The sequence below is a fragment of the Molossus molossus genome, unplaced genomic scaffold, assembly GCF_014108415.1.
Source record: "Molossus molossus isolate mMolMol1 unplaced genomic scaffold, mMolMol1.p scaffold_m16_p_8, whole genome shotgun sequence".
Taxonomy (NCBI): Eukaryota; Metazoa; Chordata; class Mammalia; order Chiroptera; family Molossidae; genus Molossus; species Molossus molossus.
In genome coordinates this window covers 72,463,970-72,696,779 of record NW_023425402.1, presented here as the reverse complement: position 1 = coordinate 72,696,779, position 232,810 = coordinate 72,463,970, and the positions used below count along the sequence as shown (strand labels likewise).

The 232,810-nt window shown below is 38.6% G+C and overlaps 4 protein-coding genes, 2 long non-coding RNA genes and 2 pseudogenes across 8 annotated transcripts; 6 read left to right on the top strand and 2 right to left on the bottom strand.

The window, feature by feature from the left end:
* The first annotated feature begins 27,537 nt into the window (after nucleotides 1-27,537).
* On the top strand, nucleotides 27,538-30,268 carry LOC118620744 (annotated as a pseudogene).
* Nucleotides 30,269-36,130: 5,862 nt separating this feature from the next.
* LOC118620743 lies at nucleotides 36,131-38,695 on the top strand (annotated as a pseudogene).
* A 21,023-nt stretch (nucleotides 38,696-59,718) lies between these two features.
* On the top strand, nucleotides 59,719-63,312 carry TSPYL1 (TSPY like 1). Its single transcript, XM_036248504.1, has one exon. It carries the CDS (start codon nucleotides 59,801-59,803, stop codon nucleotides 61,094-61,096), a length of 1,296 nt encoding a protein of 431 aa, XP_036104397.1. The 5' UTR covers nucleotides 59,719-59,800; the 3' UTR covers nucleotides 61,097-63,312.
* Nucleotides 63,313-72,944: 9,632 nt separating this feature from the next.
* Nucleotides 72,945-77,072, top strand: TSPYL4 (TSPY like 4). The gene has a single exon (XM_036248950.1). It carries the CDS (start codon nucleotides 73,029-73,031, stop codon nucleotides 74,268-74,270), a length of 1,242 nt encoding a protein of 413 aa, XP_036104843.1. The 5' UTR covers nucleotides 72,945-73,028; the 3' UTR covers nucleotides 74,271-77,072.
* A 2,484-nt stretch (nucleotides 77,073-79,556) lies between these two features.
* Nucleotides 79,557-95,045, top strand: LOC118620971. Of its 2 annotated transcripts, none has more exons than XR_004957597.1 (4): nucleotides 79,557-79,765; nucleotides 80,358-80,406; nucleotides 84,952-85,127; nucleotides 94,925-95,045. It is a non-coding gene; the product is annotated as an uncharacterized LOC118620971 (long non-coding RNA). The 2 variants fall into 2 exon arrangements; XR_004957598.1 differs by having other exon boundaries at nucleotides 94,891-94,995.
* NT5DC1 (5'-nucleotidase domain containing 1) lies at nucleotides 82,323-213,309 on the bottom strand. 2 transcript variants are annotated; one of them, XM_036248095.1, is made up of 12 exons: nucleotides 213,143-213,309; nucleotides 207,089-207,180; nucleotides 204,669-204,740; nucleotides 202,407-202,513; nucleotides 196,292-196,371; nucleotides 193,755-193,839; nucleotides 105,136-105,310; nucleotides 102,950-103,047; nucleotides 96,266-96,384; nucleotides 95,278-95,430; nucleotides 90,358-90,526; nucleotides 82,323-83,296 (listed from the first exon to the last, which is right to left on the bottom strand). In XM_036248095.1, exons 1-12 carry the CDS (start codon nucleotides 213,233-213,235, stop codon nucleotides 83,181-83,183), a joined length of 1,359 nt encoding a protein of 452 aa, XP_036103988.1. In that variant the 5' UTR covers nucleotides 213,236-213,309; the 3' UTR covers nucleotides 82,323-83,180. The 2 variants fall into 2 exon arrangements, with proteins under 2 accessions (XP_036103988.1, XP_036103989.1); XM_036248096.1 differs by having other exon boundaries at nucleotides 193,755-193,836; nucleotides 213,143-213,250.
* On the bottom strand, nucleotides 143,033-169,136 carry LOC118620972. The gene is made up of 3 exons (XR_004957599.1): nucleotides 169,107-169,136; nucleotides 146,594-146,735; nucleotides 143,033-143,331 (listed from the first exon to the last, which is right to left on the bottom strand). It is a non-coding gene; the product is annotated as an uncharacterized LOC118620972 (long non-coding RNA).
* COL10A1 (collagen type X alpha 1 chain) lies at nucleotides 185,715-191,728 on the top strand. Its single transcript, XM_036248094.1, has 3 exons — nucleotides 185,715-185,719; nucleotides 186,222-186,390; nucleotides 189,666-191,728. The coding sequence occupies exons 2-3, from the start codon at nucleotides 186,237-186,239 to the stop codon at nucleotides 191,552-191,554; spliced, it is 2,043 nt and encodes a 680-aa protein (XP_036103987.1). The 5' UTR covers nucleotides 185,715-185,719; nucleotides 186,222-186,236; the 3' UTR covers nucleotides 191,555-191,728.
* Nucleotides 213,310-232,810: the final 19,501 nt, after the last annotated feature.

Sequence of the window (232,810 nt, the reverse complement as noted above, 5' to 3'; positions counted from 1 at the left end):
GCGGGTGGCAGCCACTCGATGTGTCCCTTCACGTCGATGTTTCTCTCTCTCTTCCTCTCTCTCCCTCCCGCTCTGTCTGAACAAAAAATGCAAAAATGTCCTCGGGTGAGGATAAAAAAAAAGAAGAGTAGACATCGCTGAGGAGTTTAGAAAATGAATGTTTATTGAGGCTTAATTTAATCTGGTGATTCCTTATCATAGGTGCTTGGATAGTATTTAATCCACCTCTTTTTTTGCCAAATTCTGGCTTTTCCCAGAAAAGTGCCATTAAGAAAGAATTATGTGAAGAAGATTCTAAGAACAAGTTCATGGCCCAGGGATCTGACTTCCCAATGTCCAGGTGTTGTTATGGTCTGCTATTTCAAGAAATAGCACCACTCCCTTTTCATGCACTCCACTCACAACCCTGCTAAAAACAGAGATTCCACTGGGTTTGCACTAGTTTCAAAGCCACACTTTACGGGACTTTATGCTAAGGTATTCAAGAGGAGATTAGTCGCTGCTCCAACAAGATTCTGTTGTGGTAATCCTAACCCCTGGCTGAATGTTAGCATTCAGAAATGAGTCAGAATTCTGATTTCATTCTTACCAGAATGAGCTCCAAGCAACCCATATGCTTTTAGCTAGCAGGTGGTTCCAGTGTGCAGCCAGTTAGAACCAATATTCCATTGCCGTGGTTCCCAAACTTTGCTGGCCATTAGAACCACCTGGGAAGAGCTTTTAGAACTTCTGAGGCACAGGCTGTAGCCTGTACCAATCAATAATAATTGGGGTGTTCAAAGCTCTCTGTTTGCAATACACAGAAAGTCTGGGAACCACTGTTCTATTGGATGTTACTATGCAGACACTTGAACCAAATGAAGCATTAGGTTCAGACACTACGTTTACTTGCCACATTTGTACTAGTTTAATAATTATATAAAATATTGTAAAGATTGGTTTTAATTTACACCAGTTCACTAATATATTTATTCCTAAGTACTTTTGTTAGATATACAGTTTGGTAAAGTAATACTTTCAGGATTGTCTGAACTAGTTAAGTTGCTTGCAGGTCGTAGTTAATCTTTCACTTCATGTTTCTGCTGCCCAAATATTATATAAATAATGAATTTAATAAAACATCTAACAGCCAGTCTATTCAGACTTTTTCTTCTGCTGACGAGATTAGCTGTATCAAGCAATGAAAATCTTGGCTGTTTTGTTTTTATAGTATCTTTTAGATGAGGAATAATTGATACTTAGCTGATATTAAACCTACATTTGTAATCCAATGACATTTTTCTATATCTTTTTCTAACTTAATTTCAAAAAATACAGACTGTTTTTCTTCTGTGGTTTAGTTTTTATGATTTTTTAAAAATAGTGCCACTTTTAGATGGCCATTTTTACTCTTCATGGTCAAATGGAAAACACTGATAATTTTTAAAATGCTAAAATAACAAAATTTAAAAGCCCGACTACAGTCTTAACAGAAAAACAGCATTCCTTAGAACCACTTATCATCTGTGCAAAAAAAAGTAGAAGGATACTGGGAATAATTATAAGTCAACTCTTTTATTTTACAAAGAAACTAAGGTTAACATAAGTGATGATTATTGCCAGGCCCTGCTGCTACTTGCTGGCAGAAGTGGGAAGAGAAGTTGTCTCCTAGTTACTAACCAAAGTTTCTTTATCCCACTTCTCCATCTGCGTCATTGGCCAGGAAAGTGCAAAGTGACTTCTCCTTTTGAGATTCTCATATGTTATATGAATTGTGGCAATTTCTAGAAAAATGGAAAGATGCATTCTTTCCATTAACAAGATGTCAATGCAGAAGGAGAAATAAGTTTTATTTTTTGAGGAAATCAAATGCCTACTCAATATGTAAATGGGATGGTGCCCTTCATTTAGCCTTGTTAAACTTGATGGTGTATGTTCCTTATAATTTTCCACTGGCATATGGCAAAGTAAGCTCATCACTACATACTTACTATTGTTACCTAACCAAGCTCCTGTCCTTAAGGTGAAATCTTCAATAAGATTTACCTGTCTTGAGTCATTCATCCTCATTATATCTGGGATTTTTAAGATATTCAAAAGTCTTTTTTTTTTTTTGGTACATGCCCCTAGCGGGAACCAAACCCAGGACTCTCTGGTCCGCAGGCCGATGTTCCAATCCCTGAGCCAAACCGGCCAGGGCAGATATTCAAAAGTCTTAACAAATTTTCATTCTTTTACTGCATGAATCAATTTCTAAGTTTCCTGTTATTATACAAGAAGGATAATGCTAGATAGCAGTGTTTCTGGTCATGATGGGCAGATTAATATTACAGTGTGAAGATCAGCCACATGTATACAAATATACAGATACACACACACACATATAATTTCATGTTCAGATGAGTCACTATTCATGTTGCAACAAATGGCAACTGTTAAGAAGCAGACAAGACTACAGAATACAGCATTTTTGGGTTGTACTATAATGGAAAGTCGCTTAAAATGAATTTGCCGGAATTAAACCATTTGTATTCCCCAAATCCATGTGTTTGGGGAAAACAAATGGGTAAAGACTGGAAATTGAGAGTTCTGTGTTCTAGGGATAAGTCTTTCACATACCAACAGTGTGACCCCAGAAGAATTTATTTTTCTCCTATAAACTCAGAAAATTCAGCAATAGCGCACATGGTAGCTTGGACAAATCACTTAACCTCTTGGAGTCTCAATGTCCTCAGCTATTAGTTGAAGAAAATGGCCTTGATCAGTGGCTCTCAATTTTGGTTATACATTAGAATCACTCAGGAAATGTTAAAAAGAATGATGCCCTGCACTATCCCCAGACAAACTAAAACACAGTTTCTGGGGGATGTGGCCGAGGCTAGTGGTATTCAAAATGTGGTCCATGGACCACCAGCGTCAGCATTACTTGGTATATTAGTTAGCTCAGGCTGCCACAACAAAATACCATGGACTGGGTGGCTTAAACAACAGAAATTTATTTATTTATTTATTTATTTATTTATTTATTTATTTAATCCTCATTCGAGGACATTTTTCCAATTTTTGTACAGACAGAGTGGGAGGGAGAGAGAGGAAGAGAGAGAGAGGGAAACATCGATGTGAAAGGGACACATCGAGTGGCTGCCACCCGTACGACCAACCAGGGCCGGGGACAAACTGCAACCGAAGTACGTGCCCCTAGCGGGAACCGAACCCGGGTCTCTCCGGACTGCAGGCGGACGCTCTAACCGCTGAGCCAAACCGGCCAGGGCAGAAATTTATTTCTTACGGTTCTGGAGGCTGGAAAGTTCAAGATCATGGTGCCGTCTGATTCGGTTTATTGTGAGAACTTTCTTCCTGTCTTCTTGCTGTGTCCTCACATAGCCTTTTCGTGGTGTGTGCACACGTAGAGCTACAGAACTTTCTCTTTCTTATAAGGCCACTAGTCCTATTGGATTATGACCCCACCCTTATGCCCTCATGTAACTTTTGCTTCTAACGCCCTATGTCCAAATACAGTCACATTGGGGGTTAGAGCTCAACATATGAATTGGGGGTGTGGACTGTGTGTGTGGATAATTTAGTCCATGGCATTTGGGATTTTGAAAAATTTCAGACCCAATCCCAGGCCTATGAAATTAGATTCTTTGAGAATAAGGACAGGGAATCCATGTTTTAACAAACTCTACTGGTGATTCTTATGCACAGTCAAGTTTGAGGATCAGTGGCCTAGTCCACTTATTTTTACACTAGGCTGCACATTTAATCACCTAAGGGATTTTTAAGCCTTTGATGGCTAGGGCCCAATTCCATAGCTTTTTTTTTTTTTTTTTTTTTAATTGGTTGAGAGAGAGAGAGAGAACATCGATTTGTTGTTCCACTTATTTATGCATTCATTGGTTGATTCTTGTAAGTGCTCTGACCAGAATCAAATCCGAAATCTTGGTGTATCAGGATAACACTCTAACCAACTGAGCTAGCTGGCCAGGGCATAGATTATTTTGTTACAGAATGCTCACTCTGAGCAAGTTTTAAAGCTCTGCAGGTATGAATCCAATCTGAAAACCACCAGCGTAGAAGATCTCTAAGGGCCTTTTCAGTCCTAAAATGGTATGGATTTTAATATAATGACATATATCTGTAATAGAATATACGTAATCTAGATAGTGTACATCAAAAGATAGTTCTATTTTGTAGTTTCAAACACATTTGTTATTCTGTGTTCATTAATCACTTGATGATATAGTGCATTAAATGGTTTGCTATTTTTTTGAGAATTGCTATTTACTAGCCCTTTACTCTTCATAATATCAAATTTTGATTTGATGGTCTGTGTCTTCACATTGTGCAAAACTAAACAAGGGTTTGTTTGGATATAGCCAAATGCTTATGATATATTTTAAAAGAAACGTACAAATTTAGAATTCAGTGGTAATTCTGAAAAACAAACACATCTAATGTGATTATTTTGTAAGTCTCCAAAAAGGTCATTCAACCACATAAATAAGGAACTGTGGGTATTTTTTTGTTTTAAAATTTATATCCAGATACATAACTTTAAAATGTTTTTTGATATCAGGATATTTAACGTCTCTAGAATTTTAGGTGCCATATCCCCTAAAATGTACAGTAATAGTTGTAGAAAAATGACATTTTAAAATATTTCAAATCACCAGAGCTCTGACCAGTGGATTTAATTGTAATACTGTCATCACAAAAGTTACCACATAAAAGTAGAAAAAACAACCCTCTGATATTTCTTCTTTTCTCTCCCAGTCATAGGAACTGTTTAAAAACTCCATTTAAAAACTTTAAACTCATCAGAGAGGAACAAGTAACTAATGAATCAAAACTAACAATCTTCTTAATAGTCCTTGGTTTTAATAAAAGAGTCATTGCAAATGGCATTTGAGCACTTGGTTAATTAGAATTCTGTTCTGATGAGGCCAAGGTAGTAAACATATAGACATGTAAAGTATCTATTCTAATGGTCACAAAGCAACTGGGGAGTTACATGAAAATTGGTATATCCACTAAAACATCCATGCTTTATTGAAAGAAGATAATGATGTCACCTTTGTTTACAAGTCCTCGAAAACTAGCTTTCAAATATTTTCTGCATCTTTTAACAGTAAACATTACCAGGAAATTACAAATGAAATATTAGAATACACCACGTCAAGATGAGACTTTCTTTTCATACGCAACACATGGCAATACTCCTTCTCTGTAAGCAAGTTTGTAAGTAAAAAAATAATTTGTGGGGAACTTTTTGAAAATAACGCTACATATGAATTTTGCTTTTATTGGATACCATTCAGAATGACCATGGTCTAGAAATGTAACCTAAGAGATGTTACCTCACAAGTCAGTGGATATCATTTTATGAGGAAAGCGAGTTACATTAACACTTAGAACTGCAGATGAGCTGAGATTGACAAACTCTTCAGAAGAAGAGGAAGTATTATAAAATTCTGGTTTGTGATAACATTGCAAAACTTCTAGCTGTTTCCACTTAACCACATAACCTGTTATATATACTGTACTGAAATGGAAGTTCTATATTACAGTTTCTATTTTGAATGTAAAAGAATAGTACTAACTTTGGTATGTCCCTAATTTGTAAAATACTGTTCCCTGAAAGCCAAGAAGCTTCTGAACTTCATAAATATTAAAATGGCATTTTATATATAAAAAACAAGATATGTGACTACAGTAGCTGAACTAAAATAATAAACAGGAAGAAAGATAGATTTAAATTTGATCAGGTCCAGCTAGTGAGGCTCAGTGGTTGAGCGTTGACCCATGCACCAAGAGGTCATTAGTTCGATTCCTGGCCGGGACACATGCTTAGGTTGTGGGCCCGATCCCCAGTGGGGGGCATGCAGGAGGTGGCCAATCAATGTTCTCTCTCATCGATGTTTCTATCTCTCCCTTTCACTTCCCCTCTCTCTAAAATCAATAAAAGAAAAAAAAAATTGATCAGGATGGTTGACAATGACTTCTGAAATTCATAAAATTCTGATAACAATGGTTATTGTTAAATTGCACTTTATTACCAAGAAGCTGAGTAAAATATACTGTTCACTTTATATATATGTATATCTTTATTGATATATATATATATCTTTATTGTTGAAAGTATTACAATGTCCTTTTTCCCTCCCCCCCCATTGACATCCCCCTCCCTGCTCCTGCCAGTCCTCCCCCACCCACCACACTGTTGTCTGTGTCCATTGGTTATGTATATATGCATATACAGTGATACCTCGGTTCTCGAACATAATTCGTTCCAGGAGGACGGTCGAGAACCAAATTGTTCGAGAACCGAAGCAATGAAACCCAATAGGAAATAATGGAAACTGGATTAATTCGTTCCAAGCCCCAGAAAATGCCTATTTACTGGCCTAATTTGTATATAATATGTAGAAAAACATAAGTCTCAACAAGAAATAAAAGTGTACAGTATGTCTAAGGGTTAAATTCAGTGTAAAGCGTGACTCTCTCCACAAAGCGTGACTCTCTCTGCACTCACACTGATGACGCAAGCAAGGCGCGCTGGGCCGAATGAACGCCATTCGGCTCAACTCGGCTCATCTCGGAAGTTCGAGTTCCAAATATTTGTTCGGATTCCAAGACAAAAGTTTCTCGAATCTCCTGGTCGAATACCGATTTGGTCGAAATCCGAGGCGTTCGAGAACCGAGGTATCACTGTAAATTCTTTGGTTTATCTCTTCCCACCCCCATCCCACACCACTTTTGAGGTTTGTCAGTCTGTTCCCTACTTCCACGTTTCTGGATCTATTTTGTTCAACAGCTTATTGTGTTCACTATATTCCACAAATGAGTGAGATCATGTGATACTAGTTGTTTTCTGACTGGCTTATTTCACTTAGCATAATACACGCTGTTCACTTTCAGTGAGGGAATTGCTAAAGTACCATTCTAAACACACACACACACACACACACACACACACACACACACATATATATATATATTTGTTTTTATTGAAAGCATTGTATTTTCTTATTTCAAAATATATATAAGAAAGTCTTTCTTGCCAGCTTTACCAGGAACTGACAGCAGAATGTTCATGTCTTCTTTCCTCAATAAGCAGAATAGTTCTAATGAACAATAAATCAGAAAATATAAATTATTTTTAGCCTCTGTCTTTGTAGGTGACTTTTGTTGCTTCGACTTTGAGATGACAAATGATGTCTCAATTACTCTGGATCAACAATTAAAGACATGCCAGATTCTATATCCTGAGTGGGTGACTGAAGTGTCAGAATTACATAGGGAAGCAGTATTTCTCATGACACCTTCTCCCTTAGAAATTATGCTCTGCTTTGTATATCATTATAAAGTTTTCATTTTAAATTTGTTACTTGTTTGGGGTTCCTCATGCTCAGAAGTATGAACAAGTCTCATTGGCCATTTACCTCCAAGTACATGCTTGAAGTATCACACATGAAAGGCAGTGTATGAACAGATGCCTGAACTCATCTACAACCTCTTTCATTTAATGCACCTTTGACAGTCAGTGCACTGTAAGGCAAGGCCTTTGAGGAGCCGATATTCTACCTGCCTCTTCTGCTGGGTGGCATCAGTGAGGAGGAACATGAGCCAGGTTTGGCCCTGAGAGATTGGGTCTGTCCAGGTAAAGGTCTCTGATAGTTTATCTAGGTGTCCTTAAGACATAGTATTATCCCCCTTTTAATGTGTCTAAACACAGTTTTAAAAGGAAAAAAAAAATTGGAGTGTTGGAGGAGGAACTTGTGAAAGAAGGATGTCATCATACATGCAAACTTCTAGGAAGTGTTTCCTGTTTAATCTACCAAAAAATCACAAGTTTTACACAGTCTAATAATCTATTTCTGACTCTTCCCTAGAGGCACCTTTTTTCCAAACCTTTTTTAAAACTAAAAACTATTATGGATAGAGAGATGATAGATAATAGATAGATGGTAAAGATATAGAAATAAATCCTGGAACCAATGTTTATATTTTCATTTTAGTATATTTTATTTTTAAAAAGATAGCCATACTTTGATCAACTAAACAGGTTCTAAAACCCACTAATAGATTGCAACTTCCAGCTTAAAAACATTGCATGGGGGCCCTGGCTGGATTATCTCAGCAATTAGAGCAATGGACCTCAGACTGAAGGGATACTGGTTCAATTACTGGTCAAGGGTACATACCTGGGTTGCAGGTTTGATCCCTGGCCCTAGCTGGGTTGTGCGGGAGCAACCAATTGATGTGTCTCTCTCCTATCTCTCTCTCTCTCTCTCTCTGCCTCTCTCCCTTCCTCCCTTCCACTCTCTCTAAATCAATGGAAAAATATTCTTGGGTTAGGATTAACAAAAACAAAAAAAACAACAGCAACAACAAAAAACATTGCATGGGGTTTTTATGTATGTGTAGAGAGATATTTTTCATGTTTACTATCAAAGTTTAAGAGTATAGACCTTCAAAAAATATGAAATTGAAAGTTGCCTCTGAACTCTTTCTCACCTACATAAATCTGACTGTTAAACATGTAAGAAGTTGCCTTAATGCCTTAGCCAAACAAAACGTAGAGGAAACTTTGCCTAAAAACAAACACCATGTGGCATTTAGAAACCTGATCATACTGGCAGAAGGAAACAATAGTAAATAGATAAGGTTTAAGCAATACACTTCCTTTAAGATTTTCCCAATGGCCACATAGATCTTCTAACAGGAAGATTATGCGTTTATGAGGCACACCAAGAAACTTTTGCAGTTGTTAGAAAGCACCAAGGGTCCTGACAGCCTAGATGTCATCAACTCACCAACAAGAAGGTCCACATGGATGAGCATGAGTCATTAATTTCTGCCATTGGGAAGAACATGGCCAAGGACTGAACATCCCAGACCACACCCATCATATTCCCTCGCTACCTTATCTCAGGTTTTTAATAACTAAAGAGGAGCTCTTTCTCTCAACAGAGCTAGAGACCTTTAAAAACTCCTCCTACCTCTTCCATTTATAAATAATTGTATGGTAGTATATATACCAGCATAGGTTGCAGTCAGCTGTTACTGATGGTGCTGATACTGTGATCTCTAAACATGTCATCTAATGAATGTTATTTTCATTCCTTTACACAGAATGAATATTTCTATGGTCAGTGAGAATCAGCAGCAGTAAAAGGCACCTATAAATGATGAGAGAAAGAGGGCCGTGATCAGAAATTTTTGCTGCGTTGGATACAGGGCTCTGGAGCTAGGCCAAGAGGACGTGCCTGCCTGCCTTCTGCCAGTGGTGAGGATTCAACTAGACAGTCAACAACTAAAATCAGAAAGCATTTTGTGACCTAGTCTTAAGGAATCTTATAACCAGATTTATTCATATTCTTCTTTGCCTAGGGCATTTTAATTTATTGGTGACTTGGGTTAATTACTCTCTATAAATTCTACACTTGACAGCTCAGCTTAAGCCTAAAGAATCTAGAAGGATATATATCAAAGTGCAAAGACATTTCTCTGCATCTTTTCTGACTTTGACACACACACACAAATGGGTTTTCATACATTTTGGGACATGTACGTACATGGATCTCAATAGGCTTGGAATCACCCAAGAAAGTAAGTCCCTGGAATGCACCATTCAGAGCAGCAAATATTCCTGTTGGTGGGGGTGGTGATTCTAGCAATATTTTGTTTGCTACCTATAACACTATTTTCTTAAAATTCTCAAGTAGTTTATTAAAGGATAAGAGGGAAGGAAAAATATTTTTTGGCTTAAAAAAAAGGTCTTATATAAACAAGGTCCTGCTGATGCCATGTAAAAAAATAACTTGTTTTTATGGCCAAATGGCAGGAACCAGGGAATGGCTTGCCACCCATCAGCACTTGATCCTTCTGAAGAGCAAACTAATACTGGAGAAGAGAGAAGAAATGTTGTTTTGTGGATGCCAAAGGAAACCAAGATGTAGTAAACATTGGGGGGAAAACTTTATTAATGAATTTCAAAGGTTCACACTTCTCAATTAGCTCAAAGTGGATATTTTTGGGGCCATGCTTGGAAAAGTTGCTAAGATCTCACTAAAATCACAGCTCTGTGTGGAGTCAAAACTGACAATGAATATGAGGTGGTGAAACATAGACTTAAGGCCCAAATATCGCTCTTTCATCATGAACTTTGGAAGCACTAGCCATGTAGACAAAATCTGGCGAGCAGAGACTGCTGCAGAATCTGTGGGTGGTGAGCTTTTGTATGCTGCAGAATTGTAGAAACTCTGAATCAAATTCAGTGTGGCTACTGCAGCCAGACATGGGCAGTATGAGACAGAGAAGCTAGCACTGGATGGCAATCCAGGGATGCGGGACTCAGGGACACCCTGGCTCTGTCACCAACTCAGGTAAACGGAATAAGTCATTTTGTTCACCTGAGTGCCGGTATCCTTATTTATAAATGAAAGGATTGTATCACATAGAATATTCCTTGAACTTTAGAGTTTTATTATTCAAGTTTCTAAGCTGTGGGACAGATGCTTTCTGGATTAGGACTATCCAGTAGAAATATAATGCAAGCCACATATGTAATTTAAAATGGTTACTAGCTACATTAAATTTGTAAAAAGAAACAGGCGAATAAGGATTTATAATATCTTTATTTAACCTAATATGTCCAGAATATTGTCATTTCAACTTATCTGAAATTTCGAGTAACCACACACACTTCAAGTGCTTAAAAGCCACGTTTAGCTAATGGCTCCCATCTAGCCTATTGGACAGCACAACTCTAGAGAGTCAAGTTCTCAGGATGGGTGAAAGAGCTACATTTCTCTTTAATACTTTGAATCATGCTTGCAAAGCCTGGTTATTCACCAAAATTACTGGAGGAACTTAAAAAGAATATTTCTGAGCCCACCCCATTCCTTGGGCATGTGTCATATCTTAGAAAACCTCTGACGTATAGCCAATTCATACCAGTCTGCAGGACAGTGTTTGAAAACCTCTGCACTGAACTGAGTCTTCCTGTTGTGCAGAGGTGGGTGCAATAAGGGAGGCAATGGCCCTGTGGTCAGCATACTCTCCAGAGACTCTCAACAGGACTATCTTCTAACTGCTTTGTGGGCTGGGAGGGTTTAGTACTAATCCTGACATCATACGGTGCTTTCGGTTATTGAAGGCAATTTAACTATTTGAAGTTAGAATGTATTAAAAAACAATATGCTAATGTTGCAAAACAAAGGAGACTGAGACTCCAGTCTGCCAGGACGTGTTTAGCTGGGGACTTGATGGAGCCGCAGCTGTAGTGAGTGGTCTATTTTTGAGCCTGTTTGACGTTTGTGTAGATGGTTTGCTCTCAATCGAGGACTGATTCTTACTTTCAGATGTCTTCAGTTAAGTGGTGACAGAGTAGTTGAAAGAACTTATCAAAGTGAAGAGGCCCATAATACTTTCATATTTCCGACATGGAAAAAAATGGGTATATATATTAGAAGTCTGCCTTCAAGACTTCCAAAACTATTAAACATGGACAAAGGAGGCTACCAGGGAATTTTCAGAAAATAGGTAAGTTGAAATTAGGGTGAATTAGCCCTCACCCATGTTATATCAAAGGGAACGAAAAGGAGTATCAAATGTAGGTGAGGTTAACTGTGGCCTAATTGGAGAAAAGCGTTAAAAGTATCAGACAAAAAAATAATAGGTGAGACTAATATGGTGACATAGGAGAACCTAGCCTTTGTACCCTACAGAGATCAACAATTACACAGCTATCCACAAACAAAAATACCTCTGGGATTCCACTTAAGAAACTGTAGCAATACAGTGGAACAAAAAACCTGAGAATAACCAAACAAGAACAGAATGAAGACAGCGTCATCTTGCCTGCGTCCTCCATCCCCTAGCTGGCACTGCTCAGTGCCAAGAGGGAACTTCCCAGCTAGAAAGAGTTCCCTTCTCCTGGAAAGAAAAAGCTTACTCAGTCTTTTCGGACACTGCGCAAAGATTCCGCTTTGGTTTCACCCTACCCAGACCAGTAGAGCTGAGACATACAAAAACAGCTAGGAATAAGATAAAAAAAAAAAAAAAAATTAAAAAAAGCAGAAGTGACCAATAACAGCTATGCAACAGTAGTAATTGTAGACCCGATCTGCAGATAACTCTCATGATTCAGTATCTGAAGGCTGCTTACATCTTCTCTAAAACCATCTCTACAAATCTCAATACATGGCTTATGATTATATTTAAATTGATACTAAGATTTTATTAAACTTCAAATAATAAGTTTCAAATTATTTTACATTGGCCATTTAAAATCACAAAAAGCACACATCGTGATAGAAAAGCTCTCATAAAAAAATTCTAAAAGAAGCTCCTCTACCTGAGTCTCTTTATGCTAATGGCTAGAGATAGATCTATGTTCAAATAATGGCTATACAAAGTATCTGCTTTATGACCCCAGCCAAATTGCTTAGCCTCCCAAACTCTCAGTTTTCTGGGGATGTTAATGTCCATCTTGTGACGTTATGAACATGAAACATAAAGAAGGTAAAGTGTTGGACACAATGACAGGCAGAGTAAATGCGCAAAGGTAGCATTATGATTACTGAAGCAGAGTCTATTAGAACACCAGGAAGATAAACACTTATGAGATTTCTTGGAAATTAAAAAGGCCCTTATGAAAAAACATATTTATTCCCCATAACTATCCATAACATAACAGATTTATTTGGATTACTACAAAGGAAAATATTCCTAAAATTTCCACCCAACATTACCTAACACTCACACACATGAGTGATGCTGTTTCACCACCACCCTTCCTAGTCTTTTTATTTCTCCAGAGGAAAAGTAGAACACAAAGTTCCTTCTCTAAACCACAAATTAGAGGTCATCATCAGTTCATTTGGAAAAATATCCATCAGTGTTTATACACACACAGACCCACACACATGCACACTTCTGTGTACACACATGGATACAAACACACTTACTCCTATGTATAGTTGAAATATAAATTAGTAAAGACCTTGATTTTAGTTAACCTAAATAAATGAGTTGGGAGGGAAGCTCAAGCACTTATGATGACCACAAGACTCGTGCCTCTCACTCTCAACCATCCCTGATGGGCTTTTCTGACAAACACATTCCATATTCCCACAAATCATTCTGGCAAAGGAAGAAAAGAGAGAGAAAGAGAGCAGCGGGGAGGGGGAAAAGAGGAAGTAAAAAGGGAAGAGGGTAAGGATAGAGGAAAGGAAGGGGGAAAGAAAGAAAGAGTCCATGTGCAGGGCATGTGTGCAGGTTGGGTTGGCAAGCCAGGTCAGTTTTGGAAAGCCAATTTTGTGCGCACCCAGAGCTTGCCCAGACTAAGGCTATGTTGCAAAACAAGCAGTAATTTCTCTGCCGGCGTATTATTGGAATGAGTGGAGTCCCAGACCTGACTAATGTTTTCTTCTTGCCCTCCTAGTTCTTCAACACAAACATCTGAGGCTGTGGTAGTTGGAAGTGTGCTCCTCAAAGCATCCCAAAGCTTCTGCTTGTTATTTTATTTTTTATTTCCTTGATGTGTACTACCTAGTTCAAGAGCTACTGACCTCTGCTCCACCCAGCACTAACTCTTTGGATTTTAAATCGTTTTGCCTTTTAGAACCACCATTCCAAGCAGTTACCTCCACGCAGAGTCTAAAAATTAGAAGTAGTGACCCATGCCAATCTTATTGAGAGATTCCTCTAAGGCAGATGCTTCATCATTTGAGGCAGCCAGTGTCTTGGGAACTCTTATGACTGAGAGAAGAAATAATTATGACTGTTCATTTTAGTTGAATTTAGTTGAATTGATCCTCGGACATAGTGACAGAACATGCTAAGGTCTGAAAGGATTGATGTGCCAAGGAAGCTATATGTAGATAGAATATAGTTGATTCACTTAAAGAATCATTCAGTAAGGCACCACTGTGTATTGATATGGATTCTAAGATGTATAAACACCTAAAATTATAAAATGTTATAGCTAGATACCTAGTTTGATCTTTTCATTTGATATATCTATAGACAGATTTGAGATCTGGAGATGTTAACTTTTCCTGGGTGATGGGCAAAGACTGGAATGAGCTTTGGTTATAAGTCATGGACACTAAGTGCAAGCAAGGAGGTTACACAATCAGCAAAGATTTAATGATGGGACTTCAAGTTCTCAGAAACCAAAAAGTAGTGCTCTGGGATAGCAGAACTGTAGTCACTAGAAAGGTGTCTAATAAAATGTAAGAGACAACTGTCCAGGTTCTACATGAGTTGAGATGAACACTCCTTAAGACCATTGTCTCCATTCATAACTCACCAGGGAGCTTTCTGATTACAAAACACACATTCCTAAATGCCCCAAGAATAGAATTAGAGTACAATGGATGGCAGGGAAGACTATTCTAATTGGCAAAGGCTAATTATTTGAATTAAATTGATAAACTTGAGTTACTAAAATTATATACTTGAGAACTCTGGATTCATGACAGGTAATCCAAGATGGTGAATAATCCTTATTCATTTTTCTGTGGAACATTATTTAAAAATTTAGTATATATATAGCTATTTTATGAGAGGCAAAAATTGTGAAGTTATTAATAAATAAACACCACTATAACAGAATGCAATAAAATATAACCGTGATATATTTAGTCAATAAAATATAGTATTATAATCAGTTATCAAAATGGTTTCTAGGGATTTGTTTTTTTTTATCCTCACCCGAGAACATTTTTGCATTTATCTTCAGATAGAGCAGGAAGGAGAGAGGGAGGAAGAGAGAGAGAGAAACATCGACTTGAGAGTGGTCACCACCCATATGACCCCAAGCAGGGCCGGGGACAAACTGCAACCGAGGTACGTGCCCCTAGCAGGAATCGAACCCAGGACTCTCCGGTCCTCAGGCTGATGCTCTAACCTCTGAGCCAAACTGGCCAGGGCTGTTTCTAGGGATTTAAATGTTATTTAGTTACCAACTTATTAACACTTTTCTTAAAATAAAAAGAGTTTTAATATGAGAAATAAAGTATTAGGTTTATTTTTTACCTTCTACCATACTCAAAACATACCCTTTGTTTTCTCTCAAAGGTACCAGCAAGGATTACCCTGTTGCTGCCAGGAGATATGGATATGGGTTAGCCAAACTGAGATCGAATGACTGTTCTGTTTAAACAAGGGTTCTGAGACTGTGGATTCATGAGCCTGGGAATTCAACAAGAGGAAAACATTCACATCTCTATTATAAGGAAGTTATTAATGGTGTTCCTTATTGGGAACAAAAGAGAAAGGTATATAAAGAACCAAATGTTCTACTAAATACTATGTAAAGACAAACTGTAGTATCAATAATATCAGCCAATTTGCGTCGCTTTTGACAAATGAACAAACATACTTTTCCAGGACTGTAAACTCTGTGTCAAGTAATATAATGCAGAACAGAGACTGGAATGTTTCACGAAACAGAAGAACTTTCAGGACTTATTTTTTCTGAAAGGAAGATATGCCAGGAAAATCTTTATACAATGAAATAGTCTATCCTCATTACGTCTAACATCATGGAAAATACTCAGATATTGCCCTAACTTTTTTTGCCTTATTTGAAGGCAGATTATACAGTAGTCTACATGTTTAGTGAAAATATATGTGTGGAACACAACTCCTCTTTGAGACAGTGAGGAAGTACCTGATATTTAGAGAACCGTATACACTGCTGTTTAAGAAACAGTCTTAAATATCATAATCACCAAGAATACAACACAATGCCTGACTGGGTTCCTTGCTCCCTCAGAGAATAGACATTGGTGTCAGTGGATTTTTATATGATAATGGGCTAATGACGGTCCTGTTTAACCCCTGAGATAAATTCAAGTTCAAAACCCTGAAAGTTCTAAATGTGATTTTCAGATTGGCTTACCCAGGGTTCTCTGGCATAAGCTTTTGTGATATGAAAAGAAAAGATGCAAGATCCTCTCTCAGGAGAATGAGTTTTGATGTAATTATGCATCCTTAAAGAGTAGAGGCTTTCTACTCTGTGAATAAGTAAGCAGGTCCTGGAATAATGTAGATCAATACTACATTGACCTTCTTACAATTTCTCAACCATATCCTCTTGAACAGTTTTGATTAAGGCATTTGAAATGGCCTGGTCACTTTTCAATTTCTTATTATTTTATTCCTTTATGACACATAAGTCATGTTGAAATAGAGAAAAGCTAAAGAAATTTGAAAATGAAACTTAGATTAGAGCTAGTTAGTCTCTTAAAGTTACAAAGTAGGAATCCTAAACATTGTAAAAAGGAGATGTATAATTAGGTAATCTTTAAATTTTATGCATGTAAACATGAAACAGAGTGAATATATAATCCATTCTTAAGACAATAAATAGGTGTAGAGTTCCTGATTAAGGCAAGTGAGGAGACTGACAAACCTTCTCTCCAAAAAGCAATTGTAAAGCTGAATAAAATGATGAAAACAATCATTTCAGCAATTCTGAAAATTAACCAAAGGCATACCACAATCTGAGAAGTGTTTAGGCTTGAAAAACTGCTGAACTTTGAGTAAGATTAAAGAGAATCTGTCACTTTCTGGCCCAGAGCTGCTTCCCTCTGCCCGCGCCCCCCCCCCCCCCCCCCACTGCCCCATACTCCCCAACCCCCAATAAGGACAGAGGTTTTGTAGAGGCGGGCAGGCCATGATCACTGGCAACTGCTCTTTGTAGTAAGTGTGCACTCACTCAGTTTGGAGTGGTGAGACACAACCACTCTTAGCAGCACTTTTTTGTGGAAATGATTATCTCTCAGGTGGATAAAAAGGGACAGCCAAGAGCTTTACTAGTCTGGGATTGTAGTCATGATTGAGGCATATTGCTGGCTGTACATATGTGGTGACCAGAGTGAGTCAAAGCTAGTCAGCCATTCCTGGCCAATCCTGGAGTTGTGTGCATGCAGAAGGAAGATAAGAAAAGGCCCAGTGACAAGCAAAGGCTGGAGTCAGAGCACACTTGATAACAGTCTGAATTTTATATGAGCTCCCCTGCCCACCCAGAGATATATTGGCAGAGCACAGAAGCCTTAACTGGCTCAAAGTGTTGAACACAGTCTCTGTCCAGTCACTAAGCCATACAGCCTTAGGGAAACCAGGCTTAGAAATAAAAACAAGTGTGTATGTGTGTGTGTGTGTGCGCACGCGCGTGCATGTGTGTGTGTGTGTGTACATATACTATATATCATTGTGCTCATATATAACTACTAAGTTTAAATATATAGAGATATAACATATAATATATAAATATGTATATCCACATATATACCTATATCTACATCTCTCTCTTTTTTTAACTGAGCAAAGACATGAACACATGCAAATGGCAGGTGAAAATATTTTACAAATTTAGCTCAGGCAAGTTACTAAACAAGCAAAAACGAGCAACAATGGCCCTGGCCAGGTAGTTCAGTTGATTAGAGCATTGTCCCAATATGCCAAGGTTGTGGGTTTGATCTCCAATCAGGGCACATACAAGAATCAACCAATGGCCCTGGCCGGTTTGGCTCAGTGGTTGGAGCATCAACCTGCGGTCTAGAGACCCGGGTTCAGTTCCCACTAAGGACACATACCTCAGTTGCAGTTTGTCCCCGGCCCTGGTTGGTTGTGCGGGTGGCAGCTACTCAATGTGTCCCTTTCACGTCAATGTTTCTCTCTCTCTCTCTCTCTCCCTCCCACTCTGTCTGAACAAAATATAGAAAAATGTACTCGGGTGAGGCTAAAAAAACAGAATCAACCAATGAATGCATAAATAAGTGGAACAACAAATCAATGTTTCTTTCTCTCTCTCCCCTTTTCTCTCTTTCTCTAAAATCAATAATTAAAACATTTAAAAACTAGCAGCAAAAAAGCTTCAGAAGTAAAAAAGCAACAAAAAACAGAATTCAGACTCATTATACTATTGTCTAATATGTCCCATTTTCAATACAATAATTATGAGATGTGCAAAGAAACAAGAATATGTGATCCATTTCAGGAAATAAAGCAGTCAATAGAAACAATCTCTGGTTGTCTCCAAAAGTTGGATTTTACAGACATAAAAACCACACAAAACACTTACAAACAACTTCTTATTAAATTTATTAGGGTGACATTGGTTAATAAAATTATATAGGTTTCAAGTGTACAATTCTATAATATATCCCATCACCATTTATCTTCCCTTTACCCTCTTCTAACTGCCCCCACCCCATTTTCCTTCTGGTAATCACCATACTGTTGCCTGTATCTATGAGTTTTTGGTTTTCTTTTTACAAAGCACTTATTTTAAGAGCAGCAATTCAAAGAACTAAAGTAAACCATGTTTAAGAATGAAAGGAAAGCCCTGGCTGTTTTTGCTCAGTGGTTAGAGCGTCAGACCAAAGAGTTTTGAGCTCAATTCCAGTCAAGGGCATGTACCTCAGTTGTGGTTTGGTCCCCAGCCCTGGTCGGGGTCCTGTGGGAGGCAAACAATCAATGTGTCTCTCTCACATAGATGTCTCTTTCTCTCTCTCTCTCTCTCTCTCTCTCTCTCTCTCTCTCTCTCCCTCCCTACTTTCCTCCCTCCCTCCCTCCCTCCCTTATACTCTATCTGAAGATAAATGGAAAAATGTCCTCAGAGGATTAAAAAAAAAAAGTTAAAGGAAAACATGACAGCAATGAATCAACAAGTAGAAATTTGTGGTAAGGTAATACAAATTAGAAAAAAATGCATATTCTTAATTTGAAAATGGAAACAAAAATTCACTAGAAGGGCTCAATAGCAGATTCAAGATGGCAGAAGAAAGAATCAGCAGATATTAAGACAAATCAGCACAGATTATCCAAGCTGAAGAATAGAGACCCGTAGGACAACAGCAAGTGTACCAGTATCCATGTAATGGATTTTCACAAGGCGAGGAGAATGACAAGAGGACTAAAAAAATTTTGAAAAAATAATGACTGAAATATAATCAAATTTGATTACAAACATTAATCAACATATTCAAGAGGCTCAAAGAACCCCAAGTAGATAAACCTGCTGCATGAAATTCTCCTCCTTGGCTTTCCGTGATGGTGTACTCTCATGGGTTCCCTTATAGCTCCATGACTATTCCTCTCTCGTACATGTTTCTTTTATCCTCAGTGAGTGTGCTTTAAAATCCCATGCAACTCTTATCTTTCTATACTGCATACTCTCAACATAGAAATTCTATCCATTTTCATAGACTATGAGAATAGAAACTTGCAAATCATGTAACACGGCTTCTGCATTGCCACTGCCTAGTTAAATAAATACCTCTTCTTGCCCATTTTACTGGCCTCCCAAGTGCAGAATAGAGATTCTTCTGCTGCTGTTCCATATTTCCATAATGGCATTAACACTAAGATGGGCAACAGGCAAGACCTCAAAGTTACCTTTGACTTTCCTTCTCCCCAACCTTTACTCAGTTGCTAAGTCCTTCCAATTATACTGACATTTTCCCCCTTTCTATTCATGTCCTCTGCTACTTCACTAGTTCAAGATTTAATTATTTTCTCACTCAGATTGATCTGACAGCAATCACTGCCTTTCATGACTCTGTTCTCTTCTCTCTTTAATCCACCCAAAACATACTACTCAGGTTAATATTCTTAAGGCATAGCTCTGATGATTTCCCTCCCTGTTAAAACAACAACAGAATGATAGTTTTCCATGGCTTAAAAAAAATAAAATCTTAATTTGTTAGCAGAACATTCCTTTCTAAAGTGTATTTACCACTTCCCTTCACCAACCCCAAATTCCAGTTGTGAAAAAATGTGTAGACTTTTTCAATTCCACTGAAATAAATCCTGAAGTTTAGAGAAAGGGAAAGAAAAAATGGGGGAAAGGTTATGACCTGTGGGTGGGTACATGTTTCCTGACAACTTGTAAATGTTCTAAAATTTAACATTATGCAAGTTCTTGGAAGCATGGAGTGGCCACATCAGCTACAGATGAAAAGTTCAGGACATGTGGTCATGGAATATGGTGAGCTGATGGACAGGAGACCCACCCTAGACTTTTTCAAACAGTCACAGACAAGAAGACAAACTAATACATCTACTAAACAGGAGCATGTTACTAGTAAATGGATACAGATGAACAGAGCTTCCAGCACAGGGCACGTGAGATAAATATAACAAAGATTAGAGCAAATATCTCTAGAATACCCAGTTGTGCTATTTGGAACCACAAAGGAACTTGTACTTCCAGACTGACCTGGTCAAGGATTTTTGGGCAAGTCCTCAGAGGTCGAGAGACCCTTGAAAATAGAAGCTGAAGAATCCTGATTAATTCGCAAGAAGCTGTTTTTATAAACATGCTGCTGCCTGTACAGTGCTTTGCTGAAAAATGGAAAAAGCTTTCTATCACTCTGCAGCTTTGTGAATGGAATAAGCTACCTGGATTTTGCAAATTAGGTAACAAAATCTCTGCAAATGCTTGTTAGGTGTGGGTCCAATTGTTTAGCTAAACCTTCTTATCTCTGTACTTATGCCAAAAGTAATCTTTGGTTTATTCTATGAATTATAATTAACTCTGAATTCATAGGATCTGAACTTAAAATGTTTTACTATGAAATGATGCATATTAATGAAAGATAAATGGAGCCAGAAAAGGAAGGTTAATCAGGACACCAAACAAAGATGTGAAGAGTGACACAGCTCTTGTTGCATAAAAGAAGAAATGAAGTTTATTTTCTGTGGTTGTAATTTCTCTTACCTGACGGAATCAATGGACATGTATCCCCAAAATTTCACATTGTGCCACCTAGCTTTTACAAACAATGTACATTAATAGTAATGGCTTTTTTCATAAAAGCAAAAATCTTCAGATTTCATTCATTTAGTGAGAACAAGTACAACAAAAGTGTTCCCTAAAAGTGAAGTGGCGTAATGCAAACTTTCAGAAAGTGGAGATACTCTTGCTTTATGCCATTTTGTCTTATGAAAGATTTCATAGGAACATTTTACTTTTGGGTAGTGGGGGAAACATATAATTGTAAAATTTTTCATTGTAAATGTTGCAATTGCTGAAGGTGTAATCTTAATAGTTATAGCAAATTTCAAAATGTCCCCCCAAGCTGCCAAGGGTGTTATTGAATGCATGAATAAAAAGTCTAAATAAATCAGAGCAGACTTAACTTATATTCAATGTCCTCAGAGCCATGTTGAAAAAAACAAATTGCACAGGACACTTTTACTTATTAATAGTCATTAAGAGGTATGTAAAAACATTTTACTATGATATATCTGAAATCTCATACTTCGTCAAATCATAATTTTTCTAAATCTTCATCTCTATTTGACCTCAAGACTCTATGTAATCATTAGTAATACCAATGCTTTTCATCTTGTCCAGATTAATTCTACAATTAAGGCTTTCTAATTTTAAATGATGAATAAGGATGCTATTGCAAAATTTGGTTAAAGTAAATGCTGCACAAAGCAACTTTTCTTCTCCATGTTTTCCCATATATATTTGAGGTACTGTAGCATGGCAGTGAGGAGCAGGGTTTCTGGAGTCAGATATTTAGAATTATGTACCAGCTCTACCATTTATCAGCTGTGTGATATTTATTGTCTGTGCCTCCGTTTCTCTATTAAGACTTTGCCTTAAATTAACTCTACTACATTATTTAGTGTCTTGTAAGCTTGTATATTAGTCTCTCATTTACCAGTTTAGATTATGTCTGAGTCATCATAAACCTTTTTAACAGAAATGTAGAACTTTCTGTTAATATACTGCAAGATGCATATTTTTAGATTTTTCTTCTATAAAAGATATTTAGTTATTATTAAGTATAACCAAATAAAATTCTTCCTGTATTCCAAAGGAGCTGACATTTAAATACAAATGTATGGCAGGGAAATTCATATGTTGAACGTAATTCTCAGAGAGATGTTTATGACTGATTGAGTATACACAGAAGAGAAGAAAATACCATCAGCAAAGACAGCCTTACTCTCCGAACAGAGTTTATGAAACTCAGGTAGTGTGGGAATTGAGAGAGCAAGAGAAAGTGGAATTGTCTGTGAATTACTTCAGATGGAAAAATGAAGTAGAATCCTTTATCTTTCAGAACATGGTTTGGCTTTAATTCTGCTGGAAGGGAGCAGAGTAGCAGTAGGCTAACTAGCAGTGATGACAGTTCTCACGCTTGTTTTATTCCTGATCTTAGAAGAAAAACTTTCAATATTCCCATGGGGTCTGCTATTGATGTTTTGTAGGTACCTCTTGCTAGATTAAAGAAATTCTCTTCTATTCTTAGTTTGCCAAAACATGCATTTTAATTACAAACAAGTGCTGACTTTAATCAACTGCTTTTTAAATAAGATGATAATTTAACATTTTCCCTTTATTCTGTTAATGTGGTAAGATCTACTAATTGATTGTCTAACATTAAACCAACATTGCATAATTACAACAAACTCAACTTATTTGTAACATATTATCATTTGCACATGTTGTTTGGTGAGCTGACATTAAGAATTTTGGTATATATGTTCATGATTGAGGTTGCCCAGAAATGTTTTCCTCATAATTTCCTGTTTATGTTTTAATATGAAGGTTATGCTAGCCTCATCAATTAAGTTGGAGAGTGTTCCCTGTTTTCTTAAAAGGCATCAAGATATTTATTCCTTAAACATTTTCTAGAATTAGCGAAACTATCTGTACTTGCAGTTGAAGGTTTTAAGTTAGAGATCCAACTATTTTTAGTTGTTATGAGATAATCATAATTTCTGTTCTTTTCATGTTCAAATTTTAACAGGCTGAATTTTTGTATTATTTTTATCCTACTAAGCGTATAGAAAATTGTTTACATGAAGCATACATTTATTAGAAATATAACTATTGCCAAGATCTATATTGGATGAGAACTATATTTAAGAGTAGCTCTTTCTATTTCTTCATTATTAGTTTACCTTATTAAAATTAACTGCTTTGGAGCATAATTTTCAAAAGCATAATTGTGATACTAAAAAGACTGAGAATGCATTTTGTTTTGAGTTAAAATGAAGAGATAAATGCAGTGGCATACTTAGTATACTTGACACCCAAAGGGGATACTTTTTAATACCTTTTCCTTTTTTTAATTTATTTTATTTTATTTTATTTTTTTTTATCCTCATTCGAGGACATTTTTCCATTTTTTTGTACAGACAGAGTGGGAGGGAGAGAGGAAGAGAGAGAGAGGGAAACATCGATGTGAAAGGGACACATCGAGTGGCTGCCACCCGCACAACCAACCAGGGCCAGGGACAAACTGCAACCGAGGTACATGCCCTTAGCAGGAACCGAACCCGGGTCTCTCCAGACCGCAGGCGGACGCTCTAATCGCTGAGCCAAACCGGCCAGGGCTTAATACCTTTTCCCTATATGACAAAAGTATTTTAAGTAATGATCATGAAATGAAACAAATAACATTATGTCCAGAAAAGAAATGTGGACAGTGACTATTTTCATTTATTAAATTTTGCATATCTTATAATGTTAGTAAAAATTAGTAAAATGCAAAAAAAAAAAAGCAAAGTTTTAAAATGTTTAAAATACATTAATGTGTTTTTAGAAAAATATTTATACTACATATTGATTTGCCACGGTGATGAATAATCCCATTGCAGTTTCTGGCTTTGAGCCTTCACTTCTGCAAATTTGTCAATGGCTTTGTCAAATTGATCTTCACATATTCATAGTCGATAGAATCAGGAGAGCGACATGTGTCCTTCTATCTTCACTCACAGTTGATTGAAGGACACTTTTCATTTATTTTAATTTCAAATGTTTCTTTTACACACAAAAAAAACCCCACAAATACACAAATAGGAAAACTTTAAAATCAAAATAAGTTAATCAGGAATTCATTAAAATCCCATTTAACTGTAAATTCCAGGAACTGCAATACCTTCCATGTCTTTGTTCTTTGCAATCAGTTCTAATCAGCTTTCAAATGTTTCTGCTGTTGAGACTTTTCCACTAAAATACCTTCACCAGAAAAGTCATCATAAATTTCTATTATTTTAGGTAAAAATCACCAAAGCTTGTAATTATTATAAATTATTTCAGTTTGCTTCAGGCTCAGTTCATATCTTTAACCCCTGTGGTACATCCTGTGTTTCATCCTGTGAATCCTGTGTTTCATCATGGATTGAAAACAAACAATTATAGCAAAGTGATTGTGAAAATGAAGAAACAGAACTTGGCTGCTTATTCTTGAAATAAACATGTGTAGCTGAGTCCAGTGAAGGGGAGTCAGAGTTACCTCCATGTAGAATGCAATGTTTATTAAAGAATATGTAATAAAAAACATGGTAACTTTTAGCTTATATATAGTATACTATTAAATTTCAGTAACTTCAACAATGGTTTAGAACTTATACCAACAAAAGATTTTTTTTCAGAGAAGAGTGGTATCATTGGCATTGCTTAGAATTGTCAGTGTGTAATGGTAATAAAAAGCAGACTAATTTAGTATTATTTTATTTCTTTAAAAATTTCTACACACAAAGCACTCCCTTATTGCCGGGGTGGGCCACTCCCACCATTGGTGCACCACTGGCTGGATGAGAAAAATAATGAAGGAAGCTGAAAGAAACACTCATTTCCTTTTAACAGCAGGTCAAATAGTTTTCTGGAATGAAATAACTCCAGATAATTATAAGAATAATGTGGCTCATTGATTTATTTCTGGAAATATTCATAACAATACCAATGATATTCCCTTGTGCTCCGTCACTAGGCTTAGATTATTACACTGTGCCTCATTTTGGCTCATCTGCTGTCACTGGCAGTGAGGAACACAACTTACTCCGATGTAATGGAGTGGACGACAAACTGACACACCAAGATTAAAATGTTGGTGAGGCAAACAAACCTCTGAAGTCCCATTCGAGGTATTGCCTGCCTTTGTCTGACACTCTCAGCTCCTCTCACAAACTGAAGGGAGGCACGAGTACGCTGCTCAGTACATGCAGATCTGGAAAGGAAATATGAGAAATTTAATTAAGGTCAAAGTGAAAAATAGTATGAATCTCAATAGAATGCAGCAAATGTTGAATTTCTGGTTCACGGCTTAAAAAAATAACTTAAGATACGGTACAATTTCAACATCTTAAGAATGCAGCATTGCATCGATTGTAATAAGTAAAATAACTGGCAAAACAGCATTAAATCTTTTTTTGTGGAATTTAAACTAACCAAAACGACTCTCTACCTTTTAAGGTGTTTTCTGTGCTTCATTGACAAATTTAGTTGAAAGAACCAAACTATGTCTGTCTTAATAGTCACAGAATAAATAGAAGAAATGTCCATTTGGTGTTTCCTGTTTGGTTCTGTTGATGGACTAATGTTCCCTTCTGCTGTAGCAATTGAGGATGTTTGTATTCTTGACCCCTTCCACAGGGAAGCAGGAAAGAATCTGAACTCTGATGACTTGCTGTACTCCTGGCTCTGATGTGCTGCTCTGGCCTCTGGTGGAAGTGAGTGCAGAGGGACAGACCTAAACTTGTACTCAAAGCAGCAGTGAAAATGGCAGTCAAGAGTCTGATGTTTAGCAGTATGTCTCTAAATATACTTGTGTAAGACATACTTTCTGTAGCAACATACATAATGGTTTCAACTGTCCTTGAAATTAGGCAGATAAAATATACAACAGAAACAAGGCATATTCTTAAATAATATGTACAATAGCCAATGAGGTAGGAAGCATATACCAATAATGGGCTGACTGACAATAGAGATATTTACCTGGAGCATTTTAGAGTCAATTATTATGAGAATGCTTTCAAGTGTTGAACTCCTGATTCCCTGTAATTCTCTGGACGTCACCTATGGTTCTCCCAGCAAATCAGCTGCCCAAGATCCTGAGAACATCATCCATTTTCCTCCAGCTCCACCTTTTCTGGAGCCCCAACATCATAACACAGTTCAGGGTCAGTTATGACCTCCCCAGGTCATACTTGGGAGCTCAAAATTTTATTCTAACCCTCTCTCTTACTTATTTGTTCACCTGGCAATAGAAGATAAGGAGAAATCCATGAAATATTCATTTCAATCTTCTACTAGAAAATACAGTCTTGGACTCACCTCTTTTGTACCTAGGGGCCAACAGCTTACTCTTTGCAATGTGCTGTATAACTAAGCAACTGAGAAAAACAGGGTCTGTTCTGGAGAAGGTTGGCACTATACCAGCTGGAGATACCTTCCTCTGACCTTCCTTTATTCTTTCCTGTACTTACTACCTGCACTGTAAACCCCTTTAGAGCCTCCCAATTGCCCTTTAGGGGAAAACCACCCATTTTTCTGGGAGTTAGAAGCCCAGTTAGAAGGTCTCATAGTTGAAGATCACACAAATGACCCCAACATCAAAGCTAAAGTTTGGTAAATGTGAAACAACATGAAAATCTATGTATGACTAATCATTTTTAAAAGTCTACTTAGGGTTATGTTTTGATTTCGGCTTTTCCCTCTTTATAGACTGTTTCACCAGAATGAATTTAGGAAAATATATTTATGTTCTTATCTGTCTGGGAAGTTTTCTGCTTCATTTTGCTCTTATGCACTTTCCTTCATTTAGATTTTGCTACATTGTACTTTTCTTTCCATTATGTCTCCACCCTAATTCACGCTCTATAGTTCAGCAGTCAGTCTCAGGGCACACCCAATATCTTTACATCTGACATGAAGAGAGAACCTGACAGTTTTCTTGGCCAAGCACAGGAGACATGGGGTATGACTGTAGTTGGTCAGGATTTGGCTGCCTAAGCATCAGCCAAAGGACACCCACGGTGCCACAGCACTGGGTGAAAGTCCATAGCAATAAAGACAGACAGATGGTCAGTGTTATGGTGGCATCATTTAAATATCGTCAGCAAGATCTAAGGAGATAAACTGTCATGAAGATCACAATAATTGCCACAAGATTTCATTACTCTTGGTGTAAGCAGCCCGTAAGATATTGCAAACATGAAAGTGATTTTTTTTTTTTTTTTTAAGGGAAGAGCTGAAGGGAACTCTTCCCTCACATTTTCCTTTTTTCTCTAGAGAGGCTCTCACTCCTCAGGCTTCCCTTTTTCGTCTCCTCTCAGCTCCTCTAGAATGAAGGTTCTCTCCAGGTTAATGGCGATGGACCAGGAAAATATATGCAAATGTGCTGTATGTCAGACAGCAAATGATAAATGGGTTGTGCGTTTGAGACGGCAGACGGTAGTAAAACAGACAGTAGTGGTATCAATGTGGTCTTTCATAGTGCCAGAAGAAAATATCACAACATGCATTAGAGTATCACAGTGTGATAAATAGAAGTTGCATAGATATCTTAATTTTATAGGAGACCATCTACCCACCCCAGTTAAAACTCAAGGCATTAGGTTTTATGAAAAATGATGAAAGGTACAAGAAATTTGGGGATGAAGGCAAGGTAGAGGGCACAGATAAATTATTTTATACATTGTCTCTAATAAAACAAAGGAGTGCACTCATATGTATACAATTAAGCCTCTCCCTAGAACTAAGGGGCTGGTGGGACTTTGGAAATGACAGCAGTCCTCATTCAGGAGGACACATTAGAAATTGTGATGGACATTTTCAAAAACACGCTTGGCCTCACCCCAGAGCTGCTAGAGGCCTTGGAAGTTTGCAAAGTTCAGGCAACAAGCAGTCTTGTGCTTCTGGGGTTTCCTTTTGCAGAAAATCCACCTCTTTCAAGTGACTTCGGGATTTGAGAGCTTTGGTGTCTGAGAGATTCCTCTGATGCCACCAAACGTGGGTCTGGGCTAGCACACCCCTGGCCTTAGCCTTTCAGGTGACTGGTCGCCCTAGGAGGGTTGTTTCCCACCATAGGTGGACCAGTTAAACTCTGCTGCTTCCAGAAACACATACCACTGGAATGGGTGGTGTATATTCCTACTTGGTCTCCAACTGTCATGCAAAGGGGTCATGAGCACTTATTAGTATCTCATCATACAAATATGAAATGGGATAAATTGGAATAAAATTGACAAGGCAACAAACAAATAGGAGAGTGCACACAACTGCCTGAGTCTTCATTACCCACAATTTAGGCCAGACTGACATGAACTGCATGCACCCTCAGAAGAATGAGACCCTGCCCCTGTAATGCCCTACCCATTCATAAGGATGGGCGGGAGAGGGCAGTGAACATCTATGCAGTGGAAGGACAGAATCCAATTATCAGCCTGTTATTTCCTTCAGCTAACTCAGGCTGACTGAGTTACAAATTGGGGGGTGGAGGTATGGGCCTCCAGGGCCACTTGGATTTGCCCACTACTGGTGTCCAAAAAAGCTGTGCTCTCTTTGTGATATATATGTGCATATATATATTGTTATCATCATCAACATGATCATCAATCCTCAGAAAAATCTCATGAAGTTTCCAGCTACAAAACCTGCAACCACCCTGTTCTTCCAAGTCAACCATGATTTCCCTGCCCCTTTGACTGATGAAGACCTGAGACTCACAGAGTCAATTGAAACAGATACTAAGGACTGAAGTTGGGATTACAAACTGAGTTTGATGCCCACACTCATGTTTTTCCACTAATCCAAACTGCCAAATCTCATTGCGTTGCCCATTCTTAGCTATTAAAGTAGACTGGGGAAAATAGGCAAAATATCTTTACTTCCCTGATTGTGCCTGCTGTTGCATATACCTTGGAGCCAGGCCAAAAACCAAGGAAAACCTGGCAAGATTACTAAATAATATATAAAGTAAGTCACATCAAAATGATGATGGAATTAGCAGGAAAGATCAACAATAGATATGGCCCTTGGACCTGTGGTTGCCTGTGTATAAGAACAAAGAAAATCCCTTTGAGGTGAGTAGGAGGGGGATCTATTGACTGTTGAGTTCATATAATAGGAGAACTTTTACTGGTGATACTCTGGCCGCCAGAAAGACAAACAAGAGGGTCTTGTATGTACTCTAAGGGCCGTAAGAACCATTGTAGGAGTGTAAAACAGGAATATGATCAGGTTCCCCATTTGCCTTCCCCCTTTTCTCTCATAGGCATTTACCCTAATATATTTCTTGCATGTTTAATCCTGAACTGGCATCTGCTTCTTAGAGAATCTACACCAACACAAACTCACAGAAGTTTTAAGAAAATAAACGATGCCATGGACAGGTGGTTCAGTTGGTTGGAGCATCGTTCTGTGTACCAAAGAGGTTGCCAGTTCAATCCCCGATTGGGGCTCAGATGGCAGACAACGATCAATGTTTCTTTCTCACATCAATGTTTCTCTCTCTCTTCCTCTTTAAAATCAATTTAAAAACCAAATAGCATATCCTTGGGTGAGGATTTAAAAAAAAAAAGAAAAAGAAATGAGTTAAGGTGTTTGGACAGAATATTTTTTAAAAGGGGGTGGGGGGTGCTCAATCAATTTCACAGGCATCTGCTAAATACCTTCTTTTCATTCATTGCTTTTAGAATCAGGAAGTCAACTTTAGCACAATCAAATATCAAGCTTGCTGGGCTAGCTGTTATTTCTGGTCATTCAGTACCATGTTCCACTGCATTGCTACGATAATGATTATCTCACAACTTGAAGAAATGTTTCACCAAAAAGTACTTTTAAAAAATCCTACTTAGCATTTTCTCTTTCCAGCCGGCGCCAATCCAAGGACATCTCTGGAGACAATTGGCACAAGCGCTGTAAGACTGGGGGCAAAAGGAAGCCCTACCACAAGAAGCAAAAATATGAGCTGGGACACCCTGCTGCCAACACTAAGATTGGACCCCGCCACATACACATGGTCTGCGTGCGGGGAGGCAACAAGGAGTACAGAGCCTCGAGGCTGGATGTGGGCAACCTTTCCTGGGGCTCAGAGTGTTGTACGCACAAAACAAGGATTACTGGTGTTGTCTACAATACATCCAACAACGAACTGGTCCGCACCAAAACCCTAGTCAAGAACTGCATCGTGCTTGTTGACAGCACACCATATGGACGGTGGTACAAGTCCCACTATGCACTGCTCCTGGCCGCAAGAAGGGGGCTAAGCTGACTCCTGGGGAGGAAGATGTTTTAAGCAAAAAATGATCAAAGAAAATTCAGAAGAAATATGATGGGAGGTAAAAGAATGCCAAAATCAGCAGTCTTCTTGAGGAACAGTTCCAGCAGGGCAAGCTTCTTGCATGCATCGCTTCCAGACCAGGCCAGTGTGGCCGAGCAGATGGCTATGTGCTGGAGGGCAAGGAGCTGGAGTTCTATCTGAGCAAAGTCAAGGCCCGGAAAGGCAAATAAGTTCTCTTCCCTCCTGCTTAGCTCATGTAATAAAGGTGTTTATCCCCCTGTCCCCCCAAAATCCTACTTATCGAGTAGAGCAGGGCTCATTAATTAAAAATGGTGAAAGAAACAGTTTCCTAAAGTCCATTTCCAGGGGAGGTTTAGACAATCCCTTTACTGTCAGACACAGATAGCTGAAAGGGAAGTATTATCTTGAAATTATTAAGTACTATTTTTAATAGAAGTAATGATATTTTCTTTTTTTAAAGATATTTTCTATCAGAATATTAATTATTACAATTACTTTTACTACTAGGACATTAGACTGGTAGTTTTATTTCTTTGCTGGTACATACCATTACATTCCTTGTAGATAAGACATTTGTATTTTTTTAAAGCAGTAAAACCAGCATTATGAGCCATGGCTTTGGAAGCCATCAACTGACTAATTTTATGCAGTATAACATCACACTTTAGAGTCTTGGTACTGGAGATAAACAACCTGGAATCATTTCCAAACTTTGCCCCTTTACTAGCTTCATGAGCATCAGTAAATTATTCAATCTCTCTGTATCTCATTTATTCAATATCCAATGTATATTTGTTGGGTGCCAGGCTGTGTTCTAGACATATAACAATGAACAGAAAATATTGCTAAATGCAACCTTTATTTGGCAACCCTGAGGGCATGGGTAAAATAAAGGGCTAAAGGAACTCACCTTGCTATAGCTCAGCCCAACTCTTTAAGAATCTTTATATTAAAATAGTCATATGAGGGACTATCTACTGGTCTCCATTTACACCATTAATAGGTAAACAATGGCTAAGGAAAAGTGTCAAAGAACACTATAAAATGCATTTTGAAACAATATACTACTACTATTACTAATTATTATTTTTAATTTCTCTTAAAATAGTACTATCTTGTGAATAAAGAAAATATGATAATTTCCTGAAATATATTTAGGCCTGAGTAGTGTTTAAAACCTTTTTAGAGTCAGAAGGAACTTAGAAAACTTATAGGAAACCAGAAATTAGGAAAGCAATAATCAAAGACATTTTCTTGAGAAACTGTATTATTGGGATACATTATCTGAGTCAAAGTTCTATGAGATGTCCAAACAATTCTTCTAACTCTTTAATATAATGACTAGTATTTGTTTGGGTTACGAGACAACCATGAAGGTGAAGACCCACAGAATCTGAGTGAGTGAAAACTTATTCCCATAACCCTCAAGACTAAAAATGATTAAATTTGACGTTGAGTAAAGGAAAGAGAAGCAACCAATTTAAACATGTTGCAAAACATTCTAGAACCTATGTGAAAAACATAATTGCTCTGTTAGAGTCATGCCTTTTGATATGACTCTATCATGAAAGCATATGGAGCGGAAAAGAAAAAGATAAACCAGTAACTCTGCCTGTAGTATAAGAGATTATTCTGGCAGGAAAAAAAAATGAGGAAAAGGAAATTGTCAAGGCAGTGGCTGAGAATCTCGGGAACAAAGATAAGTGAAACTCGATGTGAACAGTGAGAAAAGTGCTCTGTGCCTAGGAGGGCTTAAGTTTATGTGTAATTCATTTCTCTAGGAATTTTCGTTCTGATTCAGGGTATGAATTAGCATAAGTTACTCCAAGTCTGCATTCAATTAATTCATTTTAAAATTTTATGTGCGAAGCATTTAAATATACTCATGTTAACAAGTGTGGGTAAGAATGTGGAAAAAAGGAAACCCTTATGCACTGTTGGGTGAGATTGTAAATTGGTGCAGCCACTATGGAAAACAGTATGGAGGTTCCTCAAAAAGTTAAAGGTAGAACTATTATATGACCCAGGAACTCCACTTCTGGGTATCTATCTAAAGAAATACAAAACACTAATTTGAAAAGTTATATGCACCTCACCTGGCTGGTGTGGCTCAGTGGTTGAGCATCGACCCATGCACCAAGAGGTCACCAGTTTGGTTCCCGGTCAGAGCACATGTCCAGGTTGTGGGCCAAATCCCCAGTGGGAGGCATGCAGGAGGCTGTCAATCAGTGTTCTCTCTCATCGATGTTTCTATCTCTCTTTCCCTCTCCTTTCTTCTCTCTCTAAAAATCAATAAAGAAAAAAAGTTATATGCACCTCTACATTTACTGCAGCATTGTTTATAATAGCCAAGATATATAAGCAGCTTAAGTGTCCATTGATAGACAAATGGACACAGAAGATGTGGTACATATATACAATGGAATATTACTTGGCCATAAAAAGAATGAAATGTTGTTTGCAAACAATACAGGTGGATCAAGAGGGATTTATGCTGAATGAAATAACTCACTAAAAGACAAATACCATATGATTTCACTTATAGGCAGAAACTAAAAAACAAAACAAATTAACAAACAAAATAGAAACAAACTCATAGATACAGAAAATAAGTTGATAGTCACCAGATGTGTGGGGGTTTGGGGGAATGAGTGAAAAGGGTGAAAGAGATTAAGAAGTCAAATTTCCATCTGTAACAAAAATAAATAAATACATTTTTAAAAAAAGAAGTCAAGTTTCCAGTTATAAAAATAATAATGAGGAAGTAAAATACAGCATAGGGAATATAGTCAATAATATTGTAATAACTATGTATGGTGTCAGATGGATATTAGACTTACTGGGGTGATCACTTTATAAGGTATATAAATATATAATCACTATGTTGTACATCTGAAACTAATATAATATTACATGTCAACTTTAATTGGAAAATAAATTAAAATGTAAGAATCCTTTAAAAAATGCTCACATTTATGGGTGTTAATGAGCTAATCATTATTATCAACAAAAACATATATAGTAAGTTCTAATCAAATTTGCCAAGTGCTCCATACATCTATTTAGAAAGCAGTGTAATGCCCTGTCTGGCTTTATTTCTTTTACAGCATTTGTCACAATCCAAAACTATGTCCTTTTAACATACATGTTCATTTTTATATTGTCTCTTCCTCCCAACAGAAAATAAGCATCTTTCCTTGGCCAGATACCTCAGTTGATTAGAGTGTTGACCCGATACACCAAAGTTTTGGTTTTGATCCCTGGTCAGGGCACATACAAGAGTCCACCGCTGAATGCATAAATAAGTCAAATAACAAATCGATCTTTCTCTCTCTTTCCTTCCCACCCTTTTCTCTCTCTAGAAATCAATAAAAAATAAAAATTTAAAAAAAAAAACAAACAAGAAAAGAGGCCAGGGGCCTGGGGCTAGTTCACTGCTGTATCCCTAGTGCCTAAAACAGCCTGTGAAATATAGGAGAAATAAAGAGTGAGACAAGAAAAGAAACAGAAAGACAGAATTGTGTTTCCAGCTCAGATTCTGTTTGATCCCAGCAGGCTGTGCTGATAATTTCATGCTGGTAACTTTTTGCCTGTAACAACAAAAGACTGGCAACAACCTACACGTCTATCAATACAGGACTATTAAATAAATCATGGAACATGCATGTAATAAAGTAAAATGCATCTATATAAAAGAATGAATAAGATCACAATGTACTGATCACAGTGTATCTCTAAAATCAGATGAAAAAAGTAAGTTGCAGAATGTGTGCTTTGATCATCAGCCTTCTTGCCTCTGGGCCTTTACATGCTGCTCCTTCTGTCTGGAATGCTCTTCTTCAGACTTTTTTCGGTCTTTCTAAAGTAGCATCCTCAACTCACTATTTAATATACCTTCTACACCCTTTTTACTCACTAATTTCTTGCCTGGTTTTATATTTCTGCAGGGTAATTATCACCATCCAAAATTATATTATTTATATATATGTATATATGTTTTGTCATAAAGAAAGACTTTATTTTTATTGTGCTGGACAGTAAACAAAAGTTCTCTTTGCTCCAGAGAGAGACACTCTATCTTCCCAGCTGTTCACTATCCAAATATCCTTGAAAAGACCAGGACAAAGGCAGTCAGTGATCAGTTAGCAAGATATGTAGAGATGCAAGACTTAGAAAACTGTCTTCCAAATATTATATAATCAGATCTAAATTTTTTAATAAGATCATTATGGCAACTGTTGAACTCGTAAATAGTCATATAATTTTATATCCTTAACTTCATTTTTTACATCATAAGCATTTTTTCAAACTGCCAATCATCTTTATAATTTTTATTGATTACACAATAGATCAATTACATGATCCACAATAATTTATTTATTCTCCTAATCCAGAAGAATTAGTTTACTTCTAATTTTGGAAATTATTAATGAACCTTTATTTTAAGACATGGATTGGTTGAAAATGTGAAGCAACTACGTTCTCTGCTAAAGTAATGACATAGATGACTCAGGAAGTATTTTGAGAGGGCTAGATGGTCTATTGAGCATTTTATTGAAATATACTGTAAACCTTTGCTCTCTGGATGAAGATGTTCCATTATTAGTACAATGTCTTGTTGGAAACTGCAGGCTTAGGCAAATTGGCAATATATTTATTGATTTTTTTTTTTTAGAGAGAGGAAGGGAGATAGAAACATCCATCATCTGCCTCCTGCATGCCCCCTATTGGGGATTGAACCTAAAATCCAGGCATGTGCCCTGACCCGGAACTGAACCGGGACCTCTCAGTCCACAGGACTGAGGCTCAATCCATTGAGCCACACCGGCTGGGCTATTTATATAGTTTTAACTGTCAATCTTTCCCACAAGAATGAAAGCACCATGAGGGTAGTAGGGACCTTAATATTTTTATCTACACCTGTCTTCCCAGAGCTTAGAACGGTGGCTCGAGTAAGGCAGAAATAAGAAATGTGAGCTAGAAATAGATAAGATTGAGTTTCCAAATCAGGTGCTGTTGGATTCTAGAGTATATCAACCCCAATGTGCCACCCCTTGTTTAAGAAATCTTCTATGTTAGCTAGTTATCAGAGAAATGCAAATTAAAACCACAATGAGATATCATCTCACAATCGTCAGAGTGGCTATCATAAAAAAAATCAACAAACAAGTGTTGGCAAGGATGTGGAGAAAAGTGAATCCTTGTGTACTGTTGGTGGGAATGCAGACTGGCACCTTTGGAAAACAGTATGGAGTTTCCTCAAAAAAGTAAAAATGGAACTGCTTTATAACCAGCAATTCCACTTCTGGGAATATATCCGAAGAAATCCGAAGCACTAATTTAAAAGAATATATGCACCTCTATGTTCATTGCAGCATTATTTACAATAGCCAAGCTATGGAAGCAACCCAAGTGCTCATCAGTAAATGAGTGGATAAAGAAGCAGTGGTACATATATACAATGGAATATTACTCAGCCATTAAAAATAATGAAATCTTACCATTTGTGACATAATGGATGGACTTTCAGGGTATTATGCTAAGTCAGTCAGAGAAAGACAAATACCATATTATTTCACTTACATGTGGAATCTAAAGAAGAAAATAAACAAAATAGAAACAGACTCATAGATACAGAGAATAGACTGATGATTGCCAGAAGGGAGGGTGTTTGGGCGACTGGGTGAAAAGGTGAAGGGATTAAGAAGTACAAATTGGTAGTTACTAAATAGTCATGTGGTGAAAAGTACAGCATAGAGAATATAGTCAATAATACTAAAATAGCCATGTATGGTGCCAGGTGGGTACTTGAAATATTGAAAAGCATATGATTGTAAAGCATATGATTGTATAACTACTATGCTGTACACCTGAAACTAATACAAAATAATATCGAATGTAAACTGTAATTGAAATATAAACTGTAAATTTAGAAATAAAATAAAATCTTCTGTGTTAGGACCTTAGTGTTCTCAGGCTGAAAGGGACTTTAGAGATCATCTAGTCAGAATTTTGATTTTGCAGAAGAAATGATGGAGTTGAGTCAGGAAATGTGTGGCGTTCCAGGGAATATGGGGGTCAGTAATGAGAGGACAACATTTTTTATTTTTTCAGCTTTGACGTAAGTAATGTATTTCTTATTTAAAACACACAAACAAAAAAACTATACAAATATATTTTGAAAAATATCAGTAAGATTGTAACCAGTTAAATAATTTAGGCACAAGCACCGTGAGGGTTTGGAGGAAGATAAGTCACTGTGGGTACAATCACTGGTCAGGGTAGGTTTCCTGAAGGAGGACATAATTGGCCCTTAAAAGATGGAAGGGCCCTGGCCGGTTTGGCTCAGAGGTTAGAGCGTCGACCTGCGGTCCCGAGAGACCCGGGTTCGGTTCCCGCTAAGGGCGCGTACCTCGGTTGCAGTTTGTCCCCGGCCCTGGTCGGTTGTGCGGGTGGCAGCCACTCGATGTGTTCCTTTCACATTGATGTTTCTCTCTCTCTCTCTGTTCCTCTCCGTCCCTTCCACTTTACCTGAACAAAAAAATGGGAAAATGTCCTTGGGTGAGGATAAAAAAAAAAAAAAAAAAAGATGGAAGGGATTTAACAGAAAGATAAAGCACACAGGTGCTACCCTCAGGGTTCACCCCCAAGTGGGAGAGAAAGATCCATCAGTAACCAATTATAAGACAGAGTGCTAACTGCTATAGTTTACCCCTAAGCACAGTGCAGTGAATATACAGAGGAGGTGCATTAGTCTGCTTGGGCTGCCATAGCAAAATACTACAGGCTGCATGGTTTAACAAACAGAAGTGTATTTTCTTAGTTCTGGAGCTTAGGAAGTCCAGGATCAAGGTGCCAGCAGACTGAGTTCCTGGTGAGAACTCCTTTCCTATTTTGTAGTGGGCCACCTGCGTGTGTCCTCTCATGGTGGAGAGAGACACAAACTCTCTGGTGTCTCACGACTGCATGTAAACCTAATTATCTCCCATAGTTCCCATCTCCAAATAATATCACATTGGGTGGTAGTGTTTCGGCATAAGAAATTCAGGGAACACATTCAGTGCATAACAGAAGAAAAGTGTTAGCTCTGCCTACAGTTGTAAAGGAGTGTATTGCAGGGAAGGGGTTCCTGAGCTTGGTCTCAAAGCAGGCTTAGGTCACCAGTGGAGCAACAGTGAGAGCGCACCTTGTGGAGAGAACAGCACGAACAAAACACAGGAGGAGGGATGAATGGTGAGCATTTCGCCATCGAGAGAATAAGAAGTACCTGTAGGGCAAAAAATTAATTTGAGACCAGATTATAGAAAGTCCCTGAGCATGATGCTGAGGAGCTTAAAATTCCTTTATATGGGCAGTGGGAAGTTGGTAAAATTGTGTGTGTGTGTGTGTGTGTGTGTGTGTTATAATAAAGTTTGTTGTTTGTATAACAGTAATACAAGTTTAATATATGAAAACTGAATTTAAAGTATTTAATGTTGAAATGATTAAAACTTACATAAAGATTGCAAGAATAGTACAAAGAACTCCTGTATTATATCTTTATCCAGATTTTGTCACATTTGCTTCATTATTCTTTTTATAGCATATATATTACTTAGACATATGGAAATAAGACATATATAGATGTGAATGTGTATGTACACATAAATATATACTCACATGTATATATATATATACACACACACATACACAAATATACACACACACATATATACACATATTTTATCCTGAACTAATTGAGAGTAATTAATTTCTTTACTCCTTAATAGTTCAGTGTTCATTTTCCAAAAATAAAGACATTTCCTTTTATAACATTAGTTATCAAATTTAGGAAATTTAAAAATTGATATATTTTCATCTATTCCAATTTTGTCAGTTGTCCTAATATTGACCTTGACAGTATGCCAGTTTTTACCTTGTATACCACTAAATGCAGGATAATGTGTTGCATTTCATTTTCTTGTCTCTTTAGTGTCCTTTAATATGGAAAGTTCCTCCACATTTCTTTATTTTTCATGACACATATTTTTAAAAAATAATGAGAATTTTTAAAGCAAATGGTATGTTAAAAGTACTTTATTATGATCTGACCCACGTGCCAGAAGGCAGATTGCGGCGACTGTGGCACGCCACTCCGTGTCCTACGGCGCCGAGCCTCCAAGTGTGTCATCACGAGACCATCTATCTGAAATGGCCGCGTCCACTCAAGGACATTTTGAGTCACTGGACCTTGCAGAATTTGCTAAGCAGCAGCCATGGTGGCGCAAGCTGTTCGGGCAGGAATCTGGGCCCTCAGCTGAAAAGTATAGCGTGGCAACCCAGCTATACACTCAGGAGGTGTCACTGGATGGTGCACAGGTTTCATATTCCAGAAGGTTGGAAAGTTGGCTGCAACAGCTGTGGGAGGAGGATTTTTTCTCCTTCAGATTGCAAACCATACTGGGTACATCAAGGATGACTGGCAATGAGTAGAGAAGGACATGAAGAAAGCCAAGAAACAGCTGAAGATCCATAAGAGCAACCACATATCTACAGAGATGAAAAGCAAAGCTGAGGAGATGGTGTCATTTGTGAAGAAGAAGGTTCTAGTGACTGGTGGATTTTTCGGAGGCTTTCTGCTTGGCATGGCATTCTAAGAAGACGACATCGCTTCCATTATTACTGTTTTTTCCACCTAGACCAGCCTCTTCACTCCATCATGGGAAATCAAGTCTCTTCCTCCTCCTATTCTCCTGTGCCTTCCTCCCTGCTGTAGCATATCTGAGTGGCTTCTATAGGCATCTGTTACAAACTAATAAGGCCCCACTGTGAGCCTCATGACAACAATGGAAGAGACTATAGACGTTAGCTCTCCTCCCAGAACACTCCCTACTTGACTAATCTGTATGTCAGCAAGAATGTTCCTTTCCCCGCTACATAAGATACTAACACATAATACAAGATGACTCTCTGTGGAGAATGAGTGGATCCTCAAAAGTTGTCCCAAATTTGATTTGGAAAAGGAAGAACAAGCACATAGATACCTTATGTGCTGCATGGAAAGAAACTGAATACATTTGCCTTTAAGCATGAAGAATTTTGGTGTTTACTTTCTTTTAAAGTTGGTTTTAGATTACAGAAAGAGAGGTATTTATAACTGCTATAATTGTCTTGACAAAATGGTGGTATAATAGAAAATTATGAACATAGTATGAACTTGTGCTAAACGTATATATGCTGAACTGAAGATACTGTGTTTGGTGGGAAAATCTTTAGGAAAATCAACCAATAGATACATCATTGGAAAATCAGACTTAATGAATCATTTGGGGGCATTAAGATGTTATCCGGGGGTGAGGGGTTCACCGTACAGAATAATGCATCTCATGGCTATTTCCAAAGGGTTTATTTATGGTAAAATAAGTGACTTTAGGTGGTAGAACAAGGAAGCTCTTGGATTTTTATTTTGTACAAATGATTTTAAGCTTTGAAATGTGGGGTGTTCTCTACTTCTTGTCAAAGCATTAGGGGTATTCATAGCTCCTGTGCCAATTCTACTATTTCTTTTTTCAGTTAGTGTGAAATATATAACATTTGAACCTGAGTTTTAAGAGGTAGCATTCCAGGTATTCAGAATTGAGAATGGTGACAATAGCACGTGAAATAAATTATTTCCATCATGAAATGTAATATGCTATCTCATGACTCTGACTCTTAGACTTATTCTTTAAAATAAAAGTTGACAGACACACATACACTTAGAATATTAGCAAATTTTGCTCTAATGCCTGATGCCACATCTGCAACCCTAACTAAAATATCTGCTTCTAGAGGGCAAGGCTTGTGTGTTCACCATTATACCCATGGAGACTAGCACTTAATAGGTACTTACTCTTTGCCGAATATATGAATAATGACCTTATACAAAGGTATCTGGAAAAGGGAATGATGCAAAGAATTGAGACTTTATGAGTTCTGAGAATGCAGAAAACTTGGAATTAATTCTTAAACTTGCAGGTGATCCCTTGCAAAATGTATGTTTTTAAGGCCTTTTAAAATGTTTGCCTTTTAACTTGTCTTGAGAATGATGCATTGAATGTGGAAATTGTAGCTACCAATGGATGTGGGGAACTTTTTAGAATTCATCTATTTGCATTTTTCTTGTTACATTATGGTAGTACTTTAAGGCAGCTTAAGTTATTTTGTTGGCAGTGAGTATGAATCGTCTCCAATAATAATCTATGAGCCTCTTTGTTGCATATTTTTGTACAAGAACTTAAAGTTTTTTCACTTTTTATTATGGAAACTTTCAAACATACAGAAGTAGAGAAAATAGCACAATGATTCCCTATGTATCCATTACCTACCTACAATGATAATCAAATTATAGCTTGTTTTATCAATTATTTTGAAATAAATACCAAATGTGTCATCAAAAAAAAACAAACCTTTATTATTGAAAAAGACTAAGGTCAGTGAGGAAGAGATAGATGGATAAGAGAGGGCATAGAATACAGGGCAGGGAGACTTGGGAGACAAAACAGCTATAGTAATGAAGGCCTAGTGGGATAGGAAAGAAGGGCAACCATGCAAGTGATTCAACAGCATTTAATGCAATTTTGTGTGAACAGTAAAGAAAAAGTTTGATTCTAGCTTGGGCCATTTAATGGATGATGAAAAGGATCATAAGTAATAGATTTTGGTTTTTGTTTGATTCTATGTTAAAGGAGGATAATCAGTTTTGCTTTTTAATGCTAAGTGGATCTGTGCATTTTGTAGCTGGAAATAAGACACAGAGTTCAGGTGAGGTGTCTAGGTTAGAGTATTACCTAAAGAAGGATAAACCCATCTTCTGTTTATCTTTCTATCTCCTGGCTGAGCCCTGAACACAGCAGACACTTAATAAAGATTGTAGACTAACAACCATCTCAGAGTAGCTTAAGAAAAAGGCCAAGGGTGGCCAAATTTTTTTCTGGGAAGATGAGCACTGAGAGGACTCTGGGGATTTTCCAGCAGAACTGAGAAGCCCTTGAGTCAGAAAACCAGAACAGCTCCTCCCCTGCTGCTGAGAATCAGCCAAAGCAATTAACAAGGTGCCAGAGCATACAATGCTTTGTACTAGGTCCACAATCCCTCATCCAGAATTTCCAAATCCCAAAACTCCCAAAGTATTTTTGTATCTCATCTGGCAGCAAAACCTGCCCTGAAATGATTCTGAGGCTCTTGACAGTGTTTATTTATCCCACTCACTGTGAATTTTCATACATTTCACTGCGTGACTGTTAATGTGCTTGATAACAAGGGCTTCCTCAGAACTCAGTGGGCATAGTAATTAATTCAGGGTATATCTACTCTATCTATCTTCTTTCTAAACTCCCAAAAATTCTGAATTTCAAATTCACGGGACTGTAAAGATTTCAGATAAGGAAATGTGGAAGTGTATTTTAAAAGTGGGGATAAATACTTTGCAACCTAGACTGGGGCCTTTCAATGAACATTTCACCCATGAAGATGTGAGTGGAGCTCACAGAAGACTCCACAGGCTTTGGCACCTTATATGTGGAACTTCATTTCACCTATTTTGACTCATGTTCCTCATTTCAGCATCTGTGGTTCTTTGCTTGAATCTGCCCTCAGCAACCACTACAGGCCTGGCTCACCATTCAATCCAAAGCCCTCACTCTTCTTCTAGTTTTTGCTATTTGATCTCTGGTCCTCCTGAACCATGACTTCTTCTAAGAGAGAAGGGCTTACCAGACCCTCTCTCCTATAAGCCCTCCTCCACCCTCCCAGTGCTGTGCCACATGGGACTTATCACCTGCACCTGTCTCCTGCTGTCCTGCCCAGAACACTGACAGGTGAAGTGTGTGTGCAAAACAGAATTAGACCACTCAGCCAGCCATTCAACCATTAAGTTGGTCACTTGTTGGATCATTCATTCATTCATTCATTCAAGAAATGTTTAAAGCAAAGCAATGCTTAACAATGAAAAAAAGAAAAAAAAAAGAAATGTATACTGAATGGCTACAAAGTGCCAGATGCTGTTCTAGGTACTTAAAGTACAGTAATTAACAGACATATTTGATGTCATCATTTAATTTACAATCTACTGAGGGAAACAGATATTAAATAATCAATTAAAATTGTACTAAGTACTACAAATGGGGGTACAGAGTATAGCGAAAAGGTATAAGGAGGAGAAAGGGCCTAAGTTGGCATAGAGACTCAAGAAAGTCTTCTCTGAGAAAGTGACTTTTGAGTTGAGATGAGAAAAATGAGTAGGAGGTAGCCCGCAGCCTGGTGAAAAGGGAGAGAAGGGCGGGGAGGAAAGAAGTGGGGAGAATTTCAGGCAAGCAAACTGCATAAAAAGGACCCAAGGCAGGAAAGAACTAGGCCAAAATGTGGAAGTGAAAGCCGTAACTGTGGCTAGAGGGCAGAGAAAGAAAGAGCCTGAAGTGTCTTACCTTTCGAGACAGCATGGATGGACTTGGAGAGTTTTTTTTTTTTTTTAAATACTTTTTCTTTATTGATTTAGAGAGAGAGGAAGGAAGGAGAGAGCTAGAGACATCAATGAGAGAGAACATTGACTGGCCACCTCCTGCATGCCGCTCACTGGGGACAGGACCTGGGCATGTGCCCTGACTGGGAATGGAACTGGTGACCTCTTGGTGCATGGGTCGATGCTCAACCACTGAGCCACATCAGCAGGACAGACCTGGAGAGTATTATGCTAAGTAAAATAAGCCAGCTGGAGAAAGACAAGTACCGTATGATTTCACTTATATGTGGAACCTAATGAACAAAATAAACTAACAAACAAAATAGGAATAGATTCATAGATACAGAGAACAGACTGACAGCTGTCAGAATGGAAGGAGGTTAGGGGGTGGGTAAAAAAGGTGAAGGAATTAAGCAAAGTAAAAAACCTTGCCCTGGCCAGTTTTTCTCAGTGGTTAGAGCGTCGGCCGAGGACCAATAAGTCTCGCGTTCGATTCTGGTCAAGGACACATACCTCGGTTGCGGTTCGTCACTGGCCCTGGTCGAGGTAGTGCTGGAGGCAACCAGTTGATGTGTCTCTCTCACAACGATGTTTCTCTCTCTCTCACTCTCTCTGCCCCCCTTCCTCCCACTCTATCTGAGATAAATAGAAAAATGTCCTCGGGTAAGGATTTAAAATAAAACAAAAAACCTCATAGACACAGACAATAGTATGGTAAGTACAAAGGGAAAGGCAGGGGAGGGGGGACATAGAAGAGGGTAAAGGGGGGAATAAATGGTGATGCAAGACTTAACTTGGGATGGTGAACACAGAAAACAATATACAGATGATGTCTTATAGAATTGTACACCTGAAATCTATATAATTTTATTAACCAACATCACCCCAATAAATTCAATTAACAAAAGAGTAAATATATGAAGAATTGAATAAAATAGTTCTTCCCTTTTAGGACGCATAGACATCTAATAAAAGAAGTAACACAGAAACACACCAAATGACCATGACCCTGAGCAGGACTGGATCTCCCTACTCCTGAAACAGTGGGTTACACAGCCTAGCTCCACATGGGTAAGGCTAGGGCTTCCAGGGGGCCTGCCATCTCCAGGAAGGAAAATAATCAAGGCTCCTTTCCAGGTGGATCCTCAGGGCAGCCTTTTCACCTCCAAGGGAGAAGCCTACCCCAGAAAATGTTGCCTGCTCACTCTCTCTCCCTGCTCACACATAACAGTCACTTAAAAACTTTCAGCCTGACTACTTCAGTAGTACAATCCAAGAATGCTCTATCTCTTAGGACTCTCCTTCCTATTTTTTTGTTTGAATAGTATCTGAATAAAAATCACAGTTGGGATGATTTCATCTTAAATCTGTTGTTCATAAATGTTCATCATTTAAACTCTTACGATGGCCATGAAGTTTGCATTAAGACTCATAATCATGTGTTATCATATATAAATGACTTCACTCAGAGCAGAATTTACTCTGGCTTACTTCCATACTCCAAGACTTTTATGCTGCCGCTGGCATTAGAAACACTGCTGGAATTCATTCTTGAAACAGAACTTTTCCTGAACTGAAACTCTATACTAAAAAGCAGTGAAGAAAACTTGTTACCATTCATTTATTTTGGACTTAGATTCAAAGGGTGGGAGGAATGGGGGAAGGACAATAGTTCTTTGACACTAGCAATAGTAAATTAGTAGAAGGCCAAAACTCCCTTCATTAGGCTTAATAATCTGAGGCAGAATAGTCAGGAAAACAATTATGCAAAGCAGAGCTTTAACAGGAGAAGGAAGATAAGATAAATATATATCAGTGAAGAATAGAAAGCCATTGCTAAATATTATATACGATCCCTCTAAACTCTAAAAATTCCCAGCTCTCATTACTATAAAAGATTACCAAAAAGAGTGATACAGTTCTATATTCAGAAGTTAAAGGAACTTGTACATTTGAAGTTGGGCTTTTTTCTTTTCATTTTTATTTCTGTATCAAAATAATATTCAAATATAAAAGGAAATGAGTACTACTAAGGACTATTTAGTCTTCCAAAAATAACAACAGCCGCTTAAAATGTACAACTTGAAACGTACTATTCAAACATAATTCTATTATTTCTAATTATTCCTCTAATTGTGACTTTGGATCCCAAAGGACTGCAGCAAACTCTTAAAGTACAAATTTAGTAGTTTAGTAGATGTAGAGGTCCACCTTCTCTTTACTCTCTTAATACTGTATACATATTTTTAATAAAAATGTACACTTTTTTTCTGGACAAAGGTTTATGAATAACTGCCAAATTTTAAAAATGGCTTGAACAAAAGCAAATTATTAGCAGACTGGCAGTTTGTTAAAATTCCACAATTATATTTCCATCTAATATTCCACATTTTCGTTGCCCATCACCAAAACACTAGCAGTCTCAGAAAACAGTCAAGTATGTTAAGTAACTTTCTTTTAGGCCATAATAATTTTACTTTTTCAACTTCAATTCACAGTATTTTGTGGAATTATCCATTTCAACATTAATAAGTATTAAAGGTACACTCTCAAATATTACCTCGGACCTTTTAGGTGGGTTTTGTTCAAGTTTTGGAGATCCTATTTAGTACAAGTTGAGTAAGAAAAACCTCCCTCATCTCTATCTCCATCTCTATCTTTACTGCTATCCCTGTCTCTATCTCTATCTCAGTCTCTATCTCTATACCTGTATCTATACCTAATCTATAACTAGATCTGTATATTTTTGGATTATGTCCTCCTCTCTGCTTAGAATGTCTTATGTTATGACTCATTTAGGAAAAAGGAAGCAACTCACCCACATTCTAAAGTAACTTAACCACAAGCTGCTGTGGCTTCTGCATTAACTGAAACACTTAACACTGGAGAAAAGCCCCGAGTAAAAACTAAAGCATTCCCAGAAGATTAAGTCAGTTAGAATTTTAGTTTATTTGTTTCTTCTTCCTAAAAATCCTTGATGGTCCAACCAGTTATATATCAAAACCTATCCAGAACATGAATTAATGTATATTTGTAACTATACTCAGAACTCCGTGTTTACCTCCACCGATCTCTCCACTATCTACAAATATGGCACAAATTTTCTTTTGTTTTTTTCTTCCTGACTCTGTTGACCATTAAAGCCAGGAATTCAAGAATGTAGATGTTTTGAAGGGCAGACCCTACTAAACTGACCTAACTTGGCTTATAGTCTTAAAAATTTTGGCCATTAGTAGCCAAATATATTTTAGTCATATTAGTTGTAAGATTTAAAGCTCTAATTCTATGGAACTCAAAATCAAAGAATAATTTTTTTTTTTAATTCAAGCAGTCTTTCAGAATAAAATACCTACATTTCTAGTTTACCATGCCTTGGGGCATTCTGTTCCCTAATAGCTTTGTAAACTCATAATTATAGACAACTTTTAATTGGCTCAAATTATTCTTAAAACCAGTAGAGAGTTTTAAAAATACCCTTCTTCCCCCAGAATTTTAGGTGAGCATGAAACCACATTAGCTAGAGACTAATTTCTCTCTGCTTCCTTTGCAAACCAAGTTTTGCCACTGGAATGTGAGTAGATAAGACTGTGGAATTCTTGGGTCACATTAGAAAACTACGCCCTGGCCGGTTTGGCTCAGCAGTTAGAGCGTCGGCCTGCGGTCCTGAGAGACCGGGGTTCGGTTCCTGCTAAGGGTGCATACCTCGGTTGCAGTTTGTCCCCAGCCCTGGTCGGTTGTGCGGGTGGCAGCCACTCGATGTGTTCCTTTCACATCGATGTTTCTCTCTCTCTCTGTTCCTCTTTCTCCCTCCCACTCTACCTGAACAAAAAATGGAAAAATGTCCTCGGGTGAGGATAAAAAAAAAAGAAAAAAAGAAAACTGCTTGCCTTCACTTCTTTCCCCAAATTTATTACTTAACAACATTTAAAAATTATTACCTACTCTACGCAAATTGATACCATCCTAAGAACAGATAAGCTAGTAAAAATTGTCCTCATGTTTAACTTATTTCCAAACGACAAGGTTAAGTAAAATAAATTCACAAATAACTCAAAACAAGGTTAAACAAAACAAGTAATCATAACAGGTGTACAAACAATGTCTAACAGTACAAAAAAAAAAATAGAATAATACATATAGGCTGAGATACCCCAAAATTATTTTATTCAGGAGTTAAACAATTGAGAAGGGTGGCTCCTCTTCCCCCAGCCCACCTCTCAAAATGCAGAAAAAGTCAAATATTTCCTGTGAGCTTCAACACTGGAAACTCTATTTTATAGAGTTTTGCATGAACACTATATATATATATCAGAAATGTGTTAAATGCTTTGCATATTTGTTTAGCTCTCTATAGCAGCTGCAACAAATGACCACAAACTTAGTAGTTTAAAATAACACACATGTAATATCTTAGAGTTCTGAAAATCAGGTCGAAAATGGATTTCACTGGGCTAAACTAAAAAAAATCAGCATGGTTATATTCCTCTCTGGAGCCTCCAGGGGAAAATCCATTTCCTTGCCCTTTCTAGCTTCTAGAGGTTACCCACATTCCTTGACTAGTGGCCTCTTCCTCCATCTTCAAAGCAAGCAATGCTGGTAGAGTTCTTTCCACATTGCATCACTTTGACCTCTTTTGCCTTCCTCTTCTACTTTAAAAAGTCCCTTATAATTACATTGGCCCATCCAGATAATCCAGGAAAATCTCCCTATCCCAAGGTCAGGTGATTAGCAACCTTAATTCAATCTTCATATTGGGTAGAGGACATGTTAAGTGGGAAAGATGTAGATTGCCCCTTTCTTCTCAGAATGAGTTAGAACTATTTCCAAATTGGACTTCATGTATTTCCTGATAACAAACCTTTTTTTAAAAAAGACTTCTTTCTCAACATAGAACAGCAAAAACTAATTACATATTTATTTGTTAGAGCTTTTATCCTTGAGTTTACTCATCAGAAAATGAAATCTCTTAACCCCAAGTCTGAGAAGCTGGAAAAGTCATTAAGTTAGAAATATCAGCCATAGCAGGAGGTATTATTTCTTAAATCTATCTCACATTTAATAAATGTTTCCAGTGAGGGCACTTGTCTCATATAAGCCATATACTCTGTTTAGATTAATCTATTAAAGCTCCCACTGGTGTTTAAGTTAGCCTTCAGCATGGAATCATTCAATCAATGCAGCCAACAGTGCACAAGAATCTGCTGTGTGCCAGGCACTGAAGAAACAAACCATGGAAAAAGAAGTTATCAGGAAAGAGATAGCAATCCTTGAGTTCCCTCATTACTGTCAAAAATCTCAAGAAATCAGAAAAACACCAGGGAATAGTAGAAAGAGCTTTGAAGTCAGGCAAACTGAGTTCATATCCACATTCCATTACTTACTAGCTCTGTAACTTTAGGCAAGCCATTGGACCTCTCTGAGATTTCCTATCTTTACAGTAAAGTGAACTCTACCAATGACATAGAGGCAATGAGATAATTTCTATTAATGATGAAATAAATGAATGATGCTCTCTTTCCAAATCAACCGTTCACATTTTAAAAACAGATGTGCATAGAATGGCTTGCTTACAAACCAAAAGAAGTTGTAATACAGTCTTAGAGCCAAATAAATAATTCACAAGGCAGAGTTCTCAGCTAATGGATGAAGTGTTATGATAACCAAAGTATCAAGTTAGATACCATCATATGAACTTTTCACATTGAATTAAATTTTATGTGGAAAGTAGTAAATGACTTTGATGAAATTTGGTTTTAAACGAGAGAGTTGTCCACCAAAATGGAAAGGCAACCCACTCTATGGGAGTGCATAATTGCCAATGATACATCAGGTAAGGGGTTAATTTCCAATATATATAGCGTGCTCATACAGCTCAACAAAGCGAAGACAAAGAGAACCCAATTAAAAAATGGGCAGAGGAACTAAATAGACACCTCTCCAAACAGGACATACAAATGGCTAAGAGACATATGAAAAAATGCTGAACATCACTAATCATCAGAGAGATGCAAATTAAAACAACAATGAGGTATCACCTCACACCTGTCAGAATGGCTGCCATCAACAAATCATCAAACAACAAGTGTTGGCAAGGATGTGGGGAAAAGGGGACTCTAGTACACTGCTGGTGGGAATGCAGACTGGTGCAGCCACTATGGAAAACAATATGGTGTTACCTCAAAAAATTAAAAGTTGAACTTCCATTTGACCCAGTGATCTCACTTCTAGGAATATACCCTAAGAAGCCTGAAACACCAATCAGAAAGAATATATGTACCACCATGTTCATACCAGCACTATTTACAATAGCTAAGATCTGGAAACAGCCCAAGTGTCCATCAGTAGATGAATGGATTAAAAATCAGTGAGTGGTACATATACACAGTGGAGTACTATGCAGCTGTAAGGAAGAAAGATCTCTTATCCTTTGAGACGACATGGAGGGACCTGGAAAGTATTATCCTAAGCGAAACAAGCCAAGGAGAGAAAGACAAATATCACATGATCTCACTTATTTGTGGAATATAATGAACATAACAGTCTAAGGAACAGGGTAGTCCCAGAGACGTGGAAGTGGGGTACAGACTGACAATCCCCAGAAGAAGAGGGGGTGAGGGGAGAGATAAACCACAGAACTTATATGCATGTATGCATGAACAATGGACATGGACAACAAAACTGGGGACAGGGCGGGGAGGGTGGGGGGGTATCAGTGGTGGAAAAAGGAGAAACATCTGCAACAAAAATAAATTAATTAAATTAAAAAAAATGAGAGAGTTGTCTTTTTGTTTTTGTTTTTTTTTTATCATGAAAGTCTAGTTGTCCTAGAAAGGTTCTTTGGCCTTGGGACTGTACTCACACACAAAATTCTATTGATATTTTTGTAAGATTATATACTAGTTCTGGTGTTTTAATGAATGGTGACAATAGAAATTCATAACACTGTTAAAAAATTTAGCTACTCATCTAACCTTCACACTATCTATAAAATGAAAAGGCATGTTTTCTTCTCTTGTATGAAATTTCTTAACCTCAGAATTTTGAGATGCTTTCAAATATAAAAGTCATGTTTATTAAATAACTTGACTGTCAATTTTTGGTATTGTACCAAATAACTATGATTCATAGTGACATTTTAAAATCTATATTTTCATTAATTGTTTCACATAATTATTTTTATTTTATTTTAAATTATTTTAACTTAAGGGTTCGTCCCACCAATGATACATTTTACTGATTATTTAAATGACTAATGAGATTATACAAATTTTTCAACCAACATTTCCTGCATTTGACTCATTTAGCTTTCTCTCTCTGAAGGGTAATGGCTCAGACACATTTGCAAATTATTTAAAATCTTTAAGTTTTATAATAAAGGAATATAACACCTGGATTATCTTTTTGATATTATGTGAGCCAGTAGATAAGTAGTTCTAGTATACTTACTCCCAATTATAAACACTCACAATTTTAGCTAAAAATAAAATGCTAGCTGAAAACATAACTTTTCATAAGTAATTTTTCCTTAATACCTTTATAAGGTAATGGCCTGCTATCTCTGTGGTAGAACATTTTAGTTCTGGCAAACCCTCTTTTTTCTACCAACTGAAGAAACTCTATGTGTAGGACAGCATTGTCCAATAGAAATTTCTGCCATGATGAAATGTTGTAAGCTGTCCAGTACAGTAGCCACTAGCCAGATGTTGCTGCTCAGCCCTTGAAATTCAGTTAGTGTAATGGATGAACTGAAATTTTCACTTGATTTATTTTAATTAATTTAAATTTAAATAGGCACATGTAGCTAGTGCCTACTACATTGGACAGTGAAGGTCTAGAATGCACGTTAAAACAGCTGAAGCAGTAGACAAGTATGATTACTATGTCTTCATGTCCCACCCCTTTTCTCAACCTATTCAACTCTTACTCATAGTAAAATACAAGTCAAGTTTCATTTCCTCCATGAAACTTTCACTGATCACTCTAATCCACATGGATGTCTTTCTTCTTTGAACTCCTAAACACTTAACTGTTTTATAATGGAATTTAGTGTCTGATTATACCTTGTACAATAGTTTAGTTTTAATGTATGTAAGTGTTAGCATAAAATACAAAAAAACCAAAACACTACTAGCTTCTATTTATTGAAAGCTTATAGTGTTAAATGCTTTGCAAATCTTATTTCATCTTCTTAATAGTCCTGCGAAGTATATACTATAATCTCGATTTTACTATGAGAAAATTATGGCTCAGAAGGATGATGTGACCTGCTCAGGTCAAACAGGTAATAAGTAGCAAAGCTCAAACCTGAAACCAGGTCCATGACTCCAGTTTACGCAGGCATGCAGGGTCATTCGAGATACTTTGGCCTGATTTGATTATTGGAAGCCATCATAACAAACCTAAACCTGTTGGAAAAAAACTACTTTGTAACAATTACAGCTTAGTGGAAATAAAAGACTATGATTCAATTTAAATTATAAGAGTATTACATTTATACGAAAAGATCATTCCAAAGTTCTTTCACCATAGACTAGACATATCACTTTCTTAAAGGCCAATTGCTCCATCTAGTGAAACCAATGGGAATACCATACCCATCAAATATTTAAAAGAGAATCCCAGCAGGAGCTGTAAATTGGGGGTGGGGGGGGGGGGGCGTGTCTCTTGGAAATTAGTGGAAATGCATTTTGATTATTACAAAGAATGTGGGTTTTATTGGTTTTCATTAGGTGGGGTCAGGAATGCTAGATATCATGCATAAAGTCCTCATCAACAAAAAGTTGCCCCATTTCCAAGGGGAAAAACTCACTTGTATTTATTTAGCTGAGCTTGAAATTTAACATCATTTTACGTATAAAAACAAAATGTTTACACTGTTTAACTATTCAATGACTTTTCCAGGAAGAAAATTATGGCATTTCATCAGTTGTAAAACAGTATTATTTAAGTATCACCAAGGAAGAAAAACATTGCCAATTAAACTATGACGCAATGACTAGTGTGGCTCAGTTAGCTGGGTATCGTCTCATGCACTAAAGGTTGTCCGTTTGATTCTCGCTCAGGGCACATGCCTGCATTGCGGGTTCCATCCCGTATCCATCCATGGTGACTGTACCAACAGGTATAACTTTCTAACTACTTTGTTTAGTATAGGCATGTTAATCCCTTTACATATTAAAACAGACACTGTTATAAACTACTTTCATTTATTTTATATTAGGGTCATTATAGTTCTGTTTGTGTGTATAGGCAGGTTATATCATCTATAAATTTAATTTCAAGAAAGTAAGGGCTGTTTTAGAAAATATCTGTTACAGAAAGGTGACATTGGTCTGATAGGGTTTAGAAAATACTGAATTTAGGAATCAAGAATAAATGCTTTTCTATACAGAAAGTAAATCCTAGGGGGCACTTTTCTAACAAATATTAATATGTCTGTGGACAGCCCAGCCAGTGTGGCTCAGTGGATTGAGCACCGTACCATGGACTGAGAAGTCCCGGTTCGATTCCCGGTCAGGGCTCATGCCTGGATTTCCAGCTCAATTCCCGGTAGGGGGCATGCAGGAGGCAGCCGATAGATGTTTCTCTCTTACATGGATGTTTCTATCTCACTCTCCCTTCCTCTCACTGTAAAAAAATCAATAAAACATATTTTAAAATATATGTTTGTGGATAGGAAAATAGGGGAGGAGGCAAAAAATTGTGTATTAATTTAACATTAAGTGAGGATAGTTTTATGCTCGTTTCAAGAAAGTAACTTCACATTTTGTATAGAGAGCACGAGCTCTTGAGTCAAACTACCGGGACTCAAATCATGGTTCTACCATTTTGTATGTCCTTTTGAGTAATTGACCCAGTCTCTCTTTGCCTCAGTTCCCTAGTGAGTAAAATAAAGCTCACAATGGCATTAACTCACAAGGTTCTTATGAGAACTAAACAGTACAATACATGGGATGGTGTTTACATCAGAAGCAGTAAATGCATAAAAGCTATCACTAAGTATAATCATAAAATATCTATTTTTGCAAAACAAAAGTATCTGAACTTCTGCTAAACTCTACTACTTGAGAAGTTACTCCTGATGAATTTATGATTTCTTGATATGATGGAGAATAATTTCATGGTTTTGTGCATGTTTCATCACAGACCTATATTAGAAACGATTACCTGTCTTCTGGGTAATGAGGTTTATTGCCAATTGCCACAGAATGCTTTGTATTATACAAATATTTCCTATACCAGTGGTTCTCAACCTTCCTAATGCTGTGATCCTTTAATACAGTTCCTCATGTTGTGGTGACCCCCAACCATAAAATTATTTTTGGTGCTACTTCATAACTGTAATTTTGCTACTGTTCTGTTTTAGGTGACCCCTGTGAAAGGGTCATTTGACCCCCAAAGGGGTCGCGACCCACAGGTTGAGACCCGCTGCGTCCAAAGTACAAAAAGGTAATATATGAAGTGTAGCCAAAATATATTCCCCCATCAAATAAAATGCAATGCCAGTATAGACACACTGTTAGTGTTTGTAAGATAATTTAAGGTTTTAATTTCTTCAAATCAACAAATATCATTAAGGATCTACCAAAATCTGAGCTCCAGGTGATGCTGAATAAGTACAAAAGAAGCAGGACTGTGCTCCTATCCCATGGGAAGATGCTGGGATGATGAGACTGAAAGGTATGAAAAATCAGTCACTAAAGGAAAAGTATAATTAAGTGTTAAATTGCATCGCACAGCTCATGAAAGAGTTGTAGGAATTCAGAGGCAGACTATTGAGTCCTAGAGTGGTTAAGAAAAGTTGCGCCCAGGAGAAGGGAGTGGGAATGTAGCAGCTATTATATATAAGACCTGGTTAAGTTAGTTAACCTCTCAGTGTTACTGGTTTGTCCTTTAAAAAATTTGACAAATTAATGCATGTAAAATGCCAAACACATTCTAAAGCAAGATAGGTTTATGGTGGGGACTTAGGGAATGATATCTTCGGATAGCAGGATAACAACCTGTGTCATGTAAAAGATACACATACTCCTTTTAAGACTTCAGGTTCAAAAAGATAAGGAAAATTTCCACAAGTAACAGCCCTACTATTACAATATAATTTTCTGTAGTGAATAACAATCACATTTTTTCCCCTTGTTTGGTAATATAATTCCTTCAGAACATGAGACTTGATGCAGGTTAAAATGCTACAGAGTAACTTCTTCTAAGCAAAAGTCTTTCTTTAAATAAATGGCCTAGAATACACATATCTGCTTTCCCTTCTAAATCCTTGCTTCTCACTGGCCCTTCTCTTATTTAAAAGTGATCATAACCCTGGATCGTCATCATCTATAACAAAGAGTTGTAATCATGCCCAGCTGGTGTCGCTCAGTGGTTGAATGTCAACCCATGCACTAAGAGGTGATGGTTTGATTACTGGTCAGGGTACATGCCCAGGTTGTTGGCCTGATCCCCAGTGGGAGGCATGCAGGAGGTGGCCAATTGATGGTTTCTCTCATTGATGTTTCTATTTCTCTCTCCTTCTCCTTTCCTCTCTCTCTAAAAAAAAAATTTTTTTTTAATTATTTAAAAAACAAAGAGTTATAAGTAATTTTGGTGACATAAATTAGCAAAAATTTCCAAAATAATATGCCAGATATTTCAAAATGTCAGTAACATTCAAAAGAGGTCCCAGTTGTGTTATTATGGGGTGGGAGCAAAGGCAGATGGAATCTAGAAAGCTACAATTTTGATGTTGCAATGGCCTTATAAAATTGTCAAACTGTCCCTATGAGGCAACAAACAGAATCAAAACAGAATTGGGATAAGAATCAAGAACTTGTGGTATGTTGTCTTGTGTAAGGACTGAAATTCAAGTCCTCTATTGTGATAAAGACACTATTCCTATATCACATCACATTTTTAATGTGCTCTTTTAAAAAAATATACCTTTCTTTTATCTGTTGGAGATAAAAATTCTCTGCTGAAGGAAAAAGGGACATAGACACTTGTTATTGATGAAATAATCATAGATGAAGCATCAACAGTGTCTTCTACTAACCATGTTATACCTAAGCAGAGGTAGACGTCAACAGAACGTGTTGTATCATGACAGAAAGCCTGCACAGACAAGCTTTTCATTCCAAGGAGGTTTCTAGAATAAAGGGATTGCATGAAATGGCCAATTGTCCCACCTGCCAGTCTCTCAGCCTTATTATCTATCCTCAAGTAGACAGGATAGTCATACCTACTGGAATGAAGCCCAATTACCCAGAGCAGAATGTAGCTTAATAATGCAACTGTATGTTGAGTTTACTCCTTCCTACTGAGGTCTTTCTATTTCCTGTAACTCTCTTTCGGGGGTAATTTTGAATAAGCAACTTATACATAAATCAGGCCCTGATAGCAGGATTGAATAAAATAGTATCAGGAAACTTTAGAGAACTTTTAGTTCAATGTCATGATATTTTTGAGGAATAGCAATAATGCTTAAAAATGTTTTATGGGATTTGCATAAAAATTTGGTCACAATTGTCAGAAATACAGTAAATAACATACGTGCACAGCGAAGAACATGTTGTAGAGGGAGTAGTCAGTAAGACAGTTATCTCTGATGACCATTTGCAGAAAAAAAATTTTTAAAAGAGTTATAATCCCAATCCCTTCTCTATTGTGATTTTTAGATCATTAAAATTAGATCTGTGTATAGTTAATCAAATATTCCATTTCACCGCTGTTCCAATAATAGAAGGACAATAAGTGAAGGAAGGATTCCTCCAAAGTGTCTCAATACCATCTGGGGAAATTACACTCACCAGTGTCCTAATTACATTTACATTTACCATCTATCATTGGAAGTCATTCCTAACATTATCAGTTGGAGCTCTAATTTTCCCAGTAAGCAGAAACAGAGAAAATGACAGGATAACATAATGTGGACAACATAATGGTGACTTTGACAAATAAAGACATATTTCCTAGGACTGGTCAAAGCTTGGCACTGTCTTCCACTTAAAAACAGGAGTATTAGAGTAATAAAAGTTTCCACTTCGGGCCAAATTAAATTATTCCAGTTCTAAGATTGAGGATAATTTCATGGCAATTAGAAATAAGTGGGCCTTGTGGAAAATTCCATTATTCATTCTTACCTATACAAAAGTAATTTCAGCCATGCACCACAGGATCTATATTCATTTCTTGCAGAGAGAAATGAAGTTAAGGCCTGGAATCATTACCTTGGCTTATTCAGAAAGCATAGAAGAATTGGAAATACAGTGTTGATAGTTTGAGGCTTTGTTATGTAAACTCACCTAAATATGTTGGTCCTTTCAGAGTTTGTTATAAAGTGTGATCACACAAACATAAATCATTTGTAAAACAAAACTGTTTTTTCTGTGTGTGTGTTTATGCTTTTATAGTCTTTGATGCATAAGTACAACTTCATTTTGTTTTTTTATCAATTTATTTTTGTTACAGATGTTTCTCCTTTTTCCCCCATTGACAACCTCCTCCCAATCCCGAGCCACTCCCTCAACCCCTCCTGTCCCCAGCATTGTTGTCTATGTCCATGGTTATGCATACATGTATATAAGTTCTGTGGTTTCTCTCCCCCTCCCCACTCCGCCCCCCTCTTCTGAGGTTCATCAGTCTGTACTCTACTTCTATGTCTCTGGGTCTATTTTGTTCATTCACTTGTTTTGTTTATTATATTCCACAAAAAGTGAGATCATGTAATATTTGTCTGTCTCTGATTGGCTTGTTTCACTTAAGATAATACTCTCCAGGTCCCTCCATGTTGTCTCAAAGGATAAGAGATCTTTCTTTCTTACAGCTGCATAGTATTCCATTGTGTATATGTACCACAGCTATTTTATCCACTCATCTACTGATGGACACTTGGGCTGTTTCCAGATCTTAGCGATTGTAAATAGTGCTGCTATGAACATATATTCTTTCAGATTGGTGTTTCAGGCTTCTTAGGGTATATTCCTAGAAGTGGGATCACTGGGTCAAATGGCAGTTCCATTTTTAACTTTTTGAGGTAACACCATAGTGTTTTCCACAGTGGCTGCACCAGTCTGCATTTGCACCAGCAGTGTAGTAGAGTCCCCTTTTCTCCACACTCTTGCCAGCACTTGCTGTTTGATCATTTACTGATGGCAGCCATTCTGGCAGGTGTGAAGTGATACCGCATTGTTGTTTTAATTTGCATCTCTCTGATGATTAGTGACATTTTTTTCACATGTCTTTTGGCCATTTGTATGTTCTGTTTGGAGAGGTGTCTATTTAGGTCCTCCGCCCATTTTTTAATTGGGTTCTTTGTCTTCTTTTTGTTGAGTTGTATGAGTACTCTATATATTTTGGAAATTAACACCTTATCTGATGTATTGTTGACAATTATGCTCTCCCATATAGTGGGTTCTATTTCCATTTTGATGCTTATTTCTTTTGCTGTGCAGCTTTTAGTTGGATGTAATCCAATGTGTTCATTTTTTCCTTTGTTTCTCTTGCCTTAGGCATTGTGTCAGTGAAAATCCTGCTGCATGTGATGCCTGAAATTTTGTTGCCTATATTTTCTTCTAGGATTTTTATGGATTTACGAGTCACATTTAAGTCTTTTATCCATTTTGAATTTATTCTTGTGTATGGTGTAAGTTGGTGGTTACAAATTCATTCTGACTAGGACTTTCTTCCTGCAGAAACTAAATGTCCTCCCATTTCCTGGGGGCAGATAGGGAGGAAATCTGCATGTCCCTTACTTCTGCAAGTATCACGCTGCAGGCAGAAGAAACTGTATTCTATTCATTTGTTCCTTTATTAAAATTCTAACAATCTATGCAACACTGTGCAAGGCAGTGTGTTAGGTACTAGGTAAACAGTGGTAAAGAAAAACATAACCCCATCTTCCTGGAGTTCACGGTCTTCTCAAATATCTTTTGTGGTAGGTTTTGGCTTTAATGTTGTTTTTTCGTTTTGTTTTTTTTTTTTTAATCTTCACCCAAAGACATTTTTTTTTCACTTTTTGTTCAGATAGAGTGGGAGGGAGAGAGAAGAAGAGAGAGAGAGAAACATCGATGTGAAAGGGACACATGGAGTGGCTGCCACCGACACGACCAACTAGGGCCGGGGACAAACTGCAACCGAGGTATGCGCCCTTAGCGCATACCCCGAAACTGGGTCTCTCTGGACCACAGGCCAACGCTCTAACTGCTAAGCCAAACAGGCCAGGGATAATGTTGTTTTTGTGTGTATTGTGTAAGTTGGTTTCTGGTCTTGATAACCAAAAAGAAACTCAAAATATGATAAATCAAGCTGTTGGACAGGACCTCAGAGGAAGGAATGGGCTAGGCTGAAGGGGTAAAACTTGCGGCACACATAAATGCAACACAAAATCTCAACTCAAGGAGTGCTTGTTTCATATTACTTCTGTAACAAATTACCACAAAGTTAATAACTTAAACCTACATAAATTAATTACGCTATAGTGCTGGAGGTTAGGCATCATAAAATCAAGGTGTTGGCAGGGCTGCATTCCTTTGTAGGCTCTTTGGGAGAGTGTTTCTTTACCATTCCCGCTTCTAGAAGAGGCTGCATTTTCCCCTTGGATCCTGGTTCCTTCCTCCAACTTCAGAGCCAGCAGTGTAATATTTTCAAATCTCTCACTTTTCTCTCTTTCTCACCTCTGCTTTGGTGGTTGTCTCTTCTCAGACTGGCACCATAGCCTCCTTTTTATTATTATTATTATTTTTTATCCTCACCCGAGGACATTTTTCCATTTTTTGTTCAGATAGAGTGGGAGGGAGAGAGAGAGAGAAACATCGATGTGAAAGGAACACATCGAGTGGCTGCCACCTGCACGATGGACCAGGGCCGGGGACAAACTGCAACCGAGGTACGTGCCCTTAGCGGGAACCGAACCCGGGTCTCTCAGGACCGCAGGCCGACGCTCTAACCGCTGAGCCAAACCGGCCAGGGCCATAGCCTCCTTTTTATATGGACCCATATAATTTCATAGGATCCACACAGATAATCTAGAATAATTGTCCATGTCCAGATCCTTAAGCTAATCATGTCTGCAAAGTCTCTTTACCATGTAAGAAACATATTCATTGGTTCTGAAGATTAGGTGTTGTATGTCTCTGGGGGCCATTATTCAGCCTACCATATAAGGCAAAGCAAATAGAAAAAAAAAATGTTTGCCTCTTTTACACTTCAAGTCAACTAACTGCATGTTGGCATTCTGCAAATTTGTTTTCTACTTCCAGACCAGTTTGGTTATCCATTTTAACTGGTTTGTCTTCATAAAAATGGTGGCAGGTAGCCACCCAACTAATATTTCTCTGAGATCTTGTAACTAACACCAGTTTTCTTTACAAGTCAACAATCTAAAAATAAAACAACCAGAGACCCTCACATAACTCTTAAATGAACTATGAGCTGACTATCATGCATACATATTTCATTACAGCCAAACTTGCCTATCTCCTTACAGACGAAATTTGTTAACAGATTAATAATTTATGGAGCCGGAAATAGCTTTACTATTTTCTACAGGGAAGGGCCATTGAGCAAGATTGAGCAAACTGATCCTGGTTTAATTCTTGCAGATATTATGTAGCACAAGTTCTCCTTCGATGTAGATTATAAATTTAGGATGAGCAAGAAATAATATGCAGCACTTTAGAGGTAAAAAGCCACTGGGCAGCTTGTGCTCCCAGTGACATTACAAGCTAGAATTGATATTTTCATGTCACTTCTACTTGAGAAAAGGGAAACAATTTACGACTCATCTTGGTTAAAAACAAAAATACAGAGAAGAGTTTTGATTCCGGGCATTATAGAGTAATAGGGAATAGATTTACCTTCCTGCCTAAAAAAAGACTGAAAACCAGAGAAACACGTTTTTTATACAAAGTATGCAGTGTAGCACTGTGACCCCTACAATGACCTCAGTTACATGCTGGAGGCACTTTCTAGATGCATTTCCAGTGCGTTTGATCTCCGAGTCCCATCTACAGTTATTTATGTCAGTCACGTTATCGCTCCACCGGACACAATTCCTGGACGTAAAACTAAGAGAACGCGGTCGCTCCAGGCAAGGGCGGAACCAATCCAGGCAGCAGCGAAGTCTCGCGTACTGTGAACTCTACAGTCGTGACGTCACACTCACGGAGCCACTCGCGAGATCGGAGGGGGGCGGCGCCAGCAGCCGCTTTCCACCGAACGCGGCTCCTGTGAGGAAAACGGACATTAACCTACGGTTGTTCTGGCTGCTGCCAACATGAGTGACCTGGATGGGTTCGCGAGGGCCCTTCTCCAGACCTGCAGCCCGACTGCTCCTGACCGTGCCCCAGGCGACCCCGACCCACACCGGTACCTGAAGCTCCGTGAGGAAACCGAGTTGTCCCAGGTGATGGCGGAGACGGGGGAGGGAAGCTTGGAAGCCGTCGCACTCCCACAGCCCCAGCTTCCAGAGGAGGAGGGGGCCTCCCACGACCCCGTGGGCCGTGGCCATACTCCCCAGGTCCGAGGCGTTGGGGATCGCGGTGACGGAGCGACTAAAGCGGGGCTAGAAGAGGCCCCGCCTCCCGCCGAGGCTCAGGAAGCCGAGTCTGTGTCCATGGCAACGGACAGCGGCCTGCGCCACGGCTGTCCGCTGGGTGAGCAGCGCTGCCCCGGTGCAGAGCCGGCCTTAGAAACCCCTGGCGCAGACGGGTCGGGGCCTGAGGTGGGGGCAGCGGCGAAGGCCGAGGAAGTGAACACCATCTCCGTAGCAGTGGATGAGGAGGTGGTGGAAAAGGAAAGAGTGGAGGGGGAGAAAGCAGTGGAGCTGGCGATGGAGGTAGAGAAGCCAGTGGGTGAAGAAATAGAAATGGCGGAGGAAAACAGAGTGGTGGAAGAGGTGATGGAGGGGGCAGAGCCCCAGCCTCTGAATATGAATCTCCGCATGAACCCCCTGGAGGCCATTCAGCTGGAACTGGACTCCGTTAATGCCCAGGCTGACAGGGCTTTTCAGCAACTGGAGCACAAGTTTGGACGGATGCGTCGCCACTACCTGGAGCGGAGGAACTACATCATTCAGAACATCCCGGGCTTCTGGGTCACTGCCTTTCGGAATCATCCCCAGCTGTCCCCCATGATTAGGGGCCAAGACGCAGAAATGTTAAGATACATAACCAATTTGGAAGTGAAGGAATTCAGACACCCGAGAACTGGCTGCAAGTTCAAGTTCTTCTTTCGAAGAAACCCCTACTTCAGAAACAAGCTGATTGTCAAGGAATATGAGGTCAGAGCCTCTGGCCGAGTGGTATCTCTTTCCACTCCAATCATCTGGCGTCGGGGCCATGAACCCCAGTCCTTCATTCGCAGGAACCAAGACGTGGTCTGCAGTTTCTTTACCTGGTTTTCAGACCACAGCCTTCCAGAGTCTGACAGAATTGCTGAGATTATCAAAGAGGACCTGTGGCCAAATCCACTGCAATACTACCTGTTGCGTGAAGGAGCCCGTAGAGCCAGACGTCGTCCAATAAGGGAACCAGTGGAGATTCCCAGGCCCTTTGGGTTCCAGTCTGGTTAAACTTTGTCCTTGGGACTAGGTCTCCTAACACTTCTTGCTGGACAACAGAAATGGGTATGCTGTCTACTTTTATGTTTTCTTGACATTCCGGCAACCTTTTTTCTCTGGACATTTAGTGTTCTCAATCTCAAGACAGACCTTCATGGCCAAGCTTCTCCACTTCTGTACAGCCTTCATGCTGTTCTGCATCAGTATCACATGCTGCAAGGCCATGTACTGCTAAGCCAAGTAAATGATGCTTTAAATTTCACTGCCTTTATCTGCACTGCTTAAACCCTATTTGTTTCCAGAGCCTTTGGTCTGGCTTTTACTACCTGGAATTCTAACTTTGTCTAGGAGCCCATTCTACCCACTCTGCTCTGCAGTGCAGGCACGTAGCCTATGGACACTTGCAGGTCATTAACCAAATAAAGGGAGAGCAGCAGTGGGCCACTTGGTCTTGGTGATTTATGTGACCAATGTTCCCCTTGCACCTCGGGTCACCTCCTATCGTTGCTTGCTTCTCGCTGTGCCCACCCCTCTTGGCTGTTGCCTATTGAATGAACATCTCACTGTCAGCCCCTGTCATTTCTGATAAAGCAGGATCTCCAGAACTGGTGGTGGACACAAGTTTTCTGCAGCACAAGTTTTTTTTCCAGCCCTTCCATTCCTCTACCCAGAAGACATCTCCTCAGTTCCTCACCCCCTCTTTTCTCCACCCCCATCATCCATGAACCCTACTGTCAGGCAAGTGGTTGGGTGACAAGTTAGACCTTGTCTTCATGACAAGGGTAAGGATGGTGTCCAGGCTTTTCAGCCTCAACTAGTGAATTCACACAAAACTTACGTACTTCTTTGTACCTCCTTTCCTTATCCTGAAAAGGATTGTCAGGAAAGCAGTATATTTTCTTGGTGTGTGTGTCTTATCTAAAAAAAAAGAAAAGATAGCTTGGAAACATCTGCAAAAGCAGATTATTTTAGTTAATTTGGCTACATGATTTACATGGATGTGTTGTCCTGTAAAACAGACTTCCAGAGCTCTTATTTCCCTCTGCTTTCTTCCCCATCTTCCATCCCCCAACATCTGGAAGGTTTAAAGGCAGATAGATGGAATGAAAAGTGTTATCTAATTCATAATGTATGAAGAACTAAAGAGATTGTGATGGGTACCCTAAACGGGGAGGTGAACAAAAGACCATAGGCAAAAATGAGCCAGATAAAAATTGGGCCTAAAATTAAGACTGGCTGACTGAGTCTTCAAGGAAAAGATTTTTTTCTATGTTAGTGGTGATGGGAGGAGAAATACTTATTCTCAGAATTTCCAGGGGAGAATTGAAGAATATTGGAGTGTTAAATATGTTGCCAAGAGAAGAGTTCTTTAAAGAAACACAACTTTGGAAGTTTTCTCTTTTCATTTGACTTAATTTATGCAGAAAATTAATGTTGTATCCTTTATTTCACTAGTATTTAGTAAAGTCCAGTTATTTTCTGTGTTTCTGTTTACTGAGCTGTACAGGCTTTCTTCGCTTTCATTTAGCAACATTTAGAAAATAACAGTCTTACTTTCCAGTATGATAAAGCCTTAAATGAACATTCATAGTGGTTTTCAACTTGTTCTTGTTTCTGTCAAAACTGTATTCTTAGAGATATAAATAACTTGGTTTTGTCAGATTCTCAAGACTTTGGAAATTGTCCTCATGGAAAAAATAACCTGGAAAAAGAACATGTGGCTTGATTGTCACTTGGTAATTTGCCCTGGTAACAATTTAGTAATTGATGTGTCTCTTTTCCTAAAATAGCTTAAATACTTGGGAGATTCCTATGTCAAATTGGAAGTGTACCATTAGCATATTTATCTTTTCTTATATGCATGATGTTAAAAATAAAAAGCACGTTACTCTGTTAGAGTTCTTATTTTTCACCCTGCCAACAAACATGCTTGAAGAAATTATTCAAGATAACAGATTATGGAATATAATAAAGTCATTAAATGGATGCAACAGGCATTATCCCAAAGGTGAAATAAAATATGGTACACCACCTGTACTTTACAAGGTAGGGAAGGATGTTGCTTTTGTTTGCTTTAAAATGTCAACAATTGCAACTGCTTACTCATAATGTCACTTTTTTCCCCATACAGTTTGTGCAGCAGCCCTCTACCCACTTCACTTCTTTAGAGCTCCCATTTCTGTCTATGTAGATAATAGTCTCAGATTATTCAGGCTCTTTTTAGTCATTTGTGTACTTAATAAACACACATTCAAAGAACTCTTATTGCAAGTGATATACTTTTCTATCCCATAGTTTCTCAGCTGTAAAAACTTGTTCATTCTTCAAGCCCTACCACCTTCTGTCTCAGTGAGATCCTTCAAGGCCTGTCATAACTTCTACCTTTCAGTTTTTCTATTCCTCTTAGGGAAGATGAAAAGAAATTTTTTTATGTACTTGGTGTTCTTTGTAGGATCCTCTATTCTAGAAAATAACACAATAATTCATTAAATTGAATTCCATGAACATTTTTTAAGGTGTTTTGTGTGGCCTGAGGAAGATAACGAGTGTAAGTGCGTTTCCTTTGTTAAAGAACTGGGGAAATACTGATAGGCAAACAAATAATTGACACATAGTGACACAGTAAAATACAAAGATTTATTCACGTTTTTCAGTGTCCCTTACTTATATCCAGAAAAAAGTTTTACACAGTACGTTTTACAAAGTACTGAGTATATCTTAGGTAGTTGAGAACAAGTTGATTAAAGACATTTCATTTTACCCTTTTAACTTTTTCTCTCTCAATTCCAGGCCAAAGTTGATCTCTCTGGAGATTCCCTTAACTTAAAGGTCCTGTCATCCTCTGGTCAACAAAGAAATTTAGTCTGCTCAGAATAGTATGACCTGAAATAGTGCTGACAAAATAATCTCCCTGGGGCACTCTCAAGAATCTCCCTGAATTTCCCTTTCCATTTCTGCATATTCAAATGCCTACAAGATGCTTCTCTGACCTTTTTTATTTGGGCCCTTCTGACTTTTCAGCTCCAACCTGCTCCTCTCCATTACCTTAAAACAGTGGATCACAAAGGGTGGTCCCCAGACCAGCAGTATCAGCACCACCAGAATCTTGTTAGAACTACAAATTCTAGAACCATGTTTCTTACCTACTGAATCAGAAACTTGGGAAGTGGAACCCAGCAGTTGTGTTTTAACCAGCACTCCAGGAGATTCTGATGCATGATAAGGTTTGGGAACCTAAACTCTATTGCTGCTCCTTCTTCAACTCTAGTTGATTGTTTCCTGAATTTAGTTTTCATTATAAAAAAAAAAACACGATATTTACCTATATTCTTAATCACAGTTAAATTCCCTGCTGCACAGAGTCACAATTTGAGCCTTAGATATCCAATTCTGGTTCAAGTACACATCTATCTTAATATTTTTAGCAGATTCTTAGAAATACCAGGAATTTCTAAGTGTGCTCTCATTTTACATTTGCAATCCTATAGTTTTTATATCACTATCTCCATTTAAAAGGGAAATAGAGGCTCAGCAAATTGGAGTGTATTAACCTAGATATAAGTAACACAAGCTATATTCAATTAGGGTTTCTCATTTCAAGGGAGGGCACATTCCACCATATTGCAGTAGCCTGTGATTTTGGCTTAAAAACATGTAAAATCCTAATTAAGTATGCATATCATGGCTTTAGTTGAAAGTTATTCCTAAGCCATTCGTGAATGGCTTTAAAAAGGGATCTATTTATTTATCTTTATTTCTTTATGTTAAATAATGGAAGTTTTCCAAAATTGATCAGGTTATAATTATTTCTTATATTTGAGAATGCAGATTTGGATATTTACTGCTTGAGTTAAATTGTTGGTTTTACTTTCCTTCAGTAAAGTAAAGAAGAACAGAATGGGCCAGTGTAATGCGAATGTTTTAATATCCCTCTGGAATTTGGCTGCTGAGATGTAAAGAACTTATATCATTAAGAAATGTATATTTATGGACATTTCAGTAAATTATTACTTATAACAGACAATACTTAATTCTTATCCTCTTCACCAAGCTCTGACTTTTCTTAGCACACTACCATTAAGAGTTGTGTTGAGATGGGTTTAAGAACTGGTGGGTACGTGGTTATCTAGGTGCTGTTATAATCAACCATTTTAAATAATGGCCAAAACTTCTCAAGAGTTTACTCTCAGGTCAGTTTTGATTAATCCTCTCTGATTAGGTATTAAAAGCATAGACTCTGCATAACTAATTTTTTTCTAAAGGTATTTTATGAAGTCTAAGGTAATATTAGGAAGAAAATTGTGGTGAAGCATTTTAGTTTAAGCAATAAACTACCCCCCCCCCGCCATGAACTGGAAATACTACATGTCTAGAATCATTTAGAAATAACTGGAACCTAGTGGACAAATATTATTTCTATGTCCCATTGTTTCATATTTTTTTTCAGATTACTCAAATGGTACCCTAGTTGGTCCAATTCAGCTTTTATTTTTTTCACTTACTGATTCCTTCTCTACATTCTTGAACCTCTATCCACTTATAGTTTCATAATAGAATTTGCCATGGATTTTATACTGTCTGCACTATAGTGTCTTTAATGTGGGCAAATCTTAGCAAAAAAATAATAAAAATTACCAAGTCAAATTTTATTTATTGAAAGCCCCTTGGGATAAACACTTTACATATATCTCATTTCATCTTCACAACAGTCCTGTGAATTAAGTTTTATTATATTCATTTTGTATATAAGGAAACTGTGGCTCAAGGAAGTGATCTGCTCATACTGAATAGCTATTCAGTGGTACAACAGAGACTTATAACCAGTTCTGTGTGATTCCAAGGTGGATGTCTTTACCCACTTTATTAGTTGTGGTTCTTAAAAGAAATAGAGCCAGTAGGAAGAGTTTGATAATGAGGAATTGGTTTCTGTGATATGGAGGCTTAGATGTCCCATGATCTGCTGTCTGCAAACTGAAGACTTAGGAAAGCTGGTGAGTTAAGGCCTGAGAACAATGGGAACTAATGGTGTAAATACAGTCAAAGGGCAGTACTCAGGTTGGAAGCAAAAAGGGAAAATTCCTCCTTCTATTTTTTTCTGTTTTGTTCTTTCCAAGCTCTCAAAGAATTGGATGATACCCACCCACATTGGGGAGGGCAATCAACTTTTTTGAATCCACCAATTTAAATTCTAATTCCAGAAAATCCCCCAAAAGACACATAAATATTTAATTTGGGTACCCTTTGGCCCAGTCAAATTGACACATAAAATTAACTCACACACCCAGCATACTACAATGTATGAAGTCATTCAGGTCAGGAACCTTGTCTTTGATTTCCCTTATGATTGAGGAAAGCAAGGCTATGTGACATTTTTTTTTTTGCCTAAACATTTTCACAGGGAGCCATCATAACCAAATAAGCTTGTCTGAGAAATGTTTAATTCTGTAACAGTGATAGCCTAATATAATAAAGATTATACTTAATTTTAATAATATATAGACCACCAAACATGTTTAAAACTCAGCTATTCACCCATCTGGTGTGGCTCAGTGGTTGAGCATAGACCCATGCACCAAGAGGTCACCGGTTCCATACCTGGTCAGGGCACATGCCCAGGTTGTGGGCTCAATCCCTAGTAGGGACATGCAGGAGGCAGCCGATCAATGGTTCTCTCTCACATCAATGTTTCTATCTCTTTCTCCCACTCCATTCCTCTCTCTAAAAAAAAAATCAGTAAAAATATATTTTAAAAACAAAAAAGTCAGCCATAGTTCTTTTAATGATTGTATAGTCTAAAATTGCCATATTCTCTTCAGAGAAGTTTAAACTTCAACTCCAAAGGCAAACTCCAGTCAGATTATCATTTTAAAGACCAGGAACAGGAATACTGTATTTACAAGCATTGAAAAAACTGATTCTCAATGTGTGTGTGTGTGTCTCCCACTAAGGGCTGCTTGGGACATTTTCCAGCGTTATTTTGGTTATTACAATGAATGTGGATGCTACTGCCATTCATTAGGGACATTTGGGATGCCTGACATTCTGCAATGTGAAGGACAGTGCCCTATATAAAATTATCTAGTGCTAAAAATTCATGTAGGTGAAAAAAAAAATTATTTAAGCCTAGAACCTAGCACTGTTTTACATATGAAAGCAATTTTCGCATTGTTTTATACACTGCATTTCTGAAAGCAACTTATTTCATCTTATCTAAAATATTGTAAGATATATCATTAGCTTTACCTAACACTAAGAATGAAAATAATTGCCAATTAAACTCTGACATAAAGCTTTCTAATACTTAAGTGAAAAAGCAACCTATGAAATGGGGGAAAATATTTGCAAGCCACATATCTGAAAAAAAGTTAATCTCCAAAACATATAAAGAACTAGTGATTCTATAGGTATAGCCATCTAACTACTTAAGTCATTTAGTGTAGGCATGCCTAAGCATTAACAAATTAAGATAGGTCTTTAAAAAATTATTTTATTTGTCCTTTAAATTACAACTAAGATGTTACAATTCTTCTGATACCATAGCTGGGCTCATGGGTCCCACACTTAATTTAATGCTCTGCTGTACCATCTTGAAATGCTGAATAGGTTTTGAACACAAAGCCCCACATTTTCATTTTGCACTGAGCTCTGTATATTATGTAGTGGTCCTGACTGAAAACTGACAGAAATAAAAATCTCTGGCTTTGCCATAACACTTTTTTACATTTACAAAGTGTGGTCACATCTGTTATCTCATTTGATTTTCACAATTAAGCAGAGAGAGAGGAGAGAAGGTGGTAGAGAAGATATAACCTTGAAGTTAGAAGAGGCCTGGGCTCAAATCTAGTCTCTGCAGTAATACTGGGCTAGTGATTTAATTTTTCTAATTCTTCACTTCCTCTTCTGTTAAATAGCAGTACTACCTGACACATTAAAGTTGATGTACTAATTATGTAAAATAACGTATGGCACATATGTAGGTACTTTTCTAGTTCTCTGTGTCCCCCAACTCTCACAATTTGCAAGATAGAAAATTTGAAACTGAGAGATTTACATGATCTTCCAAGTGTGTTATTCTGGGTCCTCTGAAAAACAGGAGTCAAGTTGGGATTAAATGTGCAAGGGTTTTATTAGGGAAACTCTCTGTGTGAGTGAAATGGGAAGGGAGCCAGAAACAGATGGAAGAGCCTTCAGACTAGAAAGCAAGTCTGATTCTGAGTGAAAAGGAAAGCAAGAGAAAGTTGGGTGGAGATGTCCTAGACTGCTCTACAATCTAAGGAATATTCTGGGAGGCCTTGAGCCAGCCAGAATCAGCTATCAACCATGCCCCACATCTCCCAGGAATGGTCTTCCCTTAGTATCCTAGTCAAGCTCAGTCATTGGCTGGAGCAGCTAATAATAGGAGGCGTGGGCCTCTGCTCAAAAAAGGCTGCAAATTTCAGGACACAACATTTAGGCCCTAGGGCAATTTTTCTTCCTCTGTTTGGAAGGTCTTGAGGTGCATTTTCATGGCCACCACATGAAACCTCACATTGAGTTGGTGCCAAATACAGATCCACCCTTGACTTACCTGGAAGAAATTCAATTAGTCCAGCAACTTTCTGGAATGTGAAGGAAGTTCTTCAATTATTGTTTTCTCATAGAGCAGGGCAACTTTGTTGAAATTGGCAATTTTGCCTTGCCCTGGACATAAGAACATCTGTCTACTGGAGATGCCTTTGTCCCGTCTCTCTCAGGAAGAGAAACATCACCACCAGAATGCTTCTGCTGCTGCTCAACTCAATTCTGAGCTTTGGAATCTATGAAAGGAGACTCATTCAGTCGTGGAGACATAGTTCCTTTCATACTTAACGGTCATTCTGAGGAAACTGTTCAAAAGTTAATTATGTTCTGGCTGTAATGGTCCATAAAATACTTTTTGAAGAAAGACAGGAAATAGAGGCAGATGGAAGTAAGGGTGGAGAAAATCAACTTCTTACAAAGAAGGTTCACATACATTACAATGTTGACCTATTTCTCTGAAAAGTGAATGAAGATAGGTTGGGTGATTTTATAATAATATATAACATTAAAATAATAACCTTATTCCAGTTAAAATAAGAAAATTGAGATTCTAAAAGTTAAATCACTCATCTAAATTTCCAGAGTTCATGAAAAGCAGAACTGGAACTCCAGCCCAAGACTTCTATCCTCTTCTATAAGGTTGGGTCTACATATTAACAATAAAGAAAAACACAAAACAAACAAAAAGACTGTTGCATCTGATGGATTGAAAGTTGTTGATTTAAGGCAGTTAAGTGAGGATCATGAATTCTTATTTCTCCTTTTAGTAATTGGGCACTTCCCCAACAATTATTATTATTTTTGTGGATGGGGCAGGGGTATAGGAAGATGAAGGAGAAGATTTAACATTAAATCGGGATGGTCATATGATATTATTTCTAAGAAAGTGCTTTTTATTGCATATGTTGTATAAAGTTGCAGAATAACATAGTAAGTGGGTGCACAGGTTCTTGAGTCAGATCACCTGGGTCCATCATTGTTGTGCGACCTTGCAAAAGCAACTCAATTTCTTTGCTTCAGGTCTTTCTGAGGTAAAAAGTAAAATGGAGGTCATCATATTATCACCTCATTGGGTTGTTACAAGGATTAAATGAGATAACACATTTAAGTGCCTAAGTGTCTGGTATATAGAAGACTCTAAATAAATGTAAGCTGTAATGAATATATAACTAGACTCCATATCATTCTAAAAAACAAACTTGCTATTCAAAAGACTAACAATACGAGATATTTCATGAAATTTACAGTATTATACACTTTAGTAAAGTCATTTATATTAGACTACATTGATTTATTTCTATTAAACTCCTTGTTCCACAGCAAATTAAAATTACCTCCTAGATTTTCATGGCATTTTCTGTGGATAGTTTTCTATAGAATCATAAGTTATTGAGGTATCTTTTTCATATAGTGAGCTTTACTGCCAGTTGCCAAAACAAGCTATTATGTACAAAAATCCTATATTCTAATATGCAAAAAATGTAAAACATGATTCATAGCTACAATATACACAGGGTGGGAAAAAGTATGTTTATAGTTGTTCTTATGGAAAATCATACAATAATGAATAAACAATAAAAAAATAAAGTCTGTGTTTCATGTACTCATAACTGTAAACTGACTCTTGCCCACCCCTATGTATATGAAATACCAACATAGTCATATTATTCATTTTGGTAAAAGCTTTTAAAATCTTCATTTAAATAAAATATTTAAGTTTCATTAAAATCTTCTGTGAGACAGTCACTAGGCTATACTACAGTAGATGCTAAGGAAGAAGAAGCCACTATGCATCTGTTCTTGTTTAGCTGGGGTGAGGAGACTGATCTGCATGAAAGCAGCAAGGAAGTTAAAGAAAGAAGCTAAATAAGTACTAACTGGATGGCAAACGTCATAAGAGCTATTGAAATTCAGAGGAATATCAGGATGGTAAGGTGAATTAGAAAGGTTATATATAGGAGATAGGAGGAGGCAGTTGCCAATTAATATGTGTCCCACCATGGGTGAGTTAACTGCTCTGAGCTTCTTGGGTCCTCATATATGAAATTAATGCATTGAAAATTCCTAGTGCAGCCCGGCTGGTGTGGCTCACTGGTTGAGCATCAACCCATGCACCAAGAGGTCGCCGGTTTCATTCCCGGTCAGGGCACATGGTTGTGGGCCAGATCCCCAGTGGGGGGCATGCAGGAGGCGGCCAATCGATGTTCTCTCTCATCGATGTTTTTATCTCTCTCTCCCTCTTCCTTTCTCTCTCTCTCTAAAATCAATAAAGGAAAAAAAATTAAAAAAAAATTCCTGGTGCAATCTATATGAGGTAAGCTTGGAGTTTTAAAGAATGGGAAAGCTGTGAAAAATCAAAACTAGGAACAGGGATGTTTCAAGTAGTAGAAATATAAATCTTTAAAACATTTTGTATACACAAAACATTTTCTGTTGCAAATAGCAAACTTTTTTTTTTTTTTTTCCCTGCACAGCAAAGTAACTTTAATTCAGCATTTGCTTATTGTCTGCATCTTGGTTCAGGTTATAATCCAAGAGAATCATTCTTTCAACAATGCAAAGATTCTTTAGGAAAAGAAACAAGGCAGAGCAGTGTCAAAGAATAACTCAAAGTCACAAAGTCACTTAATTATAGCACACTGTTTACTTACGTGGAGGATAAATCAATAGATTGATTTCTTTTTTTACCCCACACAGGCAAAAACAGGATTTATTAAAAGAAAGCCGAAAGAAGGAAAAAAAAATAGTTGTAGTCTGGGAAGAGTGAATCTTGTTTGCACAATTTTTGATTAGCTGGCAGGAGTCATCTGGACAGTCTGTCCTTGAGTAGGCTGACTAGGGGTACAAAAATAATTGTTTATGAATTCATTGGAAAACTTTTGTGAGCTAAACTATGACTCTGAAGGACAGGCTGTTCCTCTATAGTGTCTGCCAGTGTCTTTCCATCACCATCTCATTCTTAGTTGGACAGATCTGTACTACTTCCCTCGCTAGAAATCTCAGTATACCTGATGCTTTTCTCTGAATTCTTTCCCCCTAACTCCTTACTTCTTACTGGACTCTCTTCTGAGCCCTTATTTGAAAGTGATCATAATCTGGGGTGCTCTGTAGTGGAGTTTCTATTGCAACAAGTCATAATCATAATAATTTTCTTATATGAATTTAAGATATTAAACAAAAATATACAAACTTTTAGTTTTCCTTCCTTCTTGCATTTTTCTAAGGACTATCACTATTAGTATTTTCACATTTCAACAAACTAACAAAACAGCAGATAGTAGTCACATCACTATCTAATGAACTGTATGAGCTGATTTGACTAGACAGTAACTTTTCTTACCCTTTCAATAAATATTTTAACATTAACATTTTAAATATTAAAATATTTTAATTAAAGCAATTAATAGCTTTAGTGCCTGCAAACAGTTGATTATTGTTTCTGCCCTGCAGTGTATTATCACAGAAGCTGATTTTGGCAAATATTTGCTGGCTTCATGCCCACAAGCATTATGAAGCAGAAACTGTTTTTAGATAAAGATTATAACCTTGAGGATAATCAATTTATGATATGCATAATTTTAGAAATTAAAATCTTTTGAGGTTACATTTCTTCCAGTAATGCTTAAAGGCTGAATCTGTCTGAGTCATCCCTAAATAAGGAAAATACAAGTTTGCTATTTATATTAGTTAAGTGAAGAGGAAATATTGTCCAATTGCTTCGTAGGTGTTGGCCAAAGTATATAAACTTTCAACTCTGTAAGAAAAATTGAAATTATCTTTTATTATGTCTTCTGAGGATGAGAGAAGTTTCCCTTTCAGTTGCTCCTAATTATTTAAAATATCACATTTAACAAAGTAACTTTTCTTAAAAATTAAACCCAATTCATTTCAATTCTTTGGAAATAGCCATGAATCTGTACATTCAAGAAGGAAGGACCGTGAATTGCTGAATCTACTTCATACAAGAGAAGCCCTATGAGCTGACATGAATAAACAAAAACTAATCTTTCTTACCTTTTAAGCAAATACTTTAAGACAATAGCTTAGGTGTCTTAGAAATTCATCCATTGCCTTAGAAACTCACATTAACACAATTCGCACATGCTTGAGTTTGCTGCACCGATTCATGTACGCCAAACCTCCTCCAGACTTACAAACTAAAAATGTCTTGTAGCATAAAGACAACGGAATACCCTCGACGACCAGCGCAATCACAAGGAGCAATTAGTTCTCGCGCGATACTCAGACGCTACCGTCCTGACGTCACCGGTTGCCATAGCAGCATCCTCCTCAGAGTGGAAGAGAGGGGTGGCGCGAGGGGCGGAGCACCGCTTCTGCAGAGGACACCGATCGCTCTCATCCTGCAGGTCTGACTTCTGCCAAAATGAGCGGTCTGGATGAGGGCGACATCCCTTCTGTCGCTAAAACCTGCGGTCTCACAACTCCTGATCGTGCCCCGGGACATCCGGACCTAAACCAGCGCCAGAGCGAGGAAACAGAGGCGACAGAGGGGATGGCGCACACAGGTGAGGGCAGCGTGCAGACCTCTGCGGAGGGAGGCGCATCCCGGGTCCCCTCCGGCTGTGGTCCTGTGCTCCGCATTCGAGTCGCTGGGAGTCGTGGTGCAGCAATAAAAGCAGGCCAGAGAGAGGCTCAGCCTCCCGCAGAGGGGCTGGAAGCAGCCTCTGCCTCCCCCTCGGTGGCTACCGACAAGAGCCAGGAAAATGGCTGTCAGCCTAGAGAGCCGAGCGGCCCAGCCGGGGAGAAAGCTCTAGAAGCCTGTGACGCAGAGGGATTGGGGTCTCAGATGATGCCTGGGGCTAAGGCCAAGGAAGTGATGACAAAGAAGTGCGCCATCTCAGCGACGGCGGAAAAGGAGGGAGTAGCAGAGGAGGTGGTGGAGGAAAAGAAGGTGATACAGAAGGAGAAAAAGGTGGGAGGAGGAGTGAAAGAGGAGACGCGGGCCAGGCCCCCGAAGGTCAATAACTGCATGGACTCGCTGGAGGCCATCGATCAGGAGCTGTCAAACGTAAATGCCCAGGCAGACAGGGCCTTCCTACAGCTAGAGCGCAAGTTTGGCCGAATGCGAAGGCTCCATATGCAGCGCAGAAGTTTCATTATCCAAAATATCCCTGGTTTCTGGGTCACTGCCTTTCGGAACCACCCACAGCTGTCACCTATGATCAGTGGTCAAGATGAAGACATGATGAGGTACATGATCAATTTGGAGGTGGAGGAACTTAAACACCCTAGAGCAGGCTGCAAATTCAAGTTCATCTTTCAGAGCAATCCCTACTTCCGAAATGAGGGGCTTGTCAAGGAATATGAGCGCAGATCCTCTGGCCGGGTGGTGTCTCTTTCCACTCCAATCCGCTGGCACCGGGGCCAAGACCCCCAGTCCCATATCCACAGGAACCGCGAAGGAAACACTATCCCCAGTTTCTTCAACTGGTTCTCAGACCACAGCCTCGTAGAATTCGACAGGATTGCTGAGATTATCAAAGCAGAACTGTGGCCCAATCCCTTACAATATTACCTGATGGGTGAAGGGCCCCGCAGAGGAATTCGAGACCCAGTAAGGCAGCCAGTGGAGAGCCCGAGGTCCTTCAGGTTCCAGTCTGGCTAACTCCTGACCTGTGAGAAGCTTCTGCACAAGTTTCTTTACCACCTCCTCTTGGATTCTATGTTTAGCCAACAACAGCATGCAATCTTCCATCTGCTTCCTCTTCATACTGGATTTTGTTCTTTGGTCCTTCTAAATCTTCAGTCAGTTGCAAGATGTGCTTATATGTCTATGCTCTTCTTCCTCTGGGCCTTCTTGCTGTTCTGCAAAGTGTTACGTGTTCCAAGTGCATGGCCTTCCACTGCTTCTGTGCCAAGCACACGATGCTGTAGATATGCAATGACTTCCTTTGCATGCCTTGGGTGCTGTCTGTGATGTTGGTCTTTTCCCAGGTTTTTAAGTGGTTATCTTCCACAAGTTAACTTGATATATATCATTGCAAATACCTAGCTGGACTTCATACTTTACGCTGGCTGTGCTCCTGATACCCTGCGCTCTACGGCAAGATCTTTGAGTTTCACCACTGCAAGATGAAGCTGATACAGATGATGCCAGCCATCAACCCAAACTGGACATTCCAGGCTACCACTAACTGGTTCCCAGCTGCCTTCCTGGGCCTGTGCCATCCAGCCTGCTGGTTATCTGGCAGAATAAGCAGGTGGTTGGTAGGTGGCTACTAGGCATGAATGAGGTATCAGATGAGAGGTATACTGTGTCATGTTGATCTTCTTATACCTTTGTCACTGAGCATTGTGACCAGGTACTGGTGAGTATGAAAGCCTGGGCTGTGGCCTACCCAGACTGTTTTTAGCCTTTTGGATAAGCTTTGCCCAGGTACCGTTGCCTGACTCCTCAGGAACTATTTGTGACTGAAGCCCCAGGCAGCACACAGGACGCCTCCCACCCTAGGCCAAATGGTTACACATAAACCCAACTGGCTGTCAGGAAGGATGGGCAGTCATAAGTGACAGTGCCCAAAGCAAGGCTGGAACGGGGGTCCCTTCCAACAGCCTTTCTGAGTCCTGGCCAATAAACCACCCTTAATCTAGGCAACTTGGTTAGGCATCCCTTTCCTAACCCCTCATGTACCTATTCTGAACATGACAAACTTGCCAGGGTGGGGGCACTGAGGAAGGTATATTTCTGAACCATCTCCCTGTCCCTGTCCCCCCTTCCTCTCTTCCTCCCTCCTTGTCTCATAGCCCCCTTTCCTCTCCTCCTCCCTTCCTCAGAAACAAATTTGGCAAAACAGTGTTTTTCTTTAATTTGCTCTCCCCTTGATTGTATTCAGAGAGAAAGCTACTGTATAATAGATATTCCAGATCTCATTGCTCTCTTCTGCCCTCATGCCTCCACCCCACTTCCTTTAGCAAGGTCTGAATGTTTCAGAGGGAGACCTATAGGTAAGTGGTTTAGTTATGGGCAGTGTTCCTTCAGGCCAGCTTTGACAACCTCACCCTTTCTCCCTATCTATGTACCAAAACCTCCTGTGTGTATTTTGAGAAGCTGAGAGGAGAGACAGAGGGCTTCACAGGGATGGGTTCAAGAGAAACACATAGCAGGTTATGATCGAAAGCAATCAAAAATTAGTTTGACTCTACTTTTTAAAGATGGAAATTCTTTTTTGGGGGCCCTGGGCCACTTAGTTATACCCCAAGTCAGCATTTTGTGGGTCACCCCTGTCTTTTGTACTATTTTATTATAGCCCTGATGTCTCAAGGGCCTCCATCCTACTGCCTGGCCCTTCGTTCTCAGTCCTCAGCTTCCCCATCTCTTTCCCTGCGTCTGTCCTAACAAAAGAGGGAGCAGGCTGCTGTCCGCATTGTGGCAGATGCCAAGTCTTCCTTCTAGGGGGTAAGGAGATATATGGAGTCTATCTGGATTTTCAGACAAAGTTCTGTTAGGTGGGACAACAGTGCTTATCAGGGCTGTCTTACTTATGGAGGGGTATGGTAGTGCTGATAATACCCACCCTTATCCTTTCTCCTTTCTTTTGTAAGGCCTGGCCATAAGCTCCCCAGGGCTTGGGTAGTCTGGGCACAGAGCATTGGGGAGGGTGCTCTAGGCTGGAGAAACCGAAAGCCTGGAAGCAGAAATGAGCCTGCTGTGGAGTGGGCTTGGACAGGCAGGCAGGAAAGACTGGAACCCTGCAGAGTCGGGGAGGAGGGGATGCCCCAAGGCTCTTCCCAGGAGAGGTGGGAGAATCAAAGTGGTTGATATTTAAAGAGGATGCTTGGAAGAGGGTTTTCCCCCTAATTTTTCCTGTATCCTTGAATTCACCAGACTTTTATACACATAAATGCAAGTCAAGATGTTTTCTCTCTATTATTCTAGGAGTGACCTTTTATATGTAAAAGATTGATGGTACATGCTTCTTATTTCACTGAGTAAAATCCTGTTAATTCCTTTTTCCTTTTTTGCTTGCTGGCAAAATTGACATTTATAGGCCTGCTTTTTGCTTGTAATTGAGAATGTGTGCAAAAATATCAAACTTGTTTCCTGTGCAGTATGGACTTCCGTGAATATTAATATATCAGCTTGTTCTGGTCTCTCTTCATATATACCTTGATCCTTAGAAATATAATTTGAATAATGTGATCTTTGAAGGGTCTGGAATTTAGCAAATGTCGCTGTCTTGTGAAAGTAATCTCAAGAAGAAAAACATAACTTACTTGATATTTCTTGCCCTAGTAGTAATGTGGTACTTGATAATTTATGTTCCTAACCAATATGCTGGTAGAATTGCTCTGTCAAACTAAACAAGGATCCTTAGTACTTGTCTTATCCTATGTGCTCGAAGGAAAAGTAAAACCTGTCACTCTGTTGTATTTCTTGTTTTCACCAAAATAAAAATTAATAAAGTTCTGTATGTTGTCTAGGTTAATATATAAGGTTGAGAAATTATTAGTTATCAAATGGTCACAGTAAGCATCTAAGATATTTTTTGCTTGGAAAATGGTAAATAGGCCCACTGCAGCCACATGCTTATGGACATGTTTTTCTTTACAACCAGTGAAGGTTTGGGTGGAAATTAAGGTACCATATGTTGATCTGTCACTGTTTTCCGTGGAAAACTGTTCTCCATGCAGCATCCTTGTTTACTATGTTTATGTTAACCATATCCCCTCCCCGCCTTGGTCTCATTCTTTTTCATAATGGGCTTAAGATGGACTTTTGGAAGAATAAACCATTGTGTATTCTGTAAATACTACTTAAATTATTTTCCTACAACAGTGTGGTGCTTTGAAGAGAGAACAAAAAAATGGACTGAAATAGAATGTCTAGAAACAAGTGATGTCAGACATCATAACTCAGTTATGAGGGATGTTTCACTATTCAGCAGCTACTACATGGAGGTTTGGGAGATAACTACTTCCTTCTCTGTAGTATAGAGGGCATGGATGCTGCAAGATCTGAAAATGACCAAGTATTTTTAGCCATTTAAACAAAAATGTGTCAAATGGCTCAAAATTACTGATTTGAGTTAGAGAAAAATCTATAGTTAAACTGACTGAATCTTGGGGAAATTCTTGCAAGTTCTACTTGCTGAAGTTTCATTTTCTAAGCCTGGAGAACTTGAAGTACTAGAGAACTCAATTTCCTTTTGCAAGTTCTACGTCCATCTTAACCCTAAACTGCCTTTACAATGTTCATTTTACTTTTGCAATTCAGTGACTGCTGCATCGTCAACCACCTGTTTTAAGCATTATCTTTTATCCTGTTATAAATATAATTTAAAAATGTCTTTTTTTTCTTTTGCCCTCAGATTATAATCAGCTCAGTCTAACCATTAATATTTATTTTCTGTTAGGCTAGTGCCACTCATTTGTCAGAGATTAACATGGCTTCTGTTCTGTTTAGTCTAATAAAATTAGACTTGCGCTGGCTGGTTCAGCTCAGCAGTTAGAGCACCAGCCCGCGGAGCAGAGAGTCCAGGGTTCGGTTCCCACTAAGAGCACGTACCTCGTTTGCAGTTTGTCCCCAGCCCTGGTTGGGGTCGTGTGGGTGGCAACTACTTGATGTGTCTCTCTCACATCGATGTTTCTCTCTCTCTCTCTCTTCCTCCATCTTTCCCTCCTGCTCTATCTGAAGATAAATGGGAAAAAAAATGTCCTTGGATGAGGATAAAAAAAAATAGACTCAATTAGGCATTTTCTAGGCTGTATTTACTAACCAATTAGTTCAATCCTATAGCCCTGTTTCATTTCTTTGCCTTGTACCTTTTTGTTTTTCTTTCTCAATTTTAGACACTTTTTTCATTCCTTATGCAGACCTCCAAACAGCTAAGAGGTTCTCTCATTCTCCTGTAACTAAAGAAGTACATGGCATCATCTTGGTTGGCCCAGGCCATAGTGTCCTGTGAGGAGTAGTCACATACTTCATAATTTCCCTGGTCCTGACATAACTTTTTTTTTTTTTTTTTTACCTCTTCTGGCATTCAGCTCAGACATCCACAGGCCAGACCACTCACAAAGGCTTCTTTGACCTTTCTTGGCCGCTGCTCCTCATTTCTGCTGCTGCTGCTTCTGCTTTATCTCCAGTTGACTAAAGTTATCTTAAATCAGTTTTCATTATTAAAAACAACCCCCCCATATTACCTGTATTCGTAATTATTCAGTTCCCTACCCCATGGAGTCACAGTTTGAGCCTTGGATACCTGATTTTGCTTCAGATACATATTCTCTGGCTTGACAATCTCAAGATGTCAGGCACTTCTATGTGTGCTCTCATGTTAACTTTATAATCCTGACATTTACTATCTCCATTTACATAGTGGTGAAAATAGAGGCTCAGGAAGTTGAAATAAATTGCCTAAGATGCAAGGCATACAGATTGTTAAATTTTCTTATTTCAGACTACCTTCTGTATCACAGACAACTGTACTAAAAATGACAAAAATAAACCCTATTTATATGTGTATTCAGGCCTCAGGTGGTTATTCTTAACCCATTTGTGAATGGTTTCTGAAAAGGGTACTTTTAAAAATTATTTTAATTAATAAAAGATTCCATATTACAGATTAAAACATTCCTGATTTTACATAAGTAATCGAGATGTTTGCTGAATGAATGAAATTAGCAGTTTGTTCCTTTCATCAATGGAAGTAAATGCACCAAAGGAGTTTAAATATTATAGTTATGGAATTTAGTTGCTAAGAAACATAAAGAAATGTTGATATCTATTAAATTTAGAGAATGTTTTTAAATTCAACATGGTGATTCCTTTAATAGGCATTTAGGAATACATTCCTTCTCTAATTTATTAAACTTTGGTAAACCTTATTAAGCTTTGATCTTTCCCAAGAAAGTACCAAGGCCAAAGTATCAAGAAAGTAAAATAAACTTTGTGTATGTGTGTTTTTAATGAGTATGGGAACAGGTGCTTGGTACAAGAACATGATTGTCAAGCAATCTGTGTTGTAGTTATTTTAAGTAATGACACAACTTTTCTATAGGCCCGGATATCCCATCTTCCACTGTTTCCTTGGATCAGTTTTCATTGCTCCTTCTCTGATGTGGTTTCCTCAGCATAAGAGAGAAGTTTACTAAGTATTCAAGGTGAGCAGTTGAATTTGTGAAGAGAGGTAACCTGCTTATTAGAGCTGACTTCATTACACATTGTAGGATCCTGTGATTCTTGGTTCTCTATTTTACTGTTCCATGTAAGTTCTGTTATAGATACTTGTGTGTATTTAAAATTATTTTTATTTTATAAAATTACAAGTTACTTTAGGACAGAACCCGTGTCTTCATTTCTAATCCCTTATATGTCCTAGCATGGTGTGATTATTAAATTGAAGTGTGGGTTTAGACTAAGAATTTGCCCTAATCTAGATCCAATATTAGAAGATTTTACCAATCAACCAAGAGCACGATTTTTGGGATCAAACTTGGGCTCATGTACAGACTGTTCCTTAGTAACCATACAACTTTGAAGAAGCATATATCTAACTTCTGTGAATTTTCATTTCCTCATCTGTAAAATCTTAATAACTATCCACTCCTCATATGGTTGCTGTAGGGAGTAAATAAGGTACATAAAGTAGCCTGGTAAGGAGTCAGCACTCATTACTATTATATTTTTACCATATTTCTGAGGATGATTCTAGAGATCAACAAGAATTTACCTTTTTTAATTCATCCTATATAGATAGAACCATGCCCAAGGATTTTTAAGGGAAGCAACTGGACCACACTGGGTAAGCTCTCTCTTGAATAATACCCCAGTCTTGCACTAATCTGGCAGCCAACTATGATGACCTTGTTATCAAGAGTCTGAAAAGAGTTAAGGGAACGCTACTGCAGCATCACATTCCACTGAAGCAAAAACGATTGATCTAATTCTGACATTCAGTCTGTTATATCCTCAGATAGTTTGACATTCCATTTTTTACTGGTTTGTTATATAAAATAATCACATCATTTTTTTTATTCAAACAAGTTCACTAAAAGTATGTGTATATATATCCACATATATACACATCTATATATGCTTTAAATATATATAAAGTTATTGCCGAATGTGAATTGGTGGGGAAATAACATTTACCTTCAAATTAGAGTTTAAGAAACTCCGTAGTTGATTTTAGATTGTAATTCTAGGTACAGCTGAAGTTTCTGCTATCTCAGTATTCTAAATACCAAAGTCTAACAAATTGTTTGACCACCGTGTCGTTCAGATCTTTCCTCTGCTGATGAGATCAATAGTGGCCAGCAATTTCACTCCCTTGACAACTATTTTAGGTATCTTTTAGATGATAAATATTTTCCTGTATGCTAATATTAAACTTATGTCTTCTGCCTATTTGCACAATTTTCCTGCTTTGTTACTCATGACTTTATTATATAGCTTTTCTTCTCTAAGAGTCTCTTTTTAATTTTTATAATGCCACTTTTGGATGATTTTAACTCTTCATGTCCAATTAGAAACACTGTAACTTTTTAGAAGTGAAATAAAAAAAAATTTTTTTCCCTTTATTGATTTTTAGAGAGAGAGGAAGTGAGGAGAGAAACATCAATGAGAGAGAACACTGACTGGCAGCCTCTGCATGCCCCCCACTGGTGATTGGGCCCACAACCTAGGCATGTGTCCTGACTGGGAATCGAACCGGCTACCTCTTGGTGTATGGGTCAATGCTCAACCACTGAGCCACATCGGCCGGACAAAAAGTTTTAAAGTCTAATTACAGTTGAACAGGAAAACGGCATTCATTATTATCCCTGACTGTCCCTGTTAGAAAGGTGGAAGGAAACTTGGAAATAAACTCTAACCTCTTTCAATGAGACGGGAAAAACTGAGGTCAAAATAGGTGGTTAACTTGTTTAGAATCTTTAGATAGAAATTAAAGTAGGACTAGAACGTCTTTATGACTTGAGTTAATATTTTTTTACTCTTTAGTGGCCCTAAAATGGCAATTAACTTATTTGGAGTTCTTATTTTTTCATATCAACAACAGTAGTTTATAAGCATTTAAAGATGTGTTTATTCTTTGCCATTTACAAAATAAGCACGTGTAAGGAAATATAGCTTTATTTTAAAAAAGAAATCAAGTGTATTGAAAGTATACATGAGACAGCATCTGTCATTTAGCCTTAAGCTTGACTGTGTATGCCCATTATCATAGACCAGTGAGATTTTGGAAATCAGTTTCACTCGCATTAGTATATTCTTATTAGTAGATATCAAAGGAAGTTACTGACTTTGAGGAAATAATTTCAGTAACTGTTTACCTTACCCTGAGATACTATCTCCACAATATATTTGGGATTATTTTTAAGCACTGAAAATTTAAACAAAATATTTATCTTTTCATTGTAGGTATCAATATGCTCAGTTCTCTGCTACAGTCCAAGTAAAATAATGATAGTAAGCAGTGTTTTTGCTCTTACTGTTCAGGACTGACAGTGTGAAATTACAACATGAAGAGTAGCCAGGATTGATACTGTAAACACTATCTGGCTCCAAACAGCTTGCAACAAATAGCTACTAATATGACTATGCATAGCACATAGAACATAATCCTGAATTGTAACATAGCCATAAACACTCTTAAAGCAGTTTTTCTCAGTCTATAATCCATTGCATTAGCTATTATTTTTTCTAAGAGCCATTTTTTTTTTTCTTTTTGAGAACACATGCTTTAAAGTGAATGAAAATGAATTAAACAGTCTTTAACATTATTATGGGGGAGCGGGAACCCTTATGGGTAACACTGGAGGTTGAAATAATTGGCTTCTGGTATCATCTTTGTTCCATACTAGCTGTGTGGTATCAGAAGAAATCATGTTTCTATTTCTTGCTTTGGAAAACAAAAGAATAATATAAAACCTGATAGCTTGGAAAAATCATTTAATCTCACTGGACTCAGTGTCCTTGGGTATAAATTGAAAGAGGTATAGATCAGTTTTCTCAATTCTGGCTGCATTTTCCCAGGGGCATAGTAAAGATGCCAGTGCTCAACTACATGCCCAGACTAAATAAACCAATCTCTGGAGGTTAGGGTCCAGCCAATGGAACTCAGAATTCAGTATGAATCACACTATTATTAAACATAGGTTGCTGGATCCCATTTCTGGAGTTTCTAATTCTGTAGGTCTGGGGTGGGGCAGCAAATTTGCATTTCTATCAGATTCTCAGGTGATGCTATGCCAGTGGTTTGAGACCACATTTAGAGCCACTGGCTTAGGCATAGGTGTAAATATGTCTGTCCCCAGGTGAACTCGAAGCTCAGAACTATTGGTATATAAAATATCAGTAAGGGTCTTTCCAGTTCTAAGATACTGAGATTTTGGTATAATGAGAGTTGTTGGGCATCTACAGAAAGAGGACCTATGGAAAAACATCAATTTCTTGGTCAATTTTCATTAAGAATTTGTTCTTATAAAGCACTTTACAGTAGTTTTTAAAGTTAACATTTTTTATAGTACGTTTGCTGCATATATAATTCTTCACTTCATTTTTCAATAAGGTTAATTATTTGGTTGTCATGGTTTCATCATTTGATAGGACCAATGGAGGTTGTGGATAGTAGCCAGCTGTTTTTGAATTGTTTGAAGAGAACCTCGTAAATTTGTAGTCCAGGGGTAATTCTGGGGGGGAAAAATACAATTTGATTATTCTTCAGATCTCAAAAGGCCTTTCATAAATATAAACATCAATATTTGATAATCATTGGTAATATAACTTATTTTTTAGAGTTTAGTAAGTTTAATATTTCTTTTGTCACCTGGATAGGTTGTATCTAGGATAAAGAGCATAGATGTTATTCCCTATAAAATGTATAACAATATTAAAGTCAAATTACATTTAGAGATACTGTAAATCATCTTCAGAGCTCAAACTAGTGAGTTGAATTTTAACCTCCATGCAAAAAAGTTAACACAAAATAAGGATGATCATCTCATTTTTCTTTAATTTAAAAATGTCTCAGGCCCTACTCAGATGATCATGTAATTGATACATGAGAGCTAATAATCTTCATAGCCCTTAGCAATACAAATTATTAAGAATATCTTTGAATACTTGGCTAACTAAGGATTCTAATGTGCATGGTGTGGCAACTTTCTCCATTCGATAAGCAACACACACACACACACACACACACGGGAGTCGGGAGAGCACACAACATCTTTACTGATGGTGGGACATTGTGACAGTTTCATATAAGTCTCTCAAAAGCTAGTTTTCAGATATTTTCTTCCCAAATTTCTGCTAGGAAACATCACCAGAAATACTACAAGTGAAACATTATGATATATGCCATGTTATGATACTACGCATGCAGACGGATACTGGGCAGTAATCCTTATTTCACGAGTTTCACAAGTAAAACATCATTTGTTTGTAGTAAGTATTTTGAGGATGACACTAGCATAAAGTTTTTACTTTATATTAAGCAGAGGCCCAAGCAGTTCATCCTTTTGAGGAGAACACTAGTGCTAGAGGTTGGGAAGAAGGAACACCACATTCGTAATTCCAGAGAAAGCTAAGGTTACTGTTAACAGAAAAGTATTCAGTATTAGAGAACTCCATAGGTTTCACTGCCCTGTTAGCTGGAGTGAATCTTGAGACATGCATTCAAAGGCATTGGAGTCCAGCCGGTGTGGCTCAGTGGTTGAGCATTGACCCATGCACCAAGAGGTCACCAGTTCAATTCCCTGTCAGGACACGTGTCCAAGTTGTGGGCCAAATCCCCAGTGGGGGGCATGCAGGAGGCGGCTAATCGATGTTCTCTATCATCGATGTTTCTATCTCTCCCTCTCTCTCCCTCTCTATCTAAAATCAAATCAAAATTTTTTTAAAAAGGGCATTGGAAAGTAAACTGATAAAACTAAGTTTCTACACGTACCCATCGCAGGCCCCGGAACTCTACTAAGTCACTAAATGATGCAGGCTAAGAGCTGTGCCAGCCTTTCTCTCTTTCCTATACATTTTCCTAAAGTAAATGTGCAGGTCTCTGTGTAGCTATTACTCTAAAGTTAAAAATGATGACGTTATCAAAATGCATATAAACCAATCACCACTGTCATGTATATGACTAATAAGTGTAAACTTCGATAACATCTATGAAAATGGCTTCTATGCATTCGAATGGCAATGAGGTAACCAAGTCTAACTGGATATCCACGAACAAAGAAACATTACCTGTATAGTAAAAGGTTTTAAGAGGCACAGGAGGGTATAAGGTTTGTTTTTCACCTTCTATTGCACTTAAAACAAACCTTTTATTCTCTCTCCCATGTAGCCAAAAAGGTATACTACTATTAAGAAATCTGGATATGAAATAGCCAAACTGAGGTTGGATGACTGTTCTGTTAAAACAAGGATCCCCAGACTGACGGTTCAGCAAGAAGGGAACATTTACATCACTGTCATAGGAAAGTCAATGCTGGGTCTGACTGTATGGAAGAAAACAAAAAGGTAGACAAAGAACCAAATTCCTGTTCATTACAACAACATTCTATTAACTCTGTGTACTAAATATACTATAGTAATAACCGTATTATATAACAATAAAATGAAGTAAACTAAAATGAACAAATATTTTTTTTATCCTCGACATTTTTCCATTTTTTGTTCAGATAGAGTGGGAGAGAGAGAGAGGAAGAGAGAGAGAGAGACAGAGAGAGAGACAGAGAGAGAGAGAGAAACATCAACATGAAAGGGACACATTGAGTGGCTGCCTCCCACAAGACCCAACCAGGGCTGGTGACAAACTAACCGAGGTACGTGCCCTTAGTGGGAACTGAATCCATCTCTCTGGACTGCAGGCTGACGCTCTAACTGCTGAGCCAAACTGGCCAGGGCTGAACAAGTATTCTTAAACAGTAAGTTCAATGTAAGATAACACAGGTTAACAGGACAACCTTTGGGACTTGTTCTATAAATGTTATTAGCAGGGTAACATTTATATAACGATTCTATCTTCAACATGTCTAAAGCCATGGCCAGTTATTTTTCTTACTTGGAGGCAAATTACACAGTAGTATCCAACTTTACTGAATATGTTACTGAAATAATCAATTTGAAGTTCTGGGTAAGCTATAACTTTATGAGAATGTGATCATAGCAATGAGCGTGTAGAAACTGACAAAAGAACACTTTGCTTTTTGAGGAAGTGTCTTAGACATTAAAATCAACAACTGAAAGTGACACACAGCCCCCCCCCCCCCCCCCCCCGCCAACAAATGGTACTTATTTAGCGTTGTTTACTGGTAAGTCCTGTTTACTATTTACTCCTGAGAAAAGGCAGAAGACCAGGCCCTGCCAGGTTCCTCCCCAGGTGCTGAGGAGGAAAGCTTTTGGAGAATGAAAGTGGGAGGGCACTGTTCTGTAAGGAGGGGTGGTTACCACAGAAGATAAAGAGGGGTTATTTTCAAATTCTTTGGAGAAATATTTAAATATTAGAATAAGGGAGGTTCACTTTTCTTTGACTTTTTAACTATTTCCAAACCATGGCATACTGAAGTTTTTATCCAGGTACTTTATTTTTTTATCCTCACCTGGGGACATTTTTTGTTCAGATAAGAGTGGGAGGGAGAGAGAGGAAGAGACAGAGAAAGAGAAATCTCGACGTGAAAGGGACACATCGAGTGGCTGCCTCCCGCACGACCCAACCAGGGCCGGGGACAAACTGCAACGGAGGTACGTGCCCTTAGCGAGGAACTGAACCCGGGTCTCTCTGGACCGCAGATGGACACTCTAACCTCTGAGCCAAACCGGCCAGGGCTATCCAGGTACTTTAGAATCATTCAGTGGCTTCCATGATCACACCCCCATCCTCTCTCACTATAAATTTGAATCACTTTGGAAAAAAGGAAGAGTAAAATATAAAAATTGAAAATAGTAGTTTAATCCTGGGCTGGCCCCTTCCTTCACATTACAAGGTCCATTTCTTTAAAAGGAAAATAATTTGTAAAGGAAGAGATATACTTAAGTTATCTTTCTTTAATGTTATATGTGCAAGCATGGAACAAAATAAAAAGAATAAGCCATTTGAAACCAATGAGAATGAGATATTATTTCAATGAGTAGGATATACTGACATTTACTGGATTTGTATACTGTCAAAGAGGATGGACCTTTTAGAAGGTCATACATATGTTAGGGTCATCGTCATCATCATCACCATCATATAAATATCTTACGTTTTTTTTTAATCCTCACCCGAGGACATTTTTCCATTTTTTGTTCAGATAGAGTGAGAGGGAGAGAAGGAGAGAGAGAGAGAGAGAGAGAGAGAGAGAGAGAGAGAGAGAGAGAGAGAGAGACATCGGCGTGAAAGGGACACATCGAGTGGCTGCCTCCTGCACGACCCAACCGGGGCGGGGGACAAACTGCAACCGAGGTACATGCCCTTAGTGGGAACCGAACCCAGGTCTCTCTGGACCGCAGGCTAACGCTCTAACCACTGAGCAAAACCGGCCAGGGCAAATATCTCACTTTTTTCTTTCACATCCTTCCTGCGAGGGAGGAAATGGAGCCTGGTAATGTCATCCTCAATTTAAGAAAGACGAACCTGAGGTTTAAAAACTTTAGACTTTTCGCCAGGCCTGTGTGTGGCTCAGTGGTTGAGTGTCGACCCATGCACCAAGAGGTCGCAGGTTCAATTGCCAGTCAGGGCACATGCCCAGGCTGTGGGCCAAATCCCCAGCTGGGGGTGTGCAGGAGGCAGCCAATCGATGTTCTCTCTCATTGATGTTTCTATCTCTCTCTCTCCCTTCCTTTCTCCCGCAAACATTAATAAAGAAAAAAAAAAGTATAAAGAAACAAAAAACTTTAGACTTCATTTCTAAATTGGAGCTGAGACAACTAGAAAAGCTGGATAAAATGGAAACATCAGAGTGAAGTCACGGGAGAGCTGAAGAGACAACTAAGACCCGAGAATACAGGTCTTATGCCTCGGAAGGAGTAACAAGCAGAAATGTGAGCCTACATTCTGCCCCAGCTTTTCCCCTTAGATACTTGAATTCCATCTGGGGGAAGGGGCAGTTACTAGCAGCAGAAAAACCAGCAGAGCGTTTGCCTTCTTGAAGGGATGCAAAGAAAAACTGAGGGGTATAAAGGAAGGGGTGGAGAAATGGACTCTGCTGGTTTTCTCCTAAAGTCCTTCCCCAAATTCTGAAGGGAAGTTCAGGAAACCAAGGAGCAAGCAGAAGCACCTCTGTAAAGCACAGTGGATTTTCCAGGAGTTTTTTGGTACTGAGAAAACAGAGAGGGATTACTACTGAGAGAAGAGAAAGGCCCTGGTGAATATCTCAGACTTCCAGTTATATATTTCTGCAAACTTAATTTTTTAAAAATATGTTTTATTAACTTTATTTTTTTATCCTCACCCGAGGCCATTTTTCCATTTTTTTGTTCAGATAGAGTGTGAGGGAGGGAGGGAGGGAGGGAAGGAGGGAGGGAGGGAGAGAGAGAGAGAGAGAGAGAGAGAAGCATCGATGTGAAAGGGATACATTGAGTGGCTGCCTCCTGCACAACTCAATCAGGGCCTGGGACAAACTGCAACCAAGGTATGTGCCCTTGGCGGGAACTGAACCCGGGTCTCTCTGGACTGCAGGCCGATGCTCTAACGACTGAACCAAACCAGGCAGGGCTGTTTTATTAATTTTTACATTTATTTTTAGAGAGAAAGGGAGAGGGAGAGCTAGAAACAGATGAGGGAGAAATATTGATTAGCTGCCTCTCGAACGCCCCCTACTGGGGATTAAGCCTGCAACCCTGGCATGTGCCCTGACCAGGAATGAAACTGGTGACCTCTTGGTGCCTGGGCAGATGCTTAACCAACTTAGTCACACCTGGTGGGTTTCCCTTGTTTGTTTGTTTATTTATTTATTTATTTTAAATCCTCACCTGAGGATATTTTCCCATTTATCTTCAGATAGAGTGGGAGGGAGAGTGAGAAAGAGAGAAAGAGAGAGAGAAAGAGAGCGAGAGAGAAGCATCAATGTGAGAGAGACATATCGACTGGTTGCCTCCCACATGACCCTGACCAGGGCCAGGGACCAAACCACAACCGAGGCACGTGTCCTTGGCTGGAATTGAACCTGAGACTCTGGTCCGTTGGCCAGCACTCTAACTGCTGAGCCAAATCAGCCAGGGTGCCTTGTTTATTTTTTACTTTAATGTTATTTAACATAATTAGCTCAGTATGTGTGTCATTACAATTCTTTTGATTACGGCATGCATTTTTGACTTAGCACTATCTATCATACTCTTCTCCTTTCTCATATAATACAAGGATTTAGAACACTTTAACTCCAGCTATTTCCTTTCGCCATTGTTGTCATGTCTTTAAATTCTTCACTTAAACCCCACAGGACTTAATTTTTTCACTGTTTCCAACAGTAAATATTCATTTAGATTTATTCATGTCTATCTTTTTGTTGCTGTTTATCCCTGTTTGCATCTCCAATCTCCCCACAGGGATCATTCCTACTGTTGCTTGAGGAACACCCTTTAGCATTTACTGCAGTGCAGGTCTCTGGAGATACATTTCCTCCATTTTGGTCAGTCTAAAAGCCGTCTGGACTAGTTTCCAGTGTACCAATTCATTTTTCAACTGTGTCTAATCTGCTGTTAAGCCCATCCTTTAAGTTCTTAATAGTTCAATTTTAAAATTCCATTCTTTTTAAAGTTTTGTGTCTCTACAATATTTCTCATTTCTTTCATTTCTGTACTTGACCACAGCGAACTTGGTTATCTCTGTTACGATAGTCTCATATCCTGTGTGACTATTTTTCATTGCACACTGAACCTTACATTGCTTTTAGAAATAATCTGAGTCCTAGAATGTTATATTCCTCAAGAGAATATTCACTGATTTCTACAAGGTGCTCTGAGGCACTACCAATCTAGAATCTTCTGAATCCAATTCTAGGGATTCATCTGATTTAAAGCTGAGCTTCAGTCCTCCTTCTAATTCATCCTTACTCTTAGGTAACTCCTTCATGGTCTCAGCACAGACTGAGAGTCCACCCGGCCCATCCCTCCTTTGGCAGGCCCGACCCTCTACTTCTATCCCTGTAGGCTCACGAAACTACTAAAAGACCCACTCCCTTTCGTTGAGACTCTCTTGAATCAGCAAACATTCAGGGGGAAAAGCAGCCCCAAAGTCAACCTCCTTACTGGCCTCCTTAGCTTCTTGTTAGTTTTCCCCTACCTTCATCCTATGACTCCAAGCAGATTATATAAGATTGTCGCCCTGGCGGGTGTGGCTCAGTGGTGAGAGAGTCGACCCTCGCACCGAAGGGTTGTGGGTTTGATTCCCAGTCAAGGGCACATACCCGGGTTGGACATTCGATCCCCACCCTGGTCAGGGCACATGTGGGAGGCAACCAATCGATGTGTCTCTCTCACATTGATGTTTTTCTCTGTCTCCCTCCCTTCCACTCTCTAAAAATCAATGGCAAAAATATCCTCCAGTGAGGATTAACAAAAAAGAAAGTTACCCACCTTTTGTCATTGGCTCCAGGAAATGGGCAGGTCCTATTTACCTAGGTTGCCATAGGTAACCTAGATGTTTCTCGGTAATCTAGATGTTTCTCCAGAAAAACAAATGTCATGATGGAAAGATCTGCTTTTTTTAAAGGCATGGATTCTAGTAATTAAGTAACAAGTAAAGCTTCATAAATACTTCTTCCCTTACCTGCTATTGCTTCAATACTTGGAATTGCGATCGTGCTGTAAGTACTGATTCTCTTACAGGACCACGTAGAAACCAAGGTGTCTTCTGTATGGTCCAGTCCCGACACGTAATCAATAAAAAAAGAGCCCCATTTTTTAGATAATGAATTTAGAGGCTTTGACTTCTGTCCCTGAAACAAGAGGATAGAACAATGAAAACTGTGATTAACGTTCAACCTTATTGTTATTTAAGTTTTCCCCTCATAAGTACATAAAAATAAAAAATCTGAAGGAATTCCAGTTGTTTCCCTTAACCAAACTATGTACTATATAAAAAGTAAAACAAAGCCTAGAAGTCCTTAAAAGTATTCCCCCCCCCCCCCGGTTTTGTTTGGGAACCCCTTCTGACCCTTTGGGATCGGGCTTGGATGCCATCCGGGATGTGTTCCTTGACTTCCCACACTCAGGTTGGATTAGATCTCCTCCTCCATTTCCCTACACCCTGAGTTTATCCCTAATATACTACTTCTCATACTGTCTCACAACTATCATAGTATTTATTTTCATCCTTGACAGATTATTAACTATGTAAGGCTAAGAATGTTGTTACGTACTAATGCATCCTTAAGTCTTAGTGCCTAGGACAGAGCAGGCACATGAAAATTGCAGACTAAATTACAGACCCATTCAAAAGTACGTCTCCGTGTCCTATGGGTTTGGCAAAAAATTAAGAATTGACAGAAATGCTATCCCATCCACATAATCTGGACTATAAAATCCGTCGTGCTTGTCTGAAGACAATGTCATTTTGGAGCTCACAGAGTCCCAAATACGCCTCTGGATTCGCAATTCTTTGTGCTGGAACTTGATTTGTGAAGCAAGGTAGAAATATATGTTTGCAGATGATGGTGTTTGGAAATCATTCAGCAAGAACCTATTTGGATTTCACCAAAGATATTTAAGAGCAGTATTGAAATATGAATATCCATATTCCTGTGTGTACATTTAAGGAGTATTTCAATATAATTTCTCCATACCAAAATACCAATTTATACATTTTATTTAATTATCTTTTCTAAAACAATGGGTCTGAAGAAAAATGACTCACATCACATATATGTAGAAAATGGTCCTGCAGATGAGTGACAGAATCTAGGCTCCTCCCTATTATAAAGACAGGAAAATAGAACTCTCTACCCTTTCTGGTTCAATGTAACATGGATGCTACTATGGTCTAAATGTTTGTGTTCCACCAGAATTCATATGTTGAAATCTTTTTTTTACATTTTTTTATCCTCACCTTAAAATATTTTTCCATTTTTGTTCAGATAGAGTGGGAGGGAGAGAGAGGAAGAGAGAGAGAGAGAGAGAAACATCGAGTGGTTGCCACCTACACGACCCAACCAGGGCCGGGGACAAACTGCAACCGAGGTACGTGCCCTTAGCGGGAACCGAACCTGGGTCTCTCTGGACCGCAGGCCGACGCTCTAACCGCCGAGCCAAACTGGCCAGGGCCATATGTTGAAATCTTAATCTCCAAGGTGATATTAGGAGGTGGGGAGGTCTTTGGGTCATGAGGGTAGAGCCCTCATGAAGGGGGTTAGTGCCCTTATGAAAGAGCCCCAGAGAGCGCGCTGCCCTCTTCTGGCACATGAGGGTATAGTGAGAAGAGGGTGGTGTATGAGGAAGCAGGTCCGCACCAGACAGTGAACTGATTAACACCATGACCTTGGACTTCCCAGCCTCCACAACTGTGAGAAACAGATGTTTATTATTTATAAGCCAGCCAATCTACACTAGTATAGCAGCCCAAACAGTCTAACAGGTGTAATCTTTGTTCATTCTGATATCGAGGTTTTTAATCACTCTTTTTTTCAAATATAAATATATCACTAATCAAAAGAAATGTCATTTTTTGAACATCAACAGAAAGCACTCCTATGTTTGTTTAGGATTTAAAAAAAATTTTTATCCGCACCCAAGGACATTTTTGCATTTATCTTCAGGTAGGGTGGGAGGGAGAGAGGGAGGAAGAGAGAGACAGAAACATCGATGTGAAAGAGACATATCAACTGGTTGCCACCCACACGGCCCCGGTTGGGCCAGGGACAAACTGCAACTGAGGTACATGCCCTTAGTGGGAACCAAACCCAGGTCTCTCTGGTCCGCAGGCTGATGTTCTAACTGCTGAGACAAACTGGCCAGGGCTGTTTAGGACTTTTAAATATTATCCTTTAATGCAGCGGTTCTCAACCTGTGGGTCACAACCCCTTTGGGGGTCAAACGACCCTTTCACAGGAGTTGCCCAAGACCATCGGAAAACACCTCTATCTGTCTCTAAGAGGGTCCGCCCACATGCAGATATGCCCACATACAATATGAGGAACTGTATTAAAGGGTCATGGCATTAGGAAGGTTGAGAACCACTGCTTTAATGGTAGGTGTTTTCACCAAGTTCCTATCTTCTCTTTCTAGTCTTTCTCCCTTAGACATTCATCTATGTCCCAGTTTTCCTAATTAGACTTAACCTATTTCCCACAAGCCAGTTTGATCTCATCTCTAAATATTTCAAAGAAATGGGATTAGAGATTAAATCAATCATACCCCCCTCTTCACAAACCAGCTTTTTCTTGACTTCCATATTTATATGAACAAAACACATCATTTCCAGTTGCTTGTGCTTGAAAACTAGCTGAGCTTTGAGTCCAGCCCCTACCACTAGCACCAGGCTCATCAGTAGGTAAGAACATCTGCCCACATATTCCATTTCTTTCTTGTTATATCTACCTGTTCCTTGTGTATTACCTCTGGTACAGGCTGCTGCAACAGCCTCCCAGTCCCTTCCTCCCCGCAGAGTCCACCCCCTACACGGCAGCTATACAAAAGCTTAAACACTTACTCCCACCTCCGAAAACTGTTAGTGGTTCCTGTAGCCGACAAACTCATACACGGTCAACACTGCACTGTAGCCTGTACGTTACACTGTCTGCACACTGACTCATGTTATTTCCTGAACCCAGAGTGTGTTATACATCGGTGGAAAATGTACCTGTTCTTCAGTGTTTACTTCGAATTCTATGTTCTTTCATGAAGTTTTCCCTGATTCTCCTCAATAAAGTATCCATCTTGCCTCGTTTATAATTCTTTTATAATGTACCCTCCCTGGGCAGTTCTGCTCTGTATACTCAATTTCCTCAGCCCCTTCCGCCTCGGACTGCGATACATTCTGTAAAAAGGAACTGTGTTTGATCAATGGTTAGGCCCGGCATTCTTAGCAGAGAGGCTTGCACAAATGGAAAACTCAGTATATCTATGTTGGACAAGAGAATGGTGCTAGACTGACTATTTAATGAGTGGCCTTATTGAGATATCTCTGCTAATCCAATAAGCTCTTATTTATGTCTGCTGCTTATGATAAACATTTCGAGTATTATGAAATATGTGGAGTTCAAGGGGAAGAAACATTATTTATTTCAATTTTATCTTAGGAAATAAGATCTTCAAGCTGTTGACTCACCATTTCCTGTCTAGAAGCCAATTATAACGCTTTGTTTATGATGTGTTTATAACTAGCTAACAGGAGAGGGTCTGAGGGAGAAGGACGGGGCTGCTATGAGCATGATGCTGGCGGAGCCTGTCCCCCGATGCCTCATTTTCTTATTACTGTACCTACATTCTCAAATCACTCCGAAGAAACCAAATCTCTCTTCAGTGAAAACCTTTCCAAAAGTCACTCAGGTTCCCTGGAGGGCTGTTTTAAAGCTCTTCTTAACTCAAAAAGTCCAAAGAACTTCCGGTGCCACGTTGAAGACCAAATGCTACTCAATGGAAACCTTATAGAAACCTGACCCCTTTATTCTAACATTTTGTTTGTGTCTGCTTATAGTTATTATTTTTTCTTTTAATATAGACTCTATTTTTTAGGACAGGTTTAGGTTTACAGATAAATAGAACAAAAAGTACAGAAAATTCATATATATATATATATATATGTTCCCCTCCTGCCTCCTCACCACTGTCTCTCTCATTATTAACATCTTGCATTAATTTGGTGTGGTACATTTGTTACAAATGGTTAATTGATATTGATACGTTATTTTTGACAAAAGTATATAGTTTACATTAGGATTCACACTTTATGTTGTATAGTTCTATGGGTTTTGACAAATTATTAATGTCATGTGTCCACTATTACAAAATTATACAGAATAGTTTTATCACCATAAAAATTCCATTCATTCTTTCCACTCCCCTCAAACCCATGGCACCCACTGGTCTTTTTACTCTATATTTTTGCCTTTTTCAGACTGTCATAAGGTTGGAATCAGACAGTATGCAGCCTTTTCGGATTGACTTCTTTGACTTAGTCATGACTTTTTGTGGCTTGATAGCTTATTTCATTTTATTGGTCTTTTTTGATATGATTTTTGTTCTTCTGACTTGAGTTTTTCCTCCTTTATAATTGTTCCACTAGAATGATTTAGAAAAATGCATTTTGTTTTCTGATCTTCTTTTCTGTTTCCTTTTGCTTTTAAACACTATTTTCCCTTTCTAGATTTAGGACATCTTTTGCTTTTCTTTACCTGAAGTCTTCTCCCTAAGTTCATTCCGGGGACTCAGGAGGAAGCCTACGGGAGCCACCCATTCAGTTCAGCGAGACCCAGGAAGAGAGCAAAGCACTTCTGCGGCCAAGGAAATGAGACAGTGTAACTCCGGTGAGTCAGGATCTGGCAGCCTCAGCACCAACCAAAACACACCCGCGGCGCCGGGCACTGGGGGAACGCGGAGGGCGGGGAAGGCAGACTGACCTGTGTCATCTCAGTGTCATTTACAAATTATCATCAGGACAACGGTAGCTGACAAAGATGACCACAGTAACTGCCAACAGAGCTCATCCCTTGTGGCACAAACGAGCAAGGAAAGGGCTAACAGGAACCCTTACCTCGTATTTCCCTTTCTTCTCCAGAGGCTCTGATTGCTCGGGCTTCCAGTCTCCATCTCCTCTGAGCTCTTCAAGGATGAGGACTGTCTCCCAGTTACTATAATGACGGGCTGGGAAAATATCTGAATGCATGCTGTCACCAAAGTAAACAACCTGTAAGTCAGACAGCAAATTCTGTGTGAGGCATTAGAATTGTGAAAAAGAGTGGCTGTCATTTCATTTAAGGCAGAAGAAAATACTCTGGGAGCTGCATAAACGTCTTAAATTTCCTTGAAGAACCTTACAGGGGACATCTCCCGTTGCCCCATTTGGTCTGCAGGCTGCCGTGTTCATTTTGATAAATTATACAATGCACGTGTAGGTAGAAAAAAGGCAGAAAATATGTGACTTTGTTAAAATTTCCTGAAGAAGTGAAAGTCCATATGTTTACAGGCAAACCTGCCCCCAGCATTGAGAACTGTGAGGTACTAGAGGGGACTTGTTACAGTGCCAACATGGGGGCCAATGGAGCAGGGCTGTTACCCACTGACCTCTCCTGCTCACGGGGCTCCTGGCCAACATTTTTTAGATGAAATGTCCTGCTCTTAAAAATGCACCAATGTCCAACATCAACAATATGACCAGGATGTCAAAAGCAAGTGTGTCTTTAGGTGAGGCTGTACTGTAGCTTCATTTACTGCTTATTTTATATATAAAAGCTTTTGTTAGGAATTGCTACCAGGATATCATTCCTCAGGTACCCACACACAAATCCCCCCTAGATCGGTGGCCCCTTGCTTGGAATTTCTGCTCTTCTCTGTTACAGACAAAGACCTAGTCAACAAAGGAAAGGCTTATTTACACAGAAGAGGTAAGAGAACAGACTGGGCAGAGGCAGATGATTTCCCCATGGATAACGAAGCTAAATGCATGAAGAGTCATGGTTTTAGTTTATGATAGTTTATGTCGGCACGTGGGCATCAAGGACTCTGCCTCAGTGAGAAAATACCTTGGGCTCAGGTTTGCCAGTCATTTTCTTTAGAAGCTCATAGAGGTGGACAGCATTCCCCTGAGAGTACCAGCCAGGTTTATCCAGAGATGGCAATGCCTCCTGCTCCTCGTCATTCTCTGAAAAGACAGTTTGACAATCATATATTAGGCAAGTGAGAGCACCCAGTTGGGTAGACCACACCCAGGCACAGCTGCAGGACATGGATAAGAAGGGACCATGTGGGGGATGGGAGCGGGCATTCAGTGAGCACCTGCTATTACAACCACTTCACAAATATATAAATAGGTAATATTGGTATGTAAAATTTTAGTAAAAATCTGTGGAATGGAATAAGTATAGGTACAGGACAGGTATAAACAGGAACAAAATATGAACACCTTGCAGATAAAAATTGAGTACTTAGCCCTGGCTGGTTTGGCTCAGCAGTTACAGCATCTCCGCTGTCTGAAGGGTTGTGGGTTTGAGTACAGTCAAGGGCACGTACTTGGATTGCAGGTTCAATCCCTGGCCCCGGTTGGGGTCGTGCAGGAGGCAACCAATCGATGTGTCTCTCACATCGATATTTCTCTTTCTCTCTCTTCCTCTTTTCCATTCTATCTAAAAATCAATGGAAAAATATCCTTGGGTGAGGATTAACAACAACAAAAGAACTGAGTACTTAGTTATATATTTAAATATAAGTTTGTGAAGAAGGGAAAACATTTAAATTGTTTTCTAGTTTAATACAAAGAGGATTATTTGGCTTCCTCATAACAGATTGTTTCTTAATATCAAGGATTTATATAAGACATTAAACTCATATATAAAACCACCATCAATTTCTTACTTTCTACTAGAGCAGGGTTTCTTAACCTGGTCACTACTGAGATTTGGGACCAGGTAATTCTTTGTTGGTGGCAGGATGGGGGGGCTGTCCTGTGTGTGGCAGGCTGTGTAACAGCATCCTTGGCCTCTACCCACTAGATGCCCAGTAGCACCCTGCCTCCCAAGTTGTGACAACCAAAAATGTCTCCAGACATTGCCAAATTTGCCTTGAGGAGCAAAAGTTTCACAGCTTAAAAACCACTAGACCCATTTCATTCGCACATGTGCATATTCTAATACCTTCAGTTTAAACAATAAAATATGCCCTTGACCTTACTTGTCTTTCAGCTAAAGCCTTAATTCTTTGACTGTCTTCACAGCTAAAATTCTAGAAAGAGTTGTCTATAGTCATTGGTTCCACTACTTTCAATCAACTCGAGACACTGCAATCTGGCCTCTATCTCTACCACAGCCCAGCAGGACACCGGTGATCTCTGTCTTGCCCATTCCAATGGACTTCCTCTTCCCTTTTTCAATGGATTTTTCAGGAGCATTTGCCCTAGTTATCCACTCTTCTCTTCCTTCTCTGGCTTCTGAACCCTGCACCCCCTACTTCTCCTGCCCCCCTAAGATAATCTGTCTGCTCCCAGACTGAACTTTTTCTTCATTATCCCTACCATGAGAGTGTGTCAAAGCTTGGTGAGTCTTTTGCCTATCCCTCATTCTCTCTATTTGATCTCATATAAACCCATGGCTTTAAATACCTCTCCATGAGCTGATGGCTCCCACATTTATATCCTGAGCCTGCTCCTGTTTGTTCTCTTGGACTCTAGGTTCATTTACACAATTTCATAATTGACAGTTCCAGTTAGACAACTCCTATTTAATATGCTGAAAAAGGAGTTCTTAGTAGTTACAGCCCCGCCCCACCCCAGCTTTTCTCCTGTAACCTTCCCTGTCGCTGCAAGTGGTATCATCATGCACCCACCCGCTCAATTCAGAAAAAATAAAAATTAACAACCTGGGAGTCATTTTTGATTACTCCTTTCTTTTCATCTGCTGCTTCTAAAGCATCACCAAGTCCTATGTTTTCCAACTCCATAATGCATCTTAAATATACAGGGGGGGGGCAAAAGTAGGTTTACATGTGTTCATATGGAAAATAATGAAATGATAATGCAAGAATAAACTCCGTGGTTCACATATTCATAACTATAAACCTGCCCCCCGCCCCCCACCCCACATGTACTTCTCGCCATCACCAGGGCCAGGGCTACGGCCTCAGACCAAACCACCACAATCTCTCTCGGGACACTGCAAGTGCCTGGTCTCCCCCCACACACACATCCAATCCATTCCCCACCCAGCAGATAAAAAGTCTCTACGTCACTCTTTTACCTCAACTGAATAGCTTCAGATTGCTCACGGAGTAAAACCCAAACCACTCCCCCAGTGTACGAGGCCGCCTGCCTCCCTAGCTTCCCCCCCTCGCCTACCCCCATGTGTCAGAACCACAGGACTCTTCTCTGTCACTGGAACTCACCCAAACTTCTCCCACACTGGGCCTTTGCATTAGTTCGCCCCCTGCCAGGAACACTCATCCTCTGCTCTCCTCATGACTCATCCCTCAGGTCCCTCTGCGTGTCACCTCAACTAACCTTTTTGGACAGCCTTCCCTGGCCAGCCACTCAAGGTGGCCTCATCAGGCGGTTACTTCCTTCACAACACGTAACACGACCTCATGGATTTCCTGACTTGCTTGCTTGTTTATGCATCTGTCTGGCGCACTGAGGATCCCTCAGTGCTGGACACCGACTGCTCCGACCCTACCCCGCTACCCCTGCTTGTGTGCCCCTCTGTGAGCACACAACCAAGCGACCGCCTTTCAATAGCCCAAAGAAGTTCAAAGTTAAACATTTACTTTTCCTTTTGTTTATAAAATGTTAGTATATTTAACACATGGTTACCTTTGTTTTTTACTTAATATACATTGCAGATATTCCATATCAGTATACACAAAACTTCCTCATTATTTTTTATAACTGCATTGTATTTCATTGTGTATATGAACCATAATTTATTAAGCTAGTCCCCCTACTGATGATCATTTAGCTTACAAAATGTTCCCCCTATACTTCCAGTACCCACCTGGTACCATACATAGTTACTGCAATATCATTGACTATATTCCCTATGCTGCAGTGTACATGTCATGACTATTTAGTAACTGCCAACTTGTTCTTTTTTTTTTATCCTCACCTGAGGACATTTTTTCCATTTTTTGTTCAGACAGAGTGGGAGGGAGAGAGAGGAAGAGAGAGAGAGAGAGAGAGAGAGAGAGAGAGAGAGAGAGAGAGAGAAATATTGACATGAAAGGGACACATGAAGTGGCTGCCACCCGCATGACCAACCAGGGCCAGGGACAAACTACAACCAAGGTACATGCCCTTAGTGTGAACTGAACCTGGGTCTCTCTGGACCGCAGGCTGATGCTCTAACCGCTGAGCCAAACCTGCCAAGGCCAGTTTGTACTTCTTAATCCCTTCACCTTTCACCCAGTAAGATATATAATTTTAATAGGTTTATTCTCCCCAATAAGGTTTTATCTCTGTAAGATTACTAGAAGTGTTTTTGCTGGATCAGATGATACATGTATTTATTTATATCTTTTTATGGATATCGCCAAATTGCTCCCCAAGAAATTGTATAATTTATTATATTATTTTGCATTTTTAATTTTTATTTTTCAATTACGTTTTACTTTCAGCATTATTTATATTGGTTTCAGGTGTACAGCATAGTGGTTAGACAATCATATTGTATGATTTATTCATATACAAGATTAATTTCCCTATAGCTTCACCAATCCTATTGTGACATGAGGGTACACTGGCCCTGTCAAATATAAAGAAATATAGCATGTCAATAATTAAGATAGTTTGGTTCTGATATTTGAATGAAAAGACCACTGGGTGCCCTGGCCAGTTTGGCTGAGCGGTTTAGAGCCTAGGCCCGCAGATCAAAGAGTCATGGGTTCGATTCTGGTCAAGGCACGGTTGGGGTTGTGTGGGAAGGCAACCAGTCGATGTGTCCCTCTCACATCAATGTTTCTCTCTCTGTCCCTCTGTCTTCCCCTCCCTTCCTCCCACTCTATCTGAAGATAAATAGGAAAATATCCTTGGGTGAGGATTAAAAAGAAAAGACCACTGGGACAATATTGAAGGTCCATAAACTACCCCATATAGTCATGTGAATTTGGTATATAATGAAGGTGACATTGCAAAGCAGTGGGGAAAATTATAGTGGGACACTTGTGAGGATATCAGAAAAAATAAAAAATAAAGGTGGAACTTACATCATAAATTACATACCAGGATGAATCAGAAATGGATCAAATTTCTACATGTGAAAACTAGAACTATTAGCCTTGGCCGGTTTTGCTCAGCGGTTACAGCATCAGCCCATGGACCAGAGTCCCATGGATTCGGTCCATGTACCTCAGTTGCAGTTTGTCCCCAGCCCCAGTTGGGGTCCTGTGGGTGGCAACCACTCGATGTGTCTCTCTCACATCGATGTTTCTCTCTCTCTCTTCTTCCCTCTTTCCCTCCTGCTCTATCTGAAGGTAAATGCAAACATGCCCTCGGATGAGGATAAAAACAAACAAACAAAATTAAAAGTATTAAAATATTAGAAGAAAACACGGGACTATTACTTTATAATTCTTACACATAGAACACTAATCATTTTAAAAAGCAATGGATGTATGAGATTCACCCAAGCATTCTTTTGAGGATTTTGAATTTAATTCCCCCAAAGGGTAGTGTGTGACCATAGGAAAGTAAGGAGAAATAGATATTAAATATCATTCCAACCCTGCCGAGATTGTTCACATAATGTCAAGCATCTGAGTCAAAAGTAAGTTAAACTATATAAAGCATTTATTATAGTGGATAGTTATATATACTATGCACATAATATACATAAATAATATGTTCACTTTTTATAACATTCTCTTTAAACACACCTAGATCTCTACTTAGGTCTACATGTGTTATTTATTAATGCCTTATACATATTTATATGCATTTATAATCACTCACAGTGGGTTTTGTTTTTTTTTGTTTTGTTTTGTTTTTTTTTATCCTCACCCGAAGACATTTTTCCATTTTTTGTTCAGGTAGAGTGGGAGGGAGAGAGAGGAACAGAGAGAGAGAGAGAAACATCGATGTGAAAGGAACACATCGAGTGGCTCCACCCGCACAACCAACCAGGGCCGGGGACAAACTGCAACCGAGGTACGCGCCCTTAGCGGGAACCGAACCCAGGTCTCTCAGGACCGCAGACCGACGCTCTAACCGCTGAGCCAAACCGGCCAGGGCTATAATCACTCACAGTGTTTTAACTTTCAACCTTTCCTGGGCTTATTTTAGATGGTCATCTCTTAACAGAATTTCTGAATGGTCCTGCAATATTCATTTTAACACTGAGCTTACTTGGCATCAATTTCAATAGAAATAAAATATACAACAGATATCAACAACTAAACTGACTGCCTCTCAGACCCCTGTAACTTCTTCACTCCTGAGCAGGCTCTGCTTTGAATCTTTTAAATATTTTTTCAACAAACTTTCAGACAGCACCTATCAGGATGTCTTACTCTGCTAGCCTCACACGTTTTTTTTTTTCAAATTCCATAGAGTATGCACATGTATGCACACACAGTGAGTGCATATTTACTGGTGAAATATATGTAAGCTCTTGATTGTCTGAATGTCAGTTAATGTTGTGCTGTTATTATGCAACGTGTTAATGCTGGGAAATGCTGAGTGAAGAGTACATGGGACCTCCTTGTACCTTTCTTAGCATCCTCCTAGGAATCTATAAATATTTGAAATTAAAACTTTAAAACATTGTGGTGAAAGTAGAAAGGAAAATAAGTTCAAGAAAAAAAAAAATGAGGGAAAATTTCTGACCATTCTGAACCAGTTCTCCTCAGTTTTATTAAATGGGCATTGGTGGCTATCAAACTGCTATAGAGCTGAAATTCCATTTGAAACATTTAAGGTGATATAACAGCTTCATTTTATTTTTGTTTTTCAATTGCTGCTGACATAAAATATTATATTAGTTCCAAGTGTATAACAATGATTAGACATGTATATAACTTACAAAGTTATAGTAAAGTCTAGTATCCGTCTGACACCATACATAGCTATCACAGTATTACTGACATGGTTATTACAAATTATCGACTATGTTCTCTATACTGTAACCTACATCCTGGTGACTGTTTTTATAACTGGCAATTTGTACTTCTCAATCCCCCCTGTTCCACCCTCTGCCTGCTATTCTCATTTATTTGTCTATGAAAAATGCGTTCACTGTTTTCACTCCACCTCTGCCTCGGCCTCTTCCCCACGTGCGCCTGTTCTGACCACCCTTCCCTGCAGGCTGTGCTCGTCCCAGGGGGAGGGCTGCTCCATAGTTTGTTATCCTCGTGTATTCTGCAGGTACCTTTGTTCTAAAAACTACCCGTTCTGACTTATTACAGTTGCTTCACTCCTCAAATATTTATGGAAGCATTTATTTAGGCCCTAAACACTAAGGGAAAGCCCACACCCTTCATTTTTAAAGTCAGGGGAAGACTGACAAATAATTATGATACAATGTGGTTGAGTAAAATTTAATACAAAGTAGGTTTATCATCTTTATTCTCCCCCACCAGGGAAAGAACACAGGGGGCCTCTTTTATACCGTATCCTTGTTGCATCTAACACAGTCAGATGGTTGCACGTGGTTGTTAGCCAGCAGATTATTAATCGAGTAAATGAACAACATATCGTAAACAGAAAAAGGAAACAACCAAAACGCATTTACCGAGGGTCCGGAATGGCCGCTGACTTGGTAAATGAGAGAAGAAACCAGGCTTCAGTGCGTTTGTAATCACGATGTCAAAAATATCTGTAAAGTCATTCCTGAAAAGCAACAAGACGTTCAAAAATTTACTTTAAGGAATTAGAAATGGTCTATATGAAACAGAACTTACTCTTCACCTATCTGCTTGATCTCACCACCATTTCTTATCTTTTGATAAACTTTTTACACGCTTTCTATACCTTTTAAAGTAAATCCTACACTGGAAATAAAAGGTGACTTAGCACAAGTATTCCCGGAAAAAAACCTTGATATAAACATAAGAAAAGTAAGCTTTCTCATCATGGTTATAGTCACAGTAAGTGAATTCAATAGTTTCTAAGAGCTAGAAATAGTCAAAGCTATGTCTTCAGAAAGTGTTCAAAATGTGAAGAAGATCGTTTATTTTGAAAATCGGTGTAGTCTTATAATGTAGCAATTTTTAGATAACAATAATAATTGTTTTCAGTCCGTGTTTAGTACCATATTTAGGATTACTTGGGTAGCAAAGGAATGGGAGTCCTGGTTCCGGAGGGACTCACTATTGCACTGGAGACAATATTCATCCAACATCCCCAAATACTTTTACAAATCAAAACTGTACTGAAGAGAAATTAAGACAGGAAGGAAAACCAGCGGCTCGGCTGGTTGGAGTGTCATCTCCTACACCAAACGGTTGCGGGTTCAATTTCCATTCAGGGCACAGACCCAGGTTTCAGGTTTGATCCCTAGTCAGGGTATTGTACAAGGAGGCAGCAAATCGATGTTTCTCTCTCCTTCCTTTCCTTTCTCTCTAAAAAAACTGTAACAAAAAAAAAACCAACAACCCAAAAGCATATTCTCTGGTGATGATTAAAAAAAAATGTAGGAAGAAAAATATTTGGTTTCTATGCTAAAGGAAAAGAAATTAAGACTCCAGAGTGTTTGCTCTGAAGCATGGTTCCACACCAGGAGAGCAAAGGTCTCTGTAAGAGCACCTTCCCGGCATCTGGGACCTCAGCCTTGGTTCCCTTCAGGGATCCCAAGCCTTGGTGTGAGTCAGAAAGCAGAAATCCACTCAGACTGCAAGTGCACCGCAGGCCAGTCTAAATCCACATGCGCTGAGGAACATGGAACCGGAGCTAAAGAGGTCAGCCAGAGGTCAGTTTTGAAGTGAGAACTTGTTTCCTATTCCCAGTATTTGCTGAAATCAGAGCAAGAATCTGAATCTACTTTAGACTTTTGCTCTGACCATGGATATTCCCTGGTGTTGCCCAGAAGAATGACATAAATAAGTATTAACACTTACTGAAACTGAAACAGCTTATCTGCCTAATATTTTATATGTATTATGCTCTATAAATACCTGTAAAGTATATTGTTCCATTTTTATTTATTTAAAAATTTTATTTTTCTTTATTGATTTTAGAGAGAAAGGAAGGGAGAAGGAGAGAGAGAGAGAAACATCGATGGGAGTGAACATCGACTGGCCGCCTCCTGCATGCCCCGCCCTGGGGATTGGGCCCACAACCTGGGCATGTGCCCTGACCAGGAATCGAACCGGTGACCTCCTGGTGCATGGGTCGATGCTCAACCACTGAGCCACACCAGCCGGGCTACTGTTCCATTTTTAAAGTGACGAAACACTGTGTGATGTAGAGAGTACTACATCACACAGGAAGTTCAAGGTAGGGCTTGAACCACGTCTGTCTTATTTTCAAGTCTACGCATTTCCACTGCCTCAATTTTCATGGATGCCAATCTCGTCCCTGGCTATGCTAAATGGTGAAGGATATGGCTGCATGGTGAAAGGCTACAGAGAGGCTGTACTCCAGTTACTCATCAGGAGTATGACCTACAGCTCCGTCCCTCAGCAATCATCGAGCTGAGAAACCAAATGCATGGAGGACTCGTGTTCTGTCCCCCCTTCAGAAAGTCTGAAACCCAGATCATCAGCAGCTATGAGCATATGAACCCCAGGAACGCTGCTGTGCTAACATGTACCTGGGTTATGTTGCAGATGTTGAGAGATGTTAGGAGAAACAACCGTTTGCCACTCAATGTTGTGTAATATAACATAGTCATCATGGTGGAGCACCTTTTAAAAACACTGGCCTAATCTGCTCTCAGTATTTTATAAGACTGTGAAAACAGAATGTCTCATCACTTACCCAAGGATATGTTTGCAGAGAAGTCTACAGTAATCACTGTGAGAACTGGTGATTAATACGAGAATTTTCCCAGCATTCTTTAGCTGTTGAAGCCACTTTTTTACAGATTCAGGACAACTGTGTAAATACCTGCCTGGATCTCTCTTTATTTCTGGAAAATATATTCCACAGTTTTCTGAAAAATAAAAATATCAAGGAGATTTTTTTTCAACTTAGCATGTTCTCAAACAAGTTAATCTCTCAAAACTATAGATTAAAAAACCTAGCAGTTATTACTGCCTCTTAAGAATACTTTTGTTCTTTACTTAAAATATAATGATGGTTGAAAATGTCAGTTGAGAATCTCTTTGGCTACTTCACAAGAACTGATAAACTGTTACAACATAAACAATATAATCAGCATTCTCAAATCAGAAAATGTTACTACATTTAGAATATCGATTGATAAATACTTTTAATCATTTAACATATATTCGTTAAATACAGATAAACAAATAAATATGCAGATAATGCACCATGAACACAACTTTGGCATGAAGCAGCCAAGAAGGGAGCTGGGTCCCTCAGAGTCACAGTAGTTTTGTTTTGGGTGAAACTTACACTGGAAGAGCTAGTCTATTATAGCCCCTAAGAAGTGCTGAGATGTCAAACGGAAAAAGAAGTCAGAAAAGGCCAAAAGGCACTACAGTGGACAATGAAAGCTGAAGAACCTGAATCACTGAGCTGGGGCTGCTGACTCTGCTCCTTTGGGTGTTTAGAGAGTCCAAGGGGTCAGGCTGAGCTCCAAGGCAGAAAATAGCAGTATCTCCAAAAGTCCAGGTCAGATGCACCTACTTGGTGCCTTCAAAGCTGTGGGTACTAAGCAAACAACTGCAGATGTGGTTGAAATGTTACTAAGTTCACAAAGCACTTTACAGATGCTGTTCTCTGGGTATGATTGCACTAATAAGCAGACCAAGAGAACCAAGCTCACTTTCTTTAACTGCTAGGAAAAGAACACGTGCATAAACAAAGTGAGACATGTGCACAGACCATAACCTGCAACAGACACAGGCTAGCCCTGGAGCTCTGAACAGCATCATGCAATTGAAATAACAGAACTGAAAGTTACATTTCAAGACTAGCAGGACAGGTAAAAAAGAGTCTCTAAGGGAAAAAACAAAATAAAATGAAACAAAACCAGAAATGGTAGCAAATACTACTGTCTGCCTACCCAAATCCACATTCCCCCTCTCCTCTTATGGAAAGTACTCTTATTGTATTAGAGGTTTTATACTCCTCTGAGGTGCTGGGTGCTCAGGAAGACGTAAATCTCTATCAGTCTAACCTATCCTGGTAATTCCTGCCCCTGCCAGTAAGTTGTATGGGACAGTGTGGGAGACCCAGGCATGACCAATGAGACTTTAGGGGAACTCTGCTGGGGGTCTTCGGAGTCCTGTACACCACTGATAGGAATAAATCTATGAAGGAGGGCACGTCCCTTCTGTTTTGGACTTTGCTATGACTGCATGTCTACCTTGAATTGCTATAACTATCTCAAACACAAAGCACAGGTCTAACATGCCAGAGGTGGCCTAGTGGAGACGTGAAAGGAGCCTGGTCCCTGATGACATCCCCGGCTTTCGAAGACACCGACTCCGCCACTGCTGGAAGTACCTCCCAAACTCTGGACGCCTCCTGGGCATGTGAAATAGCTCCAATAACAGCATAAACATTACGGATAACAATTATTTGCAACTGAGACCATCTCTCTTCAGAAATTAATACATTTCAAAAACCAATCATAACCAGACCCCCTAAAAATAGGACTATGTAATATTATGAGAATAATAATCAGAAGTCAGGAGACCAAGAACAAAACAGTTGGTAGTTTGTGCTCTTCTTGTAATATGCTCTACAGAGACATTTGTGTGTTAATTTCTAGGACTTCTCAATATCTCCAAAGCTATGTGAGGTAAAGCTATTTAATTTTTAAAAGCTCTTTAATTCCAAAAGCTTTTAAGAAAATTGAAATATTGTTTTTTTTTTTTAGGAAAAAGATGGTACTAGTAAATTAGGGCAAATTTAAGAATGGGAAAATAATATAATTAAGTAGCTAAGAATAGAATAGTTTTATGAATGATTATCAGAGTAATGGCAGAGGCTGTGTCTCAGAATTTATTATACCTAAAAGAGTCATATGTGAAATTATTTTGGCCAAAAAAATAAATATTTTGTAGCAATAGAAATTTTATGAAGTGGATAACAAAAGACTTATGGCTCATAATACTGAAAACATTTATATTCTTAAGCTGTATTTAGAAACAACTGCTGAGAAAGGCCATTTTCTCCTTAGGTATACACATGTGTCTGGTGCCATCTAGTGATCAAAATACAAATTACTATTAAAATGCTACTGTCCTATTTCCGAATGATTTTTTAAAAACAGCGTATATACTTAAATACTGCATTTTAAAATTATTGCCCAGATTAATTTTATTATTAGTATCCCATAAAAAGCCTAATGCAAAAACATGTAAACATAACAGTTTAGTTGAGAAAACTACTCTGAGGTAATTAATGGGGGTTCCTTGTTCTATTCACAAGCCAGATTGAAATGAACAAACTAAAAATAGACAAACCCTGTACAAACAGATACCCAATGGTAGATTATGGGTTGCTCCCACTATAAAAGATCATTGACTGTTTCTGGGAAAATACTTAAATCCCCTTGTAACCTCAAATCATTAAAGTAATAGGAGATATAATTATACAAATACATACTCATCTTTTTAAAAAATTTATTTTTATTGAGATGTAACTGATGTATAACATGCAAGTTTAAAGTGTACAGCATGTTGATATGCCACATTTATAAACTGCAATATGATTACCACCTTAGGTTACCTACCACCTCTATCACGTTATACAATATATCTATTTGTGATGGGAACAATTAAGATCTAGTCTCTTAGCAACTTTTGAGTTTATAGTACAGTGTTGTTGTCTATAATATACTCATCATTTTACTGAAATAAATCAAGCTATTGAAGAAGAGTTAGGTTAAACATACTACACTGAATTATTGTTGTCTGTCAATTAAATTATCTCCTCAAAGAAATTATAAAGTTTTAATGGGAGGGTGTGTATCTTTCTGCTTGGCATAGAGCAGGCACTCAATGAATACCTAAATTAGTGCAGGGGTAGACATAGGAATATTTATATTTACTTATATTCAAAGTAATAATATGGTTTGTACCGTATAACCTAACTGTGACAAAAATATTGCCCCATCAAAGTCATCCTACCTAAAGTATATTCTATTTTATTACCCCTATTGAAAAACCATATTTAATTATACTGATATTGATAGATTAACACTGACTGCACAAGACAGGGAATTTTGACCTAAGGTGGAAAGAAAGGACCGGTTTGGTTTGTTCTCAATTCAAAGTAATCTGTGTTTTCGGTTAACTTCAGAGGAATTCTATTTCACTGCCACTTTATGTAACTCGTGTTCCTGGTCTTTCTATCCTTCTAATATCCTTAGATGCTGATATTTTCTGCATCCAGATGGGATTAAAAGTAAAGTTAGTTTTTTTATATTGATTGATTTGTGAGAGAGAGAGGAAGGGGGGCAGGGAGGGAGGGAGAGAGAGACAGAGATATTTGTTGATATTTGTTGTTCCACTTATTTATGCATTCATTGGTTGATGAATGTGCCCTGACTGGGGATTGAACCCCATCACCTTGGCATATGAAGACAACACTCCAACCAACTGAGCTAACCGGTAACCAGACAAGGCCAAAAGTAAAAATTTAAAAAAAAAACTAGTTCTAAAGAATAAACATTTAGCTCTCCTATATTAATATGGTTAATATGGAGTCATTGGAATAGACTGCAGTGTTGCAACAGTCTGATAGGCACATAAAATGGCCTGCATATATAAAGCATGATTCAGGATTTAGGGAACTCTTGTGGTTAAAAAAAAAAAAAAAGTACTTGCTGTTAAGAAATGATATTTGTGAAATATACACACATACAATTTTATTTTGGCCTAGAGATACTGAAATTTTTTTGAAGGATAAAGAGATAAACAATAGATTAAATATGTTTTGAATTTCTTTTGTGTATTTATAGAGGACAAAGGATAAAACTAAAATTTAATATTAAAACAAATACTTCTTATTTATGATCCATACATGGTTTGTTTCAATCTAATATATTTATAAATAAAGAAATCTAGATTAACTAGATTGAGTAAAGTGAAAGAAACAGTTATTTGTGAAGATTTGAAAAAACGGTTTTTGTTTAAGGTAGCAAATTAATGGAGAAGTAACAACATTTGTTTACTTTTTGGTCTTGAATTCCCTCTCTCTGGTGATAAGGATGCCTTCTAGCCTCTTGGAATAGGGAGGATGCATTCACATGGGAGCTTTATTTCCTGCTTTTGGGGGACAAAGGATGGTCATTGTGTTCTTAACACTGGCTGTTTCTCAACTAACTTTAATTCAAAATAATCAGTATGTCAAAATGACATAGTTGGGTCAGCCTGCTCTGAATCCTATCACCTCCAAAGAATAACTCAAAGAGTTCATTTATATATACATTTACAGAATGCAAATACATATATAGCTTATGTCAACATAAATCTTTTAAACAGCTTAAAGAAAACCAAAATTAACAAGTATTTAAGGCAAATTCTATATAGTTCTGACCTCTCACCTACTTCAAATGTGAAGTACTTAGAAAATGAGACAATAACCAATTCCTGAAATACATAGTGATGACAACAGAAAAAAAAAATTTTTTTAAAGGTTTACCCCTCCCACCATTAACCTCAATTCAAAAACTTTTGGGATTTCTTAATTGATTGGTCTTCACAGAAATATGAATAAAGGTTATATTTTATCACAAGGGTGCACTGTTTCCTTAATTACTTTGGTTGAAATATTCTCAGTGTCTTCAGAAAAATTCTTACTAATTAAGTCAAAATTGTTCAGAACAATGACTAACTCAGAGGAAATCAAGATCAGAAAAGACAGACAGATTATAGTCACGAAGGATTACTAGCCAGTATCTGGTCTCACAGTGTGTTACACAGACAGGACCACCCTGCAGAGCTAGCAGGTCTGTGCAGTATCTACACACACCCACACACACAACCTAGTGAGGCAGTTATTTTTAATGAGGCATTATTTTATTTTTCATCACACTTTCCCATCCAAAGCTGTACTGCATGAGTTGTACACTCCATATGTTGTTGTAAAATACCACACCTGGACAGTTGTCCCAAGTTAATTTTAAAGAAAGGGAAAACACACACTAAAGTTTTAAATGAATACGTTTTTAATTCAGATAAATTGTTCTGGTGGAGGAATTAATTTTGTAATATAAAACTTGAAATTATGGACTTGATAAAAACGTGTTGATCTCTCTTTGATATAACAAACACTGCCACATGGGATCTATATGTAATGCTCTGCATCCCTGCTTGAGGAATACTGCTGCCCTAAACCAGAATTCTTAACCTGAAGCGCATACACAGGCCTTGGTAGGTGAATGAAACCCAATACTGTTTACATTTTGTTTATCAAACCAATGTATTCGTGTGTGTCTGGGGGAGCAGAGCAAGTGTAGGCTCTCTAGACTTCATCAGATTCCGGGGATTAGGGTGACTCCCAAGAGGTGAAGAACCACAGATTTAGATTTTTCAGATTAGGACAGTCCGATCAAGAAAGCATTTCAAGCTCTGGCCAGTTTGGCTCAGCGGTTAGAGCATTGGCCTGCGGTCCAGAGAGACCCAGGTTCGGTTCCCGCTAAGGGCATGTACCTCGGTTGCAGTTTGTCCCCGGCCCTGGTTGGTCGTGCGGGTGGCAGCCACTCGATGTGTCCCTTTCACATTGATGTTTCTCTCTCTCTCTCTCTCCCACTCTATCTGAACAAAAAATGAAAAAATGTCCTTGGGTAAGGATTAAAAAAAAGAAAGCATTTCAATACACTTCCTTCATCGCTGTAAAAAAAATCTCACATGTCTTAGAAAAAAAGAGATTTTCTATAATAGGTGATATAGAACTTTTACACTAGTAAATAATAATTCCGGGACTACCTTGCACATGCATACACCCCAAATCTAATACATTTACATTTATTTAGAATGGTTAAAATATGGTTACTCTTGTTCATTTAATTTGTAGGTTAATTGGGAATTACCCAATATACAACTTAAAAACATACATAACACATAACAAATACTCTTAATGTTGAAACTACATTGAAAATAACATTATTTAATGAGATTAAATGACTGCCTTTCTCATTAAACTTGATACATTTTGCTACAGATGATTCACTGTACTGGGTTTTCTAACGCTGAATAACAAACCACCTCAAGCGAAGTGGCTTAAAACAACATATATTATCTTATCTCATGGTTCTGAGAGTTGACTGAGTCAAACTGGGCAGTTCTCACCGGGGTGTGCCAGTCAGATGTCACGGGGTTTGGAATCATCTACGCGCTTCTGCTCTCACTGTCTGGCACCTGGGCTGGGATACTGGCGAAACATCTCTCCGCTTAGCTAGACTGGGCTTCCCTGTGGTGTGCTGGTCTGTGTCGCTGGACCTCCTAAGTGGCAGCACCCTCAGAGCAGGTGCTCCAACGCTAGGGCGGCAGCTGCAGGCATCCTGCGACCTGGCCTCAGAAATCTCAGAGAGCCATTTCTGCTGCGCTTTACTGATTCTATGGGGCCAGCTCATTTTCAAGGAGAAAAAAACCAGAAGGGTATAAATTCTGAGAGGTATAATTCATTAGGGGATATATTTTCAGACTAGCTAGTTATCAAACATACTAATATTTTGGTGTGATTCTTGCCAATATGTTGTCTATTCATATGTAACTAAATGGGAATTTTAAATAACCAGAGGTTTTTGTTTTTTTTTTAACCTGTGTTTTTGTTCAGCATTATATTTGAGCACCGAGTTAGAATGTGGCAGAGCTAGGATTTCAGTCGGCCTCTTCAACAATATGGCATTTGGGTGCTATGTAACCTCAAGGATACCATAAATTCTTTTATTTTTTATTTTTTTATTAATTTGTTTTTGTTACAGATGTTCTCTTTTCCCCCAATGACACCCTCCTCCCCATCTGCCCCGCCTCATCCCCAGCTTTGTTGTCTATGTCCACTGGTCATGCATACATGCATATAAGTTCTGTGGTATCTCCCCCCTGAGATCCTGTCAGTCTGTACCCCACCTCTATGTCTCTGGGTCAATTTAGTTCATCATTTTGTTTAGTTCATTATATTCCACAGATAAGTGAGATGATGTGATATTTGTCTTTCTCTGCTTGGCTTGTTTCACTTAGCATAATACTCTCCAGGTCCTTCCATGCCATCTCAAAGGATAAGAGAGCTTTCTTTCTTACAGCTGCATAGTATTCCATTGTGTACATGTACCACAGCTTTTTAAAAAATTATTTAGTGTGCCCTGGAGAAAGAGGGGGAGGGAGAGGAGAGAGAGAGAGAGAGAGAGAGAGAGAGAGAGAGAGAGAGCGCGAGCGCGCGCATGCGAGCCCACAGCTTTTTTTTTATCTACACATCTACTGATGGACACATTGTTGTTTTAATTTGCATCTTTCTGATGATTAGTGATGCTGAGCATTTCTTCATATGTCTCTTGGCCATTTGTATGTCCTTTTTGGAGAGGTGTCTATTTAGGTCCTCTGCCCATTTTTTTAATTGTGTTCTTTGTCTTCCTTTTGTTGAGTTGTATGAGCACTGTATATATTTTGGAAATTAATCCCTTATCGGATGCATCATTGGCAATTATGGTCCCCCAAATAGTGGGATCCTTTTCTGTTTTGATTGTTGTTTCTTTTGCTGTGCAGAAGCTTTTGAGTTTGATGTAGTCCCATGTATTCATTTTTTCCTTTGTTTCTCTTGCCATAGGTGTTGTAATAGTGAAAATTCTGCTGTATATGATGTCTGAAATTTTGTTGTCTGCATTTTCTTCTGGAATTTTTATGGATTCACAAGTTACATTTAAGTCTTTTATCTATTTTGAGTTTATTCTCGTGTATGGTGTAAGTTAGTGGTCTAGCTTCATTGTTTTTGCAAGTAGCTGTCCAATTTTCCCAACACCATTTACTGAAGAGACTGTCTTGACTCTACTGTATACTCTTGCCACCTTTGTCAAATATTAATTGAGCATATTGTCTTCGGAAGGACACCATCAATTCTTACTTTTTTTTTTCTTGCATATGGTACACTACTACTAATACATAGCATTAGAGTTCAAGGGCTATAGGATTGACTGGAATTCGAGTAAGTGGGATTTGGAACTTAGAACAAATTAAATTAGATTTCTGCAGAGGGAAATAAAAGTAGCTATTGATACACATTCTGTCTAATTATAGTCGCAGCATCTAGAACTGGAAGGGGCCTTAGAAATCACCTAACTTCAAATCTGTCCTGTTAATTTCAAATCTGTCCTGTTAAAGATAAATCAATAGAGACCACAGATTTTGTTTAAAACTACAGTTGGTAAAAAACTTGGTAAAGGAACAGAATGCTCAATAATCCTAGTCCACTGAACCTTATGTAACCATATCACTTACATGTCCAAATCTATGTGTTTTTGGTCTAAGTTACCTGGTGATCAATGTCTGTTAAAGAAAAATAACATGTTCATAAATCAAATGCTTTAAATGGTACATATACTTTGCTCTGTAATTACTGAATAATGTGCTTTTCTTCAGAATTCCTAGACATTCTTTGTAGTCATTGAGTTGATGTTATCTGTACTATTATCTGGGAACGGAGATCTCATACTAAGATAGGAAAAAAACAAAATACATGTCTTACATTAAAGAATAAATATTATCCCTTCCTAGAATGCACTGTCCTCCCTTTGCTGCTCAGAAATGTTTGCAGGTCGTCGCCAGGTTGTGTTCTCCATGGAGCCCTCCCCCACGCCCTGCCCAGTCAGGCCGCCTCTGGACGTCGGTGCACCGTAAGTCCTTGCAATGAGCGTGTTTATGTACTTTCCTTTCTCCTGAGGTTGTGAGATCTTCTAGGAAAGGAATTGTCTTCACCTTCATATTTACATTACTGATGTCAGACAAACAGTAGAGGATTCATACTTGTAGAAATGTGTGTGAGAAGGGAGAGTTACCCAACAAGACTGACCAGGTGACTATAGAGACCACAGCCCACCAGCTAAGGAAGTTTTTACATCTTAACTAGTTATATAAGTATCTATATAATGCCTATAATCTTTATAATCTGGTCTTTTAAGAAAAAGCTTGCCTATTCCTGATATAAATACAGTGTTTCTAATTCTGGGACAGTAACAATAAACAACAAGTGGTTATAACAGTACTAGAAAGTGCCAACAAGACTAATTAATGAAAGAAGCCTCTCCACATAATGAATACTAAAAAATCACCTGTGGTAAAACTGCCTTCTGAAAGACGATAAATACCTCTGTGTACTTACTCATCACAGGGGAGCCCTCAGTTATTCCCTGGTGTGGGTCCTCTAACAGTCTATCTGCTGAGCCAGAGAAAGATTCCCATCATGCTGCCGTTTTGTTAAAACAAATGTAAATCTGCCTTTGCCATTGCCTTTGACTCTAGTACACTTGCGTTCAGTCTCTGAATTATGTTTTCAGGCATACCTGGTCTGTTTGTTAATAGAGCAATAGTAGGGGCCGGGCCACAGTAGGACACTGCAAGCCCAGGGCTGAAAGCTAACAGCTGGTAGTCTTTTCCCTTGTTAATTGTCGGAGGAAGTAGCAACATCCAAGAAATGCACATGATGACATGATGACATCATCAGAAGGACCTACAGAGTTTGTAATGTGGGATGAATAGAGGCACTGTAACCACCAACTACCTCAACCAGTCCTATCCTGTTTGATGAGGTGCTGAGTTGTTTTTCAGAGATAACAGACCAAAAACACCTACCATGCAGCCGAAGCATGGGCACAGGAGAGAACTTTGGCCTTCTGCTGCACCCAGAACCAGAGTCTCCCCTCACCCATGTATACAAAGGACTGGGAATAATTGGCACTTGAACACCAGAACGTGTTCAGAAGCCAAGCGTCCATCATCCAGGAAGATCTGTGTTGACGCCCCTTTACCGTAAATGGCCAAGTGCCAAGGTCCTTCAAATAAAACTTGCTCCATCAGCACGTCCGCTTACCTGTTCCCTCAACCCCTGCAAAACCCCTGGCTTGGTCCAACGAGTAAGATGGGTCTGTGGCACCACCAGGCCTCTCGTGTTCTTGGTTGGCAACTCTGAATCCATAAACCTTTCCCCAGTCGAGTCTTGGCCTTCCAAAGCATCAGGTGCACACACTTGGGTTCAGTAAAAAGCACTAGCGCCTAAACTCAGTCTTACAAATTAGCTGCTAAGAAACAGGACTGTTTTTCTTGGTACGGCAAATTAAAGATGCCTCCGGGTAAAACCTGGGACAAGTTTTAGGGGCTAGCTTCAAAGAAATAAACTAAATTTCATCTCAAATAGTTTTCAAATGTATTTGCCAGGCACAAAACCATCTTGGAAGGTTTTGTTTTCACCAGAGGAAGTAGGGCCACTGATTATCCGGACTTCAAACCTCCCACCTCCTCCAAAAGAAAGAAACTGGAAAAAATTAGAACTAAAATGGGATAGCTTGGGGCAAAACATGCTCAGTGATGTGCCAATGCTTATTCCTTTAAAAAAAAAGTTATAGCTGACCTCTTTAGCTTTCAGGCACGGAGATCAGAAACAGTAACAGGAAGAAAGGAGTTATAAGCTAGACATTAGGCTTCACTAATGTCTTATGGAAACTCGCCTCCCACTGAGGACTCAAGTGCTCGATTATTTAACAATTCTTCAACAAACAAAATAATTGAAACAGAACTTTCACTCTGCTTCTTCCAACCAAGTTTTTCTGCTGGAGTATGTATCCTAATAGGACACCAAGGCAGTATCTGGTATACACATACTATGCTAACTTCAGCTGCTAAATGAACATAAGTAAGTAAAGTTGGTCAGTCATGGGAACCTAGTCCTCACTGTACAACAGCCTTTTACGAGGCACAGAGAAAGTCTGGGGGACAGCCTGCAGCCTCTGTAAGAGTAGGCAGGGTCGAAGGTAGAAAGCAGCAGGAACCTGGGCAGGAAGAGTTCAAAGGTGACTAATGCTGGGTGTGGCTGGGTCCAGGGAATATTCTCCTCTGGGCAGGACCCTGTCTCTTTTTTTTCCTTCTTTGGCCTGATTCTTTCTTCTTTTTACCTCTTCCACTCTACCTCCTTCCAATTTAACAAGTTTATATCTCTTGGGTGTTTTCCTGAACTAACAAACAAAACATATTGTCATATTAATACGACAGTCATATTTTTTAAACACTAAAATATGATACATTTTTATACAATATTAAACAATAAAAAAAAACCTGCCAGGTTAACATGAAAAATCTTAAAAATAATGTTAATGAAAGGAAGATCTTTTTCTGTTTTCTCTCTTTAGGATACATCGGGTCTACACTAAAAGACAAAACATTTGCTTTTATAACTGTGGACTCTATTACTGTTAATAGGAAGTGTAGATAGAGAAACACGTTTTCCCACTAGTCCCTAAAACCACGATTCACTGACTGAGTGCCTACTCGGGGCCAGGCACAACGTGGGCACTGAGGATACCAAGGTGACACGTGGTTCTTAGCTGCAGGAAGGCCTTAATGTGGAGCGCACAACTGAAATTGAAATGCAGTTTAAAGGCTACACAGAGGACCAACGTGCCAGGGCTGCTGGGGGAGAAAATGACTACTTCTTCTCAGGCAGGCGAGGTGAGAATTCAAGAGAAGGTGAGATTTAAACTGGGCCTTTGTCCGTGAGAGACAGTTCAACAGGCCATAAAACAAACAAACAAACAAAAACAAAACAGTGCCCTGGCTGTTTTTTCTCAGTGGTTAGAGCGACGGCCCTCGGACCAATGAGTGGCGGGTTTGGTTCTGGTCAAGGGCATGTACCTCGGTTGTGGTTCATCCCGGCCCTGGTGGGGTCGTGCGGGAGGCAGCCAGTTGATGTGTCCCTCTCACATCGATGTTTCTCTCTCGCTCCTCCTCTCTCTCCCACTCCCTCCCACTTTATCTGATAATAAGTAGAAAAATATCCTCGGGTGAGGAATTAAAAAAAAAGGACAAAGAGCAACCCAGCAGAGAGGATAGCAGAAGAAAAGGTACAGACTGTGAACTCTGGGAGAGGTGTGGGCTGAGTCCACAGACCTCTGAACGGAAAGTGAAGGTTGTTCTCTTTGTCTAGACAACAGGACGCATATGTTCCTCGGGCAATGCCTCTGCTCAGAATGTTTGTGGTTCAGCCGCCCCATTACTAACCTCAAAACCATTCTTCTTTGCTTTCTAAATTCCACTCTGCTTTTAGGGGTCAGTTTAATGACCATTTTTTTTTTTTCTTGTTTTATCTCTCCTTTGAATGTGCCAACTATCCTGTTCTAGCTCACATACTCCAACTCTTATACTATACACTTAATTAATTATGTAGTAGATTTTCATCTTTCACTTCAGCTCCATAAAGCAATTTTCTTTGTACCATTAGAGTGTTTGGCACTACACTGATTAAATGCTAGGCACATAGAATACATTCAATAAAGGTAATGTAATTAAAACTTCAACTGAAGTTAAATATACTTACTTGAAATCTTAGTATAGAGTACTATGTGTGGGAGGGGGGAATCAGTGGGGGAAAAAGGAGAAACATCTGTAACAAAAATTAATCAATAAAAAAAAAAATAAAAAAAAATAGAGTACTATGTGGTTTAACAAAATAAACCATTTCTTCTGTAGTTAAAGGTAAACTTTATTTCTGCTCAGTCTAAGCGAGGCCTAAGGAGCGGTAAGGTAAATCTGAATGTTGGTGTGTTATCTTCAATCTTTCAGAAGAAAGCACAACACATCTGCTATAAGCCGAACTCAGCGCTAGTTATTCACAGAGGGATCCTACAAGTTTCCAGAGGACCTGAATAAAACAACACTGTAATAATCAAACTATTTACTGATGAAATATTATATTCTGACTTTCCTCTGACCTAGGAAAAAATTTTGTTAAGAAAGCATATGACATAAGTGATCAGACTATTTCTTTTTGAAAGGAAAGGAGCTGTCAACATAAACCCAGAGAACCCAAAAGACTGGAATTACTTAATAACCAAAGAAACATTCAAAATTCAGTTTAAATGAGACAAATATTTTACTCACAGTGTTTGGCAAATGTTAGCAATAAACACTAAATGAGCTATGTGTATGCAATGAAGAAAAATGTGAATGAAAAGGAAATTGCACTAGACCTCATAGATGACCAATAACTGCCCAACTAATCTGAAAACTATGACAAAGGTAATGTTTTTCTTTCCAGATAAGAACCCCATTTAAAACTTCAAAAGGAGTTAATCTAAATGTCTCATGCCAGCATATTAAATCATTATAGAACAGAGGAGAATGGAGGAAGGAATTCATGATTTGCAGATGACTTCGTAAAGTAATGGCTATTGCTATAAAGGAGAGTGGCTATTCCATTCTTATCGGAAAATCTTCAAAGGCAGAGCAGTTCTGTATGGAGCAGACACGCATGTATAAGCACATTATAGGATGTGGCCCTGGGTGGTCCTGTATCCAAACTGGACAGTCCAGATTCAAAACTCAGTTGTGCATTTACTTGGATAAGTGCCTTAGTCATTCAGACACTTAACCTGCTCATGTGCGAAATGATGGTGATTATAGAACCCACCTCCTAAGATTGTTGTGTGGGTTAAATACAATGATGAATGTGAAACACTTAGCACAGTGCTTGGCACCCAGTAAACACTCTGTTGGCTACTGTGGCTTAAGTACAGGCATTTAATCAACCGAAAAGCTGTGAACCACATTACAGCATGGAATTGCCCAGCATGAGTACAAAATGCAAGGTTTTCCTTATGGAAGTCGCTCTTACCTTTAAAACGTATTTTGAAATAACCCTAAGTCTACTGAGGGAGAGGCAGAGTAGTCCCCAATTTTGTCACTTCTGGGGCAAAACAAAAGACTAGATATCCCACTGCTTTATTATATATCATTTCTGTGTGTGTGTGTGTGTGTGTGTGTTTTATGCTCAGTATTATTTTGTATTAGTTTCAGGTGTACAGCAGTTTCAGTTGTATAGTGGTTAGAAAGTCATATACTTTACTAAGTATTCCCCTGATATTTCCAGTATCCACCTGGCACCATACATGGTTATTATGATATCATTGGCTATTTTCCCTATGCTGTACTTGACATCCCCATGACTATTCTGTAACTACCAATTTGTACTTCTTAATCCGTTCACCTTTTCACCCAGTCCCCCAACCTCCTCTCCTCTGGCAACCATCAGTCTGTTGTCTGTATTTATGAGTCCGTTTCTGTCTTGTTTGTTTGTTTTGTTCTTTAGATTCCACATATAAGTGAAATCATATGGTATTTGTCTTTCTCTGACTGACTTATTTCACTTAGCATAATACCCTCTAGATCCATCCATGCTATTGCAAAGAGTAAAATTTCATTTTTTATGGCCAAGTAATATTCTATTGTTTTTATGCACTACATCTTCTTTGTCCACACATGTATTGATGGGCACTTGGGTTGCTTCCATATCTTGACTATTGTAAATAATACCACAATGAACACAGAGATGCATATATTCTTTTGAATTAGTGTTTTGGATTTCTTCAAAAATATATGCAGAAGTGGAATTGCTGGGTCATAAGGCAGTTCAATTTTTAATTTTTTGAGAAACCTCCATACTATTTTCCACAGTGGTTGCAGCAATCTTTATTCCCACCAACTGCACGAGGGTTTTACCTTCTCCACATCCTCACCAACACTTGTTGATTGTGGACTTACTAATGATAGCGATACTGACAGGTGTGAGGTGATATCTCATTTAACTTGCATTTATTTCTCTGATAATTGGTGATGTTGAACATTTTTTCATATGTCTAATGGTCATCTGTAAGTCTTCTTGGTGAAGTATCTATTCAGGTCCTTTGCCAATTTTTAAATTAGATTGTTTGTTTTTGGTGTTGAGTTGTATGAGTTCTTTATAAATTTTGGATATCAACCCTTTATAGGATGTATCATTGGTGAATATCTTCCATTCAGTAGGTTATCTTTTTGTTTTGGTTGATGGGTTCCTTTTCTGTGCAAAACTTTTAGTTTGATGTAGTCCTATTTGTTTATTTTTTCTTTTGTTTGTCTTGCCCAAGGAGATATGTCATAAAAAATATTGCTAAGAGAAATGTCTGAGATTTTACTACCTGTTTTCTCCTAGGATTTTTATGGTATCGAAGTCTTACACTTTTTTTCTATTTAAAATAATTTTAACTTATTTTTTATTGTTGAAAATATTACAGATGTCCTCCATTCCCACCTCTCCTCTTTGCTCCCCTCCATCTAGCCCCCACCCCACCCCAGTCCTTCACCGAACTATTGTCTACATCCATGGGCTAAGCATATATGCATATAAGTTCTTCGGTTAACTTCTTCCTGTCCCCCAACAACCCTCCCCCTCTGAGATGTGTCAGTCTGTTCTTTTGATCCATGCCTCTGGACCTATTTTGTTCATTATATTCCACATGTAAGTGAGATCATGTGACAGTTTTCTTTCTCTGACTGGCTTATTTCATTTAGCATAATCATCTCCAGGTCCATCCAGGCTGTTCACAAAGTGTAAGAGATCCTTCTTTTTTAGTATTCCATTGCATAAATGTACCACAACATTTTTTTATCCACTCATCTACTGATGAAAACTTGGGCTCTTTCCAGATCTTAGCTATTATAAATAATGGTGCTATGAACACAGAGGTGCATATATTCCTTCTGATTGGTGTTTCAGAAGGATATATTAGAATACATTCCCAGATGTGAGATCACTGGGTCAAACAGCAGTTCCATTTTAAATTTTCTGAGAAAACTCCACACTGTTTTCCATAGTGGCTGCACCAGTCTGCATTCCTACCAGCAGCGTCTGTGGTTCCTTTTTCTCCATATTCTCGCCAGCACTTGTTTTTTGTTGATTTATTGATGGCAGCCATTCTGGCAAGTGTGAGGTGATACCTCATTGTAGTTTTAATTTGCATCTCTCTGTAATTAGTGATGTTGAGCATTTTTTCACATGTCTCTTGGCCGTCTGTATGTCCTTCTTAGACAAGTGTCTATTCAAGTCCTTTGCTCATTCTTTAATTGGATTGTTTTTCTTTTGTTGAGTTGTGTGCATTCTTTATATATTTTGGAAATTAACCCCTTATCAGATGTATCATTGGCAAATATGTTCTCCCATACAGTGGGTACCTTTTCATTTTGATGATAGTTTCTTTTCCTATACAGAAGCTTTTTAGTTTGATGTAGTCCCGTTTGTTTATTTTTTTCCTTTGTTTCTCTTGCCCCTAGGAAACATACTGGTGAAAATTCTGCTATGTGAGATGTCTGTGATTTTACTGTCTATGTTTTTTTCTACAATTTTTATGGTTTTGTGACTTACATGTAAGTCTTTTACCCATTTTTAGTTAATTTTTGTATATGGTGTAAGTTGGTGGTCTAGTTTCTTTTTTTTTGCATGGACCTGTGCAATTTTCCCAACCCCATTTATTGAAAAGACTGTATTTACTCCATTGTATGGTCTTGCCTCTTTTGTCAAATATTAATTGACCATAATGGTGTGGGCTGATTTCTGGGTTCTCTGTTCTGTTCCAAAAACTTTCAGCAAACAAAAGTCCTGGACCAAATGGCTTCATAGGCAAATTTTACCAAACATTCAAAGAAGAATTAACACCCATCCTCCTTAAACTACTCCAAAAAATTCAAGAGGAGAGAAGACTTCCAAGCTCTCTTTATGAGGCCAGCATTATCCCAATTCCAAAACCAGATAAAGATACTACAAAGAAAGAAAAATACAGGCAATATCTGAGGAACATAAATGCTAAAACCTCAGCAAAAATATTAGCAGGCTTCACAGGCGAGTTTTACCAAACATTCAAAGGAGAACTAACACCTACCCTCCTCAAACTGTTCCAAAAAGTTGAAGAGGAGGGAAGACCACCAAGCTCTTTTTATGAGGCCAGCATTATCCTAATTCTAAAACCAGATAAAAACACTACACAGAAATAAAATTACATGCCAATATTCCTGATAAACATAGATGCTAAAATTCTCAACAAAATATTAGCAAATCAGGTCCATCAATACATTAAAAAGATCATACACCATGACCAAGTGGGATTTACTCCAGGGATGTAAGGCTAGTACAATACTCACAAATCAACAAATGTAATACATTATGTAAATAAAATGTAGGATAAAAATCACATGATCATCAATAGATGCAGAAAAAGCATTTGACAAAACTCAATACCTAGTTTTGATAAAAATTCTCAGCAAAGTAAAAATAGAGGGAACATAAAGGCCATATATGACAAACCTACAGCCAACATCAAACTCAATGGGCAAAAACGAAAAGCATTTCCCTTAAGTGGAGGAACAAGACAGGGATGCCCTTATTCAACATAGCACTAGAAGTCTTAGTCACAGTGATCAGACAAGAAGAAACAATAAAAGGCATCCAAATTGGAAAGGAGACAGTGAAACTATCATCATTTGCAGATGACATGATATTGTATATAGAAAACCCTAAAGACTCCACCAAAAAACTACTAGATTTAATAAATGAATTTGACAAAGAAGCAGGATACAAAATTAACAGCAAGTTCTAGATTTAAATCTTTAATCCATTTTGAATTTATTCTTGTATAAGGTGTAAGAAGGTGGTCTAGTTTCACCATTTATTGAATAGACTGTCTTTACCCCATTGTATGTTCCTGTCTCCTTTGTCATATGTTAATTGACAATATAGGCTATATATTATTATTATTTTTTTAAAATACACTTAAAATTTTTTTTCTTTATTGATTTTAGAGGAGAGGAAGGATAATAGACAGAGAGAAACATCCATGAGAGAGAACACTGATTGGCCATCTCCTGCATGCCACCCAATGGGGACTGGGCCCTCAACCTGGGCATGTACCCTGACCAGGAATCAAACCTGCAACTTCTTGGTGCTTGGGTCGATGCTCAACCACTGAGACACACTGGCTGGGCAGCTATATATTATTTCTTACAGAGCACTAGGAAGAGAAACGTGGGGACCAAAAAACCCCATCTCCTCTTGGTGCAGATATGAAAATGAGGTCCAGAGAGGATTGACTTTCAGATCATCATACAATGCGGGAAAAAGCAGGATGGAATAAAAATCCTAGTCGCCAGATCCTTTCATTCCATATTTCGTACTGTCTACTTCTATTAACCTTATAATCTCCTTACTAAGGCATTTTAGAGACTGTTAGTAAAGATAAGTGAACACAATTAGCAACAAAACAAAAACAACAACAAAACACTTTAATGTATCCTACAAATATAAAATCAGAACAAAGATGGAAACACACCAATGGCTGGCTTATTCCTAAAGAAATGTGCAGGATGGCTTTTTGTTTTTCAGTTTACTCCACCTATTCAAGAAATTCCATTCAGGAAACTAAACCCAGCAAGCCTGTACCCTCCATTCAGCTGGGTGAGGCGGTGGGACTCCAGAGAAAGGAGCCCATCACCCCCGACATTTCAACCTGCCAGATAACAAGGAAATTATCTTTCCATAGTAAAATGTCATTTTAAAATTATCTTATAATTACCCAAGTATTACAAGCAAACAGTATCCTTCTGCAAATTTAAAATACTGCAGAAAAGGTCTAAAGACTTCTCTGAATATTATTTCCCAAATCTGGTCCCTTCCCTTTGCCTACCCGTTAGGGTATCATTGTTGTCCTTTGGTATATATCTTTCCAGTTAAATTTTTGTAGATGTGCAAATACACATATGTATTTCACATTTTGGTATAAACCTTTCCAATTAAGTTTCTATGGACTTTCACATATGCATACATATTTTACAATACAAATTTTCTGCAATTTACTTTGTTCACGCAACAACAAGATTTGAAGATCTAGCCATGTACTTACAGATGCATTCAACTAATAGTTACTGAGCATCGACTACATTCCATGCATAGTTCTAGATGCTAGAGACAGGAATGAACAAAAGCAAATTTCCTGCCCTCACAGAGCTTACACTCTACAGTTGCTTCATTCTTTTTAATCATAGCCTAGTAATCCAGTGTATGCATATACCAGAGATGACTATGCCAGTCTTTTACTGATGAGTTTTTTCATTCCCATAAATTTGGGGGTAATCATCATTGTGGATGATTCCTTGTGTACATATTAGCATTTCTCCAGAATGTATACCTACAGTTGAGACTGCTGTCACTGCATTTGCACATTTCTAGTGTCAACAGGTTCACTAGGCTTCCTTCCAGATGACAGAACATTACAGCAGCATGTATGTGCACACCCTTACCTCATTCTCGCTAGAACTTATTATCAGATTTAATTTTTGCCAATCCCACAGGTGAACAATGGGCATCTTGTATTTTTTTTATCCTCTCCCGAGGACATTTTTTCCATTTTTGTTCAGACAGAATGGGAGGGAGAGAAAGGAAGAGAGAGAGAGGAACATCGACATGAAAGGGACACATCAAGTGGCTGCCACCCGCACAACCAATCTGGGCTGGGGACAAACTACAACCGAGGTACGTGCCCCCAGCAGGAACCAAACCCGGGTCTCTCTGGACCATAGGCTGATGCTCTAACCACTGACCAAAACCGGCCAGGGTGGCATCTTGTATTTTTACCTTGCATTTCCCTGGCTACTAATAAAAGAGAGCATCCTGCCCTGGCTGGTTTGACTAAGCAATTAGAGAGTTGGCCCACAGACCAAAGGTCATGGGTTCAGTTCTGGTCAAGGGCATGTACCTTGGGTGTGGTTCAATCCCGGCCCTGGCTGGGGTCCTGCCAGAGGCAAGCAGTCAGTGTGTCTCTCTCGCATCAATCTTTCTCTCTCCCTCCCTCCTTCCTTCCTTCCTTCCCTTCCTCCCTCCCTCCCACTCTATCTGAAAATCAATGAAAAAGTATCCTTAGGTGAGGATTAAAAAAAGAGAGAGAGAGAGAGAGAGAGAGAGAGAGAGAGAGCATCCTTTTTTATCTTTATTAGTCACCATCTTTCATTCCTTTTGCATTCCTATAATATACAAGACTGGGAATAAAACACTGACCAAAAAATGTTTGCTAAACTCAATTGGGTGAAATGAGGTCTATTTATGTCAAATTACTTTATTATAAAAATTCACCAAACACTGAGAGCACTTGGCAAATTCCAGTACTGTCAAATCCTCAAATATTTCTTACCCCACCAAAAGGCTTCACACCCACATCAGTGCATCATTCTCTCTTACCCACTGTTTCCATGCAGGATCAAACTGCAAAACAGATTGCCAAAAGTGAACTGGGTCAAAGACCACTGTCTTCGGAGTGTTTTATGGATGAGTCTGTGGGAAAGTTGGACGTGGGTACATCTGATGATCAGTGTGTGTGTGTGTGTGTGTGTGTGTGTGTGTGTGTGTAGGTGCCTGTGGTCTAAAACTTTTAAGTCAGCTTCTTCTGGCTTTTTCCAAAAGCTAAGTTATGATTGATTATCATTATAGATATTAAGTAGTCCCTCCCCAAATCCTGACACTATCAAATATTGGTGAGGATGTTTGAATATATAAACCATCTGGAACACTCCTACACTATACAAGTACTTTGGAAAATTGTTTTAGCTCTATCTACCAAAACTAAACGCACACACTTACCCTATAATGCAGTAATTCTACTTCCGGGTATGTATCTAAGAGGAACATGTAAATAGGTACATAAAATACATGTAAATAAAGTTCATGAAACATTACATTTGACAGTCTCCAATTTAAATATACCAAAATGTCTATCAATTGTAGAATGGAAAATAAATTGTGGTACAGCCATACAGGGTGGAGTAAAAGTGGGTTTACAGTTTTTTGTATGGAAAATAACACAATAATTAATAAATTATACAAAAATAAACTGTTTTGTGTACTCACAACTGTAAGCCTGCTTCTGCCCCGCCCTGTACAATGGTATACTGCACAGTAATGAAAATAAGTAAATTACTGTTACATTCAACAAGAGGAATGAATTATGCAAACAAAATGTTGAGGGAAAAAGCCAGAATACAGACCATACTTACAGCCTGATTCCACTTATATAAAGTTAAAAATCAGACAATCTATGGTTGTAGATGTCCTTCCAGGGAAGGGAATATTGGCTGGAAGAGAGCATGAGGAAGGCTTCTGGGGGACTGGAAATGTTCGATTAGCTGGCAATATGTTCACATTTAATAGTATTTAACAATTATAAAGAACGAATACAATATTTTCATGACCATAAAAATGAATAAAAAAAATAAAGAATCAAGTGCTAAATCAGAAATTAAAGAGTCACATCAAAGAAAACCTGTGTAACATCAATGTAAGTCTGTTTAATATAGAAAAGCAAGCATTTGGTAATTTCATTTATTCAAATTTACATTAAATAACATTTTAGATTAACTTCACTATTTCCTGCTTCAGTATAAGAAGTGTTTTTCTTATATATTATGCCAGATAGTTGTCTATTAAATCTAGTTATAAGCATTTGTATTAAGAAGTCAAAAGCCATGCTAGAACAAAAAAAGTTTCTTATGAGGTAGCACCCCTTTTTTGGAGGGGACATTTCTATTACTCCTAATAACATTTGTTACCTTTGTACTTTCCTCACTTTTGGAGATTTTTCCAGTCAAGGACTGTTAGGTAATTAAGAAATTTCACTCTTGCTAATTTTTCCACAGAGCTTATGAATTTACTTGTTTAATAGTACTAATACAAACAGCTGTAATTGTTTTAATATTTATCTGCAATGCATTAAGAATTTATAAAAGAGTTCCCCTTTTCACAGACTATAACCTCAGAATTCCATCTTAGCCTAATGGAAACATCATGCAACTAGATATTTTTCTGCTCTGTAAATATCACTCCGTCCTGATTTAAAGTGGCACTGAACTTTGCAGGCATCAAATAACAGATTTGTATCTAGAATACAAAAAAACCCTTTGTTTTCAGAATTAAAGAAATCAACCTCTTGCCAACAATAATTTTCTAAAGTTTCAGACTCTTAAAGGTAGAATCAAGGACATATGGGATTACTGTTTTTTCATGTTCTCCCAAAAGAGTACGGTGGATTAAACTCAGTGAATTTTAGTTTTTAGGGTTGATTCAAGATCTCACAGCTTTAAATTTAAGTAGGTCAAAATTTAGAAGAAATTTTGTTCTGCCAACATTTCTATGTTCCAAATAACTGAAGCATTAACAAAAGGTTCTCAAAAAATATTTTTTCTCTAAAAGAATGGCCAAGCATGCACGGCCAATGCTGAGAGTTAACACACAGGAGGATCCTGCCTCATCGTGGTGGATTTGTAGACCGCTCCCACCTTCACTGTCTAACACAGTGGTTAATAGCCAATCGTGGCTGCTTAAAGTTAAATTAACTAAAATTTTAAAGTCAGTTCCTGAAACACCCTGGCCACACTTCAAGTGCTTGACAGCCACACGTGGCTGGTGACTACCACACTGGACGCACAGATACAGAACATTTCCTCATCAAGAAAGTTCTATTGGTAGCACTCCTCTAGGTTAACTTCAGTCCACAATTCTTAAATTATCAGCCTTAGCTGCAAAAAGCTACAATGTGGCATTTGGGTCAAAATAACAAGCAAACATGATTCAGTCCAGAAATAGAGCATTTTAAAAAGTAGAAGTAATAATTATGAGCATGAAACCATGCCAAGGCTCCAGTGTGGGCTAGCAGGGGAAACACTGCCCAGCGTCGGTGGGTCAGGCTTCACACCTGTGTTTCAGCTCCATCCTTGTCCTCAACAGTCAGACGGTGGTCATATGTTACCTTCCCTACTTCATGGGTGGGATGGGTGACAAGCCTAAATGAGGAGAGTGTTTAGAGAGTGGTTAAGCACACCTTGTTGATGTTATTTTTACGCTAAACAACACTTTTGGTAACATCAGTAAACTTGACTGTGGCAAATGCTCAGCTCATTGAGGTGCTCAGAACAGAAAAGCATTCCTAAAGTGATTCCATAAGTCACTGGTCATATTAGGAAAACTTGATCAGTTAGTGTATAATCACTAAGAGGTCATCATCACTTACGAGAATATAGAATGCTGCCCTCTATTTAATAGAGTGATCATGAATTCATTTTCTATAATGTACCACATTCAGATAATACTTTTATATGGTACTATATGCACAGAATTAATAAACAGTATTGTTCATGGCAATAAGGATGTGAGGATAACATCCAATTACAATTGACCCTGGAACTACACAGGTTTAAACTGTGCAAGTCTACTTATATGTGAATTTTTATCAACAAATACTGTTAATGTATTTTCTCTTCCTTACAGTTTTTTCAATCTTCACTCGAGGATATTTTCACAAGTATCTTCAGACAGAGTGGGAGGGGGGAAGAGAGAGAGGAGGGAGGGAGGGAGAGAGAGAGAAAGAGGGATAGAGGGAGAGAGAGGGAGAGAGAGAGAATCATTGATGCAAGAGAGACACATTGACTGGTTGCCACCTGCACGACCCCAGCCAGGGCCAGGGGTGAACCACAACAGAGGTACATGCCCTTGGCTAGAATCAAACCCGGGACTCTTTGGTTCACGGGCTGATGCTCTAACCACTGAGCAAAACTGGCCAGGGCTCATTATAATTTTTTAAATAACATTCTCTTTTCTCTAGCTTACCTATTGTAAGAATACAGCATATAATAGGTAGAACATAGAAAATATGTGTTAATCGACAATTTATTTTATCAGTAGGCTTCTGGTTAATAGCAGGCTAATAGTAGTTAAGTTTTAGGGGAGCCAAAGAGTTATATGTAGATATTTTTACTGCATGGGGGTGTCGGCACCCTGAATCTCCATAATGTTCAATGGTCAACTGTATACAGTTAAGTGTCATGGCTAAAGCCAGAAAGTTGAGAGATCATAGAGGAACTAGTTCTAGTTACCTAAAGTTTTTTTAATCCTCTAACATATTGTCTCTGCAAGGTTCCCGGATCCCCCGTCTTCCACTCCTAGCCTGTACACATCCAGTTTCATTCCTGCTGGTCAGTTCCGGGCTTCCCCCTCAGCAGTAGAGGGGCGCTGTCAGAGTACCTCCTTACTTTCTTCCATCCCCACTTCTAGACCTTGGAAGAAAGACCTTGGATTTCCTCGTAAGAGAAAGCAAACCTGGTCTCAAGCCAACAAGGTGAAGAGCTGTTATGTGACCCTCTTTGGCCTCTTTAGTTGGAAACCTAAAAGTGCTCCAAGCCAGTAGGAGGAGAGATGATGCATGACTGATAAGGACAATAACATCATTGTGAGAATCAATTTGGGGAGAGAATTCCATGAACAGACTATAAAAACTTAGAAAATAATAAATTAGTGCTCGATGACATATCCTTCCAGATAAAAATGACACTTATAAAAGTCCCTTAGCTTCATTTAGCTCTGTCTTTTTAAAATTTAACTTAAAATAGCATATGTTTGTCACAAATAATGAATAAACATTGATATATTATTAACTAACGTCTACACTTTATTCATATTTCCTTAGCTTTCACCTAATGTACATTTCCCGTTTCAGGATTCCTCGAGGATGCTCTATGATATTAGTGGTCATGTCTCCTTAGGTTCCTCTTGGCTGTGATGGTTTCAGACTTTTCTTGTTTCTGATGTCCTTGTCAGTTGTGAGGAGTCCTGGTCAAGTCTTTTGTAGAATGTCCCTCATTTGAGATTTGTCTGATTTTTTTTTTTCCCCATAGTGAGACTTGGGTTGTGGATTTTTAGGAGGAAGACCACAGAGGTTAGGTGATATTCTCCATACATTACCACAGTTGATGTTGACCTTCATCCTCGGGCTGCAGCAGTGCTAGCTTCTCTACTGCAAGTTGGCCTTTTTTCCTCTTTCTATACTATAATCACTGGAAGGAAGTCACTAGTCACAGCCCACAACTAAAGAGTTAAGTTACGCTCCATCTCCTTGAGGGCCAAGTGTCTGCATAAATTATTTGGAATTCTTTTGCATAGGAAAGTAATCTCTTCTCCCCATATATTTATTTGTTCTATCACTAATTTATATTAGAATGACTCATTGATATTTGTTTTATCCTTTGGGTTATAATCTGATACCACTTTATTTATTCTGTTCTCAAATTATTCCAGCTTTGGCCATTGGGAGCTTTATTATTTGATTCCTGTGTCCCTTCTATATACCCCATCTTTTTTTTTTTTTTTAGCATTTCCCTACTCTCTGCATCCAAGGCTACAAGATGTTACAGGCTCATTTTGTATACTGCCTGCCCCAGTCCTAGGGTCAGACATTTCTCCAGAGAGCCCTGGTTCATTTTATTGAATAATGGTATCAGAAACCAAGCTGGGTACCTTCTTTGGTTTTTAAAGGTGCTTTCATAGCCTCAATTTTCTCGTTTCCACAACCTCTTTGGAGGGTGGGTAAACTAAGGTTCAGAGCTGTTCAGGGATTTGCTCAAGATCAAGGCTGATGGCAGTGCTGGGGGAAATTCAGTTTTCTGATGATAGTTCTGTCCTTTTTACTGCCTGATGTCTTCTGGATGAGGACTAAGCATCAAAAATCAGATTAACAACTTGTAAAAAAAAAGGAAACAGGCATTTCCAGAAGATAGTCCTTTCCTTTCAGGAGGCAAAATTTAACAGGGACATCTGACAGACCTGCTTATTTATCCAGAAGAAACAACTGGAGATGATTTCACTCCGTCACCTCCCCACCCCAGGACAGTGGGCAATATCCGGAGACACTTCTTTGGGGACAGGGTGTGATGCTGCTGGCATCTAGTAGGTGGAGGCCAAGTATACTGGCAAACATCCTATGATGCACAGAACAGCTCTCACAACAAAGAATTATCCAGTTCAAAATGACAATAGTGCTCATGTTGAGAGACCCTAAAGGAGATACTGTTCAAGAACCTGATCCAATTTCCCCCTCTTTCTATTCTTGCTGAGTTACTGTCCTATTGGTGACCATGAGGAACAATTATGAAAGGTTCTGTGTGATTCTGTGACCTCATAGGTTAGCCTATTAGAAGAAAATGTCTCCCATTTTGATTAAGAAACGTGGCTCACAGTCAGGTAAGACTCCCCTGGTTCTTATGTGTGAGTCAAATGGAAGCAGGGGGCTCTTTAAAATGAGATGCCCGAGTTAAGCAGGGAATGAACAAGGCAAAGATGAGCACACTGGCCTTGTTATGCTGTCTGCCATCTTTTAGTTGGGAAACAAGTTGTGCAGAACAGTAAGGCTGCCTGGAAAATCTGCCAGGAAACTGGTGAAACTTACTGAGTAGATGGCCCTTACCCAGAAACTGCTCACTGCTCAGTGACTTCTATTTGGAAAGGAAGTGACTGAATCCCTGTTTGTTGATGTAGTCAGTGAGTACCAAGCAGTTTAACAGAAGAAAGAACCCTCTTGTTTACCAGGATCTCTCTTGGAAGCTTCAGAAAAAGCTTGCTCACTCCTGGTGCTAACAAGTTGATGAAGGACATTTTCTGAGCAAAGCTACGCTGCTACTGCCCTTTATGAAAAAAAAATGCAGAGAGCTTACAGGGGAAGTATAGTTTGGGGATGATCCTGTTTGGAGAGCTCCTGATGATGTGAACACGTGTATGTAAGAGTACTTAATACGACCCAGCTGGTGTGGCTCAGTGGATTGAGCATCATCCCATGGACTGAGAGGTCCTGGTTTGATTGCTGGTCAGGGCACACGTCCAGGTTTCAGACTTGATCCCCAGTAGGGGGCGTGCAAGAGGAAGCTGATCAATGTTTCTCTCTCACATTGATGTTTCTGTCTCTCCCTGAAAAAAAAAATCAATAAAAACATATTTTTTACAAAAGTACTTAATGTGTTATAATGTCCATTACATAGTAACTGCTTGCCAATGGTAGCAATAAGAAAGAACAAATATTTACCTAGTGTTTTTTTTTTTTTTTTTGTTTGTTTTTAATGTTAGGCCCTGTGTGAGGTGCTTTACATATTATCTCACTGAATCCTATAACTAGCTTAAGAAATAAGTACCATTTCAGGTTTATTTTCACAAATTTTAATAATAATTGTGTGAACTGGCCAATGCTAAACAACTGGAAAGTAGTAGAACTGGTATTTGCTAAACTTGGGTGACTTTACCATTGTATTACATTGTCCTTTAAACCCATTAAAGCCACCAAAATTATTATTAACCACCATATCTGGCTGTGTGTTCTTACAACTGGGGTGGCAGAGGTAAGAGCTGGTGAACCTTGAGAACGTTGACAGTCATTCTGCCCAGTATTTTCCAAGAACTCAATTCTGCTTAGCTTTTCAAATCAGACAGCATGGTAATCATAGAATTAGCAGGTAATAAAGGCTTTCTCATGGGCTTTGTAAAAAGTTTAGTTATAAGTCTTCTATGGACCCCAGCAAGGGGAATAGTGTCTATACATTGTGGTTTAGGAAAAAGCTAACATCTGCATCATTAACCAGGCAGAGCGGACCAATGCCAGATGCCCCTGAAGGCTCATGCCTATTCAGGACCTAGAAAGGAAGGAGACGACGGCGGATATGAGGACAGCAGGCGGAAGAAAAGTAGAAAAAAGAGGCAGAGGCGGACAGGAGACCAGAGGATGCCCTGCCCTGCCCTACAGGAAGTAGGAGAGACCCTGCTGCCCACGACATGCTGGCTCTGAGGCTGTGGCTCTAACAAATACACACATCATCAAAGAATGAGGATCCACTAGAGACCAGGTCTGCCTTTCTCAAATGAATGGAAAAAGAGTTGACCGGATGCTACCAGAGAGGATGCTGGAAGAAGCACGGCTACTTCATTTGAGGATACATCCAACACCAGGGCAGGAGAGGGATGAAAGGGAGGAATGAAGAGTGGAGCCTGGCTTGCGGTAAGCACTCTGAGTGTTTGTGAAAACCAGCACACACTAAGCTGCACAAGTGGCAGGAGGAGAAGTGGAAAGACTGAGCCAGCACTCCTGCCCCTGCAGAATGAGGAAGGAGCAAACATGGTCTACCCAGAGAGCCAGCAACACTGGTGACATCCTCATTACGCACCAGAGCAGACAGGGACACATGCCATTTGTTTGGTGTAATGGAGCCGCTCCTCTTGTTCCCCTTATCTCAAGCTTCTATGTATTAAAATTTAACAAAATTTAATGTGTGTATTTTTTTAAATTTTATGTAGTTTTATATAATTTGAGAAAATAACATTCAAATCTTTTAACTATTTTTCTAAATAAATAATTTTCACAAGTTCTTTGTGCTAGTAAAATAAACACCTAGTTGAAAATAGAAAACTGTGCTTTGTAAATCAAACTAATTGCCAGTAATAGCTTGATTTATAGTTCCGGGAAAACATTTAGGAAATACTTAAGTGCTACGAAGTACAACAAGTTTAAATGTTAATCAACTCTTTCCTATTGTTTTGTCACTGTTGTTAGATCAATGAAAAGATATAAAAAAAATTAAAGAATTTGACTTACATTTTGCAAGTAACATGTGATTTGGGAAACACAAATAATCTATAAAATGTAATTCCTGGAAGTTGTTGCTGGATGACTAGAGCTCTAAGCCATCAAGGAAATCACATGCTTACAAAATATATGATTGACAAGGAAAGGAAAACTGTCCTTTTGCAATAAATTTTAAATAAAAATGAATGTGTCCAAGCTGATCTGGTATACTACCTCTTCATTAGAAAAAAAATTAAGGTAAACTTAATAGAAATATACAGGAAATAAAACAGTACTTCCATAAAATTTCCAATATTTTGGACAATCAATATTCTCTTCTGCTGCATGACTTTCATAGTAAAATCTTGGTAAAACTCTTGGTGTAAGGAAAGCCATTTTCCAAGCAGCAGATACACGGTTTCACTTACTAACATACCTGAATCCTGTACGGACTCTATTTTGGTTTATAGAAATTTACTACCTTGACATTTCAACAAACATGATAACTAAGAATTTCCACGGATGACATAAAACACAGTGTGGAATAGGCTGGCCCTAGGCTGGAAAGCAAAAGCACTCCATGCTCCCAGGTGTGAGAGCGGGACACGGAGAGTTCAGAAGGAGCGGTGAGCAGACACAACAGGGCAGCGCGATGACTCCAGGCTGGAAGAATTACAGTAGATTCGGGGCTGTGGTGAGCTATGCCGCGGTATCCATCCATGGCTTTTTGCTATTATGTTTTAAAAAGTGCTTGAATCAAAGGAATATGTGTACATGACTTATAATGAAAAATAGGTTCTAACCCCACCCTGGCCTGGTGTGGTTCAGTGGTTGGAGTGTCATTCAGTATATCGAAAGGTCTTGAGTTCAATGCCTGGTCAGGGCACATACACAGGTTACAGGTTCGATCCCCAGATGTGTGAGTGGGGAGGCAACCAATCAACCGACTGATGTTTTTCTCTCATATCTATGTTTCTCTCTCTCTCACTTGCTCTCTCCCTTCCCTTCTCTCTAAATGTCCTTGGGTGATTTAAACAAAGTTTCAGTACTGCTCTCAAAGCCCACCATCTTTAGCCATTTGTTCATAACTCTTCTGATCATTTACATTCACAACCTTAAATAATATACTTAATAGTTCTCAGTGTGTAAGTTTCAAACATCTATTGACTTTCTACCAAGAAATGAGGATTTGCTTAACTCATTACCCTTTATTCTTCTTCTTCCTCCTCGTCACAATTTGAAGTTATTGTTTTGTTCTTTTACTGATCACTTTTTACTTTAAATAACACACTTTCAGCTCTATTTGTTGTTCCATCAATTTTTAACTCCCCACAACATAAAGCAGGCTAGTAGTGACTCTCTCTTCCCAACTCTCCAAACTCCTTCTGTGTCCTAACTTCTGGCTGCTACCTTATTTATTTATTTTTCAAATTATCAACTAACCCTCCTATGCTTTGTTTATATGTTGTTTCTAAAAATTAAAGGCAAATAATCTGTGTTTACTGTATGGTGACATATAAATATTACTCACAGCAGATATAAGTAATGTGTTAGAACTACATTTCTATTTCCAGAGGTCCACTTTTATGAACTGTCATTCAAAAGAGCAGCATGTTACCAGAATAAAGGTTGAATGGATTTCCTTTTTAGTTTTTATAATTGCTTAAAATCATGCCACATTTTTATTGCATTGTGATTGGACTATAACATCACTGGACAACTTTTTATCAGAATTTCTAAATGCCTTTACTTTCTTATTGTTCATCAAATCAAATTTTTATAGCAAAATTACATATTTGGGTCTAACACGTAAAAATAAAAAAATTAAAATAAACTTTTGAAAATACAATTTTGTTTTTAAATAATTAAATAGAACCTTTTGCTTATGTGTCCCTTAACACAGAGATGATATATATATACATATATATATATATGTATATATATATATATTTTTTTAATCCTCATCTGAGGATATTTTCCCACTCATTTTCAGATAGAATGGAAGGGAGAGAGGGAGAGACACAGAGAGAAACATCGATGCGAGAGATACACATTGATTGGTTGCCTCCTGCATGACCCCCACCGGGAATCAAACCTGCAACCCAGGTACTCACCCTTGACTGGCAATTGAACCTGCGACCCCTCGGTCTGTGGGCCGACACTCTAACAGCCAAGCCAAGCCAGCCAGGGCTCCATGTATATTAATAAGTTCCATCTATTTGGTACTTTCAGTTTATAAAACAGTGCTTACACATATTTTATTATTTTATGCTCTCAATCCATGAAGGAGGCAATATCTTCTCCATTTCACAAATACAGCAATTTAAAACTAGAGCCTCAAGATTCAGCCAAGATCAGACAGCAAGTAAATTGCAAGTTCCAAATCTGAAACCTAGTTTTTGTTTTTCAAAGGCCAGTGTTCTTTGCTTCCACCACAGCTGCCTAACACATGGGCTCTTTCTGCTTTTTGTTTAGAAGTAAAACATCATGGTTTTTTTGATTTAGAGGTTTTGTTATCAATTACAGCACTCCTATGGAAAGCAACATAGTGCTTTCACTCCTTATTTATTACTAGATCCTATGGGGAAGGACTTTTGTAAATAAACAATGGAAAAGCTGGCAGAGCTAGGAGAAAAACACAAATAAACCAAAAGGCCATTACACAAAGAGCTGCTACGATAACAAATGGAATAGTCCAAGAAGTCCAAAGATTCATAAGCCCTAGCTTTCTCAAGTGATATATGGAAGTCTGTGAGGCACTGGGTTATTATGTACAGCTTTAATAACGCAGCATTCGTATAAGAGGAAACGTGATTCCAATTATACTCTGATGAACTAAGTATACATCACACAAATAGCTTCACGGGAACAACTCTGGGTATTGACTCTGAAAGGTCAAGGGCAACCAGAGACATGCAGGAGGAGAAGCAGGGTCTGGAGAAAAGGCCACGTGAGGAACCAGCATAAGTCGAGCCCAGAGAAGCAGGCTCACCTTATAGTAATGTGAGCTCACAGAAGTAGGTTTCACCTTAATGCGAGAAATAACAGAGAAAATGTGCCCTCAGAAATGGAGGCAAAATATTAGTGTTTGGACCAGTTGGCGTCTGGTCCAAATACAGGTACATAAGGAAAAATCTAAGCATTCCATTTCAAAATTGTGAGTGCTTACCTTTTACAATACACACAAATAAATTTTCTTTAATGTTCCATCAGATTTGATTTTTAAAAAATATGTTTTTAACCCTGGCCAGTTTGGCTCAGCGGTTAGAGCATCGGCCCACGGACCAATGAGTCTTGGGTTTGATTCTAGTCAAGGGCACGTACCTCGGTTGCGGTTTGGTCCCACCCCCTGGTCGGGGTCATGTGGGAGGCAACCAGTCAATGTGTCTCTCTAGTGTCGATGTTTTTTCCTCTATCTCTCTCCCTCCCACTCTATCTGAAGATAAATGGAAAAATACCCTTGGGTAAAGATTAAAAAAAAAAGTTTTTATTGATTTCAGAGAGAGGAAGGGAGAGGAAGAGAGAGAGAGAAACATCTATAAGAAGAGAAACACTGACTGACTGACTGCCTTCTGCACACTCTCTACTGGGGATCGAGCCCACAACCTGGTCATGTGCCCTGACTGGAATGGAACCTGTGACCTCCTGGTGCATGGGACCATGCTCAACCAACTAAGACACACTGGCCGGGCTCAGATCAGATTTGTGATTCTACATCAAAAGGAAGTAACTCAGAAAAAAAAAAAAGGTGTTTTTTTTAAAAAACAACAACACAGAAAACAAGAACTCACTTAAATATTAATAGAAATATGGAATCTGATTTGAGAAAGGAGGAATGTCCATTTCAAATCTTTCATTTCTATATGCTTAAACTCAAGTGCCAATTTTTTCTTTTAAAAATGATGGGCAAAACAAGCATAATTCTCTAAAGCAGAAATGCATTTCATAAGAACATTTGATTATTTACAAAAAGGGAATCATACCTTTTCATCAATAATACTAGCTGATACTTAGTGAGCTCACTACATATTAGGCACTGTGTTTAACACATTATACACATTATCTTACAACAATATGACTTTATCTCATTTTTAAATAAGAGCAAATGAAAATTTACAGTGGTTAACTTGCCAAAGTCACATAGTTAAGTCCAAAACTCACATCCATCTCCTAAACATCACACACTACCTACTTGATTAAGTGCACTCAAAGTCCATGTGACAAATTCTTATGATATTAATATATTAATGGTTATCAATTTTAATCTGAATAAAGAGCAAAGGGAGATTAATCAGATGCATTTCATAAGCCCAAATGTTCAACCTCATGTTTGTTGATAATTTCTACCTCATCTAGGTTGAATTTATCTCTGATGTTTTTCCTGCTCCCTTGCTGGTGAGGACATTAATAAACAAGGAGGATCTGACAGCCCGAAGCTTAAGAGAATACAAATACGGGGCAGGCAAAAGTATGTTTACAGTTGTTCATATGAAAAATATTGCCCTGATTTCAGTGCCAGTGGCTCCAAGACCACTGTGATTTCTGTCATGGGCACCATCGTGAAGAAGGCCAAGCAGTGACCTGAGGGACCAGCTTGGGGTGGCTGGACAGTCTCCTTCCCACTGAGGGGAGGAGCCCTGCCAGGATTTGATAAGACTGCAGCCCAGTGACTGATGGCCTCAGGCAGAGTTCGCTTTGTGTATTTCAGGACTGAGATCTGCTCCCCAAAGGCCATCCCAAGAGGAGCTTCTGTGTGGCATTGTAGCTAAAAGGACACTGTGGCAGAGGAGTGGGGTGCTGTGGACAGTGCCCTTGTACCTCAGGGTCAGCTGCCCTATTAAAAGTGCTGATTTTGCCCTGGTCAGTTTGGCTCAGCGGTTAGAGCGTCGGCCTGTGGTCTGGAGAGACCCGGGTTCGGTTCCCGCTAAGGGCACGTACCTCGGTTGCAGTTTGTCCCCGGCCCTGGTCGGTCGTATGGGTGGCAGCCACTCGATGTGTCCCTTTCACATCGATGTTTCTCTCTCTCTCTCTCTCTGTTCCTCTCTCTCCCTCCCACTCTACCTGAACAAGGAATAGAAGGATGTCCTCAGGTGAGGATTAAAAAAAAAAAAAAGTGCTGATTTTTATATTGTGAACAAAACAACAACAAATAGAAAAAGAACACCATGATTAATAAATACTAATACAAGAATAAATCTGGTGTTTCACATACAACTACAACCTACTTTTGCCCCATCCCTGTATGTATGTATGTACACACACACACACACACACACACACACACATTCTGTGTATCAATATATGCACTTTTAGGAGTAACATCTCACATTTCAGATGTTGATTCTAGAAACTTACATAACCTACATTATTACACAAAGCTATTTAGACAGTTTACAGGGCTTTTAGCAACAGGAATATTTTCGCAACAGGCAGTTTAGACAGACCACTTGCTTCCTGCAGCTCATCCCAGGTACCTGGTGGCGTGGTGCACAGTGCATAATCAAGATGTGGTCATTCTTATGTATAATTAATCAATACATAAAAATACTTTTGAGTTTGACAGTGACTGCTGATGGTTTTATCTTATCAAGGAAGTACAAATCTGTCAGTACATATTTATGAAGCACCTACTACGTTGAAATTATTTGCACTTATAAAACCTTTTTCTTTCCTCTTCTCTTTGAGTCTCCTCTCCACTTCCCCTTCCCCAGAGCAATGGGAGCTACCACACAGCAGGGTTCTTTGTTTACTCATGGTTAACATTTTTTTGTTGTTGTGGTTAATCTTCACCGGAGGATATTTTTCCATTGATATTTTTTTAGATAGAGTGAAAGAGAGGGAGGGTAGAGGGTGGAGGGGGGGCAGAGAGAGAGAGAGAGAGAAACATCGATGTGAGACACTTCGATTGGTTGCCTCCCACAGGACCCTCACAGGGGCTGGGGATCAAACCTGCAACCCAGGTACATGCCCTTGACCAGGAATTGAACCTGCAACCCTTCAGTCCACGGGCCAATGCTTTAGCCACTGATCAAAACCGGCCAGGGCTCATGGTTAATATTTTCTGAAGACCTCAGATGCTCTCTCTTGGTTTGTGTCTTGAAGCAAGGGTTTCAGGAGTTTGGGTCAAAGGTATGAATTCTTCCTAAACTACAGAAGGAAAAGGAGGAATTGTTTATTTTCTTTCTGTTTTTAATTTAAGATACTGACTTGCGGAGTTGAGTAATGTTAAATGGGTAGAAGCACACGTTATATTTTTAAAGACTGGTTTCTCCTGCTATGAGCATTTATTCAGGAATTCAGAGACTCAGATCCTGGCCTTAGTTCTAACATCAACTTGCTAAGTAATTCTGGGGAAGTCACTCTGAGGCCTCTAAGCCTCAGTTTCCTCATTTGAAATAAAGAGCTGGAGTTAGATAATTTCTCCAGCTCCTCCCAGTTCTGGAGTCCTAGGATTTCCTTGTACTGGTCTGTAAAATAAATTGGGGTAACTACGAATGAGGACCATGTAGAAGTCCGACACGGAAGCCACCCCAATGAAACCGTAAGAGCGCGTCTCTGGCACTTTCTCAGATTACTGGAATCCAGCAGACCTGTCACTTGCTCCTCAGCAGAATGATTCCTTCCAGCGTTTTATACACCACAAGATCCTGGCAGTTCAGCTGTCAAGAATCCAGAGACCACTACATTTTTGGCAGCTTCACAGGTCTAAAGTCTTTCCTGTTTGATTTTATTCAAGACCCAATAAAGCAAAGAGTTGTGCAAAAGTAGAAGCTTTCTGCCCCAAGTGTTTACCCCCACAACCACTGTTACTTTTATTCCTCTTGACTTAAATTTAGCTGTGTGAGAAGAGCCACTAATGTGGTGGGGGTGGGGAGTGGTGTATATTTGTTTTCTCAAGACACAAGGCCAATAACTCCTTTATCTACCTACTGTCTCTCTCACCTCTCAGCCCTCATCCAAATAACCATCCACATTTCCCCTCTCTTTCTACATCCACTGAGGAAAATTTCGCTTCTCTTTCAAATAAGAACCATCACAAATTACTTCCTTGCATTGTGTGGCAATAACCTCACTTTTCAAGGAAAAAACCCCCCAGGATTTCACATAATAATAGACAAAAATAAACAGATAATTTAAAATAATATTGTTTTGCCTCAGGGAATGCTAGCTTTCTCCTGTTGAAAATATGGTGATAGAAAGAGAAGAAAATAAACATATACTGACTAGCTGATACATGCCAGGCACTTTATATACCTCATTTGATATAACATCTACTACAACCTTGTTGCTAGGTATTGCTATACCTGTTACTGTTGAATAAAGCCCTGAGGTTGATTCGGAGGAATGAAATTATTTGCCCCTATTTAAACAGAGCCTATAGAGTTTCCATTATATCATGCTGCTCACATTATTCTGCCACTATCTGAAAACTATTAAAAAAAACAAACATATTTCCTTTCTTGATTGAAATCAGTTTTAAAATCTCCTATTTCAACAAAAGTGCTTCGGCAATTCAAAAGGGAAAGGAAAAGTAAATCTTTTCAAAATGCAATTGCATACATACAGCATAATGTACAATAACATAATTATGCACTTCCTTTGAATGGATACTAATAAGCACTTAACATTAACTAAATAACTGCTGCCTACCATTACTTCACTTGTCCAGCTTTCTGCATATGAACGGATTTTTGTATCTATCATCTATTAAGGATACAGTTCTATTAAAATCATTTTCTTCACCCTCAGAACATTTTTCCATAGCCAACTATAAATATTTACTCTCATTTGACAAGCAAGAGCCCTTTAAAGGAGAGAAAAACAGTCTGCATAGCTTGTTTAAACTTTTGAACTTTACTTCATCCACAAGAACTATAAAGAACCAGCAGTTTCATAAGCACAAGTCAATGTCATCCAACATTCATTCATTCGTTTGTATATTCATTCATGTGTTCTCTTTAATGTAAAAATAATCTGAATTACTGGAACAAAATTCAGAAGCTAGATTAAAAAAAAATCACAACCAGAGAACATCAGAGTAAAATATCAACCCTAGGAAGACAAAAAGTAAAGTGCAAACATTTGGCAATACTGGGATGATTTGTACATCACAAATTGGACTTGGAGCCAATTATGAATACACACACACACATGCTCAATTACACAATTCTAATGATCTATGAGAGAAAAAAGTTCTGGTTAATTAATTGAGGTAAAGCTTTTACCACAATTTACACCTAAAAGACATTTTTCAAAAATGAAACCTAAAAAAAAAAAGAACAAAATTCAAATAGGAAAGGTCCTAAACATCCCCTTTCAACCAGATACAGTGTATCTTTGGGAAAATCCATTGTAATGATGAGTGAATTGAAAGGTGAAGACTTTGCTATATATTGAGAATACGTAAGGATACAACTTCTGGCATTTTTAAGATCTGTTTTAATATAGTAAACATCTAATGTGTGAATCAATGTTAATGTATTATTTATCCATTACAATAAAAAACTTACATTTCATAATTTAAAATTATGAAGATGCTTAATTAATTTTATATATATATGTGTGTGTGTGTGTATATATATGTGTGTGTGTGTGTATTATATATATTCCTATTGGTTTTAGAAAGAGAGGAAGGGAGATGGGGAGAGAGAGAGAGAGAGAAACATCAATCGGTTGCCTCCAGTATGTGCCCAGACTAGAGATTGAATCGTTAACCCTTCAGTGCACAGGATGACATCCAATCAACTAAGCCACACTCAGCCAGGGCTGCTGAATTAATTTCAAACAAATAAAAGCAAAACAAAATGAAAAACGAGGTATTAGCTATGAAATGAGCTTTATACCCTTAATTCAGAAACGGCACGACATAATTTTTAAAGAAATTTTTGCAAGAAATATACATGTAACAGAAACACAAAAACCATAAATCTATACTTTTGTGAAATACTGTAAAGTAAAAATTCATGTAACTACTGAGCTGGTCAAGAAGCAGCATTTTTCTAGGACCTCAGAAGACTGCCAGCATCACTGTCCAAAGGTAACGACTATCCTACTATCCGTGGTACTTATACCTTTGCATTTCTGGTTTTATCACTTAATAATGCTCTAGTTCATCACACTCTAAATTTATTATATAAATGAGTCACAGAGTATATATTTCTTGTGTCTGGCTTTTCTCCTCTCATTATGTTTTTAAGATTCATCCATATTGTTGATATAGCTATAATTTGATCACTTTAATTGAAGAATAGAATTCCACTGTATGACACATAACTTATCAACTGCACTATTGATGGACATTCGGGTTGCCTCTAATTTAGAACTTTTATGAATGCCAGTAAGAACATTCTGGATGGTATATATTTTGGCATGGAATGGTTGAGTCATGGAAAATGTTCTCCTTCAACTTGACAAACTAACACCCAACAATGTTCAAAACCAGCTCAACCAACTTACACTCCCACCAGTAGTTTGGAGTGCTCACGTTGCTCCATGTCTTCACCAACCGTTGCTATCACCAGACTCTTTAATTCTAACCACTCCAATGAGTATACAGTTGCATCTTATTGAGATTTTGTTTTCTATATCCTCACCCGAGGACATTATTTTGCATGTATCTTCAGATAGAACGGGAGGGAGAGAGGGGGAAGAGAGAGAGAGAAACATCGATGTGAGAGAGACACAGCAACTGGTTACCACCCACACGTTCCCAACTGGGGCTGGGGCCAAACTGCAACCAAGGTACATGTCCTTAGCAGGAACCGAACCCAGGACTCTCTGGTCCATGGGCCAACGCTCTAAACGCTGAGCCAAACCGGACAGAGATCTTATTGAAATTTTAATTAGCATTTTCCTGACTGTTAATGAGCATAAGCACATTTTTTATATTAACAGTTACATTATTCCATTATTTGTGAACTGCCTATCAAGAAGTTTGCTCATTTTTCTACTGAGTTGCTGTCTTCCTTTATTGATGTATAGAACTTCTGTATACTTTGGATATAAGTTCTTTTTATAGTTATATATGTTCCAAATATATTCTGCTATTCCACAGCTTGCCTTTTCATTCTCTTAATGATTTTTTTTTTAATGAACAGAGACTCTTAATTTTAATGTTTGTCAGACTTATCAATTAAAATTTTTTTTTTCCTTTTTATTGATTTTAGAGAGAGAAGAAGGGAGAGGGAGAGAGAGATAGAAACATCAATGAAAGAGAACATTGATTGGCCGCCTCCTGCACGCCCCCCAGTGGGGATTGGGCCCACAACCTGGATATGTGCCGACTGGGAATCAAACCAGCGACCTCTTGGTGCATGAGTTGACGCTCAACCACTGAGCCACATCAGCAGGGCAAACTTATCAATTTTTTTAAAGATAAAGTACTCTTTATATCCTATTTAAGAAATCTTTCACTACCTTAAGGCCATGAAGATATTCTCATATTTTCTTCTGAAAGTCCTTTTGGTTTGTTTGCCTTTGACATTTATGTCTATAGTCCATGTGAAATTTATTTCTGTGTATGCTGTGGAGTGGGGATTCAATATTACAATTTTCTATGTGGATAACCAACCACCAGAGCACCATTTATAAAAGAGAGTCCTTTCCCCATGGCTCTGCTGTACCTACTCTGTCATCAATGACTGGTCTACATATGCATGAATCTGTGTCTTGGACCTCTGGTACTGATCTGTCTGTTCTTGCATAAAAACCACACTGTCTTAATTACTATAACATTACAATAAGTCTTGATGTCTTGTAGAACACGCCCTCTTACCTTGTTCTTATTTAAGAGTGTCTTGGCTCTTCATTGTATTTTCTATTTTCATAAAATTTTAGCATCATCTTTAGTTCTATTTTTTTTTTAAAAAAAACCTATTAACATCTTTATTGAAATGGCACTGGATTTATATGATTAGTTTGAAAAGACGTCATCTTTAAAATATCGAGTCCTTCTAATACACTGCTGGTGGGAATGCAGACTGGTGCAGCCGCTATGGAAAACAATATGGTGCTACCTCAAAAAATTAAAGATTGACCTTCCATTTGACCCAGTGATCCCATTGCTGGGAATATACCCTAGGAAGCCTGAAACACCAATCAGGAAGAATATATGTACCCCCATGTTCATAGCAGCACTATTTACAATAGCTAAGATCTGGAAACAGCCCAAGTGTCCACCAGTAGACGAATGGATCAAAAAGCTGTGGTACATATACACAATGGAATACTATGCAGCGGTAAGAAAGAAAGATCTCTTATCCTTTGAGACGACATGGAGGGACCTGGAAAGTATTATCCTAAGTGAAAGAAGCCAAGCAGAGAAGGACAAATACCACATGATCTCACTTATATACGGAATATAATGAACATAACAGTCTGAGGAATACAGTAGACCCAGACACATGGAAGTGGGGCACAGACTGACATCCCTCAGAAGAGGGGATGGGGGGTGGGGGGGGTGGGAAGAGATAAACCACAGAACTTATATGCATGTATGCATGACCAATGGACATGGACAACTAAGCCAGGGACAGGGTGGAGGGGGGGTGGGGTGGGGGGTGCCAATGGGGTAAAAAGGTAAAATATCTGTAACAAAAAAATAAATTAATTAAAAAATTAAAAAAAAAAAATAAAAATAAAATAAAATATCGAGTCTTCAAATCCATGAAAATGATATAGCTCTCCAATTATTTAGGTCTTCTTTTATTTTCTCGCAATAATATTTTATAGTTTTCTGCATAAAAAGCTTGCGACAGGTTTTGTGAATTTATCCCTAAGTATTTGATATTTTGTGATGTTACTGCAAGTAGTATTTAAAATTTCTTTTAGTTTCTAATTGTGCTGAGATCTGGATATACAATTGATTTTTGTATAATGAATACAATTGGTGATAGCAAGCCTCCTTGTCTTATTCCCAGTCTTAAACAGAACGCTTTACCAAGAGCATGAAGATTTGGAGATATCCCATAATGAGATTCAAGAAGTTCCATTCCTGTTTCCTAATATTTTCATTTTATTATTATTATTGTTTTTGGATATATACACATATATATACATATATTTTATAATCCTCACCCGAAGACATATTTATTGATTTTAGAGAGAGGGGAAGAGAGAGATAGAAAGAGAAAGAGAGAGAGAGAGAGAGTGAGAGAGAGAGAGAGAGAGAGAGAGAGAGAGAAGAGAGAGAGAAACATCAATTGGTTGCCTTCCGATACAAGCCCCTACCAGGGATGGAACCCGCAAACTGGGCATGTGCCCTGACTGGAAATCGAACCCGAAACCTTTTTGGTGTATGAGATGATGCTCCAGCCAATCGAGCTACTCAGCCAGGACTGTGTACTGAGATTTTAAAAAATTATTAATGATACTGAGTTTTATTGACTGAGTTTTTCTGAATCTACTGATCTCATGACTCTTTTCCTTTAATTTGCTAATGTCATGAATTAAATTATTCTAATGTTAAACCAATACTGCACTCTGGGCAGGGAGTAACTTTTATATATATTTTTATATATTCTGAGTTTGCTAAAATTGTTATGGTTCTTTTATATCTATATAATGTATCATTTTAAATAGTAATTTAAGTATCTAATGTTTATACTTATCTGATATTTCTAAAGTTATTATTATTTTTTTAATTATTATGGAAGTTTCAGACATACATAGGTAGAGAGGGCAGTGTAATAAACTGCTATTCCCACCACTCAGCGTTTACGGTTATCAACCTTTTCATATACAGCTCTCTCCTGTTGGATTATCTCCTGCTGGATTATCTTAAAGTAAATTCAAGCATTTTAAATTTAGCAATGCATTTCATATGTAACTAGAAAATGTATATTTTTAAGAAGAAAGCTCATGAATATATTTTTAACTTACTTTATAATGAAACAGATGGAAGCCATTTATAATATTTAGAGAGCGGTGAGTTTCAATCACAGAAATAATAAAGTCTAGATCTTACAGTGGAGTTGTCTTTGGATATATTCTATCCAGTTTTTCCCTTAAAGTCTATAACGCCCTGAATAAAAACACAGATAATTGAAAAGTATGTCATGAATGTTATAAACACAAGAGAAATAGCAAAAGAACATAATCTGAGGCTAAACTTAATTATCTGAATTGAGAATTTGTTGGAAATGAAAAGTTTATGTAATGAAAGACAATTTTACAGTCTTATGTATCAACTCAATCTGTGAGACACTACTTAGTATTTATATTGCAGCTACTACACATTATAATATAACAGAGACTATACTATAATGAGGACTTCGTATTTTAGTTGTAGTCCTCTAGAGATTTTCTAAGCGCACATGGGTCCCCATCTTCAATTCAGTAAGATAACTAATAAAATTATATCCAAAGTTCCCATTAACTTTATAAAATCATACAGGGTTAGAAAAAGTGTTTTCAAAAGGTTAAATATTAAAAAAAAAATAGAATAATACAAAAAGCAGTTTGTACTATTGTCACTGGTTCACTACCCAGTACTATGGAAATGTGGACGACCTTTGTTACTACTTAATTCTTTAACAGGTATTTTTTGTTTATAAACTTTCTTTTTAATATGTCAACATTTCTGAAACAAAACTGAAAACAAATGTGGAAAAAAGGTGGTTTAGGTTTTGAATTAAAAGTATTAGTTGAGGAAAATCTGTGTATTTTATAGAAAGGTCTCACTGTTCTGTTTTTTATTTTGTATGTCACTACTTAAAGTGAAAAGCCCTAAAAAGCCCTGACAATTTTACACAATTCAGAGACTCTACCACTGAAGCGATGACAGGGAGAAAATAAAAAGTATTCGAACCACTGAAGCAAACCAGAAAGGTAGCCAGTGAAGGCTGACTGGGATTTCTTAATTTTCTCAAGTGATGTGAACGGCTCACCAACTTCTACCATTCCTACCGGGTGATTTTTAATAAATTGAGAATATGGAGTTGCTGAAAAATCAGCAAGCTTCTGGTCTGAGTAAAGAAGGACGTGAGCGACTTTCACTCCTGCCGAAAGCACGACAAATCCCCAGATAAACCTCAACAACGCACATTTCTTTAAAACCACAGCAGAGCTGCAAACACACACACACACACACAAGAAGCAATTGAACAGGAAGAGGCGGCTTTCATATCTTGGCCCAGGCACTGAGCTTGGAGAAGTGTGCTCACCAGAGAAGGGCAGTCTGCCAGGCAAGAAGAAACCAGACAGACTCTGGTTTTATCTGTGGGCTCACTTGGGTTTAACTCTGGAGGAGCTCCAAATGCAAAGATAATCCTCCCTGTTAAGCCACTGTCCCACACACGGACATTTTAAGAATCGGCAGAGGCTGGGTATATGGACGAGCTCCCCTGTGGCACAGCACTGGAGGAGAAGGGTCAGCCACAGTCAAAGCTGGTAAGATGATGGCAGCTTTTTAAAGCTGCCCTAAGCCAAGTGTGGGATAGTGTGTCAGTCTCAAATAGCTGAGAGCACTGCACAGAAGGGGTCTTCACACTCACACGGGTTTCTACAGACCTCTGTCAGGTACAGTAAGTCCTCACTTAGCATCACTGATAGGTTCTGCAACTTTAAGTGAAACTACATATAACAAAACCAATTTTACCCCAGGGTAATTGATGTAAATAAGTTCCTATGGCATCTCATCAGCTTTGTAAGGAAATGATGTTGAGTGAAACAAAGTTACTTGAGGACCTGCAGTACTCCTAACAAGACTGGGGCAGAGAGGGAGACTGGAGAGAGCCCTCCTCAGCGGTGCAGGGGTGCAGAGGAGCAGGGGAGCAGGGGGGCAGGGGTGCAGGGGTGCTGGGGTGCAGGGGATGACAGGGCTGTGGGAGTGAGGCAGAAAGCACTGCAACTTCCTTGGACTCCTTTCTTCTTTGGAAAAAGACCTTATGCCAATGAAGGAGGGACAACAAACCCTCTAGGCAACAGGGTTCCAAGGAGGTGATCAGCAGTCATGGGAAGGGAGGAAGCTATCTGCAGGAGACAGGTACAAACCCCACCTCCTTCTCCAGACTCTACAAACTAATGAAGCAAGAGGCTTAAGCAGCTAGAGAAAGTGCAGCAAGTGTCCACAGGCCACCAGAAAGAACAAACTGTGATTGGGAGAAACTCTGTGTCTTGGGGAAGGACAAAAGAGTTTTGTGTCTATGCCAAGGAGAGGTCTCTTAGGCTGGGAGAGGGGCAGGAAACACCTGCCCAAGACCCATTGCGAGTAAAAGGCAGGCGGGAGAGGCAGGAATGCTACATAATTCTCTAAGATTTAGGTGTACATGGTCTTCCCAAAACTGAAGCTGAGCATGAACAGAGAACTGCACCCGGCCTCCACCCCCAAACACAAGCCTAGCACAGCATGCTAAGTAACAGCAGTCTTCCTCTGGGGAAAGAGCAAGAGTGTGGAGATGCACTCTCACTGCGGGCGCAGATGTGCAGGGATGGCTGAAAGCTGGGGGTGGGGCAGTAATACCGACGACATCCCTTAGCACAGCAGCCCTATGTACTAGGCAATGGCAGCCCCGTGCCAGAGAACTGGAAGTCTGTGGCTCACTGAATGAAGCAAAACCCCATTCCAGCTCTGCTCCTGAAAGTCCTCGCTTAAGTTCAACCTCACATACTAATAACCCAACAGAAGAGGCAATCCTATGCTGATGTGTAAGTACTGCCGTAGTCCCTAATGTTCACACATCCAGCATTCAATCAAAAATTACAAGACTCATACATGAAGCAAACAAACAATGCCCCAGGCAACCCACTGTTTAGAGACAAAACAATCAAGAGAGACAGATTAAAAGATGCTTCAGATGTTGGAACTACCAGATAGGGACTAAAAAAGTAACTAGGATCAAAGTGTTAAAAGGTGAACAACATCAACAAGCAGATGGGAAGTTTCAGCAGAGAAATGGAAACTTATGGAAATGCTAGAAATTAAAAAGACAGTATTGGAGATGAAGGAGTCCTTTGATGGGCTTATCAGCTTCTGATTCATCTAAGGAAATATCAATAAATTTGAAGAAAGGCCAATAAAATTTACCCAAACTGAAACACAAAGAGAAAAAATACTGTGGGGAGAGAGGAAACAGAGCATCCAAAAGCTGCAGGAAATTATCAAATGGTCTAAAATACATGTAATTGGAGTTGTAGAAAGTGGAAGGAGAAACAATGAGGCAGGAGAAATATTTGAAGACATAATGACCAAGAAACTCAGACAACCCCAAGCAGGATACTCAATATTTAACACATCATAGTCAAACGGTTAAAAAAGCAAATATAAAGCGAAAATCATGAAGGCAGCTGGAGGAAAAATTAACTTATAGTATCAGAACAGTGGCTGAAATGACATCATTCTTTTCCTGGGGTGGGAAAGTGGATGTCTAGAAGACTGACTCCAAAGGAAAAAAGAAGACTTTCTGGAAATGTTCTATACCTTGATTGTGGTGGGAGTTACACAAGTGTATACATACATCAGAATTCATTAAACAGTACACAAAATATGTACCTTTTGTTGTGGATAAATTATGCCTCAATAAAGCTAAATTTCTAAAGTCTATAAACTAATCCAATTCATTAATGTTTCAAACAATAAACAGACAATCCTGTTCATGAAAATATTCTGTATCCCTTATAAATAGTTATGTTGGTCATTCTACAATCTGATTATTAGGAAGAGATCAAAACAGTTTATTACAAAACCCAACTTTTTAGATGTAGCTTTAGAGCTTCGAGAAACCTATGCTATTCTAACAGGGCCAATACAGAGGATATAGGTAACAACATTAATAATCCAGTTAAACTGAATTAACCTTATGTTACTAGCAGGTTGCAAAGCAGGTGGTAGAACTGGTGTCTGAATCCTTTAAAAATGAGTATAACAAAAGCAATATAAAAATAAACAAAGTTATGGGAGCTAGAAGCAGTCCAAATTTTATCTGGATAAAAATTCAAGATGGCTTTCATTTAAAAAAAAAAACTTACTGAAAATTGTAAATGGAAGAAGCCAGAATTCTCTCATTTGTCTATTTTCCATACCAGTTGTTATTTTTCATTACTTTTATCATGAATGCAAACAAGAATTGGGAATATTTATTCGCTTAACATTCACACTCTAAATTTTATAACCAGTTGGCCAAAATGTATTCAGTCTAGTCATGACCATAATTTGAGTTGACTATCCCCCTGAACATGCATATCATGTTTTGCCTCAGGAGAGAAGGATAGAATTAACTCTGGAGAAGAGTCTAACACTGGTCCAAACAGTCTGTCTGCAATGTTTTTTATAGAAGAATTCCAAATAAGTATATTCTCCTCTGTTAAGCAGGGGAGTTTACCTTGAATGAGGCCTGGGCTTAGAGACTTGCTTCCAAAGAACAGAGTATGAAATGGAGAAAAATAGTAACTTTACAGTAGAACTATGAGAAACCTATGCTTTTCTATTGTTTAGGTAACCAAGGTTAACATCACCAGCGACATTATCCCTGATGTGATGTGATGAAAATACTTGTTCATCTCTGTGAGAGTCTTTCTCCAAACCCACAACCCCAGTCTAGTCATGGGAAAACACCAGACAAACCCAAATGGAGGAATATTTTGCCAAATAGTTGGCCAGTATTCCTCAAGATTGCCAAGGTCATGAGAAATAAGAAAAGACTGAGAAATGTCACAAACCAGAAGAGACTAATAATAAGGCATGATGTCTAAATGCAATGTAGTATCCTGGATGGAATCCTGGAACAGAAAAAGGACAGCAGTCGAAAAACTGGTGGAATCCAGATCATCTGGAGTTTAATTCATAGTAACGTACCAATGTTGGTTTCTCGGTTTTGACAAACGTATCATGGCAATGGAAGATGTTAATATTACAGGAAGCTGGGTGAGGGTTATACAGGATCTCTCCATATTATCTTTGTCACTTATCTGTAAATCTAGGGATTGTTCCAAAACAAAAAGTTTATGAACCAACAGAAAATAAACTAAAAAACAAAAGTAATATGTCCAGCAAAAGCGATGACGGAGTGGGTTCCCTGCTCTGTGTCTGGCTCTGAGGAGCACACTGGACCTCACTCACCCCTCCTGGCACTGTTGCTTGGATACAATACGCCGTGTGCATGAAGCTTACTGTGCGGACCAATTATCCCACTACATCACTACAATAATCTTTTCTGACGTCCAAAAATCACACAGGTAGAAGACAGCATTCTGTGCTTTCATTATTTCTGCACATCATTGGACCACCACCCCAGATGAGTGAAGGTATTTCAGTTTCAGGTCATTAAAAGCAAATGTACCAATTTCTTCCTATTTTTTAATCATATTTTTTAAGTTTTAATTTTGTAGCCCTTTAAAACTAAAGGTTGAGCGCCCTGATGTGCATTTCTAGTGAGTGGTAATGATTGGCCTCTAACACGGACACACAGTCTGATGGACACTGCTAGGCGCTGTGGTTTTGACGCGTACATAGGGTTTTCAATTATTTTTAGTATTCTGTGTTTAATTTATTCACATGCTGGACCACTGAAAAGAGAAAGAAAACATAAGGACCACAAAACTTTGAACTTCAGCAAATGCAAGTATGTAAAAATGACTAATTCTACAGGTCCACCCCAAATTAATTATGTTTGTGAACTGTATTCATCTAATCAAATTTCTTATATAACAAATCGAGATATCTCTGGTAATTCAGAAAAAAATGTTAAAAGAACCAATATAAAAATGAGTGTATTCTGAGTGGTTATTACTACCTGCAATGAGAGACTGTGGAAAAGTGCTTGCAAGTAGACCCCTAAAACATTCTTTCCTAGCTCATCAGGTAGAAACCAAACAGGAACAAAGAAAGTGATTTTCCTAAAGGTTGAAATGCAAGAATTCTAAAACATCCAGACATGAAAATAGTTTTTTACTATTTTTGATGCCTTAACACACAAATATAATAAACATCAATAATTTCTCAACACATTTTTTTATGTAACTAAACAGAAATATATATTATGTATTCATTATACATTTATATTAACTATATAATTAATTACCTATGTAAAGAAAATAAAAACTGTTCTTATAAAGTATATTTCTAATGATTATACTTAAAATGGACTTTATAATAAAATCTTCAATAATATATTGATAGACATACACATTTTTAAATTAAAATACATCATATACCATATAAAATGACAAAATTACTTACAAAGTTTCTATAGGGAATCATGGAATCATATTACTCAAGAAAGGGTTCATGAATTTACAAAAGGTTAAGAAATGTACAATTAGCCCTGGCCAGTTTGGCTCAGCGGTTAGAGCATCGGCCTGCGGTCAGGAGAGACCTGGGTTTGGTTCCCGCTAAGGGCATGTACCTCGGTTGCAGTTTGTCCCCGGCCCTGGTTGGTCGTGCGGGTGGCAGACACTCGATGTGTCCCTTTCACATCGATGTTTCTCTCTCTCTCCCTCTTCCTCTCCCTCCCTCCCACTCTACCTGTGCAAAAAATGGAAAAATGTCCTCGGGTGAGGATAAAAAAAAAAAAAAATGTACAATTAGTTTACAATCATCTTGAGTTACAGATGAAAAAACTGAAGCCTCCAATTTGTTTGAATTCATACAGGGTTTGGATAGAAGTGACAGTGTTGGGCAAGAGCCTAGCTCTCTTACTCCTCCACTGCAGCCTTCACCTGGCTGTCTATGCATCAACAAAGTTCTTACCACTAAGCAAAGTAAGTCTGAAACTCTCATTCTTGGAGTTCTCTTACGTAAAAACTGGATTTATGGCAACTCTTTAAGCACATCTCAAACACTGAAACACAGGACTTTGAAATTACACATTCACACACATGGTTGACCCTAGGCTTCTTCTCACTGCACCCCAACTGCCCAACACAACCTCACTGTTCCTATCATGGAAGGAAAATTCTAGAATAATCTTTAAAATCAGAAGTAGAATAAAAAACAACAGAGAAAAGTAGAGGGGTACAGAGGATCTCCAAGGGAAAATTCAGCCAAATCAAACATGGATAAGCTGTCTTCCTGCCACATCACTGCCCTATTCCAGATCCCCCCCAAAAAGCTAGTTCTCAAGTTATATGATATTATGATTTAAACAAGTACTGTATTTTGTAAGTAGAAATCTGAAACCTGATTATTATTATAATGATAATCTCCTTTACCACCACTAACACTTGCACAGCATAACTTGTTTTAGAAAGTATATTCCAAATTTGATAACTAGACTACAAATGACCGTTTGGAACAGTGTCTATTTGTAATTCCTGGTCTCAAATCCCTTTAACAAAATAATGTTCTTCTAAGGCAGAGCAAGAAACACACATTTTTGATTTTATGACTTGTACTCTTTGTAAAGTAATAATCTGGGCAAATAATTAACTAATACATCAAGTGATTAAAACGTTAAAATATGCAAAACCATAACAGTAGTGACAGTTACATTAACAATTCATTCACACATTTATTAATTGGTTCAACAATCACTTATGGAATACCTACTATGGGTCAAGGACTGTGCTGGGGATAAAAGAAAAGGATGAATGTTCACTACTTTTAAGGATGTCATAGGCCACTAAAAAGCGATAGACCTGTGAACCAAGTCCACAGAAGAGTGGTAGGGTGATAACAGGCTGAAATGAGGCCACAGAGAATGAAGGGTGGGGATCAATCACAGAATTATGTGGGATAGAATGGGTGTCAGGAAAAGCCCACAGAGGGGTGACCCTTGAGCTGGAGTTTGAAATGTAAGCTGGTCTTGGAGGATGACGATGGGATACTTGGGAGAGTGGGGATGGGAAGTGTAACATCTTCCAAGCTGATCAACTGAGGCACGATATACTATGAAGTGCACTGGGAAAACAGCAAGCAAGCTGTCTGCTAAGGCTGAATTTTGGGGAAGTGAGGTCCAGCAAAAGCCAGGGCTTGGCTATTGCTAAGAAATATGACTTGATCACCAAGAGTTCTTAATTGCTTCTGAACATAGATCCTTTTCAGATTTTAAAGGTGACTTAAAAATCCAGCAGCTAAAGTATATTGCTAATTTAATGAGTCAGGCACTTTACATACATTTCTCATTTACTATTATATTCTCAACAACCCTAGAAACAGAAATGATTTCATTGTTTCTGGACATAAGCCCTTTTCAGAATTTAAAGATCAGAATAACAACAAATTACTACAGTATATTTATTACTTACTATGTATCAGGCATTATACATATATTTCTTATTTAATTTTATATTCACAACAATTGAGGAATAGAAATCATTTCTATCAGATAATGGCAGCTAGGTAATTTGCTCCCAAGCACACCAATTAAGTGTCAGGATAGACTTAAAACTCAGTTTAACTTAAGCCTGTCTTCTACCAATCCTCTCCTGGTGTGTGTGTGTGTGTGTGTGTGTGTGTTTTAATTAATTTATTTTTGTTACAAATGTTTCTCCTTTTCCCCCCCTAGACACTCTCCTCCTGATCCCACCCCCTGCCCCACAGCATTGTTGTCTATGTCCATTGATTATGCATATATGCACATAAATTCTTTGGTTTATCTCAACTCTCCGCCTACCTACCCCCTCCTCTGAGGTTTGTCAGTCTGAACCGTACTCCTTTCTATGTCTTTGGGTCTATTTTGTTCATCAGCTGATTTTGTTCATTAATTCAGCAAATAAGTGAGATCATGTGGTATTTGTCTTTCTCTGTTTGGCTTACTTCGCTTAGCATAATACTCTTCTGGTCCCTCCATGTCATCTCAAAGGATACAAGATCTTTCTTTCTTTCAGCTGCATAGTTGAATCCTCTCTTTGAATTAAAAAAAAAAAAAAAAAAGTACAGCCCAGGCTGGTTTAGCTCAGTGGTTAGAGCATCAGACCATAGACCTAAGAGTTGCAGGTTCAATTCCCAGTCAAGCACACATGCCTTGGTTGCAGGTTTGATCTCCGTGCGGGAGGCAACCAATCGATGTTTTTCTTTCTCTCCCCCTTCCTACCTCCCACTCTATGTTAAAAAAAAAAAAAATCAATGGAAAAATATCCTTAGGTGAGGATTAAGAAAAAAAAGTACACTCATATACACTATTATTTTCATCTTATTCAGATCACACCTCATTCACAGGTGGGAGCATGAGATAATCTTTGATTCCACAGCCTCCTCTAGCTACATACTCCCTTTCTCCAAGCAATACCAGTGAGGAGTTGTCTACACAGGCCATACGCACGTCCTCACTTCCCATTGTGTTTTCCAACTAGTCTTCTTACTGCAGAGACTAGGAATCTGCTAAGGGCAATGTCAGCTACAGCCTCCACAATGCAATTCCAATGGCCAATTAACTGTCCTCATATTACCTCACAGCTCACCCCTATTTTTATTATTTTCCTTATTTTATCTGATCTTCTGCCAGAAGGAACTCTAAATGTTGGCCTACCTCTCTCAGCCCTGGGATTTTCTTCCCTTCATAGAGTTCAACACCATGTACACACTGATCATGAAGAGATTTTTACATAGAACTCCAACCATCTGTATAACTGTCTCCTCAACATTCCCTCAAGGACACCAAATAGCTATCTCAAACTTAACAGAACGTAATAGAACTCTTCAGTCCTCTTTTTTTTTTTTTTTTAAATCCATTTTTTTCAAATTTCTCAAAGAAAAATAAAGTTTAACACACAGCAGGTACTACAGACTTCTCCAAAGCTAAAGAGGTCATGCATTACTCGTATGCAATGTGAAAAGCTAACAACTCCAAAAATTCTTGTTTAGATATGTATTTTCTTACCACGTATTCTTTCATATAGGACTTATAATATTCTAGGTAATTGCTTACTAGAACTTACAAAAGTGGAACTTTAATAAGCAATAAATATATAACCTTAAACTGGAAATTATAACCTGTTTTTATTGTTTTAATGTTGAGGAAGTTGACCTCCTATTGACAGTGGAGGACTATGCAATCTGAACCAAAAGAATAATCAGAAAAACTGGACAAAGTTTTGAAAAGTATATATGCTTAAAAGCACTGGAGAGCCTAAAGTAAATGAAGAATTAAGGGGAAAAGATGAGGAAGACAGAAATCTAGGGAGGTCAGCCTGAAATCTGGGGCCTCTTCCTGGAATTAGGGGCAACACCAATTGCAAAAGGGGAAAAGGGAGACTTAGGAAGCCTCAAAAACCTTGGGGCATAAAAATTAGAGTGCAAGGTAGGCTGGAGGCTGAAAACCCTCCATGATTTGGGTGGTGACGCAAAGGGCTACACTATAGGACTGAGCGTGAACCAGACACATAAGTCCTCAGTGGCCTGATGCACAGCTTCAAATCACCTCAATCTTTGGAAAAATGAATGAACAATGATCCAGACTGCTGGTGCCCTGGCTCCTTGCCAGAGCAGAAAGGTAAGTTCTCTCTGTAGAAAGTTAACATCAGCATGTTAGGTCTCATCATTTTTCTATAACTATTAAAAAACAGCCCTGGCCAGTTTGGCTCAGCAGTTGGAGCATCAGCCTGCAGACCAGAGAGTCCCGGGTTTGGTTCCTGCTAGGAGCATGAACAAAAAAACCCCCCAAAAACAAAAACAGAATAGCTGATATCAATAAAAAAATCAGGTCCACAAAGAGGCAACATAATATGAAAACAAAATAAAACCAAATACACCAAGAGGGAAAAGAGATGCTGGAACCTGATGCCCAGGGGCTCCTATGGCATAATGAGACAGACTTAAAGCTATCGTTTTCATCTCTCCATAATAAATGCAAGGAGCTACAAGATAAAAGTTAAGGTTATTTTCCAGAGGAGTATAAAATATAAAAGGAATCAAGTGGAATTCCAGATATAAAAATCATAGTAACAAAAATTAAGAGCTTAAAAGGATAGATTTGAAAACAGATTAAATGCAGCTAAAGACAGAATAAGAAAAGAGGTTAGAAGTCAGATCAGAAGAAAACTAACAGATAACAAAAGAAAAAATACTGAAAGAGGGTAAGAAATATAAAGGATCAGTAAATATATCTGTCTTCTAAAATATGGGTCACTGAAATTCCAGAAAGAGAGGAAAAAAAGGACAGAAAAAATATTTTTAGTGATAATGGCTCAGAAGTTTTCAAAAATTAATCAATGTTAAGCACACATTAAAGAATTCCTGCAGCCCAGCCGGTGTGGCTCAGTGGTTGAGCATTGATCAATGCACCAAGAAGTTTGCCAGTTTGATTCCCGGTCAGGGCACATGCCCAGATTGTGGGCCAAATCCCCAGTGGGAGGAGAGCAGGAGGCAGTCAATCGATGTTCTCTCTCATCGATGTTTCCATCTCTCCCCCATGTTTCCATCTCTCCCCCTCTCCTGTCCTCTCTCTATAAAATCAATAAAGAAAAAAATAAAATAAAAAATAAAAAAGAAGCCCTGCAAATCCCAAAGCAGATAAAGAAAAAGAAAACTAAACAAAGGAACATTATAATAAAAGGCTAAAAACCAAAGACAGAGACATTTTTCACAGCAGTCTGCACAAAACAGACCACCCCTTAAAGAACAATTAGACTGACTACTGACTTCTCAACATAAAACAACAGAAAGTAGAAGACAGTGTGGAAAATAACCACTAACCTAGACTGTTATCCCTGCAGAAAATATCATTCAAGAATGAAGGTGAGAGCAAAACATTGTCTGCAAACAAACACCAGATACACAGAGTAACTTACATTTCAGTTGACCTAAATAATCATATATATTCATCAGAACTTGGGGGCTATACAAGGTAATTTCTCAACAATGGTCATAGGTTTTGTCTTTTCTCAGAATGCTCCCCTCTCCAAGACACTGAGGACAAGTACTGTTTCTAAACAATTCAAATAAATTTAGAAACTGATGGGAGGTCGAGGGTTAAGAAGAAGGAAAGAACAACACACATCAACTTATAAAATATTTGAATTTCATCAAGTAAAATCTGTACAATTGCTCAATGTCAACATCATTTATTTTTACTGCTTTAGAAAGTTATTCCATGTGAACTAATTTTATAAATGCTTTTAAAGTATAAAGTATATAACTTTTACATCTGATGCATTTTATTACACTTGCATAAATCATCAGTGATAACAGCCTATAAAAGATGATTCTAAAGCAGCTGAATGCTCTGAATAGTCTGTTATTTTCTTGTGGGCAAGAACTATTCCTTAACCACCTTTATAACTCCTATAGCATGCCTAGCATACAACTTTGTACACTGTAGGTGGCCCCAAATAATTTTAATAAACAAAATTCTAAAAGATAAGAGAGGCAAGATACTTCATCAGCTCAATTGCAAATGAGAATACTTTTTTCTCATTTCAAGGTTGCTTAGAATTAGCATATTTAAGAATTTCAGTCCTTTTATCTTTAAATAGAAACCCCTCTGATGAAGCTGACTTCAGGGAAATAATTTTCTTTTCTTTTTTTTATTCTCACCCGAGGACATTTTTGCATTTATCTTCAGATAGAGGAGGAGGGAGAGAGGGACAAAGAGAGAGAGAGAAACATCAATATGAGAGAGACACATTGAGTGGTTGCCACCCACACAACCCAACCGGGGCGGGGACAAACCACAGAAGTACATGCCCTTAGCAGGAATTGAACCCAGGTCTCTCTGGTCCACGGGCCAACACTCTTAACCACTGAGCCAAACCGGACAGGGTTAATTTTCATTTTTTACATGTATTTAAGTAACTACCAGATATAAGAAAAAGGAGATCCCTTTAGAAATTTAGGAGAAGTTTCTCATGGATTTAGATTATAACTGAATTACTTTCCAAATATATTATTGACCTGGTTTTAAGAGTGCTTTCTATTCATCAGCACATAGAAAAGGCCACCAGTGTTGTATGCACTCTAGGGAGCGTGAAGAAAATACAGACTATGGCTATGATACAAAGATTCAGATAGTTATGATGGTGAAAAAGAGTGTCCAATAATTATGACATTCTATAATTCATAGTATATTTTGACTCAGGGGAAATAAAGAACAAAAAAATGGGTAGAAAAATCAATGATCATATATGTATAAATTGGCAAATCTGGGTAATTACGAAAAAGCCTGTGAGTTAAAAAAAAAAAAGGAATAGGATTGATGAATTAGTATAAAGTATCTTTTTTCTCTTTAAAGAAAAAGATAATGTCTCTCTGGTTTTCAATCAGAATAAACACAGAGCTGAGTAAATTTTAAAAAGGAGTAAGAGAATAAAAATGAATAAAGGTATAAAAAGGTCACATATAATTGTATATTTTTAAAAATATCACTGATTCCAAAAGAAGCTAGCCTTCTGACTCCCTAACATTGCTGGCTAGTAGGTAGATACAAAGTAATTTTCCTTCTAAAATGCACACATCATTTAGATTTATTAGTTAAAACTACTGAAGGACTTGTTTTTGAGCCATCCCGATGCAAGTGTTCTTGCCAAGGTGTCATTCCATTCTTGCATTAACACATGGGATCAAATAAAATAGAATTCCCCAGCCCCCATCTACGTCTCAGAAAGTCACTGACTGCTGGAAAACAACAGAAATTTATTTTTTTCTGGAAATGAATCAGAAGGCAGACCATCATTTGGTAGCCAGCATATGATTCAGCAGAGCTTTGTACAAAAAAAGGTATAAAGTTAAAAAACGACCCCAAAAGGCTCTGGAAGTAGTGGACTGTTTTTACCCTTCCTGGAATCACTACCGGCAGCATCTATGAACTTCTTACTGTGTGTAACTGAAGAACCCGCCACGATGACAAAGTAGTGACTTTAAAGAGCAGCCAACAGCAAGCATTTAGGCACCAGCAAATACAGGTAGGAGAAATGCAAATCTGTGACAATAGGTTTATATGGCCAATAATGGGATTAAATGAAAAACAGGGCATGAACATCGATTGTGACTATTTAAACAATTTCTTAGAAGAGATCAGGTGTATTTACAGAAAATATGATACTTTTTTTCTGTCTCATTAGATTGTGTTTGTAGCTTTTTGTCTTCACTAAACAATGGTTAAATAAAAAGCAAGTCATTTATAAGCTCAATATATATTCTGGATTTGAAGAGATGTCAGAATAGGCGATTTAAACAAGAGGAGGCAAGTATCCATGTAGATGCACAGAACATGAAAGCCAGTGTGTGAAATTTCACGTATCTCTAAATGATCACCTTTGAAGCACTCCCTGATCGGCACTCGCTTTTACAATAATACTAAATATCTCCCGACAACGGGAGACAATCGGTACTGATAATTACAGAAATATTATGCAATGAAAACTGCAGTAGACCAATTTGTACTTATTCTAGCTATTAAACTACAAAGTTCTTGGGAGTTTGGAGGAATTGCCTTCTTCTGAGCTCAAGCTGCCAACGTGTGATGCTTTTCCTCTCTAAAAAGGAAACGTTTCAAATAGAAGATGGGAAGCAAAGACTGGAGAAAGAAAAGTACCCCCCAAATTGAATTGAAATCTATGCTTTTCATTTCTCTGAATGTTCTTGTAACGCGTATAAGGCATTTTGTCTTTCTACTTGAAGAATGCTGTGACTCTTTGGATAGTCTATAAAATGGGCAAACCAAGGGCCCCAAGGCTTTTGGAAGGAGCCTCCATAGATGGGTCAGGTCAGCCACTGGTCTTTGTTACTCTTTAGGATTTCCCTCTTGAAGCCGCTGAACTGAAGCAAGCTTTTGCCTTCTCACCCATTTTCACTATTTCAGCATTCTGTTTGATTTGTTTTGTTAAAAAATGGGCCCAGGTTTGAGGAGGACAGGGAGATACCCTCTCTTGTGGCTTCATATGATTTTCTGTTATGATCTACTAAAAAAGAGTAACCTACAAAAATGTGGTTTTACATATACTTCATCTCCCTTTGGACTCAGATGTCTTCAACAATTCATGTTAATGATTTTTCAAATTTAAAGAAACGATTTCAGTTTAAGATTTCAACACTGGCTTCTGGCAGACAGCTTTTTCAACATAGTTTCAACTCTTTGAACCTGTCTCCACAGTTCATTTCCCACTGTCTGAGCTTCCAGGGTAGCAGTGGCCAAAGGACTGGAGCGAGCGTGGAAGCCCATAAAAGTTATTTGTCTAGGTTTCCACTAAACAGGTTATAGTAACGACTGACTGGTCCTAGATCATTCGACAATTTTACAGAATCTTAGAGCACTGCAAAAAATTTAAGAGATTGGGGTGGGGGTGGAGGGACTCCTTCTTAAACCAAGTTAAGAAAACATGAGACTGAGGGAAAAGAGGCAAAATATCTGGGAGAGAAAATATTTGGGATACATACAAGTTTTGTTTTGTTTTGTTTTGTTTTCCCATTGCCAACACCAAATAACCCAGATAACTGCAGCCCAAGGTGAATCTCCTCCCTTTCCTGTCTTACTTGTTTAGAGGGAAAGAGGTGCTACAAAGTGTACTTAGGCAAAGAGAAAACAAAACACTAAACAAGCTGTAATGAACACAGACACAGCAAGCCTTCTTTCCAGGGCATAAATGGCTCCTCCTGGACCAGGGGCCAGTGGCACAAACTGGAGCCCCGAGAAGCACAGAACGGATTGTGTCCAGAGTTGTGCTGTGATGGGAGAATGGGATGGGGATGGGAAAGGACTTGAAGCACAAAGTTACTGTCATCTAATCTTTCTCTTCATAGCCATGTAGAGCTTTATAAATCTGCCAAATGTTCTCATTCAACATATATTGAATTTTAAAAGCAAATGTTATAAAAGTGTCATAAGAATATCTTTAGTGTCATCCATCTGACTCCCCCACAACCATTTCTATTTTATCTTTTAAGGTAACTCTAAATTACCACTGCCTCCAGGAAGGCTTCCTTATGTCCTCCTCATCCATTCCCAATGAGGAAATATTAAGCTCCCCTCCCTTATTTTATCCCTGTCTTCTCTATGACACATTCCTTTCTACTTTGTATTATACATAGTATGGTAATCCTTTAACAGACTATAACAAGCCAATTTTACTTTGGGATTGAAAAGCAGAGAGCACATAATGCTTCTTTTCAAATCTTAAAAATCAAAGCTCTTTAATTCCATCAGAAAATTAGAAAGACAGGGAATAAGGGGAACACTACAGAAAGTGAATGTTACACAAAAAGCAAGAGTCAAATGGAAAATCTCATTCTTTGTTTTACTTATTCCTCCCCCAAATGAAGGATGATTGAGAACAAGTGGCCACTAATATTATTTTTTTCAAAGTAAACAAATATTAACCTTGGCATAACTTCAAGGATTTTATGATGGCATAACAAGAGCATACTGGCCACTCTCATTGTATTTCATTACAGGAGGCAGTTTATTACTGAATTTGATTTAAGTCAATGTAATTTTTTTCCAGCTTATTCCCAACCCTAATGCCTTTAGGTAGCTGCTTATATCAGTTTCTGGTACCTTATTCCAGTGGGGTTTTTTATGTGAATACTTATCCACCCCTATTCCTGTTTATACAAAATATAGCATAAAATGTATACAGCTCTGTATCCTGCTTTTACAAAAATCTTTCCATTTCAGTATGTTCCTTCCTTCCTCCCTCCTCTCCCCACTCTCTCTCTTTAAAGGAGAAGTACATTATTTCTTTGTGTGGGTGCATGGTAGCTTATTCGACCAGTCCCTTTTAGATGAGCAAATGTCTTGCTTCCAGTCTTTTCCTTTTATAATCATGTTGTAATGGATACCCTCTCATTTGTGTGTCCTTTCATTGACAGGTAGAATACGAATAAATAAATATATTCATAATTTTTAATCGATTCGAAGTCATTTTAAACTGTTCACTTTAGCCTTGTAAAGGATAAGTTCAAATTTCTTAAACGGGATTTAATGTATTATATTATTTACCTTCAAAATATGGTCTTGGAAAAATTTAGATTTACAAGGGTCCTTTCGGTGACCTAGTAAAAGAAAGGCACTGACTTTCAGAAGAGGTGCTGGTGCTGATGAGTGACAAGAACCTAAAACAGAAACTAGTATTATAAAATGCTAACTAAATTGATCATTCACAGCAAGAAAGATTGTTATCTTTCTCAGATTATCCCAGGTCTGTGGAGCAGTTTGAAGAAGTTAGTAAACTACAACCATGTTAAATATGTGTAATCTTAAACAGTTCAAATGGAGAAGAATTTCAGTGCAATATTTATTCAGATGGCCACATAGAAAGTCTATAAACTCCCTGTCTAAATGAAGTTCTAGTCTAATAGCCTCATTTCAAATCAGCACAAGGAGTAAAAACGAAACAGATAAAAAAAATGTGGTTGTAATTTTTTAAAATCCTCAATGATGCTTTCTATATCCATCTCATAAGAAAATATTGTATTTTCTCAGAAATAATTCATTATTTTTCTTCATGTACAAGACATAGCCAAATGAAGAAATACAATAAGATGTCTCTGCTAAGAAGTATCTCCTCATTATTAACCCCGAGGCATAAACAGTTAAATATTGCTTTATTTTAGTGTGATGAGTGAAATAAAACAGAGCAAATAAATTATTTAATACCATAATTAAAAGCAACCAAATATTTCTCAGGGAAGACCTCTCCCTCTCATAATTAAACTAACCTGTAAGTTTACCAAATAAACACTATGAACACTTCCAAACCGTTATATTACCTCACTGTCCTAGCATTTAAAAAAAAAACCAAAAAACACAAATACAATTTTTTTTAAAAAAGCAAATACAAAATTTTGTGTATTTTTAAAAATCAACATTTTACTGGTAGGCTTAAAATAAGGTTGACAGAAAAATTCCAAAACATGGGTAAGATCACCTGTAGCAAGGAGTACATGTTTGGGTGAATCTGTTGTCAGAATTCAGGAAAGTAAATAAGTAATGCCTTGTTTACTTTTGAATTGATAAAAAAAGCAGGCCTCCCCGAGAAGAAACTGGATGACCACAGATGGTGCTAGGATGCAGAAATGGAAAGAGACCAAGGCCTCAGTGACAGCAACTTTTAATTTAGCCAAAAACATCACTTCAGATATTTTGCTGTTTTACTAAAGTATTAAATTTACTAATTATTTCAAAATTTCACTTTTTTTGTTTGTTTGTTAATCCTCACTCAAGGATTTTTAGAGAAAGTGGAAGTGTGAGGGAGTGAGGGGGAGAGAGAGAGAGAAAGAAACATTGATGTGAGAGAGACACATCAATTGGTTGCCTCCTATACCACCCTGCCTGGGGCCCAAGATCAAACCTGAAACCCAGGTACGTGCCCTTGACCAGGAATCGAACCTGCAACTCTTCAGTCTGAGGGCCAACACTCTAGCCACTGAGCCAAATGGGCCTGGGCTAAAATTTTACATATTTTAAATGTTAGAATTACCACTAAGTAACCAAAAATTAAATTAGATTCTATTAATGCTATTCCAAGGCAGAAAATACATTACAAGCAAATGTTGATCTGAGACCCAGGATTTAACATCTTCTTCGTCAATCACTTCAACTAGCACATAACCAAAATAAGCCTGGAAATATTCCCTGTAGACCATGGTACATCCTAGTTTAAAAGATGCTCCTGCATTTTCTTTTTTTTTTTTTTATCCTCACCCGAGGACATTTTTTTCCATTTTTTGCACAGATAGAGTGGGAGGGAGAGAGAGGAAGAGGGAGAGAGAGAGAAACATCGACGTTAAAGGGACACATCGAGTGGCTGCCACCCGCACGGCCAACCAGGGCTGGGGACAAACTGCAACCGAGGTACATGCCCTTAGCGGGAACCGAACCCGGGTCTCTCCGGACCGCAGGCCAATGCTCTAACCGCTGAGCCAAACCGGCCAGGGCTCCTGCATTTTCTAAGTACAACACATATACCTTTACAAAACGTTTTACAACCTAAACTTTAGGTGAATAAATAGAGTATTTTCCTTTTGTTTCATTTTGAATTCTAATTGAATAGACTCTAGAAACTGTTGAAAGATAAAATGAATGGACTCATTTGACAACAGATACTGGTTCTCTACCAGAGCTAAATTCACCCTCAAGTGTGAAACTTTAGAGCTGATATTTGTGGATATTCTATGAAAAAATATGACTTTAAAATATACTGACCTTTTATATGTCTTATGAAAATATAACATCTTATAAATTAAAGCAAAATCATACGAGGTTATAATTATTTTTAAATATGTATATTATTATTGACAATATTACAGATGTCCCCCATTCCCCCCCTTTACCCTCCTCTGCTCAGCCCCTAACCTGCCTTCACCACATATTGTCTGTGTCCAATGAAACTGCCGTTTGACCCAGAGATTCCTCTTCTGGGAATATATCCTAAAACCCCTGGAACACCAATCAGAAAGAATATATGCACCTGTATGATCATAGCAGTGTTATTTACAAGGTTATATTTTTTACAAATTTTTAAGAAACAATTCTTAATTCCAATTCGTTTACTATTGAAATACTATATTATTTATGTGTGGGTATATATGTATGGGTATTTATGTGTGTGCACATGTGTAAGTGCATATATATTTAAATATTAGACACAGAATGTTAAATGCTACATATTAGGCTACTTTGAGTGATTAAAGTTTTACTTCTTTTCCAAAAGCAATGTAATTCAGCCATCTAGTGGTAAAGTATAAAGCCATCATTTCTCGTATTTTATTATACTAAAACAATAAGAATGGCAATATGGAAGGGTATTATAGGTTGTTTAAATTTATTATTTCTTTTCTCTGGTGAGCTCACAGAGCTTAATAAAAAACTCAGAAGCATTTTCTTAGTGGATCTTTAAAAAGTCATGTAAGCATTAAAATGGCCAGACATTAAGTTGTTTTTATATTATACTTTAATGAGCCATAAAATTATAAAACATTCTACCAAAAATTCTATTACCTTAACAAATATGTAAATTTGGCCCTACAGATGCTAACACACTTTTAACGTCTATAGAAGATACAGTCTAGTAGGAATGGTATTATACATGTAAGTCACAGAAAAAAAACTGTAGTAAGAGCTATCATAAGGCACTGTGGGAGCAGAGACAGAGGAACGCTTAAACCTGGTGATAGCTTCCTGGAGATGTTATTTAAGTTAAATTTTGGAGGATAAAATTCACCACACAGGTGGGCGAGGGGTGGGTGGTTAAAACACTGATCAACTTGTGTTAAAACAAAGGAAAAATAGGGCACATTAAGAGAATATCAAGTAATTTACCAGGGTTACAACAAAGTTTACATGTGAAGATGGGGAGAAACAGCCGGAGAAGGGGTGGGAAATGTGAGTAGAGTGTTTATGAGAAGCTGTGACCTTAGCCTTCTCTTCACCTTCTGTGCTGTGTTCTCTTCTATGTCTTCAATGTTCATCTATAGATGGGTTCCTTCCACGTCTATTACCTCCATACCAGATCTCCCTGAAACTCTATACTCACAGACGTCAAATAAATACTATCTAAAGTCCAATAAGACACTTCCAGCTCTACATGTTGAAAGATACAACCATCATCTTTGAAAGACCTGCTCATTTTCTTATACCCCAAATCTTTTTTTTTAATCCTCACCCAAGGACACCCTTGCATTTATCTTCAGATAGAGCGAGAGGGAGAGAGGGAGGAAGAGAGAGAGAGAGAAACATTGATGTGAGAGAGACATATCGACTGGTTGCCACCCACACGACCCCAACCGGGGCAGGGGTGAAACTGCAACTGAGGTACGCGCCCTTAGCGGGAACCGAACCCCGGGACTCTCTGGTCTGTGGGCCGATGCTCTAACTGCTGAGCAAAACCGGCCAGAGCTATATCCCGAATCTTAATGAATGGAGCCACAAACCTTCAAGTGACCAAGCTTAAGACCTCAGGGTCATTCCTTCACACCCACTCCCCCAATCAAATGGAATACAAGACTCTGTAGACTCCGCCTCCTTACTATATTTTGTAAACAACTAGCTTCTTTGTCCCCTCTGAGACTCCCAAATTCACTTCCATGTCATCTTTTATCAGGACGATTACAATAGTGTCCTGACTCCTAACTCCCTGTATCTAGTAAGTTTCCAACAGGGTGTTGAAAATATGGTTCTGGAGAAGAGGCAAGAGATCTTAGGTAGAAACCAGATAAGGGAGACACGAGCATATAAATAAATGGGAATGACATTATGACAAAGAGTGATCTTAGGTAGAAACCAGATAAGGGAGACACGAGCATATAAATAAATGGGAATGACATTATGACAAAGAGTGTGACCATCCACGTGGACCCTGCTGCACCAAGAAGAGGACCAAACACAGGACCTTTAGGAGTCCCAGCATTCATGGGATGAGCGAAGTAAAATGTAAAAAAAAGCAAGAGCAAGAAAAATAGAGATAGACTCATAGATAGAGAGCAGGCAGACAGCTCAAGGGACTGGGGGAGGGGATGGGGCAGGTGGGAGGGGTGGGGGGGATTGAGCAAAATAGAAAAAAAGAGAGAGAACTCATGGACATGGGCAAGTGTGGTGACTGCACAGGTGGGGGAAGAAGGGGTGGAGACGAAAGAGTGCATAGAGGGAATAAATGGTGATGGAAAAAATAAAAAATAAATAATTTTATCCTCCAAAAAAGAGACAAGAAAGTCAGGGTTGATAAAGAGACAAGGGAGAGAGGTAGTAAGCAAGCCAAGAGAGGAGTGAGGTTGGAGAAACAGTGATTTATCAAGTTAGATATTAGAAGAATGGTAATGTGACCATTGAAAATAGATTGTGGGACCTAGCAAGTTGGAGTTTCTGGTTAACCTTATTAATAATGGTTGCCAAGAATTGCATTAGAGTTGTAAAAGGGAAACAGAAAAATGTGAAACAATTATCCAAGAAGCATGGCTGTGAAGGGAGAGAAAAAGAGGAGAAGAGAGGGAACTATAGGGCTGCAGGAAGGTTTCTCTCTTCATTTGATAGCACTGAAAATCTTGACTATGTCAAGGGGTTTACACAAGGATGGTGAAGAAAGGGTGGAGAGTAAATGCCAGAATAACAGTTCCAAGTGAGACAGAGGGGGATGAATCCAGCATCCAGGAGTTAGACTGCCTTGGAGAGACAGCAAGCCACCCGAGTCTCTGACATGGTAGTATAATCACCATCATACATGAAATTAAAGGTAGAGGAGAGAGAAATTGAAAAAGTTGTTATCCAATGTTTTCTCTTATCTTTGAAACAAGAGGTACAGGGGTCTATCTAATGGTGAAGAAGTAGGGGCCAAGATAAAAGAGATATAAGTTAAGTATTAATAAATGAAGTTGACTACTCAACTGCTTTGTGCTAGTTTAATAATGTGCTAAAATTCTAATCACTAATAGATGAAAAAGAATCAAATAACTCCTATATTTTCCAATCATATATTCTTATTTCAAATTCTGAATCTTCAAACTACTAACATTTGCATTTCAAAAGTCAATGGTACTGAAAGCATAAAGAAAATGAACATAGTGCTTCCTTTTAGACTATGAAATACGAACCTCACAAATTCCATCTCCTCCAAAATTTCCATCTCTCCTTTTCCTTTGTAAGGCGTGGTGTACAAAAATCAACTGGGTCACTGTAATCCTGCATCTTAGTCAAAGAAGCTTAGTAAAGTAAAATAGATGTTTTTTAATAAAGTTGGCATCAATTACTGCCCAAATAACCTGTCCTTATAAAACTTTAGAAGCCAACACAAACACCTTGGTGCTCCAGAAACAAAAGAATATCTGAAGAGACAAAATAATCAGTTTATAAATGTCTCAAAAATCAAGAAAAGAGCTGCTATTATTTACAGGCTATAGTGAAATACTTTGTTCCTGCTTTTTTAAATTTAAAGTTTTATTTAAAGCTGGTATTTATTAAATAAAAGCTAAAATGGACAGACTATATTCCCATTATAAATGGGAAGTAGGAATAAAAAAATAATTGTTTCTAACACTATATTCTATAAATCTAACCCTATATCTAACAACTCAACATCACATTTTTCAACAATCCAATATCACATTTGTCAACAACCCAACATTACATTTTTCACCGTGCACTGTTACCTTGAGAATTTTGTGAATTTTAAAAACATACCAAGAGACCACATAAAAATTATTTAAATTTAGTAGCACCATATTAGCAAACAAATAAAAAACAGCATGCAAATGCTCAATTATTTCAAGTAAATAAATAAATGAATAAATGGAATAAAATTTTGCTGTACAAATGGCTTTTGATGACACGGCAATTTAGAGGATGTAAACCAAAAACAATGTAAGTTGAAAACATTTATTTTTTCTTTGTGTTATTAGCTAAGGGAAATATGTACTGTAACAATGTGTTTACATACATGACAGGGATTTAAGACAGCTGATATGCCCATTGGAAGGCACACCATTGTATATGAGCATCCTTAGCAATGTAGGCCGAGGGGGGAGCGATGGTCCCAGCACTGACAACACTGGGAAGGGGCCTTGATAACCACACAGATGCAGCACAGAGGGCTGAGCAGGTGATACAAATTGCATTTCGGACCTGCAAATTCTAATCCCTGAACAAATTCAGAAAGATATGGAAATCCAAAGATGTTGAGATTTCAATTGACAAAAGATAACATTTTTTTGTGTCATATAATGTAAAATGTAATCTTACTAATTTGTCAAAAATAATATAATCTGAAATTGTTTATAAAACTTAAATGTCAATCAAATGTATGCAATATTTAAATATGAACACTGCATACGTCACGTATCATTTTAAGTGATATTCTCAAATTCATCACATTTAATGTTTATTGTATACATGTATAAAACTCCAAGACTCTCCGCTTCCCTACATTCAGAAGTTATATTAAATGACAAGAATATATGACAGACAGTAACAACAGTAAGCAACAGCAAATAAAAGTTTACCAAATACTGCTAGATTAACACCCAATCTCTAAAAATTAGCAGAGTGTTTCAATATTACTCTTATCTAACTCCCTCACTCCATCTATACTACATCATTCTAGTCCAAAACACCATTTTCTTAACTGATCCCCCAAAGTTCTGCATATTTCAGTCAGAGCAATTTTTTAAAAACACACGTCTAATTAGAGTATTCTTCTGTGTATGTCCTTTACGCCTGGCCTCTCATTGCACTTTAAAAGACCAGACCAGGGCCTACAAAACTATATGATCTAGTCCCTAAAACTCATCTTTCATGGCCCACAAACCTTTTTTTAGGTCCTCAACCACAGTTTGAGGTAATCCAAAAAGGGAAACATCATAGGGAATAAAGGAAAAATTCTGGATCAGTCAACTGTGTCTACCTGTGAGAGAGAACACTGGACTTTAGATAAAAAGCCATGAGTCCGAATCCTGACCCTTTGTGGCCAAAAAGATCGTTAAGAATCTTCCAGCTCTCTGATTCTATAATTCATTCACAACTTATTTCACATGGAGATTCCAGATTCAAGGATTCTACCCCGATTTCTATACTGATCTGGTTTACCAACATTAAGTTCAACCATTTCCTTTTTAATTCAGTGTCTATGCTAGGCATTGGGGCACTTTTGGAAAATAACTATTTCTCTAATTTCAAGTCTAGCTACCCTTTTTGACAGCTGTCCTTTGGTTCACCTCTGCTAAAAGCAACAGTGCTATATACTTTCCCATTCAAATACCAGTGTGGAAAGCTCCATCTCAGACTCAACTTATTTATCCTACTAGAGTAACATTTGAATAGGTCAGTGTTCTGTTAATACTGGCAAGAAAATAATTCAAAAGATTCTAATCCTAAAATTGCAGAGTCAGTCTAGCAAAGAAACATACCGTCTATTCAATTTCCTGTCATACACAGTGGGAAGAAGCTTAAGTTAGTATATAGAAATGGCTTCTTCTGCTCTGAAATTTTACAATTATAAAAACAGTTACTTAAGCTATTAATTATAAAAAAGTTCTTAATTTAACATTTAGAACTCACTGAGTAATTTAAATTGTGTTGAAAGTGCTAATAATATCACCTACACCTTCAAATTCTGAACCAAGTGTGTAATTACCCCAAAATGTCCTGCCAGACAAAATATATTTTGAGAATTTTGTTGGTTTACTGTCCACCTGTGTTTATCCATGGATTATGTACCTGTTTTATAATAAAGGGAAAAAAAATTAAGAAACACGTGAATTAGGCTAAAAACCCAAACGTCCAAAAGTTTGTGTAGCATTGTCAATTTCCATGACTTAAATTTTTAGTATATTCCAGTGATAAAAACAAGGAATTGGCTCCTTAGAATAAACTGTAACTTACAAATCCATGTTATGTAATATCTATTACTAAAAATACTTCTTTGGATCCTTATTTTCCTGTCATGCTTTCATGCTGATTTACTCATAGAAGTGATTGCCTATAAAGTTAACCACTCAAAATATGTTAAAAAAATGTCAGTCCACTTAAGTGCATCTTAATACTAAACATTATTTTGCTCATTTATTTCTTTCCCATTAAGAAAAACAAAAGAATCTGAAATTTTAGTTAATGATTTTGTTATATAAACCATCCAACTTTTAGCCATTTCTTCCTAAACATAAAAACTGGTATGCCAGATGGCCAGTGTGGCTCAGTGGTTAAGCATCAACCCATGTACCAAGAGGTTACCCATTTGATTCCTAGTCAGGGCACATGACCAGGTTGTGGGCTAAATCTCCAGTGGGGGCATGCAGGAGGCAGCCAACTGATGTTCTCTCTCATCGATGTTTCTCTCTCTCTCCCTCTCCCTTCCTTTCTCTCTAAAATCAATAAAGGAAAAAGAAATTGGTGTGCTGGCCCTGGCCAGCATGGCTCAGTGGTTAGAGTGTCAGCCCATGCACCAAACAGTTGCAGGCTCGATCCCCACCCCTGGTTGGGGCATGCGCAGGAGGCAACCAATAAATGTGTCTCTCTCACATCAGTATTTCTCTCTCTCTCTCTCACTCTCTTTCTCTCTCCCCTGTTTCCCCTTCCCCTTCCCTTCCACCTTCTCTAAAAATCAATGGAAAAAATCCACCAGCGAGGATTAACAACAAAAACTGGTGTACTGAAAAAATACATATAATAAACTCTGCTATCATTGACACTTCTATTAACTAACATGTCGATATTTTGAGAGTACAATGCAAATGACATATTGATATTCCTAAGGTAATGCAAGATTCTGCAGTATTAGCTAAAAAAAATATTAACTAAACTTTAGGATGACAGTTGTTTACCACTGTATTCCAATGCTCAGAAAAGCAGGCAATCTTTGGAGGACATGTATAATAAACTGCAATGAAAACAAATGCTCCATTCTTCTCTTGCTTTTTGTCTGTTTATATGATGCATTTTTGAATAGATTATACTTGTACATATTGCAAGACTCAAAAGGAAAAGACCAACATACAATGAAAGGTCAGTCTCTTTCCTACCCCACCCCTCATCCACCCAATTCCCCTCCCAAAAGGCAATCACTCTTACTAGTTTCTTACTATCTTACATAAACTGTATGAGCTATTCTGCATTATACATACAATTATGTGTATGTCACACAGTGCTGTTTACCATATACTCTATTCTACACACTTTTTTTTTTTCCTACTAAACATATCTGGAGGTCTTTCCATATCAATCTATAACAAGGTACCTCCAATTTTTTTAATGATTCCTTAATGTTCCATTGCACATATGTATGAAAAAGTACCTAGTCCTTATTAATGAATATTTGAGCAGTTTCCTTCTTTTACTATTATAAACAATGGTGTAAAGAATAACCCTGTATATACATTACCTGCACACATGCAATTATATCTGTAGGATAAATTCTTGGAGATAGAATTCTTAGGCAGAGGCCATGTACATTTAAATTTTTTAAAGTTTGCATTAATTTACACTTCCAGTAGCAGTTTCTATTTGTAATTTCTTATTATGAATGAGAATGTATATTTTGTATAAGTTTAAAGCCATTTATAATTCCTTTTCTGTTAACTTATAATTCCCTTTGCACATTATTCAACTGGGTTACTGTTTTGTTTTTAATAATATTTTTTAAATTTTTATTTCATTGATTTTAGAGAGAAAGAAAAGAAAAGAGAGACGAAGAGAGGGAGGGAGGGAGGGAGAGACAGAGAAATATATCGATTTGCTCTACTTACCTATGTATTCATTGGTTGATTCCTGTATGTGCCCTGACCAGGGATCACTGCCACTGTGGTGAATCCAGACGATGCTCCAACTAAGTGAACTACCTGGCTAGGGCTTGTTTTTAATAATTTTTTAAAGAAACATATATTAAGATTGCTAGCTCCTGTCTCTTACATGAATTGGAAATTTTTCTCCCATTTTGCCATTTGACTTTAATTTTGCTTGTATTTTTTTTAATATGCAAAATGTTTTTAATGTTGTACATTCACACATCTTTTCTTTTACGGTTTCTGGGTTTGGGATCAAACTTGGAAAGGCTTTCTGACTCCAGAATTAAACAAATATATATTTCTCTCACATTTTCTAATGGCAATTTTATCATTTATTTTTTATGCTCAGATCTTTGATCTCTGTAGAATTCATTATGGTGATAGATGTGTGTATGCAACTTTATTTTTTTCAAATGACTATCCATGGGTCAAACACCATTTATTGAGTAATTCATCTTCCACTGCTTTGAAATGCTATCTCTATCACATACTAAATTACCAGTGCCTTTCGATCAATTTCTGGACTTTCTATTCAGTTTTAATGCTATGATTTTTAAAGAATGTATAGTACACTAAAGCTTAAGAAACACGTTGTGTCATAATTATAGGAAAATTATAAGACACAGGTAAAATAAATATTTCTCCCCCTCTTAACTCTTGTTAATTCACTTATCCTTCCCTTTACCTTTGGTATATACTTCCTTTTTAAAAACTTACTTGGACTTTATTTTTTTGTCAAGCGATTTTTAAAAATTGATTCCAGAGAGAGGAAGTGGGAGAGAGAGAGAGAGAAAGAAAGAAAGAAACACTGATGTGAGAAGGAAACATTGACTAGTTGCACATGCTCCCACCAGGAGCTGACCACCCCCCCACCTTCTAGTGCACAGGATAATGTTCCAACCAGCTGAACCACACTGGCTAGGGCCATATTTACTTTTTTAAAAAAATCCTCACCTGAGGATATTGTTCCATTCATTTTTTTTTTCAGATAGAGTACAAGGGAAGGAGGAAGAGAAAGAGAGAAACATCAATGTAAGAGAGACATATCTACTGGTTGCCTCCCACATCAGGGCCAGAAATCGAACCTGAAACCAAGGCACATGCTCTTGACTGGGCCAATGCTCTAACTGCTGAGCCAAACTGTCCAGGGCCACACTTCCTTTTTTTAAGGAGAAAGTTTCCATGTGACGAGCTGAGAATTTTCCTTGCTTCAACCCAAAGGGATTGTTTCCCCCATCTTGAATGAAGCAACTCCAATTAATTACTTATGCCATGCAGCTTCAGAGAAATTTCTTCTTCCTACTTTTATTTCAACTTGGCAGTCAAAATATGATCAAGTCCATTTAACAAGCTAGCTAGAACTGCAGGTTGATAACGCATATTCAAAAAGTACAGACTGGTGATTTTCTGCTTGGGTAACTTTTTTTTTTATCCTCATCTGAGGACATTTTTCCACTTTTTGTTCAGATAGAGTGAAAGGGAGAGAGAGAGAGAGAGAAACATCAACGTGAAAGGAACACATCGAGTGGCTGCCACCCGCATGACCCAACCAGGGCCGGGGACAAATTGTAACCGAGGTACGTGCCCTGAGCGGGAACCGAACCCGGGGCTCTCTGGAGGGCAGGCTGACGCTCTAACCATTGAGCCAAACTGGCCAGGGCTGCCTGGGTAACTTTTTATTTGCTTGATACCTTTTAACCATATACTGGACTCAAATCTCAGAATATCTACATTCATTCAATCAGAATATTTCAACATCATACTGTAGGTGATTCCTTTTCCCTCAGACCACGTGAGAACTAGCACATTTTAAAATAAATCCAATAACTTTCAACAAAGTTGTGTCGAGAACAGTCAATGCTATCAGTCTAAGACCTGTTTTCAACAGTCTCATTTTGAACTATTAAACAGAGTTTCATTCTTCTACCATGCATATTTGTGGCTGGGATATGGTGAAAAAGCTAAAAGTCATCAGGGGCAAATCACTGGCTCATCACTCTGGTTTACTTCCTGTTATAACACCCTATCCTCGAAAAGGTTACATTACTGTTGTAAAGTCTAAAAGAGTCATCCCAAAGGCTGGTGTGTATTACAAATACACTCTAAGAGTCCATTTACTAGCTTATTGGAAATCAAGGTTAATTTAAATACATCCAAATATTTGAGTTCCATATTTAGAATATTATATTTAAAGTAATATGGGAAACTAGGAAAAACAAGTTTAAGAAACATATTTGGCAGCTCAGTGTATGCGAATGGAAGCTGGTGTTCTTTACATTTTAATGTTGTAATAAGAATAAGTGAACCCTTTTCCTATTTTCTGTTGTAAAAAGAATTCCAATTATATAAAGTTCTAGAAATCCAAGTATTCAAATGCAAAATAGCGAATACCAGTAAAAAATATGCTCTGGATATCCTAATTACAAGAAAATAAAATGACCATATAAATTAATGTGAAAAATCATAATGAAAAAGCTCTTAATCTCTATTTATTTATTTTTATGTATTTTTAGAGAGAGAGGAAGTGGGGGGAGAGAAACATCAATGGGAGAGCGAAACATCCACTGGCTGCCTCCTGCATGCCCCCTACTAGGGATTGAGCCCAACACCCGGGCATGTGTCCTGATGGAGACTGAACCAGCAACGTTTCGATACATGGGACCACAACCACACAACTGAGACACACTGTTTTTCTCAGGTTGTAAAAAGGGTTAAGACATTCCCAATAGACAAAATATATCACAACCAAACACTACTACAAATTCAGCCATATTGCAATTAATGACACTTGGTAATAGCCTTTCTTCATCTTATTATAATAAAATAAAATACTACAGGTAATTTTTTGAGTAAGCGACTTACTTCCTAGGCTTGTTCATAAAATAATCGCTTGCCTTAATACACACATGCACACACACACACACACACAAATATGTGGCACTACATAACACCGATTAATAGGCATAAAACATGGCACACTCTCATTCCTTAAATGTGGCAAAAGAATAGCTGTGACTTGCTGGCAGTTTTTATAGGAAAAACATCTATATGTACTAAAAAATATTCATTCTGAACAATAACAAAAATTAAAATAAAAAACTGGTAGAATGCAGCACTAATCCTTCTAATGTTATATATCTTGGTGACAATTCCTTCAAATATTATCCATGCTAGAGGCAAATTTAATATGAGTAAAGGATCAGGTATTTTTATATTACTTCTAAATATTACCCAAAATAAGAAAATCTTGTCTCCAGGAATTTCATAGTAATATCAAAATGGGTACCACAGAACCACAGCCTTTTCCAAATAAGATATAAACCAACATTTCCCACCATAAGACAAAGAAAATAGTTAATGCAGGTATCTAGGAGACTTTGCTTGATTTCCACACTCAGAGCGACATATGTGAAGAAATAGACATGTGGAACAAAGGCCTTTAGAACAAGAAAATGTCTCTTAGAGCTGGGAAATACAGAAGCTACCATCTTCAGTCTGAAGAAGACAATTAAGAAATGAAAAGAAACAAGCAAAGCAGTACCCAATTATATTTTTCAAGGTGGGAAGAACTCCTATAGATCTATTTCACGGATTCCTTCCTGCTTACTCTGAGCCACTGCCACAACTTCTCTGAGTTAACTTTCTATCTAGATGCCCAGGTTGCTAAAGACATTTGTTACCAAAGCACAAAACTTAGTGTTCATCACACACTATAAATAAAGGATCTCATTTTCTTGTACATGTTTATTTTCAGATTCCACAAAATTTCCACAAAATTATCAGAAGCAAGTTACAAGGTCATTTAACATGTTTTAAGAGTGAAAAATGAGTTTAAGAGTGTAAGTAGCACAGCCCGGCTGGTGTGGCTCAGTGTTTAAGTGTCAACCCATGCACCAAGAGGTTGCCAGTTCAATTCCCAGTCTGAACACATGCCCAGGTTGTGGGCCCAATCCCCAGAGGGGGCATGCAGGAGGCGGCTAATCGATATTCGCTTTCATCAATGTTTCTATCTCTCTCTCCCTCCCTCTCACTCTAAAATCAATAAAGAAAAAAAAAAAAAGAGTGGAAGTAGCATTGATTACATAAAATAATTAAATATAAAATATGAAATTTGAAACTAAGCAGGAGATGCTTTTAGCAGCCAAATTAGGTTGCAGTTTCGGTTTTGATATTATTACAATACTTTTTAAAAATTCAGTGCAACCTCTACTACTTTTTTTCTCAGAATATGTGCAGGTAACAACTTTTTTTTAAGGTTTTATACAAATGAAAAAATGCTGTCTAATAAAATAGAGTTGTGATATTCTTGTCTTTAAACATTAAATTACTGAAATTAGTCCCACAAATTCTGAAAAATAAAATGGAACACCTGTGAACTGTACTAATATTAGTTTCATCTTTTAGAAAGAGTAGCCATTTAGCCTCCACAAATTGTTTTGTAAATATAAAATAAGAATAATATCCTGGCATCAATCCCAATGGTATCCAATAAGCTATGAAATAAAAATAAGAGGTAATAAATCTTTTTGGGGGTTTTCATCCAAGTAACTTCAAAACTTTCCTGAAAAAGGGAATTCCTGCCTGGTTGGTGTGGCTCAGTGACTGAGCATCGACCCATGCTCCAAGAGGTTGCTGGTTTGATTCCCAGTCAAGGCACATGTCCAGGTTGTGGGCCTGATCCCCTGTGCGGGGCATGCAGGAGGCGGCCAATCAATGTTCTCACTCATCCATGTTTCTATCTCTCTTCCCCTCTCCCTTCTTCTCTCTCTAAAAATCAATACAGAAAAAAAGGGGGGAGGGGGAATTCCTAAATATTTTCTAAACTAGAAACATCTCACATTCACAGTATTTTCCTCAGAAAATCACTTACTGAAATAATTGGGACCCTGCCCAAGGTTTTTTAGCAATTACATGCTGACTTTAATCTTCAACTGGAAACAGTCTCCTGCTGGAAACGCCAATAGGAAGAACATGGTGGTAGTTATTACCGCATGAGAAGAACATACACTTCACTTGAATTCAAATGCTGACTATAAGCTTACACTAATGACAGATGTCAAACCTTTGCAAGTAACCTTAGAATTGCAAATTCTATAAAAAGAACGATCATCTATCTCTATTAGAGAAAAATTTTAAAAAATTAGCAAAATATTCTGTACCATCATTCAGAGAGGTGCCAGGTCTTTTCTTGTATATATAATGGCTTGAAGTCCCACCAAAAGTTGGGAAAAAAATACCATAAATAACTTACTGGGTTTCAATGATTTATTTAAAAAAATAGAGTATTTCTTAGCTAGATGATAGTAACATACAATGTGTAAGACACCATCTGTGTTCAACACATATAGCTAATGAAAATCAATATGCAAAAGATGTAAGGAATATTAAAAAATCAATAATTTCAACAAAAGACAACCCAAGAAACAATGTATAATGGTACAAATAAGACACCTGAATACAAAAATGCATAGATACCCACAGATTTTCGAAAGAATAGTAAACACAAATTGCCAATAAACATGAAAATATGTTCACCTGCATTAAAAATCAGAAGTACACAAATAAATATATAATAGGATGGCATTTTATAACTATTGATTGCCAAATCTTAAAATCTAGGTGATATCAAGTGGTTGTAACCCTTATGTTCTGCTGGTGAAACATAAAATGGTTTTAGCAAACAATTTGGCATTAGCCGGTAAAACAAAAATATGTTTACTCAATATTCTACTCCTAGGTATACTTCCTAGAAAAATTATTTTTGGGCAGTCAGGAAACATGTATAAAAGTGTTTAAAGCAGCATCATTTTTAACAGCAAACTAATAACTAAACTAAATATCTGTGGATAAACTAATTCTGATATGCTTATACCATGGAAAATTATACAGCAGTAAAAAAAAAAAATAAACAAGAGCCACACAAATCAATATGGGTAAATCTCAAAAACACAATGTTGCCATCAAAAAAGCAAGTCACAGCCTAGTTGGTGTGGCTCAGTGGACTGAGCATCATCCCATGGATTTGAGAGGTCCCAGTTCGATTCCTGGTCAGAGCACATGCCCGGGTTTCAGGCTCAATCCCCACTAAGGGGTGTGTAGGAGGCAGCCGATCAATCTCTCTCTTCCTTCCCCTCTCTCTAAAAAAAAAAAAAAAAAATCAATAAAACCATATTTTTTTTAAAAGCAAGTTGCAGAAATATACACAATATAATTCCTTTTAAATAAAATTTAAATACATGCAACAAAAAGTTATTATGGAATATATATGTGTGTGCTTTGGGGGAGCACGATGTGAAAGGGTATACTTTCTATGAAGATAAAGGAATAATAGACACAAAATTCATCAGAGTTATCTATATAGGGACACAGGAAAGTCCTATTTGCAGTCAGGAAAGTACATATAAGGACTTCAAAAAGCAGGGGTAATGAAGAGAAATCATATTATAAATAAATTCATATAAAGCTTGCTATCTATTTTTAAAAACCATCAAAGTCTCTGAAGATGAGAATCCCCATTAAGGTTTCCCCATTCGGGGCATCAAAGACTAAGTAGACTATGACGGAGCATTACTTAAACTGAAAACTCTGGGATGTATTTTTCATTGTTAATATGAGTAAGTTACTAGCTGCATGGGCATCAGTCTTGAGGGTTTCTTGGTCTGTGTTGCCACCTGCAAGAATTGCGCTTTGTACCTCTGGGTACTTTGTAGCTCACAGGCAGATAGCAACTGTGGAGTTGTTCTGAAGCATGACAACAGACAGGAGAGAAAAGAGATTAAAATAACAAGTGTCACCCTGTGACCTCCCCAATTAACACCCTAACTCTCTAATTTCTTCTTCCCATTTAGCAGAGACTGACTGCACGTGAAAGATGAACTTGTAAATAGAGTAGGAATGTGTTTAAATGGCTGAGAACCTGTTGGGTGGCCAAGATCCTTGAAGATTTTAGGCCAAGGGGCCAAGAAGCTCTATATTTTTAACTGGGCAAGTTATTATGGAAAGACAATGATGTCATTAAGCACCGGGGACACAAAACTATGAATTCTTTAAGTAATGTAGCAGTTCATGTATAATGGGAAATAGAATATAAGGCCCTTGTTCAAACTTTTTAAATGACTCTCAGTTTTTCTTGACCTGGCCTAAAGTGTCAGGGGTTTTCATAAACACCTGTTTTTATGCATGAATTTCTCCTTTCAAACCCTCAGCAGGTATCTTACCACTAAACCACATTAGACTATTTACACAAATAAATCATTTTTAGCTTCTGGGCTCTGTAATAGCACCAGAGAATGTTCTTTTAAAACTTTTTCAAGAGAAATGAGGTATAGCTAGGTGGTGGAAGCTGTGTGTCTCCAAGTGCCCTAATTAAACTTCTGGGCACTGTCCCCATTTCCACTGCTAAAAGACTAAAGGACTAGAGGAACAGGAAAATCAGTATCCTGCTTGGGTAAGGAGATAAACACATTAGCTTAGTCGGTGGTGTTTTCCCTCAATGGGCTCTCTCATCAACAGCTCTTCATTTCAGAAATTTAACTTGATTAAACATTAGGAAATGAGACATTCCTAACAGAGAAACTAGTTTCCTCGTATGAAGAATGAAATGATTGATCTAAATGACCTTTAATGTCCCTTACAGCTCTGCGACTATAAAAGAATAATATTCTGAATAAAAAAATTTATGTATCTTAATGGAAAATGTTGCACTGAAAAAGAAAACCCTTATAAGCAAACTAAAAAGACAAATGACAAACTGGGAAAAAATATGTGTAAACTATATTACAGAAAAGAGGTTCATATTCCTAAGATACAGAACACAGAGCAAAAGTGGGCCAGAAATATGGTCTGAACTCTATGGAAAGATGCTCTAGTACATCGTGAAAGAAGGATGAAAATTACAACTACATCAGGATTCCAACTTTTACCTCTAAAATGGGCAAAAACCTAACAACATATCCTAGTGAGGAAGCTGTGGGGGAACAGGCGCTGTCACACTGGTGGAAATGCAAAATAATACAACACCTATGGAGGGCAATTTAATGAAATATAACAGAATTACATATGTATTTATCTTTAACTCATGAATCCCATTTGTAAGAATCTCTCTAAAAGACAGACAAAAATATCTACACACAAAATTATTCACTTTAGTGGCATTTATATTAGCAAAAGAGAGGAAACAGCAGGGATGACTATCAACAGGGAAAAGGCTGAAAAAGCCATGGTACACTCATGCAATGGAGTACTATGCAGCAGTAAAAAGGAATGTGGACCATATTAATGATCTCCAAGATAAATGGTTACATAAAAAGAAGAAGAACTAAGCATGTATATTATGATGACATTTATCAAAGAAATTGAAAGGGTATATGAATGAATTATGTTTTTAAATAAGTACTCTAATTTTAAATAATACAATGAATGTAAAAATATATATTTTTTAATGTTACTTATAGAGGAGGTGAAATACTGAGTGAATAGGGCAGAAACAGAAGCCAGACTTCTCTGCATGTTCCCTGTTTTATAAATCTGACTTGAGAAATATGCAATGTATGCTGGAGCTGGCTTGGTCAATGTTGAGGTGTTTTTCGAGCCAGAAGTCCTGATCATGGTGGCTTGCGTGGGCTATGGTGGAAGTACATAGTCATGCATTTTAATTAATCTCTCTACTTCTATATGTAAGATACAATTTCTACAATAAAGTTAAAAGCCATACAAACAAAAACAACAAAATTATGTAGCTAATATTAACAAGCTGATACTAGAACACTGATATCAGACTAAAACATTCCAACCTAGAAACCCATCATGATCACCTGAGGAGCTTTTTCAAAATATAGTCTCTGGTCCACCACTATCTTAATAAGCCTCAAAGACTGAAGGAATTCTGCAATATCCCTCAGGACTGTGCAAGTAGGGAAAAACGTTGAGAACCACTGTTTAAATATTGTAAGAGCTGTACATTATTCATCTAGTTTTTATTTCCATGCCTGACACATAGTAGTACTCAAGTAATACTTGGTGAATTAATGAATGACCCTGTGAAGTGAAAATAAACAGGCAAGCTTAATAGCAGCTAACTGTTAGATGTGCAAAAAACATCATATTTGATATTTTTAAAAAATCACTTAGGGCCCTGGCCGGGTGGCTCAGCTGGTTAGAGTGTCATCCCATACACCAAAAGTTTGAGGGTTCGATTCCCAGTCAGGGCACATTCCTAAATTCAATCTCCGGTTGGAGCATGTATGGGAGGCAACCAATCAATGTTTCTCTCTCACATGGATGTTTCTCTCTCTCTTTCTCTAAAAATCAATAAACACATCCTCATGTAGGTTACTGAGTTTAAAGAGCAGGCTCTCTGTTTTAAGTGGAATGGGTTTTTGTCATAAAGCCACAGACTAGTCACTTCAAACAGCTACAAGTAAACTCCCAGAACAAAAATAGTTTTAAATACACAATTGGGTGGGGTGTGGCCAGCAAATATTCTGATTCTACAATCTGTTTGGACAAGACATTGCTTCTTGTGTGACTAACAAAGCAAACAGTAGTCAGAGTCCCTGGGCTGAAATAAGTACACTATTTGCAGAAAGGGTTGAACATCCAAGGCTTATTCAACAAAGATACCACATTTCCCAAAGTTAAAGAGGAATATAAAATGACAAATACCCAAATATATTTACATACCCCAAAAAGAAGGCATAGGACCACCTGCTATGGATTTTGCCTCACATAAGTACTTAATGAATCCAAGCCCACTGTCTGACCACAGGGAAGAGCAGAATACCTCAAGCACAAGAATCATCTAATTTTAAAGCTGGGAGGAGCTTAAAAACCTAGTCCAACCTTTTCATTGTGTTGATGAAAAAACAGACACCTAGAGAGGTTAAGGTGAAAAGCTCTGAAAATAGTTACAGTAGCCACAGATGAACAAAGAGTCTATGCAGTGCCCAATGCTAGGTATGGAGAGCTGAAAATAAATCTTCTGAACTTTCGCATAAAGGGTATCCATCTCAATCATAAACAAGTAGGTGTGTGTGTATAACCATACATACACACAAAAATACTAGAACATGTTCTTCCAATAACTTCTTTCAAACAAATTCTTCAGCCTAGCATTCAAGAGCATCCACAATGTCACCCCACCGACTAGTTCAAAATCTTGCCCAAATGAACCATAGGCAGATGGAAGGCGGCCACTCTTACCTTTTGTGGTCTTTTACAGACATAGTACAGTACATGTAATCTTTACCAAAGCCACTCCATAGATAATTTCCAAATGGTAAAAGATGATTGGCATATACTTTCCAATTCTCCAGTTAATCTGAACTGATACAAAGCCACACTTCATGTGTATCAATGAGTATTAAACAGACATATATAATGATGTGGATTTTTAATATGGTAAACAATAAAAGGTTTAAAAGTGAGAATTAGGAGAAAGGAAGGCAGTAAGATGAGTTAGCATTTACATTTCTACACGGTGCTACACAGGCTTTGTTCAAAAGCCATACAGAAAATTGTATGCAGGGGAGGAGGAAAGGAAAGGACAAAGAACAAACTTTTATTCTGTTCACTGGTCAAACATTCAATTATTTCCATGGCTGAACAATTCTGAATCCATATCACTTTACTTCTACAGAGATTTTTTAAAAACTTGTATCTATGCCTTTGCATGAAATGCTCTTTCTCACACCTACTTCACCTGTACAGTGGATCTGATTTAGCTCCAAAATAATACAATTAAATAAATACAAAAATTAGCCTCTCAACTTTTTATCTTTATTAGATTCTACAGGATTCCTAAAACTTACCTCCTAATTGTTAAAGAGAATGTTAACTCTTTAAAATGACAACGACAATATTTATAATCATCTTTGGGGAAAAAAATATTTCTAATTGGGCTGATTCAAGATCCCTGATGGAAATTACAACACAAGCTAATGATTATTTTTTCAAAGCTGAAATCAAGTTTGAAAAATTTTTTTCTTCTAAAATGAACAGAGGAACCTTATTTAAAATAAACATGATATGACATTATCAAGTTAAGGTTTTTTTGCAATCTCTAATGCAACTCTCAAGTAAAATCCAAAATTAAGCAATAAAACCTGAAGTCATTTAGTGCACATAGTGCTGGGAATAAACTAAATCCTTCAGGGTAATTACAGTGCCAACTCTACTATCACATTCATGGATGTCTTGCCTCTGTCTGAAAAATTTTAAATAATATGTAAAACTTGAAATATTCATATGTTATCATATTTAAAATTTCTCTTAATAACTTCTGAGGGCTTACACTAAAATCCTAAAATACAAAACAGCATACCTACATTTTCACCACTATGTTACTCTCAAGCCTAAAAATAAGTAAGAATTGGGGTAAGCTATTTTCATAAAAGTTTAGGAACATTAATGGACACATTGATGGCTTTGTGTAATAATTAAAGAATTTAGATACTGTTTTAAATTCACACGCCCCTCCAAAAGACTTCTTCCCTTTATATACTACCAAATATTTTCAACCAAATAACACAAGAATGTGGTTTTCAAAAATATAAAGAGGGTAGTATCATACCACCATGAACAAACCTAAACATCTGAGTAATAACTTCTAAAATAAAATCATAGAAAAAGATGGTGTATGCTTAAAACTATTAATATATATTTAAGACAAAGAGTTTATTTTTCAATAAGAAAACAAGGAGAGGGACAGTCCAACCTGATCTTGTAAGTCTGCCCAATAGAACTTTCCACCATAATTACTGCTTTCCACCCCTGGGGGAGGAGCTTAAGTTCAGGATGACCTCATGTAGTAGGAGGAAACCAGTATAAATACTGCAGGACAGCTCTGGAGGGAGCATCTTCTGCATTGCTCACCTGGGTACAGGAGGCCTCAGAAAGCGGCCAAGAAACCATCTCCAGGAACTCCCAGCACTCAGGTAAGTCTATGACTCGATGCTCACAGGTGGACTTCTGTATAAACTTGCTTGGAAACAAGCTTCAATAAATTAGCTACTTGGATTTTGTGATTTTTTAAAAAAAATGGCTTTCCACTAAAATGCACTCAGAAAGTTCAATTTGCTAAGGCTGCTATGTAAGATAGTTCTAATAAAACTGGATTTGCAAAAACATGCCCTAATCTGAATTTCAGTATTTTGAAACTATTCCATATTATTGTCTATGTCAAAGATCCTAAATTATTTAATACAATCAATTACAGTTTGTGTTTCTTTCTTTTTTTTCATTTCATATTTACTTCACTACTTGAAAGTGGCTTCCCAAAAGATATATTCATGTAACTAAAAAATTATAACTCATTAATTACAAAATACATTCAAAATATGTAAGATTAAAAAATAGATAACTGTATAGGAATAAACAGTCAATAAACAGGTCAATAAACAAAGTTAAATTAAATTAGTTTTCTTTTCTGTTTTTCAGAATCCATCTGAGAACATGCTGCCACAAACAGCCCTTTTGCTGCTGATGTCCTTGAACTTGGTTCATGGAGCGTTTTATGCTGAGAGATACCAAACACCTACAGGCATAAAAGGCCCAGTACCCAACACCAAGACACAGTTCTTCATTCCCTATGCCATAAAGAGTAAAGGTAAACTGAACTGTATCTATTACTTGATTAACTAGTAGGTTGTTGCTTTCTACAATCTTAATGATCTCTTTAACAAAATGCTATTAACTCTGTTTGGTGTTATATTCTTTTCAAATTCTGGAATTAGCCCAAAATGATTTATGGAAAAAGCAGGTCTATTTAAGAACATAATATTCTTTGTACAATAAGTATAGTAGAAAGATATACCTGAACTTTTTTATGTGTGGAAAATTCCCCCCTCAAATGATGCCTTTGCATAAACAACTATTCATAATCTAGAAATACTAATCTAATCAAAATTAATCAAGTTGAAAATGGTTTAACTAAAATAACTGCCAACTGCACAAAAAAGAGTAGCAGGTTTATATATCTAAATACACATATTTACTTTTAAAACCTGTTCCGCTAGTTCACAAATATCTACAAAAATGAGTATTAGTGATCAAATAAAACCTGATGCCCTCAGAAATTGAATAGACAAATGAAGTAACTATTCTCATAATTTTTTATACATCTGTGTATAGTTTAGTAGTTAAGCACAGACTGTGTAACCAAATAAGCTACTCATCCTCTTGGTGCCTTAGTTTTCTCTTTTGTGAAAGAAGCTGTGTCAAAGGCTGTTATGACACGTAAAGGAGTTAATATCTGTAAGGTGCTTAAGTGCAGGCTATCACTACACGCCCCCCACCGTCACAGTATACAGGTGGTATAGCCTTAGACTGTTTTAACTTTCTTCTTAAATCTGTTCTTCATTTGTTCAGCTTTCCTGGCTCCTATAAGAGGACTGAGAAAACGCTAAGTAAAGTGCTAACAGATCCCCAAAGAAGAGCAATGATTAGGGTTCATGTCCACTAATACCATTTACCAACATCTGACACATGCTCCTGTAAAGCATCTACTGGGTTTAACTGAATAGAATTCAATTTCTTTCCATAAAATTTTCTCATTATAGTTATATAGTTTATCCTGTAAATAAAGCTAAGGATATTTGCCATTCACTTTAAAAATTATGCTTTTGGAAACAACAATTTTGAGCAAATTAAAGTTATCAAATTGTTTTTCCTTGACAATGGTACCACCTAAATCTTGAACATGTTCAGATGGCAAGTTACAAAGAGGTGCTGTCCCCCAAGGACACAACACAAATCAGTCTTTCTTGCACTGAGAGGTGCAGGGTGCATTAAGATACATTACTGCATTTATGTGTATGTTTTATGTTTTATGTGTACCACATTCCAAGTGACAGAGATCACTCTTTCTTTACAGTTCTAGTCTGAAATGGTGTCTTATGCAGTCATTTTCAATAAGACTTGTTTATTTTCCATTTTAACAAAAAGATTTCTAAAAACACTAAGACAATTATTTTCAATATGGACACAATCTATAATATTCTGAAGCAAACCCCAATGTAACATAGTTTGCATTTTAAAAAATGCACTATTTTATTTCAAACCATTAAGAAAAACTTTTATTTGCTTATTCTATTTGCAATGTATTGACACCCATATTTATAGAGATATCATATACACTAAAGTCAATTATGAGATTTGTGTTAACATATGGGAATCCTTTCTATAGACTGATTTTTCTCATAGTCTTTTTTTCTGATACTCTTTTCTGAAAATCCATGGGTAAACCAAGCTCCATATATTTAAATGTTTGCAAAATGAAATGTAACTCTAATTAGCACAAAATATAAAGATACCCAAGTCTAAAATGATTTTCCTATTTCAGTATACCTATTTTAATGATTCTGCTCTATAATTTATATTCCATTTGTCAACAAGTATGTGTTTTTCAAATATCAGAAACATCTCTACCCAAGAGAATAATAATAGCAGTTGCTGCTGGCTGATTCCTTCATACATGCCCGTTAATTAATATGAAAGATTTTTTAAAAATATAATAATGTAATAACAACTAATAAAGGGAACTGTACCCACCAAAATGTTTTCAAAGACAATTTATAATTCAATTTATAATTTCAATTCATTTAATGTTAATTCTAAGTTAGTATCCATTTTGAATTTTAAAGCCATTAAAGATTTAGTTAAGTAGTGCTTAAGCATATTATTCATTTTTGTACAAAAAAAATGTGGTTCAAAAGTCATAGGCATAAGTCCTTTTCAGGGTTTTGACCAGACTATTAAACCACTGTGACATCTACTAAATCTATCATTACAATGATCTGTTTTCCAACAGTATAAGAATCTACACAGTACATGGAGGCATTATAATTATGTTTCTGAAAATTTCTTTAACAGAAAATTATTTTAATGTCAATTATACAACCAGATATTTAAAATAATATGCAATTTTATTACCATCTTTGCTCGCTGTTAAAGAAGTTCTCTGAGAAAGACTGAATATACTTCCTAATGGTATATCCTAGGCCAGCAATGCTGTTATATCCCGCCTTTGCATGACTGAAACAGCTGTTGGACATCTCTTGAAGCTCTTAGGGGATGCACCCTCTGCTCCCCCCCACACTTGTGGTTCAATAGCACTTTTCACATCTCAAACAATGAATAAGTGATTTTTGAGTTTAAATTTATTATATTAGAAGTCTTTAGCTCAAATGAACCCATTGCTCTATGAAATAAACATTTATTTGCATTTGTCAAGGAAAACTTTAATACTATTTTATTTACCAATCCCATTAGATCTATTTCTCTAATTCTTTGTTTCAAGTTTAAGTCAACAATGGACAATGTAGGAGTGAATAGTATGTAGTAAAGTAAAAAAAAAAAAATTAACCTAAATCTAACCTGTGTTCAGCAGGGATGTGGCTGATGGAAATTAGAATTAAGGGTACTTCTCATTTATGTCTCATAGAATAGCTTTTGTGAGGGAAACTGTCAGTTTTTAAATATTTTCCCATTTATTCTGCACTTGTCTTTTTCTTCCTTTTCGATAAGATACTGTTGTTGTTTTTTTCTTTCCTTTCCAGGTAGATGATTTTCCCAAAATAAATCTAATATGCTTCTACTGCACTCTTATTCCAGATGACTTCTTCAATCCCAGTTTATTTTCATGGGTTACTAGGTTGTAATGAAAGTATTATGGTAGCTATAGTCTTGTGAAACCATCTTCTCTAGCAGTTTTTAAAAACAATATAAAATGTACTGTCTAAAACCATTTGAGACTGGTCTGCTAAAATGGATTGATTGATACTGCAATGTTCTGTCTTGACTCATGTTTTGAGAAGCAATGGTTATCCCTAATGTTACTAACAATGCCCTTCTCTGAGTGTGTGTATTGTCTGTGTCTTTTAGGTATAGCAGTAAGAGGAGAGCAAGGCATTCCCGGTCCACCAGGCCCCACTGGACCTCGAGGGCACCCAGGTCCCTCTGGGCCACCAGGAAAACCAGGCTACGGAAGTCCTGGACCTCAAGGAGAGCCCGGATTGCCAGGACCACCGGGACCATCAGGCACTGGGAAGCCAGGCTTACCAGGACTGCCAGGAAAACCAGGGGAGAGAGGACCATATGGACCAAAAGGAGATATTGGACCAGCTGGTTTACCAGGACCACGGGGCCCACCAGGACCACCTGGAATTCCCGGCCCAGCTGGAATTTCTGTTTCAGGAAAACCCGGACAACAGGGATCCCCAGGAGCTGTGGGACCCAGAGGCTTTCCTGGAGAAAAGGGTGCACCAGGGGTCCCTGGTGTGAATGGACAGAAGGGGGAAACTGGATACGGTGCTCCTGGCCGTCCAGGTGAGAGGGGCCTTCCAGGTCCTCAGGGTCCCATGGGACCACCTGGGCCCCCTGGGGTGGGAAAAAGAGGTGAAAATGGGTTTCCAGGACAGCCAGGTATCAAAGGTGATCGAGGCATTCCAGGAGAAAGGGGACCAACTGGGCCCCCAGGCCCCCAAGGTCCTCCTGGGGAACGAGGACAAGAAGGCATTGGAAAGACAGGAGCTGCTGGAGCCCCAGGCCAGCCAGGGGTTCCCGGAACCAAAGGTCATCCTGGGGCTCCAGGAATAGCGGGACCCCCAGGGCCTCCTGGCTTTGGGAAACCAGGCTTGCCAGGCCTGAAGGGGCAAAGAGGACCTGTTGGCCTTCCAGGGGGTCCAGGTGCCAAAGGAGAACAAGGCCCAGCGGGCCATCCTGGGGAGCCAGGTCTGACTGGACCCCCTGGAAATATGGGACCCCAAGGACCAAAGGGCATCCCAGGCAACCATGGGATCCCAGGCCCTAAAGGTGAGACAGGGCCGGTTGGGCCTGCAGGACGCCCTGGGGCTAAGGGAGAAAGGGGTTCCTCAGGTTTGGATGGAAAACCAGGGTACCCAGGAGAACCTGGTCTCAATGGTCCCAAGGGTCACCCAGGGTTACCAGGCCCGAAAGGTGAGCCTGGAGTGGGAGGATCTCCTGGTCTCCCAGGCCCTGCGGGCCCAGCGGGAGCTAAGGGAATGCCTGGACACAATGGTGAGGCAGGTCCAAGAGGTGCTCCTGGAATACCAGGTACCAGAGGCCCCATTGGGCCACCCGGCATTCCAGGATTCCCTGGGTCTAAAGGGGATCCAGGAACTCCAGGTCTTCCTGGGCCAGCTGGCATAGCAACTAAGGGTCTCAATGGACCCACCGGGCCACCAGGGCCTCCAGGTCCGAGAGGCCACGATGGAGAGCCTGGCCTTCCAGGGCCCCCAGGTCCTCCAGGTCCCCCAGGCCAAGCAGCCCTTCCTGAGGGCTTTATAAAGGCAGGCCAAAGGCCCAGTATTTCTGGAATGCCTCTTGTTAGTGCCAACCAGGGAGTAACAGGAATGCCCGTGTCTGCTTTCACTGTTATTCTCTCCAAAGCTTACCCAGCAATAGGTACTCCCATCCCATTCGATAAGATTTTGTATAACAAGCAACAGCATTATGACCCAAGAACTGGAATCTTTACCTGCAAGATACCGGGAATATACTATTTCTCTTACCACGTGCATGTCAAAGGGACCCATGTTTGGGTAGGTCTGTATAAGAATGGCACCCCTGTAATGTACACATATGATGAATACGCCAAGGGCTACTTGGATCAGGCTTCAGGCAGTGCCGTCATCGACCTCACAGAAAATGACCAGGTGTGGCTCCAACTGCCCAACGCTGAGTCCAATGGCCTGTACTCCTCTGAGTATGTCCACTCCTCTTTCTCAGGGTTCCTAGTGGCTCCAATGTGAGCATATTCCCACCAAGCTAATATAAATCTGCTTGAAAAGGCATTCCCCAACTTTACCCCACCCCACAAAATGCATATGGATGTAGGCTGAAATGATATCACTCATTTTAACTTTCCAAAGTACAGATTTGAGCTTTCAGACCAACACATTTTCTCTCTGAAAAATCGAGCAGCAGTGGTAAACAATAGGTGAAGACCCTCTCAGATTCCTAGTCAGCAGCCGTAAGACTCTTTAGAGTTTTTTTGTGAAGTCCTTCCGTTTAAAAAATTTCACCATAAAAGTCCTACTAAGTTAAAATATAAAATGATCACAAAAACCCTGACCTGTGATGCTATACTATGTTAAATCTGATTTCATAATCTCAGCATTTCCTTTTGAAATAAGCCTGTTTCTCACAATTAACAGAACTTCTAGGAAACATTCAGGAGGTATCATATTTTTATATAATTTAAATACTTGAATATTCAAATTTAAAAGACATTGTATATCATAGGATCTTTCTGATGGTGCATTACTCGAAGGCTTATATGGCCCCTTACAAATAGACTTTTTATGGCTCTCATAAAAAAACAAAACAAAATATTATGTTAAAATTAATCTGAAATACAAGGTGCTTTAGTCATGAACGTTTTCAAACTTTTCTGATTACAGAAAAGCTTTCTTTATACCCTTCATAACCTGGAAGTAGGTGTCTGACCTACTGTATTTATTGAACACAAGTGTAATTAATTTCACTTCTTTAATTCCTGTATTGAGTTTTATATCATATGATTTTGTGGGTTTACAGTATGTACCTTGTGCCTCCCATTTCAGTGAAATTATAACTAATGTCAAGGGTTTCAAAATCTGCCTAGAAATGAAGACACTATTTATTTATGCTCTGTACTGTATTTTTATATTGCTGTTTAAAACTTATAAGCTGTACCTCATGTATGAAAGCATGAAATGTTTTACCTACTCCTTATTTACAATGCAATAAAATAACATCCATAGATTTTTATGCGGAATTTATTTGACAGTACCAGTTTGCAATTCTCAACCATTCTCTTAAGGCTTTTCATTTTATAAGCTAATAAAAAGTAAAACAATAAAGTGATGGGTGGCTTTACAGTTGTTATGGATATGCCTCTCCACTGAAGATGGGCATTCCCACACACCCAGGCACTCAGTGTGGACAGTGAAAAGGTACCCTTACAACCACGTGTGACCTATGAGCCAGGGTGGAGGGTTGGTGGCTGGGAGAGAAAAGTAAGACAATCACCCTGCGCCAGTGATTTTCTTCTGGGAGGGAAAGAAGCAGGTGGCAGAGAAATATGCAATTTGAACAAATATTCTGCGGTTACTGTTTGTTGCCTTGATATGTTTTTAGTCATAATATTTAGGATTATTTTGATGACTTCAATTACATTAAAAGAAGGCAAGCAATTTTTATGTCAATCAAAAGGCAGTATTTTTCCTAGCCGGTGTGACTCAGTTGGTTGGAGCATCCTCCCACACACTAAAAGGTGGAGGGTTCGATCCCCAGTCGGGATGCCTTTGGAAAACAACCACTTCTCTCTCTCTCCCCACCCCCTTCTTCTCTCTCTAAAAAAAGGTGGGGGACATTTTTCTAAGCTGAAAAATACTGCTCCTGCGTATCTATCAGACTATGGGTTGAATCAGGACAGTCTGGTTGAGTCACCAAGGTCACATACTCTAAAGGCATCTCTTTATACCTTAGAAGTAATCTGTGTAACCCAAACCTGTGAACAGAACCAAGAAACCCTAGGCTTGGGTTGGTGATATCTCTGCCCACATTCTGGGTGTCAGCCAGTCCTGTGTTTTAAGCAAAAAAAAAAAATGGAATTTTCACTTTTCCCAACTGTCTATAAGTACTGTACTAATGGTTACAGGTGTCACCGACCCTCATTCCCAAGCCGGGAAACAGCAAAACCAGACTTTCAATTCTGGGAAACAAAGAAAAATGACCCTATTGACAGGTATGCAAAAGACGGTGCAGCTCAGAATATGGACAATTATAGCCATGAAACAGACATAGACAAAAGATCCTCTTCGCATGTAAATGGAACCAATTTTATAGTGATATTTAGGATCAAATTATATCCCAACTAAGGAACACAGCAGAATAGACAGTGTCTAAGTAAGTCACTAAACACACAGCATTTAACAAAATCTATTAGAAAGTCTTTACACTACTCACCCTTAAAAGCTGACATCTTATAATTATGTTGTATACCAGCAACTATATCCTTCCAAAAATCAAATGTTTTCTGACCATTGTTCTGCTAAAAAATAAAATAAATTTCCAAATGTAACACATGGAATAATTCTTTTTCTAAGCATAATAGAAAATACTTGGCAAACAATTACAATATTACTGTATTCTAAAATAGGGACGCATGTTTCAGAAGACATAATGGGTTAATAAACTTCTCATTCTTCTAAACATGATTTTAAAAAGAAAAATCTTCCATAATAATCATACACATACAACTAAATAGTAATATAGCTTATATGACCCAAATAAAAACATTCCACTCATTAGAAAGTATAAATATTGCAGAATATTTTAAATGCATGGTAAATTTATAATGTTATAGCTTCTGAGACATCAGAATGTGTCTAAAAATCCCAAAACCTTAAAACCCTAAAAACTGGTTATTTTAGAATTCAGTGCACATTTTACCTGAATTTCAATATAAAAGGACAGCAAATCTATAAAGGTGGCCTATAGGAGGTTCTAAATCCAGAATGTCAATCATTTTTATTAAGATTTTTTTAAAACCAGAAAGCAAATGAACATTATATTAAAACACAGAATCCCTCTACTTCCTTGGAATTATTAAGCAGTATTTACATCTAAACAAAGATCAGCTGCTAGATATTTGTATCTATTATAAAAATTCCAAAATGTTTAAAGATTGATTCATTTGCTTGTAGTCACTATGAAATGAGAAACTGACTCCATCTCATGTTAATAACAATTTCTACCAACATAACAGAACTATTACTCCACAGAAACTGTCATAAACACATGACTAGAATACTGAGTGACTAGAATACTGAGTGAAAAATAAACCACTACCTATGTTCTATATGAACATGATCATTGTGATTTTAAAAGATAACATATGCAAAAAGGAAACTGATTCTGACATAAAACCAGTTTATGTTCATAGGTTTTACTTATTTATTTTTTGTTAATCCTCTCTCCAGGACATTTTTCCATTGATTTTTAGCTAGATTTTAGGGGAAGGAAGGGAGAGAGGGGGAGATAGAGAAAAACATTGATGTAAAAGACATCCATCAATTGGTTGCCTCCCACACAACCCCAACTGGGGCCAGGGATTAAACCTGCAACTGAGGTATGTGACCTTGACCGGGTCGTGAACCAGAGACCCTTTGGTCCAAAGGCTGATGCGGGCTGATGTGGGCTGATGCTCTAACCACTGAGCAAAACCAGCCAGGGCTGTGTTCATAGGTTTTAAATTCTAAGAATAAATGGACATGACTAGAAATCTATTTAATTTTGATACACAGTACAAAAAAAAGTGTGTATGCATTAAACTATGCCCAAAGTGACGAATTATAAAATTTTATCTCATTTTCTGGTTTTATATTATTTAGAATGCTTCAAGACAGGTAGAATTTTCTTAATTACTTCTACTTTTTTTTTATTCTGTTAATAAAGTGAAGAAAATATTTTTTTCCAGATGCAAGTTTTTTTTTTTGCTTTAAATAAAGTATAATTTATTGAACTGACATTAATAATTTTGCATATTTTCTGTTTTTTTCCACGTCGATTCTACAAGTTGAAAGCAAGATAAAACACTTCTATTCTTTTGCTTTATTTAAAAGCAGCAAGCTTTTACTCCATAACTGGACTACATTTTCTGAAGAAGCAAACAGAGCTTTAGGCATATATTTTCTGACCCACCCTTCAAAATATGAAGTCCAAAATGGGGGTGTGACTTCAGCTACAGAAAACTAAGGCAGGTACTAGGCACCAAATTTATTTTGCTGGCACATGGGACCAATCAGTAGAGAATGCAGAGTTAAAATCACATTATAGACTTGAGATATAGATGTCAAAGTAAGAAAGTTCAAACCTGTAGAGAATTTTCATGAGAGTTCATTTGAGCCGAATTGACGACACATGCCGGGAACAAGATCTCAAATGCTCTGCAGAATAATGGTTTTGCAGCTTCTTTAATGCATTTGAAATTAATGAGGAAACAAGGAAGATTACATGGAGGTAGGAGAAAGCAAGGCAGGAATTGGATTACAGGATAGTTAACAAGATATGTGCTCTTTTAAGGGTGGTTATAGTTTATTTCAAAAGTATGTTAACCTAGATGCACAGAAACAAGAGACAGGGCTTGCTAAAGGCAAAGATAAAACTTTTATTAAAAAGTTATATGCCTGGGGCATGACTACCCACTGTAACCTGCTCGGTTAAAAATTTAGGCAGATTCCAAGCTCTGTATTATCTTTCTAGACTTTTGCACCCCCTGCTGGAGAATAAGTTTATCATCCCTGGGGAGAAAATTGGTCACTGCTTATTTAATTTTCCAAAAACATTTCGGCCAAATTCTCTGTTTTTCTTCCTCAGTCACCTCTAAAACTACAAAAAAGAAATTGAATAAAATCTCCATTCAAAAGACATACATAATTAAATCCTCTGACTTATGACTAATATGTATATCAGTTTTCTAAAAAATGAACTGAAGCTTTTACCTTTGTTAAGGAGTCCACCACTCTGGCACATAGAAGAGCTCCTGGCAGGTCAAAGTAGCTATCATAAAAATAATATTTTCCTAAAAAAAGAACAATATTTTAAACTGGGATCAAATTAATGCCTCATATGTGTGGCATACACAGAAATCTAGTTGAAGACACAAATGCTTTTGGTGTAGTTAATTTAAAGAAGCCTGCATTTCAATTCAAGTGGTTCCATTACAGGCTATCATCGTCTTTCAAAAGTTTAAGGTATGAGGGTGCTATAAGAAAGTTAAAATAGCCCTGGCCAGTTTGGCTCAGCGGTTAGAGCATCGGCCTGCGGTCCAGAGAGACCCGGGTTTGGTTCCCACTAAGGGTGAGTACCTCGGTTGCAGTTTGTCCCTGGCCCTGGTTGGGTCGTGCGGGAGGCAACCACTCGATGTGTCCTTTTCACGTCGATGTTTCTCTCTCTCTCTCTCTCTCTCTCTCTCTCTCTCTCTCTCTCTTCCTCTCTCTCCCTCCCACTCTGTCTGAACAAAAAGTGGAAAAATGGCCTCGGGTGAGGATAAAAAAAAGTTAAAATATGATATGCATAAATTAAGCATTTTATTAAAAAGTATTTTTAAACCAAAAATAGGCTATACCCCAAATATAAAATGGATTATGAAGAAGCACAGGACAGGCACACTCCAGGATCTCAGGGAGAAGATGAATTTGATATATCCTCTGTGGCCCTACAAAGAACTGAACTTGAGCCCTTTGTTGGCACAAATGTCACTTTTGAATCTGCTGTCTCTAGGCAGACACTTTTGAAGCCCCATGTCATATCTGTTTGGCCTGTGTCCAATCCCAGCCACAGCTGTGTGGAATGGCATCATCGCACCCGAGCACACCCGTGTCAATCGCTCTCTGCAGAAGCCTCTGGAGCTCATGCGGCCATGTGGCAAGCCTCAACCAACAGAGTTAGAAGCCAGCCTCCTGTGCCCTGGATTCACAACTCTGGGAGGTATTCTCTGCGCTGATCCTCAGAAGTCCCAGTGAAATTCAATCCCCACTGCTCTTTCCTTGCATGTCTTACCCTCCCCACGGTCTCGCCATCGCACACTGGGATCGGGAAGAACCACTCTGCTTTGGGGGAAGGGAAGTCAACCTCACAGACTCCTCTAGAGAACCTGGTACATGGGAATCAAACAGAACTAACAGGTGGAGCCAGATTATAGTTTAATGTAAGAAGGTACTTTTCAAATGGTCATTACTACTCTTGTTCACTGTATTATACTGCCTGGTTCTGAGTCCCCTGTCCTCTCATTCATAAGTGACATATGAGGTTACAGAATACAGCTGTCTTGTTTCTTAGTGTCCACTAAGAAATGTCCACCATGTGGCAGGAACTCCAAAAATATTTGCTGAATGAATGAGTTATCCAATAATGGAAGAGATAATTTTGGAATGATGGAGTATCAAATGCAAATTAGAAGAAAATCCTGTCTATCCCTTTAAATATCATGAATGCTCCTCAGTTCTGTCATATTATTAAGACTTTTAAAAGATAAAGTCAGCCCAGCTGGAGTGGCTCAGTTGGTTGAGCATTGCTCTGTGCACCAAAAAGTTGCCGGTGTGATTTCCGGTCAGGGTACATACCTGAGTTTGATCCCCAGTCAGGGCATGCACAGAGGCAACCGATTGATGTCTGTCTCTCACATAGATGTTTCTCTCTTTCTCTGTCTCTGCCTCTGTCTCTCTCTCTCCCATTCTCTCTCTAAGTATGTCCTTGGGTGAGGATTGAAAAAAAAGATAAATCAAAGTTCTTCCGTTAATTCACAAATTGGCTGGGTTGGTTTGTGTTGTTTCTTTCAGTTAAAAAAATATTTTGGTTGGCATCCTGGCTGGTGTGGCTAAGTGCTTAGAGTGCTGCCCTGGGCACTGAGAGGTTCTGGGTTTGATTATGGGCAAGGGCACGTTCCTGGGCTGCAGGTTCGATCCCTGGCCCCGGTCGGGGTGTATGTGGGAGGCAACCAGTAGATGTGTCTAACATTGATGTTTCTCTCTCTCTCTCTCCTGCTCCCTCTCTCCTTCCCTCCCTCCCTCTCTCCTACTCAATCTAAAAATCGATGGAAAAAATATCCTCAGGTGAAGATTAACAACAACAGAATAACACACACACACACACACACACACACATTTTTAAAAAATTTTTTTTTGGTTGGCAGTCTTCATGTTCTAATTCTTTCAAAGCTGAAATTATTAGGGGGAACATCTCAGACTATTTTTCATTCTTAAGAAAAGTTAGGAATGGCTTTGCCAGAAATCTGGAGGAAAAGGAACACAATATCCCATGTAATTTCTGCCCATGCTCTGTTATTCTGTACCACACCCTACTCCAGGGCTCCCCCATCCAAGACAGTGGGCACAGTTCATTACCCTGTACATTATCTTATCTCTTGCCTTTGTCCCCAGAGTGGCCTGCCTGATCCTGATGGCTAGCTGTCCTAAGCACTATGGGACATCCATAAACCTGTGTATCCTTAGAGCATCACTGCCAATTGTACACCCTTCTTTTTCCTCTCCCCCTTCTCTCTGTTAGTGGGTATCTATAGATGAAAGTCAGTTTAAGAGTTGAATATTGATGAGTCTTGGTTGGGGTCTCATCAAATAACTCAGGAGTTTAATGAGAAGGGCTCACTCATTCCCACCCAAAAGGCAAGGGGCTGACGTCTGGACACAGTGAGGCTTATTCAGCTTAGACCAATAACTGGACCAGGCTGTTTGATCCCAACATCAAAATTCTGGGACTGTACTACAGGAAGGCATTGACCCTCTATGTGTTTACAGAGCAGATGGCTCGTTGGGAATGAAGTGATTGGTGAGCTCTGCTCAATAAAACGAACCTCTGAATCAAGACCAAGTCCCTTAATCACTAAGCTCTGAACACAGAAAAACTGTTCCCCAAGAATCCACTGCTAACACTATTCCCTTTGCAAACTAGACACTCTTAATGTTAATGAAACATGGGCACATGAATGAACCCATTGCGGGGAAGAGAACAATGTTGTGAGCATAAGTCTCACTTCTCCTGTAGATGAGTGATATTATCTCCATTTACAAATGAGGAAAGTGAGCCCTGGCTGGTGTGGCTCAGCAGTTAGAGTGTCAGCATGTACACCGAAAGATCTTGGGTTTGATTTCCCATTAAGGGCACATACCTGGGTTGCAGGTTCAATTGCTGGCCCTGGTCAGGGCATGTGCAGGAGGCAACCAATTGATGTGAAGCTCTCACATCGATGTCTCTCTCTCTCTCTCTCTCTTTCCCCTCTCCCTCCCTACCTTTCACTCTCTCCAAAAAAATCAATGTAAAATTATCCTTAGGTGAGGATTAAAAAAAAAAATGCTAAGAGTGGCTTAGTAATCGACCAGATCTCTTTGTCCAGCAATACGGTCAACATGATCCAGGACTGGCTCCTACCCCTTGTGATTTCCACTATACCGAACTGTTTCTGCATAACCCTAAATTTGGGGGAGAAAAGCTTGAAAGAACTTGCTCCCCGGTAATCGGTTGGTAAGGAAAATCATACTATGCCAAGCCAACATCTTATAAAGGGATTAAAAAATAAATGGTCATAAACATCAGTGCTTGAAATACCCTAAAAGTACTGATAGAGAATGCAGTTCACTCTCTACTTAACCCAAAGGATACATACACTCAATATACAAGGAAATAACATGTAAAGAATCAATTGGAATTCCTGAAATCAAAGGCCTGTTTGGCCATATGAATCAACATTTTAAACTTGCAATCCTTAGAGCATCTGTACTCCTAGTTCACCCTGGATATATTTACAAAAGTGAAAAATGTACATGCATTACAGGCTTGCTTTTAATGGCCAAACACCAGACACAATGTAAATGTCCACAATAAGGGGACTGATAAAATAAGTCATGGTACAGGCACTGGACAGCAGAGCACACCAGCACTGAAAAGAATGAGGTCCGCCTGTGTATGTGCTAGGGAGACAGGAGCACTAAGATGTAAGTTACACAGAGCAAAGTACAGAAAATGTATGATCCCTTCTGTAGAATTTAAAAAATAAGCTTGGGGAAAAGGGAATTTTGAGGGACAGGGGTTGGAAATGATTTCTCTTCATTTCATTGCTTTCTATAATATTTAAATTTCCTAACCTATGCGCACATTATTTCTTTTAATGTAAACAAAGTTTAACTGGGTTGCAGAATCATAGGCTTTTTTTTTTCTTCTTCTTCTTTTATACATCTCTACATTAAATAAATAAATAAGTATTGGGTTTTTTAAATTTTTTTTATCCTCACCCGAGGACATTCTTTCCATTTTTTGTTCAGATAGAGTGGGAGGGAGTGAGAGGAAGAGAGAGAGAGAGAGAAACATCAGTGTGAAAGGGACACATCCAGTGGCTGCCACCCGCATGACCCAACCAGGGCTGGGGACAAACTGCAACCGAGGTACGTGCCCTTAGCGGGAACCAAACCCGGGTCTCTCTGGACAGCAGGCCGATGCTCTAACTGCTGAGCCAAACCAGCCAGGGCAAGTATTGTTTTTTTAAAGGCATTGGCTTCTTAGTATTTTGTAGAAACAAAAGGCCTCTGTTATGTCATCGCCTGACCACTGGGGACATGGAATGAAAACAGTTCCCTAGCAAACCCAATTAAGAGTAAATAACCTTTGCCCTGGCCAGTTGGCTCAGTGGTTAAAGTGTTGACCGGCAGACCAATGAGTGGCGGGTTTGATTCCAGTCAAGGGTATGTACCTTGGTTGCAGTTTTTCCCCAGCCCTGGTTGGCATCATGTGGGAGGTAACCAAGTGATGTCTCTCTCTCTCTCTCTCTCTCTCTCTCTCTCTCTCTTTGTCTCCCTCCCTCCCTCCCTCCCTCCCTCCCTCCCTCCCTCCCTCCCTCTCTTTCTGAAGATAAATAGAAAAATATCCTCGGGTGAGGATTTACAAAAAGAAGAGTAGATAACCTTCAAGGCCATCCTCAGAGGCTCCTGGGTCCATTCAGCACCAGAGGGAGCTGTGGATTCCCACTGGAGAATGGGTGGGGCAGTGAGCACACAGCTGGGTCAGGTTGGGTGAATGTTCTTTTCGTAGCTGGGAAAACTTTATTCTTTAAAACACTCCCTGATTCTGAACGGAAGTCAGAAATTTTCTGAGTTATTTACAACCACCTACATTTGGAGAAACAATTGTTCTCTATCCTCACTCGACTAGAAGGCTACTGATCCATTTGACTTCCGCTAGTTACTTTTGGTTGATGTGTGCGAAGGTGTTCTATTTCTAACCCCATTGTGAAGTCTCACTGTTTCCTAACAACTTACTTTATCAAGAGTACTCATACTTCCTGACATTTTCATCTCTCTGCAAAAACAAAACACAACTCTCAAAAGACAGCAAATGTAACAAAGGAGGTATGACCGCGTCAAGGAGTTTTCAGGTTATCACATTTTCTAAAGGAGAACAGATGCATTTCAAAACTGACATGTGGGAGAAAATGGCAAAAACAAATGTAGAAAAAAAATGGAAAACTAAAATTACGACTTTCAATAAGGTCTGTTTAAAACAATGCTTTAATCGTTCCCTCCTACTTTAAGCACATCTATGTCTACAAGTAATTTCTGAAACATCTTTTCACGGGTACCCATTGTGAAGCTCTTTAAAGACTAGGAAAAAATGGGTACAATCATTTAAAGAAAGAAAATATGAAGGGAAAAGATACTAGAACTGGCAGTGAGAAGGAAAATTCTAGAAAACAGGAGAGGTGGGTAGTATGAACGTAGGGAGAAATGGGGGATGGAGAAATAAAAGTAACAAACAGATAAAAATACAGACAGCTAAGGGATGTATTACTCCTAAGTGCTAATCTTTTCCCTCCAGAACAGCTGCAAAACACAGAGTACCAACAGCACCTTAATGAACACAGAACCAACTGCCAAAGAGACATCAGACATGTGGAAGAAACACACATCTTATTCCTATAAAGCCACAGCTGCTCCCTGTGCATCATGCCCAGCAGGACAAAAGGAAGGCCTTCTTCATGTCCTCATGTAGCAGGTTCAGGGTCCAAAACAGAAGGGGAGGGGAGGACAGTGCTGTCCCCATGAGCCATACCTGATCGGAAAGCCATTTCGGTGTCGGACATGAAGTACTTCCACTCCTTCTTGCCGTACTTTTCGGCCACCAACTCGGGAGTCATCATCTTCGTGCCGTGGCTTGCCCTGGTTTGGGGAGGTGAGGCACACTGTTCATCAATGGCTCCACTGAGCACCCCTTCCTCCAGCCCTGCTGTGGTTGAGCCCCTCTAAAATTAATAAAAGTTTTCTTTGTTTCTGTTTTCAATTGGATGACTTCCCCATTTAGGAATCTAGAAGGCATTTCTCTCGACAGCTCTAGCTCTTCCTCCATTTCATCCACCCACTGGTGAGGGATCAGGGGCAGCTCACTCTGAGGTCCACGTTGTGGGCCTACAGCATAGAAACAATAGACAGCTAGAGTCTCTCTGGAAGGAATATGACACTACCCTTTCCTGAGAAGTTGTCATGTAACTACGAAGACAAGATTAACCTATCTGGAACAACTGAAAAACAACAGCGTGGATTGGGTCTGGGAGTGGGAGAGAAAGAGAAACAGGTAGGTGAGTTAGCGTGGGAGCTGCGCCAGGTCCGAAGGAGAGGTGGGAGGCACCTGGCACCTGACCAGCTCGTGGGCACAGGAGACTGTGAAGATGGGCGAGCATCCTGCCCTTTCAACTACATGACGTAGCTAAGAACACAATGGATGACAGGGAGATAAATGTGGCAAAGCTTGAATAGCAAGACAAGGATGGAGCTCTTTTCTGTGCTCACAATACTGCTCCTGCATCAGTTTGTCCTGACTGAGGACCCTAAGCCTATAGAGAAACAGCTGATAGTTTATGTAGTTTATTATGAGAAATGATAATGTTAGAGAGTGTCATTATTCTTCTCTTGGTGTTATATTATGGTAACAAAGCAAAATTAAGGGAAAAAGAAATTTAAATAAAAAGGGCAAAGGGAGGAAAAAAATCACAAACAGCTTTCTTTTTATAAAGAAGTTAATAATGTTTTAGAAAGTGATTTGTAGAGATGGAGGAATCCTGAGTGTGAAATATGATCAGACAAGGAAGCTACTATATTCGATGAAAGCAGGCATCAAGAAGATAAATTAGTAAATTCAGGAAAAACTACAGGTTAGCTAGAACTTGAGTGGAGAGGGTGAGACCTTACAGGAGGGGTGTTGGGAGGGGAGAAGAACCCACATAACAATGAAATAAAAAAACAAAACCATGGAATGCTTTCCATTCTTTAACCCAGGATTTAAGATAGACAAATACATTGTAATAAAATGATAGTAGAGTTAAAAGTCATGATCAAGGCTGCATTGTGTATGTATGTATATGCATACTTACACTCTACCTCTTGTTGCCCAGGGAAAAACATGCAAATGAATAACAAAACAATCAGCAATGGGACCACACCAACAGCTGTAGCTAGCAGCACCTTAGGGGAAGGTCTGGGGGATGGCATGAGTTTGTACTGTGCAAAAAGAATGATGTATCAAAAGGGAGAGTATGTGTAAGAAGTAACCTCTGAGCGTCTCTCCTTAGACTCTTAGTATAAATAACAAATCTCACAGCTGCTTGGCCACAGTTGACTTGCCTGTACTATCCACAATGTGGGAAAATAGATGCTCCCTCATGATCTCCCTGTAAGCTCGGAGTAGTGACAGCAGCTACTTCTCAACTGCTCACCCTACTTTTACCAAGACTCAAAGTGTTGGACTCACCCTGAGAGCAGGGAAGGAAAGGAAGTCAGCACTGAGTGCAGGAGAGATTGACGGAAGAGTTGAACGATCTAAAAAACTCTCCGAAGGAGCTAGGACACATCATGAATCCTGCATGATGGGGGCAAGTTTGGACAAATGGAGGATGAGAGAGAAGTGTGCATAGATCACTAACGCCTATCCAACATCCAGTCTCTCCTTTGACCTTAATACAAAGAATTATGGTTTTATTCCAGGTACCTACTTACCTACCTAACACAGTGTAATTCTAAGGCTCCTTTGCAGTAGGGGTGGTCAATGATGTGAAGCAAGTTACTAACATTCTACAGCATTTCCTGCAAATATTTCTGATGAGCAAAATTTAAAGAAACTAGATATTTAAGTCTAATGCTTGAGATTTGTATTTAAATGGCTCAAACAATTCATACAAAGACACGCAGGCACACAGATAATCTGTCATCTGATTGGCTAAAATAATAAAGTTATTTAAGCATACCTCAATGATAAAATGCTATGAAGTAATAAATAAAGTGCCCCGAGAAAAGTGTTGACTTTACAACTATAATGTATTACCTGAGGACGGTGCCATTATCTGCAAGTTTAATGAAGTTCCCATCTTCCAGATCCAGTGCCAAGCCCTTGCAACTAAAATAGAAATGTCTGATTACCAAGCAATTCATGTATTTACTTAACTCAAGAAATAATCATCTATATTTTCAAAACGTCACAATGCGAAAAAGGCATTCTCTCACTCAGGTGAATATGTTAATCAAACAGTTAAGAATATCCAAGAATTCTAAAATTAAACATCACCCACAGAACAAGTATATAAAAAAAGTTATGTGAGCAAATGAAGGACAGCACATGTTTACTTTCTAAAATCCTTAAGCTTTTAAAAAGAGAAATACAAAACTCGAAGAGAAGCAAAAATGAACATCATGGCATATCTCTGTTAAAAAGCGAAAATGTGCCCTGGCCAGTTTGGCTCAGCGGTTGGAGCGTAGCCCGTGGTCCAGAGATACCCAGGTTCGGTTCCTGCTAAGGGCACGTACCTCGGTTGCAGTTTATCCCCGGCCCCAGTTGGGGTTGTGTGGGTGGCAGCCAGTTGATGTGTCTCTCTCTCTCTCTTTCTCCCTCCCGCTCTATCTGAAGATAAACGCAAAAAGAAAAAAAAATGTCCTCGGGTGAGGATAAAGAAAAAAAGAAAGAAAAAGTGAAAACATTGCCCTGGCCAGTGGCTCAGTTGGTTCAACCACAAGTACAACAAAAAAGGTTTGGGTTCAATTCTCAGTCAAGGCACATACAGGAGGCAACATTAATGTTTCTCTTTCTCTCTCTCTGTCTAAAAATATAAATAAATAGCCCAGCCGATGTGGTTCAGTGGTTGAGCATCAACCCATGTACCAAGAGGTCACCGGTTCGATTCCCAGTTAGGGTACATGCCCAGGTTGTGGGCCCAATCCCCAGTGCGGGGCATGCAGGAGGCGGCCAATTAATGTTCTCTCTCATCGATGTTTCTATCTCTCCCTCTACCTTTCTATCTTTCTAAAAAGTTAATAAAGAAAAAAACTTTTATAAATAAATAAATAAAAACATATCCTAGGGTGAGGATTAAAAAAAAAAAGTGAAACTGTTTTCCATTAAATAACACGCACACACATATTCATATTCTGCATGCTAAGATCTTAGTCAGAGTCTTTTCTTACTTTTTAGAATTTGCCTCAATTTAGGTCAGGTTGTAAAACTAGCCCTCTGGGTGAGGTATATTATTAGAAACAACTGAAAGAAAGTCAAATATTACGTTTTAGGTTCTTCACTGTAAAAGACTTGTGGGATTTGGGAAGAAAAGTAGGCACAGATTCATTATTATAAATAATAAAAGGAGGTATAATGGCCACCAAATACCAAGAGAATTAAACAAAAAATGACAGGGTACTTTAGAAGTATTATTTACTGTAGCCCACAGAAAATTTCCAGAGTCAGCAGTTTCATATAGTAAAATGTTTCTTTTTCTTCCTTTTAACAAAAGGGATTAATTCAAAAAGGGCTAACCAAACATTGGAGGAATGCAAAACAGATGAACACCGTTGCTCCAGAATTATTTCTGCATATATTTTTCATGTGTTTAAGGATTACTATTAATTTTCAACTGAACAATTTAAAGTGATTTAACAGGATTTTTGTTTGGTTTTGTTGTTTAAATGAAGAAGAAAGACGAAGGAAATGGTGTGAAGTTGAGAATCCTAACCCAGGAAGGAAATAAGCATTGAGGCTTAGACAGAGGACTGCCTATCCAAATTACAGAAAACTAAACGTCCTAATTCAGATACTTATTCATAGCATGAAGACTCCTCCTCTTCTCCTATAGTTCTGTGTTTGAAGGGCAATAAAACAAAACTTTCTAAAAGATGTAAATTTTAGAGATAGTTCTTATAACCTCCAAAAACTCTTAATAATGCCAACTTAACCACGTGGAAATAGTCACATATTCTCTTAACTTGTTTTCATATTCAAGTCTAAACTTAAAGTAGAAAGGATTTTAATTCATTAAACATTAAACTTTTTGCTAGAGAAGGCATTTTGTCCTTTGATTCAGGTTCACATTTCACTTTCTGCCTCCACAGAAGAGGAAGCATTAAAATGTTATCAGCAATGCCCTGGCTGGTTTGGCTCAGCGGTTAGAGCATTGGCCTGCAGACCAATGAGTCTCGGGTTCAATCCCCGTCAAGGGCATGTACCTCGGTTGCGATTCATCCCCAGCTCTGGTTGGGGTTGTGCAGGAGGCAGTCATTTGATGTGTCCCTTTCGCATCAATGTTTCTCTCTCTCTCTCTCTCTCTCTCTCTCTCTCTCTCTCTCTCTCCTCTCTTTCCTTCCCACTCTACCTGAACAAAAATGGAAAAAATGTCCTCAGGTGAGAATAAAAAATAAAAGTGTTATCAGCAACAATTAGAAATCAGAAAGGATGTGCAAACCTTAAAAATAAGAACCTACCAGAAATCCCAGTCCTCAGGAGTCACAGTGAGCAATTCCTTGTCATAACCTTTCTCCTTGACCAAGAACTGAGCAAAGCTATCATAAATGAGCTGCAGACAAGGGGAGAAAAGAGATTAAATATAAAATTCACTCTTCATTCTTAACTTCACAGACCTGAAGACCTGATGGAACCATACATGGGGTAGATGGGGGGAAAGATCTGTAATTATAAAGCTCTTCGGTTTAATCCCCTTCACAAGTAATTTAACCACCCCTGCCAGCCCCAGGTACCTATAGTGTCTTTTCTTATACTCCAGAATTATACCATCATGGGACACAGTTAAACAACCAAGGACAGTTATTCATCTTTCTCCCGAATTCTAATGGGTTGGAGATCATTAAGACTTGGCAAAGCTTTGCAAACTTATTGAACACATGACCAAGAAGGTAAACATATTGAGTACTTTAGCATTACAACTATCCTTGGTCTATCCTTGCTAGAAAGGCCCCACCTCAGGTAATAAAGTTAATTCAAATATCAGGGCCCATAAAATGGAACCTGCCCATGGCCCAGCCCTGTCACAAAGCTAAAGCTAAGTCAGCCTGCACGTGTGGGGCACACCTGGTCAAGGAAACCTAGTATACACCAATCATAATCCTCCAAGTCAGGATTAGTTTACCTTACCTTAGGAAATAGGACCTGCCCGCCTTATTAGGAAATCCCTAACCTCCTAGCCAAGCATGTTGTTTCACACTGCCTCTTCTAACGTCTCTAAAAGTCACTCTTGCCCAAGTCCTTCCGGGGGAGAGGTCCACTGCCGGAGAGGCTGTTTTCCCCACGCCATGGATAGTTCTCCCTTGAATATAGGACATCAAACTGGTTACTTGTTTCAGTTTTGTAATTTGACACAAAGGAGTCTCAAAGAGAAAGACACCTGGGCACCAGGCAGGTGATCCAAAGGAGGAATCATGTAGCCTCCATCGGGTACAGAAAATCTCTCTTCTTTTTCCACCATAAGAAAAACGGAGGGAAAAGGACAGCAGAAGCCTCTGGAAGCAAGAGCAAAGATACATGCTTTGCTGACTATGATAGGTCTGATTTTTCAACAACAAAATCCCAGCTTTTTGAGTGAAATATGTTTTCATTTGTTTTTACAGAGCTGGCTCAATTTTTAAAGAACTGTGCATACCAAACAAAAAGGAGACAAAAGATGAAGGTGTACATCAGCCTCACCCCATTCTCCATCAGAGAGGGCTCGTAGGCCAGCATCACAGGCACTTGACCCTGAGGTAGAACCATGGTCTGGGGTCAGACTCAGCAGTGTCTACGAGGGCACAAGAAGCAACCCGACCCTTCTTCTGTACAGTGAACCCAAGACTGGTTTAGACAGCATGAGTGGCACAGGGAGAAGAAGGTGTAGACACAACAAAAGGAGTGGAAGAAGGCCTCCCTGAGGTGGTGAGGTCACACTCGCACCTCCAAGAGTTGCACTTAACTGAGTGAATCCAGAGGCGAAGGGCCAGGTCCAGTGGGTACACAGCTGAAGGTGGGGGTTAGGGTTTGAGTGTCAGAGGATGAGTGTGGAGGAAGTAAAGGCTCCTTGTCAAACAGAGTTGTTCTGTGTCATAAAGCTCATTAAAGTCACTATAAATGCACTCCCATGCAATGCAATGTGACCTTGATCCAGGTCAACTGTAAACAGACACATATTACATCAACACTATGTATCAGTTCTCAACCCTGGGGGCGATTCAGAACTACACCTGATAGTTCTTAAAACTACCCGCAAGTTGCAAGACTTGGAGATGGAGCCCCTACAGGATTCCTAAAGCCCAGAGATGACTGAATGCTACTGGCTTATATGTTACATACATTGTTATTCAATCATTTAAAATATCAATGAAAATGTACTGAATCATTCTGAAATATAACATACTAGGGACAATAAAACACACACACACACATGATCCTGCCTGCAAGAAACCAGGGCCATGAGATTAACAGATGTAAAGAGCTTAGAGCTGTGCCTGGCATATAAGGACATTCAATGTAAGCATTGCTATTATTATCGGTCACATGCTGGTTTGAAAAAAGGCCCTGACATGTAGCATTTGCCCATTTTCATGGTATAAATACTACTGCCTTGGCCAGTTTCAAGCTACCAATGGTTACTGTACACTGTTAGACTTGCTTCTGGTCAAGGCATTTTATTCTGTTTTGGACATTTCTCACCCCCTTGACAATACTGATAAATACTATGATTCATAGGGGTCAGGTGCCTTCCTGAGACAAAGGAGCCCTTTCTAGTAGGCTGCCAACACAGGCGTCCACAGCTGTGTTCCTTCCCTCTCGGAGACACTTCGGTAACAGGAGAGAATGGGGTCAATGTGCAAGGAGAAGCAGAGAACACTGGTGCTGAGAAAAGCGGGGGACTCCGTGCCTCAGAATCTTCTCTTCTAGTCCCAGGGCCTAGGTTCTTGGAACTTTTCCCTTAAATTATGTTGAGTCTCCCAAGAGACTTCCATAGCACGGGACACCCATGACCATCCTCCTTCCTCTTTCAGGCTTAGCTGCCACCGACTCCCTCACAGTCTCACCTGACTGATAATACTGCACATGCCGCAGCGGCTGCTGCAAATCTGTGCCCTATGGGCCATGTGCAGAGCAGATATTATGTCTGTTCCTAACTCAAGTTGCCAGATAAAATATAAAATACCTAGCTAAATTTGATTTTCAGACAAACAACACATGATTTTTAATAAATTTTTAATACAAGCACATCCCATGCAATATTTGGAACAAACATATACTAAGAATGCTTTTGTTATTTGAAATTCAAATTTAACTGGGTGTCCTATATTTTTCTTTGCCAAAATACTGCTGTTTGAAAATGAGCTAACACTTAAAAATTCAGAGACTTCTCATACAAGTTTAGATTTCTAACTTTTCTTTAAAAAGTTAAGTCTGGCAAGACAGCCTTTCCTCACAGCAAACATTGGCAGGAGTGGAGCGTGGTTGCTCCTTTGGACCGGGCGCACAGCAGGCAAGGTGACACGCCCAGTTCTCTATTTGCACAACACTTGCACATAGTAAATGTTTATGAGACAAGAAGCACTCACAGCATCCCAGGATGCAGCCACCACTGATTTCGGCATCTCCTGCTATGCCCCACTCTTGGCTTGACACCACCTCCAGGCCCTTGCCCTGGCTGTTATTTCCTCTGCCTAAAGTGCTTCTCTCTGCCTCCTCACCTGCCAACTCTCTCCTGTGTTGAGACTCAGCTCAAGCATCATCCACTCCAGGCCTCTCCTCTGAGCTTTGCAGCATACAAAAAGCGTAGCAGCGGGCCAGAAACCCACAAGCCAGATCACCTTGCTGGGTGACTCTGGATAAAGTACATGTCCTTTTTGTGCTTTGTTTTCCTCATCTTCAAATAACAGCTGTGATAATAACATCCACCTCACAGTGCTGTTGTAAGAATCAAACCAGTTCATCAAAGCAGAATGCTTTTAGAATAGTGGTTTTAAGTGTCATATTCAGTTATTAAACTATTTATTATCTATTCAATCATTCCATAATTATTTATTGAACCCACTATTTGCCAGGCACACAGAATACACAATAAACTGCCAGACACACCTTTGTCAAGGAGTCATGGTTCCAGGCTCTGGGGGAACATTCCAAGAAATAGGAAAATTTAATGCCCTGTGTAAGTGCTACCAGAAATTAAGACTTTTATGGAAAACTGAGGATGGTATCGGGGAGGAAGGGTAAACTTGAGGGGGCTGGGAAAGGCTTCACAAAGGGAATGCTATTTAAGATGAGACCTGACAGCCCTGGCCGGTTTGGCTCAGCAGTTAGAGCATCGATCTGTGGACCAATGAATTGGGGGTTCAATTCTGGTCAAGGGCATGTACCTCAGTTGCGATTCGTCCCAGCCCTGGTTGGGGTCGTGTGGGAGGCAGCCACTTGATGTGTCCCTTTCACGTTGATTTTTCTCTCTCTCTCTCTCTCCTTCCCACTCTATCTGAACAAAAATTGAAACATGTCCTCGGGTGAGGATTAAAAAAAAAAAAAAGATGAGCCCTGGCTGGTTAGGCTCAGCAGCTGGAGCATTGGCCTGTGGACCGGAGAGTCCCGGGTTCGGTTCCCACTAGGGGCATGTACCAAAAGAAAAAGAAAACCAAAAAAACAATGAGACCTGACATATGAGAAGTTAGTGTAATGGAGGGAGCAGGGCCCCAAGCAGAGGTAACAGAGCCAGGCTATACTGCCCTTGCCACAGGGGAACCAAACTAACCTTTCAGCAACTAAGTCCATTCAAAGGCCACTTGAAGGCCTGTGCATTATCTCTGTATCCTCGACTCTACCACAGTGCTCAGCCCACTGCAAGTACTTGAAAGATTTCTAAACCAAACAGGATCCAAAGCACACTAGATTACTGTTTTCACATCATGTATATTTGAGGCTTGTAGTAAAGAATCCTTATCTTCAAGTATCTTGTATTCTGAAATCTTATGCTCACAAATGCATAAGTTTGGCTCTAACATGACAGTGGTTTTTAACAATATTTCTTCCAAATGAAGGTGACTACAGAGGAGATGCAGAAAATGTGAACCAGGAGGGGATTTTAAAGGCACAGAGGGAAGAAAAATATGAATCAAAGACCTAGAGGAAGTAGTGGCCAAAGGAACAAGAAGTAAAGAAAAGCCTTCTTAACTCTCACTGTAACTAAGGAAACACCTGTACAGAGGGAAAACAGAGAAGTATAATAGCAGGAACAGTACAGAATTTTTGTTTAGCATCTTTGCATAGAAAACACAAGTGATTCAGACACTGTTTTGACCTTTGGGTACTTGTACTTCGAGTTGGGGCACTGTTCTCACCTTAATGTGGAACTTGGTGGACGTCTGCACATGGCCTAGAGCTCTACTCATAAATGGTGAGGCTTCAGAATGGTTTGGGTGGTAACCATAAAAGCAAACACCTGTATGTGCCAGATACTTCTCTAAGCATTATACCTCTATTACCTGTCTAGTACTTATAACAACGTTTTGATGTAAATCCAGTTATTAGCCCCATTTTACAGATGGAGAAACTGAAGATAGATACAGGTTAAGTAACTTGCCCAGGTCACAGAACCAGTAACAGAGGAGCTGGTGCCCCATGCTAGGCAGATTGGCTGCAGTCCTTGCTTTGAAACAGTGCTCATAAATAATTTTTTCTGTTTGGATGCATAGATCTTTCACATACACACACACACACACACACACACACACACAAATATGCTAATTTTCCACAACGTTTTCTTGTGATACAAAAGTAATGAGTGTGGGGTGGGGTTGGCAATTCATTTGAGGGTACAGGTGTGGAATCATACATGCTCCACTTTCCCTTCCCTTCCAAAGCACAGTGAGGACCCACACTTTGCAGGCTGTTATGAGAATTAAACTTACTCAAAGTGGATGGAGCACGTAGGTGTGCAAAGGTTATGTTCTTCTCTTGGTAGAAGGCAAAATTAGGGCTAAGATATCTCAATGACATTTCGGCTAGTGTTCTTTCCACTACACCACACAATCTTTCCCTGACTGCGGTGTTTAAAAACTGACAGGTGGTCGCGTAGAGGTGCAAAAGAAAAAATGCTGCCAAGGAAAATACAAGCCTTTAACCAGGTGGCTGTGGCGGGGCGCTGCCGATGCCCAAAATGACTTGCTAAAAGTCCCAAGGCCTGTGATCTGCAAAGGAACCCCATTCCTCTAGCCCCGCCCTTCCTCTGCCTTAGGAACTGGTTTCCCAGTCTAATCCTGCACATTTTGTCTGTTCTTCCCCCCTTTTCTTCCTAACCATCTCTCAGTCGTGACTTCTGGCGGGGCTAAGCCGGAGCCCGCTGCACCGAATGAGACCAGGGATACACCCAGTGGCCCCACCTCGCGGTGGGAGGCCGAGTTCTGCGCAAAGACTCGGCGGCTGCAGGCCTGCAGCACTGGCTGCCCCTGAACCAGGAGGGAATTCTAGCCCCAGCCACTACGGAGGCTGCACTCCGTGCGCCCCAGACATCCCGCGCCACTCACCGGGGCGCTCTCAGGCAGGTTGTAGCGACACAGGGTGTGGTCCAGGTCGAAGCCGACCACATCGCAGTCGGCCAGGGAGAAGTGCTGAGCCATGGCTGTGCTGGGAACGCGCGAGCGCCCCTCTGCACGGACTGAGTGCGAAGTGCACACGGCCAGGACGCAGCGGGACAGGACAGACCAGAACACCTCGGAAGGGACCGGACGGGGCGGGGCTGCGTCCTCCCCGGGAGGCGGTGCAGCGGCCTTTGGCGCTTACCGAGCCCCGAGCACCGCCCCCTCGCGCGCTCCTCTCCGCCCCTCGCGTGTTGGGCCTGCCCTGCACCCTCCCTGCCGACTTTCACCTTGCACCTGGCAGATTCCGCAAGCCGGCTCCTGCCCCCAGGATTCCTGGAGGCGGGATGTGACCAGGAGCTGTGCCACTACTGCAGGAATTGAGGGTGCAGTTTAAGCCCCTTGTGGTGCATAGCCCTTGCCACAAAATTAACCGGGGCTCCCTTGGTTTTGAAGGCGCTAGGGAAATGAGGAGCTTGTAAAGTTAGATTTGACCCTATTATATAAGATTATGGAGACGGTTTTATACACTAATGTTCCACTGACGATATTAGCCTAGGATTTGGAAGGTCTTTTCACCAACGAGATCTTTGACCACGGTTGAACCCAAATGTTATATTCCACAGTAAATTCCTAAGTATATTCCTAAATTGTAAACTGAGAGACCTTTTACATTTCAGCCCCCGGAATGCCTCAGAAAACGAGTTTATTAAAAATCATGCCCTGGCAGGTGTGGCTTAGTTGATTGAGCATTGTCCCATGCACCAGAAGTACACTGGTTGGATTCCAGGTCAGGATACATGTCCATGTTGTGGGCCCGATCCCCAGTGGGGGGCATGCAGAAGGCGGCCAATCTATGTTCTCTCTCATTGATGTTTCTATCTCTCCCTTCCCCTTCTTCTCTCTGTAATATCAATAAAGAAAAATAAATAAATAAAATAAAAGATTCTCCATTCTTTAAAAAAAAAAATAGTGAGGGAGCATTTTGCAAAATGGCACTGACTAAGGAAACCAATGTTGGTTTTTTATTTTACCTTATTTTTTATTGTAATGAAGAAGTTTTCTATGAAAGGGCACCATAAACTTCATAGAACATACTACAGAAGAGAGAATTTTATGCAAACAGGTTTTAATGATTTGAGTGAAAATTTTCTGAATTCTCTTGAGGACTGTTTACGGCTAGAATCACTTTATATGCATTGGAGAAAAGTTAATTCATTATATACAATGATTTCTCTCTGAGAATCTCTGGGTATGAAGGGCTAAGAACTAAAATAATTTAAAATCATTTAAAAGAAAAAAATACAAATCTTCTTATTAAAAAGAGAAAATATAAGTCTATTATCATTGTACTGCTTCTGTTTTAAAGTTAAAGGAACACTTTGTCCAATGGAAAAAATCAATAGTAATGACATAATAAAAATATAATTGATTGAGAATTATATTTAATCCTTAGAAATACTAAGTCTTATGAGGCTAATAGACCAATCAAGGGATTAATTTAGTGCAATAAATAGTTCAGTCTGGTAGGATACTTATTATACCTGGTGGACCCATTTGAATAAATTGGTAACTTGTTCCATTATAACTCTTCAAAGCCCCAAAACAAATCTCTTTGGAATAGGAATAGGAAAGAATCCTTAAGAAGATTGAGCTGTTCACTCATAATAGCCCAACAACCACATCTTTAATGTTTGTGAATAAAAAGAGAAAAGGTTACATTGTCTTATAGCTAATACCTATTTCCTTTTCATGAGGTTGTAGGCTATAATGTTGACCTTAGCATTCCTCTTGGCTTTCTGCACTAGAGTATCTGCCAAGGTCAAGTTTCCAGGTAGATTTCACATTGAAGTCCACAAGTCTCCTTGGAGGATATCTTGCTTTATTGTTGGAATAGGCATTTTAGAAACTTCCCTTAGTAATGTAAATGTACAATTGCTTTTATTGCCAGAGGGTAGAAAACAAGGATTGCTTTTGGGTTTTTTGTGGGTTTTTTTTCCCTTAATCCTCACCCAAAGATATTTTACTATTTATCTTCAGATAGAATGGGAGGGAGAGAGAGGGAGAAAGAGAGAAACAAAGATGTGAGAGACATATCAACTGGTTGCCTCCCACTCAACCCCTACCATGGCTGGGGACAAACCTCAACTGAAGTACGTGCCCTTGGCCAGAATCAAACCTGTGACTCATTGGTCTGCAGGTCGACACTCTACTGCTGAGCCAAACTGGCCAGGGTAAAAAAGATTGTTTTTGATAACTTAAGTGGCCCTGGGATTGGAGTTGGCCAACAGACCTGGGATTGGAGTCACCAACAGTCATATCCACTTGCTGAATAACAACCATTAAATTTCTTGTTCCTTGTGTCCAGAGAGCCCTTGTGCTGGAGAGTCTAGGACATTCATGCTTTGTGGGAGATATTACCAGGTATTCAACCCCATCAGCCAGAAAGATCTTATTCCTCCTTGAGCTCTACTCACCTTTCCTAGCCAGTACCTCAAGTCTCCATCTAATTCCTCTAAGAACATGTGAGATGGCTTTTATCCCTCCCCCTACTCCCTACATAATCCTGGACTTACATGCAAACATTCACTTTCTGTCATAAGGCTACTTTAAAATAAAAATATCTTTTTTTTCCCTGCATATGTTATCACATTTACAGGTAACATACCACAGCTCTTCTTCTATTATCAACCAGAAGTTCAATGTTTTACTCAGATACCAATTATTTCTTTTTCTTTGAGTGATAAATACTGAAACTCATATAACTTAACACCAAAAAAAGTAAACAGTCCAATTAAAAAATGAGCAGAGGACCTGGCTAGACATTTCCCTAAAGAGGACAGGCAAATGGCCAATAGACATATAAAACGATGCTCTAAATCACTAATCACAAGGGACATGTGAATTAAAAACCGCAATGATTTATTACCTCACACCTGTCAGAATGGCTATAATTAATAAATCAACAAATAATAGGTGCTGGGAAGGATATAGAGAAAAGAGAACCCTTATGCACTGTTGATGGGAATGTAAATTGGTGTAGCCACTATGGAGAACAATATGGAGATTCCTCAAAAAATTAACAGTAGAGGTACCGTACACGCAGCAATACTACTTCTGGGTATTTATACAAAGAAAACAAAACACTAATTTGAAAAGTATATGCACCCTTATGTTCATTGTAGCATTACTTAACAATAGCTAACCTAGGTGTCCATCAATATGTTATTGGACAGCTGTCTGAATTGGAGGGAGGTCTCCCCTCCTCAGCTCTTGTTGTACTTGTGAGAAATAATTCAGATGAGTGACAGAAAGCAGTGTTGAAGCAAAGCAAGCAAATTTATTAAGAAAGCAAAGCAAGCGAATTTATTAAAAATACTCCTGGCACAAAGCACAAGTGGGCAACTCAGCTAGTTTGAGCACACTGCCTGGTAGAGGTTCAGCGGTTTTATACTCCCCCCCCCCCATAGTTTTCAAGGTTACCCTGCCAGGTAGACTAGATTTCAAGGTCCCCCTTTTATATTGTTGTGGCTTTTCCCAGAATTTATGAGAACATCTGGCAACTTTATATTGGTGAGTCCCAAGACTGCTGACTTTTTTGTTCAGTGGGTGAGATAATCTCCCTTATTCCCCCCTCCTTTCCCTCCTCCTGCCCTAGCAGCTATCTATCTTGCCTAATAGATAAACGAATGGCTATAGAAGATGTGGTTTATATCCATATCTATATCTATGTGTATGTGTATGTGTATGTGTATGTGTATGTGTATATCTATATCTATATCTATCTATATCCTGTGTGAAATCATTTATATATGGAATCTACAAAAACAAATGAATAAATAAAAAAAAACAGAAACAGACCCTTAGATATAGATAACAAGCTGATGGTTGCCAAAGAGGGTGGGTGGCGGTGGAGAAATGTGGAGGTGGGTAGAAGGATGTGCTTCACAACCCTAATCCATGTGTTGGAGGCCTAAGCCCTATATTTGGATAAAGGGAATTTAAGGAGGTAAGTATGGTTAAATGAGGTCAAAATAGAGGGGTCCAAATTCATTATGACCAGAAGAAACATGTTGAAGAGGAAGAGACAGAGATGCACATGCACAGAGGAAAGGCTACGTGAGGATACAGGGAGAAGGTACAGTCTGAAAACCAAGAGAGGTTTGTACCAGAAACCAATCTTACTGGCTTCCAACCTCCAGAACTGTGAGAAAATAATCCTCTGTTGTTTAAACCATGTAGTCTGTGTTATTCTGTTAAAATAGTCCAAGTAGATTCAAGAAGATGGCAGCGGGCAGGACCGGAGGGAGGGTGAGTGTGTGAGAGAGTGAGTGAATGTGTGAGAGAATTTGAGTGGATGTGAAGGTGGACAACCAAACCCGAGCAGTGCAGAGACGTGGAGCAGAAGGTTCCTGTGCTGTACATAGGAGCAGCTGGCTACCTCGGTAAGCAGCCCTCCAGGGCGCTTCTCCATGAGCCACAGGGAGGTCCCACCATTTTGGAAGATCCCGGGTCTTCCAGGGAGGAGGCAGTGGGAGAGGCTAGGGCCCAGCAACCTGAGCCCACCAGCACACCTGGCACCATCGGACCAGTGGACACTCTGTGTCAACACAGACTGGTGCACAGTAGTGGAGCTCCCAAGGTGCTGGTCACAGAAGCCACAGACAGCCGGGAGCCCAGCACCACCCCCATAGTAGCAGCCCCATCAGAGTCGAGATTTATCCCCAGCAACAGAGGCTGGGGAGCAGACATCCATCCCCAGGCAACAGAAGCACAGACTAGCAGCTGAGACCCATCCCCAAAAACTACAGCAAAAGCTGAGCAGGAGTTGAGCCCCAATGGGCAGCAGCACTCCCCAGCCACCAGTGGCGGGACCAAGGGCTCCACAGAGGCCTGTGTGGTCTAGTAGCCCACAAGAACAGTAGGAAGCTGGAGCCCGAGAGAGACTGGTGCCATTCAGCTGCCCACCAGCAGGAACTACAGGGTGCAGGGGCACCATAGAGGCCTGTGCAACCCAGCAGGGACTGCGCGATCTACTTACCCACAGGACTTGCGGGGTGCTGAAACACCAGAGAGACCTGCGTGAACCAGCAGGGACTGTGCCATCCAGTTACCTGCGGGACCTGTGGGGTGCTAAAGCACCAGAGAGGCCTGTGCGACCCAGCAGCCCATAACATAGGCATAGAGCCAGGTCCCCAAAGGGACTGTGTGATCCAGTTACCTGCGGGACCTGCAGGGTGCAGGGGCACAAGAGAGGCCTATGAAACCCAGCTGCCCACAAGATAGGCTTAGAGGGTGTAAAAAGGGAGGCGGAGTGAATGGAAGCTACACAGAAGATCTCCCAGGACAAAACGGGAACTACAACTATGATAAAGACAAATCCTCAGAAAAAAGCAACGGAAAAGCAGCAGGACAAGACCATATAACCAGGGACACTGGTAGGATCTGCGGAGGCGCAAGAGGGTGGTGGGCTGGGAGCCCATGGGAGGGCAGACTGGGCTGGAACTCTGTGGGGACACATGGGATTTGGAAGGCAATCAGAGTTTTTGCTGAGTTGAGGCCACAAAGGAAGGTGGCCAGTGTGCTTCTTCCCAGAGCTGTGGGGAAAAGCAGCAACCCCCAACCTCGGAGATTCAGCCTTTCCCAGGTGAAGCAAAGAAATGCAAATTGAGGCTCATTAACAACCAGCATCTATCCCACCCTCTGGAAATCCTCCTATGCAGAACACCAGGGCTACATTCCAAGGCACTGAGTACCTGACTACTAGGCTCCAGGAAAAAGCTAGAGGATAACTGAACCTTTCCTGGGCTTGCAATCTACCCAGGAAAGTAAGACTTGACAGTGGTGTTTAACGTGGGCTGGCTCGGGCCCATCCAAACCCAGAAGAGGGAGCCACAAACAGCAGAACATCAATGCCCACAGGGAAAATTTGGCAGACTCCAAAACCCACTGAGATGGCCAAAATGATGAAACAAAGAAACAAACCCCAAATGAAAGAACAAGAGAACTCTATTGAAGATAAGATCAATGAAATACAATTAAGCAAATTATCATAGGTAGAGTTCAGAGCTATGAACTTGAGGAAGCTCAATAGCATGAGTAAGAACATCAGCACCATGAGTAAAGATATAGAGACATTGAAAACCAACCAAGTGGAAATGAAGAATGACATAGCAGAAATTAAGAACACATTGGAAGGACTAACCAGCAGAGTAGGGGAATCTGAGGACCAGATCAGTGAATTAAAAGACAGGGTAGAAAAAAATCAACCAATCAGAAAACCAGAAGTAAAAAACAGGAAGACAGCTTAAGAGAACTGTGGGACAACTGGAAACATAATTACATTTGCATCATAGGAGTCCCTAAAGAGGAAGAAAATGGTCAAGGGTTACAGAATATATTTGAAGAAGTAGTGACAGAAAACTTTCCTAACTTGGTGAAGGATAAAGGCATTCAAGTTCAAGAAGCACAGAGAGCCCCAAGTAAGAAGAACCCAAATAGGCCCACACCAAGACATATAGTGATTAAAATGCCAAAAATTAAAGACAAAGAGAGAATCCTAAAGGCAGCAAGAGATAAGCAACAGGTTACCTACAAAGGAAACCCCATAAGGCTCTCAGCTGACTTCTCAACAGGAACACTACAGGCCAGAAGGGAGTGGCATGAAGTAATCAAGGTCATGAAAAACAAGAATCTGAATCCAAGACTACTCTACCCAGCAAGGCTATCATTCAAAATAGAGGGTCAAATAAAGAGCTTCCCAGACAAAAAAAAGGCTAAGGGAATATATTAACACCAAACTGGCACTGCAAGATATGCTAAAAAGACTGCTATAATTAGTAGAAGAAATAGGAAGAAAAATATAACCACACTACACAAAAAGGGCAATAAATAAGTACATATCAATTATCACCTTAAATGTGAATGGTTTGAATGCTCCGATAAAAAGACACAGAGTAACTGACTGGATAAGAAAGCATGACTCACATATACGTTGTTTACAAGAGACCCACCTCACAACAAAAGACTCACATAGGTTGAAAGTGAAGGGATGGAAAAAAACTTTCAAGCAAACATAAAGCAAAAAAAAAAAGCTGGGGTAGCAATACTCATATCTGAAAAAGTAGATTTCAAAATGAAGACTATAACTAGAGAAAAAAAGGCCATTACATAACATGAATGGATCTATTCAACAGGAAGATATAACCTTGGTAAACATATATGCACCCAATATAGAAGCACCAACATATATTAAAAATCTTTTAGAGGGCGTCAAAGGAGAAATCAACAGCAATACAATCATAGCAGGGGACTTCAACACCCCACTGATATAACTAGAGAGATCCTATAGACAAAAAATTAACAAGGAAACACAGTCTCTAAACGAAGCGCTAGATCAAATGGATTTAATAGATATCTACAGAGAATTACACCCCAAAACTGCAGAATTCACATTCTTCTCAAGTGCACATGGGACATTCTCAAAGATAGACCACATGTTAGGGCACAAACTACAAGTTCAAGAAGATTGAAATCATATCAAGCATCTTCTCAGATCACAATGGCATGAAACTAGAAATCAATTGCAACAAGAACATGCAAAGACATTGGAACACATGGAGGCTAAATAGCATGTTATTGAACAATGAATGGGTTACCATGGAGATCAAGGAAGAAATTAAAAACTTCCTGGACACCAATGAAAATGAACATACAACAACACAAAATCTATGGGATGCAGTGAAAGCAGTTCTGAGAGGGAAGTTCATAGCACTACAGGCCTACCTCAAGAAACAAGAAACATTTCTAATAGACTCTCTAACCTCACAACTTAAACAACTAGAAAGCAAACAAAAAGAAAACCCCAGAGCAAGTAGAAGGAAGGAAATAGTAAAGATCAGAGCAGAGCACTGGCCAGTTTGGCTCAGCGGTTGGAGCGTTGGCCTGCGGTCCAGAGAGACCCGGGTTCGGTTCCTGCTAAGGGCATGTACCTCGGTTGCAGTTTGTCCCCGGCCCTGGTTGGTCGTGCGGGTGGCAGCCACTCGATTTGTCCCTTTCGCATAGATGTTTCTCTCTCTCTCTCTTCCTCTCTCTCCCTCCCACTCTATCTGAACAAAAAAATGAAAAGGTGTCTTTGGGTGTGGATTAAAAAAAAAAAAAAAGATCAGAGCAGAAATAAATGACATGGAGACCAAAAACACAATTCAAAGGATCAATGAAACAAAGAGCTGATTCTTTGGCAAGATAAACAAGATTGATGGACCCTTAGCCAGACTCACCAAGAAACAAAGAGAGAGAACCCAAATATACAAAATTAGAAATGAAAGATCAGAAATAATAACTGACACCACAGAAATACAAAGGATTGTTAACATATATTATGAACAATTATACGGCAACAAATTTGACAATCTAAGCGAAATGAACAAATTTCTAGAAACACATAGTCTCCCAAAACAACCAGGAAGAGATAGAAAACTTGAACAGACCAATAACAACAAAAGAGATTGAAGATGTAATCAAGACTCTCCCAGCAAACAGAAGCCCACACCCCAACAGCTTCATGGGGGAATTTTACCGAACATTAAAAGAAGAACTAATACCCATTCTCCTCAAACTATTTCAAAAAATTAAAGAAGAACGAAGACTTCCAAACTCATTTTATGAGGCCAGTATAATTTTAATTCCAAAACTAAAAAAAGACACTACAAAGAAAGAAAACTACAGGCCAATATCCTTGATGAACATAGATGTCAAAATCCTGAACAAAATACTAGCAAATCGAATCCAGCAATACATCAAAAAAATTATTCACCATGACCAAGTGGGATTCATCCCAGGGATGCAAGGCTGGTACAATATTCGCAAATCAATAAATGTGATACACCACATAAATAAAATGAAAGGTAAAAATCATATGATCATATTAATAGATACTGAATAAGCATTCAACAAAATCCAGCACCCATTTCTGATAAAAATGCTCAGCAATCTGGGAATAGAGGGATCATATCTCAACATAATAAAGGCCATATATGAAAGATGTACAGCCAACATCATACTCGATGGGCAAAAACTAAAAGCATTTCCCTTAAGAACAGGAACAAGGCAAGGATGCCCACTTTCACCACTCTTATTTAACATAGTACTAGAAGTCTTAGCCACAGCAATCAGACAGGAAGAAAAAATAAATGGGATTCAAATTGGAAAGAAGGAAGTGAAACTGTCATTATTCACAGATGACAGGATACTGTACGTAGAAAAGCCCAAAGACTCCATCAAAAATCTACTAGACTTAATAAATGAATTTGGCCCTCGCCGGTTTGGTCCAGCGGTTAGAGCATTGGCCTGCGGTCCAGAGAGACCCGGGTTCGGTTCCCGCTAAGGGCGCGTACCTCGGTTGCAGTTTGTCCCCGGCCCTGGTCGGTTGTGTGGGTGGCAGCCACTCGATGTGTTCCTTTCACATCGATGTTTCTCTCTCTCTCTCTCTCTGTACCTCTCTCTCCCTCCCACTCTACGTGAACAAAAAATGGAAAAATGTCCTCGGGTGAGGATAAAAAAATAAATAAATAAACAAAATTAATTTCAAGAAATCGACTCCTTTTTTATACACCAATGATGAACTCACAGAAAGAGAAACTAAAAAATCAATCCCATGTACCATCACAGCAAAAAAATGAAGATACCTAGGAAATAACCAAAAGAAATAAAGAACCAAAGAAATAAAGAACCTATTCACAGAAAACTACAGGTTTTGGGAAAAAAAATAGAAAGATATTAAAAAGTGGAAGCACATACCTTGTTCATGGATTGGAAGAATTAACATCATTAAAATGTCCATACTACCCAAAGCAATCTATAGATTTAATGCAATCCCCATCAAAATACCAACAACATACTTAACAGAACTAGAACATATACTTAACAATTCATATGGAACCAAAAAAGATCCCGAATTGCCACAGCAATCTTGAAAAACAAGAACAAAGTTGGAGGGATCACATTACCAGATGTCAGGTTATACTACAAAGCCACTGTAATCAAAACACCCTGGTTCTGGCACAAGAACAGGCAGATAGATCAATGGAACAGAATAGAGAAACCAGAAATGGACCCAAGGCAATATGCTCAATTAATGTTTGACAAAGAGGGCAAGAGCATACAGTGGAGTAAAGACAGCCTCTTTAATAAATGGTGTTGGGAAAATTGGACAGCTACATGCAAAAAAAATGAAACTAGACCATCAACTTACACCATACATAAGAATAAACTCAAAATGGATAAAAGACTTAAATGTGATTCATGAATTCATAAAAATCCTAGAAGAAAATGTAGGCAACAAAATTTCAGACATCATACGCAGCAGAATTTTCACTGATACATCACCTAAGGCAACAGAAACAAAGGTGAAAATGAACACATGGGGCTACATCAAACTCAAAAACTCCTGCACAGCAAAAGAAACAACTGCCAAAATGGAAAGGCAACCCACTCTATGCGAGAGCATAATTGCCAATGATACATCAGATAAGGGATTAATTTCCAATATATATAGAGTGCTCATACAGCTCAACAAAAGAAAGACAAAGAACCCAATTAAAAAATGGGCAGAGGAGCTGAATAGACACCTCTCCAAACAGGACATACAAATGGTCAAGAGACATATGAAGACATGCTTAGCGTCACTAATAATCAGAAAGATACAAATTAAAACAACAATGAGGTATCACCTCACACCTGTCAGAATGGCTGCCATCAACAAATCATCAAACAACAAGTGTTGGCGAGGGTGTGGAGAAAAGGGGACTCTAATACACTGCTGGTGGGAGTGCAGACTGGTGCAGCCACTATGGAAAACACTATTGTGTTACCTCAAAAAATTAAAAATTGAACTTCCATTTGACCCAGTGATCCCACTTCTAGGAATATACCTTAAGAAACCTGAAACACCAATCAGAAAGAATATATGTACCCCCATGTTCATAGCAGCACTATTTACAATAGCTAAGATCGGGAAACAGCCCAAGTGTCCACCAGTAGACGAATGGATAAAAAATCAATGAGTGGTACATATACACTATGGAGTACTATGCATTTGTAAGAAAGAAGATCTCTTATCCTTTGAGATGACATGGAGGGGCCTGGAGAGTATTATCCTAAGCAAAACAAGCCAAGCAGAGAAAGACAAATATCACATGTTCTCACTTATTTGTGGAACATAATAAACATAACAGTCTGAGGAATGGGGTAGTCACAGAGATGTGGAAGTGGGGTACAGACTGACAGTCCCCAGAAGGGGGGGTGAGGAGGGAGGGATAAACCACAGAACTTATATGCATGTATGCATGAATAATGGATATGAACAACAAAGCTGGGGACAGGGCAAATAGGGAGGGGGTGGGTGGTATCAGTGGGGGAAAAAGGAGAAACATCTGTAACAAAAATAAATTAATTAATTAAAAAAAAGAATAAAAACATTAAAAAATATTTAAAAAATAATACAGTCCAAGCACACTAATCCAATCAGTAAGGAAATCTGACTAATCAATGTCACTGAAAAATGTAACAGATAATATTTGCCGTTTGAAAGATCTCTAAATGACAGAAATTTTGTCCTAAATTATTTGTTGGTTTTTAAATTTTTGGTACTTTTACTTGTACATAATATTAATACCACCATGCTGTGAAGTTTTAGAGTTTTTTTTTTCTTTTAGTTTTTATGTATTGAATTTTTTCTTATAACTGGAAAGTTATGAAATAATTTAGAAATGCTCAGAAATAAGAAGTAATAAAATATGTTACTGATTTTCTAGAATTGAATTTTATTTTTATAACTGAACTGCATTTTCATAAATATAATACTATAATTTACCAACTTTAACCTTAGGGATGCCTTTTACTTATTTGTTACTTACTTAAATAATAACTTTGTGAAGAGCTACCTTAAGTTTTAGACCCTAAAATAACTTAGTAAATGATTTTCTGTGGATTTATCATACTATATGTTAATACCCATATTGTAAATGTTATTTAGCAAACTGTTATTTTGGGATGGGAGAAAATGACCTGTTTATTTTTCATAGATTACCCCACAGTAAACATTGTAATGTTCAACCTTTTGTATAATCTAAGCCAATATACAGATTTTTTCTGGATTATATAATTTGTTTAAGGAGGGAAAATAAAGTACATTTTGTAATTTGAAAAAAAATGGAATATACAAATGTCTGAGTTTATCTCTACATCATTTAAATATTAGCCATGTAGCTAAATAGAACCAAAAGTTGATTTGCAATATTGGTCTGTGGCCTTAAGATGGCAGTAGTTCTGCATTAGGAATATATTTTTAATTTGATTTCTTCAGCAATCTTAAAATCCTTAATTTCAAAAACAAAAAATACATGATTTCTTTCTTTCCATTTTTGCTCTTGCCGCAAGAAAAGAAGCCTTCTTAGAAATTTTGCTGTGTTTTTGTATGTTTTACTTATTTTTGATGGTGAAGAGAGAGGATATGGTGGAACAGTCTTTTGGTAGGAAATTTCTTATTAAGGTTATGTCTGAATAACGAATTAAATGTTTAATTTATGAAATGAGTTCCTCTTGAAGAGAGAGCTAAAGTATGACATGGCTAAACTGTGATTCAAAAGATCTCAAATGATATAGTAATGAATTGAAATTTAATTAAGACAAATGTTAAGTTTTAGGGTTAGTTTCAAACAATCAACTTAGTATATGATGGGGAATCTTAATTTAACATCTGTTAAGTCAAAAATAAAATGTGGATCAACTCAAGATAGACTCAGCTAGTTCCAGTTTGAACTCAGTATCATCTTGATAGTCACTTCACTAAACTTCCCTTTGCCATTTCTGTCTTTCTGGGAGTGTGGGGGTTCTAAACTGCAGAAGTGTTAACATGCTGTCAAGGAGTCCGGGGAGCGACCTTTGGTGCTTGGCTAGTGGCATCCATACAGCTGCTTTTCCTGAGCTAGGCCATCCCTGTCAGCCTTTGGTTGTCTCTGGCCACTCCAGCCACAGTCAGCAATCATCCCTATTGCATAACTGAAATACCTCCAGTTAGTGTTATCAGAAAAATCTTGAGTTTTGACCCAAATCAGTCAACCACTGCACCTTTCTTTAGCAGTCCCAGGAAGGCTTCACTGGAAACTTTCAGTTTTCAAGCCTCAGGAAAGGAGGGTATATGTCATGGTAGGGGAAGGGAGGGGACTACCTCAGACCCTTTCTTAATCTATATGTGACCCATTGTTCCTTTTCTAGTGATTGTTCCCTGTTGTCACAGGACACTCTGCGAACTGTCTTTTCTCAGAATTATAAAGGGGAATCAGGACCCAATTTTCTCTGCGTTTGGATCCGCAAGCTCACATGGTGGGTCTTTTGTTTATCATGTAGGGGATTTGATCTTGCAATGAGACAGAGTGTAGTGGTCCTTTCTCAGGGACCCAAACAAATGGCCAAAAAATGAAAAAAACTGTTACATATCAATTTCCAGAAGTTACCCTTGTCCTTAGGAAATCACTGGAAATGTTTTTGTTATGGAAAGAGAATGCTCTTAGGTCAAGCTTCCTTTTCTTCCAGGTTTAGCCGGTTTTATGGTTCTTGTGCCACACCAGTATGTACTGATGTGTTGACTTCTCATGTCTGTTTTCTTATCACTATTTGCAAAAGCTTACTCAAGGTTACTTTATTTTATTTTTTATTTTTTTATTTTTTAACCTCACCCGAGGACATTTTTCCATTTTTTGTACAGATAGAGTGGGAGGGAGAGAGAGGAAGAGAGAGAGAGAGAGAAACATCGACGTGAAAGGGACACATCAAGTGGCTGCCACCTGCACAACCAACCAGGGCCGGGACAAACTGCAACCGAGGTACATGCCCTTAGCGGGAACCGAACCCAGGTCTCTCTGGACCGCAGGCCGACGCTCTAACCGCTGAGAAAAACTGGCCAGGGCTCAAGGTTACTTTAAGTAGCGCATCTTTCTCAGGGATGGCTTATCCTAAAAGCAGAGCCTGGGACAAAGACTCAGCTGCAGGTGGTTTATTTGGAGGGGATCCCAGAAATCAGTAGTGAAGTAGTAGAGAGTGTAAAAATCAGTAACATTACAAAAGATAACATTAAGGTTGCTGGTGTAGACAACAGCAGTTCAACTCTGTGGGGATATTCCATGAAACACAGAGGATCCTTCCCAGAATAGTCCACCAAAATAAGGAAAGGCTTAATATTTATCTGTTGGCTCCTGCTCTTTCATAGCTGACAGTTACCCACACACTAACCTTCAGGCTGTGCTTAAACTGGAGCTCCTGTAGCCTCAGAAAAAGTCCTCAGGTACAAAGGAGAAACACCTTGCAGAGCTGCATTGGGGGTGGGTGGGGACACTGTTAAGAGTGAGCTCACCTGAAAATGACCACATGTGAGTTGAGACTGAATTTAGAAGTAGGCTAAGGGGTATGATACAGGTCACCAGTACTATCTGCTACACTGGCTATTCTTCTAAAAGCTCGTTAGCGTCAGTGGAAATACAAATATATCTGGAAATGGTGTTTCCATCTGTTGGTCATTCTGTGTCCAATCCATTGTTCAGTCTATATACTCTTTCTGTTCCATCTGTGATCTACACTGTGAATTCTCTGCCTTAATGAAAAGTAATAAATCTTGATAGAAACTACCACTAGTCCAGTGCTTTCCAAATTTGTTCACATCATGGCCCATGTATAAATGGTAATGCTTATTTAGCATACTCTTGCAAACGAAAGAAGCTAGCCCTGGAAAGGTGGGGCAGACTGAGCTCATGAAGCTCTGAGACTCCTCTAAGGCCCACAGGGTAAAAATGTTCAATATATTAGCACGAATATAGCCAAGAATGGTCTGGACACTTGATTGGTTGAAATACTCTATTGAATTAGACTTTTTTGTTTATGGTAGTAAAGTCTTGGTTTCATAGTTTTATTTAGCAAATGTTTATTGAGAGTCTACCAATGCTAGGTACTATGATAGACATCAGAATACAAAAATAGACCAAACAATATCTTCCCATGAAGGTTCTTCAATTTAGAGAGAGAGATGACACAAAATCTAATAATTGCAATACAGTGCAGTTAGTCTGGCATGGCTTCTTCAACATATGCCGTACACCCTATTCAAATTGTTCTTTACTCCTGCATCAGTCAGGAAACAAAACCAGTAGGGAATATAGACAGACAGACAGAGAGATAGATAGATAGATGATTGATAGATAGATAGATAGATATAAGAGATTTATTTTAGGTATTGGCTCATGCAATATAGAAGCCGAGAAATCCTATAATCTGCCATCTGCAAGCTGGGAAATGAGGAAAATTGGTGGGATAATTCAATGTGAGTCTGAAGGCCCAAGAACCATAATCCCTGACATCTGAGGACAGGGGAGGGTGGATGCCCTAGGTCAAGCAGAGAGAGTGAATTTGTCCTTCCTCCACCTTTTTGTTCTATTCAGGCTCTCAGTGGATTGATTGGATGATGCCACCTGCATTGGTGAAGGTGATCTTCTTCACTCTGTCTGCTGATTCAAATGCTAATCTCTTCCAGAAATATGCTCACAGACACACCTAGAAATAATGTTTTACTAACTCTCTGGGCACCCTGTGACCAGTCAAGTTGGCACATAAAATTAACCATCAAACTCCCCCTTCATTTCCTAATTTCTATTCCCATGCAAACCATCTCCTATGTTACCCTTGGAAATAAGATTAAGTATTTCATCTAGCTGCAGGGAAGGAGAGATATCTTTTTTTCCAGGTTGTTTTATTATTATCTGTTGTTTTTTTATCCTCACCCGAGGATATTTTTTCATTTTTTGTACAGATAGAGGGGGAGGGAGAGAGAGGAAGGGAGAGAGAGAGAGAAACATCGATGTGAAGGGACACATCGAGTGGCTGCCACCCGCACGACCAACCAGGGCCGGGGACAAACTGCAACCGAAGTACGTGCCCTTAGCGGGAACCGATCCCGGGTCTCTCCGGACCGCAGGCCGACGCTCTAACCGCTGAGCCAAACTGGCCAGGGCTATTATTATCTGTTTTTATGTCAGGCTTCTGTACCAGCTATAAGTTGTTTCAGACTAGGGACTGTATCTTATTCACATTTGTATCTTTGTACCTAGCACACAACCTGGCACAAAATGTTCATTGAATGAGTGAATGAACAAATGAATGAATGGATGAGTGGATTTCCATTTCCTAATTTCTCTTTTGAATGGATGCAAGGAAGCTTTTATTCAGAGGCAGGAATTACTATATTTCACTGACACTCTGAATTCTATGTTCTCACATTTTACAGATTTATAATAAAGAGTTTAATTACTTGGAGCCACAATTTCAGGCAGTGTTCTGCAACCATTAATTTTTAGTTATTTCAAATAGTAGTATAAGTGTATCAGGAACTAATTTTTTATCTGACCTTCAGTAGACTCTTCACTATCCATACCAAGAGCTCTCATGCAGGCTACATAAATAATTGCAGAGAAAAAATGGATTCAGTCAACATTTTGGAAACTTAAGAATTAACTTACCCAGTAACATTTACTTTTTAATAGTATATCATGTAGAAAAATACTTACTTTGGAAATTTGGGTTTATATATTTTATTGTGAGGTTCATAGAATTCTTCTGGTTTTCATTATTATATTCCACCTATATTGAGATAATACTGTCTATGAAACTCTCTTCATTATGATTGTTGACCCTTGAAAAGCAGTACTTTTTATCTGCTGCAATTTATTCTTGTTCTTAAAGCTACTTTTTAAAAATGCCATTTGGACATGCAAACAGTTCTTATTGAGAATGGTTTAATAAATGCTGCTTATAGCTTACAGTTGGAAGTGTCATTATATACATAATTTGTTATTATCAGTCTCTTTTGAAAATTAACCATGTAAGCAATATAAAGAACAACATGTCCATTATCTCCTTGTATCTTCCTTTCATTTCCAAATATGAGAGTGCTTTATGGAGAGTCACAGTGCTACAGAATCTCTGGGTCCACACATGTCTTTCTCTGTCCTGTCTGTTCCTCTCTGTGATGTGAGCTTGTGCACACACTCACCCAATGCATTTGCATGTAGGTGTGGGGACCGTCATTAAGTGGAGAAATGCCAGGTATCATGTTAAGAACATTAAATAGTGACCTCACTTAATCATCACAACACAAAAGTAGGTAAGAGCATACTTATTTTATACATGAAATTCAAATCTGGATCTGTGTGACAATAAGTCAGCCACTTGTGCTTTTTTAAAATTTAACAGCTCTATTTCACTGTTCTACTTGAATTTGTCTTTAGACTAAAATTATTTACATATATACATGTGTGTTGTGGAAAAAACAGAAAAAGAAGCAAATAGAATGAAAGTGAAAATTCCCTTTCACCATTACTCAACACATGATCATTTCTCTTCCCAGAGGTAACTGCTGTAAGTGAATGTCCTTACAAACCAATCTTAATATACTAAATATATATATATATGTGTGTGTGTGTGTATATATACACACACACACATATATACATATATATACACACATATATATTTACATAGTTATATATTTATATGTATACATTTACCAGCCTATCTCAGTCACCCCTCCACATTTTCCACTCCTTGAAGATGTTAACTCCTGCCTCACTGTAATTTTTTCCATCTCCACTTCTTTATTAATTTTTAATAATTCCAACACGCTAGTCTCTCCAGACCTTTACCTTCTCTTCTACCATGATCCTGTCACTCAAATTTTCGACTCCAGCAATCCTTTGCATTCACTGATATCTACAGTCCAGTGATTCCCACCTCCTTCTCGCTGTCCTTCACTGCCATTGTGCTCTCACTTTCTGTCCAGCTGAATATTCATGAAAAATCATTATAATTGCTTAACTGATACACCCTTAATTTCTATATATTTTTTTCCACCTCTTCACAGTCTTACAAAAAAATTACAACTCTGGTAGTGGTAGGTTTCAAAAACAACTATAACTTTTTCTGTCTCTATATGCATGCCCCTTGCAATATACTCTGCTACCCCTCCCATGAGGAATAGAATGTATTTCTCTACTCCTTGAATTGAGTCTAGCCTTGTGACTTGTTTTGGCCAACACGATGCAGTGGAAGGTATTTTGCCAGTCTGGGCCTAAGTCACAAGAGGCTTTGAGGAATTCCACTCTCTTTTTGGGAACCCTACTACTGCAATGTGAATAAGGATGGGCTACCCTGCTGCATGACAAGACATTATCTCAGTCACGCCTGTCATCCTAGCCTACAGTCAGTAAACTGCCACATATGTGAGCAAGGCCATTCAAAACTAGTTCATCCCAGTGACCTATGAGCTGACCTTAGATCATGTGCATCCAGCCACGATCAGCCAGGTTTGGTTCAAATCAACAAGACTACCCAGTTTACTATAGATTCCTAAACAATAATAAATAGTATTTTAAGTCACTGAGTTTTGGGATTAATTGTTATGCAGCAATAGCTAAGAGATACACAAGTTTAATTCAGCTCTTTTTAAAAATTTCTATTTATACCTGAGCAGCTGATTCTGGCTGAAGAAAATACATCATTGTACATGTATTTCAATGAGTGCTTTATGCTTCTGGGCAATCATAGTTTATTGCCCTGGTGAATCCATTATACTACTGTTGCAGATGATTATTTTGTTTTCCCTCTTGTCAAGCTGCTACCACTTCCTCCCTCAAGTGTTGACCAAGTTTCTATTTTTCTGAAAAAATTCCCACTACCTAGCATAATACGTAGGTACTCTACCTCACCTCCTGTTACTATAGAGTAATGGTTTTGATACTGTGATTCCTAGAGTAGCAGCAGTACATGGGAACCTGTTAGAAACAGCAATTCTTTAATCCCACCTGAGAACTATTAAATCAGAAACTCTAGGGGTAGGGCCCAACAATCTGTGCTATAACAAAACCTCTAGGTGATTCTGATGCACACTAAATTTTGAGAATCACTGCTACAGATTTTCTGTACTATATGTTAGGCTAACCCTCCACTTGTGCATTGTATCTTACCCTTTCAAATATAGTGCTTTTTCCCTTTTCTTTTCTACTTAATAATTTTCTTCATCATACAAACATGTTGTTATTTTTCATCTTAAGACAACTTTTCTTTTTTTTTCAGAAATCAGATAGGAATAGTTGTCTATCTCACTGTCTGCAATCCCTCCTTTCTCACTCCCTCATAAGCACACAAAGACAAACTTTTCCCTCCAACACCCCACCAAAACTCTGGTTAAGTTCACCAGTGGTATCCATTTGCTGAATCCAATGGTCCATCTTCAGTACTCATTTTATTATACCCATGAGCATCATTTGACACAGTTGATCATTCCCTCTTTAGGTAAATACATTTTTTTACTTGGCTTACAAAAGCCCTTATTCCTTTTTCATTGGGCAAGAGATCTGAGTAGACACTTCTTTAAAGAGAGCAACAAAAAGAATATAAATAAATATGTTCAATATCATTAAAAATCAGAAAAATGAAGATTAAAACCTCAATGAGATACTATATTTTATCAGATTGGCAACAATTAACAGTCTGATAATACAAGTAATGTGAGGACAT

Excerpts from the sequence above, each read along its gene's own strand:
- TSPYL1 (XM_036248504.1), top strand. The coding sequence starts at position 59,801 with ATGAGTGACCTGGATGGGTTCGCGAGGGCCCTTCTCCAGACCTGCAGC.
- TSPYL4 (XM_036248950.1), top strand. The coding sequence starts at position 73,029 with ATGAGCGGTCTGGATGAGGGCGACATCCCTTCTGTCGCTAAAACCTGC.
- COL10A1 (XM_036248094.1), top strand. The coding sequence starts at position 186,237 with ATGCTGCCACAAACAGCCCTTTTGCTGCTGATGTCCTTGAACTTGGTT. Across the intron at positions 186,391-189,665 it reads CTATGCCATAAAGAGTAAAG|GTATAGCAGTAAGAGGAGAG; the intron begins GTAAACTGAACT and ends TGTGTCTTTTAG.
- NT5DC1 (XM_036248095.1), bottom strand. The coding sequence starts at position 213,235 with ATGGCTCAGCACTTCTCCCTGGCCGACTGCGATGTGGTCGGCTTCGAC. Across the intron at positions 204,741-207,088 it reads CCTGAGGACTGGGATTTCTG|TTGCAAGGGCTTGGCACTGG; the intron begins GTAGGTTCTTAT and ends TTTCTATTTTAG. Across the intron at positions 96,385-102,949 it reads GCGGCCATTCCGGACCCTCG|AGAATGACGAGGAGCAGGAG; the intron begins GTAAATGCGTTT and ends CTGTCTTTTCAG.